At 37.6% G+C, this 288,358-nt stretch overlaps 2 protein-coding genes and 4 pseudogenes across 9 annotated transcripts; 4 read left to right on the forward strand and 2 right to left on the reverse strand.

Annotated features, from left to right (window-relative positions):
- Positions 1-5,061: 5,061 nt before the first annotated feature.
- Positions 5,062-5,631, forward strand: LOC129074734 (60S ribosomal protein L15-like; annotated as a pseudogene).
- Positions 5,632-5,746: 115 nt separating this feature from the next.
- Positions 5,747-14,988, forward strand: LOC129074735 (keratin, type I cytoskeletal 18-like; annotated as a pseudogene).
- Positions 14,540-139,847, forward strand: ERBIN (erbb2 interacting protein). 6 transcript variants are annotated; one of them, XM_054578427.1, is made up of 26 exons: positions 14,540-15,579; positions 63,490-63,537; positions 70,264-70,461; positions 73,493-73,610; positions 83,370-83,448; positions 85,178-85,267; positions 87,042-87,098; positions 90,545-90,608; positions 92,773-92,847; positions 93,462-93,606; positions 96,670-96,742; positions 97,028-97,157; positions 97,478-97,593; positions 99,534-99,603; positions 105,150-105,249; positions 110,790-110,911; positions 111,726-111,899; positions 112,721-112,912; positions 118,505-118,619; positions 121,400-121,583; positions 123,477-125,022; positions 129,372-129,515; positions 134,812-135,021; positions 135,965-136,057; positions 136,534-136,608; positions 137,798-139,847. In XM_054578427.1, the coding sequence occupies exons 3-26, from the start codon at positions 70,273-70,275 to the stop codon at positions 137,903-137,905; spliced, it is 4,269 nt and encodes a 1,422-aa protein (XP_054434402.1). In that variant the 5' UTR covers positions 14,540-15,579; positions 63,490-63,537; positions 70,264-70,272; the 3' UTR covers positions 137,906-139,847. The 6 variants fall into 6 exon arrangements, with proteins under 6 accessions (XP_054434402.1, XP_054434403.1, XP_054434404.1 ...); XM_054578428.1 differs by having other exon boundaries at positions 111,726-111,887; XM_054578429.1 differs by lacking the exon at positions 129,372-129,515.
- Positions 40,896-42,026, reverse strand: LOC129074586 (dnaJ homolog subfamily A member 1-like; annotated as a pseudogene).
- Positions 139,848-161,703: 21,856 nt separating the features above from the next.
- SREK1 (splicing regulatory glutamic acid and lysine rich protein 1) lies at positions 161,704-200,724 on the forward strand. Of its 3 annotated transcripts, none has more exons than XM_054578434.1 (12): positions 161,704-162,006; positions 170,179-170,312; positions 175,922-176,037; positions 178,094-178,258; positions 178,370-178,548; positions 179,710-179,840; positions 180,722-180,836; positions 185,348-185,467; positions 185,828-186,214; positions 190,380-190,475; positions 196,155-196,299; positions 197,401-200,724. In XM_054578434.1, the coding sequence occupies exons 1-12, from the start codon at positions 161,846-161,848 to the stop codon at positions 197,548-197,550; spliced, it is 1,899 nt and encodes a 632-aa protein (XP_054434409.1). In that variant the 5' UTR covers positions 161,704-161,845; the 3' UTR covers positions 197,551-200,724. The 3 variants fall into 3 exon arrangements, with proteins under 3 accessions (XP_054434409.1, XP_054434410.1, XP_054434411.1); XM_054578435.1 differs by having other exon boundaries at positions 196,158-196,299; XM_054578436.1 differs by lacking the exons at positions 161,704-162,006; positions 170,179-170,312 and adding an exon at positions 174,993-175,637.
- A 10,638-nt stretch (positions 200,725-211,362) lies between these two features.
- On the reverse strand, positions 211,363-211,840 carry LOC129074736 (60S ribosomal protein L24-like; annotated as a pseudogene).
- Between the last annotated feature and the right edge of the window lie 76,518 nt (positions 211,841-288,358).

The raw sequence follows: 288,358 nt of genomic DNA on the forward strand, positions 1-288,358 counted from the left end.
AAATTTGAATTGGAAATATAATTTCAACCAGTATTTTTGTCCTTTTCAAATATACATATTTTTTAGTGTTATCTACTGAAAAGGCCTAGAAGCAATGGCAATCCAGTAACAATGATGAAATATTTGGTTTAGGCAATGATCATCATTGAATGAAACCTTGGGATGGAAATTTCACCATGAGGGATAATAAGACTGTCAGCACATGACTGATCAATCTTAGCATCTCTAAAAGTGGAAAAGCCAGATATCATGTGTCTCTGATGTGATATTTATGAAGCACACAACACTTACCAAGGACCACTGCATGGGTTGAGAGCAAATTAAACCAGAGTCTAATCAATTCCTTTGACCCAACTTTCATGTATGAGACCTACAGGGCTTAAAGGAGCAAGGTGAATGATACCACAAGAAAATAAACATTCCTCACAACATATATGGTTTCTGCCATTAGTTAATGGCAGGGAGGAAATGGAAGGGGAGAGAGTGACTGTGTCAGATGAAAGGAAGCTAAGAGGCACGACAACCAAATACTGTGTGTAGATGTTGTTTGGATCTTTATTCTAAGAACTATGAAAACGTATTTTTTTAAACAATCAGGAAACTTGATTATGGTTTGGATATTAGAGGATGATGGAGAATTATTGTTAATTTTGTTAAGTGTGATAATGACATTTTGGTTGTGTAAGAAAATACCTCTTCTTTTTAGCTATTCATATTGAAGTATCATATAATACTTGACATGACACAATGTCTAAGATTTACTTTAAAATATTTTAGCAAAGGAAAAGAAAAGGGAACAGATGAAACAAATGTGGGAAAAATTTTAATGTGTTGAACCTGGGTAATATCTGTTGTGATTATTATTGCTGTGTAATATGTCGCCTCAAAATTTACTGACTTAAATGCAATAATCATTATATTTCATATTTTCTCTGTGTCAGATATATGGGAACGGCTTGGCTGGGCAATTTTGGCTCTCGAAATTCTTCATGTGATGATGGCTGTAGCTCTAACAGGTGGCGGGGACGGGGGGGGGGGGGGGGGGGTGCAAGCAGAGTGGGAGAAAGAAGACTTGAACAGCTTGAGAACGGCCAGGAAGTTCCCTCTTTCTCAGTTCCTGTATGTAGTAGTCACAGGGCCTCGCCCTTTGATTGCTCCACAAGGATAAATTTGACCTTTCTCCCACGTGATGGCCTCAGGGCAGGCAGAATTCTTGCTTGGTAGTTGAGGTCTTCAAAAGCCAGTGTTCCACTGAACAAAGTGGAAGTACATTGCCTTTTATGCCTCACCTGGACAGTCACATAGTGCCATTTCCTCTGTAGTATATTTGTTGAAGCAGAAGCAAAAGCCAGCGCATTTTCAAGGAAGAAGTTCATAGATTGAACTTTTGGTGAAAGCATTGTCAAAAAATTTGTGGGCATATTTTAAAACTGCCACATCATCCCACACATCTGGTAAGTAGTCCCCAACTCAAAAGACCACAGAAGAATTGACAGCCTACTTATCATGGTTACTCATAAGCGGGGACTTTTCTGATTCCTCCAACCATGAAACAATTGATTCTTCCTGAAATTCCTATATACCTTGTAGATTTATCTGGAACTTTATAACTTAGAATCTGTTAAATTACTTTATGAGATATCACTTGTGAGATGCCAGCCCAGTACTGGGTCCATAATAGATACTTTGCAAATGTTGGTAATATCTGAAAAATTATGAATTTTTTGAATCCTCAGAATTTCCTACTGTTTGAACACACCATTAATAAATCATAGTTGGTGAGACCTCATGAGTTTCCGAAAGACCTGGCACAAGTCCAGTTTGAAGGAGAAATAGAACCTTTATAGAAACTAAAATTCACTCCAAAATGTTGCAGTTGGGTTGGAGGTAGCAGGGAGTAAGCTGTTATATAGGCCAGAGTCCGTATTTTGTTTTTACTTTCTGTCAGCTTTATTCCTTCCCAGAGTGCCTGAGCAACACAAAATAAGAGCACCTCCCTTATGTGAAGTATGAAAACATCATGTCAAAGCTTTTTGTAGAATACTAATAATGTTTAGAATACAATCTGTTTTAAAATATCTCTGAAGATTAAGCAAAACACATACCAGATTTAAATCTGTAAGAAACCTAATAAATTTTTAAATTCTTAGAAATCAAAGGTGACCTTAAACAATGATACAAGACATGGGAATTAATTTGTAATTTAAATTAATGTGTAATTTCCCAAACTGGTAAAAATGTTAATCAGATAATTACTATAGCTTTTCAAAGAAAGAAAACCTAATATTTTTCTTTCCCTTAAAAAAAGTTAAAATATTTTAATATTCTAATATTTTCTTTTCCCTTAAAAGCTTCCTTTTAAGCCCTGGCCAGTGTGGCTCAGTTGGTTGGGTGTTGTCCTGTAGACCAAAAGGTCCAGGGTTTGATTCCTGGTCAGGGCACATGCCTAGGTTGTGGGTTGGGTCCCCAGTTAGGGCACATATAAGAGACAACTCATAGATGTTTCTCTCTCATATTGATGTTTCTCTCCTTCTCTTTTTCCCTCCCTTCTCCTCTCTCTGGAATCAATAAAAGGAAAATAAATTAATTTCCCTTAAAATTACAAGTCACATAAACAATAGGCTAATTATAAATTATGGATATTTATTTATTAAAATAGTTTATTAATTTTCATTGATGTAATTGTATTACTTAACAATAAAATTACATTGTAGTATTCAAACTCTTCACTACATACATTCTTCCAAGAATTATATAAACTTCAATGCCTTCACTTTTTTTCTTTAATAGCCTTTATTTACCCAGGGATATTTGTGGAATTGCTATTTAGCACCACATACTGTGGTCTAACAACTTAAAGAGCTCCATGTTCCAAATCAGTTGATTATGATATATCATAGGGCATAAAATTTCAGAGGTTCAAACGCTATTGACTGAATTCAATTGTGATTTTATATTACAGGCCAAAAAATAAATAAATAAATCTCAAAAATTACAAACAGATGAAGCTAGAAAAAGTCTTTAAATTCTTAGTAAAATGGCTTATTTACCCTCTAAATCATGTCCTGTAAGAAAAATTCTTTTTTGTAGATGACATTTTATTGAAAATAAGAGTAGGCCTTAAAAAAAAAAAAGATGAATACTACATATATTTTCATTATTACATTCTTTGTGTGATATGTTCTGGTAAAATAGAAGGCATTATAGAAATCATTTAACTGAGAAAGAAATTCTACTCTGCACACAACTCTCATTGATGTCAGTGGGAGTCCTGTGAATGGAACAAATGTTGAACTTGACCCTGTAATGTTTAAACTGCAATCCTCCCTGCTCTTGGCAGAGCCTGGCTTCCTACTGAAAGGCATTGTAGTCTATGTAGGGATTACACAGTGGGTTAATAGTCTAGTCTTTCACTTCTTTAGCAACAGATGAAACACATAATACCTTCTTTTAGGGCTATTACATACTTTTAACACAAAAGACTTTAAATGATGTGGTGTGAGAAAGTAAAAGGTAGAGTCTGAGGATGGAAATGTATGTTGGTGATGATTCTTAAACTACCCTTTCTACTAGTCACTCAGAAACATCAATGAGTCATATACTCTACAGGAAAAGAGACAAACACCAAAATATTACACACCATGTAGCATATTAGTATGGAAACCATGCTCACTCTATTTTTGTTATATTCCACTAGACATGTGTAAAGAATGATTATCTTCAGGATTCCAACACTGGTGGTTTTTGGTACAATGGGATGAAGTGATTACAAATGAGTAAAGAGAAAAACACAGTATCATCATTTTCAGGTAAACTCCTGCAGTACCAAACTGGAATGGCTTATTTTTTTATATTCAATCCCATGAATAAAGATGTGACTCTAGTTGTGGACCTAGCTCCATTATTGATTGCTGCTCCATGAAAATGAGAATTATGTTCTGGGCAAAAGGCCTTGAAATGACCTGGTCTCCATAGTTATGCTCAGGCACTAAAGAAGCACCATTATCAGGATCCTGCTTTTAGTTGCTTGGACATGGTGGAGTATTTCCCTCTTATTTGTATATTTTATAAGTCCTTTATTTTCTACATTGGATACACATTGCTTTTATAATAGGAAGAAAGGGAAAAAAGAAAAGAAAGGGACCAGCTTTTGTTTTAAAGGAGCAGAGGAAGAAGACAAAGAAACAGGAAGTATTTCAAGACGAAATCAAAACTGCTTTTGTTTTTATTCGATAGAAGCCTGTGAGTTATGAAAAAAAAAATCCCCGATGATTAAAAGTGAAAATGTTGGCATGGGTATGATGTGGAAAATCTACTGGTACAAGTATTAAAAGTAGTTACAGGGCAACATAGAATTTAATGGTTGGCACTTACACTCTGTCTCAGGCTGCTGGGTTCATATTCCAGTTCTACAACTTCTTAGCAAGGTGATCTTGTGCAGGCAGGTTATCTATTAACTGGCATCTCAACTTATTATTCTGATAAGGATGTATTGAAGAAGAGAAGTGAGTCAGAGGCTTGGGACAAGTTTACAGAGGCCAGGCTGTGCTGCTTGGATCAGCTGTAGATGTCAGATACTTGCTTGCAAAGGCAGCTGAGAAGAACTCGTGGGAGCCATGAGCCTCGGCGTGTCTTCAGGCTGAGTTGCCCTCTGTCCCACTAATTTTCCACCCCACAGCCTCTTGGTACAGCAGGACCCTGTATCCTGGGCCATCAGACTCACTCGAAAACTGAATGGTCTGTAGCAGTTTTTTTTTCTTTATAACATTCACAACTGTGTTTTTATTATTTTTTATATTATAGATTTTTTTAGTTTATCCATACTGAATGCCAATGCTATTCTTTTTTTTTTTTTTTCTTTTCTTATCTATAGCCTCTTGAAATAAATCTCATTCTTGGCTTTTGGGAAAATTAGCCCTGATTTTTTTTCTCTACCTGCTCTTTTTGGTGATTTTTAAACTCATTTTTCTCTCTCCCTTCATCTGTTATGTTTTCTACAAACTTATTTTAGTCTTTTAAAAATACTGTACTGGTCTAGCCACAGCCATCAGATAAGCCAAAATGGGCATTTACAAGTACATCCAGGAGCTATGGAGGAAGAAGCAGTCAGATGTCATGCGCTCCCTTCTCAGGCTGCGCTGCTGGCAGTACTGCCAGCTCTCGGCGCTCCACAAGACGACCTGCCTCACCTGCCCTAAGGCTCACAGGCCAAGCCAGGATATGTCATATATCAGATTGATGTGCACCGTGAACACCCAGTTCCTAAGGGTGCCCCCTATGACCTGTCCAACATGGTACTAACCAGCTAAGTTTGCTTGGAGCCTTCAGGCTGTCACCCAGGAGTGAACTGGGTGCCACTGTGGGGCTCTGAGGGTCCTGAGTTCTGACTGGGTTGGTGAAGATTCTATGTACAAATTCTTTGAGGTTATCCTCATCGATCTATTCCATAAGACTATCCAAAGAGATCCTGATACCCAGTGGATGAGCAAACCAGTCCACAAGTACAGAGAGATGTGAGGGCTGCAAGAGTTGTGGCCTTGGAAATGGCCACGGTTCTACCACACTACTGGTGGTTCTCACTGTGCAGCTTGAAGAAGGCACAATATTCTCCAGCTCCACCGTTACTGCTAATAGAAATAACATTTGTAAAATCCTTACCTAAAAAACAATTTAGAATGGTAAAGAAAAAATTTTACTGAGCAATCCTAGCCTGCATCGAAGCATCTCACTTTCCTCCCAGAACAATATGAGCTTCAGCACCCATTCTAGTTTCTCCACCAACTACCAGATTCTGGCCTCCATGCAGTTGCCCAGCCACCGGATCCACCAGGCAGCAACACAGCCAGCATCTATGCAGACATCGCGTGCTCTGGCTCCCGGATCTCCGTGCCCCACTCCACAGCATCTGGGTCAGCTGAGTATCCCAGGACCTGGCTTCAGGGATGGCCAGAGGCAGCCATAGGGGGCGTCCAGAGCAAGAAACAGGCTATGAAATGCCTGAATAATCTTCTGGCCATCTACCTGGAGAAAGTGAGGAGACCGGAGGCTGATAATCAGAGACTGGAGAGCAAAATCCAGGAACATGTGGAAGAGGAGAGACCTCAGGTCAGAGGCTCTGTGCATTATTTCAAAAACATCCAGGACATGAGGGCTCAGATCTTTGCAAGTTCTGAGAACAATGCCCGCATCATTCTGCACATCGACAATGCTTGTCTTGCTGCTGATGACTTCAGAGTCAAGTATGAGACAGAGCTAGCCATGTGCCAGTCTGTGGATAGTGACATCAATGTGCTCTGAAAGGTCGCGGATGACACAAATATCACATGTCTGCAGCTGGAGACAGATCAAAGATCTTAAGGAGGAGCTGCTCTTTATGAAGAACCATGAGGAGGAAGTAAATGGTCCACAAAACCAGATTGCCAACGCTGGGTTGACCACGGAGTTGGATGCCCCCAATCTCAGGACCTCAGCAAGGTCACGGCAGACATCCAGGTCCAGTATGACCAGCTGGCTTGGAAGATTCAAGAGAAGTTAGCCAACAAGTACTGGTCTCAGCAGACTGAGGAGAGCACTGCATTGATCATGTTCCAGACCACTGAGATGTGAGAGGCTAAGAAGACACGCACAGAACTGAGACTCTTAGTTTAGTCTTTGGAGATTGACTTGGACTGGAGGAAAATTTTAAGGCCAGCCTGAGGGAGGTGGGGACACACTATGCCATGCAGATGGAACAGTTCAACAGGGTCCTGCTGCACTTGGAGTCAAAGCTGGCCCAGACCCAGGCAGAGGGGCAGCGCCCGGCCTAAGAGTAGGAGGCCTGAAGCTGGAGGCTGAGATCATCACCTACTACAACTTGCTGAAAGAAGGGGAGGACTTCGACCTTGGTGACACCCTGTACAACAGCAACTCCATGCACTTCATCCAAAAGACCAACACCCACAGGATTTGGATGGCAAAGTGGTCAAGACTCCAAAGTTCCGAGGCATTAAGGCAGCAGAAGAGGAATGCCTCTTGGGGTACAGGAGGCCAATAATAAGTTCAGAGATCATTGAACATAAAAATTTCTTTTTACCTCATTTCCTAGTTTTAAGTCTTACATTAGTTTTTTAAAGAAATTATTTTTTTAAAGATTCTATTTATTTATTTTCAGAGAGGGGGAAGTGAGGGAGAAAGAGAAGGAGAGAGACATTGATGAGGGGGAGAAACATCAGTTGATTGCCTCTCATATGCCCCGACCTGGGGACCTGGCCCACAACCCAGGCATGTGCCCTGATCAGGAATCAAACCTTTCAGTTCACAGCCTGCGCTCAAGCCACTGAGACACACCAGCAACAGCAAGAAATTATTTAAGCCTACTTTTTTCTCTTTCTTTTCTTCTTCTACCTGATTACATATTTTTTTCTCGACTACTTGTCCTTATAACAGTTGGTAGGAAGCAAGTCCAAGGAAGTGTGAAGAGTAGACAGACTTCACGTCACAAACAGAGACAGGAGAGAAGTGTTCTTCTGTGCCCTCTCTCACTTCGGCACATGCCTCCTTGAATCCTTCACAAGATTCTCCAGCCCCAACAGAACCTTAGTCCATGAGGCTGGGGGAATTTTGGAGTTAATTCCTTTCAGGGCCTTAAACTCATTACAGAACTTCTGATTTGTTATAATAATTTGCTATGGTCTCACCCTATTCAGCCCTTATTTGAGGATCCTAAAATCTTAAAATACCTTGTTTTCAAAGTACGTAATCTTTGGAATTTGGGAAACTGTGGTAAATATCTGGAAGCCTGGTGGTCTGGCCTAGGGGAATATGCCCAAAGAGGGGTTCATCAGTGTGTGCCCAGACCTGATTCTTTTGAGGTGGTGCTGTGGACTTCTCCGCAGATACTCACGGACAGGGGCACCGGAAAAGCTCTGTGTCTAGTTTCTGGGACCATTAAAAGTCAGTTTAATTCCAATTTATTTGTCATCAAATTAGTTCATTTCCCTTCCTGTCAAGCACAGAAGTACCTGTGTTTCTTTTGCTCATTGAGAGAACTAAAAGGACTTACCATCCTAGCTATTATTAAATAACAGCAAAAGCTGGCTAGAGTTTCAGTTTTCCTGGTTTTTAAGTAGGATTGCTCCCCACCTGATTTTTATTGCCTCTTTGTGCTTCTTTTTTGTGAACTGCTGGTTTACGTCTTTTGTAAATACTTCTATTAGAAAACAAACTGATGGTCGACACAGGGGAGGGAGTTAGTGGGGCTGGTGAAAAAGATGAAGGGATTAAGATACACAAATGGGTAGTTACACAATAGTCAGGAGGATACAAAGTACTGCAGAGGGACCATAGTCAATAATATTTCAATAACTATGTAGGGTGCCAGATGAGTACTTGAAATATCGGGGCATCACTTTGTAAATTATATGACTATCTAATCACTATGCCGTACACCTGAAACTAATATGAATAATATTGAATGTCAAAAAAAATACTTCTATTGGATTATTTTCTTCTAGATTTACAAGCTCTTTATATATTATTGATATTAGCTATTATTTCTTACACATTTTTCTCTTAAACTGTCATTTGTCTTGTTTGTGGCATCTTTCGCAAACAGAAGTTTTAAAAATTTTAGTTTTGTCAAACATTTCTTTGGTGGTTTCTGGTTGTTCATTGTTTGGATTATTATGTGGCAGCAATGTGGCATAGTTGAACTTATACTGAACTGGAGAGGAACTCAGTTCTAATTATGCTTCTGCCACTAACCAGTAATGTGACTTTGGCAAATCTTCAAACCTGAGTTCCCTCACCTGTAAAACATAGCTAGGTTAGAAACCAGATGACTTCTAAGATCTCTTCCTGATTATCCAACCACTACTGAAAATTCTCAGATTCCAGAGTTTTGAAAGCTTATTTTCTTTAAGTAGGCCAAACAGTCTCCCTGAAATTAACACTCTTAATCTGCCTGGCAATGTTTTCATAGTGTAAAATGTAGCCAGTGTCTCAGTTATCAAAACTTTTGGAAGTTCTAGCATCTGAATTAATGACTTGAATTTTTATATAAAACGTGATAAGTTTATACCTGCTTCTTCTTACAGGCTTTATAGAGAAGAAACTCTGCATTTAATATGTAATCTAAAGTATGCATACTATAGATCCACTGTGTCAATGGACATGGAATATGGCTTACAATATTTTATTAATGATCATGAAGAGTATTACTAATGTAATGTAAGAGAAAAAAAGACATTTTGTATTTATTTAGTGTTTCTAGTATGCTTCCATGTACATCATCTCATTTGGTGCCCATGATAACCCTATGAGGCAGATAAGATAGGGCTTATCATTCCATATCATAGATCATGAACTATTGCACAGAGAAACTAAATGACTTGTTTGAAGTCACCAGTTAGTAAGTAGTAATGCCATTGCCACAACTTTTCTGAAAGATGATAATATTGATGAGAAAAAAATTTATTGGCTAGGTTTCATTACTTCAGAAGACAAAATAGAAATATCAGTTATTTATGAGGTAGGGTGGCCAGAAATCAGGTAAATGAAATAAAAATCAAGACCGAAAAAGAAAAAATATGTTGAAAATTGTAAAATAAATATTTGAAAACTATTTCTTCTCTACATATTTATTTCTGCATAAGGAAGTACAAACCCTTTGGAAGGAAAGTGACATTTCTATTTATAGTTTGGTATGCTGTATAGTAGGAGATATGAAAAAATACTACATAAAGTCTTATATAAGAAAACAAACATCCTCAGAGGAGTTTCCAGAGGTAGAAGGAAGAGAAACTTAGTATCCATTTTAGAGAAAAACTGGAAAAATAAAAAGAAAACTAAAATACTGAATGAGAGATCTGATGGCTGACATTAATTTAATGGCATAGAAACATAGGGATTAGACCAGGGAAAATAGAGGAAGAAGAAACATTAAAAATATCCTATTATTCAGATTAGCATTTTTGAAGGAAACTTGCAGTCAATTCCCAGAAAATAAATTTCTTTCTAATGGAGGAAAGTATGAGTATGAAAGTATATCCAGAATTATTTTAGAAAATCCAATTGAGAAATATCATTTTCCAAATACTGATTAAACCAGATTTAGGTAAGATTTATCCAGTTTTCTGATTATGATATGACCATCATAAACAATGATTTACTCATAGTTTGAAACTGGAATGACATGCTGCTTAACTAAAAAAAGTTTTTATGAAACAGCATTTTAGAGCACAACCTGTAGCCTCTTACTATACCTCAAATTATGCTTGATACCTATGTATTGGCTATTTTCATGGCACATTTGATACTAACAAGTTTTTTGAAAACAAAATACTATAGGAAGAAGTAAATTGTTAAGTGTCAGTTTTAGTAAGTAAGAAAAGGCAGTTTTATAACTCAAAGAAAGGTAATATTCTTAAGTGAATGCCTGCATTGAAGGGAATTAAGCACAGTATTTAAACTTTTCTGTTGTTGAGCTAATACTGTTATGATTTAGAAAAAAAGTATATATATTGCCATATAATTGAAATAGATTATGATTCATACCAGGAAAAATTCGAGATGGGTGGTGCATCAGAAGGTAATAAAGTTGGAAATTATTGTGGTGACTATTTGCTGCAATTGGCCCAGGATATCCTGGTTTTACATTTGCTGTCCCTGTGTAATTATTATTAATGTCTATTAATTAACTCTTAAAAGTGTTCTGGCTGAGATGATACACTATGTGACAGAATAATGGTATATGTTGTCAGTGCATTTTAAAGTGCACTACTACTAATAGCTAACACTTTGGAGTCTGCCAAGCATTGTGCTAAGCACTTTATTAGCATTGCCCCATGCAGTTCTCTCAATAATCTGTGAGGCTGTTAATATTATAGTCCCCATTCAAGAGAGGAGGAAACTCAAGTTCATGTTTATAGATGTTCAGGAACTTAACCAAGGTCACTCAGTAGCCAAGGTCCAAAATCAAGCAGTCTTGTTTTAGAGGTCACACAAATGATCATCACGAATTATTTATTTTCTCCACACTTAAAAAAAATTGTAAGACATCTGAAAAAAATTTAATTATGATAGGCAACAAAATGTATATGGCAGAAAAGGAGATTATCGAACATATATTAGGGGAAAAACAACTTCAAAACTTTTCATAAAGCTTTTCACAAATAGAGGTAGAATTCCCTGTGATTCATAAAATATGTCTGAAAGACAGAAATGTACTATGGGAGAGTTTATTCCATTCCCAGAGTATTATAAAATCCTTAATTTTGATTGTACGTGCAATGTACTGCCTCTTTTGAGCCCAATCATCCCTTTTCCACACACTTGTCACCCTAACCTCCTGAACTTTCTATCAAGGGGCTAAGATGGAAGTGAAAATAGGAGAGTCAATTCCTGTGAAAAATACAGATACATGTTATAATGTGTTTTGATCTGATCTAATGCTTCTATACTGTTTTTGCTTTTAAAAATTTAATCTTCGTTGTATTTTTTCCATGATCATTAGTCCTCTTATACTGCCCGCCCCCTCTAGACTTTTTTTGAATCTAAGTCTAATCTAGCCAGAATATTAACTTTCCCCAAACATTACTGTAATAAAAACTGGTTTTAGGTAACCAGTTCTTTACTTGGTGTTGAGAAAGAGAGAAAAGAAGAATGATCATTCTAAACTTTTCCTCTGCTAACTTCACATTGCTTCTACCCAGCTCCATGACTGACATGGGGAAATGACAGGACCCTTTTTAAAAGAGTGGATATGCTCTCTGCTGAGAAATGTTTTATTTTGTTTTGTTTTGTTTTCCCTGATGGATGCCCTGTGCATTCCCTGGAATGGGTAAGGCCTTGAGGCTTTCCTTCAGATATGTGGCTTATCTCTGGTAGACAGTAATTCCTCTTCTGCACCCAGCCATTGGAAAGGGGAATCCCAAAGAAAGAATTCCCTGCCTTTCACAGAGCATCACAATGGGGAAGATCAAGCTATACTATCATCAAATATTAGCTTACTCTCTAAGGTGGTCCTGGAGTTCAGTTTCTTATTACAGAACAACAGCCAGCCTTGTTTAAGGTGGGGGTTTATTTCTCCCTTTAATCATAGCTGAAATTTTTAAGTCCATCTTAGTTTAACTGTGGGAGGATTTTCAAAGAAAACTAATCTGTAAAGCACAGAACAGGAATGGCTTGTGAAAAAGAACAAGTGGAAGATTTGGCTATATCCGTATATGCTGTACCTATGAGTTACAACCAAGAAGTCAGTGATGAATAACAGATGAATCATTACTTCTGATTATTGAATACCCTGATCATATAGTTGTTACGTGGCCATTTTGCATAAGCACAGAAGCAGAATTCCTGCCAAAGATATTTTACAAAGGGATTTTAAAAGAAATATTTGTCAAATAGGTTAATTGGTAAGTGTACCCTATCTTCCATCCTTTTAAAGCCAGTGTTTTGGGGCTCTTTCTTACACTTAAGTATCAAATGGGGCGCACCTTATTGTCTACAGATCTGTACTCTCCATATATCGCCCCCAAAGTTAAACTACCTTTTCCTTTATTACCTACTCAGTATTAGCATACGATAGCTCTATATTCCCTCCCATCAAAAGCTGCTTTGGGAAACAATCTGATGAATTAGGTATAAATGACTAATAAGGCTTAAAATTACCTTTCCCAGGATTATGGCTTTGTGCTAGAGAAATATACTGAAAGGGATTAAACTCTAGCGGCAAAATATCTGGTGAGTTGGAGGAGGGGCTTTGGTTATGGGGCTTTTCTAGCTTGATAAACCAGATTGATCCCCGCACATGAGTTTAGGACAGGCTAGGACCAGGGATTGCATAGGGATTGGTCCTAGCATAGGGATTGGTCTGCTCCTATTTATTTATGTTTGGGGTGGGGGGAGGCGAGAGTTACGTTTTCTTGAACCTATGATGCCACATTTAAAGGGGCCCTGAATCAATCCGAGGCTAAATACAATATCGAATTCCAGAATTTAGCGGGAGTTGGTTGCGATGCTTTCGTGCAGTGACTTTACAGTTCAGAGCTCTACCACTGAGTCTGGTCAGACTCAAATCAGTTGCTGAAAGTGGAGTAGGAAGTCTTTCTTGTGCTGAATAAAAATACAATATGCTAACTTTGGAATTTATACAATGCCTAAGATCATATTCACATAGATAACTAGCATGGTATTACTAGTCTCATTTCCCAGCTTCTAGTTTAATGCTCTTACTTCCAGTTCTGCACTGACTAAGCCCGAACACTTCGGTACTAACTGCGAACCTTTAACTTCTGCTCTATGAGAAGGAACTACCTGTGCGAACTCCAGCAGTTCTGAAGGTAGTTAAAATGTTCCCACCCCTAACAATGTCTTGAATATCTTTGGAGCTGTTTCAAGTATTTGTCAGTAGCGTACAACATTTTGGTAAATAAATCTGATGGACTTGAATTCCTTCCTTTGGAAGTCATCTGTAGGGCATACATCTCTTTATTCAAACTTGGTAATAATAATTATTATCTCTGGAACACAGACGGAAGAACTGAAACAGTGACTTCAGGGACTCACGGAGTAATTACCATCACTGTACACGGTTAAGTACAGCAGAAACTGGGGGCGGGGAATGGTTTGTTCCGTATCTAGTACGTTCCTCCTCCGGGTAAAACAAGGCCGTCTTCTGTGTTAACATATTTAAAGCAGTGACTGCAAAAACTGTGCAGTGTTATGGTTGAGGCGTTTTCTACCATATGTGTTGACAGAAAGCTTAAGAGTCTTTCTCGGCAATAAACGCAAACCCTGCCAGAGTGAAATATTAGGGCCAGCGCAATTCAACGACTGCACCACCAAAACCACTGGCGGTGGAAGCCTGCGTCGCATTCGGAGCGTATTCAACGTTTCCTCTAACAAAGGCACTATCTCGAGACAATTTCGCGGGCACTTTTCTCCCTCCCATCGACAGCTTTGTCTCCCGGCCGGGGTGAGGCTGAGACTTGGAGGACCCCAGCGGCGTTGCTGGGCGAGCAAGCTAAGGGCAAGGGCCGGCGTGGGAAGCAACTCCGAGCTGCCGCTGCGGTTTCCTGCACACTGAGTGTGCCACTAGAGGAAGTTGGAGTGCTGCAGCTCAGATACCTGCAGCCTAAAATTCTGGGCAGGACTTGAACCCTAAGCACCGATTACAGTCGCACAAAGAAACTCCAGTGGCCGGGCCGGCGGAGGCCTGCGGGCTTCCCGTTTCCCGGGCTGGGCGCCGGGCAGCCGAGATCATTAGCATCCCCCAGCTTGGACGGCTAGGCAGCGGCAGGAAGGCCTCCCCCGGCCCGGGTAAGAGGGGGCCTAACACGCCACGCCTCCCACGCGAAGCCCGGACCACTGCCTGCTCTCCCCCCCCGCGCTTCCCCAGCTCCAGAGACCCCCCGGCCCCCTGCCGCCGACGTCGACCTGCACCGCCCCCGCGCGCGGTGACTGGCTCGCGCCGGCCTCCCGCCCGGCTGTTGGCGGTTGGGGCGAAGCCAGCAGGAGGCCGCCCCGCCCCCGCCGCGGAGCCGCCGCGCGCAGCCTCTTCCCCCCGCCCCCAGGCCGCCGGGGCTGTGGCGCTGTTGCCGCGGCGGCCTGTGAGGCTTTAACTCCCCTCCGCCCTAGACCCCTTCCTCCTCCTTTCTCTGTCTCCCTCCCTCTCCTCTCCTCCCCACCCCTCCCCTCCCCTCGCAGTCTCTCGCTCGAGTGAATGTGGCGCGGCAGCGCGGGACGCAGCCTCGGTCCCTGTCGCGGCCCCGCGAGCTCCTGAGACGCAGACGCTGCCCGCCCCCACCCCTTGCGCTTCCCAGGGGAGCCTCCGCAGCCGGGAAAGAAGAAGGAGGGACGGCGGCGGGAAACCGGGAGAGGGAGGAGAAGAGGGTTCGAGGGCAAGTAGGGAAGGCAGGGAGGGACGGATCGAAGGACGGACGGCCCGGGAAGGGGGCCGTCATCGGCCTGCTCGGCCTCGGTTCCGACCCCGGGCGTCGGCGCGGGTGAAGGGCGCGGCAGGAGCTATCGAGACAATAACCCCGCCACCCGGCTCTGGGGACGGCGTGGAGAAAGAGGTGGCGGCCTAGCGCAGCCGAGGTTCTCTCAGCGCCCCGGCCGCATCCGTGCCCCCGCCGGCCGGGTCCCGCCGCCGTCGGGAGTGCGGTGCGGGGCGGGCCGGTCCGGTCGCCCGGGGCCCGAGGCTCTGCTCTGCGCCGACGCCCCCCTCCCCGCCCCCTCCTGGCGCGCGGAGCTGGTTTTCCGGGTTCCTCTGGACAGAGCTGGATCCTGCTTCTCGCCAAGGCCGGAAGTGAGTTTCGCACGGTAATTCCGGGCGGTGTCACGAGTGAAAAGTTTTTTTTTCTTCCCCCGCGGAGATCCTAGTTGGGGCTGGGATCTCCTGCAAAACTCGAGACTTGAAAACCAGCCCGCCTCCCAGCCCCCACCAAAGCAGAATACTCTCCCTACCGCGGGAGGCCACTCCACATCCGCTCTCACCGGAGAGAAATTCGGCTGGAGCCCAAGTGACTCATGAAGGGGAGGAAATCATGTCTGGCGAAGCCTTGAAAAAGCTACCCTGAGACACAGTCCTACCGAAAGGTAATTGTCACGAAAAGTCACAAAGCTCCTGGACCAGGAAAGAGAGACTAATGTTTCTCACTTTTCCTCAAGCTGTCCTAAATTTTCCTTTGGTTTTGTCGAGCTGGACAGTGTTTCAGGTGCTGAACAGGAGAACTGATCCCCCCCAACCCCCACCACCATCTGGACTGGTTATTTTAGAAGAGGTCGTAAGAATGCGGTGGGACGAAAACTTTTAAGCAATAGGAAGAAAGAGTGCCTTTGTTCAGCACTAGGTCCAGAAGTTTTAGTTTCCCGGAACTTATACAATGTATATATTTTTTATTTATTAAGTTGCTGAACGTGGCAACTTTTGCTTTGGAAGAAAGTTAGGTGACTGCAGCGAGAGATTTACTGTTGAGATGGCTGCCACATTTATTTATGCTGTTACTGGTTATTTGGCTTTTGCGTTTAATTGTACATAGAGATTGTTTAGTCCGACCCTTATAAGTATATTTCTTTGGATTTTATAAACAACAGAAGAAGCTGCTATTTTTAATCGTTTTTCTAGATGGGTAATGCATTTCTTCAGTGACTTGTTCCTTTCAGACATTTATTATATTAATTGAAGGCACTGTCTGTTAAATTTTTCTTGTTAACTGACTTCGGAAGAAGAAGGAATAAGTGTTATGGATACAGTGAGTTATAATAAAAAAAATGAACAGCTGTGAGTTTGGTTTGATAGGACTTCTGTGCAATTGAGAACAGAACACAGGAAGAGGAGTAAAACGCTTAAAACGATTTTCATGGGAATCGCATTGATTGTGATAAACAACTGTGCTTTTTGAATAGTACAGTATTTACATTTTTGTGTTAGCCCTAATGTGGCCCGCTCAGCCTAAGTAAGTGATAGGTACCGACTGTGGGGGCAGGAATTAGTTAAGCATGGAAGACATTCCACCAGAGTTACAAACACTTCTGAACCAATCGGCAGTCTTTATAGATCAGACTAGTTTTGTTCCCAGCAAACACAAATGTTTCTCCAATGATGTCTTTTAAACTTCGGTTTTCCCCAATATTTTGAGGTAAAGGGAAGTAAAGGATAATACCGTGCTTTTGAATAATTATTAAATAAATGTGGTATTCTGCCAATAGGTATATCTAAAGTATAAATTGTTTGGTTTGTCCATGCTACCCCTCAAAAAAATTGTTGGCTTAAGTTTAAGAAAAAAGGTAGATTTTGAAGAGTATGATCAAATTATTTCACAACTCGTTCTTTGTTATTTTATTAAATACATTTCAAAATGGAGTTCTTTTAATTATTTATTAGTATATATTGTTTTGATTTTTCCCCAGAGCTTACTCTTGAGATTTTTTTTTTAATTTTTAAGTTGTTGATAAGATTTGTGAACTGTTCAGAAATTCCTGTTAAGTCAAAGTAGCTTTATCAAGGAATTTAAGTGCATCACTGATGTATTTTATGATTTTGGAATGTATCATTAGGCAGCAAAAGAGGTTATTCTTGGGCATTTGAAAGAGCTGAACAAAATAAATGGCATTGAACCTCAGTTTCCTTATATGGCTTATACTTGGCCTCAAAGCAACAAAGCCTTAATAGAGCAAGTCTTTTATAGAGAATTATCACTTTATGAAGATGTTTCTTTGCATTAGTACATTTTACATATAAAAATATTGTCGCATTAAAAAATAATCACTTAAATCCCTGTTTTTAGATCTTGTTCTTGATTTTTTTCTTGAGGAGCAATGTGTTTTGAGGCAGAAACACATTTTTAAAAGCAAGGTATTCACCTTTGCAGTTGCCATTAATCCCCCTCCCCCTTCACAAAATTTACTTTGTGGATTACTTAGACTTTTGTTAGTTTAGCTTTCAATTAACTTAATGAATATTAGGCCTTATGCTATTGTCACACTATAAATATTTTCAAAGCCTTGTTTAAATGTGACAATGATTTGAAAAGAGGTTTTAAAAAGGTGATAATCAGTTAAATATTTTTATTGCATGTTTTCTTAACAGTGATAACTGTATATATTTTAAATAATATCATTCATAAATCTCTAAATTTCAGTTACTTTAGAGATATTGGTACTGAGCTCTTGGTAGTAAACAATACCAAACTTTAATAAACACACTTAACCTTTTCAGAAAATCAGGTGCATATTTAGGCATTGATTTTAAATAATTGCTTATAAAAAAATAAATAATTGCTTATAGATAACATGATTTAGAGTTTAAGCTGCTTTTGGTTTAGAAATACAGATTATGGCAATGTTTACAGAGTATTTGGGATAATTCGTAGTGGTGTTGGATGGCAAAGTACTTTCTTTCTGGTAATTGCTACTTCTCTAGATTTTTAAAATCATGCTTTGTTGCTTACATTTTTATTTACGCTCTTACCCATCCATTTCTGTTGCATGCTTTGTTTTTTTCCTGGGAACACCAGAAAAAATCCTAAAGGTGTCTTTCTCTTTTGCTTTTCTAATAACATACATTGTAGCCCTGTTTGGTTGTTCACAATAGGTTATAACGTTTTTAAATACATATTGTTTGCTCATGCATAGAAAATGTATACATGAACTATCCTCTATAATATCTACTTTTGAATATAATAACTACTTTTGAATATTTGATTTATTCAACATTATTTGTTTTTTGTTTTTTTCTTGGTGCCTGCCATCACTGACTCTTGAACCATACTACACCCATGTTTCAGATTTACCTTTTAGCATTCTCTTCTATCTTATGTTTCCTAACAGTAAGAAAGAAATCTAGCTGTTATTCAGCTTTCTTTTCTAATTTCTTTAGCTTCCTGTTTTTAGTTAGCTTCATTTATTTCCCCAATTTTTTCTATGTTCAGCTGATATTTCTTAATTATATTTTGCCCTTCCCCTCTTTTCTAAACTTTATTAGCCCGCGCTTGTTACCTAAAAATACCCCCCAAAAACCCAAAATAAACCCTGTTCCAAACATGAGTAGATAAAAGTTATTTGATCAGCTCCATGTAATTCTGAATATCCCTTTTGCATTTCAACTCACTTTACATGCCAGTATTTTAATCTGATATTTATGTTTTGTTTTTATTTGTACTTTGTTTCCTCAGTACTTTTTTTTTTTTTCTTTAATAACTCCCAAATTACCTTTGTTAAGGTCAGGTTGTTATGTATTATTGTATTAAGACTGTCTACAATGCTTTATACCGTTTTGTACTATTATGCTTTTGGCTTCTTAAAACACACAAGCTTTTATCTTTATACCTTCCCTCTCCATTTTGTGCCTTTTCTTTCTGTCCTACCTCTCAAAGTTAGATGTCTTCTCCGTAAGTGTTTCTAAAATTTTGAAATTGCTTTTCTTTGTCTGTTTTTATGAAATAAGCACAGTGGAATTCTCACTCTAGCACAGTGGAATTCCATCACTCTGTTCTTGTCATTTCAAATTTTATTCCAGGTACCATTGGATGAAGAAGGTTCTGCCAGGCTTTAGATAACATGTAACACACTAGAAAAGAATATCTAAAAATTAAATTAATAAAAGAAGAACCTACTTATGTGCAGGGTATCTATGACTTTAGGTATATAGAATGTAGTAGAAAAACTAGAAAATAAACAGATATCTAATCACCACCGGCATAAAAGTCTGAGGACTTCATTCCTAGGGCCTTCCTTATTCAGAGCCCATTTAATTTTGTACACGGTAAGCTGTTTCCTGCCTTTTTGTGTACTAGACAGGGTGAGGGAATAGAAAAAAGGAAAGAAGATTGAGAACTTAGAAAATAGAGTAATCTTGGACAACTTGCTTTGGGACTGAGTGCCTTATATATTGCATTTGTCCTTAGAAGGAGACACTATGTTACAGCATAGCATAATTAGAAGTAGGTAGCCCTAAGACAACTGTTCTCAAACTTTTTGGTTTTAGGGTCTCTTTATACTCTAGCAAATTACTGAGAACCCCAAAGCTTTGGTTTACGTAGCTTATATTTAATATTCCCATATTAGGAATGTTTAGAAATTAATTTGAAGATAACAGTAAACCATTGCATGTTGACATTAATACTGTTTTAATAAAAAGTAACTATTTTCAAAAACAAATCTTTAGCAAAAAGTGTGGCCTTATTGTATATTTTTGCAAGTCCCTCATGTATACTTGAATAGAAAACAGCTCAATTGTCATATCCACCTCTGTATTCAATCTTGTAGTATATTGTTTTGGTTGAAATATATGAAGAAAATTTAACATTATGCAGATATTGGTTGGAAAAGGGAGGAGTATTTTCATAGCTTTTTAAGGTGATTGTGGGTATTCTTTGATACCACACCAGAATTTGACAAGTAGTATTTTAAAGGGTAACTGCAATGTCATATCTGAAACTGTATCAATGAATTTTCCATTTCTTGTTTCCTGAAAATTCATTATTTTTCTTGCACTTTGAATCTTTCACCTGTTCATGGTTTTGTAATACCATATATTGGTTCTTTGAGAAATACTGATTCATTGAATTACACATTTTCCCCATAATGTTGACACATTTCATTATGTAGTAGCAAACAAAAACAAAATTGTTAATATCACCACTAATCTCATCAGAAAAGTCTTTAATATTATGAGGTTGTCAAGCTTAAGTTTTCCACAGTTCTAAATTTTCACTTGGAAGTTGAAATTATGGAGTGGTAACAGATGTGTTAGTGTCTTTCCCTTGAAGTTACAGGCTAACTTTATTTATTTTTAAGAAAGTATCAGCCAAATTCCTAAGTCTGTATAATGAGTTTTTTATTTGTTCTTTGGCCAAAATAGCGTTTCATAGGGAAACAAAGGTTAATTTAGCTTGTAGCTCAAAGTAATTACAGAAGAGCTTTTTTTAAAAGACGTGTTGAAATTTAATAAAATTATTTTTCACTGCTTCATTACAGTCATTCTTAAATGAAAGTGGTATTTAAAAAGAAATATGGGATTATGTAGTGGTAGTATGACATTTGTAAAGAAATATGGGATTATGTAGTGGTAGTATAGCATCATACTACAGCTTTTGTATGCACTAAGGTGCTAGCATTTTAACCCACCATTTCTTTTGCACTGTTACTGTCAATTATAATAATTGGAAAGGGTAAGCAGTGTTCTAGTATTATTATGAAAATGGTTTTGACCTTGAAGAATCCTTGAAAGTGTCTTAGACTTCCAGGGTCCATAGACCACACTTTGAGAAATAGGTAGATATTGGGGATTTATGGAGCTTTCATTACTTAAGACTTTTTGGGGATGGGGGAAGGTCTTCTGGTATTACATTCAGGGAGAGTCTCGAGGCTTGATCTTTAACCTCACTAATTTGGTCTTCAGTTCTTTTTATTTTCTTACTTTTTGCAGGGCAGATGGATAGAGTTTCTGACAACTCTTGCATTGTCATAGGAGTTGATTTTATTTTTACATTGCCTTCTGTTTCCTCTATTAACAGTATAGGAAATTTGATCTTATTGTACTTAGTATATCCAACATGGTTTTGGTTTTTCCTCGAATGTTAGAATTTTTTTTTTTTTTTTTTGTGGTTCAAGTTTTATGTTATGGTCCAGACTATACCGTATTGATCTTTTAAGTGTATTTCCCCAAGGCAAGTGAATCCCCGTTCTTCTGGCTTTGGCATATTTAGCTAATGGGTTTCTCTTTTAGGGTATGTGGGTTGTTTGTCCTCTTACACATGTTTCCTGTCCCTCAGGACATAATATTCTCCCATTTTCACAGTTATACTGCTCAAGTGTCAGATCTCCTCCAGTACAGAGAGCTGCACTGGAGGCCTTAACCATGGCTGCTATTCTGTGGTTTTATTACCTGGCTGACTGCCCAGGACACACTTCTCCCAATACTTCTTGTTAAGAAAACTTATCCTTCTTTTGGAGATCCCACTTTATGCTTGTTTTGTGTTTCTGGTTCCTCAGATGTGTTGTGTTTTATTGTCATTTCTTCCCAATCCACTTTGTATTCTCTACAAATTCCTTTCTGTTCTTACCTGTAGATACACCCTTCCTAGGTTTTTAGTACTGCTATAAATTTTTTGTGACTCTTTTTCATATTTCAAAGTTTGGAACAATAACTAATATACAGAAAAGTCAAAAGCATAATACAAAGGATATTTTTGTTCCTGAACTATCAGAAGTTGCCCACCTGATGCCCTATTACCTCCTAATATTTAATGTTTACTTCCTGCAAACAAAAACCTCATAATGTCCTCATAACCATTAAAATTAGGAAGTTAATAAGAATACATTGCTAACATTTAAATTTCACCAGTTGTGCCAGTCTTTGAGCAAAAAGATCCAGTTTAGAATCATATATTACATTTAGTTTTCATATTAGTCTTCTTTAAACTTCTTTAATCTGGAACAATTTCTGTCCTTACTTTCAGGGACTTGACACTTCTGAAGATTATAGATCAAGTTATTTTGTAGCATATCCCTTAATTTGCATTTCTCAGATATTCTTATGTTTAGATCTTTGATTAGATTTTTGTAATTAGATTTGTATGATTAGATCTCTGGCAGGGTTGTCATGGAAGTGATACTGCATTCTTCTCTTTGCATCTTACTAGGTTGCAGGTAGTTTCAGTTGTCCCATTGCTGGTAGTCATTGATTATGTGATTAAGGTTTATAACTGTTAGACATCTCCTGTGTGAAGGTAATCTTTTCTTATTTGTAATTAAATATTTCTTAGGGTAGGTTCTTTGAAACTGCAAATATTTTGTTCCTCATCAGATTTTTAATTTATTCACTTATTTATATTGTATACTTACTGACTTATATTCATTGGGTTATACTCCATTATCATTTACTTTGATGAAATTGAAATTCTTTTTTTTTTAATCCTCACCTGAAGACATTTTTCCATTGTCCTTAGAGAGAGAGGAAGGGAAAGAGAGAAACATCAATGTGAGAAAGAAGCATTAATTTGTTGCCACCCATACGTGCCCTGACCAGGAATGAAACCTGCAATCCTTCAGTTAGGACCATGCTCCAACCAACTGAGCCACACCAGCCAGGGCATGAAATTGTTCTTGATTTAGCTATGGGAACCCTGTCTGGCTGGCTTATTTTCTTTTTGACATAGCTCTTCTTTTTTTGAATACTTTTTGTATCTAGCACAAGGTGATGGCCCAGACTTACCTTCAAACATGCTCCAGCTATTTTTAATGGAAAATGGTACTTAGAAGCCAAGATCCGGGCATTTCTTGTATTTATTGCTCTTGGACTATTACTGCTCCCAGACCTTCTTAGTGTATCTCTATACATTAAGGGGATACAGCTAGGGGATATTTTTATGTGCACAAATGTGTGCATTCCCATTTACATCTATATTTATTTCTATAAACTGATTTTATAATGATACAGTCAATTATAATCCAGCAACACAGGGTTTATTAGTAGTGTTTTTTCTTTCCATATTTGTAAATTATTTCTGACAGTGAAAAATAATTTCGTTTTTGTACTTTTTTTTTTTTTTTTTGGTAAGAAAGATAAGGTAAACATTGGTTCAGACAGACATTTTCGGCCAGAAAACCAGAAATCCTTCTAGTTAATTTTCAAAGTATTTCTAAAGAGATAAAATTCTAAAATGTAATGTATGACAAAACACTTTCATTTCTCAGTAATCCTAGGTTACTATGTAAAACGTGGATGGAAAGAAACAGTACTTTTATTGTCGACATTGTAAAAGTTCCTTGTGAAGATACTGTCTGAGCTCCATTTTAGTATGAGCGCAGTGATTTTGATGCCATTGTTTTTCCATATTGAGGTTATATTGTTTGCATGATCCCAAAGTTTGGAGCATGCATCTGTCTTCCTGATAATGATGTTCTTAGAATTTCAAACTTCAGAGTAATTCTAGAACCTTGGGTGGTGGTGTGAAGAGGAGGTTGTTTTGTTTGTATTAGAGCCAGTGCAAGAAACCTGCAATTGAAAAATGAATTGACAAGGCTATTGCCCACCCTAGAAAAAGTTGGTTTGACTTCCCCATCCACAGAGATTTTGGAAGTGATCTAAGAGGCATACTGGGATATCTTGTTGTGACTAGAATAGGTTTACTCTCAGTTTTCTAGGAAAAGATAAGGATCCTGGCAGCAGCAAATGGATTCTTTGGGTGCCCTGTTAATCTCTGGGGACTTCAAAAGATTTAATTAATTGTTCTGACTACAGAATAGCAGAGACTTTGTATAGTAAATACAGACTGATTTGTTAGATACCTGATATCAACATTGTGTCATGTCTGTTCTTTCTTTAGAAAATGGTTCCCAAGCCAGAAACTCTGAGAGTCATCTTCCTTATCTTCCTGACCTTAGTTATTCAAATCAATAATATTACCAATAAGCTGGTCTTCCAAGTATCTATACAGTGAGATACTTCAGAGAAGGCTAAAAAGGCTGACTATGGTACAAGCAGTAAGAGGCTTTTGATAGGCAAAGGGCTAAAAGAGTTACCTTAATTTTTTTTCTGGTTATTAAAATTTAAATACAGAAATTTACAATATAGAAGATGGAAAGTGTCTATAATCTCATCTTCCAGAGATACTCTTTTTAGTGTGTTCCATATTTTTTGAGCTCTTACATATCAATATATGAATGTCCGTGTATATTCATGTATAAATATCTTTAAAATGGGGGATATATTTCATTTCTATATAAGGGAATTTAGTAGGTATATATGTTATTTAGTGTTAGGATTGTTTCTGGGTTGTTATACATGACAGTACTGTACAGAACATATATTGACGCTTCTACTCTTTGCACCTGAATTTTTCACTATGATGTAAATTTTTCCTGGTGGATAAATACCCAAAATGCATTTGCTATGTATTTAGTTAAAATTGATAGATGGAATCAAATTCCCTCTGAAGAGTTTGTGTCAATTTATACTTCTACCAATAGTATATGAGTTACCTCTATATGTGCATTCTTCAACAAATTTGGTATTAGGTCTTTTCAAATACTTGTGTAAATCTGAGGCAGGCAATTTAAGGGGGGTACAAAAGTAGGTTTACAGTTCATATGGAAGTTAGTACAGTATTTTTTAAATTAAATTTATTGGGGTGACAATGGTTAATAGGATCATAAAGGTTTTTTTAAATTATATATTATTGACTATGCTATTACAGTTGTCCTGATTTTCCCCCTTTGCCCCCCTCCACCCAGCACTCCTTACTCCCCCAGGCAATTCCCCCACCGTTGTTCATGTCCATGGGTCATGAATGTAAGTTCTTTGGCTCCTCCATTTCCTATACTGTACTTTACATCCCCATGGCTATTATGTAACTACCTATTTGTACTTTTTAATCCCGTCACCTCTTCACCCATTTCCCCCTCCCTCCGCATCTGGCAACCTTCCAGTAACTAATTTCTTTTCTCTTGCTCTTGAGAGTCTCCCTTTATCTTACTCTTTGGCCTTTTAATAATGATGTGCCTTGGAGTGGACCTCTTCGCATCTGTCGTAATTGGGACTCTCTGTGATTCCTAGATTTGCATGTCTACTTGCTTCACCAAATTTGGGAAGCTTTCTTTCACTATTTTTTTAGGTAGATTTTCAATTTCTTGCTCTTTTTCTTCTCCTCGCACCCCTATGAGGTGAATGTTGGACCTCTTAAAGTTGTCCCAGAGGCTGTTTATACTATCCTCATTTTTTTGGATTCTTTTTTTCTTTTTGTTTTTCTCATTCATTGTTTTTTGGTTCTTTATATTTGAAATCATTAATTTGATTCTTGGCATCATCCATTCTACTGTTGTTTCCCTGTAAATTGTTCTTTTTTACAATTAGCGTATCCTTCTTTTCTGACTGGGTTTTTTTTAATGCTGCTGAGGTCCTCACTAAGGTCCCTGAGCATCCTAAAACCAGTGTTTTGAACTCTGTATCTGATAGATTGCCTATCACCATTTCCTTTACCTCTTTTTCTAGAGCTTTTATCTGTTACATCATTTGGGCCACGTTTCTTTGTCTTCTTATTTTGGCAGCCTCCCTGTGTTTGTTTCTATGTGTTAGGTAGAGCTGCTTTGACTCCGTGTCCTGGTAGTGTGGCCTAATGTAGTAGGTTCCTGTGTGGTCCAGTGGCACAGCCTCCCCTATTACCCGAGCTAGGTACTTGAGGTGGGCCCTTTGTGTGGGCTGAGTATACCCTCCTCTTGTAGTTGGGCCTTTGTTGCTGTTGTCAGATGAATGGGAGGGGTTTATATGCCAGTCACCTGCAAGGTCTAGCTGTGACCACTGACTACCAGCCTCACTGAAGCCAGCTGTTTCTTGTTTAAATAGGATTTAGGAGCCAAGACCAGCCATTCTTATGGAAAAGCACCCCTGGGTGGGCCTGTAAGTTGGGTGAGTCTGAGCCTCAGGGAATCACCAGGGCAAGGCAAACAGTGTTAGCCAGGTTGATATAGCCTCAGATATGGGACCAGCCTGCCGCCTCTTTGGCTCCATTAGGGGCAAATTCAGTAAAGGAACAGTGGCCTCTGCCTGTCTATCTGTCTGGGGGAAAGCTGTCCCCCAGCCCTCTCCCTGAATGCAGACACTTCAGTTCCTCTCTGTATGCCACTGGTGCCTTTCAAACTGCTACCCCTGTGTGGGAGCTCAAAGGGAGTGAGTCTGAGTAGGTGAGTCTATATGTGGTTTCCTCAAGAGGAACTGCCTAGGGCTCCCACAGCCGCCTCTATTGACTCAATCCCTGCTTGTTTTCGCATCCAGAAGTTGTGGGAACTTATCTTCCTGGCACTAGAATCCTGGGCTGGTGGGCCTGGTGTGGGTCTGGGACTCCTTGTTCCCGAGATATCCCTCCCGAATTTTTATTCATGTTGGTGTGGAGCCAGCTCGTCTTATGTCCGAATGAATCACTCCTACCAACCTAGATGGATGTGGTTTCTTCACTTCTGCAATTGTCAGACTTCCATCCAACTTGATTTCTGACATTGCTGAGTGATGGTGGTCCTATATTTTAGTTGTAATTTTGATGTGGTTCTGTGAAGAGGCAAGCATGTCTGCCTACGTCTCCATCTTGATCAGATTATATAGGTTTTAAGTGTACATTTCTATGCTCTCTCTGTTGCATTATGTTCCCCCCCACCCAAAGGTAAATTTTCTGTCATCATGTATTTGGACCCCTTTACTCTTTACTACCCCCTTACTCCCTTTCCTATGGTAAGCACCATACTGTTGTTTGTGCCTATGAATTTCAGTTTTATATCCCACATATGAGTGAAACCATGCTGTTCGTGGCCTTTTTTGACTGACTTATTTTGCTTGCATAATATACTCAAGGTCCATCCGTGTTGTCACAAATGACAGTATTTCATCTTTTCTCATGGCTGAGTAGTATCCCATAGTACGTATGTATCACATCTTTATCCAATCCTCTAACAAAGGACTTTGGTTATCTCCATTTCTTGACCACTGTGAATAATGCTGCAAGAAATATAGGGGTGCATGTATCTTTGTGAATAAATGTTTTTGAGTTTGTTTGGTAGATACCCAGGGGACGGATGGCTGGGTCATATGGAAACGCTATTAATTTTCTGAGGAACCACCACACTGTTTTCCATAGTGGCTGTACCTGTTATATTTCCACCAGCAGTAAATGAAGGTTTCTTTTCCCCCACAACCTCTTCAACACTTCTTATTACCCGTCTTGTTGATAATAGTCATTCTAAGAGGCATGAGGTGGTATTTCATTATAGTTTTGATTTGCATTTCCCTAATAGCTAGTGAAGTTGAACATCTTTTTATATGTGTTGGCCGTTTGTATGCCTTCTTGAAGTGGTGTCTGTTCAGGTTCTCTGCCCATTCTTTTTCTTTTTTTAATATATATTTTATTGATTATACTATTACAGTTGTCCCATTTTTTTCCTCCTCTTTATTCCCTTCTGCCCTGCACCTCCCATCCCACCAGCATTTCCCCCCTCCTTACTTCATGTCAGTGGGTCATACATATAAGTTCTTTGGCTTCTCCATTTCCTATACTATTAACCTCTCCGTGTCTATCTTGTACCTACTACTTACGCTTCTTATTCCCTGGACATTTTGGAGCTTTGATCTGTTCTTTCATTTGTGCCATATTTCTTTGTCTCCGCGCGCCTCTTACTTTGGAAGGGGCGGAGCTTCAGGTGTTCACCAGGGTGGGGCAACCCAGGTCCCTGTGTTGTGATGGTATACGTGGGGGAGGGATTAGAGAGGGAACAACAATGCCACCTGTTTGGCTCCTGGCCTTCTGGTGGGCTTTTAGTCACTTTCACTACTTACAAGCAAATTGGGCCCTTCTAGTGCTTATTCCCCTGGTGTGTGGGTTTGTGAATGTTCTAGGACCCTGTGGGTCTCTCCAGTGAACTCTTCTGTGAGGCTGGGAGTTTCTCCTGCTTCTGCAACCTCCACAGGTTTTTACATCCAGAAGTTTTGAGCTTTCTTTTCCTGCACTGGAACCCTGGATTGCGTGGTCTGTCTTGCTCCCCAGCTGTTCCTCACAGTTTATCCACATGCAAATATGGGACCGCCCGGTCTGCCAGCCCTGCCTTTGCTCGAGGCCTCTCTGCCCCAGCTGCCCATCTCTGCCCCTCCTACCAGTCTGGATGAATGTTTCTTCTTCAGCTCTTTGGTTGTTGGACTTCCATACAGTTCGATTTTCTGGGAGCTCTGGTTATTTTTTGTTTTTCAATGTTGTCCTCCTTTTGTGTGAGGAGGCAAAGTGTATCTATCTATGCCTCCATCTTGGCCGAAAGTCCCCATTTCTTAATTGGATTGTTTGTTTAGTGTTGAGTTGTATGAGTTCTTTATGTATTTTGGATATTAATCCCTTTTTGCAGCTGTTTGAAATAATTCATAAGTAATAATACAAAAATAAACTCAGTGTTTCACATACTTACAACTGTAAACCTACTTCTGCCCCACCCTGTAGAATAGTATGTAAGAACATAGATTTGGCATCAGATTGCCTGGATTTAAATCTAGTATTTATTTGTGACTAGGCAAGATAAATGTAAGAATTCTTTAAGATAGATTACATATTTGAATGTCTTTTGTGTTCCAGATGGTTCTTACTGGTTTCTTGCTAATACACTTTGGTTATTTCTTTTTCCCATATAAAAAGTTTAAATTTTAATGTAGTCAAATTTGTTGGTCTACACATTTTTTTGATTTAATAATATTCTTAAAAAAGTTTTATCCCAATATTATAAAAATAATAACTGAAGTTTTTCTTTTTTGGCTTAGGGAGTAAAATTATCTAGATTAACTCTTTCCAAATTTGTAGTGACTTATACACGCCATTTGTTGAATAAATCATCTTTTACCTTTAAAATTATATCTTTATTAGTAGCAAATTTTCAAATATACTTAATTTATGTCAGGGTTTCATTTTTTATTTATCTATTTATTTATTTGTAATGATACTATACTATTTTGACCCCCCTCCTGCATTAGAGTATGCGTAGTATCTGGAACTGTCAGTTTATTACTCTACTTTCCAAAGAATTTTCTAAGTGGATTGAATCATCCTTACTAAGTTCTAAAAATGATTCTTGTTGGTGTGTTGATGAGAGTGCATTGAATTTATAGATTAATTTAGGGGATAATTGACACCTTTACAATAATATATCTCTTTTTAGGAAGGTAAGTTTTGCATTTATTTAATGCTTATGCCTTTTGGTAGAGTTTATGATTCTCTTCTTGCCATATCCATGTTTCTTATCAATATCACTTATTCTCATTAAGAAATGTTTATATTATTAAATTCATCTCCAAAAGCTTAATGAAGGGCTGGTGAGAGCTGCTGCTGTTTTGAATGGGGGCTCTTTTGTTATCTGAATTCTTATCTGGATATACAAATAGAAGGAGGAGATTGATTTAAAAAAAAATTACCTGCTACATTTTATTGCTAATAGATTTTTAGATGATACACTTGGGTCTTCTCGGTATATAAGTTTAGATGCACTAGTACTGGTATCTTGTTTCTTAATTGAATCATAAATATATGAATTGCATATTCTGGTATTTTATAATGTAATATGCATACTAACTAGTACATAATTACACATCTTTTTAGCTATAAAATTCTTACTTCAATATCCTTTCATTGCTCAAGATCATCTTCTAACATTAGGATAGCAGTGTGATTAATTTAGTCTTTGATAAAGGGATAAGGAACTTTTATTGCCACCCAGTGCTTCCATTTAATCATATTGCACTTGCTTTCATTAGTGTTGTCTGGCTGTGGGAATGGAAAGGAGAAAAAAAAATACTTGCTACATTGAGTGTCCTAGAGAAGCAAAAATCCTTGGGTTGGTTTAAGTAGAGCAGTGGAAGGACCGCTTACCTTGAAGGGTGATTGCTGCAGTGATGAGAGAATGGCTTCTCGAACCTTGTTCCTTAACTGCTTTTTTTGGTTTATCTCTGAAAAAAAAATAGTAATTGTAAACATTTTCCTTGGACTGCTTAGTATTTATTATGATGCACAGTAATAATTATGTATATCGTTAACAGTTATTTTGGTCCTTTATTTGAATAGTGAACTCTCTACTTAATGTAGTTCATGCACCTAATAAATGTTTCCCAAGAGATCTTTGCCACTACTTACACCCTGCGGTATATTTTTTGTCAATATTTACATGTTCCACTGATCTTGGTATTATCCTTCCTTGTAGTATATTTAATGGATAATTTGGTGTAAATGAAAGACTGTTCTCCAGAATGCTGATATTTTCTGCATTTTCAGTGGATTTTATCACCAAAAGTGACTCAGAAATAGTCTAGTTTATGTAAATCGTTCTTTCTTTTCAATTATCAGAAGATAAAATTATTGGCCCAGAGGGGGAAGTAAAATCCTAGAGATCTATTAACTTGGTAGTGACATGAGTGAGATTAGAAAAACAAATCCACCATGGAGTTAGATAACACCTCCATCATTCCATCGTGTCACATAATTACCTTTTCTTTTTTTTGTGGTGAGACTATTTAAGATGTATTAGCCACTGTCAAGTATATAATACAATATTGTTAATTGTAATCACACTGCTGTACACTAGATCCCCAGAACTATTGTTGTTTTTTCCCTCTTCACAACTATACTTCTAAAAGGAAGTTAGAATAACACTATTTTCGCAATATTTTCAATAGATGTTATAGAAAAAAAGTTTTGGGTTAACATAAATGAGGAAACCTTGGGATTTTTCCCTCTATGGCACATGCCAGTTTATCATAGATGATTGTTTAAAATTTTAGAAATAAATAGAATACAACTCAGTTTACCAAAAAAAAAAGCATCAGTATTTGAGCCAAGAAGTTCCATTGTAAGACTAATTCAAAAACAGTATATAATTTTTAATTTCAGATTTTAAAAAATGGTTTAATTTTTGAGTAGTTTCAGCTTTACAGAAAAATTGAGAAAGTATAGAGTTTCCATATGCTTCACTCCATCTTCCCCCATTTTTCCTCCTGGTAACTGCTGGACATTTGTTATAATTGGTGAACCAATATTGATGTGTTATTAACTCATATTAAATTAACTCACATTATATTACATTTACATTAGGCTTTACTCTATGATGAACATTCTGTGGGTTTTGACAAATGATATGTATCCACCATTGTTGCTAGAAATAGCAACATTGTATTCAGTGGTGATAGTTTGTGGATGAGTGAAATTAATGAAACCAATGTTATAAAGGATGAAAGGGAAGAATTGGAAATACTCTGCTATAAGGTATTTGTATTATTTGAAAAGGTCAGATTGCTTTTTACTGACACATATGCAGGAAAAATGTATTATCCATGTTCAAATTACCTATATTGAATGTTTGGAAACTCATTTTTAAAGAAATGATAAACCTTTAGTACTTTATATTCACAGTTTCTGGAAAATCAAAATTTAAATGTCCTGTTTCATTTCTTAGAAAGTGGCTAATGATTATAGATCGAAGTATAAGCATTCTCATCACTAATTTTTTAGTTCCTGTTCTACAACTCCTACATGGCCTCTTTCCACACATTCTACTCATTCATGAAGCCCAATTCAAGTACCATTGTTTCCACTGAAGCTTCCTCAAATATTTAAGAAATTTTTCGTTCTTTAGATTTATAACTTAAATCTTTTAAATTGTGATAAAATATACATAACATTAAATTTACTTTCTTAAGTATATAGTTCAGTGGTATTAAGTATACATTGTTGTGCATCAGTGAACACCATCCATCTTTAAAGATTTATTTATCTATCTATTTAGTTATTTGAGAGGGGAGAAAGTAGAGAGACAGAGAGGGACAGAAACATCAATTGCTTGCCTTTCCTGTGTAACCTGACTTGGGACCAAACCTGCAACCCAGGCATGTGCCCTGACTGGCAACCTTTCACTTTGCAAGGTGATGCCTGCATCCAGCTGAGCCACACCAGTCAGGGCAACACGCCCCATCTTTACAAGTCTGTATATCTTGCAATATTGCAGTTATTTACACATTAAACAATAGCTTCCCATTCCTTCTGCCTTCCCAGCTGCTGGAAATCACTATTCTACTTTTTGTTCATATGATTTTGACTACTTTAAGTGCCTCATGTATATGGACTCATACAATATTTGCCGTTTTGGGTTCTGGCTTATTTCATTTAGCATAATGTTCTCCGAGTTCATCTATGTTGTAGCATATGTCAAAATATCCTTTTTAAGGCTGACTGTTCCATTGTACATACCATGTTTTGTTTTATTCATCTGTTGTGGACAGCTGGGTTGTTTCCATATTGTAGGTATTGTGAATAAAACTACCATAAACATGTATATACAAATATCTCTTTGAGACCCTGCTTTCAGTTTTTCTTTGGTATGTATTGAGAAATGGAATTGCTGCATCATATGATAATTTAATTTTCAAAAATTTTGAGGTCCACCCATATTGGTTTCCACAGTGTCTGTACTATTTTACATTCCCACCAACAGTGCACAAGGGGTCTAATTTCAACATGTGCTTGCCAACACTTCTTTTCTTTCATTTTCTGTTTTGTTTTGTTCTGAAAAATACCCATCCTAATGAGTGTGAGGTGGTATCTTGTAATTTTGATTTGCATTACCTTAGTGATGAGTGATACTGAACATCCTTTCATGTGCTTATTTGTGTATCTTTGGAGAAATGTCTGTTTAGACTGCTTGTATTTGAATAAGGTTGCTTTGTTGTTGTGCTTTAGGAGTTCTCTATATTTTGGATATTTATTCCATATCAGATAGGTGATTTGCAAATATTTCTCCCAATCTGTAGGTTTCCTTTTTACTCTGTTGATAGTAACTTGATGCATGAAATTTTAATTTTCATGAAAGCTAGTTTGTCTGATTTTTGTTGTCTCTGCCTTGGTGTCATAGCCAAGAACTAATTGCCAATAAGTTTTTGCCCCGTGTTTTCTTCTAAGAGTTTTAGTTTGGGTTTATAACTTTTTAAAAGTGCTTAGCTATTTAATTGAAAACTTAAATATTTAAACTATTTTGTATTTCCTAATTTATCTTGGATATTTTGGTTAGCCTAACTTTTAATATATAAAAAAATGCTAGAATTCTCCCTTCCTTCACTATTTTACAAATGTTTCATTTTAGACTTCACTTTTGAATAAGCTTTTTTTTTTAAAAAAAGATTTATGTATTTTTTAGAGAGAGGGAAGAGAGGGATCTCTCTCTCTCTTGAGAGAGAGAAACATCAATGTGAGAGAAACATTGATCAGTTGTCTCTCCTCTGCACCCCTACTGGCGACCAAACCCACAATCCAGGAGTGAGCCCTGACTGGAAAGTGAACCCACAACCTTTTGCTTTGTGGGATGATGCCCAATTAAATGAGCAACACTGGTCAGGGCAAGCCTTTTATTTTCTGATAATTGTAGGTTCACATACAGTTTTAAGAACTATGATAGCGGTACATGATATACTTTTTACCCATTTTCCCCTTGAGTCAGCGTCTTGCAGAATTACAGTAGTATACTATCACAACCTGGATATTGGAATTGATAGTAAAGATACAGAATAGTTCCATCATCACAAGAATTCCTGTTGCCCTTTTGTTACTACTATCCCCATCCCCCTGCCATATTTCCCCACTTCCCATTTTTGTCTTTTTAAAACTATAGATGGAGTCATATATTAAGTAACTCTTGGGATTGGTTTTTTTCAGTTAGCCTGATTTTTCTGGAGATTCCTCAAAGTTATTGCTTATAGTAATAGTTCATTCATTTTTATTGCCAAATGCTATTTCACAGTATGGATATAACCATTTCATATTGAAGAACATCTAGGTTACTTCCAGTTTTTGGCTATTATGAATAACGCTGCTATGAACATTCATGTACAGGTTTTTGTGTGAAGATTAAGTTCTTTATTTCTGAGATTAATGTCTAAGTATAATTGCTGTGTTGTACACTTTAGTGTTGGAAACTGTCAGAGTGTTTTCTAGAGTGACCATTCCACTTTGCATTCTCATAAGCAGTGATGAGAGATCCAGTTTTCCCTCATTCTTACCAGCATTTCGTATTGATACTATTTATTTTTATTTTAGACATTCTTAAGGTACATAGTGGCATCTTATATTTTTACATCTCATTTCCCTGCTAGCTAATGATGCTGAACATCTTTTATCTGCTTATTCACCTTCCATATTTCTCTTTAGTGCAGTGTCTGTTGTGTCTTTCATTCATTTTCTAATTTTTTTTTTTTTTACTGTTGAGTTTTGGGAGTTCTTTATATATTCTAGATACTGATTCTTTTTTGGTTATGTGGTTTGCAATTATTTTCTCCCATTTTTAGCTTTCCGCCCCCTCCCCCTCCTCCTCTTCTTTTTTTTTTAACTTTAAATAATTTTTTTTAGCCCTGGCTAATGTGGCTCAGTCGATTGAGTGCTGGCCTGCGAAGCAGGGGGTCTCTTGTTCGATTCCCTGTAAGGTCACATGCCAGGGCAGGCCAGGTCTCAAGTAGTGGGCATGCGAGAGGCCACCACACATTGATGTTTCTCTCCATCTCTTTCTCCCTCCCTTCCCCTCTCTCTAAAAATAAATAAATAAAATCTTTAAAAAAAATTTAAGAAATCTTTTTTTTCGGGGGGGGTTTATTTTTTTTAATTATATAATATATTTATAAGTCTTTTTTAAAATTATTTATTTTTTTCAAATACATTTGTCTCTGCCTACCCCACACCACTTTCCCTTGCCCCCTCCCTCCCTCCCTCTCTCCCTCAGCTCTTCCCCTTTGGTTTTGTCCATCAGTCCTTGCTATATGTTCCTTGACTTTCCCCTTCCCTTCCTTTTCTCCTGCCCCGCCTCCCTCCTTCCCTCTTGTCTCTGTTGGTTTCTTTTCCTTTCAGTGTTGCTGGTCTTATATTCCTTGCATCTTTGTATTGTTGGTTAGGTACCACTTATAGGTGAGATCATATGGTATTTGTCTTTCGCCCCCTGGCTTATTTCGCTTATCATAGTGCTCTCGAGTTCCATCCATGCTGTCACGAAGTTTAGTAGTTCTTTTTTTCTTTCTGCTGCGTAGTATTCCATTGTGTAAATGTACCATGACTTTTTGATCCAATCATCTACTGATGGGCATTTAGGTTGCTTCCAACACTTGGCTATTGTAAATTGTGCTGCTATGAACATTGGGGTGCATAGGTTCTTTTGAATTGGTGTTTTGGGATTCTTAGGGTATAGTCCCAGCAGGGGAATCACTGGATCAAAAGGCAGTTCCATTTTGAGCTTTTTGAGGAAATTCCTCACTGCTTTCCACAATGGCTGCACCAGTCTGCATTCCCACCAACAGTGGACTAGGGTTCCCTTTTCTCCACAGCCTCGCCAGCACCTGTTGTTTGTGGATCTGTTTCTGATGGCCATTCTGACCGGTGTGAGGTGGTACCTCATGGTGGTTTTGATCTGCATTTCTCTGATGGCTAGTGATGCTGAGCATCCTTTCAAATGTCTCTGGGCCCTCTGTATCTCCTCCTTGGAAAAGCGTCTGTGCAAGTCCTTTGCCCATTTTTTGATTGGATCGTTTGTCTTCTTGGAGTGGAGTCGAGTGGGTTCTTTATATACCTTGGAGATCAAACCTCTATCTGATGTATCATTAGCGAATATATTTTCCCTTAGAGTTTGCTCCCTTTTCATTTTGCTGATGTTTTCTTTAGCCGTGCAGAAGCTTCTTATTTTGATGAGGTCCAACTTGTTTATTCTTTCCTTTATGTCCCTTGCTTTAGGAGACATATCAGTGAAAAAATTGCTGCGTGGGATATCTGAGAGTTTCCTGCCAATGTTCTTCTCTAGGACTTTGATGGTGTTGCGACTTATATGTAAGTCTTTTATCCATCTTGAGTTTATTTTTGTGTATGGTGTCAGCTGATGATCCAATTTCAATTTTTTGCATGTAGCTATCCAGCTCTCCCAACACCATTTGTTGGAGGCTATAATGCTCCATTTTATGCTTCTGCCCTCTTTGTCAAATATTAGATGCCCATAGAGACCTGGGCTTATTTCTGGGCTTTCTACTCTGTTCCACTGGTCTATGGATCTGTTCTTGTGCCAGTACCAGATTGTTTTGAGTATAGTGGCTTTGTAGTATAGTTTGATGTCTGGTATTGTGATCCCTCCTACTTTGTTTTTCTCTCTCAAAATTGCTGCGGCTATTCGGGATCATTTATGGTTCCATATAAATTTTTGAAATGTCCTATTTCTGTGAAATATGTCATTGGTATCTTAATAGGGATTGTGTTGAATCTATAAATTGCTTTGGGTAGTATGGACATTTTGATGATATTAATTCTTCCAATCCATGAGCATGGTATATGCTTCCATTTATTTGTGTCTTCCTTAATTTCTTTCTTCAATGTTTTCTGCGTACAGGTCTTTTACCTCTTTGGTTAAATTTATTCCTAGGTACTTTATTTTTCTTCTTGCTATATCGAATGGTATTTTTTTTTTTCTGATTTCTTCTTCTATTTCATTGCTGGTGTACAAAAATGCCTGTGGTTTCTGAATATTGACTTTGTATCCTGTTTTGCCAAATTCACTTATTAGGTTGAGGAGTTTTTTGGTAGAGGCTACAGGGTTTTCTATGTGCACTATCATGTCATCTGCAAACAATGATAGCTTTACTTCCTCCTTTCCTATTTGATGCCTTTTATTTCTTTTTCTTGTCTGACCGCTGTGGCTAGGACTTCCAATATGATGTTGAAAAGAAGCCGTGAAAGCAGACATCCTTGTCGTGTTCCCAATCTTAGTGGGAAAGCTTTTAGTTTTTGCCCGTTGAGTATGATGTTGGCTGTAGGTTTTTCATATATGGCCTTTATTACGTTGAGGAATGCCCCATTTATTCCTATTTTGCTGAGTGTTTTGATCATTAATGGGTAATGTACCTTATCAAATGCTTTTTCTACGTCTATCGAGATGATCATGTGGTTTTTGTCTTTCCTTTTATTTATGTGATGTATTACGTTTATTGACTTGAGTATATTGAACCATCCCTGCATAAATAATTTAAAAAATTTTTCAATTACAGTTGACATACAATGTTACACTAGTTTCAGGTGTACAACCCAGTGATTAGACATTGTGTAACTTACTAAGTGATCTTTCTGATAAATCACATACCCATCTGATACTATGTATAGTTATTACAGTATTATTGACTGTATTCCCTATGCAGTACTTTACATTCCCGTGACTGTTCTGTATCTACCTATGTAGTACTTTACATTCCCGTGACTGTTCTGTACCTACCAATTTGTACTTCTTAATAACTTCACCTTTTTCACCTATCCCTCCAGCCCCCCTCCAGTCTGACAAAATGTTCTCTGTATCTCTAAATCTGTTCCTGTTCTGCTTGTTTGTTTATTTTGTTTTTTTAGATTCAATTGTTGTTATATATTTAGTACCATTTTATTGTTCATATTCTTTCCTTTTCAAAGACGACCCATTAATACTTCATATAATGCTGGTTTGGTGTGATGAACTCCTTTAGTTTTTTTCTTGTCTTTATCTGTCCTTCAATTCTAAATTATAGCTCTGCTGGGTGGAGTAATCTTGCTTGTAGGTCCTTGCTTATCATCACTTTGAATATTTCTTGCCAGTCCCTTCTGGTCGGCAACGTTTCTGTTGAGAAATCAGCTGAATGGTATTTACTGACTGCTTTTCTTTTGCTGCTTTTAAGATTCTCTCTTTGTCTTTAACCTTTGGCATTTTTTGGTGTTGGCCTTGTTTGGGACTCTCTGTGCTTCCTGGATTCGTATGTCTGTTTCCTTCCCCAAGGTAGGGAAGTTGTCTGTCATTTTTGCATATAGGTTTCAATTTCTTGCTCTCTCCTCCTTTTTCACCCCCATGATGTAGAATGTAGGTATGCTCGAAGTTGTCCCAGAGGCTCCTTATACTACCATCATTTTTTTTTATTCTTTTTGTGTTTTGCTTTCTGATTGGGTGTTTACTGCTTCCTTATCTTCCATATCTCTGATTTGATCCTCTGCTTCACCTACTCCACTGCTGATTCCTTGTTGTGTATTTTTTTAATGTATTCTTCATTTCTGAGTGGTTCTTTTTTGTGTTTTCTAGTTCCATTTTATGTTTCCTATCCCTTTGTTGGAGTTCTAAGTTCATCTACTCTTCCTCTAAGTTCATTGAACATCTTTATAACCAGTGTTTTGAACTCTGTGTATAGATTGCATGTCTCAGGTTTGTTTAGTTCTTTTTCTGGAGCTTTGATCTATTCTTTGATGTGGGCCATATTTCTTTGTCTCCTTATTTTGTCAGTCTCCCTGTGTTTGTTTCTATGTATTCGGTAGAGCTGCTTCATCTCCCAGGCTTGGTACAGTGGCCTTATGTAGTAGGTGTTCTGGGCACCCCAGGTGTACCCGACCACCACTATGTGGGCTATGTGCAACCTCCTGTTGTAGTTGAACCTTGAGTGCTGTTAGCATCTTAGCAGGAGGGATTTATCCTCAGGCTGATGGGCTTCAAGGGCTACCTGTGACCATCGTAGAGGATCAGCTGTGCAGAGGCCCATTTCATGGAGCAGGAATTGCTTCAGTGGGGCTCTGGTGCCCACTGAGTCCACCTCTGGAGTGTATCACTTGTGGAGGTGGTTGGGTGGTGCTTTGACATGGTCTGAAACTGTCTACCAGGTACACTGGCTGTGGAGCCTGCAGGGAGGTGTAGGCCAAGGTAGTGGCCCAGCATGAGCTACAAATTAGTCTACAGATATCTGCTGCTTGTGCTGGGCTTGGACATGCCCAGGAGAGGCCATGATGTTGCCAAGGCTGGCTGCCAGTAGTGCCAGGCCTGGGACCACTTAGCGATAGTGTTAGGTATGGGCAGGCCAAGGCCAGATGTTGCCTGTTTGAGAGATTTTAGGAAAGTCTGAAGCAAGAGCCAAGGTAGGCCCCTTTGTACAGAAAATCCACTGGTAATAGTTTGGGTTGGCCTTCAAGTTGGGTGGGGTGGGGTCTCAGGGAATCATCAGGGCAGGGCAAACAGTGATAGCCAGGTTGTTGGAGACTCAGATATGGCACTAGCCTGCTAGCTTTGCAGGGAAGGGCTCAGAAAAGGAACAATGGCTTTTGCTGACACTTCTTTCTCGGAGGAAGCTATTCCTCCAGCTCTTGTTCTGATGCCTGACAGTTCAGTTCCTCCCTTACGTCCCTGGTACCTTTCAGTGGGAGCTCAGTGGGAGTGGGCCCTTTAAGAGGAACTGCCTGGGACTCCTGAAGCCCTCCGTCTCACAAAGCCACAATTCCTACTGGATTTTGCAGCCAAAAGTTAGGGGGACTTCCTGGTACTGGAACACTGGGCTGGGGGACCTGATACAGGACTGTGACGCCTTGTTCCTCAGGGGGGAGCAAGCCCAGATATCTCCACAGCCCAGATAATCTCTCCTGATTTTTATCTGCCACCACAGCCCCTCCTACCAGTCTTGATGTGGCTGCCTCTTTGTATCCTTAGTTGTAAAACTTCTGGTCACCTAAATTTCAGACGGTTCTGAATGATGGTGGTTCTGTACATCAGTTGTAATTTTGATGTGGTTGTGGTAGGTTTCTAGTATTGCATTTACCTACGCCACCATTTTGACCAAAAGCTGCCTTCTATTCTTTTAACAGGCCTTTTACAGAGCAAAAATTTTTCATTTTATGAGATCCAGTTTATCTGTCTTTTATGGGTTGGTCTCTTCTAGAATTTAAAGACACTTTGCTTAACCTTATATCCTGAAATTTTTCTGAAAATTTTAACGTTTTACATTTATTTTACTTTTTTATGATTTGTAATCAGTAAATTAAGGAGACACTCATACATTTCAAGAATTGCTTAAATGCCAATATACAATTTTAAGCTTGTGAACATTACTTTTAAATATCCAATTTAAGCTAATGATCATAATTTGCTGTACAGTTATTTTGGAGCTTAAGTTACATGGTTTAAAGTAAGCCTGTAACATACCTAAAAACATACCTTCTTATCGCATACATGCCAATTACTTCTCCATGTAAAGGTATCATAATTCTAACTTTGAAGTTAGCCTGCCCCGGAAGTCACTACTCTGAGGCTTATTTGAACTGGTCCAAAGAGAAGGGAAAAAACTGTAACCAAGGACTGATATAGTTATACATACTAAAAAAAAGATGGCATGGCAAAAGGGAATGCAATTCTATAAGTGCAAGCCCTTCAAGAAGCATCTTATTATGATAAACTCCTTCTTTAGAAAGATACTAGTTCTATCACTGATAACACAGGCTAAATTATATGGCATGCCATCTTCAAATAACAGTTGCGGCAATAGAATAAATGCAGAAGTATCACAATTAATCCTACTTAATACAGACTAACACTTCTCTCAAAGTAAGTACTTTGTCTGATTGGCAGTTAAATACAGAATTTTAACTTCATAGCTTACCGATTAAAGGTCATAGACCAAAGTCAGTACATACCTAGCATTTCTGCCTAAGCTATTCCATGTACATAGCTGAAATTAATTACAAAGTATGTCCTAACAAATGCTAGGGGAATTTTTTTGTTTAAATTTCCAGAGAAATGGAGGGAGAAAGAGAGGGAAAGAAACATCAATCTGTGGTTGCCTCTTGGTGCCCCCAGCCAGGGACCTGTCCCACAACCCAGGCATGTGCCCTGACCGGGAATTGAACCAGTGACCCTTTGATTCCCAGGCTGGCACTCAGTCCACTGAGCCACACCAGCCAGGGCACTAGGGGAAATTTTTTTTTTAAGTAGTTGTTAACTGTTAAGACACTACTGTAGTTGAATGTTATTCCAAAAACAACAGCAAGTAGTGAGCATATTATTATAGTCTTTCACTCATTCACTATTGTATGTAAAATGCCACTAGTAAGTGTTATTCACTGGCCCTGTTAAGAGGTCTGACCCTGAACACCACCCCTGAGATGATGTTCACCATCCTTATATGCTTTTTCATTGTAATGGCTCCATCTTTCTCAATTTGGATCAAAGTCTACCATCTCTGCCTGGTCCATTTTCATCAGTATCTTCTATTTCTTTTCATGTGATAGTCTTTTCTATCAGAGAGAGTTTATTGCGAGAGAGAAAGGTATTCTCAGGAAAGTTTACCTTAAATTTGATGATCATATAGTCTATGATAAATTGGCATGCTTTCATCTTGCAAACATCTGATATCTCCGTATTTGACAATATAACCTGGAAGAGAGGTGATAACTGTGAAGAGTAGTTATTGGCTTATGGAAGCCACACAGTACTTCAACTAGCTCTATGTCCATACACATGAAAAAATGTACTCCTTGTCAAGTGAAAACAGCATGTTCCATCTGATCTAAAACAACGACTATCTTCTGGCTCCAGTCCTGGTTCTTTTTTTTTTTTACCTCCCCATAGAATATTATGTACTGGCCGTCTTTCATGCCTTTGTCAATATGAACTTCTAGATTCTTTTCTTGAACTGTCTTCCTTTTATTGAAGCTTTTGCATCTGTCTTTAGGACTGATCTGTTCCCCATGGCCCTGGCATTCCATGCACACAAGCTGAATTTGCTGAACTGTTCCAGGTCCCATCTGATGAATTCTCACTTGCATTCCCAGTACCTCAGCAGTTGGGATAGCACTCTACTACTCTTTTCTCACCACATTGGCCTTCACATTTGTCATAAATCACATTCTTTTGCTGAACCAAATTTCCTGTTGCACCATTATAGAAACCTAAGGTTACTGAGAGCTGATGCACAACATTTTTACCACTCCTTTCTCTCTGCATCCTTTCTCCTCCAAAAAACATATCAAAGATGTCCATGAGAGAGCCAAAACTCCTACCTGTTCCACCTTCTTTAATTGCCTGTTTTCCTTTGTCATATAATTCCTGTTTCTTTGCATAATAGACCTCTTCATAAGCTTGAGAAATCTGTTTAAACTTCTCTCCTTCATGTGGTCTTATAAGGTGCTACTTTAAAGTCAGCTTCCTAGAATCGAATTGGATTTGACCCCCCAAATATCATAATTGGTTTCCCTCACCATGTAAAACAAATTTTTTTTTAAAAGATTTTATTTATTTCAGAGAGAAGGGGAAAAGGAGGAAGAAAGAGAGGGAGAGAATTCGATGTGCGAGAGAAACATGGATCAGTTGCCTCTTGCATCTCCCCAACTGGGGACCTGGCCCAAAACCCAAGCATGTGTCCTGTCTGAGAATTAAACTGACAACCTTTGGCTCTGCAGGCTGGTGCCAAGTCCACTGAGCTACACCAGCTAGAGTTGTTTCACCATTTTTGACAGCCAGTGCATGGGCCATGGCTGGTGTTGGGGAGTGGGAAGGAGCCCACTGCTCTGTGCAGCTTGGGCAGCCATGTCCACACTGAGCATTCTGGAAGGATCCCTCAATATTTGTAAAATTTAAATCTGTGAGCTATTTTGGGGTAATTTTTTAATAAGGTGTGAGATTTAGGTCAGCGTTCTTTTTTTGGCTCATGGATGTCCAATTTTGCTTCAGCACTATTTCGTGAAAAGGGCGCATTTTTCCTCTATTGAATTACCTTGCATCTTTGTTGAAAATCAGTGAGGAATATTAGTGTGTATAGGTATTTTTTAAAATAAGGAAAGGTATATAACAGAAGATAAAAGTCACTTCTCTGAAATAATTTTTAATATTTTGTTGTTTTTTTCTAGTCTTAAGTTTGTGTATATGTGCATAAGGTTATGTATTTTTTGTTTAAAAAAAGAAAACTGTTCCTAGCTTTGTTCTCTTTTTATTATGAGCAATTTTCCATTTATGTATAAAAAGACACCATTTTAATGCTTATGTAATTGTTTTACATAGCTCTGCCATAATTTAATATTGATGGGATTTTATGGTGTTTGATTCTTTTTTTTCATGGCTTGGTATTCAGTACAAAATGAGTAGATTCTCAGTTTTCAATTAATTTAGACCTATTCTTCATTTAACTTAAAAAAAACAAAGTTCTACTCTTAACCTACTTTTTAACTTATCTATGCCAAACATTGCAGTATATACTGGTATTGGGCATATTTCACAATTATAAGCTTGTGAGCATTACTTTTAAATATCCAATTTAAGCTAATTATCGTAATTTGCTGTACAGTTATTTTGGAGCTTAAGTTACATGGTTTAAAGTAAGCCTGTAACATTCTAAAAAAATACCTTCCTATCTCATACATGCAAATTACTTCTCCATGTAAAGGTATCATAACTCTAACTTTGAAGTTAAAGATTTTTTTAAAAGATTTTTTAATTAATTTTCTAAGAGAGGAGAAAGGAAGGAGAAAGAGAGGGAGAGAAACATTGATGTGCAAGAGAAACATCAGTCATTTGTCTCTTGCACGTCCTCAACTAGGGACCTGGCCTGCAACCCAGGCATGTGTCCTAACAGGAAATCCAACTGGTGACATACATTTCAGTTTGCAGACCTGAGCTCAGTCCACTGAGCCACACCAGCAGGGCTAATGTATGTCTTTGAATTATATAAGGTAAAGAGATATCAGTCCAACAGTTTACAGAGCACAGTTTCTTCCCACACTACAGGTGTCTCGCCTATCTAAGTCTACATCCTATGTAGGAGCAAGGATTTGAGGCAGATTTCTGGAGGAGAAATGGAATCTAGATGCTATTCTCTTAGCTTTACAAGTTATACATAACAACAGCATTTATGCATCTATCTTGTGCTTAGAACTGTTCTAGACAAAGGGGAGAGGACAAGGAACAAATATATGAAGTCCTGCTTAATATTTTTAGCCTATAAGTAGCACTACCTTTATTCTGGTAAAGGAAAAAACTGAGGCATTCTTTTGTCAGGAGCCAGTGTGCTACTCAGCCTCTTTGCCGTGTAACTTTCTAGGTTTTTTGTTTGTTTGTTTGTTTTGTTTTGTTTTGTGCTTGAGATCTTTTTAAATGATACTTCAAGGGCATACTTTTTTTTCCTAATTGTTCTTTTATTCTTTTACCATATGATAGAATTATTTAAATAAGATCCCTGTATGTACAATTTGACTATTTTGACTACTATTTTGATATTTCTTAAAAATAAGATTTGAGGTGACTTTTTTTGTTTTTTCATGTTTTTCTTATTTATTTTAATAGGATGTGAATACCATAGCTAATAAAAGTAGGAAATCAGATCCAAAGGAGAGAATGAAGAACTCTGTAACTTTTAAGTAATTTAGCATCACTGCTGTGATAGAATATCAGATTTAGCTAAGCTTCCTATGAGCCAAGATTCTCATTATCCTAAATAAACATCACAAGTTCTTTAGAGTAAACAAAAGATTTTTCTAGCATTTAAATTCTAAATGATTTCCAAAATGTGAATTCCCTTATATGAGAGCTACTAAGTAATGAATGGACAGTCTGAGCAGTGGACGGACAGTGTTGTTGATAACAATTTAATAGCACATATTCTGTGGTTCTCAGGCTCTATTTCCCTTTTTTTTGTAATAAAAAGAGGAACGGTACAATATATAAAAACTTAGTGAAGATGGATTATATAGGACAGGCTAATGTGCTTCCAAATAATAGATTTTTTTTGGTACTGTAACTTGACCTAGGGGTAAAATAGACATGGATGGATATAGTATTTTCAGTGTCCCTTAACTGTGATTGTTCTAGATTGAACTTTTTCTAGCTGGGTAGAAGACTGTTTTCAAGATTTTGTTTTCTAATGAAAACATATCAGAATGCCATATCAGAAATCTATTTTGCTTATTGGCACTCTGGAAATCAATTGAAGAAATGGTATGTTTATTATTGTATTAAGAAAGTTGAGAAGTATATGCATCTGATTAAAAAAGGCTGTTTCTTCTCTACAGGAATACTTATTGTTATAAGCTCTGTAGTTTCCTCAGGAGGCAGATTTAGATCTGCTCCTGTCACCTTAATGTAAAAGCTTGACTTAGACCACGAAAAACACCAAAGAATATGGTACAGATGATTTTAGCTTAAGAGATTTTGAAGATTTCCATTCTTGAAATAAGCATTCACATGTCTGCTAGTAATAAAGTGCTCATAGTCCCAGGAAATGCCAAATTTGAGGCAGCATGATGTCCCAGCTTGCTTGACTGAGTTAGCTTTAAAAAGAAAAAAAAAAACTGTGCAGGTAGTTTTTTTTGAGAAAGGTGACTAAGAGTGAGGTATTATTCAACAGTGAATGGTTGCATGTTTGAATATGAGTGACACTGACCTAGATCATAAATTGTAATGTATGGACAATTCCTTTTTTCATAAGTAAAATAGCAGGTTTAGTTATCCTTTAATAGACTTGATTTTTCAAAGCAGTTTTAGTTTCACAGAAGAATTGAGCATAAGGGATTTCCCATATATCCCTGTTCCCACACATGCATAGCTTCTCCCATTATCACTTCCCCCAAAGTGGTACTTTACAATTAATGAACCTCCATTGACAAATCATTATCACCCCAAAGTCCATGGTTTATTTTAGGGTTCACTCTTGGTGTTGTATATTCTATGGGTTTGGACAAATGTATGACATGTATTCATCATTGTAGTATCACAGAGAGTAGTTTTACTGTCCTAAAAATCCTCTGTGCTCTGCCTGTTCATCCTCTCCCCACCACCAGCTCCTGGAAACCTCTGATCTATTCAGTGTCTCTATAGTTGTGCCTTTTCCAGCATGTTGTATAGTTGGAATTGTATGTGTATTGTCTGTTGAGAATGATTTCTTTTTTTTTTTTACTTTGCATTATGCATTAGAGGTTCCACCGTGTCTTCATGGCTTGATAGCTCATTTCTTCTTAGCACTGAATAATCCATTGTCAAGATGTATCACAGTTTGTTTATCCATTTGCCCTACTGAAGGACAGATTTGTTGTTCATAAGTTTTGGCAGTTATTAATAAAACTGTAATAAATATTCATGTAGAGTTTTTTTGGAGATACAAGGTCTTTATTTGCTTGGTATATATACCAAGTAGCATGATTGCTGGATCATGTGGTAATGGTATGTTTAGTTTTCTTTTTTTTTTTATTTACTTTTTGATTCTTTTTTTGAGGGGGGGAGAGAGAGAGAGACATTGATTTGTTGTTCCACCTTATTTATGCGTTCATTGATAGATTTTTGTATGTGTCCTGATGGGGGACTGAACATGCAACTTTTTAGCATATCAAGATGATGCTCCAGCCAACTGAACTACCTGGCCAGGGCTATTTAGTTTTCTAAGAAAGCATCAAGCTGTCTTCCAAAGTGGCTGTACTGTTTTACATTCCCATGAGCATTAAATGAATTTCCTATCCTCACCAGCATTTAATAGTATCAGTGTTACAGATTTGAGCCATTCTAATAGGCCTATAGTGGTATCTCATTGTTTAACTTTTTTTCTGATAACGTATGATGCAGAGGATCTTTTTATACGCTTACTTGCAATACGCTTACTTGCAATCTCTGTATGTTCTTTGGTTAGGTGAATGTTAAGATCTTTGACTATTTTTTAAATTGGATTTTATTTTTTATTGTTGAGATTTCCTAGTTCTTTTTGTATTTTGGATAACAGTTCTTCCCCCCCTGCCCCGCACTTTCTTGGTATTCTTTTTTGTTTGGAGTTTGTTGTGGATAAGTTCTTTTTCAGATATATCTTTTGCACATATCTGCCAGTCTGTGACTTGTCTTATTCTCTTGACATTGCCTTTTGCAGAGCAGAAGTTTGTGAGTTTGGTGGAGTCTAGCCAGCCAGCCAGCCTTCCTCCCTCCCTCCCTCCCTCCCTCCCTCCCTTCCTTCTCCCACCCTCCCTTCTTTCCTTTCTTCCTTCCTCCTTTTCTTTTTTCTTTTCTTTTCTTTTCCTTTCTTTTTTTTTCTGTTTCTTTCATGGATTGTGCCTTTGGTATTGTATCTAAAAAAATCATTACCATACCCAAGGTCATGTAGGTTTTCTTCTACATTATCTTCTGAGAGTTTTATGGTTTTGCATTTTACATTTAGGCCTATGATCCATTTTGAGGTAATTATTGTGACAGGTATAAAATTTGTGTCTAGATTCATTTTTTGGCATGTGGAGGTCCAGTTCTTCTGCACCATTTGTTGAAAAGACTGTCTTTACTCCATTGCAGCGCTTTTAGGACACTATAGTGTGCCCTATTTTTTAAATACATGAAAGTATTTTATGAAATACTTTTGTAAAAGTGGTTGCTTTTTCTCAGAGAAAGGAAGGGTCATTGTGAATTGGGAAGTTATTCTTATGGTTTCCTAACATTTATTTTGATATTGACAGAATATCTGTATTGAAATTTTAGAATGGCACCCAACCATAGACCATGGAATTTTATTGCAAAAAACTCCCAAATCCATGTGTATATGTGTGTGTGTTCTCAACAGGAATATTGAACTTGTAATTAATATCATGTTGGTCCTTGACATTTTTGAACCTAAAGTGTCCTTACACCCATTGAGAAGCATGATGTATGGGAACACTATTATACTTGGAGTGCTAAGACTTACCTTTATTTGTCATTATTTGACCTTTGTTTATATTTAAATGTACATAAAATATCTAATTTAGAGGGATTTCAGAGTTTAGTGTATGTGAATGAACTTGGCACAGAGCACCGAGCCAATTCTTAGCTGCTCTAAAATTTCTCCCTTCCTTTTTCTACAGAGAATTTCCAAGACATTTGTTACCTAGCAAGAGTACTTTCAGAAGTAATATTTGAAAAAAATCAAGACTAAGTCCACACATTATGCATTAGATAAGCCCAAGCAGATATACATATAGGTGGGATGTTTCTACAAATAGCATTTGCAGTGATTAAGACCTGAGACCCTGGAGCCAATAGAGCTGAGCTTAGGATCTCTACTGGGCTACCTCCCTAATACAGGTTTTCCCCACTATCTGAAAGCAGAGCATTCCTCTGTAACCTTTCATAAGCCTAAATAGCATGAAGTGAAGCAGCATTTACCACTTATTTATATGGGAAAAAGTTTTTATCATTCCCTGACCCCTAACATAACCTACCACATCATACCAAATAGTACATAAAACCTTTATTTCACTTACCATGATTGAACTGCTTAGTTATGTCCTGTTTTATGCTACACCTAATACCCTTTCGAGCTCTCTTAGGTTTTTCTGATACCTTAGAACACATCTTGCTAACAGATGCACAGAATAAATCAAGATAAAGTACATACGCTTAAAGTCACAGTTCAAAGTATGGCAGCTTGACTTGGAGATACTGAGTGTATTTCCTAGGGAAGGAGCTTGACAACGCCACTTACCTGCTTGGGTGCAAGCTGCATCTATAATGGCTCACTGCAGAACAAATGCTGAACACTTTTTGGTTTTTGCCTTTTTTCATAAAAGCAAAAATCCTCTTTGAATTTCTTTTGGTTAACAAAAAACAGTACTAATGTGAGTCTTTCCTAAAAGTGTAAAAGCAAAGTTGCATAAAGCAAACTTTCAAATGGGGCGTGGGGGGAGCCCTGTATAAGCTAATTAAGCAACATGCTTCCCTCATCTGCGGAGTGGGTATAAAACTAGAATCGACTTTACAGGATTATTCTGAGTAATAAATGAGATTATTCATGTAAGCATTTAGCAGAGCACCTAGTGTAGAGTAGCAGTCTCAATGTTCTTTTTGTTTTTATTTGTATTATCAACCAGTGAGAAGAATCACTACACTTCAGTTTAAATTCTGACTTTAAGACAGCCACTTATAATTACAAATGTTAACAGGAATTTCTCATTCCACTTTGGTTAAATGCAATAGTTCAGGAAAGTGCACTACAGCAGCGATTTTCAACCTTTTACATTTCATGGCACACATAAACTAATTATTAAAATTATGCAGCACATCAAAAATATATTTTTTGCCAGCCTGAAAAAAATAGGTAAAATTTTGATTCATTCATACCAGACAGCTGTCATTGTGTTGGCTGTTGTCTTTTTTTTTATTTGACAGTCTGAGGGAAAAGAGGTCAGTGCTCCTGACTAAATAGGTATTGCGTGTTTTAAAAATTCTCGTGGCATACTCATTGAAAATTGCGGCACAACAGTAAAATAATTAATGTTTTAAACTGTATGTTCTCTACTATAGTGATTTCTTACTAACACCAGATTTCTTCAGAACTCAAACATTGTTGTCCCGTATAATAACAACAGTGATAATAGTGTTCTTTCTGGTGATGAGACATCTCACCAGAATGTTTGTTTCTTGCTTTCTAGCAGATTCTTAACCATGTGCCATTTTAACTATTTATTGCCTTTTAGCCTGACTTTTTAAAATGAATTTGTCATGTATACCCTATTATATTTATAAGCCCTTTGAGATCAAAGAACCACAAGTGATACTTTATGTTATCACAGCCCCTTAGTAGCGAGGCAGTCAGTAAGTAGGTGACTAAATGATGTGGTTAAGAAATAAAAGAAAAAGTAATGTTTGATTATTAGAAGAAAATTAAATTTTTGTTTTTCTTCTAGTCTTCTTCGTATATGATGCTATTTTACTTAAAAAGTAAAGGGACCTTTAACTCCAAGGAATGTTTAGGATGGCTTAATAGAATTATAAAATTATACTTAAAATATTCATCTGAATCCCACTAAAAGTATCTTTTAATAAATAATAGTTTCATCATACGATGCTATTTTTAAACTTTACTTACAAGTGTTAATACTTCAGTTTTTAAAATCTTCCCGTAACAAAATGTCAAGAGTGGTCCGATTTTCTTTGGAATGTTTGTAATGTTTATAATCATACCCAAGCTAAGTTAACCCCAAAGCAAACACATTAGCTTCACAGAGGTATGAGGATTTCGAACTATTCTCTCTTGTGGTATTTTGTTTGTTGTGTTTTGTTTTGCTGATTCCTACTTCTTTTCTGTTCTTTGCTCATGATTGCTTCTCAATAGCTTCTCTTCTCTTAAACTTACAAAAAATATGCTTATAAAGAAATTCATGTTAAAGAAATTAGAGCCTTGTCTTCTCCAGTTGAATTTGCATTTTAATAGAGGTTTTTGGAGAGGATCCAAAATAAATAAATAATGTTGGAATTTGAAGCACTGTGGCACAGTGTTCAGAATTCTCAAATCAGATCATGCTTTTCAACAGTTTTGGCTCAGTTTCTTGGGTAGTATATACACTGCATTTAAAAAAAAACATAATAGTGGTATTAACTGGTGTTCTGGTTTGTTTCTTTTTTTAAGAGTTACCTCTCAACTGAGTTATAATTCACATACAGTAGAATTTTCCTGTTTAAAGTGTACGGTTTGGTAATTTTTAGTACATATCTAGGGCTCTGCAACCATCATCACTAATTACAAAACCATTTATTACCCTACCCCTCGCTTTAGAAACCCTTATCCATTAACAGCCACTCCTGTTTCCCTCTGCCCCTGACCCTGGCAACCACTAATCTACTTTCTGTTTCCATTAATTTGCCTATTCGAAACGTTTCATAAAATTGGAATCGTATGCTATTTGGCCTTTAGTCTGGTTTCTTTACCACAGCATGTTTTCAAAATTTATCCATGTCATATCATGTATCTCAGTAGTTCACTCTTTTTACATCTGAGTAGTATTCTATTGTATGGATATACAACATTTTATTTATCTAACATTCGTTGATGATTATTAGGTTGTTTTTACTTTTTGGCTGCAGGTTGTTTTTACTTTTTAGCTGCCGTGAGTAAGTCTGCTGTGAGCAGTAGTTGCAAGTTTATCTGAAAACATGTGTTTTCAATCCTCTTGGTTATGTACCTAGGAGTGGAATTGATGGGTCATATGGTAATTATGTTTAACTTTTTGGAGGAACTGCCAAACTGTTTTCCAAAAGTGACTGTATGAATTTACGTTTCCATCTGTAATGTATGAGATTCCAGTTTCTCCACACCTTCCCTGACACTTGTTACTGCCTTTCTTTTTCATTATAGCCATTGCTAGCTGGTGTAAAATTTTATCATTGTCGTTTTGATTCACATTTCCCTCATGATGCTGAGCATCTTTTCACATGCTTATTAGCCATTAACATATTTTTGGAAAAAAGCCGATTCACATCTTTTGCCCATTTTTAAGTTTTGTTATTTCTTTTTATTGCTGAGTTATAGAGTTTTTTATGTGATTTAAAAATATTTTCTTTCATTCTGTGGGGTTTTTTTTTCACTTGGGAGATAAGACTGCTGTTCTGTTTAATTTTAATGGGAATATCTAGTATTTCTTCTATTTTCTTGAACATGATGCTGATGTTTGGGTTTTTTTACTGAGGAACTGTGCTGTTTCTAGTTTACCAAGATTTTTGTCAGGAATGTTAGATTCTCTTTTGGCAGTGTCAAGAAGATTCATTCACCTCCACCCCTTTTGTGTAATGTATTGTTAATAGATTTTTTTCATGTTTATTCCTCTTGGCATTCTTGCAATTTATTGTTGTTAGTCATTTGTAATATTATTACTGTATTTGAGTTTCTCCTATGTAATTTAGGATTTTTGAAGTATTCTTGAACATGAATAATATATGGATATTTATGTTAATTTTGATAGGTGTTTGTATCAAAGTTATGTTGAATTTGTATCATGAATTGGGAGCATAATGAGTCCTGAACCTCGTGATTAAATAGCATCCCTTGAAAGTCTGCAAGTCCTTAGTGTCTTTTGGAGAAGTAAATTATGGACAAACACTTAAATTTCACCCGTGATTTTCTGTTTCTTGAGACAGTTTTGTAATTTATATTTTATAGAAAATCATCAAAATTTAAAATATATTACTATATATTTGAACTTAGTATAAAAATACACCTTTTTGTTTTGCAGTAAATGCTAAAGTCATGTGTTTAGTCCAAAATACATAAGTATTTTTTATTCATGTTATTAAATTTCCATTCTGATTCCTACAGGTGTGTTTTGTATCATTAGATTTGCTGGGAAATTGTTTATTCTTAGTGTTTATATTCTTTTACTCCCACCAAAAACAGAACCAGCTCTTGGATTCATTCATTATTTTTACTCTTTCTTGTTTCTAAATCATGACTTCCTGCTTTTTTCCTTTAAATCCCTCCACTAAATAGAGATATTCTGGCTCACCTCTGATTTTAACCCAAGGTACAGAAACAGTACATGAGGGTCCAGAGTGACTTCAGGCTGCTCTTCCTAGTGAAAGAGAGCCCCAGGGATTCCTCTGCTAGGGGAGGTTGGCAAGACCAGGAAACAAGCATTGGCTAGTAGTTAATGTCCAAAGAGGCAGTTCCCAATCTGTGGGAGACAGAAGCAGATGGATAACAGCAGCTCACCTCTCATCCTATAGGCAGACAATTCTGTGAGACCTGTGTGCTTCTCAGAAAGTTTAAGTAGAATGAGCCCCGGTGGTTCTGAGGGATGATCTTGATAATGTGCCATTCCTTATTTTGACTTTCCCTCTATTTGAATTTCCCTCCAGAATTTCCCTCTTTTCAAATTCTCCCTGCTCCCTCAGGTCATTTCCTGGACAGAAGACCTCCACTCAAGTCCTTCTCTCAGCCTTTGCTTTTGGGAGAGCCCAAACTAAGGCAATTGTCATTAGAGTACTTTTTATTTAAAGAATTGATAGTGACGCTGACCGAATAGCTTGGTTGGTTGAGCATCACCCTCAATATGCCAAGATTTAGGTTTGATCACCAATCAGGACATATAAAGGACTCAACCAATGAATGCATAAATAAGTAGAACAACAAATTGATGTTCCACTCCTCTCTCTCTCTTCCTCCTCCGTACCCCTCCCTAGACCCATTCTTCTCTAAAATCAGTAAAGAAAACACAGTAGTTGATAGTATTCAGGACTTGAATCTGGATACTGAGTGGCTTTAAGAACAATTGATGGAATAATTGAAGGCAGTTTGTGCTGTATATAGACAAAAGGGAGCACAGAAATGGATTGATTGGTGGCTGGAGAGATGTCTTCAGGAGAGGTCCTTTTTAAAATGGGAGGAAAAATATAGCATATGGCTGCGCTGCACGTATTCAAAATCAGTTGTCCCGGAGAGTAGTTTAGAGTACTGGAATTCCCCTTGGTTTATTTGACCATCGTGTTCTGTTCTCATCAAGGCTCTCCAGGTCATGCCTAAAGAGTTTAAGGAGGAAAAGAAATTGTTACAAGTCATTAGCAGATGCTATGGAGATTGGGAGTTACTTTGGCATAAAGATGAATATGAGGAAGTAAGGAGAGATACAAGAATACACACAAGAAAATTAATCTGCCACAGGATTGTGTGTTATGGGAGAAGGTTTAGAATCCAGTAAAGACTTTGTGAGAAATATATTTCTAGGTTTGAAATAATGCCAAGATTGAATTTTCTTATCACATTAAGCAATGTTATTGTGAATGTATGTTTGTGATACATATTGCCACAAATGTTGCCTTGCACAGCTTTTGTGGACCTATTGTTGAATAGAACCAAGTATATGTTAGAAATTTACACAGACTCCAGCATTCCTTTTTCTGCCTTGTTTTACCTTCCCTACGTTTGGTTATGAGCCATATTGAGCTGCTTTCTTTCCTTGCTCTCCCTCTACTTCCTCTCTGATTATAGAATGATCTAATGTTGGGCTTTCAGAGTTAAGTAAACCAATTAGTTCTGTGTGAGATATTTGTATTTGTAGTCTTATTTCTAATGGTGGAATGAAAGTTTTTTTTCCTATAAAAATAATTAGGTCCACTCCTTCCACAAATTAATGTCATTCCTCCTAAACTGAGATGGAGAAGAATTCTCAAGATTTTTCTTCTACCTTGAGCAATTTTCCTTCACAGCGGGGTGAGGCAGAACGAATATCTTCCAGTGGAGTATATTTTATATAAACAGGACAGTTTCATCTATACTGGAAATCTCTTGATATTTCTGTTTTTATTTAGAATATAGTAGGACATACACACACACAAAACTCTTTGGCTCTCTGGTAAGAATAAGAAAAACTGAAATGAATAAAAATCACACCTTAAAAAATAGAGCTAGCAATAATCGATGAAGGCAGACCTTAGTAAACTGAATTCCATGAGCGTGAGTCAAGAGTGTGGCAGTTTTCCTGCTTGGAGGCATGTCCCTGGTATCAATGTTAAGACGGAGAAGAAAGACTTGCATTAAATGGAAAGAATGAGAGATCAGGACAAATCATTCAATTTTTGACTGTCTGTGGAGGCTTTTGGGAAGGGATGGGGAATTGATAGAGCCCCAAAGGCAAAATCAAATCCTTAAGCCCGGTAACTCCTACCTTCTTGAATTTTGCCAGGAAGTAGTAGTAGAGGAGGGAATTGAAAAACCTAGCAAAATGTTTGGTTTTGCACATTCTAATGGTTCTTAAATTGTGGGACCCTGCTAGAATTGACTGAACAATTCTATCTGGCAGATAGAAAAGGCAGACTGAACAAAAATATCTGGAACTGTAGTCTAAATTATTTCTACTTAAGATTTTGACAAGATCAAAAAGGTGGCTGTCCCAGCTCAAACTGACTTAACTAGGAATCTGAATTATCAGTCAGTCATCTTAACTCAGAGAAGAGCAGAGACTCTCAGAGAAATAAGGAAAATTTAACAAAATACTACAGTTAATTCTGAACTTTGATCTTACAAACATATAGAATACTATGGAAAATTATGAAACATACAAAGAAACAGGAAAATATATTGCATAATTAAGAGAAAACAGTTAACAAAAATCTGATCAAATTGTTAGAATTAGGAGACAAGTATTTTAAAGCAATTTAGAGGATAATATTTGAGTGGGTATCTTAGGAGAGTAATGGAAACTGAAAAAGAATGAAATACAGATTCTAGGACTGAAAAATGCAATATCTTAAAAAAAATCTCTTCAAATGGGATTGACAGGAAATGTTTAGTAAAGAATAGAGTGCAGGAAATGAGAAATGTATGAATAAAAATGGAAGTCTGCTTTCTAGTTTTTAAACTTATATAAATGCCAGTTGATAGTGTAAAGCAAAAAAAATATTGTGGGATTTATAATGTATTTATAATTGTGTAGAAGTAAAACATGACAATAGCATGAGGTATGAGAGAGTAAATTTAAGTATAAATTATACTCTTACATTTCTTAGATTATATATGAAGTGGTATAATATTTGAAGGTAGACTATGAGGAGTTAATGCATACTGTATATTTCTAGAGCAACCCCCCAAAAAGTATAGCTAAAAGGCCATAAAATGAAATAGCATGAAAAAATGAACTTTATTGGAAGGCAAGAAAAAAAGAAGGAACAAAAAATATTTAGAAAACAGTAATATAGTAGACATAAATTAAGCTACACCAATAATTATACTGAATTAGTGGACTAAGCACAATATCAAAATATAGAAATTGTCAAACTGGATGAAATAGCAAAGCTAAACTACATGCTTCATACAAATAGACACTTTAATTATTAAGACAAATTTGGTTAAAAGTAATAGATGGAAAAAGAAATACTACATTAGCACTAAAAGAAAGCTCTATGGCTGTAGTGATACCAGGCAAGACAAAGATTATTAGCAGAAAAAGAGAACATCTTATAATGATAAAAGCGTTCATTTATCATGAGATATAAGAATCTTAAGTGTATATTTATAACAGAACTTCAAGATAATAAAATAATAAAAGGAGAAATAGACATATCTATACCTGTGGTTAGTGATTTTAGTACATTTTAGCAATTAGTAGGAAAGAAATGCCATAAATTGGTAAGGATATGTAAGATTTGAACATCATTATCAACCAGTTTAACCTAATTGACATTTATAGAATATTGTATCCGAGAGATGCAGTATGTGACATTTGAGTGCTCATTGAATATTCAGCAAGATTAGACAGTGTGAGGGCTGTTGAAAAACTTCAACATATTACAAATGTTTAAAATCATAATATTGTGTTCTTAGGCTATAATGGAATTAAATTAGAAATCAGCAACAAAATGAGGATTAGTAGATTCCCAAATATTTTGAAATTAAGATGATTCTGAATAATTCACAGGTGAAAGAATAAATAGGAAATTACAAAGTATTTTCAAGAAATTAAACAAAAAAAAACCCCAGAATACCAAAATTCATGAAATTCAGCTCAGAAAATTTACAGCTTTAAATCTTTAAGAAAAAGGTATTAAAATCAATTATTTAAGCGTCACCCTATGAATCAGAAAAATAGACAAATTCAAAATAAAGGTAAAAAATAGAGAAAACTAAAATTAATGAAATGGGAAACATAAGAAAATGAACATGTTGTGAAGGTTCTTTCAAAAAATCAAAACAGTTGATAAACTTAGGAAGATTGACAGCTTAAAACAATAGCAATTCATATTTCTTTTGAATTTGTGAATGATCTTTCATCCCAGGCTTCCTTATGGAATCATGTTCTAAAGCATCATTCAAAGAAGGTAGGGTTAGAAGTTATAAATCTTTTTGATGCATAGGCACTGTTATTTATGCAACAAATTTCTGCCACATTGAGTTATAAAAACAAGTCACAAGGTCAGTCCAAATTCAAGGAATGGGGAAATAGACTGGATATTTTGATCTTAAGTGGTGTAAAACATTGTGACCATGTTTCTTAATTTACAGTGATTAAATCAAATAGTAAAAGGTCTGAAATTTTACTGTACTTACAAGCTAACATGTTAACTGGCCAGAAAATATAAGACCTCTATATCACAAAGAATTTATTACTACAGAAGTCCCATCAGGGCAATATCTCCTGTCAGTTACCTGACCGTAAATCTTCACAGGGTGGAGATACAATGAAAGTCAGATGGCACCTGCTCAAGCAGTAGTGTTGCAGGGGAGGAACCCCAAATTAGGAAACTCTGATGTTGCAGAGGACCACTGGTGACCTGCGTGTCCTCTCATGTGGAGAGTACAAGCAAGAAACCTTATTTTCACTCAAATTTAAGCATACCTCTGGAGAAAGGGTATTGTCAATGTCAATAGCATTATTATTATTTGGGAATATCTATTTATATAAACATCTTAAATTTGCTGTAAATGGCATTGCTAAGAGGACCCAGGCCAAGCAGAAATGTGAGCTTTTAGTGGAGAATTGTTTTCTAATAGTGTATGCTTTTCTACAATAATTTGCATATCTCCCATATACACAGTTTGATCCCTCCCTTTTCCAAAAGTCTTATCCCAAGAATGTCAGGCTGGAAGTTCATTATTTTATTTAAATGAGGTCCAAGTACAGATGAGGCTATGGTATTTGTAATTAGAGAAATGCTAAACAAAAATACAATGAGATACTTCTATGCATCCACTTCAATTGTTAAAATTGAGAAAGACTAAGAATATCAAGTATTGGTTATGAATGTAATGAACTGTGGGAATCTTAAATATTAAAATCAGTTTAAAAAAATAAAAGTACACATACTTAGAAATTATTACCCAGCAATTTCACTTCCATACATTAACTCATAAGAACCAAAGCCTGCATTCTTACAACACTTGTACACAAAGGTTATAATACTCTTTCTTTAAATTATATTTTATTGATTATGTTATTGCAGTTGTCCCAATTTTTCCTCCTTTGCCCCCTTCCAGCCAGGACCCCGACTACTTCCGCTGACCCCCCTACTTTATTCATGTCCATGGGTCATGCATATAAGTTCTTTGGCAACTTCATTTCCTACACTGGCTCTTAACATCCTCCTACCTATTCTGAAAATACCACTTTGTACTTCTTTTTTCTTTTTAAGATTTTATTTATTTAATTTTAGAGAAGAAGGGAGAAGGAGCGGAAGGGAGAGAAACATCAATGTGTGGTTGCCTCTTGTGCACCCCCTCCTGAGGACTAGGCCTGTAACTCAGGCATGTGCCTTGACTGGTAATTCAACCAGCGACCTTTTGGTTTGCAGGCCAGCACTCAATACACTGAGCCACACCAGCTAGAGCCCACTTTGTATTTCTTAATCCCTTTACTTTTCCCCCATACCTCCAGACCTCCACTGGCCACTGTCCCAGTGTTCTCCATGTCTGTAATTCTATTTTGGTTCTTGTTTGTTTAGTTTGTTTTTTAGATTCAGTTGTTGATAGCTATGTATTCATTGCCATAGTTTTTTCTTAAATAAGTCCCTTTTACATTTTATATAATAATGATTTGGTGACAATCAGCTCCTTTAGTTTTTTCTTGCCTGGGAAACTCTTTATCTGCCCTTCGATTCTAAGTGATAGCTTTGCTTGAAAGAGCAATCTTGGCTATAGGTCCCCTGCTTTTCATCACTTTGAATATTTCTTGCCAATCCCTTCTCGTCCACAAAGTTTCTTCTGAGAAATCAGCTGGCAGTCTTATGGGATCTCCCCTGTACATAACTAACTGCTATTCTCTGGACGCTATTAAGATTCTCACTTTATCTTAACCTTTGGCATGTTAATTATGATGTGTCTTGGAGTAGGCCGCTTTGCATACACCTTGTTTGGGACTCTCTGTGCTTCCTGGACTTGCATGTCTTTTTCCTTCACCAAATTAGGGAAGTTTTCTTTTATTATTTTTTCAAATAGATTTCCAATTTCTTGCTCTTTCTCTTCTCCTTCTAGCTCCCTATGAGGCAAATGTCGGACCTCTTGAAGTTGTCCCAGAGGCCGCTTACACTATCCTCATTGTTTTGGATTCCTTTTTCTTCTTCATGTTCTGATTGGTTGTTTTTTTTGGTTTCTTATGTTCCAAATCATTGATTTGATAGTTGGTTGCTTTCACTCTGTTGTTGTTTCCCTATAAATTGTTCTTTATTTCAATTAGTGTATCCTTTGTTTTTGACTGTATCTTTTTTATGCTGTTGACCCTTGAGCATCCTTATAACCTATGTTTTGAACCCTGCTTCTGATAGGTTACTTATCTCTATTTGGTTTAGTTTTTTTCTGGAATTTTGTTCTGTTCTTTTCATTTGGGCCACATTTCTTTGTCTGCTGGTTTTTGCAGCTTCATTGTGAGTGTTTCTATGTATAGGTAAAGCTGCTTTGATTCCCTGTCTTGGTAGCATGTCCTAATGTAGTAGGTGTCCTGTAGGGTTCAGTGGCACAGCCTCCCCTGTTACCCAAGCTGGGTGCTAGAGGTGCCTCCTTTGTGTGGGCTAAGTATGCCTTCCTTTTGTAGTTGAGTCTTGATTGCTGTCAGCAAGTCAATGGGAGGGATTTACCCAGGCCAGACAGCTGGTAGGACTGCTTATGACCACTGGCCACCAACCACCTCCCTCTGTGGCTTGTGGGGATGGTTCAGTGGTGGTGCTTCAATGTGGTCTGTAGCTGTCAGCTGGGTGCTCAGGCTCTGGAGTTTCCTGCGAGGTACAGGCCAGGGTCAGCTACCATCTGTGTTCTGTCTGGGGCCACTTGCATAAGCTATGAATTGATCTGCAGATGGCTGCCACTAGTGCCAGGCCTGGGGCCACTCAGCAAGAGGTCCGGGGTTGGGCTCAGCTGTTGCTTGTTTGAGCAGATTTAGGAAAATCTGAAGCCTGTGCCTAGCCTAGCCATTCATATGGAAAAGCCATATTTACCAGCTTGTATGGGCCTATAAGTTGGGTGGGGTGGATCCTTAGGTAATTGTCAGGAAAGGACTAACTGTTGGAGCCAGGTTGACAGTTTCAGATATGGTGCCCCTGCACTGTGGCTCTGTGTATGGGAGGGCTCAGAAAAGGAACAATGGCTGCTGTCTCTAATTCTGTCCTGGAAGAAGCTGTCCCCCAGCTCTCGCCCTGATGCCAGACACTTCAGTTCCTCCCGAATGCCACCAGTGCCCTTCAAGGTGCTGCCCTGATGCTAGAGTCCAGAGAATGAGTCTGAGTAAGTCCTTGTTTGGGGCCATCCAAGACGATATGCCTGAGAATCCTTCAGCTTCTTCCACCAGCCCAACCCCCACTGATTTTAATAGCCAAAAATTAGGGGGATTTATCTTCCTGGCACTGGAATCCTGGAATAGGTAGTCTGGTGAGGGGCTGGGATCCTTTGCTGCAGAGATATCCCTCTGATTAATATCCACCAAATGTGGGTGTGGAACCAGCCCATTCTGCATCTCCACTTCTCCTACCTGTCTGGGTGAATGTGGTTTCCTTAATTCCTTAGTTGTTGGACTTCCATACAGCTCAATTTTCTGATGGGTCTAAGTAATAGTTGTTCTCTAGTTTAGCTGTCATTTTCCTGTGGTTGTGCGAGGAAGTGAGCCACATTTACCTATGCTTCCATTTTGACCAGAATTCCTCCCCTGTAATATATTACTTTTTATCAGGTCAGGTTGCCTCAGGGCATTAACTGGAATAGTACATGGGAACTTTGCGGGATGATGGGAAGAGTTTGTATTTTAATTGCTATTGCTTACATGGATGTATGCATTTGCCAAGCTGTGCTCTAAGGATCTATCCATTTTATTATGTAAATTATATGTAAAATAAAAACAAAATTGCTGTAAATATGGCAACTCCTTAGTAACTTCAGTATGTATGTCTAATACTTATTCAACAGTGAGATTTTTTTACACATGTTTAAGCTTACCATGGTTTCATATGAAAGTTTGATTAATAGGGCTGATATTGAAGAAACTCAGCTTTCTACTGGATTAGAATCAGACCAGTTGTCTGTGCTAATATTATAGCCATAAGTGTGAAACTTAGTTTTCTTTTCACCAGCTGCCTTTCCAAATTTCTCACTGTATGTGTTGTAGGCATAGCATATTTTATACATTTAGTTACTGATTTGTCCTTCATAATCAAATGCTCTTATACAGCGTTCATAATTTTTTCATTTCATAAATTTCTTACCTTCCTATTCTTATTCTTTTTCACACCATAATTCTCCTTGTTACTATCCATGTAGTTACCATTAATGGGTTAATAATGTCCATAAAATGCCTCAAAACTAAACACAGGTATACCAGTACAGATTAGCAAACACTGTGATAACCATGTTTAAATTAAAGTGATTTTACACAACCACTAAATACCATCTAATAACTGTGGGTATGCCTAAAGACCTTTATTGTGCATTTTAACTTCTGAACCCATTTAGAAAGATTGCTCCAACATAAGATTTCTCTGAAACCTAGTCAAGTATAATTTGTGATCTCTTTAGATCAATAGGGAAATACACTGTTTTCAGAAAACCTTTATTGCAGCAATTTTCAACCAGGGTGCTGTGAGAATTTTTAAAATATGCAATACCTGACTATTTAGTTAGGGGCACAGACCTCTTTTCTCTGACTGTCAAGTTAAAAAATGATAACAGCCAACACAACAATAGCTGTATGGTGTGAATGAGCAAAATTATATCTATGTTTTGTCATATTAGAAAAAATATAAATTTTTTGGTGTGCCACAGAATTTTAATATTTAGTTTGTGTGTGCCATGACATAAAAAAGGTTGAAAATCACTGCTTTATAGTGATTTTACTCTTTAGTTGTTGTAGTAATTTCCAAACTGAGAGTTTGTCAAAATAATACTAGAAGATGAGGAGGGAGAGAAGATGGTGATTGAGCATAGATGAAATGATTGACCACGTGTTGGTTATTATTTAAACTTTTGGAAAAAAGAATCACATCAGCATTTTGGTTTGGATAAGTCAGAATCTCTAGATGTGGTCATCTGTGCTTTTGAAAAATACCCCAAGTGAATTTTACTCAGCTAGTGCTACTATTGCACCCTACATTTCTTTTGTTTTTGTAATCATGAGTAGCTTTTTTAATGGTGAGAGATTTTGCTGGTACATTCTGAATTGCTGCCTAAATCTCTATAAAAATTATCAGTGGTCTCCTCTCTTTAACTAGAGTATTTTCATCTGCTTACAAATCCACTGTCGTGACTTTTGATCCATATTCTACCCTCACTACTGCTTTTCTTCAGTGTCCTTTCCAGTTCTCTTTTTTTTTGACCTATTTTTATAATAATTCAGGGCTTAATTATTGAACTCTTCCTTTTTTTATATCTACACTCATGCTCTTGATGCTTTCATATTATTTCATTGCTTTAAATATCATTTCTAAGCAGATGTCATCCAAATTTGTATCCTCAGCTTGAAATGCTTTCCTACGTCTCTGAATACTCATATCCTGCTTACTCAGGATCCCACCAGGGCATCTGTCAGGTATTTCACACAAAAGATTCTCAAGACAAACCTCTCATCTCTCTTCTCTCCAGTATGCTCCTTCCATAGTCTTATTCCATCGCAGTTTTTTGGCAGTTCCATTCCTCACATATGTGAGAGTCTCTTGAATGACAAAGTTAGTGGCTATCCTTTGCATGGTACCCACAAAGTATTGTTTATGGCATGTAGTATATGTAGAATTTGTGGAGAAAATTAAACAACTCAGTAGTGCTAAATCATTTAGTATAGGGACAAATATCCTCTCTAAAATACCCTTTGACTCTCTAAAACTCTGAAACATATTTATTAATACTACTGCATTTTTAAGAAAGATTGTGATGTATATAACTTTTTATGAATGCTGTTGTTTTGGGTTTCAGGTTATCTCACTTTGGAATATGTTGATTACAGGTATAGAAAACTTAGTAATGGCTTAAGTAAATAGAATTATTTAGTTTTATTACAAACCAAGATATCCAAAATTAGGCAGTAGTATTGATTCAGCTAATTCTAAGAGCAATGCAGTTAGAGACCTCACAGCTGATTTTGTATTTCTACACTGTCAGCCTTATTAATTGGGTTTCAGCCCTTATCCTTGTTGACTTAGGGTTCTAGAATGGTTGTTGCACAGTAGACATCACATTTACATGTAGTTCTGGATATGAAAAGCACATTTTTTTTTTTCCCTAGAGCCATCCCTCATTCCACCTCTAAAGCAGACTTCTGGGTATATGGCATTGATTTTAACTGTGTCATCCATCTGTGCCCTCTTGGGAAAGCTTAAAAGTAGGTGTTTAGTGGGATCTGTTACCAGCCCAAGAGAAGAAAAATCTTGGAAATTAGGAACAGAATCTGAGAGGAAATTAATAGTTTCTCGCCACGTAAAACCATCAAAAACTACTAAATTTAAATATAATTGGTGATTAGTGTTTATTTGCTTGGAAAAAATCATTTCTCAGTAAGTTTAACAATTGTCATTTTAATGGTAGAAGGATATTTATTATTTGATAGAGCAGGACTCTCAATAGTTCACAAATGAGCCCTGGTTAGTGTGGCTCCGTTATTTAGGTATCATCCTGCAAACTGAAAGGTTGTTGGTTCATTCAGTTGCCAGTCAGGGCACATCCCAGGGTTGCAGGTTTGGTTTCTGGTCAGGGATCATGCAGGAGACAACCAACTGATGCTTCTCATATCGGTGTTTCTCTCGCTCCCTTTCTCCCTCCCTTCCCCTCTCTGTAGAATGAATAAAAGAAAAAAAAAGTTTACAAATGAATTATGAATAATCCAATGATTGGATAAGAAACTAGCCATATATTTAGAAGTTATCGAGTTTGTGTATGTCAGTTTACACTGGTGAATTTTTGAGAATTTTAGTTTATGTTTTGAGGTAAATAAGAAATTAGGAAAGATGCTCCTTAAAGTCATAAAGGTCTAATTTTTTGTTCATTTTGTTTTTTGATTTCCATAGAATGTTGGCTCAGTTAAGAAACAGCAGGGAGATAAATTCAGCCAAGTGGTAAGTAGCTTTTTTTTTTTTTGGCTCTTTTTTGTTTTGTTTCTTTTTTTTGTTAGAAAGTGTTTGGGTTATTATTACGCCTTTTTTCTCGGCTGGCTCCTCTTCATTTGATTAGAAAATTTTTACATCTACCATGTTAACTTTGATTTATGAAGTGGCTCTTAGTTATCACAACACTAAAATTGTAATTAGTAGTCTCCATCACTTCCTGTTCAGTCCAAGCTACGCATTCTCCTTTGGTTTACTTTTATTTTTTTTAAATTATATTTTATTGATTATGCTACTACAGTTGTCCCAATTTTCCCCCCATTACTCAACCAGCAACACCCCCTGCTCCCTCAGGCAATCCTTGCCATTGTTCATGTCCATAGGTCATGCATATAAGTTCTTTGGCTACTCCATTTCCTACACTGTGCTTTACAGCCCCATGGCTATTCTATAACTACCTATTTGTACCTCTTAATCTCCTTACTTTCTTCTCCTGTTCCCCCAAACCCCTGTCCCATCTGACAACTATCAAAACACTATCTGTATCCATGATTCTGTCTCTGTTCTTGTTTGCTTAGTTTGATTTTTAGATTCACTTTTTGATAGACACGTATTTATTGCCATTTTATTGTTCGTAGTTTTGATCGTCATCTTTTTCTTAAATAAGTCCCTTTAACATTTCATGATCATAGTTTACTTTCTTATAATACTGTGTAAGGGAGGATCTCTTTGGGTGTTGCTACTCATTCCAGTCTCATATGGTACTTTCCTCCTGTGCCCTCAATAATCAAGATTCCCTCGTTTTCACACAGTAACCTTTTAGTCTGGTAAATTGGGGTCCATTTTGTACGGGCTCAAGGCTCACTGTATTTAATATGAGGTCTAAGCTGCTCTCTTCATAGCCTGCGTCCACGGGAAGTTTTCATTTAGATATAAACTTTTTTGTAGCTTCCTAGAATAAGCATCTAATTCCTTTTCTGAATTTATCCTCTCTTCTGAATTCTGCAGTTTCTGAACATCTGTCTGCCACATGATCTCTTCATGATTTGCACTACAGGAAAATCTTGGAGGTCGTTACCTTCACTAGTAATTACTCTGCCCTCTAAAGTGCCTTATACTTTAAGTGCCCTGCACAGAGTATAACGTAAAATAGACCTTTTTAAAATTACATATTTTTCATAGTAGCATTTCATGTCCTTTCTCAGAAATTATACTCCCAAATCCATTAGGATTTCTGGAAAATGGATTTTTAGGCCATATCTTTCAAGTTCTTGGATACTGTCATATAATATAAATATAAGCACAGTAGTTATGATAAACCAGAATAGTTTGAGACATTTCACCATTGTTGTCCCATAGAACTTCAGTGATAGAAATGTTCTATATCTTCTCTTATCCAGTATAGTAGCCATAGCCAGATGTGGCCACTGAGCATTTAAAAGATAGTGCAACTGAGAAAGTAGATTTAAAGGTTTTTTTGGTTTAACTTGAATTTTAAAGTTAAGATGTCTGGTAGTTACCATATTGGACAGAGCAGATGAGAACTCTTGCCCATTGTTCTTAGGTGTCCCGTTAATTCATTATCAACTGAAGTCTTAGGATCTCTTAAACAAAACATTTTATATTTTGGAATCTTTTTTAACTCAAAACACACAAGTAAAAACTAAATTACCCTTTTACAATTTATTATTAAATTTATATTATCAAATATATTATCAATAAAACTGCTTAGTCTTTAAAAAAATCTTCACCTCAGAGTATGTTTATTGATTTTTAGAGAGATATAAAAATATTGATGTGAGAGAGAAGCATCAATCATTTGCCTCCCTCATGTACCCCAACATGTGGAGATCTAACCCACAATCTATGTATGTGCCCTGACCAGAAATTGAACCTGCAACCTTTTGGTGTATGGGATGATGCTTCAACCAACTGAACCACCTGGCACTGCTTATTCTTTTGAGTAAACCCCTTTGTCTAAATATAGATGGTTAGTAAGCATTCAGTAAACTTTTCTGGTTATTTTTTGGCAAGATTTTTCATTATTGTTTTAAATTCAGGTATAATTGGCATTATGTTAGTTTCAGGTTTACATCATAATGATTTGGTATTTGTATAAATAACAATGATCACCACAATAAAGTTAACATATATCACCACACATAATTACAAACTCTTTTTTTCCTGTGATGAGAATGTTTAAGATCTTTTCTCTTAGCAACTTTCAAATATGCAATACAGTATTATTAACTGTAGTCACCTTCCTGTGTATTACCTTCCCATGAAACAAAGAGTTTAGGTAGAAACATTTGATGTTTCACCTCATAGTGTAGGAGAAGAAAAAAATTTTCTCAACCCTCTTTGGGTTCCTGCTTGGATTTGAAATTAAACTGACGAAGATTTATTTAAGATAAGTTTTATGTGCCATGTGAGCCCTTCATACAGGAATGAAGACCCAAAGAAACTGTTAAACATGAGTATTCTTATGCTAAGCTTGATGAAGAGTGGACAGTCATATATAAATATGATAGCTCACCGGACCTGCAATCAAGATGGAGGTGTAGGTAAACACAGCTTGCCTCTTTGCACAACCACATTGAAATTATAACTAGACAACAGCTATCACCCAGAACTGTCAGAAATTGAGTTGAATGGAAGTCTGACATCTATGGAATAAAAGAATCCACATCCATCCAGACTGGTGGGAGGGTAGGGACCCGGAGATACTGAATGGGCTTGTGACACACCCATGTGTGGCATACAGAAATTTGGGAGGGACATCTCAGGAGCTAGGGGTCCCAGCCGTATACCAGGCCTCCCAGCACAGGGTTCCAGTGCCAGGAAGATAAGTCCCCATAGCTTCTGGCTGAAGAAACCAGTGGAAATTAAGTTGGTGGAAGAAATGGCTCGATTCCCAAGAAGTTCCTGTTAAAGAACCCATACGCAGACTTACTGAGACTCATTCCCTCTGAGCTCCAGCACTAGCATAGCAGCTTGAAAGGCACCAGTGGCATATGGAGAGGAACTGAAGTGTCTACATTCAGGGAGAGAGCTGGGGAACAGCTTTCTTCCAGACAGATAGGCGGGCAGAGGCCACTGTTCCTTTTCAGAACCTGACCCCCACTAAGCCACAGAGCAGGTAGGCTGCTGCCGTAACTGAAGCTGCGGCAACCTGGCTAACACTATTTGCCTTAGGCTCAGCCCCACCCAACTTACAGGCCTGCCCAAACTGTTAACAATGGCTTTTCCATATGAATGGCTTATGTAGGCTCATGCTTCACATCTTTCTGAATCCTCTCAAACAAGTGCCAGCCAGCCTCAGTGAGCCCTGACTTCCTATGTCTCTGGCTAAGTGGCCTCAGGCCTGTCAGTAGCAGCAGCCAGCCTAAATTCACATCCTGGCTTTGACTGGGAATTTCCAAGTCCAGCACAAGCAGCAATCATCTGCAGATTGCTTTGTAGGTCATGCAGGATGGCTCCAGGCAAAACACAGGTGGTAGTTGAGCTTGCCTGCACGATCTGGGAAACCTCAAAGCCTGTATGCCCAGTGGACAGCTACAGGTGACATCGGAGTATGACCACCCTGCCCCTGCACATCTAATCCTCCATGGAGTGCAGAGGTTGGTGGTCAGTGGTCATAGCCAGTCCTTGCAGCTGACTGGCCTGGATAAATCCCTCCCATTGATCTGCCAACAGCAGTCAAGGCTCAACTATAATAGGAGGGTACTCAACCCACATGTATAGTGCACCTTTAGCACCCAGCTTGGGTTCTAGGACAGGCTCTGCCACTGGACCTTTCAGGATACCTGCTATATTAGGCCATGCTATCAAGACATAGAGTCGTAGCAGTTCTACTTAATACATAGAAACAAACACAGGAAGCTGCCAAAATGAGGAGACCAAAAGAAAAATACATGGCCTAATGAAAGAACAGAACAAAACTCCAGAAAATAAAACTAAACCAAACAGAGATAAGTAACCTATCAGAAGCGGAGTTCAAAACACTGATTATAAGGGTGCTTAAGGAACTTGGTGAGTACCAGTCAAAAATGAAGGGTACATGAACTGATTATAAAGAACAGTTTACAAGGAAACAACTGTAGAGTAGATGAAGCCAAGAATCAAATCAATGATTTGGAACATAAGAAACCAAAAAAACAACCAATCAGAACATGAAGAAGAAAAAGGAATCCAAAACAATGAGGATAGTGTAAGCGGCCTCTGGGACAACTTCAAGAGGTCCAACATTTGCCTCATAGGGAGCTAGAAGGAGAAGAGAAAGAGCAAGAAATTGGAAATCTATTTGAAAAAATAATAAAAGAAAACTTCCCTAATTTGGTGAAGGAAAAAGACATGCAAGTCCAGGAAGCACAGAGAGTCCCAAACAAGGTGTATGCAAAGCGGCCTACTCCAAGACACATCATAATTAACATGCCAAAGGTTAAGATAAAGTGAGAATCTTAATAGCGTCCAGAGAATAGCAGTTAGTTATGTACAGGGGAGATCCCATAAGACTGCCAGCTGATTTCTCAGAAGAAACTTTGTGGACGAGAAGGGATTGGCAAGAAATATTCAAAGTGATGAAAAGCAGGGGACCTATAGCCAAGATTGCTCTTTCAAGCAAAGCTATCACTTAGAATCGAAGGGCAGATAAAGAGTTTCCCAGGCAAGAAAAAACTAAAGGAGTTGATTGTCACCAAATCATTATTATAGTGTAAAAGGGACTTATGAAGAATAAGATGATCAAAACTATGAACATTAATATGGCAATGAGTACATAACTATAAACTATTGAATCTAAAAAACAGACTAAGTCAACAAAAAGGGCAGAGACAGAACTGTGGAGACAGAGTGTTTTGATGGTTGCCAGATGGGAGAGGGGTTTGGGAGAATGGGTGAAGAGGTGAGGGGATTAAGAAATACAAATAGGTAGTTATGGAATAGCCATGGTGCTATAAAGTACAGTACAGGAAGTGGAGTAGCCAAAGAACTTGCACTCATGACCTGTGGACATGAACAGTGGGGGGATGGTCTAAAGGAGTCGGGGGTGCTGAGTGAAGGAGGGCAAAGGGGAGAAAATTGGGACAACTATAATGGCATAATTGATAAAACTAGGGAATGTAGCAAGTCCAGTTTGTTAGGATCCTTCTCCTTTGTCTCCAGAGGTAAGGCTGTATTCCTCTGCATACAAGAGGGCACTTTTCACCTGAAGAATTATGCCCCCTTCAGGGGAGAATGGTGGAATGAGGTCAGGGTGGCCTTGCTATTTTTGCTGTTTTCTCAAATTTCTTCAATTTCAGGAAGTCAAGGTGCCATATATGGGCATAGTGCGTCCTGGATCCCTGAGTAGTTCACTTTTGTAAACCCTAAAAAAATATGTAGTAAAGACCTGTCGATATTTTAATCATTTTGAGCACCTGAGTACAAGTGTATCAATATATATTTAGAAGCAATATAGTGCAGTAAAAGCACAAAATCAGTTTCTTTGTAGAAAAACAGAGATAATGGTACATTTCTTAAAAAGCTATATAAAAATAATGCATGTAGTTTATCTAAAGAACTTATTGTGTGGCACATGGTGATTGAGTAAGGATAGCCAGATCTTTAACAAGATTCCCAAGGAAGCACTTATCCTATTGTAGATAAACACTTTACAAATACCATATAATTTGAATGGGAAGAGTTAGAAGCAGTGCCTTGCAGAGACATACTGGAACCTGAGGCAAAAGAAAAAATCATTAATGCTAATCCTGTTTTATTTAAAAATTAGCCATTTTGTTCATAAATGGATTGTTTTCGATTTTTAAAAAAATATATTGCATTAAAATATTAAATGTGATTAGAGTTTTTTTTAGTGCCTCCTTATTTTTTGTGCTAGAGCCATTTGCCTTGCTGGCTTCAACCTAGTCTTGTCCCTGGTTAAAAATAATCTAATACACTACCACAAGTTTATTATTTTACAAAGTTTTGGTAACACTAATTAGCAGTTAGTCTTTTTTATTGAAATGGGCTTTTCTTGGCTAATGTAATCTTAGCTTAGTTAGAACTAACCTATATACGTACATTGTATTCTTAACAAAATTAGCCTTGAGAATTTTCACTATCTCACAACTGAACCTTTCTCTCACTTAGTTTGAAATAATGAAGTCTATACATTACTGAAGCAAGGTTTATTCTCTAGTGTATAACCTTTTACAAGTATAAGACCTGTAAGTTCTTTAGAAAATTAAAAGACTACTACTTCATTGAACAAAATATACTTGACATAGGTTGGAATTTTGATGTGAAAAAAATCATAGAAAACTTAAAGGGTGATTGATTCTCGTGGCTGGTGAGGAATACTTGAAAATATCTTTGTATCCTCATTTTCATCCCACTCAAAACTGCATGTAGTCAGGTTCTTAATTAAAAAGCAGTTCTTAGTCACAAATTAAAGAAATATCTTTGTTGTATTAGGGTTTTGTTGAGGATGAGTAAAACTCATAAAGCATGGTTTTGTAGAAGCATATAAATGATTACTTAATCATCATTTTCTAAAGTACAGAAATACTTAAGTTCAATTTGAAATTCAGTGTATATAAATTGTATAGTACAGCAATGTTAAGTGCATTTCCTTGGGTGTAGGAGTGGAGGTATTTATTTGTGATATATAAATTGTGATAAGTGAATTAGAATAACTTGTTTTAAAAAATTATTATGTATGTTTTAACTAAATTTACTGTTATTTGAATATTGCAGTGTCTAAAAATGACTACAAAACGAAGTTTGTTTGTGCGGTTGGTACCCTGTCGATGCCTACGAGGGGAAGAGGAGACTGTCACTACTCTTGATTATTCTCATTGCAGTTTGGAACAGGTTCCCAAAGAAATTTTTACTTTTGAAAAAACTTTGGAAGAGCTCTATTTGGATGCAAATCAGATTGAAGAGCTTCCAAAGGTATGTTAATACTGTCTCTCAAGATTTGTTTTTGGTTATTTTCATGTCTTAGGATATGATAGTCCTAATGTTCCCATAATGCTGCTGATATATATGTGTTTCCGTATTTTTTGTTTAATTTTATCTTAAGTAATGAGCACACGTCACAAATTTTTAAAATCAAATTTTTAACCCCTGTCTCTTCATGTTAACTGCTTGAATATTTGTGGAAATACAATCAAACTTCAGTTCTTCCATCTGGAACAGTTTGGTTCTCCACCAAGTTGTTCGCAGAAAAAATATTTTGGTTGTTGAACAAAACTTTGGTTCTAGACCCGACAGCCCTTTTTTGCTGATACCTGTATGGTCAGTCACAGGCCTCTGGCAACAAAGGATAGAATGCATGCAAGTAGGAGTATGATTCAGTTTTCTAACAGATCACTTCTTGAACAGCTTTCTGGAACAAATTAAGTTCGAGAACTGAGGTTCTACTGTAACTTAATATTTTGTATTTAATTCTAGTGTTGTTACAGCCACTAAGGTAGAAAATAAGACTACACAACTTCTGCAGGCAATAGACTTAACTAGACAAAGAGTTGAAATTAGTTTTCTTTTTTCCCTAGCGAAGTAGCTCAGCTGGTTGGAATATCATCCCCAATAAGCTAAGGTTGTAGGTTCGAACCCTGGTCAGTACACATGAGAATCAACCAGTGAATGTATATATAAGTGGAACAACAAATCAACATTTCTATCTCCCTCTCTCTCCTTTCCTTCCTTTCTCTCTCTAAAATCAATTACAACCAAAAGAAAAGAATTTCTTTTTCTAGTTTTTATAAAACATCTACAGTATTATAATTAAAGATACATTTTTAAAAATATCACATAATTTGGTTAGACACCTTTTTTGAGATAAAATTCTGTTTACCCCATTTCAGTTTGTTTGAAAAGATTTAAAAGGACTTAATATTTCTGAAATATAGAAACAACTAGGAGCAAATTGGTTTGTTGCCTTGAAATGTTTCATATTATCAACTTATTAGCTAAAATTTTTCAGTAACTACTTTTTTCCCTTAAATCTTAATCCTTCTTTATTCCCTCTCAATGTCTTGTCTTTATTTTTTTTTTAATGGAAAAACTGCAGTAGCTTTAATTTAATTGTTAGAATCATTTATCACCCAAACAGTGTTTTTCAAACTGTGCCTGGACACATGGGTGGCTTAAAAATCAGTTTAATATGTGTGCATTTCCAAATAACAGGCTCTGGTTTGGACTGGCAAATTTAGAACATAAAAATATAGCATACCCAGTTAAACAATTTTCAGATAAACAGTATAATTTTTCAATATTAGAGTGTCTTATGCAATATATGGGACATGATTTTACTAAAAAATTATTCTTTATCTGAAATCCAAATTTAATCAGGCATCCTGTATTTCATCTGACAACCCTAACTTTAATGGAATAGAAAATAGAGTGTGTTGCATGTATCTATTGTTACATGAAGTACTTGTTTTAGATTTGTGTGTGTGTATACCTTACTGGGTGGCAGTGTTTTAAAAAATACTTTTCTTTCAGTGGCCAGTAGTAGAAACATTTTAAAATCCAGTGCCATCCTAGGTTGTCTTCTAAAGAAATCTACATATGGCAACATATAAAGTATTAAAGGTTGTGGTTTGCATGTTTATGAATTACTTCCCTAGGTTATGATAAGGTGCTTTATAATATAATTTATCCTTCTCTGTTGTTCTTCAGCAAATAATTTATCTTTCCTAGATAGTTCTGGAGAATGTAGAGGAAGACCAAGTTTCTAATCACCTCCAGTAAGGTCTCAGTCAGGGGATTATTGGAAAGACAGAGGCTTGCTATGATAGTGCAAATAACTGATCTCTTATACCTAACAATTTTCCATTTTTGGGAGAATGCTCTTCTTAAATAGCATTCATTATTCATTATGCCATTCTGACAATAGTTTGTTGTTGTTGTTGTTGTTGTTGTTCTAAAGACTTCACTTTTTTGTAACAGTTTTAGAGTCACAACAATATTAACAGGAAAGATTTCCCATATACCTACTCTGTCCCCAGACATGCCTGCCCTCCACCATTCTATCAACATCTCCCACCAAAATGGTACATATGTTACAATTGAGGAACCTATGTTGAAAAATCATAATCACCCAAAGTTGATAGTTTACTTTAGGCTTTATGCTTGAAACTATGGGTTTGGACATATGCATAATGAATGACGTGTATCCATCATTATGGTCTCAAACAAGATAATTTGCACTGCCCTAAAAATCCTCTGTGCTCTATACAGGTATCTTGGTATGAAACTTAGAAGTGGCCCATTTACCTACTACTTTTGGTAAATATATTTTAAGGTCACATTTAATTATTGTGATTAGCGTAACAAAATACTTGCTTCCATGTTTATTTTGTTCTCTCATACCAGAATTCTATATTTTGAGTAATTTTATTTATTTTTAAATTTTTAATTGATTTTTAGAGAGAGGGAGGAAAGGAGAGAGTGAGTGTAAGAGAGAGGAGAAAAGCATCAATTTGTTGTTCCACTTATTTATGCATTCGTTGGTTGCTTCTTATATGGGGATTGAACCTGCAACCTTATTGTACTGGGATGATTCTCCAACCAACCTAGGCACCCCGCCAGGGCTATTTTGAGTAATTTTAAATCCGTTGTACTTACTTTATGTAAATTTTTATTTTGGAAATAAGGGTGATTGAAATAGAAGCTCCAAAATTTAAAATATCTAACAGCCACTTATTTTTTACTACCTCAACAGAGAATACATCCATATACTTATTCTCACTAAATGCATTTTGCTTAGGATAGAAGTTTGAGGATGGTAAATCATTCTGAGTGCTTAGATTGAGTTCAGGTTCATAACAGCATAAAACAATAAGAAATCTTTCCTGGTATTTATGTAGGTATAACATTCATTTTTAATAATAGTATTTATTTGTATAAAGGTGAATAGATGAAACTTTTAAGGGAACTTAAGTAACAATCACAGTTCTTTCTTCCTTTGTTTCAATAGCAACTTTTTAACTGTCAATCTCTACACAAACTGAGTTTGCCAGACAATGATTTAACAACACTACCAGCATCTATTGCAAATCTGATTAATCTCAGGGAACTGGATGTCAGCAAGAATGGTAAGATTCTCTCCCCACTCCGTCCCCCAACCCCCACCAACTTTTTGTACTTGGGAACATGTTGTATTATTAAGATTTCTCTTGTGTTTTAACAAATAAAAATAAAAAGTCTGATTATAATGTATTGTCATATTAGCTTTCCTATATGTAAAATTTATATATAAGTGATCTATAAGAGCTCTAAGCAAGGTAGAGAATAAGTGTAAAAGAATTAGAATGACCTTTTAGTTAAAATGCTGTGATACTTGCAGGACTTACTATGAAAACCACTTTAGAACAGATTAAAAGAGTCATCCTGTCTTCACAATTAACAATTTACTTTGGTAAACGAACTAACTATTATGTGTACATATCTTCATCAAAAAACAAAAGTTACTTTAAAATGAAATATATAAATTTATTGCATGCCTTCATTTATTGAATCCTAATATCTTAGTTGTGGGCAAGCTCTATCAAACAATTAAATTTATATTTTGTAGGAAAATGATTAAATTTAACACTTCAGTTTTAAGAAATAAATCCTCTTTAAGGAAGATTTATGTACATATAATGTATTTATATTCACTGTAGGTTCAGGTTAGGGTTATAGTGATTAGTGTGTTATTGAGTTTCAGTTGTCAATAACCAATAAATTTTAGGTTTAAAGCTAGTTTGGTTGACCCTTGAATAATATGGGGACTGTGGGGCTTAGGGGTCTTGACCAATCTTAGAGTTGTATATAAATTTATTTCACTCTCTGCATATGTGGATTATGAGCCGCAGATTGAAAATACACATTTTTTAACCTTTTTAAAATGAATCATTTAACTTTGCAGTTAAAAATTTTCTGTTATATATTGTTTTAAATAAAATGTTTTAAATTTTATTATTTGAATTCATTTATATCCTGCTTCTTCCCCAACTTATTTTTTTATATATATAAAAAATAAAATACTGTTCAGCAATAAAAATGATTGAAACTTTGCCCTTTGCAACATTGTAGAGGTTACTTTGCGAAGTGAAGTCAGTCAGACGACAAAGACAAATACCATATGATTTCCCTTATATGTGGAATCTATAAAAACAAAGCATAAACAGATGCATGGATAATAGAGAAAAGCTGATGGTTGTCAAATGGGAGGGGATGGCAGGATGGGAATAAAAAAGAAGAGGGCTCAGAGGGGCCGGGCTAAAATGTGGTCAAGGAGGGAGCCTTTGTCACTGGTCCTGTGGAGCAAAGTGGCACTAGTGGATTCTGGAGAGGTAAGCAGGAAAAATATAAAATAAAAAAAATAAAGTTAGCTATTTGTACTGAAATTGCTTTTATTCCCTGTAAAACAGAATTAGGAGGCAGGTTCCCAGGATGACTGTAAAAGCCAAAGGGAGCTGAAATACTGTATACTTGTAGTAAACAATGGAAGAAAACTATATTTTAGACTCGTTTTTATTTCTGTCCAAGCAGTATTCACCTAATACTTATGTGTGTCTATTCCATGTATTTAAGTGAATGATTATCAGTCAGGCACTATTAGCATTCGTTGTGCACAACTTAATAAAAAACATCTCTACCCAGCTTTCAAGAAAATGACAGTCTTATTGTGGAGTCCCTTAGTAATCATTAGCTCTATAGCATGATTAGTTGATAAGTGAAACAAGGGAATTAGAGTAATATACACTTGGGTGCTGGATACAGAATGCAGTGTACAGGTGATGTATTATAAAATTGTACCCCTGAAAACTATATATTTTTTTAAAAACCCTCACCCAGGGATATGTTTATTGATTTTAGAGAGAGAGGGTTAGGAGAGATGGAGGGTGGCGATGGAGAGAGCAGGGAGAGAGAGAAACACAGATGTAAGAAACATCGATCAGTTGTCTCCTGTAAACTCCCCACCAGGGATCAAACCTAAAACCTAAGTGTGTGCCTACCCTGAGTTTGGTGTGTGAGATGATAACCAACCGAGCTGCCTGGCCAGAGCCGAAAACCTATATAATCTTATTAACTGATGTCACTCCAATAAATTCAATTAAAAAAATTTTTAAGCAAAAAATAAGAAATAAATGAGATTTAAACTTGAGAAGAATAATATTACAAGAAATGGTAGCACAGAGTGTTCTAGGACTAGCAGTGTTAAGAAAGGTCTGAAAGCATAAGGAGGAATTACTGGACCAGGATGTCATTCTCCTGCACCAGTGTTTTCCCGGCTTGTAGAATACGGGCGTAATGCTAGGTGGTCAAGAAGCAGTTGCTAAATGAAGAAATACTCAACACAGGAGGGCCCTATGCAAAATTATTGAGGGATGGAATAGTATAGCCTGGTATAAATAATAAACCACCACATAACAAACGCTACTGTATGCCAACTATAAAAAAAAAAAAAAGAAAAGAGAGAAAGGTTAGTAAATGAAAGTAGTATTAGATTTTGAAATTATTTATATTTTTAGTATTCAGATGACCACCAATTTAGAGATGGGTGGGAGTTTTATCTTATGTTCTGAGAGAGAAGATTGAATTACCTCCAAATTATTTATTATAACATTTAATCATGTTAAATATTGAGTAAGATGTTGTAACCTGTTAACTGAGCTCTTGTGTTTTCTTCTTTTAGGTGTTCATATCAATTCAGTCTGACAGTATTCTAGTATATCTTAATATGCTGGATACTGTTTTTAGTTTTTTCTTTTTTTTAAGTTGGTGTTCAAGTACAGTTGTCTCTATTTTCCCAGCACCACTTTCCCGCACCCTGGATACCATTTTCATATTCATTAGCTGTATGCACTGCTTGGAGGGAGGCAGGAAACATTGTGGCATACATGATTTGTGTTTCCACAAGCTGTGTTTATTTAAAGGCACTTGTGTTATCATCTTTGCTTTTAGATTTTTCTTAGTTTCTAATCTTTTGCATAGCTCTTACAGGGTTTTTCAGCTGGCCAGGTAGTATGATTTAGTGACTGAAACACTTTTTTAGGAATAAGAATTGAACTTTAATGATTGCTTTTTTGTTTATTGTTTCTATTATACTGGGGAATTAATCTAAATCTCAGTTGGTCTGTATGTAGTATTATCAATATTACCATCTCTGTGCCTGCCTTTTAAGACTGCTAACCACATTTTGGACTAGTCTGTGTATAGGAAGTATATACATTTAAGGTTTTAATATTTGTCATTATTTCTTAAGGAATTCATTTTTGTCATCATTTCCATTCTATGGTAAAAACTTATGTGTTAATTTATGAGTAGTAATCTGCTCTCCCCATTTGTCTCCAAAGTTTTGGGTTATTGTTAGCTTTTTAAAGCAAGAAAAAGGTTACCAAGCTGCTATTCCAAGCCATTTTAAATAGCACCTGGTGTTGAAGAAATTATCTGTTGTGTTCAAATGACCTATCTTCTTGAGAAGACCAATAAGGTTAATGATTAAAACGTCTGCCAAAGTGGTTGATAGGGAAAGCTGGTGGGGAGGGGAGATAAAAGAAATGAAGACTTCATAGTTATTAATTCCATTGTTTGAACACACTGAATAAAAAGCTAGGAATTACAAGGCAGAGAACCTAGAAAGAGTAGCTTAATATCAGCGATTTTCAACCAGTGTGCTGCAAGAATTTTTAAAACATGCAATACCTGATTATTTGGTCAGAGGCACTGACCTCTTTTCCGATAGATTATCAAATGAAAAAATGACAACAGCCAACACAACAGTAGCTATCTTATACGAATGAATCAAAATTATACCTATATTTTTGTCAGGTCAACAAAACATAGTTTTTGGGGGTGCCGCAGAATTTTAGTAATTAGTTTATATGTGCTGTGAGTTGAAAATCATTGCTTTAGGTCTTTCTGTTAGCGGAATTGAGTTGGAACTTAAAACTTACTTAGACTGGGTATCATTAGTCACTGCCAAGTTTGTTAATAATGTAAACTAACTGGGGTGTGCACTCGTTGTGCCTTACTGTAGTCCTTACCACTCTTTGTTTTATACCTGATCCAAATCATACATCGTATGATCCCCCTGGCCAATATAATCATTTGAGTTTGCCTTTCTGGTGTAGCCTTTTTTGACCACAACCTAGTGTTAAATGCAATACTGTTTATTACCATAGCATTTGAAGTGAAGAAACAGTAAGTAACCACTACTGACTTAACATTCTTCCATTGGATATTGCAGTATTGATGCGCTCCAAGTAGAGATCACCAGGAATTTATGTTTGATTGAACAATTTGGGTGTATTACTTGATGCGTAAGCAATAACCCCCGCCAAGGGCTTTGAATGGGTGTCTCAGAGGGAGTTTAAAAAAAAAAAAAAGCTTGTCGTACAATTTGGGATTTTGTTTCGTGATTTTGGAGGGTTTAAGAATATGAAGGTTTGCTGTTGATCAGATGCTGTCAAGAATTAGGGGCCATTCTATACTTTGAAATCCTAACAGATCACATCTATATGGAGAACAGATTATAAGGAGGCTAAAGCTATAATTGATAAAGAAACAGCAGTCATTCATTAGTAGGGAGAAGGGATTGGTTGGTATCTTGTGGCTTTGACAATATTCATATTTTTTGTTCAGTCATGATTATAAATTAGCTTTTGTCTTGATTTGTCATGGTCAAAGAATAACCTAGTCTGCTGTTGATATTCTGTGAAATGTTTACCTCAATAGAATACTAAGGCCATCCTTTGAATGCAAGGCAACTAGTTCATAATAAGACCAAAGGTTAGATCATAGTCCCAGGCCAGCTTCTAGATGTAACGAGGTATTTTTTTTTCTTTTCTGGCAGTGAAGAAAGAATTCTTCTGTACCTAACAAGAGTAATATGAACAGGATAGCCATGTTTTATAATATCTAATCTAGTGGTTTTTATTAAGTTTGAACAACAGTGTCAAATTCTTTTTAAGAGTTTATCACAAAGAAGGAGCACTAGTGAAATCAAGTGAGAATGTTTGAAAAAGGAACAGATAGTTGAAATCATTAGACAATTAAGAGGTAACTCAAGATAAAATTCAAGTTCTGTAATTTTGATGTGGTTGTGCAAAGAGGTGAACTATGTCTGTCTACACTGCCACCTTTGCTGGAAGTCTCACCAAGAGTGATAAATTTTAACAATAAAACTAAATAAAGACTGTTTAAGAACTTCTTGAGAATCCTGCTGGGATGACATAAGTGGTTGCGCAGTGGCTCTCACCCTTCTGCACGCCAGCCCAGGCACCCCGCAGGCATGCTCTCTCACGCCGTAAGAGGACAGTAAGAGGGACCTGAGAACCAGTGGAAATTAGCCAGGGCCTTTTTTGTACACTTGATTTCATCAACTGCACTAAAGTTTCATTGGCCAAGGCAGAACAGATGGTTGAGCCCAGATCAGGATTAGAGAAATTACACTTCATATTTTAAAAAACTTTTCTATTGAATTAATTGGGGTTACACTGGTTAAAAAATTTTTATTGATTTCATGTGTCACACTTCACATTTTGATGGAAGAGACTGGAACATTGAATTGCAGAGAGTAAAATAGGGAGTAAGGCCTTTAATATAACCAATCTATCACCATAGAAAATAATAGAAAATCTGCAGCATGACCCAAGCAGAGGGAAACTATAAAAGTGGAATAGTTCAGCAGGAGTGTAACAGAAAGGGCTGTCCAGCAACATAACCATGTGAGAATTTGTAATATGACAGAGGGGCCTCTACAAATCAATGGAATAGGGAAAACAAAGATTTTATAAATATTGACACAATGCATTTACATGGGAAATTGTAAAAAATAGAGACTTTACAGTATATTCTAAAATAAATTGCAGATGCATTACAGACAGTGATGAAAAACGAAAAATTACAATTACAGAGTGGAGGACTTCAGGGTAGAAAAGATTTTTTCTTTAACATAAAATCATAGCAGAAAAGGAATGAAATTTCTACATGACAAAATGTATAAATATAAATAATAGATTACCAGCTATGGGAAAACACTTGATGTTCTAGTAGTCCCCTGCCCCCTCCTGTGTTTCAAATTGGCTAGTTTCTCTTGCCACGTCTTCTGGCTTGCTGAACTTCTCTCCTACAGTGTCTAATCTTATTTTAGTCTGTTCTGTGGACTTCTCATTCTGATATTATATTTTTCATTTGTAAAGTTTCCATTATTTTTTATATTTGACTTTTTATTCCTATCATTTTGTTCATTTTTGCTCTTCAAGAACAATAGCTATTTTTTTAGATTTTTAAACTTTGTTAAATTTATTAGGGTGACAATGGTTAACACAATAAGATCATATAGGCTTCAGCCATACATTTCTTTGATACATGATCTGTATATTGCATTGTTTGCCCACCACCCAAAGTCAAATTATATTCCATCACCATATATTTGTTCCCCTTTATCCCTTACTGGCCCCTCTACCTTCCTTCCTTCCGGTAACCACCATACTGTTGTCTTTGACTGTCTATGAATTTTTGTTTGTTTGTTTTTCTTGTCTGTTCACTTGTTGCTTTCAGTTTCATATCCCACATATGAGTGAAACCATATGGTTCATAACTTTTTCTGCCTGACTTATTTCGTTTAGCATCATACTCTCAAGTTCCATCAATGTTGTCGCTAATGGCTGTTTCATCTTTTCTTATGGCTGAGTAGTATTCCATTGTATATATGTGCCACGTCTTCCTTACCCAGTCATCTACTGAAGAGCACATTGGTTGTTTCCATGTTTTGGCCAGCAGGAATAATGCTGCGATGAACCTAGGGGTGCATACAATAGCTATTTTAAAGTTCTTTTCTGTTAATCCTGCTGTCTGTTCTTAGTGACCGAACAGTGGTTGTCTTTTATAGTGGAATATTTCAAGCATTTACAGTAGAGAAAAAAATAATAAATGTGATGTGTATATATCAGCTAGCTTCAACATTTATGAATAGGTTGTAGTATCATGTATAACTCCTACTTTGCCACCTCTGATTATTTTAAAGCAAATCACGACCTTTCATACATGTATTTCAAGATGAAAACACTCTACTATTAAAACACTTAAGAGCAACAGCTAACAATAATTAGCTTATATCATTCAATATCCATCAATATTTACATTTCCTGATTTGAAGATTTGAATGAACTTCTTAAGTTCCAGCAAAAAGTTTTAGTAAAACTTACTATAACTGAAATTGAAAAAATGAATTATCTCAAAACTGGTAGAGAAATTGAATTTGTAATAAGAACAACAACAATAGTAAAACCTTTACTTAAGGAATCATTGAGCCCAGGTCTTTTTAATTGAAATGTTTATTGAGATTATTGTAGATTCACATGCAGTTTGAAGGAATATTGCAGAGTGGTCCTGTGTTCTTACCTAGTTTCTCCCAATGGTAACATTTTGCAATATTATTGAACAATGTAGGATATTGACATTGATACAGTCTCTCAGTCCTGTTCAGATTTTCTCAGTTGAAGTATGTAGTAGGAGTAAGAAGAGGAGGAGGTTTGGATATCTACCACAGTCAGGTCCCTTGGTTTCCTTTTGTCTGTATAGTTCTTTAGTCTTCTGTTGTGTTTTGACCTTGACAGTTTTGAAGATTACTGGCCAATTAGAATTTTCCGTATTTGGATTTGTGTGATGTTTGCTTATGATTAAATTCGGGTTGTCTGTTTTCAGCAAGAATATGACACTATATGACACTAGGGATACTGCATCCTTTTTTGATGCATCCCAGATTAGGTGCCCCATGATGATGATGTTAACTGGTGATGCTAACTTAGAAGCAATTTAAGGTGGTGCCTGTGAGATTTCTTTACTGTAGTTACTTTTATTTTTTTATAATAAATATTTTCTCACGAGAAACTTTGAGACTATATTAATATTCTGTTTCTCAATACAGCTTTTCCAGCCCTGGTTGGTGTGGCTCAGTGGATTGAGTGCCAGCTTGCGAACTGAAATGTCTTTGGTTCGATTCCTGGTTAGGGCACATGCTTGAGTTGCAGGCCAGGTCCCCAGTTGGGGGCATTGAGAGGCAACTGATCGATGTATCTCTTGCACGTTGATGTTTTTCTTCCTCTCCTTTTTCCCTCCTTCCCCTCTCTATAAAAGAAAATAAATAAAATATTTTTAAAAATACCTTTTTCAACTAATTTTAGCATCTTTTGATGTGTTTTGGCAAAAAAGTTATTACTGTATTTGCTGGTGCTGATTTTGCATTTTTTTAATTTTTCATCACCTAAAATTCTATACTTGACACTATAATAAACTTGCTTACTTAGAATCATATAGTGATGAAATTGAAAGAGGCTTTTAAATGATCCTTTGCTGTCAACCCTGTTGAATAATCATATGTTATTGGAGGACTAGGACTAACCCAGAATTTTTGGAACGTTTAAAGTTTATTAATTGGAATTCATTATTTTTTTTTAATTGAATTTATTGGGGTGACATTGCTTCACAAAATCATACAAGTTTCAAGTGTACAACACAACAAAGCATCATCTGCACATGTTACGCTTGCCTTGCCCGAAGCAAAGTTTGTTTCTGTCCCCATCCCCGACACCCTTTTCCTCAGGCTATATGACCACAATTGTTGTCTGTGTCAAAGTGTTATATATGTATATCTTTTTTTCTTTTTTTTGCTTAATCCCTTCACTGTCTTTTATTCAGCCCCTCAACTTCCTTCCCCTCTGAGAGCTGTCATTCTGTTCCATGTATCCATGCCTCTATTTGTATTTTGTTCCTCAGTTTATTCTGTCATTAGATTCCACATATAAGTGAGATCATATTTGTCTTTCTCTGACTGGCTTATTTCCCTTAGCATGATAATCTGCATCCCCATTCATGCTGTCACAAAAGGTAAGATTTTTTTTTTTTAACAGTCTAGTAGTAAATGTTCCACAGCTTTTTTAGCCATTCGTCTACTGATGGGAATTTGGGCTGTTTCCAGTTCTTAGCGCTGCAATAAACATAGAGGTGCATATATTCTTTTGAATTAGTGTCTTGGGTTTCTTCGGATAGATTCCCAGAAGTGGGATCACTGGGTCTAAAGTCAGTTCCATTTTTAATTTGAGGAAACTATATACAGTTTTCCACAGTTGGCTGCACCAGACTGCATTTCCACTAACAGTGCATGAGGGTTCCCTTTTCGCCACATCCTCTATTAATTCGTGTTCTGTTAGTCTAGATTACAACAGTGCTACTTAAAGTTGGTCTGTGGATTGTTGCTTGTTCATATAAAGTATTCTTAATATATTTTTGTTGAGACAAGTTGTGTAAATAAACCTTTACTGTAATTGGACTTGTCACAATTTTTTTTCTAGTGTTTAACAAAAATACAGCTCTATAACTGCCTTCAGGCATATTCACTGGCATATCTAATGTAGATTTTCTGCCTCTAACTTCAGCTTTGTTTTCAGCTTTGTTACTTTACATATATTAGGGACCAGCTCAATCTGGAGCCCAGCATAAAAAAGGAATGCCTCTTTTTATGTAAGAAAAACAGAAAGAATGCTGTATTCTACATTTTGTGTCCTTAACTTCACACAGAGAAGGCACTAATTTTCAGAAGAGCTAAGAGAAGGAAAGGAATGTAAAACTAATCAGGATACCTAGCAGTTATAAAGAGGCAGATGAACAAAAGATGCAAGAAAAAGGAGATTGTGTGGAGGTGGTTCTGTTTCATTTAAGTTCATGTTGTCAGTTTATCTGGATCCTGCTTAGTTGGTAAATTTCCAATCTGCAAGGTATACATTAATTATTACTATTATTATTTTGTCTTATGTAATAGATTATTTTAATTTTATCAATTATTATTTGTTTATTTTTTTTAGGAATACAGGAGTTTCCAGAGAATATAAAAAATTGTAAAGTTTTAACAATTGTGGAGGCCAGTGTAAACCCTATTTCCAAGTAAGTTCTCTGTTGAATTGTAAGTTACTCTTGGGAAAAACTATGAAGCTATGAGTAGTAATAGAATATTACAACTATGAATTAGTAATAGAATATTACTTTATATATTTTAATGAACATTTAGTATTAATGTTAAATCTATATAAATTTTTTTTATTAAAATGGAATCTTTAAAATAATCTTTCTAACTCCATGTTTTGCAGAGATAAATTTGACATCCAAACAGATAATACAAGTGTTTTGCTCCAGGTTGCACTGATAATGTCAGACATGAGTCTAGAATTCTGATCTCCTTGCTCATTGTTATTGACACAATATAAGAATGTCTTTACCTGTGAGTCAAATGTGTGGCACACTCAAACTTTTGAAAATAGTAAGCTGAACAGTCAAGAAGGGAAAAACAACAAAAAACAGAAAAACCATGTGATTGGTTCAGGGTGTCCAGCCTTTTGGTGTCTCTGGTCCACACTGGAAGAAGTATTGTCTTAGGCCACACATTAAATATAGAAACAAAAGAAAACTGATGAGCAAAAAAAAAGATTTTAAGTAGATGTACGATTTTGTGTTGAGCCTCATTCATAGCCATTCTGAGCTGCAGGTTGGACACCTCTGTCACCATATACCAGAGGTCATATGTACTCATTTATAGTGGTAATGGCTATAAACAACATTTTCCTGGTATCAAAGATGTTAAATTTTGCAAAAGTGGAATGATGATGCAGAAGATGAATGGAGTGAAACATTGGTTAGTATAGCTAAGTTGAAAGTTAAAACCACCTTTTACATGTTGTAATACTGTATGTAGTGAGTTTTTCTAACCATACCATTTCTTCTTCACTTGCTGTGGAAGATGGAGGAATATGACATAAGGGAGAAAGATGAGTCAAAGACAGATTAGTCTTACTGCAGGAAAGTTTTGTTCTAGATAAAATCCAAGACAAACATGTGAAGATTATTTTTTAGTTACATCAAGTTTTAGATCTATAATTTCTTTTGTAAGTCAGAGGAAATAAAAAAAAGCTAATACATGTAGGTTCTCATATGGCCTTAAATGTCACTTAGCTTTTGATATTATTTCTTTCTTGTGCTTACTATAAAATTATACAATCTTTATTTGATTATTTAGGGGATGGACGTTGAAATTGGAAATAATCTTAACAAGTAGTTCTAAAATGGGGATGATTTTGCCTTCAAGGTTTATTTGGTAAATTCTGGAGACATTTTTGGTTTCCACAGTCTGTGTTGCTGGGCAGTACAGCTCTACTGGCTTCTGATGGGTAGAGGCCAGGGCAGCTGCAAACTATCCACCCATGCAGAACACAGGCTTCTCACAACAAAGAATTATCCAGCCCTCCAAAGTCAATACTGTCATAGCTTATAATTCCTCATCTAGTCTTTTGGATCAATGTTAGCTAAGGAAAATTTTAAGAGTGCCTGCAGATGTCATATTGTGTCCTAAATGCATTTCTGTGTATTGTGGCTCATTCATAGTTGACAGTTTTATGCAGATTTTATCTTGAGACAAATATCACCTCACTACCTCTTTACAAAGAGATAAAGATATAAACATTGAAACACGTATGTTATTACAAAAGGCAACAACTTCAATTTGAGGATCACTCATAAAACTAAGGAGGTGACTGTTATCTGTTAGAACATGTGCTGGTTAGACAGATTTAATAAGAGACTGAAATTGTGTATGTGAATTTAATTTATATATTTTATATAGGCTTCCTGATGGATTTTCTCAGCTGTTAAACCTAACCCAGCTATATCTGAATGATGCTTTTCTTGAGTTCTTGCCAGCTAATTTTGGCAGGTAAATTATAGTTTCTTCTAAAACCTTTTCTTGTTAGTTCCTGTAAAGTTTATAAAACTAAAAGATGCATTAGTTAATACTATTAATTATAGTTTCATAGGCTCTTCTTTTGTTATTACTTCCAAGCATTATGGTTTTTTAGTTTCTTCAGAACTTACTTTGACTATGAATGTGTTCTTCTAACTAAACAGTAAGCAATAAAGATTTAAAAAGAAAAGTAACATAAGATGAATTGGTTTTTGAAATATGCAAAAAAATTGAGTTTAAATGGGGTACTTTCTGTATAAGTAATGCTTTATTTTTAGCATTTATTACATATGAAAATGATCTGTTTATTGGTTTATCTGTCTTCTCCATGAGACTCAAAATTCTGGAGAAAAGAACATGTGTGTCTGGATCCCACCACACTGCCTCTCCCCACCCGCAATATCTGAACGTTTCTGTTCTTGGTATAGTACCTGAGTAATTTTTTAAATGAAAAGATGAATCAATACTAGGTACCAAATTATTATAGTTTTTAAATTAATTGCTAGAGAAACTGCTATACAACTACATGTTAAAATTTTATAGCCATCTTTTTGTCTAAAAATAAAATAAATATCGTATGATTTCACTTAAAATTCCACATGTGGAAACTTTAAAAAAAAACCAAATACGGAGAATAAATTGATGATGGGTGGTTGCTATAGGTATGTATGGGGTATTTGGGGGGGGGTGTAAATGGGCAAAGGTGATAAAAAGGTACAACCCTCCAGTTATAAAATAAGTAAGTAATGGGATATAATGTATAGCATGACTATATTAATGAATACTGTTATATTGTGTATTTGAAAATTGTAAAGAGAATAGATCTTAAACGTTCTTATCACAAGATAAATATTTGTGACTATGTGTGGTGATGGATATTAACTATACTTATTGTGGTGACCATTTCTCTAAATATACAAATATCAGATCATTATGTTGCACACCTAAAACTAGTATAATGTCAATTATACTTACGTCAATTGACTTAATGTCAATTATTAAAGAAAAAAAAAATTCAGGTTATTGTTGCAGCCCGATGACTGTCTTGTGGGAGCTGCATTATCCATGTTTTATATATTTATATACATATTTGTATATGTGAATTTAGACATACACATATATAAAGCTTGAATACTTGTCAGATTCGTGTTCTGCATCTGGCATTTGGACCACTTTTTATTTTTATTGAAATATATTTGACACATAACATTGTATAAATTTAAAGTATATAGCAACATGTTGATTGATACATTTATACAGTATAATATCATTGCTATTGTAGCATTAGTTAGCAACTCTGTGCCACTGAATCTGCTCATTTTCCTCTAAATTTATTGGAAAGTGCATCACTGTCAGAGGATTTCCATGTTTTCTTGTGTTCTCTTATCCTTTCCTTTCAGAGCTGAACTTGAGTTGAATTATTATTCTTAAATAGCTAATAATTTTGGTAGGTGTTTTCACAGGCATGAAGTGCTCTTCTAGGTTAGATATTTAGGGACAGTCATTTTGTGCTTTAAATAAGTCTGGAAGCGTTCGTTCTTCCCATACCCCACTAATTCTGAAGAGCAGAAAGTCGTCTTTTTTTGTATTAATTTGTATTGCTGTGCAGTTTTTAATACAGTATTCTTCATGTTGTAATTACATAATAAATATTGGTTGCTTTAAAGCTTTAGAGTATAACATTTATTTGTTAATTACATCCTTTGTCTTTGTCATAGATGCTTGATTTGTTTTCTTTCTTTTGCAGGTTAACTAAACTCCAGATATTAGAACTTAGAGAAAACCAGTTGAAAATGTTGCCAAAGTAAGTAAAGGTGCTGTATTTTCTAAAATTTAGTTTAGAATTTTTAATTCTTGAGTCTTTAGAGAAATGTTAACTTTTTAATATCTGAAATATGAGTGCAAATTATTTTAAAAGACTGACATTTGTGGTCACTATTCTTAAATTAGTGCTATTCAATATAAAAATCTTTGCATCTGTATTTGGTATTTAATAGTCATTTGACAATCTTTGGAACTCAGTCTTGTGTGACAAAAGTCAAAATAATAAGTGTGTAAAACCTTCTTGAGTCCCAAATAAGAGTCCCAGTTCATATACTAGAGCTCTTATGTAGTACTCATTAGAGAAATCCATAGAGTCTTCATGTGAAATCTGATAACTGTGGTGGTGAGAGCTTGTCTAGTTTTGTAGTCTGTTGAAAATTAGAAATGGGGTGGTGGGCCCCTACTGGTAAACTAAAACATCAAAAAGAATTGGCAGTCCAAGAGCAAATAAGATGAAAGTGAAACAGATCTACAGACTCGGTACACTGTGTGGCACTGGCTGAGTGGTTCATTTGGTTGGAGCATCATTGTACACCAAAAGGCTGTTGTTTCAATCCTGATCAGAGCACATACCTAGGTTGCAGATTCCATTCATAGTTGGGGCACTCACAGAAGGCACCTGATCGATGTTTCTCACAGCACTCCCTCTCTCTTCCTTCCTCACTCCCTCTCTCTCCTTTCCTCCTTGTTTCTCTCTTAAAAAAAAACAAACAACACACCAATAAACATATCCTCAGATAAGGATTTAAAAAAATATACTGTGCATTGTGTGTTCATTTATTGAAGAAGTGTCTTCTTCAACACCCTGAATTCATTGCTACATTTTTTACAGTTTAGGCATTGGCAAACTATAGTCTATGGTTAAATCTGGCCCACTGCCAACTTTTGTAATAGTTTCATTGGAACCACATTCATTCATTTATGTATTGTCTATGGCTGCTTTTGTTCTACAGTTGTAGAGTGGAATAGTTGTGACAGAAATTACATACAAAGACTAAAATATTTCCTATCTGGCCCTTTACAGAAAATTTTGACTCCTGTTTGTAATTTGTCAGGAGTTAACTGTCACCTCTTCAAAGAAGTATCTCCAGTTCCCCAGGAGTTAGTTCTGTTTACTCAACTTCTATGGCATCTTGTTTATAACTGTTATTACATTTATTACACTAGTCCAATTTTTTTTATAGATTTCACTCTCCTCTTAATTGACCAACATATGTAACATGTACACATGTACTTGGATCTCCTTGCTTCCCCCCATGACTCTGATCTTTAAGGGCAAAGAGCATGTGTAGTTTTTTTGTTTTTTTGTTTTTAATTTACTGATTCTTAGAGAGAGAGGGAGGAAAGGAGAGAGAAAAACATCAATTTGTTAATTCACTTATTTATGCATTCATTGATTGATTCTTGTGTGTGGTTTGACCAGGGACCAAACCTGCAATCTTATCATATCTGGACAATGCTCTAACAAACTGACCTACCAGGCCAGGACAACTATATCTAGTTTTGATTCCCATAGGACATTATGAATTAGCTTAATAATTGTTCAGTGCTGGAATGCCTGGAGTTTATAGTGATAGTTGTAAGTATAAATTAAAGTGGGAATTACGATTTATATTTTTTTTCATTTTTTAAAATTATTGTTCAGTTACAGTTGTCCCATTTGGTATTGACATTAATGACTTCTTAACTCAAAACTTGACTGTTTTCTTCAAGATTTGAATAATCAAGATGTAAATTGTTTATTGAAATAGCCTACGATTAATATGGTCGATCTGATCATAAATAATTCACTTATTTTAACTTAACTTCAGATTTACAAATATAATTCTTTCATGCTTTCTTTTTAAGACTTACGATTAAAACCTTTGAGGCTTCACAAATAAAAAATCATAATGCATTTAAGCTATGTGACTAAGCCTTTTTATGATCAAAGATTAGAGCAGTGGGAAAGCCATCGTAGGTATGTAGATAGTGAAATTTAATACTATCGTAATACTGGAGAACATAATACTAAGAACATAAAGGATATGTATTTTTCCTCTTAGCCAAGAATAGAGAAGATAAAAATGAGTTAAATACAAAAGAATTTTAGAAGTAGGCAGGAGGAAATTGAAGGACTGTTGTTTCTGCTTTCTTCTTGGAGTAGAAAGCTGGATCTTAAATGAAAAGACTTGAAAATGAAATTTTTGAAGTTTGGAGTAGGACCAAAGTTGCCAATATAAGCTATAACAAGTTAAGATGGAAATGCTTTTTTAGGACTTTACACTGTATTTCTTCTTTTATTGTATATATGTGTCACATTTCCTAAATCAATTTTAAAACATAACTTTTTAAGGATGTCATTCATAATTGAAGTTTTTAATGAACTGCTTTTCTTTTTTGTACCCTCTTTTATAACTTTCCCTTGTTGATACAGTGTTTAATTGCTATGTGTGAATTTTCTGTTATCTAGTCATTATGAGAATATTGAATTAAGAAAAATAAAATTGTGTTTTCGTCTTTCAGTCTTCCCCCACCTCACAGCCCTCTTTACTTTTTTGAAATGTCCACCTGATACAGTATTATGGATATAGGAATTAAATACCATAGCAGCTTTCTTGAGAAAGAGCTTGAAAACACCTTTTGCTTTCCTATAAAGCAAACTAGAACTGACTTACAGGTTTTCTGGACAAAGGCAGGTATGAGTAAGGGAAGTAGAATTATGGTACTTTATAGTACCTGAGAAAAGACACTCAATAAATATAAGTTAAATAAAGCACCTTGAAAAAAATTGGTTTTGTGAAATGAATTAAATTAGAGTTAATAGAATGGCATATTTAAAGTGGAAGAGTTGGGGAAAATTAACTTTATCTAATGTTAGGCCTGTAGTATATTGACATTACAATTAAGATGTCCTTTTTTTCCCCACTAAAAATCCAGAGAAACATTTGAGTTTTATTTTACTTACTATTTCTAATATATCAAGTTTCCAGAGATGATGGAATTGCATATGCACATACTTTATCTTTTATACTGAATTACTGTAACTTTTCTATGTTTAGATAGAAACATCATTGTGCTATAGCTGCCCGCAGTTTTCAGACAGTAACATGTTGTACAGGCTGTTGCCTAGGAGCAATAGCTATACTATATAGCCTAGGTGTGTACTAAGCTGAACCATGTAGGTTTGTGTAAGAAAACTGTGTGATGATCACACAACAATGAAATCAGCTAACAGTGCATTTCTCAGAATGTATCTCCATTGTTAAGTGAGGCATTAACTGTATGATGATTTCTTTTCTTAGGACATTATTTTCATTTTGTCACCATGCGAAAGCCTACACATCAATAGACATTACATAAGAACATTTTACACTATTAGTTTGAAAGCTTCCATGTAATTGATGTTTTTGTATACTAAATTCTTTATTAATCCATTGTGCATAGAACCATGAATAGACTGACCCAGCTGGAAAGACTGGATTTGGGAAGTAATGAATTCACAGAAGTGGTAAGTTATCACCAATCTCCCTATCCATAATCTTATATTTCTTCAAGAACAAAATGTGAAAATTAATATATTCTCTGCATTTTTAAGTATAAAATTAAAAAAAAAGAAACATGCATTTTTGAGAGACAAGATATGGAAGTTCTTGACAGGAAAAATCAATCTGATAGAAACATTTGACAAGAGTAAAGGTAAAATGTAAAATTGAGAAATGCTTGGAAAAAGGTACCCAAACATTTTTAGGCATAGGGAGTAGAAAGTGAGAGATTATAAAGGAAAAACAAAGTTTCATTAGACTAGAACGTATAAGGAAAAGTACTACTTTCTGATTAAAAATAACTTCCAGACATATTGCTTAGGAATTTATTTAATGATAAAACACTTCCCTATAATAATTTTATATAGTAGCTAAAGGGAAAATATTGAATGGAAAGTATTATTTTTGAGTTGATAGTGAGATCTCTGGATTATGCTTTTGTTTTGTATGCACAGTGTACTATGATGCTGAATGAAAAAGGAAAGGAGTGTGTAAGCAGTTTTTTGGCTTTAATCATTTCTCCAAGAGAATAAGATATATTTTTGAAGAAGAATTTATTAACCTGAATATCATTAATTAATATCATTAAAATTTTTACAGTATGTCTTCAAGCTTATTTTTTTAATTGTGGTAGATTTCAGTGATAGTCTTGAGAGCAAGAATCTTTCAGAACTGTCGGCTGCATGATTGCCCAGTGGATAATCTATTGTACATTTGTTCACTAAATACAGTCAGCTTTTCAGCTGACGTCAGTGGAGGAGCATGGTTTGGGGTACCTCATATTTTATATAAAATACTCTTCTTCATATTCTTTATTGTATTTTAAGTGAAGATGGTTTATGATTGGTTTTATTGTATGTTGTAGGAGGTTTTACTACTTGTAAAAAAAATACATATTCTATGCTTTGTAAATTCGCTATTGTACTCTCTCAATATTTGTTTTATATGTATTAATCTATTTCCATATTAACTGTTTGAAAATTCTTATTTTGAGAATCAGAGCAGCATTGAAAAATCATTAATTTTTGTACCATTTTAGTGTTTCAACATTATACATTATAAAAACCATAGTATTAGCATTATAACAATAAAGCACAAAAGGAAATTTCTTTTAATCCATGTTGCACCTAGAATTTTTATCTTCGTTTATATGTTAAAAATAAATCTGAATGACATGCAGTTCATGTGCTACTCATATTATTATGGTAATTAGATATGTTGATATTCTGTGCCATCATAATGTCATTGATTGGACACAGGTTTTTAAGGTGACAGAATTAATCTTTGAAGGAAGAATTCAGAAAAGCCTCCAAGGGTGAATGCCCGAGATCAAATTTTGCCTCAATACCAAGGTCCACTGCATATCTTTGACTGATTATTTTTGGTCTTCAGCAACATATTATAAACAATATTTCACCATGTAATTGCTGGGAGTTTAAAATAACAGAATTCGCTTATCATGCGATTATGGCTTGGTTTACTTAACTTCCTTTACTATTAGACATTTAAGAAGTATGTTGCCCTATTTCTTCTTTTCCTTCTTCTGTTTCTTGAAAGACTCAATCTTTTTACAAGTAATTGAGAGTATCTTTTCATTATATTCTTGAAAGCAGTGGCCCTTATTTTTTTTCTTTATTAATTGTTTAAATACTTGAAACTATTACATAGTCAAAAGCTTAAATGATTTTATATAATCTTCTGTTAAGGAATGTCTATCTTCATATTCTCCTTTACTAATACTACTATAACATAGTGAAAACTTTACATTTTTTTCTTCCTTATTTTTTTGTTTTAAACTAAAACTTATCACCTTGACCAGTGTGGCTCAGTTGGGTGTCATCCTGCAAAGTGCAAGGTCACCAGTTCGATTCCCAGTCAGGGTACATACCTGGGTTTCAGATTCAGTCCCTGGTGGAGATGTATGTGAGAAGCAACTGATTGATATTTCTTTTTCACATCAATGTTTTCCCCCCTGTCTTTCTCCTTCCCTCCTCTTCTCTCTAAAAATAAATAAGTAAAATTTTTTTAAAAAAAACCTAAAAGTTACTAGAAATTTCCAGAGCCTTTTTGGCAAATAAATACATTCAAGTAAATAATTGGATTCTCCCCTCTTTCTCCTAATCCAAACAGCCTGAAGTACTTGAGCAGCTAAGTGGATTGAAAGAATTTTGGATGGATGGCAATAGACTGACTTTTATTCCAGGGGTATGTACATCAAATTTCAAATGGCTTTACTTATTGCTCTGTGTCTTTGTAGGTTTATGAACTGTACATTTTAAAATTAGTTTTTCATAGTGAAAAATGGATGATTGCTTAATTCTTAACAGAATTCTTAATAGAATTAGTTATAAGATTATATTTTTTACTGTCAACACATGCTTGATTAAAATTAAATAGTTTCCATAATAAACTTTTGTAAAATAGTTTTTTTATAGCATGGATTGTGTGTGTGTCCTTGCTCATGAAATTGTTCAAATAGGATATTTTCCATGTAGTTCCTGTCTTACCAACTGACATTTTGTTTGCTCCCATACCTAAAGTGTAAGAATCCATGTATCTGCCATCTCCCTAGCCAAAGATGGACAGCTGAGTTCCCAAAGAAAAGTATACATCCATTGTCACTCTGCTAGGCTAAAACTAGTTAGAGCTCTTTGCTTTATTACTGAATACTAATGGTATACATTAAAAAATGTGTGAGTTTTTTATTTCATATAAAACTTCTAATTCCAAGATATAACTTGGTATTAGGTCTATTACCTAAATGTTTTACAAATTACTTACTGTTGATAGAGTCATTAGATTTTTTTTTAAACTTACAGTTTATCGGTAGTTTGAAACAGCTCACATATCTGGATTTTTCTAAAAATAATATTGAAATGGTTGAAGAAGGAATTTCAGCATGTGAAAACCTTCAAGACCTCATATTATCAAGCAATTCACTTCAACAGCTGCCTGAGACTATTGGTTTGTATTACTTTCTAATTCATGTAATTAATTTTTAGTAATGTAAAAGCTGAGAAATTAAGTTTTTGTCATTGCTTGATTTGTTGACATAGTTGTACTACCTTATTGCTAAAGTTACAAATCTTTTTTAAGATGGATCAAAGTAAATTTTTATTCTGTCTTTTTTAAAGTATATTTTATTGATTATACTATTATAGTTGTCCCAATTTTTTCTTCCTTGCCACCTCTACTTGATATGCCCCTTCCCTCCAGCAGTCCCCTCCGTTAGTTCATGTCCATGGGTCTTACATCTAAGTTCTTGGCTCCGCCACTTCCTCTGCTATTTTAAACTTACCCCTGTCTGTTTTGTACCTAACAATTAAGCTTCTTAATCCCTGTACCATTTCCCCATTCTCCCCGTTCCCTCTTCCAGCTGATAACTATCCAAGGGATCTCCATATCTATGATTCTGTTCCTGTTCTGGTTGTTTGGTTAGTTCTGTGTGTGTGTGTGGTTTGTTTGTTTGTTTGTTTGTTTGTCTAGATTCAGTTGTTGATGTGAGTTTGTTGCATTTTTAATGTTCATGGTTTTGATCTTTTTCTTAAATAAGCCCCTTTAACATTTCCTGTAACAATGGCTTGATGGTGATGAACTCCTTTAGCTTTACATTGTCTGGGAAGCACCTTAGTCTACCCTTCCATTCTAAATGGTAGCTTTTCTGGACAAAGTAATCTCGGTTGTAGGTCCTTGCTTTTCATCACTTTGAATACTCCTTGCAGTCTCTTCTTGCCAGCAAAGTTTCTTTTGAGAAATCAGCTGAGTCTTATGGGAACTCCTTTGTAGGTAATTCTCTGCTTTCTTCTTGCTGCTTTTAAGATTTTTTCTTTATCGTCAACCTTTGGCATTTTAATTATGATGTGTTTTGGTGCGGTCCTCTCTGGGTCCAACTTGTTTGGGGCTCTCTGTGCTTCCTGGACTTGTATTTATATTTCCTTCACCAAATTGGGGAAGTTTTCCTTCATTATTTTTTCAAATAAGCTTTCAGTTTCTTGCTCTTCCTCTTCTTCTGGCATCCCTATGATTTCGATGTTAGCATGTTTGAAGATACTCCAGAGGTTCCTTGTACTCTCCTCATTTTTTTTGAATTCTTGTTTCTTTTTGTTCTGGTGGAATGTTTATCTCTTCCTTATGTTCCAAATTGTTGTTTTGAATCCTACCTTCCTTCCCTTCTCTCTTGGTTTCCTGTGGATGATTATTTATTTCACTTAGTGTAACGTTCATTTCTTCCTTTATTTTTCGGCTGTACTCAAGGAGTTCTCTGAGCATCCTGAGAATCAGTGTTTTGAACTCTGTATCAGATAGGTTGTTTATCTCTGTTTCACTTAGTTCTTTTTCTGGGGTTTTGTTCTTTTATTTCATTTGGGCCATTTTTGTTTGTCTCATCAATTTAGCAGTGTCCCTGTGTTTGTGCCTGTGTATTAGGTAGAGCTGCTTTTACTCCCTGTCTTAGTAATGTGACCTATGTAGAAAACGCCCCTGTAAATCATGTGGGGTAGAGCCTTAGTTAATTTCCAAGGGGGGTGGTCATCTGCTTCACCGTTTTGTGGCTGTGTGGGGAGGACTCCCAGAGGGGCCACTGCAGCCTCCTGGCTTCTGGTGATTGTTCCAGTGCTCACCCCATTTCCAGTCACTTCACCCCAGTGGTAAATCCCACAGTAAGTAGGTTTGGGTACGTTCTAAGACTGTGCTGGCCCTTTAAGCAGCAAAAATCCGGCAGTTTCTTCAGCCACCCCAACCTCTGCTGGTTTTTACAGCCAGAGGTAATGGGGATCAGTCTTCCCGGTGCTGGAGCCCTGGGCTGTGCGGTCTGGCCGGGGGCTGGGATCACTGTCTCCTGAGGTGTCCCTCCCCTCCAATCTGCTGCCCTACTGCTTGCCTTTCTGCACCATACCGCCTCTCCTCCTGTCTCTGCAACTCCACATCTCCTGCCTGTCTGGATGAATTTGTCTTCTTTAAATCCTTGGTTTTTGGACTTCCATGCAGTTCTATTTTCTGACAGTTCTGGGTATTATTAGTTTTGAGATCTGGTTGTAATTCTTTCTCTGGTTATGGAAGGAGATGAAGCATGTCTGCCTATGCCTCCATCTTGATGGGAAGTCTGAAGTCACAGATCTTGCTGAATTTTTTCCTGATTTGATCAGTCACACAATTTACTCCTATGTTGATGTTACTGTGTTTTTCTTTAAGGAAACATCATTTTTATCCCTATAATAAGATTCAGTGTTTTTTAAAAAGAGGTTGATTTTTCCAAACTTGGTTTAATTCTTTATTTTCCCTTTTTATTTGTTTTATTTTGATCATAGCCTTTAATCTGATAGCTTTTTCAATCTTACTTCAGTTTGGTGAATTCTGTGAGAGTATGTATTGATTTGTCTAGATGCTTGTCTGATGGTGCATCAAGGGAATGGAATTGTTTTGATTAAAGAACCAAAAAGTTACATCTTGGCATCTTAGTGATGTTTAGATATAAAAACCAAGAAAATACTTTTGCATATTTTTCAACTGAACTACATAGTTGTTTTAGCTCAGTTTACATTTTCCAAATTCTGCTAAAATTCATTCAGCATGCTTACTTTTAACTTAAGCTCCATTTTATTGTTTTATTATTTAGTATACATAGAATAGTTTGTTACACACCTATCAAAACCACCTTCATACTACCATTTCTTTAACCCATTAATACTGCAAGTTTGTATTACATGTTTTCACTGTGCCATGACATTGTTTTAAAGAGGAGGACTATAACAGTGAACAAAGCAGATAAAAATTCTCTACTCAGTTATGACGCTTACACTTTAGTGGGGGTTAAACAGTTAAATATATATGTTAAGAGGTGATAATGTAGGTGAAAATTGAAAATACAGGGTAAGGGACTAGGAGAGTGATGAGGTCGTGTGGTGTCTTCAGGTTGATTAGGAAAGTTCTTTATGATTAATGTCAAATACAATTTGTGCTCACATTGACTTTGGTTGACTGACTTCTACTTCATGCTGGAAAACTGTATATTATTTCTTCTCTCAATAGGTTCATTGAAGAATGTAACAACTCTTAAAATAGATGAAAATCAGTTAATGTATCTACCAGACTCTATAGGAGGGTAAGATTTTTGTAAATTCTTTCACTTCAGCATACCATATATATTTTCAGATAATTGCGTAAATACCATCCAAAGGAGATGTCATAAACATTTAAATAAACAGTTGATTACAGGCTGAGTGCATTTTTAATAAAGATAGGCCAATTTTTTATTGGTGGAGTTTATCTTAGTGGAGATAGAGTTTTGTTAGTTTTGTTAAAGTCAAGTTCAAATGTTCCTGTGTTCTTAAATGTTGGATTATATGTAAGAAATGTTTCTTTTAAATGTGCATTTTCTTTCTTAAAGGTTAGTATCAATAGAAGAACTGGATTGTAGCTTCAATGAAGTAGAAGCTTTGCCTGCCTCTGTTGGGCAGCTGACTAATATGAGGACCTTCGCTGCAGATCATAATTACTTACAGCAGTTGCCCCCCGAGGTGCTGTGTTTTTCATTTCTCTTGAATTTTTATTTTTTCAATTTTGTAATTATTATAGCTACCTAGTGTGTTTTTATTTTCTGTGAGAAATAATTACGTAACTAAGTTATTTTCTGAAGAATAACTTGCTATATTGATTTATAAGAGATACCTAGACACTTTATTTCCTACATGAAAATTAATAATTGAAAAGGGAAAATACAATTTTCTTTTAGAAGTGAGAAGAGTATTTTTTGTAACTTTTGAAAATATTTTACTTATATCTGTTAAGTAGTAGGCCAAATATCTAATTCCCCAATTGTATGGGTTTTTTTTTTCAGATTGGCAGCTGGAAAAATATAACTGTGCTGTTTCTCCATTCCAATAAACTTGAGATACTTCCAGAAGAAATGGGTGATATGCAAAAATTAAAAGTTATTAATTTAAGTGACAATAGGTTTGTAATAATGTATTCATTAGTTGGTTTATAGAAGACATCAATTGGATAAAATTAAAATTTCATGTGTTAGAAAATCCAATGCATATTCTTCTCATATATTTTTATTTTTTAAATAGAATTTTTAACTGAAATAACGATCTATTTTTACATTATGTTAATTAACATACTGTGGTTGTCACAGTTTGTTTTGTGTTGAATTTAGCTATGCTACCTTTATTCTCTACTCTATAGCAACCTTTTTTATTCCTAAAATCAAATCTTCTTCACCTTAATACTGCTGTTGAACAAAGCAGCTTTTAATGTAATCTGCTTTGTATTTTTCTGAGCAAAGGTGTGATTAGACACCCATGATATAGCTTGGACAGCATAACCAAGGTGTAGAAGATAGATCCTTAAGGTAAGAACAGATTGTCCATATTTTTTTCCTGAAGTAAAGATAGAACACAGTAGTCGTCCTGATCTGTGATTTCACTTTATATAGTTTCAGTTACCTGTGGTCAATTGTGGTCCGAAATAGTCAGTGGAAAAATTCAAAAAATAAACAACTTATAAGTTTTAAATTGTATGCTGTTCTGAGTAGCATGATGAAATCTCATGTCGTCTCACTGTGGGCATGAATCATTCGTTTGTCCAGCATATCCACCTGCCCTGTTTGTCACTTAGCCCTCTTTTTATCAGATTAGCATACACCATATCACAGTGCTGTGTTCACATAATCCTTATTGTATTTAATAATGGCTCCAAGCACAAGGATAGTGATGCTGCCAATTCAGATATCCCAAAAAGAAGCTGTAAAGTGCTTTGTTTTTAGGGCAGTGGTATATATATATATATATATACCACTGCCCTAAATGGTATATATATATACACCTATATATATATATATATTAGGGGCAAATATATATGGAGTTCAGTACTATCCTTGGCTTCAGGCAAGGGGGCGGGGAGTTTGGAACTTATCCTCTGTGTATAAGGCGGGGGGGGGAACTAGTGTATTAATAAAAGAGTGTTTCTAGAGCATTTTTACATTTTGCCTTCATAGGATCTTACAAAGTATTCAAAACAATCCTGTGAAATAGTATAACAGGTATTCCTATTTTATAGAGGAGAAAATTAAGACTCAGATTTAAGGTGACTCTCATAGCTTATAAGGTAGAGTTTTAATGAAAACCCAGTTTCCTGATTAAATAGTATGTTCTGACTGCTCCATTTTCTATAAGAACCACTGCCCTCTGTTCTAAAAAAAAAAAATTAAATCCTTGTTTTGGCCTATACATTGTACCCTAAAACTAGAGCCCTGGGTTTCAGCAAATTGCCATGGAAGATGGGTATAAAAGAGTAGATAAGCATAAACAGAATGTTTAAGTAGACATTTTATTTTAAATAGGATTCTGTTCTCATTTATCATCCTAATAAATATTTATATAACTTTGTTTTTACTCATTATAATGTTAAAATAGTCTTCCTGAGTATGAAAGTGCTGGCTCACAATGAAATACAGACCAATACAGTTTTTATAACAAACTGTCACTGAGAGTGCTTCTGATAACAGTTTGTTCTCTCTAAATCCAAATAAAATACCCAAAGCAATTTTATGAGACTTTGCTTAATGTATCTATGTCTTTTCATTAAGGTAGGGATAGTTAATATTTTTTCTTATCCAATAATTTTTTGAGGTTACTGGATTACTCGTTTTTCTCCTGTCCAAATTTGTTCACTTGAAGAATTATATATTAAAAACTTAATTCTTACAAAACTAGATAATATTTTGTCTTATATCCTATTCAAAGACCTATATTGGCTCTTTTTTCTGAATTAACTATTTTTCTTACTTCCATATGCAATAACATAACATTGTTTAGAAGACCATTAGATTTAGTCTCATTTTAACATTTCTCATTTTAAAGTATAATTTTTGTTTATATATTTTCCAACAGATTAAAGAATTTGCCCTTTAGCTTTACAAAGCTACAGCAATTGACTGCGATGTGGCTCTCAGATAATCAGGTGAGCATTCCAATTCTGTAAATTACTGAAGTTCCAATTGTGCTATACAGTTACACATTCAAATTTACATAGACTCATTTAAGAACAGCTATACTGGTGAACACATGTACTGGTGAAAAATGTATTCTGTATAAGGAAAATCTTAGAAAATATCGACATATAATTTTTGTGAAATATGTGTAGATTTATAAAAAGTAAATCCTGTTGAACTTGTCTAATGTCTCCTAAATTTATTTTTAAAAAAGACAGATTAGGAAGTCAGACACAATACTCCCTAGCTGTTTAATTTTTATAGTGATTCTTTATGGTATATATCTGTAGAAATTTGATAATTAATTTAAATTACACTTCTAATTAAGCACTTTCACACACCTTAAGGAAGTGTTGCTCAGGAATTAAGAGTTATACCTTAGGCTTATCTTTGTTTGACAAACATTTATTGAAAGCGTATAGTCGGCCATGAACTGCTCTGGGAGCTGGAGATATGTTGGTGAAGCAAATAGACTCCTTTTACATCCTTACTAAGTTTACATTCTCTTGGGAGACGGAGGCAAGCAAGTATCTATGTAATGTTTCAGGGCTACAAATAAACATAAATCTTGAAAGGTATTAGAAGAATAGCAGGGTTGAATATACAATTTGCTAATATTTCTCATAAATTAATGCTTAGTATTTACTTTCAAGCAATGCTTTATAATAATTTATCTAAAGCTGTATTTTCTAAATGTTTGGATAAACTAGTTTCATGAGGTATTTATAAGTTCCATGGTCACATTCACTTTGGGGACTATATTATGTCTCTCTTTTGGATTATACTAACAACCCTGTTGTGTACTACAGTAAAGAAACCCACTTGTTTGTTTTCAGGATTCTCCAGACTTCTTAACTGAGAGCCCCTTTCCACCTAACTCTTATTAATATCCTAAAAGTCTTAAGTTGGTGTTAATCCTTACTTATGAATTGAACTGAAGTATTTACTTGGTCTGTAAATTAGGGAATGAAATATTAAATGACAATACCTTTGCTTTCATTAGAGCTTGAACATAAGTGATTACTATATCTATTAAGTATGTCAATTCATATGTATGGAACTCTTATCTATCCGGTCTCTCTTAACTGGATTTGAAATTGACTTGGCATTTTGCAGCTGGATTTACAAAACATTTTCTGGGCCCAGGTGCGTGCCAATTATTACGGCATGAATGAGACATGGCTCCCAATCTTGAGGACTCTGAGACTGTTAGTGAATAAACCAGTGCCAGTAAATTATGCCAGATGGCTCATTTTTGTGCAGTTATCTAGTATCTAATACAGTTTCTTCATATTTACAATGGTCTCTTCTTGCTCCCCATTATTTTAATGCAAAAATTGTGGTAATGGGGGTTTTGTGTTTTCCTCTCATTGAAAAATAGTAAACTAGTAATAAATAGTAAAACATATCTAACATAGCTACAAAACCTCCCATACAGTATAAAGCAGACATTTCACTGTAAAAGAACAAAGTGTAGGGCAGAGGTATGTTACACTGGTTTATAATTTATAGAAATTAATTGCTCCTGAATATTTCACTGACCATGTAGGGAGTATACTTATAAGCAATACATGCAGTAATGTACTTTTTATGAGTCTCTCTGAAGATTTGAACAGAACAATTGATTATTTATTCCCTCATTCATTTTGTCATTCACATTCAAAAGCCATTTATTGAACAACTGCTTTGTGCCAGGCCAACTAAGAAGTGCCAAACAGAGTATGAAGAAGGTCATTTTAATACAATGTTGTAAATGACTAGGTAGGACTAGGCTTCAGGATCAAAGAAAGGGAGCGTAACTTGGAGATGTCTAATTACTTCTTAAAAGAGTTACAGGATTTAAACAAAGAAAAGGGAACAGTGTTCTGGTTAGAAGAAATGTCATGAGCCTAAGCACTTACTGGTGAATCAGGCTAGTATATTCAGTAACTCTGCAAATGGTTCATTAGGACTAGAGCATAGCCTGTTAGATGGAAGAATGGCAAATGAGGCCAAAGATGGAGACAGGGACTGAGGTCACAGAGGGTTTGATATGCCATGCAAAGGAACTTTCATTATATTTCAAGGATGGTAAATAGATTTTTTTTCTTGCATGTCAACTCAAATTAATGAGTGGCTTCTGAAAGATTGTTTTAAGGATTCTGAAGCCATATCCAGGCTCAGTTGAAAATTACTGTGATTGAAGTGCTATGTCATTTATTGTCCCTACTAGGCTAGGACACTTTTGATAATGAAAGGAAGCTTTATGATAGTTATATCAGAAAAATGTGTAAAATGTAAAAATCTCAGGAAGACTGGGCATTTGGTCATTATAGTTACTGATCAGTGCATATATTGATCAGTGTAGTTATTGATGAGTACATATATATCTTTAGTTTAAGAGGAAGAAGTGGTCCTATAGAAGATGGGGAACCAGTATAACATGAGCAGGCAAATGCTATGAATAATGTTTTAGAAAGTGATTTAGGACTGCTCTATGGAAGGTGGATTTAGCAGGGGATGAGGCTGAGCATGAAGGCAGGGTAGACCAATTGGAGGGCATTGTCATTCATACTCAAGGCCACAGAAAGTGCTGGCTGAAAATAATTATAACAGCACCAGGGAAGAGCCAGTATATTTAAGGTTTAACTTAAAAAGTCACATCAGTACATTTGAAGAGTTCATATATGTGGACTAGGTAGATATTGATACCATAACCAAAATAGGGAACCACAGAGGGAAAAAAAATATTTTTATGGGAAGGTGTTAATTTCTAGTTAGGTATGCTGGGTTTAAAGTACCTTTGACCTCAAGGTAGGCGTGTATAGAACAATTCCGTTGGCCGAGAGCCTCCCCACCCCTGCCACTTTGTTTTGGGCTGTGGCTTCCATGTTCTTGGTTTCTTCATTCTTTTAGTTTTTAACTTTCATACATTTTTCAAAATTGTTCCTGAAGGCATAATTTCCTTTTTTCCAGTACCATAATAAATCTATTCCTTTTAATGTGTAAAATTTCTTCATTCAAAAGATTTGTGGCACAAGAAGATATATAAGATTTATCCCATCATCTGAAATCACTTTTTCTGGAGCGCAGTTTCATGACTTTTACTATTTTCTCTAAATGGATTATTTAAAAGTATTCTTTTAATGTTAGGGATGGATGAATCCTGGGGAATACTACCATTATCGTGCTGGGTGGATTAACAGTCTCAGAAAGAGTGGTCATAGAGGTAGAAGGAAAACTATGTGATGGTGGTTTCAAGTTAAGGGGGAAGTGACTGACTTAAAAGGAGCTGTGTGTAGCAGGATAAATGCTGTTGAGAACTCAGTTCAAATGAAGTCTGAAAAGTGGACATTATATTTTGGTAAGTAATAGCTAATTAGTTATAAGTAATGAAAATTTAGAGATATATATCAAAAACCAGATTGAAACAGTTTGAGAAATAAACAAATGAGGGAATGGAGCCATATGATTGTTGATTAGACTTTTAAGAGGGTTGCATGAGAAAGAAAAGGAGTGAAACAAAGTAATCAGTAGCTTGGGATAGGGTAAGAAGGGCCCCTTTAATATTAGCATGTCTAAAGGTTTTTGGAGAGAGGCTGTGTGGAGAATAAGATTAAGGGTATGAGAGGGGTTTGCTAAGTGAAGTGGAAGCTGGTAGACTCTTAAGCTCTGGCAGGAATCTTATCTTCTTGAGGAGGCTTGGGTCTGTAGATTGTGAGAACAAGTGATAATAATGTATCTGATGAAAGCTCTTGGAATGTAGCCATTTCTAAACTCTTTAGCAGTTCTTGAATCCTATTTTTATCTTTAAAAATTTTTTTAGAATACAATTTAGGAGATGTAGAAGGATTTTCAGGCAACTTTGAGATCCATGTTGAAGTTGGTTATCATAATCTTGTAGTTACACCAATTTGCTCAGTTGTATGATACAGAAGAAGCACATAATTGTAATGATTCTGAGTTGCAGCTTTGGCAAACCAAGTGCAAGAGAAGGACAGTGTAGCAAGTAAATCTTGTTAATTGGCAGGAAAATGGTTATGATGAAATATGGTGAGGTACAAAAAGAGAAGCAGACGTAGGAAAGAATGATGGTATGGTGATAGAGTTGAATGTTCAGTGGTGGCAGTGTTGGTGAGGCAGAGGTCGCGTAGGAGCAGTGAAGTGAGAGCTGTGGAGTCTTTGTATCTTCTGCTGGTAGTCCTTTGGCCTGGCCACTCCTCAGTTTCCTTTTCGGGAGTTTTTCTTCTGACAGTGCCTTATATGTTAGTGCCCTCATGGTGCTCCAGATTGTGCTTTAGTTTCTTTCACTATACTTTCCTCTGGGAAGTATTTATTTACTGGACTGAAAGTATAGGTTTTCATCTACATTTTTTATCTGTTGAATTACCCATGACTGTGGAAAAATTGGCATAAAAGAATCAGGAATAAAGGAATACTACTGGAGGTCACTGGATATTAGGAAAGGGCAGGGTTTATGTGCCTCAAAAGAACAGGTGTTTATACTTGAGGAGAGAAGAGTAATGATCTAACCGCATTTGTAAGCCCTGAGGCACCTCTGACTTAGGGTTTGTGAGTTTTTGGAGAATAAGCAACCTGTATTTGAGAAGGCTTCAGGGAAGCCCTGTCTTCTGAGAAGTAGTAGATCTACCATTCCCATTGTCTGAAGAGGTCAAGGAAAGTTTTCAGTGAAAAAGACATTTGAGATACAGGGCAGTTGGTTTGTTTACTGTGGAGCAAACAGGAGGTACAGAGGAAATGTTTAATGGGATTAGTGTTATGGCTAACTGCAAGGTTTTCACAAGAGTAAATAAAAATTAATTGACAGTATGGCAGGGGCCATGAGGAGTGGGTAGTCTGGAGTCGGCCAAGGCTTGGATTGTGGGCATGTTAGATCAGTGGACTAGCACAAGCATTAGTGTTAAGTAAATTAAAAACACTTGATAACCAGTTAGGGGAACAAAATAAGAAAAAATGAGGTCCAATATAATGGGCTTTCAATTCTACCACTGAGTAACTTTTTGTGTCATTAATAGAGAAGAGACCCAGGAGAGAAGAGAAAAGCAGGTTACAACTTATTGTTTGTTTTAAGGACCCTCTTCTCATTTAGAGAAACCTGCAGATAACTAGACTAAACCTTCTATATCACTTCTGGAAAGCATCTTCTCAAAAGTGAAAAGTAGAGGGGGAAAACACATTAAACGGAAAGGCTTATTTTACAGCTTTATTAAATCACTATGATAAGTAATTATTGGGCTGTGGATATACTTCGTATATGAGATCTTTAAAAACTTTATTGGTGATCAGTGATAATTGCAATACAGTATGAGTTTTCTTTATAGTAAAAATGAAATTTTATTTTTTAGATTTTTATGGGTTTTAAATCAATGCTTGAAGTTTTATTATGTATATTTAAATTTGTTTTTATAACATTGATACTTAATATAAAAAATGGTGAGTACTTATTCAGAGGAATTGCTGGATGTGTATTTGCTTCAGGATTATTGAAAATTAAATATTTCTTTTCTTTCCCTAGTCCAAACCCTTGATACCTCTTCAAAAAGAGACTGATTCAGAGACCCAGAAAATGGTGCTTACTAACTACATGTTCCCTCAGCAGCCAAGGACTGAGGATGGTAGGAATTTAAGAATCTCTTTTCTTTTAATACTAATAAATCACAGCATAGGTATGAAGTGAATTTTAAGTCTCAAAGAGTTTTACCATTTGAAGGGAATTTGGAGAATTGGTCAATAAAATTCTCTGAAAATGGGGTAATAAGGCAGTCTCTCAGGGTTATAGATAGTGGAATTTAGAGGTATATGCATGTAATATACTCCCTTAAATGATTACTTGAAATTAAATAGCAGACATCAAATATGGATCTATTCTAAATTACATTTAGCCAAATGTTGGGAATGTGCATTACATGTTATGTGATTGGGAATGTTAAATTAGGAACTATTTCTTCCACTTCTGTTGTTGGTCATAGAATTAATACTACCCCTGGATCTATATACCAGGTAAAGATAATCTGTAGATTCTAAATTTAAATGTTACTTCTAAGTTCTTAATTACATTTTGCCAAGAAAGAGGAATATACCTTTTACTCTTGGCAACAAATGTTTTTTCAACAATATGGTGTTAAAGCCTTTTAAACTGAGGAACAAATTGTTTATGATATATGTTGTAATGTGTGTTTGTGTTATGTATATTATATGTGACACTTAAATTATAATTTTCTATATTTTTCTGAAACTAGTGAAAATCTTTATGGCCCCAAGTTAATACTAAATTAATTCTTAATCCATACAGACACTGAAGAACACATCTAAATTAAGCATTAATTTTAATTTTTTAAATATACCATAGGCAAGTTAAATAAACTCTTGAGCTTCAGTTTTCTTATCTTGAAATAATGACAATAGCACCTGTTTTGCAGGGTTTTTGTAAAAAATGAGAAACAGTGGTTATAAAGTGCTTAGCACTGTGACAAAATCAAATCACCTATTATTATTCTTACATACTTTAGCAGGTTTAGCACACAGCTTTGAAATACTTAATAGATTAAAAACTAAAATCATTTTACTTCTGTTCCATAACTAGTGATAATCAGGAAACTTATTACTTCTCTGCTGATTATTTCTTGTTCTTTGCAAGAAAGACTAAAAGATATGCTTTAAGTTATTATTTCATGGGTATATTTGATAAGATTTATTTTGGTGAAGCAGAACTGTTTAGCTTTTGAATTAAATTAGCTGTTAAGACTTGTGAGATGTCAGATGTAAATAGCTTCATTCACTGGAAGGTCTGTAATTAAAGGCTTAGAGAAAAAGTTTATAAGCAAGATTTGTCTTCCATGTTTTTAAACCTGCCCCCAATCCATATTTAGCAATATAATTTGGAAATACATATCTATAACAAAATATAATACATTTAATTGTAGATGGTCAATGTTTTGTTTTATGCAAGTACTCAGTTCTGACATAAGACATAAGTTCTGACTTATGTCCCTGCTTTTGTGCAGTGTGGGGAATTGTAATAAATGGTTGTATATACCAATAGGTTGTGTGTTTGTTTGCCTTAGTTGCTAGGACGCATGTCTCAATTTTCCACTTTTCTTCTGAAGGTGATTTATGGATAATAGGAAATAGTGAGCATCCCGTAAATAGTATCACTATCAACTACGTAGTATATTCAAACAGTAGTTTTATGTGGGAAGATCGAATGCTAATACTTACAATATTTGTGAGGAAAGAGAAGGTGTGAATTCATAGTACAGAGCAGAGACTTTAATGTCTTAACTGCATGTGTTGGCAAACTAGCGAAGGCCCATCTTTTTAAATTTAATCTTTATTGTATTTTTTTCTCCATTACCATTTAGTCCCCTTAACTGTGATTAAAGGGCTGTTTAATAAATACCTTAAGCCTTGTAGACCATAAGGTTTCTGTTGCAGCTACTTGATACTGCCATGTTAGTGTGAAAGCAATCACAGTTTGTAAACGAATGAGCACTGTTGTGTGCTAATAAAATTTTATTTATGGACAGATTTAGATTTTGTGTAATTTTTGTGTCATGAAATATTTTTGTTTGGTTTTCTCCCCCAGCCATTTAAAAATTTTAAAACCATTCTTAGATCATAGACTACAAAAACAGGAAGTGGGTCAGACTCAATAGTTTTCTGTGCCCTGTTAAAAGGTGGAAAAAGCAAACTTGGAAAATTCATTCTTATTCTTTATTTTACTTTTATTGTTTCAGAAAAAGAATAAAAACTGAAAAATACTAAAAAGCAATCAATATAGATACTATTCCAAAGAAGTTTCTCAAACAAAAGTATTGTTTTCCTTGTCATCAACCAGTCTCTGAAGAACATGTTTAATCTTTGATGTTTTTATTATGTTAATGTTGTTAGTACTTAGTATATCTGCATTTGTTATTGTCATATAGAGACTTTAGACTTGTTTCCATTCATTTTTACTTGCACTAAAATAACCAAGCATGATTGAAACAATGACTAAAACTACTCAGAAACATGTATATACTTAAATAAATAAAGTAAAAATATATATAGTTTTGTTTAGGTAATGAACTAAATTATTAAGTTCACAGTTGTGAGGTTTTTCTCCTCCAGGGATAAATATCCTCCCTCAAAATACTTTTTGTTCCAATAAATGTGGTTTACAGATTATGGCCGAATGGGCCAAATCTGGCCTGATGCCTGTTTTTATGTAGCTCACAAGGTAAGAATAGTTTTAACAGGTGATTTTTTGCATTACTTTGATGCTAGTGAACACTAATATTGAACTCCAGTTAAGCAAAATGTTACTCCAACAGTAAGAATTTCAGCCTTATTAGCAGGAACGTGTTACCCAGTTATTGGTATATTCTAAATTTGTCAAAAATCTTATGGAACTTTGACATCCTCGATTTTGTCTCTTGGTTCATAAAACTTAATATATTTATTATCTGGCCACTTAAAGGAAAAGTTTGCTAATCCTGTCTCTTTGCTCTATTAATCATGGGCATACTCATGTACTCATGCCTTGATGTCTCTTCTTACTGTTTTCCATTTCCATGATCAAATTCACCTCTCTTTTCTTACTATTTCTTCTTAAAAGATAAAGTTCAAGTAAGCAATTTATTTCTGATAGGAAAAATACAAATAGTAAATAAGATATCGTCACTTCTAATTTTTTATTTTGGAGATCTGTTCTAGAGCGGAAGAGTCTTCAATGGAAAAGTCTGAGATAGATTTATAATATTCGGAGTCCTCTTAGAGTTCATGTGTTTCTTAAAATACTTCACAGTGGGTGTTGTAAGGACAGCACCATAACATATTGCGTGGTCAGGCAGGTACATTTCTTTTGGATTATAAGAAAAGTTTTTTCCTTTATCACAGTGCATGTGGGCAATAGGTAAGTCAGAAATGTATTTTTGTGTTGGAGTTGTGTAACCCTTTAAGAGAAGTAGACAGTTGGTTCACATTTAATTCATTCTGTTTTTATTGACCACCTTTGTGCCAGGCAGTGTGTTAGATCTGAGTATTTAAAGATAAAAATCCTTGCTTTCAAGAAACCTATGATCTAGAGGAGAATAGTGACATATAATTTTGAAAGAGAAGACTTGATATCTTGGGCCTAGTTAGAGGAACCAGTCTTAAACAGGAAGAAGGAGAAGTATACATTTATATCACAATAAATTTGTAGATGGGGAAAACAGGATGTTGAGGGGTGGGTATCAGTCTGAGGGTTTTTATTTCATTTCTCTTCTCAGAGAACTCAAAGAGAAATTTGCCCTATAGATTGGAGGAAGGGCATTTGAGAGAGACATGCTTGTGATTTGAAGAGGGAGCGAAGAAGAGGGAATACCAGAAATGTGTAGTGGTTCTAAACAATAAGGTTATGTCATTTATCACTGGTAGAATTCAGAAGTGCACAGCAAAGAAGGTGGGTGACTGAAGTACCACATTAAGAGTTTTGTTGGATAGGTATGACTTAAGGAAAAGAAAAAGGAAGTAAAACCTTGAGTGGTTTTCACAGGAAGAAAAAGAAATGAGGTTAAGGAACTTGAAGTTTACCAGCAATAATAAGGAAGTGAGTGATTTGGAAGGATAAGTGTAATGGTCAAGAGGAGGAAAAGTTTTATAGAAGCTAAAGTCTTAAATATACCATGGTTGTCTATCACATGGGTGAAGTACAGATGGACATTGGAATTGAGGACATTAAGAACTACATAGTGTTGAGATGCAGTCATCACACATTGTCATCATTCAGAATATTGGCAGTTTTTCAGTGGAGAGAAGAACTAGATGATACTAGAGTCCTCAATGAATATAGCCAGGGTGGTCAGAACTAGTGATGTCTAAAATGTAGAGAAAGTAATGTTATTGCCCGATGCCCTAAATCTCAAGAGATGGGAGATTTATATCAAAGGGTAGAAAGTGTAGGGGACCAGAAATGGACAAGAATGAAAGACAAGGTAAAAGTTCCTTATCTTCGAGTTCTGAAGTAATTGTAGTATAAAATAGTTTTGATGTAATGTAAAGCTCTTAGAGATACCTGGCCTAAGCTGGTGATTGAAATTACTGCGTAAGATAGGAGGAGAATCTTCTGAATTCTGGAAGTCAGCTTTGTTGGAAGCTGCTTGGCTCTGCTTGCCTTTCCAAGTATACCAAACAGTATGTCAATAGGGATTCCTAGCAATTTGAACCACATTCCGCAAACAAAACCAATCCTTCACTGACTATTAAGCAACTACACAAAGCAATTAAAGAAGAAATTCTTGAACTGGGTAATGAAAACAAAAAGCTGAATCCAGAAACTCCATTAACCATTGTTAGTATTTGGTTTCATGGCATTCTTAGTTTGGGTATGAGAGTAAAGAAGAGTAAGAAGCCCAAAATAAAATAAGACTAAAAATAAATAATAATTATGCTATTTTTGCGTAAATATTCAAACTAACCACATTTGGGTATCCCAGGAATTTCAGTTTTTCTATTAGCTTACTATAGGTGCTTCTAAAAGCTTTAATGTTTTTAACTGCCTAATAAGCAAAGAAACTGGTACAGTTGTTAAATCTTTACCTTTAATCAGTCAGATAACAGGATGTGTAAATGTTTATATGAAATTTTTAATTTCCCTTAATTTTGTTATAGAAAATATAAGCACCTTATTTACTTAGTAAAGCTATATTACATATAATGTTTAATGCAAAGATGTAATTACATGCCATGATGCAATGTATCTCACTCTTGCTGTCTTTTTATCAAAATATCTTAAACTTTTTGTCTTACCTTCCGCACAATACATAATGAACATATTGGAATTAGATTATCTCTAAATACAAACACTTGGATGAAATAATTTATATTTTACCATGTTGCTCTTTAAGAAACTTCTGGAAATCACATATTTATAGTGTTTTAATTATTAGATTCTCTTTAGGAACCTTCTAGTAACAAAACAAGGCAAATTAACTTTAGGGAAGAAAAGAAGTGATTGATATTGTAAAGAAATGGTAAAATCACAGCCTAGTTGTGACGTGTAGATTTATAGCTGCTGGCATTGACCAGTTTGACTTTCTTTAATAAACATCTCATAAAAGAAAATTATAAGTGAATAATAGTTCTTCATTATTACAGTAATATATGGTGGGTTTTGTTTTTGTTTTTTTTCTAGTTATGTTCATATCAGATAATGAAAGTTTTAATCCTTCATTGTGGGAAGAACAGAGGAAGCAGCGGGCTCAAGTGGCATTTGAATGTGATGAAGACAAGGATGAAAGGGAAGCACCGCCCAGGGTGAGTCTGCTGCTATTTATTGGGTACTGTATACCCATACTGTGCTGTTTGGGGGCATACAAAGAAATGTATGGTTTAATTCCTTGCTCTCAAGGAACCTGAAGTTTTATTGATTATGTATCATGTGAAATAATTTGAGAACAATATAAAATTATGTGATTAAAATCCAGGTTTCATAGTGTATATAAATATATAAGAGAAAAAAAGATTATTGTTTTCCCATTTTCTTTTTTTAAGGATTTATTTGTATGTATTTTAGGGATAAAGAATTCTGTTATGAAACTTTTGTCTCTTTATGGGATTGAGAATGTGTATCACATGACAGAAGTAGGAAATACCCATCTCTAAGTTACTTAAGGATGTAATTCTTTTTCCCTCATATAAACTAGCAGAATCCCAGAAAATGACAGGTAGGTTTTTGAAGTATTTAGTTCCCTGCACCTAAGGCCTTGTATATAAATGTAGGAATTTTATATGTGTCTGGAAAGATATCTACCTGAAAAACATAATCTGTTTCAAAGCCAAGTGACAGTGTTGGCAATATCCATGCCATATATCTCTTAAGTGAATATATTTATGCCTATTAAGAAAGATTTTAAAACAGTGAAATCTATAACTGTGACATCTTTGACTGTTGATAAAACCATACTTTTATTGAGTCTAAGTGCTTTCAGATAGATGCCTGTCATCTGTTTTCAGTTACCCCTATGAGCCAGATAGCCAATGTAATTAAGATGGGTTATACATTAAAGTTTGAGGTTAACATTAGAAATATCTATCCATATTTTAAATTTTGCTTATTTTATTTCTCTAGGAGGGAAATTTAAAGAGATATCCAACACCATACCCAGATGAGCTCAAGAATATGGTCAAAACCGTTCAAACCATTGTACATAGGTTAAAAGATGAAGAGACTAATGAAGACTCCGGAAAAGATTTGAAACCACACGAAGATCAGCAAGTTGTAAATAATGATGTGGGTGTGAAGGTTAGAAAACTCAATTCAAAGGAATTCACCAAAACCTACCTCAAGTTCTTTAAAATTTTAAATAACTAATATAGTGATCCTTTTTGTATACACTAAAATGTACTCCCAAATTTAGAGTGGTGTTGTCAGCTAACTGAAATAAAACCTGTAACAACAGTGAACTCTGTACTTGCTACTATTACTACTTCATTGTGGTTGCAGACTATCAAGATGGGCATTGGAGTGTCAGCATAACCTTTAAAAAATCATTGCCTGAACAAAGAATGAGATAATGAAAGTCAGAAAATTTGTTGTAATAGAAATACTTCACCCCCATTGATTCACTCCACCCAATACTAATTGTAAATTTAATTACTATGACAGATTGTGGGCATTTCCTTGGGATCTTTCAGAAACGTACACAAACTCCTAAATTATATGTTCCTTTAATGGACTTTTTTCTCCACACTATCACAGAAACAAATTTTATGTCACTAGAGTTATTATACATTTTAAAATGAGCAAAAACCCAATCTAACCATTTTGAATTTGAGCATGGTGAGCTAAGTGACTCAGTCATAAACATCTGTTTTGCAGCTTCTAGGATGAAATGTACCCTCAAGTAAATTAGAAAGTTTAATGTTGCTCATGGACCTTTGAGGACTATATGTCCCCACAATGAGGATTTTATCTGAGTGCTACAGATTTCCATGTTTGAAGTTTCCTTGATTTATCCAGAATAGGAAGATGTTAAATTACTTTTAAATTTTCATGTGAAATTTAATACAAGAACAGTTATAAAGCATAAGGAATATGAATTCTTGTTCTTCTCTTTTACTTAGACTTCAGAAAGTACTACCCCAGTAAGAAGCAAAGCTGAGGAAAGAGAAAAGTATATGATAGGAAACTCTGTACAGAAGACCAATGAACCTGAAGCTGAAATCAATCCTGGGAATCTTCCAGTAACTACAAATACTGCAAATATGAAAGCATCTGAGAACTTGAAGCATGTTAATCATGATGATGTTTTTGAGGTATGGCTTTATGATGATTTTGGGATGATCATAACTGATAAGAATTTTATATTTTAATGTTGCTAACTGAAGATAGGAGAGAATTTGCTATTGGTTGCAGAAAATATGCTAATACATTTACCATTGAGAAATTTCATTTTACTCTATCATTTACCACTTCAAACTCAAATTTTTGTACCCATTGTACTGAAGTGTTTACAATGTAAATTATCTTGCGGTGATTCTATTTCTAGTTCTGTAAAATACGTAATAGCCATTCCTTTATTTCTGTAACTTAACAATGACAAGGTTGCCATAGGTATACTTCTATTATTAAATGCTTAGATAAATGCTATCTAAGCATTTATCATTGGCTGTGATGCATTTTTTTCCCTTGAATAGCTGATACTTTTTTTTTTTAATAGAATTTCTTCTAGTGGATTAATGAAAGCTGTAGCTTTCTTTTAAAATCAGCTTTATTGAGGGGTATAGCTCACAGAGACAGCTCTCCCATTTAAATAAAGGATACAGTTTTGTGGCCTTTATTTAGTGTTCTAAAAGTTGTGCAACCATCATTCTCCACAAGCACATTGAGAACATTTTCATTACCCCAAAAATAAAGCCCATACTTTGTAATCATCACCCCACATCCTCTCCATTTTCCTGAGCCTTACATATTAATCTACTTTATCTGTCTCTATCGACTTGTCCGTTCTTGGCATTTCATGTCAATGTAAACCATACAGTCTGTGTGGTCTTCTGTGATTTTCTTTCACTTAGCATAATGTCTTCAAGATTATCCATATTGTAGCATGAATCAATACTTCGTTCATTTTTTATGTCTGAACAGTATTCCATTGTAATGATGAATAATGGGCATTTGTGTTATTTCTACGTGTTGGCTATATTGAATAAGACTGCTGAAAATATGTATGTAAAGGTTTTTTTGTGTGGACATACATTTTTTTTCTTTTCTCTCGGGTATACACTTAGGAGAAGAATTGCTGAATCATATGATAGCTTATGTTTAACGGAGAAACTGCCATTTTCATTCCCCTCATACACTGCTGGAGGTAATGGAAAATGGTTAGCTTGTAACTTTTAAGAGTCGAGTTCTGAAGTGTTTTTTGATTTACAGCTGCACCGTCTACTATGGGATCCACTAGCTACAAGTGGCTATTTAAATTTAGGTTAAATTAAATAAATAAAATTAAAAATTGAACTAACCATGTACACTTGCCATATTTCAAATGTTTGGTTGCCACTTCTGTCCAGCTAGTAGCTATCATGGTAAACCACACAAATCATTTCTATTATTATAGAAAGTTCTATTGGAAATCACTGGTTTATAAAAATACTGATACTGTGGATTTATAATAGCATCTTTATTCCTGAAAACTTAAATGAGTTTTAAGCACATCATCTACATAGTTATCCTGTGAGCTAGCCTTTTTTACAGGGAAAAACTCATCGCTTTTGAACGTATTAAATGGGTCACATCATTTAGTGTATTATTACATATGTTGAACCTAATGTAACAGTCTATGAAAAGGTTATTAGGTTTGTCCCAGTGGACTTATTACTCAGGGTAATTTCTGTGTGTAAGGACTGTTTGGAGCTATCGTGGCAGAATGGAAAAATGAATACATAAGAATATAATTAAGGTTAGACTGTGTGAAGTATATAAGAAAAGTGCTAATACAAGTAGTAAGGACTACAAAAACTTAGAAAAAGATATTTTCTGGCTACAAAAATTCAAGGATGCTTTAAGATGAAGGAGGCACTTAACCTTATTTTGAAATATTTCAATTAGCAGAAATAGAACTGAATGAAGTATAGAATAATGAGAGCAAAACAATGGTGCTTGGAAAATGAAGAAAGAGCATGTCTTATCTGACTGAATATGTTAGAGCTGGTAGTATGAAGTAAAATTGGTGGAGTAGATTTGCTCCTGATTACAAAGCACTTGAAAGCCATGCTCAAAAGTTTGGACTTAATGTTCTGTAGTCTTTAGGGAATCACTAAAGACTCTATAGCAGAGCGTTACTTGTGATAGGGCTGTGTATTAGAATTATTTGGCAACAGATACTAAATTCTCCAAGTTTGAGGGCTTTCGAGTAATGATAGTAGAAAATGCACACTGGAATTAGTTGCAAGGCTATTACAGATGTGATGTGTGAATACCCCTGCCTATAGGGAATGGAGAAGAGGGAATAGTCCTGTGACCATGCCTGAATGCAGTGATGATGCCATCAGCAGAAACAGGGGTATTAAGAGAACAAATAGACTTGGAAGGACAAGTTTGATTTTGGAAGACGGAATTTGAAGAAGTGACAAGACCATTGCGTAGACATGTTCAGTAGGTAGCTGGACATGTGGATCTTCAGCTCAAATGAGAAATAAAAGCTAGATTTTAAATTGGAGCATTGTCTACATTAAACATAATCATTGAAGAAAATCTAGGGGAAAAGAGGGAAAAATATGAGGTAACTGCAGGAAGATTAAGTGATGTGAGCAAAGGAGAAAGATGGGAGATTAGCAGACTGTGGTTCCCAGAAGCCCAGGTGTAATACAGTTTCATGAAGGAGAAAGTCTGGTCAGCAGTTTAAATGCTGCAGATATCAAAGATTAGAACAGACCATTTGCACCTCCTTGTCGCATTCATTCTGTCATTAAGTCCTGTTAATCCCAAAATTTCTGTGAAATTCTTTTTCTTTATGGCAGCCATCACGGCCATTGCCTAGGGACAGAGGCAGTCTTTTTTCTTCAGGACTGTTGTGATGGGTAGATTCCTTTCTGGCAGTCTTTTCCCATACATTCTTAATACCAGAGTCACTAGTTTAAAAGATAGTGTGATGTTGGGAATTCCTGGCTTAGCAGTCTCCGCTCATGATCAACACATACTTGTGTCCATATTCAGAGCATAATCTTTATCCTTTTCTGTCTCTCCGACCACCTATCCTGAGTTCCAGCTGCATGGAGCTAACTTGCCATACCTCTTCTTATTTCTATCCTTCCTCCACTCAGAATGTCATTCCTCTCTTAGCTTACCCATCAAGACTAAACTGAATTTACATTATTTGCCTGTTCTACTAATTAGCTAACTTTTCTGTCGCAATATACAGTCTTGAACAGGATTAAAAAACTATGACCTATGGCCCAAATCCAGCCTTTTACCCACCTGTTTTTGTATAGCTTGCAAACTAAGAACAGCTTTTAAACTTAAATGGTTGAATAAAAATCAAAAGAAGAATATTTATTTAACTTTTTAAGTATATTTTATTGATTATGCTATAACAGTTGTCCCATGTTTTTCTCCCCTTTACTCCCCCTGCTCTGCACCCCCCTCCTACCAGCATTCCCCACCCCCTTAGTTTATATCCATGGGTCATGCATATAAGTTCTTTGGCTTCTCCATTTCCTATACTATTCTTAACCGCCCCTGTCTATTTTGTACCTACCATTTATGCTTTTTATTTTCTGTACCTTTCCCCCCATTCTGCCTCCTGCGCCCTCCCCACTGATTACCTTTCATATGATCTCCATTCTGCAACTCTGTTCCTGTTCTAGTTTGCTCAGTTTGCTTTTGTTTGTGTTTCTTAGGTTCCATTGTTGATATTTGTGAGTTTGTTATCATTTTACTGTTCTTGATCTCCTTCTTTTTCTTAGATAAGTCCCTTTAATATTTCTTTTAATAAGAGCTTGGTGATAATGAACTCCTTTAACTTTACCTTATCTGGGAAGCACTGTATCCACCCTTCCAGTCTAAATGATAGCTTTGCTGAATAGAGTAATCTTGGATATAGATCCCTGTCTTTCATGACTTTGAATACTCCTCGCCAGCCCTTTCTTGTCTTTAAGGTGTCTTTTGAGAAATCAGCTGACAGTCTTATGGGAACTCCTTTGTAGGTAACTGTCTCCATTTCTCTTACTGCTTTTAAGATTCTCTCCTTATCTTTATTCTTGGGTAATTTAATTATGATGTGTCTTGGTGTGTTCCTCCTTGGGTCCATTTTCTTTGGGACTCTCTGAGCTTCCTGGACTTCCTAGAAATCTTATTTCCTTCACCAGATTGGGGAAGTTTTCTTTCATTATTTGTTCAAATAAGTTTTCAATTTCTTGCTCTTCCCCTTCTCCTTCTGGCATCCCTATGATTCAGATGTTGGAATGTTTAAAGTTGTCCCAGAGGTTCCTAAGCCTCTCATTTTTTTTAAATTCCTCTTTCTTCATTCTGTTCTGGTTGAATGTTTACTCCTTCCTTCTGTTCCAAATCGTTAATTGGAGTCCTGGTTTCCTTTCCTTCCCTTCACTGTTGGTTCCCTGAATATTTTTCTTTATTTCACTTTGCATAGCCTTCATTTCTTCCTCTATTTTGTGTCCATACTCAGTCATTTCTGTGAGCATCTTGATTACCAGTATTTTAAACTCTGCATCTGATAGGTTGGCTATCTCCTTGCCCCATAGTTCTCTTTCTGGAGTTTTGATGTATTCCTTCATTTGGGCCTTATTTCTTTGCCTTGGCATTCCAGTCTGGATGAATATTTCTTTAACTCCTTGATTGTTAGACTTCCATACAGTTTGATTTTCTGGCAGTTATGGTTGTTTTTGTTTGTTTGTTTGTTTTTAAATTTGTTGTTGTCTTTCTTTTGGTTGTGCAAGGAAGCAAAGTATATCTACCTGCACCTCCATCTTGGCTAGAAGTCCTCAAAAGAAGAGTATTTCATGATGTGAAAAATTAGATGAAATTCAGCTTTACTGGCACACAGCCGTGGTCATTTGTTTACATATAGTCTGTGACTACTGTTGTGCATGTGGCAGAGTTGAGAAGTTGAAACAAAGTATATGAATCTCAAAGTGTAAACTATTTACTGTCTGGCCTTTTCACTGAAAGTTTGCTGACTCTAGTCCGTATCTTCATTATGGCACTTATGAGTACCTGAAAGTCTTAGTACTTTTAACAGAATAACTTTCTAAAGCCTTTCATTTATTTTCATCATTAACTGGGAATAATTTGACATATACTATATACAATATTAAAATATTTTCATTAATAGGTCTTTCCACTTAAAAGCTCTCCATGGTAAATAACTTAGGACAATTGCCAAATATTAGAGAGAGAAATAATGGAGAATAATATAAAATTCTGTCTTAAATTGGGCAAAAAATATCATTAATTCATGTTAGCAAAAGAACACCTCAGTCCTTCTGATTCCTTGGAAACCAGTGATCCCTAGAGCAATAAACTTAGGAATTAAGAGGAGATTTTTGTTGGAACAGAGTTCTTTCAATGACAGCGATTGTGTTTTGTTTATTTTTATTTCTCTGACACCTGCCATAGTACTTGGCACATAGTGATGCTTAACACACTTAAATTAAGGCCTGCCCCAGAAAATTATCACATAGGCCTCTTGGAATATTGTTTATAACTACCATAGTTTTATTGTCATGTCTTTAAAATTTTTAAATCATTTACTTTTAATCACTACATGTTACTATAAAAAGGTTTCATACATGTTCTTTTCTCTTTAAAGTTCTTATGACTTAATATTTATTCATTTAAACAAATGAAAATCTGTTTTCATAAATATTTTCACTCTTTTCTCTTTAAATTAGGAATCTGAGGAACTTTCTTCTGATGAAGAGATGAAAATGGCAGAGATGCGACCACCATTAATTGAAACCTCCATTAACCAGCCGAAAGTGGTAGCACTGAGTAATAACAAGAAAGGTCAGCTGTTAAAGGGAAGCACCAAGATTAGACATGGGCTGAATAAAATTTACAATTTTTTAGAATAAATTTCCTTAAATGTCATTAAGTAATTTAAAACACTTTTTAGCAACACTTTTTAAAACATGTTTTTTGAAAGGTTTTCTTTATTTTTAGAGAGAGAGGAAGGGAGGGGAAAAAGGAGGAGAGAAATCAATTGGTTGTCTCTTACACGCCCCCATCAGGGGACCTGGTCTGCAACCCAGGCATGTGCCCTGACCGGAAATGAACCAGCGACCTCTGGCTTTGCGGGATGACACTCAACCCACCAACTCACCCTGGTCATGGCAATATATGCCTCTTTGAAAGGTCTCTTTCTTCTCTCTCTCGTTTTTAAAGGAAAATCTTCATAGACCTTTTCTCCTCCCTTATGCAGGTCTACTTACAAGGGCATGGACTTTTTACACAGGCAGGCCTAGCTTGTGATTCTATTTCTACTACTTATTTGCTATATGATCCTTGAGCTACCTAATTTTATCCATGTATACATATACAATTTTACATAAAATGAGGCTAATGGATTTTGTGAATATAAAAAGCACTGGTTTATTCAGTGTACTCAGATCTAGCCCAGGACCTCATGTACAATAGACATTTGTTGTTAATGTATTTTATCTATCCCAGAACTTGTTTTAAACCATCCTTCTTCCCAGCCATTCTTTCATAAAATCTCAGACTCTTAGAAATGAATGGGAACTTGGAGGATATCAGTCTCTTCATTTTATCCTTTACTTACTCCTCCCCACTAATGCCCTAAACATCTCTGTATTACCTCCACCAAATATTTATCCAATCTTTACCTTTATGGCATTAATGAAATTTGGTGTCAAGGGTAGTCCTCAAATAACTTGTATTTCATGATAATAATAGTGGTGATACTTGTTGAGTATGTACTAGTTGCTACTTGCTATATACTAAATACTTTATGTTAATATAATTATGACACTTGTCCCATGATACAAAGTTGAAAGAAGAGGGATATACCTTGGAAAGAATTTAAGTGACATCTAATTTAATGTTATTTAAAAAATTTATAATCTGAGACCCTAATACCTTAAAGTTGAAGTTAGAGAGCCTCATGTGCTGCTGTTTTTAACTGCAAACTCAAAACAGACTACTTGAAGTGAAATATTTGGAACAACAAAAATATCCTTAATTCAGATTCATGTGATCTCCTATGACTGTGTCTATACATACTATTTCTATGATTTGGATAGAATTGAGTTAGTTAAAAATATTGTTTAGAGTGTAAAGATATTATCTTTTTACCACCACTTTTAAAGATAACTACTTTTCATATAACCTGCCTATAGACAATATGAATATTGTCTATTTCTGTTTATATTCTTGTTACACACCGAAACATCTTACATATTAAGAGTTCACTCTTCAGCTCTGGGTGGTGTGGCTAAGTGGATTGAGGACTGGCCCGTGAACTGAAAGGTTGCTGGTTTGATTCCCAGCCAGGCCACATGCCTGGGTGGCGGACCAGGTCCCCAGTTGGGGCCGCTCAAGAGGCAACATTGTATGTCTCGCACATCAATGTTTCTGTCCCTCTCTTTATTCCTCCCTTCCCCTCTCTCTAAAAATAATTTTTTTTACATTTTTCTTGAAATGATTTATAAATGTGAAGAGCTGACCTTGTGAAAATTCCTTGATTTGTTTGGTGTTTGTTTTTTGATTGACTGCATTGCTCATTTTTGTTGTCAGAATAGATGAAAACAATTCTGTACATGTGCAATACAATTTCTCCCCCAGATAAGTTTACTAAGGCTATAAACTGAACTCTATATTTTACATTATTGACTTTTTAAAATTGTAAATGAATGGGAAAGCATATTTACTAAAACTAATTGATGGCCTTAGAAAACCTTGCATAATATAAACTTATCAGTAGTTCAAACTAAATCAAATTCCGGGTAAACCTAACATTGGTTATAATTTTTAAAAAATAAGATACTACTATTTTTAAATTCACTTAATATTTGTGTATATTGATGCTGAATTTTCATAGATGCCTCTGGTTGTCATCTTATTCATATAATTCTTTACCTTATATGAGGGATTATCTTCTGGAGGGTGGGCCCCTTGTAGTTTAGGCATCCCCCACTAGGTGAGTGTTCTAGGAATCCATCTGTATCAGTGTACCAGCTGGCATTGCTGTGAGAGGCTGTGTTTGACTTCATTGAATTTGTTTTTGAAGACTCAGCACATTTGTCCATTTCATGATGGGTGATTTACAAATGCATCTGTGCATACTGTGCTGAGTATCAAGCAGTTTTTGACCAAAAGCAGTATGACTCCCGTGCCCCACCCTCCTTATTCACCCAGTCTGTCTCCCCAAGCAATGTTTTTGTTTCCCCGGATGAAAAAAAGTCCTCAAAGGGAAATATTTTGTGATGTGGAAGAGGTGAAACAAAAAATGGCAAAAGTATTAAAAAGCATCAAAATTAATGAGTTCAAAACTGTTTTGAGCAGTGGAAAAAAACATCTTGATACGTGTATTGCATCAAATGGAGAGTACTTTGAAGGTGACTGAAGTTTAAACATGTAAGAATAAATACACAGTTTTTTATAAATAAATTCCTTTTGGGGGGATGGGGGTCTCCCCTTGTATGTTGACCCAGGACAATATAAATGCTATTTGTCATTACTGGGAAGTATTTCACACAAATTCTTGGTGACTTTATTAATGGCTTGAGGGTTTTTTTTTTGTTTTTTTGTTTGTTTGTTTGCTTCAGATGATACAAAGGACGCCGATTCTTTATCAGATGAAGTTACACACAATAGCAATCAGAACAACAGCAACTGTTCTTCTCCATCCCGGATGTCTGATTCAGTTTCTCTTAATACTGACAGTAGTCAAGATACCTCACTCTGCTCTCCAATGAAACAAACTCATATTGGTATTAATTCCAAAAACAGGTTTGTGACTATCTTAACAAAATACTTTATTTGAACAATAAATAGAGATAGAAATACAAATAAATGTATATGACCAAAACATAAAGGATTTCACAGATTAATATTATAGAAGTGATTCAGGCAATATATAGTTTCTTACCCACTTTATTATTAATTTAGCTTTTATACACATCCATTTTAGATTATTCTTTTAAGGGGGGGAAGAAGAGATTTAAAATATATTCTAATTCTCTTCATTAAAAGGTTGGACAGTTTTACAGTAGTTCTAGTTATTACAACATAAACAGCCTATTTGGAGTAATTCAAGTTGAAAGGAGTATTTTTAGGGTTAGAAATGAGAAATTATTTTTGAGTGATGCAGACAAACACTGTTCAGCTCCAGTTAAGCAGGTCTCCTCTGTACCCTTCCCCAGCCATGGAGTCTTGTGACCTCCAGCAAACTGATCATCCTCTGGGACTTGGTCCTCAGTGATGTTTCTTAACTGCTCTGCCACCTTGGGCAAGAACTCAACTTCCTGGGTGTCTCTGTCCTCATCCCCTCATTCCAGTCTGTTCTCTCTTTCAGCAGGATTTAAAGATCTTTTAAAAGCATAACAGCCTTTGTCCCTCTGTGTTCACATTTAAATCAAATGTATTTAAATTAAATTTTCATGAGCTCCGTGTCTTTGGCTTTAGACTTAAATTTGTAGGTCACACTCTCTGAAACAAGACTTAATTCCTCCAGGTTGGTATTTAGCTGGAGTTTAAAACAAATTTATTATTTGGGCTCTCAAGAGTTTGGTTATCAAAGTAAGACTACTACCATTTTACCTTCATGTTAATCTGTTTGGTTAGATTGCTTGATAGGAAGATTTGGGTTGCTACTGAACCCAGAGCTTATTATATGGATATTGCTAAATATTTTTTTTAGAGTTCAATTGTTCTTAAGTTCCAGGTGGCATATTTAAGTCAAATTTTATATGTATTGATTTATACTTTTGGAGATGGACAATGACTTTGGTACCTTAAAATTAGTTTAGCTGTTACATAGTTGTAATTATGATTAATCATTATATCTGTTCTCAGAAATTGAGGTTAAGACCCAGTATGGTAATATATTCTTAAAACCTTTTAAATGTTAAGATAATGATTAATTTGTTAAATAATATAATTTTAATGATATTGGCAAGTAGTAGTTTAGCATTTTCTAAATCATGTTTTTTATGTAAGGAAATAAAGGCTAACAAAGGGATATAACGACACCTTTTTGTGTTGTATCCCTAATCGTGAATATTATATGTCACCTAATGGGAAGATTAATATCAAGGAATATTTGTAAAAATATAACTTGAGGACACAAATATGTTTTCATATCACCAAATAGAAATAAAATATTTTCTATAATTTTGGAATAACAGATTCATAAATATTTCCCAACTCTGCAGTCACTTAATGAAATTAAATTTCATTTCAGTTTTGATCATTCATATTTTGTAGAGCTCTGAGCTATTTAATCCATCAGATAATTTCCTTATCTATATATTTAAATCTAATAACAGTTAATATGGTAACTATGGCTAATAATGTAAGGTTTCAGAATTATTTATAGAAATGATCTGTGCTCTTTACTCAACTATTCAAGTTATTGGCTCTTCTCCATGTTTCTTTCCCATCTTTCAAACATTTTGTATTTTGGCACATTTGTGAAGAGATACACCAGAAGAGGATGCATAATAAGTCCACTTTTCTTTATTGTTTAGCTCAAACTATATTCTAAGTGATTTATGATATTGATGCAAATTAATCTTGATTATAAATTTTAATATAATTTTACTTGTCTCCATTTAATATAAATCTCCCATTGCTAAGAAAACTGAGCTTTATGATGTTTTGATAAAATTATTTTTGTTTTAGGCAAGAAGATGAAAATTTTAATAGCCTTTTACAAAATGGAGATATTTTACACCTTTCAACAGAGGAAAAATTCAAGATTCATGATAAGAAAGATTTCAACTTACCTGAATATGATCTGAATATTGAAGAACGATTAGTTCTTATAGAGAAAGGTATTGACTCAACAGCCACATCTGATGAATCTCACAAATTAGACCATATCAATATGAATCTTAATAAACTTATAATTAATGATACATTTCAACCTGAGAGAGTGGAAAGGTCAAAGACACAGGACATATTGCTTGGAACGAGCTTTTTAAACATTAATGCTAAAGGAGAAGATGAGCACTTGGAAAATGGAAACAAGTGTCCTAATGTGGAATGCATAAATAAGGTAAATGGCCATTCTGAGGAAACTCCCCAGTCTCCCAGGAGGACTGAACCACATAACACTGATTCTTCTGTTGATATGGGTATTTCCAAAAGTACTGAAGATCTCTCCCCTCAGAGAAGTGGGCCAATTGGGTCTGTTGTGAAGTCTCATAGCATAACTAATATGGAGACTGGGGAGCTAAAAATCTATGACATTCTTAGTGATAATGGACTTCAGCAGCCAAGTACAGCAGTTAAAATCACATCTACTATTGATGGAAAAAACATAGTCAGGAGCAAGTCTGCTACACTTTTATATGATCAACCATTGCAAGTATTTACTGGCTCTTCCTCATCTTCTGATTTAATATCAGGTACAAAGGCAATTTTTAAGTTTGATTCAAATCATAATCCTGAAGAGCCAAATATAAGAGGCCCCACAGCAAGTGGCCCACAATCTATATCTCAACTATATGGTCCTCCACAATACAATATCCAGTACAGTAGCAGCGCTGCAGTCAAGGACACTTTGTGGCACTCCAAACAAAATCCCCCAATAGATCATGTCAGTTTTCCTTCTCAGCGCCTTCCCAGATCAGAGAGCACAGAAAGTCACAGTTACACCAAACATCCTGCCAATATGAATTTCTCTAACCATAACAATGTCCGAGCTAATACTGGATACCATTTACATCCAAGACTTGGCCCAGGAAGACACGGGGAAATGTGGGCCATCTCACCAAATGAACGACTCATTCCTGGAGCAACTCGAAATACAATTCAGCGACAAAGCAGTGTGTCCTCTACAGCCTCTGTAAGTCTTGGTGAGCCAGGTCCCACAAGGAGGGCCCAAATCCCTGAAGGAGAGTATTTATCATACAGAGAGTTACATCCAGTCGGAAGAACTCCTCCAGTGATGTCAGGATCACAGAGGCCTCTTTCTGCGCGAACATACAGCATTGATGGTCCAAATGCATCAAGGCCTCAAAGTGCGCGACCCTCTGTTAGTGAAATACCAGAGAGAACTATGTCAGTTAGTGATTTCAATTATTCGCGGACTAGTCCTTCAAAAAGACCAAATGCAAGGGTTGGTTCTGAGCATTCTTTATTAGATCCTCCAGGAAAAAGTAAAGTTCCTCATGATTGGCGAGAACAAGTACTGCGACACATCGAGGCCAAAAAGTTAGAAAAGGTAATTAAACATGAATTTTCATTCTCCTCCTTATGAATTCACTGATTTTTCTTAAAAATATTTGGCATTCTTTATTTTTTAAACAAGGTGAAACAAAATACTCTGAATTGTTGAATATATACTAATATTCTAGGAGTTTTTCCTTGGTACTAATAGTAGAGTTCGAAGTTCAGACTTGGCCAGTCTCAAAACACTGAAATGGTAGCATAAGCTACTTTACATTCTCTTATCCCCCAGTGTTTTCTAATGGACTTACATTCATTTTATATATTTGTGTGTGTGTCTCTTGTAGATCGTGCCACACATACTATAAATAATACATGTATATACATGTATCCCTCTGTTTAGCATTTTATGACTTGTCATCTATTAATAATTGTTGATTATATAAATATGTATACAAAAATAAGCCGTTTATTATATAGTTAACAGAAAAATAAGTGTGCTGTAAATGATAATACTTTGTCTAAGATTTTTTTTTCCCAGTTACATGACTAACACTGTCACTGGCACAGACGGCATCTGGCATGGCATTTACTCTTTTCTGAACTGCATTTCTGCCTATTTGAACTCATTTGCCTGGCTCTTCAGTAGTGTGCAGATGTTTGCTTTTTGAAAGAAGTTAAATTTTTTTAAATATCCTGTAAAGCTGATATATTAGTGCCATAGTTCTGTGGCCCAAATGTTTAAGGCATATTCTTTCTCTAAGATTTAGCTTCATACCTCTCAGTGGATTTTACCCAAGAATTATCTTACCTTTATTTATTAAATGTAAGATGTTTTAAAATAGCTGAATATATACAACCTCAGTTAGTCATTATTTTTAAAAATTCCTTTAGTTGAATTTTTCAGAAATAAATCCCTAAAATACCATCAGTACCTTATTCAGTTCAGGTGAACCTCTGCCTTTAATTGTTAGCTATTATGCAATGCTGTTTTCTCACCTTTAAGTAACTGAGCGGCCTCTAAGTGTTAGGCAACTTTATTCTCATCAATTGATTTTGTTTCAGCTGTAACTGTACATACCATTGGGGTGTTTTGAAATTTTGTGCTCTTTCTAAGGAATTTGGAAATTTCTTAAGCAGAGGAATAATATAGCTGTCTTATAAAAAATCTTCTGGTGATAGTGTGGAACTGGATTTGAGGAGGATGAAGCTACGTACTTCAGTTAATTGAGTTATGAGGCCGTCTAGTGATCCAGAAAACAAATGAGAATGTATTGGTGGAATTGAGAAAAAGGAATGAATTTAAGAGGCAATTCTTACTTTATAAGAATTTACTTCTGATTGGAATATTCCTATAATCAGTCGCTGAAGAAAAGAGATTAAGCTTGAGATTGGTGCCTTAAATAATGGGTTGTTGGGAATGCCATTAACTACTACCAGACAAGAGGAGGTATAGCAGATTTGGGAGAAATGATGAGCTTGTTTATTATTATACTGTACTATATTATATTAATATTAGTATTAGTTGAGATCTCAGACGTCTCTTCTTTCATTACTTTCCTGTCTGACAGAGATGTGCCTGGACTTTAATAAATAGGAAGCAGGTAGCAGCCACCTCGTTGTTCATTGTGCCTCTCAGCTTTTTATATTTAGAAATTTGTGTCACTGTTGCTTGGCAAGCACACTGGTAGTTTAAAGATGAGAATTAGTTTGGTGAAACTGAGAAATGCACAGAGCAACATGATTTAGACTTCAAACTTGAAAGCATTGGTTGACAATGATGGAGACTGATGGAAGATCTGCTTGCTCCTCTTTAATTCCCTTTTTGTCCTCCAAACATACTTCTGGTGGCAGGGTGGACATTTAAAAAATGTATTTGGGAAACATCACAATGCCTCTCCTACCTCTAGAGGTAAGTCCCCAGTTGCTACTTCGCCCAGCTGAGAGTTTAGAAATCACAACATAAATATATGTTGTTGACCCTTAGTTGGTTTTGAAACCTTGTGGTACTAACATCCCTCCCACCCCAAAAGATTACCTGGAATCCTAACATATAAAATAGATTTCGCCTCCAAAATCTCAAGACTTGCTTACAAATAAAATTTAACAATGAAAATGAATTAAAAGTTTCATTTCAAAGTTGAATTGTTACTAATGTCAGCATTTGAAAATATTACTTATTATATTTAACAAGCCCCAGGTAAGAAGCACCCAACCAGCTATGATTAAAGATGATAACAACATGACAATTTTTATGTTCACTTGCTTTTATACAACTATTGGCGTGTAATGAACAACAGTGCTCAGAACATATGCCCAACACTTAACTGAGCTCTGCACAATGTGTTGATCTGTTGTGATGGAGTACCTTTTTATATGGATATCTGTGCACAAGCCCGAATTTAAAACCAGACCTATTCTGAGCTCTACGCTTCTTAGTGAAATATTTACAAAATGTTGTATGTTCAAAAATGGAAGAATAGGCTTTGTTTCAGGTCTACATGCCCTTAAACACGGTCATTCCACTCACATTAACATGTTAAAAAGTGTGTATATATAACTATGAGTATAATTTCTTGATTTTTACATTCTAATCAGATGTTTATAGAATCTCTGAATTGCTTCTGCCAACCCCCTATTCTTTCTAAAATAGTTTGGAAAAGTATAGGCTATTACGTTTAGCGTTGTCTTTAGTCATTACTTTAGAATCCACAAAATAATTAAAAATGTACTTTGTAATTTTATAGATCCTTTTCATTCTGTAATGTTACATTAATGTTTCTCAATAGTAGACATCAACTTTGTAATCTGGAGAAGGAATATATTTCCAAAAAGTAACAGAAATGCTTGTTATGGCATGTCCATATCTCTCAATTACGTGTCATGCTCAAAATGTGGTTTCTCTCACTTCAGTCATCAGACCCTCAATATTCAGGGATATGACTAAAAGCATATGCCTGAAAGAGCAGCATCCTAAATGTCCATCAGTAAATTAGTGAATAAAAAAGCTGTGACACATTTACATGGTGGAATAATATGTGGCTGTAAAAAAGAAGGAAATCTTATCTTTTGCAACAGCAAGGATGGACCTGGAGTATATTATGCTAAGCGAAATAAGCCAGTCAGAGAAAGACAAATAGCATATGATCTCACTTTACATGTAGAATCTAACGAATAAAATAAACTGACGAACAAAATAGAAGCAGAGGCATGGATAGCTGACCGTGGTGAAGGGGGTTAGGAGGCTGGATGAAAGAAGGTGAAGGGATTAAGTTAAAAAAGAGAGATAAAAAGCACATTGACGCAGACAACAGTGTGGCAATGCCCGACGGTAAGGGGGCTGAAGGTAGGGGGAGGCAAGCAAAAACGGGGTGGGGTGGCAGGGATGGGACTGAAAGAGGCCTTGCTTGGGGCGATGGGCAGCGACGCAGTGTGCGGATGTTTTACTGAGATGCACACTTGAAACCTGTATGGTTTAACAACTTTGGGAATAAACAAGCAGAAATACTGAGAACTGGGCAGTGCATTTACTGAGGTACATTTTTCAGACAGCTGTAGGATTAGTGATTAGACATTTATATATAAATACAATATTTGGAAGGATTCCATCAATGACTCTTCAAGTGTAAGCAGCAAAAGGCGCTACTAACTCCTAAAATATAATAATCTTTAATATCTATTTATTAAATAGGAGAAAGCTTTTATATATTCACTTTTGAGGGTTTTTTTTTTTTTATTCTGGTAATTATAGAGCAGTGAAAGCCTTTTAAATGTTATATCCTAAAACTGTGTGTTCATGTTTAACTTTTCCCTGATGTAAGGCTTTTTTCTAAATGTGGAAGATAATTTTTAGAAATTACAATGGCCAAGAGCCTGGTATATATTGCAGATATATTTTGTGCTATATTATGTGTTTAAACTGCATTTTTTAATAAGACAATTCCTATAAAATGAAGCTGACTCTCTAGAAATCCATTTTGACTTAGAAATAACTGGTTGTTGGTAAAACATCTTTATAGAGGAGTTAGTTTGTGTTCCATGTATAACTGTATATGTACAGATGCACCTGGGTATGACCTCAATTTCTATTTTCTGATGAATTTCTAATAACATACATCGTAAGTAAAGGAAATAATAGCATAAAAGCATCTATATGTATGTACTTTCTTCGGTGTTTGAACTCGAATGGTTGGATTACATGTAATTTGTATATATATGTGTATGTTGTCATGTAACTATATGGTAAATAGTGCCAATTTCTTTCAGTGGCACTGAAAATTCCATGTTGCATGATATTTCTGTGTGGTATTGGGCTTACTTGTAAATGCATCTGTGTGCATAACATGTCTTGTGAATTTTGCATGCTACGCTAACCTCTGTTAAATCTATCCCTTCTCTATTCAGAGCATGCTGTCAAGGTCCTTTAATTCCAATTTTACTGCCGTAAGCCACTGTCACTATGGCAGCTCTAGGGACCTGCATGGCAGCCAAGGCAGTCTTGCCTTGAGTGTTGCAGACGGAAGAGGTTCTGGTGGGCACATTTTTCGAGTGAGTACCTGTAGTAGACAAGTACCTTTAGTACATAGAAGAGAAGTAGACCTCACATTTTAATGTTTTAACATTTCTAGAAAATAAAATTTACTGTGGGTTAGGAATCTTGATTACCTCCTGGTTCCTCCATGGCTTAGTGCGAAACTTTCTGCAAAGCTGATTTAGTCTTTATCACTTAAGTTTTTGTGATCACAACTAAGGATGTAGCCATCTCTTTTTTATGTAAAGAAGGGTGAGCAATAGAAATCTCTCTCTGAGAGGTTTTTAAAAAATTATTCTTTGCAGTGGCTTTCTCTTAAAATTAACATGCTCTCCCCAAATTCAAGGCTTTACGTCTGTGCCACATGTACTCCACATGTACTCCACAGGACTTGTGGGGAAAAGTGATTTTCTCTTTAGTGATTTAATATTGGCCAATAAAAAGCACTAAGAACTAATGGAACTAACTTTAATCATAATTTGCTAAATATGATTAAATGTGAGGCTGGAGAAATTATAGTAAGTACCAATGAAAAGACAAAACTAAAATTCTTTATTATGCACATTTCGGCCATCGTCATTAGTAGTGATGAAGAAAGGTTTATTTTAATGAAAGTTAAGAATAAGGTATAAGAATAGCAAGCACAGAAGGGAAAAAAACAGAACTCTGGCATGGCTCTGTTTTAAGATTTTCTTTTCGTAACAACTTGAGGTAACAACATAGCCTCCAAATAAGTATTTCCTCTGCCCCTCTCCTTCTGTCCTGAAGAGACCTGTCTCCCCTTATAACCTTACTTTATCCCCTCCTCAGTTTTGTTTCCACAACGATTCTGCTTACTTCTGGGTCCTTTGCTTTTTCCTGAGCATTCACTGCCCTCACCCTTCCCCTGCCTTTTAATACACTCCTGGCTTTGCTCTGTTGTTTTCTAGGATAGGAGCAGTCCCCTGGATTGGCTTTGCTCTTACTGTGTATTACCCATCTTGCTCTGCCTTCTGTCACCTGCCACCACTTGGTTCTATGTTATGTTGCAGTGGCAGCAATGATTTTGTAACTTACCAGACTGAAACAGGGAGAGAGAAGGGTGATGACTATTAAGCCCCGAATTTCTGTCACTATTCCAATTGAAGCCACAGAGCAAAGAGCGGGGGCTTTTATTAACTCAGGGGTAATCTTATAGTCGTATGGAACAATTAACCTTTACAAACTCTCACACAGTGATATTTTTTGCTCATTACCCTTACATTCAGAGACTTTGAGTCTGTTGCATTTTACTTTTTAATTCATAATATACTTGTTCTTTTAAAGACTAGATAGACATAGTTGTATATTCAGGCTTGAGTTTAAACTTCAAGCTATGAGCTAAGTTGATTTTTATGCATTCTGAAAGATCATCTCAAAAACGAAGAAGGAAAGTAAAGTTTTCATTGAATAAATACACAAAATTTGATCAAACCACATCTAAAAATGCTACGCCATGGTTTGAACTAGCAACTAACTACATAATAGGATTGTTGCAGATACGTTTTCTAAGATTACATTGTAAACTGTTAAGTTTATATGTATCCTGTGGGATATCATAATGAAGTAGATTTCAGATTATTTTTCAACATGATGGTGAAATTTGCATATCTATGTTGCTGGTCTTGTAGAGTTTTGACAGTAATAATAGTGCTATTTAACACAATCTCTCTAGTTTTCTAAAATATAGCAAAGTGTGTTTAGAGCTAAATTAAAGTGAAATATTTAGTAATCTTGCATCCCAGCATGTTTATAAAAAATATACACATATAATGAGATTGACCTTTTTTTCTATACAAAGCTATCAGTGAGATAGACTATAATATAAGGATATTATTTGACTTATAAAAGTAGGAATCTTAGTTAATTTTAAAAGCATTTCACCAAATCAGTGCTTTTGAAAATACATAGCTAACTGATGTTAGTACGATGGGATTAAACCAAAGAAAATTATATGACTGTGTGTTTATTGGTACTGCTCATCATTTAAAGAAAAATTCTTGGTTATGCTGTGCTGTTAAAAGAATATCAGTTAATTTTTTTACTGAAAAAAACCCCACAAAACTTCATAGTGCTCAACAGGTGTAAGTTTTAGTTGCTCTTAAAATTTGGGACTTCTAACTAGGATTAAAAATGTTACTGAAAGTGTTAAAAGCTAGGTATTGTAAATAAAACTAAAAGCATTATAAAGAAATAGCTTAACAGTATATATCTGTATATACTTTTTATGCATTAAAGGAATGAACATTTTGCCATTAACTTTGGAAGATGATTAAAAGTACTAATTTTTTCCTCAGTGTTATTGAAATATAATTGACATAACATTGTATTAATTCAAAGAGTGTATCATGATGATTTGATATATGTATATATTGCAAAATGATTACCCTAACAAGTTAACATTGGTCATGAAAATACTAAGATGGGTGGCCGTTGTGATAGTGATGTTTTATTTGGCTCTTCATGTTCCTATTACCTAGCACTATTTTTTTTCCTAATCTCCTCTCAAATGTCATCATCATTTTGGTTGCACATTTTAAAGACCATTATATGTTTGCTTTTTATTTTCCCCTAATTTGAAGCATCCCCAGACATCCTGTCCAAGAGATCCTTGTCAAGGTGATACATTTATTTCAGGACAGCACAACTACTCATCAGCTACACCTAGTCACAAAGATGTTCCTTCAGACAGCTTGAAAGTAGGTGCTCAGGAAATGAATGCAGTAGTATCTGTGAGCTTACTATGTGTTGTGGCTTTTGAACGAGAAAGAGCAATAGATACTTTTAACAGTGAAAATACTTTTTTTGAGAACTTTCATTCTTGCTTAGTAAGGATTTATTTTTTAAATAATTGAGAAATAATAGAATTGCATTCTGTTATTTTTTTGGTTTATTCCATGATTTCTCCCCCCCACACTGGAGAATCATTTTATTTTATTTTATTTTTTTATTTCTGTACTGTCACCTACTTACTTTGTTATTTGAATCAAAGGGATTTTGGTATTGCTAATAAAACTATTTAGAGAGGTAAAGATGAACCTATGTTAAATTCTTCATTTCAGGATGTTTTATGATTATTAAAGGCATTTTAAAATACTTTAAATGTAATTAGAAATCACTAATTAAAAATTTAATTAGAGCCCTGACTGGTGTGGCTTGCTTGGGCCTCATCCTGCAAAGTGAAAGGTTGCAGTTTTGATTCCTGGTCAGGGCACATGCCTGGGTTGTGCATTCAGTCCTTGGTCGGGGCTCCTGTGAGAGGCAACCAGTTGATGTTTCTCTCTCACATTGGTGTTCCTCTCCCTCACTTTCTCCCTCCTTTCCCCCTCTCTCTACATATAAAATCTTTTAAGAAAGTAATACAATTACAAAGACTTTTTTATATGGTAGAATAGATGGTGGTTGTATTCTTAACTACTTTTGTAACTAAAGCATCACTCATTTAGATAGTTTACTTTTCTGTCACCAATGCCAGATAGATAAATCTTTTCTTTAGTATTCTCTTCAGTTCTTTCTCATAACTTATTCCCTATTTAGTATAACCAAATATAATTATGAAGTTTAGTTATTATTATAAACTTTTACATTGCTCTTGAGAGTAGGAACCAAGCCGCATGACATTTAAGTTCATACGTGTCTATTTTATCTTCTTTTTTTTTCTTTTAGTTGTGCTATCCAGTTTCTTTTTCTTTTTAATATCCATTTTATGGTTTAGGTTATTGAGTTTGTTTTATGCTTTTTATTGTCCTGAGCCATCTGTGTATCATAGCTTACCATATTCCATGGATATATTTAACATCGATGTAGAATGTCAGGCATGAACAAGTATCTAGATGTCAGGAAGTCTTAAGAAAGGGTCAGAAATTATTATGGTCCAGGGAAAAGTACTGAATCTGCACATAGGAAAATAATTATATAAATATGAAGAAAAGCCAGGGTTGTCTACATAGTTGTGCATAAGTAATAAAGTAATAGCACAACCACTTAAGTACTCCTGGGCAGATTAATTGCTTCCAATCTACAGTGATCGAATGGTAAATGCCCAAGAAAAGATTTGTGAGGGAGTGATAACATCTTTGTGCTAGTATTGTCTCTGTCGTAAAACACCAGTGAATGTTTCCAGACTTCATAATTAACTAACTTTTTAACTATAACCTAGTGAAAGAGAGAACTATTTTAAAAAGTGAAAATCTTTTTTACCAAATACAAACTTCTTTGTATCCTTCAAAAAGGTTCACAAAGAAAAAAATATGTAGTTCTGAAACTATTGCCGTAATCTTTTCCCAAAGTTTCTACTTTTGGATAATTTTAGGGAAATGGGGTTCAAATATTTCCCTTACAATTTTTCATGATTTCCTTGTGGATGAGGACAACTTTTATTAATAATCAACGGTGACGTTTTAAATGACTGAATAGCTTAAATATATTTCCTTTTCCAATCAAATCTATTCATAAGCATATATTTATAATACAAATGTATATTTGTCAGATAGTTCTTTCACTAATAGAATAAGCCATTAGCCACATTTCTGCAAAGGTGTTTTTAAGTCTAAAGATTCAATCTCTAAAAAATGAGAGGAGTTAAAACAAGGATGATAATTTGACAACAAAATAATCTCAAGATTTTTGTTTAGCTTGTGAAAAGTAAACTAGAATCACAGTTTAATTTTTGTGGTTAATATTCAATAGAATGAATATTTAGAGAGTTTTAAGTTGCTGATACACATATGAGGAATAAATCAGTTTTCTGTTACATAGCTGAATTGGCTTACTAACTCTGGAAAGGAAGAAATAAAGATAGAAAAGACATAATCGGATTAGGAAAAAATTCTACCAAAAAATTACTTTTGTTTTAATGAAAAACATTAGTAAATGCATATTTTGTGTGAATGTGAGAGATTGAGTATAGGAAAATATACCCTTTTAATGAGCTTACTTAAGTTTTAAATTTTGGCACACTGTTTACCATTTTAACATTTAGGTATATGAGAATAATAGGTGCATTTCTATCAGAGAGAAAATTAATAGTTTAAATGTAGATATGATTTACTTTTCACTGGAAACCTCTAAAGAGTGCATCTATCATCAAGCACTCAAGCAAGTTTAGAATTAAAACATTAATGGCTATTTTCTCTTAAAAGTGTAAAATTAGAATAAATAGTGTAAGTGGCATGATAACTGTGTGATTTAGAATGTTAAACTCTAGTGCTTTTAAAATGCTCCAAGAAGAAAATCCAAATATTTGTAATAAGACATTATTATTGGTCATTTTAAGACACTTCATGTTTTTCTTAGATGCCTTTGAGTAATGGACAGATGGGCCAGCCTCTCATGCCTCAGGCAAATTATAGTCAAATACATCACCCCCTTCCTCAGGCATCTGTGGCAAGGCACCCCTCTAGAGAACAACTAATTGATTACTTGATGCTGAAAGTGGCCCACCAGCCTCCATATACACAGCCCCATTGTTCTCCTAGACAAGGCCATGAACTGGCAAGGCAAGAGGTAAGAATAATCAAGAATATTTGAAATACAAGACTGAGCTTTTAATGTATTTTATAGGTTATTTAATTATTAGCAATAAGTCCATATAGAATTTTAACATAGGTGTTTTTATTTTTGTTTTTGTTTTTTTGTGTTACCATTTTGTAAAGATTTGGTTTCCTGTTCAGTTTATAAGGTGTTAAACTTTGTGGTTTAATATGACTCTGTCATTTCACTCCAACCCCCATTCTCATTAACAGATGTGGGATGTAGTGTTTTAGACATATTCTTTTTTGTTTTCTAAGGTGGTTATTTTTCCCTAACTGGTTTATTATACTCTGGTAATCAGACCTTGAATTGGCATATTATGGTTTGCTGTTGTTATTTGACACTCAGCTTTTGAAACTTGATTGTAAACTCCAAATTACTTTGAGAATTAAGTCTTACAAAGTACTTTTTTAAAAAGTCACTAGTCATATATTTTGATAATTTATTGATAACGTGATATTATTAGAAACTTAGGTAGAGAACAAATGGTTTATTCATTTTGGATCTATGAATACCCAATAGAGATAGAGATACTATGTAATATAGATGTTTCACAAATGGAAACTAATAATAAAGCACATGTTTTATGTGTATGCTGTATGTCTTTAAAAATCTATGATGTCTAAAAAATACAATAGGGTCACCATTAATTGGTTGCCTATCCTCATAAAACAGCAATAGATTTAAGTTAGGAGCTTTGCTTTATAATCCCAGCTCTGCCTTTAACTCACTAACTTATTAACATAGTATTCCATGTCATAGTTTCACTTCATCTGCCCAAATAATCATTTTAGATGAATCCTTACATAGGTATGTTGTTTGAACTTAATTTCCCAATATTTAACTATGAATGTTACTGTGTTACAGCTTTTTTCAAATAGTAATAATGGTTAATTTTATTTTCATATTAACTCAGATTCGAGTGAGAGTTGAAAAAGATCCAGAACTTGGATTTAGCATATCAGGAGGTGTCGGTGGAAGAGGAAATCCATTCAGACCTGATGATGATGTGAGTTTTATTTATATATCTTCTGAAATAACCATAAAATTTTGTTCACTAAGTTAATACCTCATTTACATAAGTAAAAATCTAACAGGTACTTCTATAAATCTAGACAGACCACCTATTGATTTCTCTCTTTATTGTTCAGCTTTTTGTTTTGAAATGTAATCTGTTCAAATTAATTGAGGAATACAAATGTAACCAAAAAATTTAAATGCCTCATATTGTGATTTTTGATTTTGTCATTATTTTTATGTATTTGTAGAAGTAACTTGAACAGAAATCACTATATTAACATCAAAATTACCAGAGGCAAAATAAAAACATTGGCTGTCACAATGTTTTCAGAAAAGACAAGGAAACAGCCTTGTACCACGATTCAAATATTTGCATACTGAGAAAGAAAGATTGCTCCTTGGTACCCTGTTATTTAGGCATCCCACTTCCTATTCAATAATATGTTGTTGTTGTTGTTATTAAAGGGTATATTTGTAACAAGGGTACAGCCTGAAGGACCAGCATCAAAATTATTGCAACCAGGTGATAAAATTATCCAGGTAACTAAGATACTTTTTTTTTTATTATTTTCTTTATTTTTTGTTTTATAACTAATCTGTCCTCATCAAGACATTATTAAATGCCATTTTATGAAAATACTGTATTTTGCTGTGTGTAATGCACACCCATGTTTTTGTGCATGTTATATACAGGATTATTATATTCCATGGTTTGTAATCATTATACCTTTGTATAATGTGCATCCTTACTTTTCCCTCAAAAATTTGGGCAAAAAGAGTGCGCATTATATACTGCAAAATACAGTAAGCATTTTATGAAGTTCATCTTTACATACTTGTGTATGAAAATAGTGGTATTTCTTACATTTCTTACAGGCTACTCTCTAGTGCTTTCATAGTTTAAAATAGTTCCACCTTGTACTCTGAAAAATCTTACTGATATTTTTGAATAAATGTTTGATATATTTTAGCATTTTATTTAAGTTCAAGAATGTTAACTTCTCTAAAGTAAGGTGACGAAAAAATCTTCTTTGTGGCCCTGGTTAGTGTGGCTCAGCTGGTTGGAACGCCATCCCATACCCCAGTAGGTTAGCGTTTCAGTTCCTGGTCAAGGCACATACCTGGGTTGCCGGTGTGATCCCTGCTTAGGGTGCTTATGGGAGACAGCCGACTGATGTTTCTCTGACCGTGATGTTTCTCCTTCTATCTCTCTCCTCCTCTTTCTCTCCCCCACCCTCCTTTCTCTCTAAAATCAATAAACATTTTAAAAAATTTTTAATTAAAAAAAGGAAACTTCTTTGCGTTATGAGAATTAAAGTAGTTAATTCATGGAAGTACTTAGAATTGTGTGTCTGGTATACAGTAAGACCCAAAAAATATTTAGCCTAAATTATAAGAAGTATAGATAGTATTCTTGATTTGTTACCCTTGCAACTTGGTGACTTCAATTGCACAGTAGTGCATACACTCAACACCCCGTGTGATGACACTGTCTTTAACAAGGACTTCTCTGGCATTGGCTGCTACATAAGAATCATTTAAAATATAGGTTCCTGGATCTCACCTTCCTAGATTTTATTTTAGGGCCCAGGAGCCTAGATGTGGTTTTAAATTGCTAAAATCATTCTTATTTTCTGCTAGATTTTACTACCTGACAAATTTAAATGCACCTGTGCAAGTACATCACTTTGAAATGTTTTTCTTAAGATATTTTTCTTCTTTCTTCTAGGCTAATGGCTACAATTTCATCAATATTGAACATGGACAAGCAGTGTCCTTGCTAAAAACTTTCCAGAACACAGTAGAACTCATCATCGTACGAGAGGTTTCTTCATAAGAACTGTGGACAAAAAATGGGGGGAAGACAGCAAGATTTATTAGAAGATACTTGCAGGGGAAATTAATATTTTGACTATTTTTATATATAAAGAGGAACTCAAAAATTATGTTCAAATTTGTACATTAATGAAATAACGGAACTTGTGACTAGAGGGAAAGAACCACTGTACAGTATATAGGGAAGACTGTTGAATTCAAACCATGTAAAACTTCTTGTTAGGTTTTTAAAAACATAGCAATCAAGGCTACAAAAACACATGTATGTTGTTTTTGTATAGATTGTAGGTTTATTTTTGGATTTCATACTCATGACTGAACTCTGTACAAGGCTCTAGTTAGCCTTGATTGTAGCCCAGAGGCGGATGGCAGAGCTATCTCATAGCTTTTATGCCCTTATTTTTATTCAACTGATATTAATGTTTTTCTGCTGAAACTACTTTTTTTTATGTGGGCAAGAGATTTGAAATGTTGGCTTTTGCTATGTGCACATTGAATTGCAGAGTGAGTAGGTGAAGGTGGTGCTGGTGGGATCACTTTCCAAGGCTTGATTAAAACAGTTAATTCTTATAAAAATCTGGAAGCAAAGAATGAAAAAAACAGCAATCTGTTAATGTGTTTTTATTAATAGAATAATGCAATAAAAATGTAATGTCTTTTTAAAGAAATAAAAAAGACGATAATTGCATTTTATGAGCGCTACATGATCTGTTCTTGTCATAGCTATTAATGATACATTTGGTACTGGTGATTTCATTTTTAATTTTTTTTAGTCACAGAAATTTTTTAACTCTACTGTAGATGTATGTTCATGATTTTTCTGTGATACGGAAATCCCTTGATTTTTTTGCAAATGGTGATATTTGCAATTTGATAATTAATACTCCATTTTAATGTTAATTTATATTTTTATTTTAAGCAGCAAATGAAACTGAAATGGCCAGTTTTAAGATTGTGTTGCTATGACACAAAATGTAAGAAGATTTAGCCTCCTGATTTTGTTTGGCTTCACATTGCCTTGGTAAAGTAAAAGGAAACAGTACGCATGAGCTAGGAAACCAAAGCAAGTCTGTGAAACTGGCACAGTGATAGAGAATTGCTGTGGGGAGTTGTAGCGCTAAGGGATGGGCCCTTGGGGCCTGCCAGTGTGTAAAAGTGTTCAGATAAAGGGCTGTTCCTACAGGTAACATTAAATGTGAACTCAACGCGTCAGAGTCTTTAAAGGGTTTCTAAGTGTAAGCGTAATAGTGTTTTACTGCCAACTGCCTTTTTTTTCGTTAGTGTAAGAAATATTTGGTAGAGGTTTATTAATTCTGTTTATCCAAATAAAATTTTGTTTTTGTCTGTGTAATCAAATAAAAATTGAGTAACATGCAATGGTAAGAATAAATGCATGGTTATTTGGACCATAAAAAAAGTGCCATAGAAGACCAATAACTGTTTTTAGTCAAGGCTAGTGTGGAGCCTTTCATTAGAGCAATATTCAGTTATTGCAATTCATTTTTAATTACTAAGAAATGCAATTTTGGAATTTTTAATCTGTTATCCTTTGTTCTTGAATCTTGTTTTAAATAAGATTTTTATAGGACTAGCAAAAACAGCAATTGACATTATTTTTGCAAAAGTGAGTTAGACTGGTTCCTTTCTTGCTAGTCAGTAAACAGGCAGTACTTTTAAAAAGATGTGAACTCAAATATTGCACTTCTTTCAAGATGTTATCAACTGGTTATTGTACTGTATAGTTTTAATAATATTGATCGAAACCCTTTAACAACTCTTTGTAAATTTTAACTCATTTTAGTTGATTTTTCAGTACTATTTACATAAGAATTGATTTTTATGGATATAGTAGAGGAAATGTGCTGTATTTTGATAAAATTCATTTATTGTATGTGTGTTGTAATCTCTAAAAAAAAGAATGACAAACAGCTTCTTTAAGACAAGCCTCGGTGTTCCCTTTATTCAGAGTTTATTTTTAAATATTGTGGCATTGTAATTTTACAATGTAATTTCAATACATGTAATTTTACATTGTAATTTCACATCATTTTTTACTGGTTTCAGTCAGTTTTTCAGTCACACTCTTTTAATAGGAGTACATAAAATAAATATAATTATTACATTTCAACTACTTTACCTTGAATTAGATACACAAGCTATAATTTTGGAAAAAGGAATAAGCCACCAAGAACAATTGATTCATCAGTGATCTAAACTTAATTGTCTGCTTTATATTGAAATATTAGAAGTGCAACAGGTATTAGGTGAACTATTTTTTTCTACTCTAGTTACTAAAACAAATTTTTTAATGTTTTTGGAACACAAAATAAGAAAAGTTTATTACGAAGAGGAGTAATGCACTTAAATTAATAGCCAAAGTTTTTTTCTGAAGTACTAAAAAATTAAAATTAAATAAAAAGAACTTGTCATTAGAAGTTTGTTTGGTAACAATAAAGTGTCAAATTTTGAATAAAAGTAATAATTCAATTATTTTGAAGATACAGAGAGGGCATTTTTAGTTTATATGAAGTTGAGTAATTTGCAGTCAAGCCCATACCCATAACAGACTCTATTTTAATAAATATTATGTAGCAAACTATAAAAACTATTATTTTTAGTAACTGTTTAAAATTGACCACCCAAATTTTAAACCATTGAAAATGATATGTTTAGGGTAATCAGTACAGAATTGTTTCCATAAACTAGAGTTTTCTGATTCATTAAAGAATCATCAGTTTATTTCAATCCATGAAATTCTAAAATTTTCTACATATTTATTTTGTAAGTGTTTTCCTGACCTCTTTGGACATAAATATGTTTATATACTTAAAAAAAAAATGTTAAAACACAAACATTGCCATGAATAGAGCTAAACTTCTAAGCATTAATTTGCTGTGCTTAAAAGAAAATCCCAGTAGCAGCTATATAATATTTTTATCAGTCAGCATTTATAAACAGGCCAAATTTTTGTATATTTCTAGATTATTTTAAGTAACACAGTGAATAGGTAAGAAACTAATGCTGTTTAAAGAGTGATTTTATGAGATTTAAGATAAGAAGAATTGTCATAAAGAGACAATTTATTTGATCTCTGAGAAAGCCTGTTTCTGGGTATGGAGGAAGTGTAGTTTGCCTTAAATTATTGTATTTTACTTCTGAAGGAAGGCATTGGAGAGTGAAATATTTTTCAGTTAGTTTGAAATTGGTGATAAATCCAGTCTGTTTCAAAGGGTGCTTTTTTTTCCTGCTTTGGAAATTCTTATTTATTTTGGTTTAATGTAAATAGATTTCTTATAAACAAGACATTGAAATCAAAATTAAAATAATTTTGTTTCATCAAAAACATTAACACACATACTTGATGTACAAACAACAAAAGTATCAGTTTTCTTTTAAAGGGTAATCTAGATTATATAGGCAGCCAGTTCAAACCTTCAGGCATTCCCCTTGTTTCTAATAAGAGTTCAGAAAAGGTTGACAGGTTTATCTCTACAAAATTTTTAAGTCCTGTGGATTTTAGTCATTCAGTTTTGGAAGACTCCTAAGAGAATGTGATGGTCTTTTTAGGACTATGTGTTCTCTTTGTTAATTTACAAAATAAAATATATGGTCTCCAAAAACGTACAGTCCTAATAACATTCAAGCATCTGAGAAACCCATTCTAAACTGAGAAAGCTTATTTAGGGAAAACACCTCAGTAGAATCTTCTCAGGTTTTATTTTAGAGAATAATTAAGCTATTCCTGAACCTTTCCATAGGATTGCTAGGAAAGAGGCTGGAAAAATGATCCAGCTATTGTAACTACTCTTTCAAATAAACACCTAGGGAAAGTTTTGATCTCCCATTGGACTTCATGTGACCCATCTAAGCTTCTCATTAGGCCCTCAACTTAATTTCAGGATGAAGTAACAGAAGCTTCTGTATGACTGGGAAAGGAAGAAATCCAAGCTGTAAAAACGGTTTCCTCCCCAGCCCCAACCCCAGGATTCAGTAAAGCTAGTTTTATTTTGCATGAACATTAGTAAGTCTGTAAATATTTTTCCTGAACTGACCTTCCTTTAAGTCTAATCAAAACAATTTTGTTCCTCCAAACCTAGGCTTTAGAAGGATTCTTTTTTAAAGATTTTATTTATCTTCAAAGGGGAAGGGCAGGAGAAAAAGAGGGAGAGAAACATCAGTTAACTCTCATGTGGGTCCCAACAGGGGACAGAACCCACAACCCAGGCATGCGCCCCCACCAGGAATCTTTTTGCCCTTTTTTGTCCTGCAGTACGTCACCCAACCAACTGAGCCACACTGGTCAGGGCGAATCTCTCTCCTTTTTTTTTAATGTGCTTTTTCCCCCAATTAATTTTTTAGTTTGTCCAAGAACAAACTAAAGGGAAATAAACTAAATTCAATGTTATGTGTTTTTACCACAATTTCAAAGTCAAATCCAAAGGTAGAAACAACATTTATTACTATCGAATTTCACTTTGTAAGCCGGGGTCTACCATTTGTACCTACTGGGATCTTTCTGAGTCATTCTGCACTCTAATGAAGTTGCTATTCTTTCTAACTCCTACACTCCACAAATAACGATACATGACTTTTTTTTTCATCTAGGTCATCATTGGAAAAATGCATTGAGTTCTGTCCTTCATAATCACTCATTCTAAAGTGTGACATTCCTAGGTTCTCCTATTTTTTTTAGGATTTTATTTATTTCTAGAGAGAGGGTAAAGGAGGAAGAAGAGGGAGAGAAACATCAATGTGCAGGTGCCTCTCAAATGCCCCCAACTGGGGACCTGACCTGCAGCCCAGGGATGTGCCCCGACTGGGAATCGAACCAGCAACCCTTTGGTTCACAGGCCAGCATTCAATCCACTGAGCCACACACCAGCCGGAGTTGTAGGTTCTCCATTTTTAACAAGAGCCTCACACTAGATGTGGTCTTACTGTCTCTGTCATGTAGTTCCTATCTGAATGGCTGGCACCTGTGAGAATTAGTCTCATTTCAGAGGGAATATTGACATTACTGCCACTGTCCTCTCTCCTGACATCCACATCTCTACTTCTACAAAGAAGGTCAACTTCTGTCCCCAGCTACTCGCTGCTGCTTTCTCATCCAGGGTCACTATGAGCAGAGCATAGGCTACACAATTGTCCCCTCCCCAGCTGTCTTGAATTGCAGATCTCCTATTTAGCTAATACTGCTTGTGTCAACTTAGGGAAGTTCTTTAATATTTCTATGCCTCATTCCCCAATTTGTGAAATAAGGACAGTAATAGTACCTAGTAAATAACGGATGACAGTTTCATAATGTATTTTTATAGCTAGTATCAGGGAGGAAGAGAATTAAATGGAGGCTCTGCAGAGAATGAAAGAGAGATGTTTCGAGAGGAGGCTGATGACAGGCAGACACCAGGCCTCTAAGAGAGACTTGAAATGAAAGATGCTTTTCTGTTGACCTTGAAGAAGTGGCCGTATTGTGCACTGCTAATGGAGATGGGCAACTTGTAGGAGCTGAGGGCCTTAGTTCTACAACTGCAAAGAAGTGAATTCCGCTAACAACCTGAATGAGTTTGGAAGAGGACCCCAGCTCCAGATGAGCACACAGCTCTGCTGTACTGACTGCAACCTGTAGGACCCTGAGCAGAGTTCCCAGCCAAGCCCTGGATGGACTCCTGACTGACAGAAACTGGGAGAGAGAAACTGCCACGTTCTAGTCACAGCAATAGAAAACTAAAACAGCTAGCCATAGCTCCGTTTCTACTTCTAGTCCCCATGGCCCGTCTAACTCAGAGCTGGCCTGGAGCCTGTCTGAGAGCCTGAAAATGTGGCTTTGTGTCTAGAACCACATTTCTAAAGACCCTTCCCCAGGCCCCACTGCACTTCCTTGGTTCAGGTCCCCTTGATTAATATTGGCCCTAGTGGGACTTGCTGTAACGATTTGATGACAGGGAGAGCATCCCGCTCCTTCTATCAGACCTGGGAGCATCGAGAATATTTGGAAAAGATGTGTAACAACAAGATCTTTGGTGTCATGCAAAGGATTTTATTCTGAGGACAACAGTGATAGAAGTGATTTGACTTGAACTCTAAAAAAATCACTGTGTAAAATTGATAGGATAGCAGTGCTGGGGTAAAAAAGACAAGAGTTAGTGACATGATTAGGTTATTGTAAAATACAGAATAGAGAGGACACTGGCAGCAGCCACAGTACTGGAAATGCCAGGTTAGTAAGATACAGAAGGGTGAGGAGGCAGTTAGGATGAAGGGTAGCTTCCCTACTCTGGCTGGATTTGCAGGCAAGGTGGTGGTGCCGCTAACTGAAATCAGGAATAAGTTGTCTTGCATTTGCTTCATTTGGAGCATTTAGAAATGCCCACCTGGTACTCAGAAACTGGTGAGAGAGAGATCTGAGGGCTTTCAGTTCATTACTGTTGATATTGGTATCCGGATGCGAGGAGCTAGTCGTCCTCATGCCTTTTCTGAATTCTGGACTTTCCTATTCTTCGATATTTAAAATGTAAACCACATAATTTAGTAACAACTTAACTGATTCTCATATTGTTATGGGTATTATTTAGTCTCATTTCCAAAACTGTTGGAAACTCCTCGATGGAGAAATCTTTTATATCCACCCTGGTGTCCTGGGTATGCAGTAGGTACTCAGAAGAAAAGACCATTTGTTTCCCTTGGAATTTTACATTTCATCCACATATAAGGAGAGTCAGAGAGACAAAACAGGCCAAGAAGTCATACATATAAGGGAAGTTGGTGCAGGTCTGTAGGCCATTGTAAAGATGATTTGGGTTTCTACTTTGAAGAGTCTAAAACAAAAGTGACAAGCCCCTTGCTGACTTGCAGCATAACCAGCTTTGAAAACAAAAGATTTGTTCTGTACATATTCAAAGCACTCAACATTTGAGTTCAATAAATATTTGTGGAGGATGATTGAATTATACAGTAATATTTCACATTAGCAATATTACCAGGCATGAGCATACATTCATTGAAAGGCTGACATCAGTCGATTGTCAAAAGTGAATCCTAAATTGGTTGCTTGGCTCCATATGAAGTTATAATGAACCTCCTCTTGGATTTAAGAAAAAGTATTAAGTTGTCTTCTGACTGGCAAATGCTGGATGGCATTTCTTTAATTGACTGAGGTATTATCAGCACCATATGCTAGAGCCTTAGCCAGCTCCTGCTGCCGACAGTTACACTTGCCTACCCTTTGCCAAAAATCCCATCTGCTCATCATCCTCAGTTTCTTCACAACCCAACAGCATATTTGTTATTTTTAGGGACAAAAGCAAAACATCACGACTGTAATCACTGTATTCATAGTTTGAAAACAAATCGGACTTAACTGGTTAAGTTTTGCAAGTAGTATTTACTGAAACACTAGGCAACTGTACAGATGTCAGGGTTATAAAATCAGCTTTACCACCTCAATGTTTTTGAAAAAAATGGTAAATAGCTGTACATAATCTTCCATTTTTAAATACCATTATTTGTGATACAGGTTTAGAGATATTACTAATAAGCTAAGAATTTCATTTGTCAAGCATTCATTATATTATAAAATATACTGACAAAACCCAGTCTGTATTGAAACATTTAAAAAGAGAGAAGGATTACACTGGATTAGTGCATTAGGAAAAAGCAAATGTTCATTTATTTGTACTTAAATAGTCCCTGGGCATCTTTTATTTTGGTCAGTAACCAAAAAAAATTAAATTTTTCCATCACTCTGAAAATCTATAAAATAATTTAGATATTACTTAATTATAATTCCTAAAATCCTGTATTGTCTGCTTTAAACACTAACTATAAAAAAGGGAAAAAGTTAGACTACTGACTTGAGAATTGGTTGTCAGACAGAAGTGGGATTCCTGATGTCACTGAGCCTTAAAGTTATTCTGGTGTTCATTAGCTTTTATAGGTAAAAACAAAAAACTGGGGGCAACCCAAATATGCAATAATATGAGAATAATTCAATAAACCAGGCACTTGGTCCGCTGTATAAATTAACATGGTAATTAGAAAAATGAGAAAGGAACATTGGAAAATAGCACAGATAAACAATGTTAAGTGGCAAAGAATTTATAAACTTATATATACTCCATAATACCACTAGAAAGGTTATCTAAAGACTGAAGCTTAATGAAAAGTTCTTGTCCTACTACCAAAACTTTGTAATTGTTATGTTGCCCTTCTACTTTTTAAAAGAAAAAAGGGATCTTGGGTTAGTCATTTTCAAATATAATAGCAAATATTTGGCCACCAGCAACTAGTAGAGAAAGCAGATATTATGTAAGAGACCCCAACCACTGTTTCCCTCCCCTACCCAACCCCAAAGATCAGCCATTAAAGAGCTATCCATGAACAAAGATGGCTCAGGGAAGAGGTCTCACATCTACTTAGGAAATTTTAGCAATGCAGTTTAAAAGGCCTGAGGATAATGGCCTAAGAAGAGAAGGAATATGGCTTTATTTTTGCTGGCATCATCCCATCCCCCAAGCCAGCACAGGTCGGCACCAAGGGTATTTCCCAGCTAGAAAGTTCATCTTGCCAGGAAAGGAAGAGTGGGATGAGGGATAAGCTTCCCCAACCTAATGGGGCACGGCGTGGAGGTCCCCGTTTGGTCTCACTCCACCTAGAAGGGCAAAGCTGAGACAGCTAGAACAAGGGAGAGAAGCAGGGGCTACGAGCAGCCACACAGCAGGAGCAATCGCAGTTCGCTGTGACCTGCTCTGCAGAGCAGCTCAGCATATTTCGCCACTGAAGACACTAACAGCCGATACATCTGCTGGGAACAGCTGCAGATTTTACTGGCTTTCTCCTGACAGGTATTTGCATTCACTGGTACTGCCACCTGAAGCTCTCCACTCTGTATCCCTGCCTCCTCAGCACTGGCAGTTAGCTCAGGACTCTAATGGCTATTCAGGTGCAAGACAAGCATAGGTCCCTGCAGCTGACCCCTACTACCTGCCTGGGACTAGCCACTCCAGCTGTGCACTTGCATGCCACTGACCTGACGTCCATCACCAGTCTCCACTTTGGTGTGCCTGCCCAGGGAACGACAGGCTACAGGCACGAGGGAGAACACAAACAAGCAGGGCCCTGGCAGCTGCCTGTGGGCCCGGGTCAGGCCCCGAGTTCATTTACTGCCCTGCACCACCATGTTCACCTGAAGCCAGCCCCTCCGGCTGTGTACCAGAAACCCCTTGACCCAAACCCTGTCCCTGGCCAACACGGCAATGCGCACACCTTGGGGGAGCCCCAGGAGAGCCAGGTTTCCTGCAGCTGCCAGTGAGCCTGCAGGTTGGCCCTGGACCTTGTTGCCTGCCCTGGCTTGCACCACTACATGAGTATCTAAAAGTGGTTAATTAGTAACATGAAAGCATATGAAAATATTCAACACAATGGTAAAGGTAAGCATTTAGTTGGGTTGAGAATACTCTAAAACTGTAATGTTGTGGCATGTTAACTACTTAACTTTAGCTACAACAATTAGTTAATGGCTGTACAATACATTAAAAAGGTAAGTTTTGATTCAAAATTTAAGGGGGGAGTAAAAGAGTAGAGTTTTTGCATACGATTGAAGTTAAACTATTGTCAATGTGAAATAAACAGCTACATCTATAAAATGTTTGATCTAAGCCCCATGGTAAACACAAAGCAAAAGTTATAGTAAATTTAACAAATATAAAGAGAAGGGACTCAAAGCGTGCCACTGTGGAAAATAATTCACAAAGGAAGGCAGCAAGATAGGAAGAAGAAACAAGGGAGCCACGAAACAGCTGGAAATCAATAAAATGGCATTAGTAAGTCCTTACCTATTAATAATCACCATAAATGCAAAAGAATTGATTTATTCAATCAAATGACATAGAGTGGCTGGATGGGTTAGGGTCAGGATATCCAATTATATTCTGCCTACAAGAGGCTCACTGCAGCTCTGAGGATATACCGAGGCTCAAAGTAAAGGGATAGAAAAGAACATTTCATGCAAGTGGAATCCAAAAGAGAACAGGGGCAACTACACTTATATCAGGCAAAATAGACTTTAAGCTGAAAATGGTAACAAGGGACAAAAAAGGTCAATGTATAATGACAGATGGGTGAGTTCATCAAGAAGACATAACATCATACATATATATGTACTGAACATCAGAAGCACCTAAATATATAAAGGAAATATGAATATATATGAAAGGAGAAATAGACTGTAATACGCTAACAGTTGGGGACTTCTATACCCCACTGCTAATAATGTTTAAATCATCTAGACCAAAAATCAATAAGGAAACATTGGGCTTAAACCATAGTTTAAAGAAAATGGACCTAACAGACATATACAGCAGCAAAATACACATTCTTCTCAAGGGTACATGGGACAGTCTGCAGGATAGGTCACAAAACAACTCTTAGCAAATTTAAGATTGATATCCTACAGAGCATCTTTTCTAACTACAATGCCATGAAACTAGAAGTCAATAACAGGAGTAAAACTGGGAAAGGCACAAATGAGTGGACATCAAACAACACTGCTGAATAACTAATAGATCAATGAAGAAATAAAAAGGGAAATAAAAATAATTTGAAACAAAAGTATAAAAACAACATACAATACATATTGGACACAGCAAAAGCAGTTCCAAGAGTAAAGTTATAGTGATAAATGGCTACATTAAGAAAAACAAAGAGATGTCAAGTAAGCAACCTAACTTTACACCTCAAAGAACTAGGAAAAAAAAAAGAAAAAACCAAGCCTAAAGTTAGCGGAAGAAAGGAAATAACAAAGATCAGATCAGAAATAAATGAAATAGAGACCAGAAAAACAGTAGAGAAGATCAATAAACCATGGGCTGGTTTTGTTCAAAAAGTAAACACGATTGACAAATCTTTAATTAGACTAAGAAAAAAAGGAGAGAAAACTCAAATAAATGTAATCAGAAATGAAAGAGGAGACATTACAACTGATAGTAAAAGAAACCCAAAGGATCACAAGAGACAACAATGAATAATCATATGCCTACAAATTGGATATCCTACAAAAAATAGATATATTTTTAGAAGCATATGCATACTTTTTATTTTAGAGTATACTCTTTCTACTTAAATAAAAAAAAAGTTTGCTGTAAAACAGTATACTGTATCACACCAGTACCAGCCTCATACATCTCATGATTATCATATCTCTTGATTGTATCATTTTCTCTTATGCTTGACTTAATCTCATGTTTTATAAGTTTAGTGTGGTTTGAGTGTACAGTGTTTATAAAGTCTACAGTAGCATGCAGTAATGTCCTAGGCCTTAGAATTCACTCACTGGTCACTGAATCATTTACCTAGAGCAACTTTCAGCCCTAAAGCTCCATTCATGAGAAGTGTCCCATGCAGGTGTATGATTTATTTTTTTTATCTTTTGTGCTGTACTTTTACTCTACCTTTTCAATGTTATGTATGTTTAGACACACAAATATTTACCATACTAATGACACATATCTCTGAATGTATTCCTGTCATTAAGCAGCAAGTGACTACATATAACAAAGCTAGAGTATAAAAAATATGGTACCTAAAAACAATATGGTACTGGTGAAAAAATGGACACATAGACCAATAAAACAGAATAAAGCACCCAGAAACAAACATTTGCATATATAGTCGATAAATATTTGGCAAAGGAGCCAAGAATACTCAATAGGGAAAAGAATACTTTCTTCAATACATTGTGTGAGTAAAACTGGATAACCATGGGCAGAAGAACAAAATTGGATCTGTATCTTACATTACTCACAAAAATTAACTCTAAATGGACTAAAGACTGCTTTGGCTGGTGTGGCTCAGCAGATTGGGTGCTGGCCTGTGAACCAAAGGGTCACCGGTTTGATTCCCAGTCAGGGCACATACCTGGGTTGCAGGCCAGGTCCCCAGTTGAGGGCATGCAAGAGGTAACCTATTGATGTATCTCTCACACATCGATATTGCTCTCCCTCTCTCTTCCCCTCCCTTCCCCTATCCAAAAATAAATAAATAAAATCTTTAAAATAATCCTTAACTTAAAAAATGGATTAAAGACTTAAACATAAGCCTAAAACCACAAAATTTCTAGAAGAAAGGATGGGGGAAAATCTCCTTGATAAGAGTCTTGGCAATTATCTTTTAGATACAACACCTGCACCATAAACAATGAAATAAAAAAAATAAACAAATGGGACTGCATCAAACTAAAAAGCTTTTGCATAGCAAAAATAATGATTAACAAAATGAAAAGGCAATCTACAAAATGAGAGAAAATATTTGTGAATCCTATATCTGAAAAGTGGTTAATAACCAAAATATAAAAGAAATTCCTACAACTCAATAGCAAAAAATAATAATAATAATAAATTTAAAAGGTCTGATTTTTAAGTAGGCAAAAGAACTAGATATTTTTTCCAAGAGGGCATACAAATGGCCAAAAGGTACATGAAACTGTGCTCTACATTAGTAATCATCAGGGAAGTGCAAGTCAAAATTACAACAAATATCATCTCACACCTGTTGTCATGGCTACTATCAAAAAGAGATAACTAGAGTTGATGAGGATGTGGAGAAAAGAGAACACTTGTGCACCGTTGCTGGGAAAGTAAATTGGCATTGCCCTTATAGAAAACAGTATGGCGATTCCTCAAAAAATTTAAAAAACAACTACCATATCATCCAGCAATCCTACTTCTGGGTATAGACTCAAAGGAAATGAAGTCAAGATCTCAAAGAGATCTCTGCGCTCTCACGTTCACTGCAGCGTTATTCACAACACCGAAGATATGGAAATGCCTAAAAGTCTGTTAATGGATAAATGGATAAAGATGAGCTATATATATATGTATATGTCATTAGAGATATATGTAAAACTGAATATTATTCAAACATGAGAAAGAAGAAAATCCTGCCATTTATGACAATACGGTTGGGCTTTGAGGGCACTGTGTTAAGGGAAGTAAGTCAGACAGAGAAAGACAAATACTGTCACTTATAGGTGGGGTCTAAAAAAGTCAAAGACACAGAAACAGAAAGTAGGGGCTGAAGGGTGGGCGAAACGGGGAAAAGTTGGTGAGAGGGTGCAAACTTCCAGTTGTAAGACGAGTAAGTTGTGGAGATCTAATGTACAGCACAATGATTAGAGTTAACAACACTATTATCTTGAAAGTTGCCAAGCTTTTTTAAATGCTAAGTTCAAATGCATTCTTGATAATACAAAAATCAATCCTTAAAAATCAGGAGACTTGCCAGAAAAAAGTATAATAACTCATTAAACACCTGTATAAAATAACTGTTACAAAATTTGACAAAAATACACACCTAGAACATGTGGTTATTTTTTAAAAAATCCATATGTAAGAAGAGTAGATTTTGAATGTTCTCACCACAAAGAGAAATAATAATTATATGATATGATGGAGGCATTAGCTAACACTATAGTGGTAACCATTTTGCAATATGTTTATGTTCAAATCAACACCTTGTATTCTTAAATTTACATAATCTTTTATGTCAATGAACATAAATAAATATGGAAAAAATGAAATCAGGCATTGCAAATAATTGAAAACCAAATATGATATTTAAGATAGTTCTTTTGAAAAGGATTAATGTATTTCTATAACTATGCTTTTGAATTTACTATGCAAGAAAACAGTTATGTTTCCATATTAAATGGTTTTTCTTAATTTCTCAAAAATTCTTTAGTTTTAGTTTATCTGCAAATTAATCAATATATCCACTTTGGAATTCAACTTGATCATCCTGAATGTTTGCACAAAAGCCTTCATTGACACATAAAGTGACTTTTGCTTTATTATGTCCTAATTATAAGCCTGAGGGCCTCTGCCATATGTCATTGCAAAGTAGTTTTTTTGCTACATTACCATTTGATCCTAGGTCCTATGTGACCTGATTATTTGTAATAAAGCTGTGTGTGAGGCAGCTTCTAACCTAAAAGAAAATGTAATTTAGTTTGCTTTAATTGGGCTTCTTTAGATTCCAGAACACAGTTAAATAGGAAACATTTTAAGGAAGTGTTGATCATCCCTGAAGGAGATAAGAAAGGCTTCACAGAGGGTTCAGTGAACCACGAAAAATGAGCAGGCATTTCCAGATGAATAAATCAAGGCAGGCATTTGTTATGGGCTGAGCTACATACCCCCTAAACTGATAGTACCCCAACCCCTAGTACCTCAGAATGTGACCTTACTTGGAAATAGGGCCACTATAGATATAATTAAAATAATGTTATATACTGGAGGGTGAGCTCCTGATCTGTCATGACTGGTGTCTTCATAAAGAGGAAAAACTTAGAAACACAGACACACACAAAGAAACCACCATGTAAAGACTGAGTTCTGCTGCCATAAGCCAAGGAACCACCAGATCCTAGGGGTGGGACCTGGCACTGATTCTGCCCTGGGGCCTCAGAGGAGCATGGCACTTCTGACATCTTTATCTCAGACTTTGAGCTTCTTGAACTGTGAGACAACACATTTCTGTTGTTTAAGCCACTTAGTTTATGGTATTTTGTTATAGCAGCCCTATCAAACTAATACAGCGTTCCTGATCCAGGAAGCAGTATTGTGAAATAGGCTGTGGAAGATATTGTTGAAGTCTCTTTTGTGATACCTGACCCAGGAATTTTATAAGGAAAAAATAAAGCAAGCATTAGCCTGAATAGGACAATTTCTTTTATAAATATTTTTTGACTGGGAAAAAAGCTAAGCATAATAACATCTGGGGTAAAATTGAGAGTATATTTCCTCTAAAGTGTATCATGAATAAAAAATAAAATGTTTATTGGTCATCATAAGTCAATATCATAAAATGTTTATTGAGCAAGGACATTAATTGCTACACCCCACAGGAGGGACATGTCTATTGTCTTCGGCTCCAAATTTACCCTTGATAATCAGCTCTGTGAAAATGGATCTAAGGCTTTTTCATATTTTTTGTCAGGTGGCTAAATAATTAAGCTTTTTCAGTAGAGGGTGATGGAGAATCATCACAACAGGAAAGGATTTCTCTTCCTGATTCTGGTGTGTTTTTGCTGGGCAGCTCCTGTGGAGGACACAGTCTCAGCAGAGCCCACCACTACAGTACACTGCAGCTAGGGGAACAGAGAGCCGCTGCCATGCTCCTGGAGCAGGGGCAGCTTCTTCAGTACTAGGATCCTTATAGCTTCTCACACAAGCATGGAAAAGTCTTAAACAACAGCCAGCTTAACCTAAGTGATATTTACAGAACACACTACCCAACAGCAGCAAAGCACTCAATCTTTTCAGGCAAACACAGAATAATTTCCAGAACCGAGCATATACTAGGCCATAAAACATGTCACAATAAATTTAAAAGAACTGAAATCTTTCAGAGTATGTTTTCCAACCACAGTGATTAAATTATAAATTTATTAAAAAAAGAATTTTGGATTGTAGCATAGTGCTTCTGGTGAGATATCTGTGTCTGAACAGCTATTCCCAAACTCTAGAGTATTCTCCCCAGTTCTTAGAGGAAAATATATAGCGCTAAGTAGCAATATTAGAAAATAAAATGTTTCAAATCAATAATTTAAGCTTTCACATTAAGAAACTAGAAAAAAGAGCCAATTAAACCTAACACAAGCAGAAGCAAGGAAATAATAAAAATAGTGGAAATCAATAAATAGAAAACAAAAACAATAGAGAAAAACTAATGAAACTAAAACATATGTCTTTAAAAAGAACAAAATTGATAAATCTTTAGCTAGATCAACCAAGAAAAAGAAAGAGGCACAAATTACCAACAGGAGGATTGAAAGCGAGGACATTACTACTGACCCTACAGATTGAAAGAATATTAAGGTATTAATTGCACCTCTTTTCTGTTAACAAATTATACAACTTTGATGATTGGATACATTTCCACAAAGATAAAAATTACTAAAACTATTTCAAGAAGTAGAAAATCTTGATAGACCTACAAGAAGTAAAAATTTAGCTTGGTAATGGAAAAATTTTTACACAGAATGGCTCCATGAACAATTTGAAGAAGAAATAATACCAATCCTACATAACTCCTTCACAAAATAGAGGACGAGAGTTAGGGTTAGGGTTACGCACTTCCCAACTCATTCAATGAGGACACTATTATCCCGAGACAAAAGCCAGATGGTGAAAAAAGAAAACTGTAAACCATATCCTTCATGAAAAGATATACAAAAATCCTTAGCAAAATATGAGCAAGCAAAATCCAACCACATACAGAAGGGATTACATACCATGACCAAGTGGAATTTATCTTAGAAATAACACAATCATCACAATAGAGACAGAAAAAGCATTTGAAAAATCCAACGTTCATTCACTGTGAAAACTCTCAGCAATCTAGGAATATAATGGAACTTTACTCACCTGATAAAGAGTCTCTCTAAAAAATCTATAGCAGTTACCTCATCAGTTAACGGTAAATGACTGACTGTTTCCCCAGAGGATCAGGAACAAGAAAAAAAAAAGTCTTTTCTCATCAATTTTATTTAGTGTTGTACTGGAGGTTCTAGTCAGGGTAACAAGAAAAGAAAAAATAAATTGAAGGAATATGTATTAGGAAAAAATACCTGTTCATAATGACAGGTGACATAATCTTATATGCAGAAAAACCAAAAGACTCAACAAAAAAGCTACTAGTTTAGCAAGCTCTCAGGAAACAAAGTCAACATACAAAAAATGATTTTATTTCTATATGTTAGCAAAGAACAGTATAAAAGTAAAATTAAGAAAATTACCTCATTCCCAATAGCATAAAAAGAATAAAATACTGTGGAATACATTTAACAAAGAAGTGTAAAAACACTACAAAGCACTTCTAAGACAAAGGAATGAAGACCTAAATAAATGAAAAGGAATTCCATATTCATGGATTGGAAGTCTCAGTATTGTTAAGATAACAGTTCTTTCCAAATTGACCTATAGTTTTAAAGCAACATCTATCACAATCCCAGAAGATTTTTATTTTTGTTTTTGTAGAAATGTATAAGCTGATCCCAAAGTTGGTAAGGACATAAAAAGAACCTAGAAAGCTAAGACAATATTAACAAAGAATAAACTGAGTTTCCCTGGTTGGTGTGGGTCAGTGGATTGAATACTGGCCTGTGAACCAAAGGGTCACTGGTTCACTTCCCAGTCAGGGTACATGCCTGGCTTGCAGACCAGGTCCCCGGTAGGGGGTGCATGAGAGGCAACCACACATTGATGTTTTTCTCTCCCCCTCCCTTCCCTTCTGTCTAAAAAATAAAATAAAATCTTTTTTAAAATCTTGAAAAACAAAAGAATAAACTGGATGGTTTGCAGTAAACAATTTCAAAACTTATTATGAATATATAGTAATTAAGACAGTGTAGTACTGGTGTACTGTGTGTGTGTGTGTGTGTGTGTGTGTGTGTGTGTGTGTGTGTATCAGAATTGAGAAGCCAGAAATAAAATTGTTCAACTTATGGTCAATTGAATTCAATAGGGAATGCATAATCTTTTCAACAAATGGCGCTAGAACAATATGAAATAGGAGGAGTGGGAGAAGGAGGAAGAATGGGGAAAGGAAAGAGGAAGGAAAAGAAAAATTAGAGGAAAAGAAAGAGGAAGGGGAAGAACAACAACAAAGGAACAACATAGACCCTTATCTGAAACCACATGTAAAATTTAAGGTTATATCAGAGATCTAAATGGAAGAGCCAAAATTGAAAGTTTCTGATGAAAACACAGGAGAAAAATCTTTGTGACCTTGGGTTAGGTAAAGATTTCTTAGATGTGGCAACAAAAACACAATCTATAAAACAAAATAATTTAGACTTGAAAATAAAAGAAAACCTTTACTCTTTAAAAGACAAAACATTGATATATGTTCGAAAATAAAAAGAGAAGTTACAGAATGAGAATAAATATTTGCAAGTCATGTATTTGTCTGAGAACAGATTAGTATCCAGAATTATAAAAAACTCTTACAACTCTATAAAGAGACAAACAATCCAATCAAACAATGACAAAAAATTCCAATATTTGAATTGACATATCAATTCAAATTGAAATGAAAAGATATATGAATGACTAATATCAATCCAAATTGACATGAAAAGATTTATGAATGTCTAATGAGCAAATGAAAAGTTGCTCAACATTATTAGCCATTAGGAAAATGGAAATTAAAACCATCATGTGACAGCACTACATACCCACTAGCATGGCTATAATCAAAAGGATAACAATACTAAGTGTTAAAGATGTGGAACAATGGCAACTCTCATAAATTGTTGGTGGAAATGTAAAATAGTATTGCCTCTTTGTAAAACAGTTTAACAGTTTCTTAAAATGTTAAAAAAAAAAAACAACTTACCATATGAACCAGCAATTCTACTCTCAGGCATCTACTCAAGAGAAATGAGACTTGTACGGGAATGTTCATAATAGCATTAGTAATAATAGTCCCAAACTGGAAACAATCCAAATGTCATCAACTGTTGAAGACGTGAAATGTTGAACATTCATATAATGGTCAGTGTTAGAAGCCAGATACTAAAGACTATCTATTACATAACTATATTTATACATAATTTCTCCAGAGGCAATGCATAAGAAAGAAGCAGATCAGTGGTTGCCAGGAGCTGGGGAATTATTGGAGTAGATTTACAACACTCTTGTCTATGAATGTCTGCTGCTGAAGTCCCCAGAGCTGCCCTGGTCACCTTCCTCAGATTTCGTTGTGCAACTCTTTCTGTAATTCCATTAAATGGCTTAGTTGCCTTCCTACATATTTTCTGTTTTATTTAAATTAGCTGAAGTCTGTCTAAATATGCTCTCATCACACTGCTTCTCAAGATTTGCTTGTGCAATTATTTCTTCTACTCCATAAATAGACTTTCCATCATTGTCTACACTTTCTGTTTAATCTAGCTGGAATAACTTTTTGTGATTTAACAAAAAGAAAACAGCTTATGCCAATGGGGAGTCTCCAGACCTAGCCCACTAGAGACATCATGAACTAATTGAGAATTCTGGATATAAAAAAGAAGAGGATCATGTGGTTTAGCATAGGAAAAGACTAAGAGAGTTTCTGCTTTATTTCTGGAAGTCCCATTTTGAAACGCACTACACACATATCCACACACAGGTACACTCATGCACGCGCAGTTCACACTTCTCTGATTCTTTTTAGTACAACCTATTAACCCTTCTTCCAGGGTTATCTAGCTGTCTTCAGAAAATAATCAGGACTCCTTTAAAGATGGGGCAGCTTATAGATCCTTCCCTGAAATTACTTCTAAATTATTATTTACTGTCAAAATTTCACTTAAAATTCCATAGAGTAGATTTTTTGCAGATCTCATTTGTTTCAAAAGTAAAACAAGAAGACTAAACAGAGGCACCACAACCTTTTCTCATAAGGAGGGTCCACACTCATCTGCAAACCTTCACAACACAAGCATTCCGTTCCCGTCCCTGTACTTCCCATAATTGCTCTCTCCAAAGTCACCTCTTAGTTCAAAATCCATAAAATTTGAATGTATGTTTCCCCTTCTCTCTCTCCTCTCTCTGCTAATTTACTTACTGGAGTTTATGTTAATTTTGGTTTCTGGCTTACTTTATGGGCCTGGGTTTACTTAAGGAGCCTTCTCTTTCTGTACTGAAACTTTTTGTCATCGTTTGTTTCATTTAAGAGGACTAATAATGAAGACACAAATGCACATCGGGACAACGAGAATGATTATGGAGGTTGGAAACAGAACATGGCGTGGAGGTTCAAGTTCGAAAAAGGTCTCAGAGGCAGACTTCTGGTCAAGATGGCAAAGTAGGAAACCACCACACTCACATCATCCTACAGCCATGTCAAAATTACAACTTGACTACAGAACAGCGATCATTCTGAACTGCCTGAAATCTTGCTGAATGGAAATCCTGTAACTTGAGACACTATATTGAGCCTGAAAGACCTATCACATGAGAATTCAATTATGAGGATTTATTTCCTACCCCAAATGATTAATTTAAGGATTCATGAAGTGTTCTCCCATCCATGTGGAGAAAATGATATCAAGAGCCCCTACCTTCATGGGAATCAAATGGGACTGGAGATACAATTCTGCTAAACAACCAAATGCTTGTTTATTGATTTGCTTACTGAACCAAAAATAAGGGCTCTAATAACCAGTTTTGTGACAACTAGGAAAATTTGAAGATGGATTATACACTAGATATTATGACAGTACTTTTTAATATTCTTGGATAAAATAATGACATTGTGATTTTTCTCTTTGGAGATGAATGCCAAAATACCAAGTGTGAAGTGTCAGTTCTATCTACATTTTCTTTTCAAATGGTCAGCCAAAAAAAAAAAAAAAAAAAAAAAAAAAAGGCTGAAGATAAAGCAAATGTAATCAAATGATGATAATGTGGGAATCTAGGTCCAGAATAAATACATGTTGCTTCCCTTCTGCCCCCAAATAAACAAAAAAAAAATTATCTCAGAGTGCCAGGGTAGAGCAGTTCTGACATTCGCCAGAGTGGTAGGGCTGGGACAGGTGAGGGGTGGAAATTTTGCTGGGAGATTAATAGAGAGATCAATGGAAGTAACACTGTGTAGCCTTTGCTTCTCTATATTGGTTAAAGTAGCATTGTTGTTGTTGTTGTTGTTTTGTCTCAATAGCCACACTATATCTATCAATGGACACATTTTATCCCTGATTTTGTCATCTTTGCAGAATTTGACACTTTTCATCATTCTTTTCTGACCACTCCACTATTTCCTAAAACATTTCCCTCTCTTGACTTTTGAGACTATCCTCCCTCCTGGTTTGGTTTTATTAATTGTTGACTATTTGTTGCATTCCTCCCTTTAATGTTACCCACTGCACTTCTGCTTCATGTGTGACTGAAATAACTATATCTACCCTCAAGATTAAATCACATACTATATCTTAGTTCTAGACAGTTTCCCGACATTTCATTTTCAGAACTTACCCACAATGGATCTCAATGTTTTCTGTTCCTTTCTCACAAAGCTGCTCTTATTTTTGGTGCTAAATTATGGCAACATATATTACACAGTATCCCAGGCAAGAAACATAAAATCCTCCTTCTGCTTTACCATCAACAGATCACTAAATTTACCAAGTGCTACTTTTAGAACCAGTGGTTCTCAAAGTGGGGTTCTCAGATGACCAGCAGTGGCAGTATTTGGGAACTCGTTAGAAATTAAAATTTCACAGACCCCATTCAGATCTAATAAATAAGAAACTCTGGGGGTGCAGACAGCAATCTGTGTTAATATGCCATCTAGGGGATTTTGAGGCACACTAAAGTCTTAGAACCAATATTCTAAACTAGTAGTTGTTAATCCTAGGAATTCATGGTTGGGCTTTAGGAGGACCAAAAAGCACTTGTAATTGTGTATAAAATTGAATGTGTATCCACATATACTTCTCTGAGTGGGTAGCTTTTATTCCTTTTATTTTCAATTGGGTTCAAGCATATTTAGTACTGCTTCCCATTCCTACCACCACTTAATCTGTGATCCAGTCCCTTTGTCTCCGGTTTGCACTCTTTTCACTGTATCTCTGTGCTGCAGAGACAATAATCATTCTAAAACAAGGATCTGATCACGGTCACTCTACTGCTCAAAGGTCTTTAATGGCTCCCAAGAGCTTATGATAAAGTGACCTGTTACAATAAAATGACCTATTAGTATGACAAACACCACCTTTCTTCTAGGCTTATTCTTTTGTATGTACCTCCAGTCATTCTCAGCTTTTGTTCCAGTAATTATAAATTTGAATGTTTTGGACCTCACTTAGGCTCTCATACATCCCTGCCTTTGTATATTCTGCATGCTTTTTCTGGAAAGGCCCTTCACCACTCCTCCTCTCTCATCACCTAATTCCTATTTATTAAAGTTTCAGTGCACCATCTTTTCTGGGAAGTCTTTTACTTGGGCTAAGTTTAAGTGGCCCTCCTACATGCAAATTATTATGCATCTGGTAATAGTTCTTAAACATTTTGGCTTTAGGACCCCTTTACACTCTTATTAAACATTACTGAAGGCCTTAAGAGATTTATGGGCTATCTATCCATATTCACAATATTATGTTAAATCTGTGAACTTTAATATTTTAAAACTCATTTAAAAATAATTATTAAACCCCTGGGTTAGTAATTAATGTTGTATTTTCACGAAAAAATAGTATTTTCCAAAGAAATTTGAGAAGTGTCATTTTACACTTTTCAGACCTTTTTAAGGTCTGGCTTAATAAAAGATAGTTGGATTTTTATATCTGTGCATTCAATCTGTTGTGATATGTTTCAGTTGGAACATATGAACAATATCTGGTCTTACACGGATAGCAAACTGGATATATGGCAGGTTCTTAGACTGTAGTTGCAATGTGGACTGAATCTGAAATTTTATCAATTAACTTTTTGTATTCTGCTATATTGAAATCCAAGGTCTTACACTCTGATGACTTTTTTTATTTTGTAATAGCATGTATTGGTTATTTTGAAAATAGTTGTTCATTGAGTTGCAGAGGTTGTCCTAATGTTCACATATTTCCTTATAATGTCAAAAGTACATTTGTTAACATCAGTGGTATTTATAGCAGAAGAGGCTTTGAGTACTGGAAAATTCTCAAGCTCAACGTGGTGGATATAAGTTTTACAAAATTTTGATTCTTGCGTGAAAACTCAAACTTAAGTGCTTTTGCTGAAGACAACCATTTTACTTGGGCATGCAGCGTAAGTACTTACCATTTCTTTACCCATTAAAATGATATGTATGCTAGGGTGAAGACTTAATAAAATTAATAATTTTGACTCCTTTGTCATGGTCATTCTACAGTTAAAATAGCTTATTTTAAAAATCTTACATTTTTGTATGCTATGTGTGCAAGGAGATGAAGAACACAAAATCCTGCTATTCGTGCAGTTTGGTGCCACTGTCTTGATTCCTGCTAGGGTGCCAGCAGTTAAATCTATTATTGTTTTTACACCGTCAGTGCAAATGTAAACAAAGTTAAAAAGGTAAAAAAAAAAAAAAGTCTTAGTATTATTCGAAAAATTGTTTGACTTGTGGACCCCCCTGAAAGTTGCCTCCAGGACCCCCAGAGTTCTGCGGATGGCATTTTGGGAACAGCTGTCCTAGTTCCACATACTAGTTGTTGCTTGTGTCTCACTAGGTTGATGACTTGATGACACAATAAAATTTTATGTGGACAGTCTGTAACTGTCTTTTACGTGCTCTTGTCTAACAATGTCTGGTGTAAAACAATAAATATTAATACCTGTGGAATAAGCGAATAAATGACAAGCTACAAAGGACCACGTAGCTTTACTCTTACTACCTCTGACCTTAATTTACATCTTTTGCAAATGTTTCTTCACAGTTACGACGCTGCCCAATTTTTTAAATAGTTGGGGCGGGAGAGGTTCCCGTATATAATGACGCGTTATAGTTTGGTTAAATATTCATTGGTGATACCAGGCAGTCAGTCATTTCTCCCCCGCAACAGCAGGCCAGGTCTTTTCGTTCCCCAGTCCCACCTAGAGGCTGGCAAGGGTTGGGTCTCTTAGATTTACAGGAGCACAAGACTTGAGGCGAGTCGTAGCCCGGTTAAAAAAAATACTTTCGAGCGGAAAACAAGAACCAGATCAACAACAACCTCAGCGAGTCCTAAACCATAGCCTCGCGAGATCCTCCGGGTTACCGGAGCGACGCTTCCGGCCGGCGCGCGCAGCCCTAGGAGCAGGCGAGTTGGGAAATAGGCGGCTAGACCTGCCCGCCGCTGCGAATTTGCCAGCGGGAGCGCGCTCACGGTCGCGCGTGCTCTGCTTTCCCGGCTCTGTCGCTGACGCGTCGCGGACGTTGGGGAACTGGAGGGAGCGGCAGCAGGATCGGGATGAACAGCGGCGGAGGCTTCGGTTTGGGCTTAGGCTTCGGCCTCACCCCTACTGCGGTGATTCAGGTGACGAATCTGTCGTCGGCGGTGACCAGCGAGCAGATGCGGACGCTTTTTTCCTTCCTAGGAGAAATCGAGGAGCTGCGGCTCTACCCCCCGGAGTAAGTGCTCGAGCTCGGCTGGGGGAGGGGCGCGGGCGCCTTAGAGACCTGGGGACTGGGGTGCGCGGGGAAGAGCGCGGACGGGGGCGCGCGGTCCCGTCACGTGACAGCCAGGTCTTACCTTGGTGCCCACGTTTGATTAGGGCACCAGGGCCCGGGGCCACTCGGTCCCACCCTTCTTGTTAGTCGTACTTTTCCCATTTAACCTGTGCACCGAGCCCTTGCAAAGATTGCCTTTTTCGTGCCTTCCGTACTTGTGCTCGCTGCTGGATTCTCCAATTCAGTGTCTCCCCCTCCCCTTTTCTCCCGAACTTAAGATGGCCGCAGGTGGGCCCCGAATAGTTCTCCCGGCTAACGCCTGGTGTGTAATGTGAAAGCCGCCGAGACTGCGCCGGAGAAACTGTCCAATTCTAAGGGCCTAGTGTCAGGCCGTTATTGCTGACGAGAAAGCCTGGAATTAGGATGGACTGAGGGCCATATTTGTTTTCAAGGCGGTGTTCACAAATTCAGTATCATTTGGTTTATCTAAACGAGCCTATCCACGTTGTGAAACGATCTTGTCTATTCACCCTTTTGGCAACAGATTAAAATTTCCTCCTGGAAGGTCACGCTGTCCTAAACCTTCCAGAAAAAGTATTAGTTGCTGCAGGATTATCTGTGCTGTGTACTTTAGAAAGTCCAGATATCGCCTGGCATTCATAGGTCACGGACACTTAGTGTATTTTGAAGTAAGATTTCCCTTGTACAATACTATGTACTAAAAAAATTTGTAAAGGATTTGTGGGTTCAAAATCATATACGCGTAACTTTTTTTTTTTTTTTAGAAGAGCTTAGAATTAAAAAATCCTCAATTTTTTTATTGTGTCGAAATCCTTTGAACGAAGGGAGCAGAGTTGCCCAAGATTTTTCTTTTTAAAAGATTTGTATTTGACCTTTTGGTTTATTTCATAGTGATGCATTTTAATAAATCTTTCTTTAGTTTTCTGTCTGTGAGTATATCGCATTGCTACTCCATAGATACTTATAAAAGTTGGTATTTGGATTTTTAAGCTTTTTAAATTTTTGCCTTTTTTGTTTTGAAGTAATTCATGCATAAAAAAAGTTGAAAGAACCCATGTTCCTTCACCTGCATTCATTGTTTGCCACAGTTGATTTCTTTCTTTCTGTTTCCCTCTTCCCATCTCTGCCCTTTACTCTTGCCATCCTTTGGAAAGTATGTAGTTGCAGATACCATGATTAGTCATCCCTCAACATTTGAGTGTGTATCTCCTAAGAAAAGTACATTCTCCTACAATACCACAATACTGTTAGCTTGTCCAAAAAACTTAACATTGGTAAAGTAATACGTAACATTAATATGTAAATTTCCCTAAATATTCTAATTGTTTTTATTTTTTTTCATCCAGAATATACTCAGAGACCACCCATTTCACTTGGTTATCTTCTTTCATCTAAAGCAGTGCCCTCACCTTTTTAAAAGTCTTTCATGACATTGATACTGTGTCTTGTTTTTGTAGAATGATAATCTGAGTTTGTGTAGATAATTTCTACATGATTATGTTCAGGTAATACATTTTTGACAACAGTACTTAATACAACAATGTGCACATCTTTGTTGATAGCTGTGGCATATGTAGCATTGACCACCTTATTCAAAATTTTTGAAAATGCTTTCTGCAGTCTCTTCAATTAGGCAGAACTTAATTGAGAAGCACTTGGAGGAGTGCTGTATCCCGCAAAAACTGGAATCAAACAGTAAAATATTTTATACAACCTTTGTAAACTAACCTTGTTTTTCATTAAGGTTGTAATAAGGTGTGCTAAGGTAGAAATACATCACAAAATAGTCTTCATTGCCAACATAATACCACTTAACATAGTTGAAATCTGAGCTTGGTTGGCAACATGCTGCCAGTAATTCTGACTCTTAGTAATAAACTGGGTTTGGTTTTGTTTTTTAAGATTATTTATTTTTAGAGAGAAGGGAAGGGAGGGAGAAAAGGGAAAGCAACATCCCATCGGCTGTCTCTTGCACGTTCCCTACCAGGGACCTGACCCACTATCCAGGCATGTTCCCTGCTCAGGAATTGAACTGGCGACCTTTTGGTTTGCAGGATGCCGCTCAACCCACTAAGCCACACCAGTCAGGACTCATGAACTGTTTTTAGAAATCAAGTGTTAATTACTTGCAATATAAAAGTCAAAGAGAGTAAAAATCTCTTTCCTTAAATATGGTACTTTAATAATATGGTGTGAGTGAGTCACAACTGTAAGATGTTTGCAAAATTGTAACATAAATATAACATATACAGGCCAGAGAGAATCCTTAACCAGTTTTCTGTAAGTGCAACCCCTTATTCCTGTGTTTCAAAAACATTGGCATGCTTTACTAACAGCACATTTTCTGCTCTGTAATGAAGTTATCGTAATCTGGTTGGTACATTAAAACTGTGTTTGCAAATTTGGGCTGAAATGGATGAAAGTGCAATAGCAATAGTTGTATTGAAGATGTAATTGTTTTGCAGTATCGCAGAAACAGTATTTTATGATTAATACTTGGAAGCTGAGTAGAAATTCATTTGTTTTAAATTTGGAAATACATTTCTTTGACAGAATGTGAAAATAGTTTGTCATTAACATTTTAATGTTAATGGCAGTAAGAAATCTTAGCAGCAAGCTTTTTATTAACATACAACGTGCATGAAGAAAAGTGCACAGAGAAGTGCCCTTATTCAAAAATGAATGTACCTGTGTAACCAGCACCTAGATCAGAATTGTCTACACCCTAGGAATTCCACTGTGCCTTCCTTCACAGGGTAATGTTACCCTGATTTCTAACATTAACTGTTGATTTTTTGCTTGCTGGTTTTCTTTACATCTCTGGTCTTCAGAAGTACTAATAAGAAAGGCAAAATCTGTCAAATAGTTAAATTTATTGAGTTTAAAACAATGTAACCAATAGAGTCACTTGATGAAAAGTAGAGAAAAAGAAACACAACCTGTGATACTACTCTGCTGTCAAAACCTCTTTCCATTTCCATGTGTTTCCTGAAGTCTTTTTATATGTGTTTATTTTGATACTTGTGAGCAAAGGATTTAACACCATCCGTTATACTTTACACCCAAACTATAAAAAGCGTTTTTCATGTTGTTGTGTTTTATTTATAGTAATAATATTTACAGATGAATCTGTCCTCAGCATTTTTGTGTTTTTCAAGTTCTGTCATTGGAGATGTATTGGCTTCTTTTTTGTTTTTGGGGTGTGTGTAAATAAGTCAGTGGATTTTAGGTAGAAGTGAGCATTTGAACTGTGCACTTTGGTTGTCAACAATGATTGGAAGGCCTTCTGGCATTTATTGTGTGTCAGTCATCGTATTAGAAAGTCTCCTGCAGGGAAGAATTGTGTCCTGCTGAGTACCACTGGAGTCCTACTGAGAAACCCTGTTGTAATTTATGTGTTAAATTTTCATACATAAAATTATATACTTTGTCCATGTTTTCAATTATATTCTTTGTGATAGATCCTCAAAGGGTGTGTATTAATATAAAAAATACTGGATATATTATCATCACATTGCCTTTTAAAAATTGTGCAGTGTCATCATCATGTTTAATGAAAAACAAAATAGCCAGTTCAGGCCCAGGAAATTTAAACAGTGCTCAAAAAGTGGGTTCTGTGATTTCTGCATTGAACTCTCAGTAATGCTGATGACACAAACAAACAAAAGCAATTGCCTGTACTTGTGTGGCTCAGTTGGTTAGGCATTGTCCCACAAAGTGAAAAAACGTTCCGGTTAGATTCCCTGTCAGGGTGCGTGCCTGGGTTGCAGGCCCCGTCCCCAGTTGGGGTGCTTGCAAGAGGCAACCTGTGAATGTTTTTTTCTAAAATTGACGTTTCTCTTCCTCTCGCCCTCCCTCCCACCTCCCTAAAAATAGATAAATAACATCTTTTTAAAAAACTGAAGAAAAACCCCCAAAACAACTATAGAAAGTTTTATATTTTAAAAAAAGCAATTCAGCAAATGAGGTCAAAGTAAAATCTGCTACTTGGATACTGCTACTTTCTTTAGAGACACATGTTTAGACTAAACTAAAGCTGTAGTTTAAATTACATTATAGAATGATAATCTTATTAAAGTAAATCTTTTTTTTTAAATTCTTACCTGAGGATATGCTTATTGATTTTAGAGAGGGAGGGGAGGAGGGAAGAAGAAGAAGGAGAGAGAGAGAGAGACAGAGAAATGTCCACATGAAAAACATCAGTTGGTTTCCTGCCATATGCACCTCGACCAGGGATTGAACCTACAACCCAGGTATACGCCCTGACTGGGATTGAACCCATAGCCTTTTGGTGCATGGTACGGTGTTCCAAAGAACTGAATCACCTTGCCAGGGCAAAAAGTAAATCTATTTAATGGAGAGAAAGGTTTAAATACAAGATTTAAAAACATTGATTTATAAATAAGTAGCAGTGATATAGCCGTGTCTGCTATCCATTCTCCTATGATAATGCTGTTCAGAACAGACCAGAATATTCTTTTAAAGATTATATTTATTTATTTTTAGAGACGGGGAAGGGAGGGAGAGAAACGTTGATCGATTGCCACTCTCACTTTTCCTGTCTGGGGACCGAACCTGCAACCCAGGCATGTGCACTGACCAGAAATGGAACTGGCGACTTCTGCTTTTTAGGATGATACCCAGCCAACTGAGCCACACTGGTCGGGGTTTGACCAGAATTTTTTTGTTTCTGGCCTTCCCAAATCTTGATGGCATGTCTTAACATGTAGTTGCTTTACTAACCAGGCTCACATTTTCTGTACCTGTTTCAAATTTGAAATGATTTGGAAATGTGTTTTTAGTTTTCAACGATGATGATTTAGGTTTTCATTCTTTCACAAAAGGATATGTCAATTTAGGAAATGTAGTTTTATTGGCAGCTTGTCTGCTTCTTGATTTCAGTGCTGAAAGAGAGTAACTTGTTGCTGCTGTTAGGGCTTTAATAGCTCATTGCAATTATAGATTTTTTTGGTTCCAAAAGACAGAAACGGTTCTGTGCAACCTAGCTTTAGAAAAGACATTGAAAAGATGAGATTTCACTAAGCTGAAGAATAGACTATAGTGCAGCCAGGCCTCGTGGGAGCTGGGACTGGGAACCAGAAAGGTTTCAGCATCCAAGGTAAAAAAGTCTCTTCTTAGAGGCATTGTCAGCTCAGTTTGTTTCTGTGTATCTGCTCAATTTCTTTACAGACCTGTTCTCTACTTGCTCACCTGGCATCTGGCCCAAGCCCTGACTAAGTGACTTTCCAGGCAAAAGAAAGAGAACCTCATTGTTCCTAGTTCATTTGGTCAAGCTACCTGAGTTATTGGTTGCTGGTTAGCCTGTGAAATTGGCCCTGATATCACGTGGCTAATCAGTTGTGGCTGGAAGCTTACATCTGTTGAGGGTTTCACATGGGAAACTGATAAGGTCTGTGCTGAAAGTATATAGAGTGTTTTGGTAGCACATATAGGATGGGTACCTAATCACTTTGATATCTTAAAATGGTTTTCCAGGAAACTTGAGCCTTGAGGAAAAGTGGAATTAGCATTCAAAAAGGGAGTTACGAAAGACATCATGAACATATGGAACAGTGTGTACAAAGATGGCTCAGATGTTCTGGATTCTGGGAATGACAAGTATTTTTATGCCTGGATTTTGGGTGCATTTAGACGATGAAGCAAGAACAGAGGGTGCCTTTGAGGAAATATAAGCAGTGGAGTGACCTGATGAAATTCAGGGTATAGAAAGATCACTCTGGCAGCTTTTGTGGAAGACGATTAATAAGGTCTTCCTTTTTTGAGGTGGTGTAATTGGTTATGAACCATTGTATTAATACAAGTAAGGAATGATGAGGGCCTGAATTAATGTGACACATATTTGGGGATTAGTCTTTACAGGATATAATGAACAATTGTTTGAAGAGGGAAGGGTCAAGGAGAGAACCTACCTCCAAATCTCTGGAGATTGATTTAAAAAAGATTCATTTTTATACTGAACTGGTTGGTAGGGTGGGGAACTCTACTAACTGTATCTCACTGAGATGAAGCTGATGTATCAGCCACCCATCTCTTGAATGTTGCTGGTCACTGTGGCATAGGGAAAGAGCTGAGCAATGGGCCATAAAACTACTGAATAGTGACAAGGCAGTTTTGCTCAAAGTTAATTGGCCAAAGCGAATTGCATGGCTACACTTAACTTTAAGGAACAAAGAAATGGGATTTTACTATGTAGCCAGAAGGAGATTTGGAAGTATTTGGTGAACCGTACTAATTGTTCTCACATTAGTGACTCCCAGATTTCTAACTTGGGTAATGTGGTTGAGATAGGAAGTAGAGGACTGGTAAGGAAGGAGAATGATGAATTTTAAGACTTAATAAGCTAAGGTTAGGCCTGGTGACTATTGAGGTGTAATATTCCAGCAGGCACTTGGAACTAGGAGTCTAGAGCTTGGGGACTTGGTAATGTAGAGGTGAGTTGAGTCTGGATGCAAAGATATTCACCTCAGAGACAAATACATGAAGTGGTTGAAGTAGACGTTGAGGGGGGCATTATTGGGAGTGGGCTCCCTTGAACCCTGAATTGAATAGCATTAGACAGGAGTGAATTGAGTTGGATTGGGTAAGAAAGAAGTAGAGCTGTATTTTTACTTTAGCTAGCCTAGTTATGTTAATAATAATGTGAATGGTTCCAAGTTCTAAATGCAAATATATTTTATCACAGTTTTTTTAATCCTCTCCTGAGGATATATTTTGTAATTGCTTTTAGAGAGAGAGGAAAGAGTGTGAGGGGAAGAGAGAGAGAGACAGACAGACAGGCAGAGATGTGAGAGAGGTTTCTCAGTATGTGCAGAGGTTCCAGTATGTGCAGACTTACTGTGCCCCTTCCGGAATTGAACTTGCAACCTTTTTGGTGCACAGGATGATGCTCAAACCAACTGAGCCACCTAGCCAGGCTATTTTATAAAAGTTTTAAGATAGCATAAATATGTATATGTAACCGTTATGAAGATGGATTTGTTGCTATATGTGCAAGATTTTTTAAAATATTTTAAAAGTAATGAATATTTGCAAAGTTACTAAACAGTACAGTAAGATTGTTTTAAAATACTTGATTAGTTGAATGGTAAAGGTTGCTTGAAATTTGGAATTAGATGGTTAGACTTTAAGTTCCATCTTTGCCATTTACTAGCTCTAGGATTATGGTCAGCGTCTTTGCCCTATTTTTAAACTAAATTATTGTTATTGCAAAAGACATATTTTTCAAATGATCTCTTTTTTAGTATGAAAAGTCTTAATGTTTTAAAGTATTATACATTCATGTTATATGCTAGGTATATATTTTATTTGGGTCTTTTTTCCTTGCTAATGATAATTACAGGCTTTAATTGAAAATAATTATGGACAGGTTGACAAAATGAACATACACGAGGAAAGTGTATTTTGCAGTCTTAAGAAGATGGATTCATATTATGGAAAAACTGCTTTCATTTGTGCTCTGTCTGGTTTCTTTTTATTGTAGACCTGCCTAGATATTGAACAATCTAGTAGGACTTGTAAGAGTCTCTACTCTTTTGTATATAATATGTAAAATTTTGTTTGTGCAACCTTTTCTCTGGAAAATCACAATGCTTCTGCCTCTCCTGAAGTAGTCTAGTAAATGCAAAAGACCTTGATTTTAGTTCTATGTTGTTTCATTGTTTCTAAGACTGTTACAAAGTTTTTAGAGATTTAAGTATGCCACGGAAGGGTTGAAAGTGGTTATAAAATTTTTTAAGTCTTGAAAACTGGGGCTGTTACAAAAGGATTTTGTGTGTTCATATACTGGTTCAGCACCTTTGGGTTAAGTAGCTGTTTCACATTTTGCTCAGAATAAAAATTTAAAGTTTTTAAATTTAAATTAAAAGTTTCTACAAATAAAGCTAAAGGCCTGCCTAAATTGCCGTCAGTCTTTGCAGACAAATCACAATTAAAAGAGTAAGTTTTGTCATTTCATGTCTCAATAATCCTTAGCAACAAAACTTTGTAAGTCCTGATTATGTAAGATTATGTAAAGATCTAAGAAAATTTAATGAAAATTACAAAATCAACCAAACGTTTATATGTCTAATTGTTTTTCTTTTTATCTTGCAGCAACACACCTCTTGCTTTTTCTTCCAAAGTATGTTATGTTAAGTTTCGTGACCCATCAAGTGTTGGCGTGGCCCAGCATCTAACTAACACGGTTTTTATTGACAGAGCTCTGATAGTTGTTCCTTGTGCAGAAGGTTGGTATTTCATATGTTTTTTCTATTATTTTAATCTGTCCTCTGTTAACTGCCTTTGCTTTCTTAGAAATTGGCAAGTAGATAGAATTCTGGCATGTGTGTATATATGTGTTTGTGTGTAGATGTATGTGAGAATGAAATTTGGAGAAGACTTTAAAATGGTTCACTTGTTACTAAACAAAAGTTTAATAAACAGCTAAACATTTAAAAATTTTATAGATTCCTTGGCTTCTCTGGTTTACTTTGGTTTTCTGTAGTCAATTTGTAAGCTGTTAAGAAAGCTTTCTGAAATTAAAGAAAAATTAGGTTGGTTGGGGAAATTATTTTAAATGTGTAAATAAATAAGCACTTGCCTCTTTGTGCACCATATTAATATTACATAAATAAAAGGTGTACACATTTTGTCAAATTGGGGTAAGTGATATTTATGGTTATAAGAAAAACATTCACGTTCACAATTGAAGCTTTAAAGTATTCTCTCAAGGTAGTTTGCCTTGTAACTGAGACCATTATTTCATATTCAGGGTAATTCTTTGCTATGCAACTGGAATTTACTTTTTTTCTTCTGGCTTTTGTGGGGGAGAGTGTTGTAATTGGAAAAAAAAAATCATGAAAAGCAAATTTCCTCCATCAAAGAAATAGTTGTTGAAGATGTGAACAAGGCTGTGGCCTTGTAGTTATTTGTGAAATTTTATGGCTTAACCTGCTTTAAGAGCTAATTATTACTAATATTTATTTTTTAGTAACTTCTATTTACAGAGCCACTCATATAATAAGCTGTGCCGATTTGACAGTTCTGGTGTGTAATTCAGTTTTATTGAGAGCACTGACTATGGCATGTGTACATAGATATTAGAATTGGGTTATTACAATTGAAATGTCTAAATTGTATTTTTACTGGTGGATAGTGGTAACTTTACAGCATAAAAATTTTACCTGAAACAATTTGATGTACTTTCATATGTAATATTTTAAAACCTCTTTGAAAAACCAGGCTAACATTAAAATAACATGTATAATAGACAGTTCACTATACTTTCAAGATTTTATGTTTATTTCGGAATGCTATTCTGAGATGTTAAAGCCACATACAGCAAATACTCTGTTATTTTTGGAGTTCCAAAATGGAACATTCTGGGTATTTTTCACATAAATAATTCCAAAGTACTTTTCCCATGCCTAGGAGTTAGAGTGGGGTAGAGAGAATAAAAATATATTAATTTTTTGCTAAATCTCTCCTTATCTACTGATCTGTAAGGGGGCAGTGAGCCCAGAATTGGAGAGCAAGGTGAGAAAAGATGTGGTAATGATTTAGTTCTGCAAATCAAGTTCATACCAATTTCATACCAAGTAAACTGCAGGGGGGGAAATCAGGTAGAATGTTTATTAAATGAGAATATTAATTATTAATGCCATCAGCAAAATGTCACCAGCAGCCCAGGTTCTGTGTTATGTTTGCTTTTTACTGAATTAGAAGGAGGAATTTTACCAGATGTTGCTTTGTTGGAACCTTACTATAGTCCCACAGAAATTTTTTATATAGTATTTGAGAAGCCCTGGCTGTGATTTGTCATAAATATTCAAGGTTATTGGCAGGTAGAGGTTCCTGTTTTGTTAATTTACTTGAGAGCGATGAATAAGTGAACATTATGCTAGCTTTTGACTCTAATATTTTGAGACAAAGTTTTGCCATTTTTGAACATAAACATTTAAATATTTTTATTGCAATTTAGTTATAAGTATTTTAGAATACTTAGAATTGGTATTAGAAAAACATTGAGACATAATTTTTCATTAAACAATATAAAAAAGAGATGAATTTATAGAACCCAAAGAATGTTATAGTGAACTCTTAAAGATCTGATTATACACTGCAAGCAAAATAATACTGTATTATATTTTGTACCAAAAAAGATAAAGTGAGTTTGAAATAAACCAAAGGAAAGAGTTCTATTGGAGTAAATTCTATGAATGGTGTACTGTGGTGCTGTAAGCAGTGTTCTGTTTCCTTCACTGATTGCATTCTCTCCTTGACATTGTAGAAACAGCATTATGAAAGAAATGAGAAAAGCATAGGGAAAAAATTTAAGGAAAGTTTTTCAGTTTCTTTCAATTTGCTGTTTTTTAAAAAAAAAAAAAAATATATATATATAATTATGAGATGATCCTAAGCTGTATAAGTAATGTTTGATGTGTAATAGTTTCATACATCGTAAGCATTAGCTATTGTTAATAAAACATGCCATTGCAAAATAAAATATACTTTTGTTATACTTGTCCAAATATGACCTCTTTTTGTTGTTGTGTGCATCTCAGATTTATTTTTATAAATGTTAACACTTAGAAAACGATAAGGTCAGACATAACAAGGGTGTCAGCCTAATCATCAGTCATAATTTTATGTCCACATTTTCTGGTAGATGGATTTTGACTATTAATTTGGTTTTGTATGTTTTCTCTATGTGATATTTGTGCATTATTAGATGACTAGACTGGCCAAGGCAGACCTGTTACACTTGCCTGACACTTGCCTGAGTTAGGCATTGTTTGCCATGCCACTAAACCGGCCGTCAAGTGAAACCTTCATTGGGGAAATGAGATCGGAGTCTGAACCGCAGAAGATGGACGCCCTGTCTCTGTTTTTTATTGTTTTACTTTAATTTCATTTCTTTTTATTTTGTCCCTTTTTTGTTTTTGTTTTGTTAAATCTCTTTCACTTTAACTTGTGAACTGGTTTCCCAGTTCTTTGTAAATGGTATTCCATTAAGGGTTCATAACATTGCATTGCAAAATATATGGGGAGATGATCAGCAGTGCTCAACCTTAAGATAAAATGAGTTTTCACAGTAAATTAGGATACAATGTTAGGAGGCTGTGTAGGAGTCTTAATTGGTGTTCATAGACTGAGTAGGCACATTTTGTTCTTGAAACATTGATGTGATTATTAGAAACATTTTCTGATCTCAGTGCAACATTTTTGCAGTTTTTCTTCCAAGTCTACATCTTTTTAAAAAAACCCAACTGATAGCATCCTTTGCCCTAGAATTTTATAGGCATACGGAATCGGGGAGAATAAGTAAATTTCTTACAACAATCTGGGGGTAGAGGACACAAAGAGACTTCTACTTTTATGATAGTTACCCATTATAGAAAATAACATTTCCTTGATTTATAAATACTTCAGTTGCCTACAAGGAAAATGGATATTAAAGAAACTATTGAATACTTGTGTATGTTTCTCTGTTTGCTTAAGCTTTTTGTTTAACTTTTTGAAAAATACTCAAAAGTTACTAGGTTTTAAAAAGATTCCAGGAGTAGGACTAGTTCTTCAATACTGTGAGAAACATTGTTCTCTCACTTGTCATTGAGTATAATTTAGGAAAAATGCTAGATGCTCGTTTTATACTTTTATATACTCTGATAGTATTTAGAGGGTAAATTTCACAGAATTCTATCTTGGAAGTTAAGTAATAGAACTTTTTTCAAGTATTTTTAATAAAAAGTAGTGTGCTTATAGTTAGACTTTATAATAGTTTTTTACTACTATGAGAGGTATTGAGAGTCAGATGATCTACTGATACTTTTTTGTTTTATTTAAAGCCAAAAGTGAAAGTCTGTCTATAATATTAAGTATTCAACATTTGGCCTGTGTTGAATACCCTAATATTTTGTTTGGGTAGTCTTTCTACATTCTCTGGTATGGATAATTTGGCTTATTTAATTGACAAATATTAAATTGGGACTTGTACTACATTGGAACCCTTAACTTGTTTTTTTAGATGCATAGAGTAGCAAAGTACAGGGTTTTTTACCTTAGACCTCAGTTGATTTATCAAGATGTGTTCAGGTTTTATAAACATTTAAAAAATAATTCCTATTTGTAACAAAACAGGTCTGACAACAATATATGTAGTATAGTATATTTGTGGGTTTACAGATGTATGTGTTAATACTAGTAACTAATAAATATAAAATAAATTATTGTTACTTGATGTTTTCAGTTAGGCCTACCTACCTTTTATCTTTATGCATGTTAAAAAAAAAACCTGTGCTTATGCAGAATTTACACTGAAATAAAATAACTTTGTTTTTGAAATTAAAGTAATATAGACTTAGATTTTGCAAAGCTTAGAAAAAAGTAGGCATTTGTTAAAGCTATTAAAATGTCATTTTCTTGTTCCTATAAGTAAGATGTAACCATTATTTGAAGCAAGTTTTAAAATCCATCTTGAGTTCCACTCATGTTTAGAGATATATTTAGATAATATTGTTTAGAGGTTTATCTCTGCATATCTGGTTGTTTCAAATAGTGTTTTTACCACTAAAAGCCAGCATGGTGCTTTTGAAAATTTATTCCATATGCTATTTTCAACTTAGCATGACTTTGTACAGTGTTTTAAATCATTTTTGAAGAATTCATAATGGAAATGCGTAGCCAACTAATTATGAGTAGTTCTAAAATAGCTATATGTAATCAACTTTTTTAGAAACAACTTCTTAGGGGGTGGGGTATAAGAGAGGTCTAGGAAAAATGTATGGAATTTGCAGTCCTTATCAAAGTTAATTGATTAGAATCCAATAATTAAATATGGAAAATTGGTGTACTTATTTAAGAGTAAAATTTTCAGTTTTTAGTCATAGGAATTTTTTTCTTAGTATCTAATATTATTTCAGTGTTACTGTCATTATTGTTATTAGGCATTTGAGATGTTTATAAGCAACACATTTAGGCATCAGCTACTCCTTTTCAGATAAGTATGTGTAAATTGGTTCTAAAAGTTAATGGTTTAAAAGGTTTCCTGAGATTAGGGAACTTCTTTTTGTTAGTTAATCTAAAAAATTTTAGCAGTTTCCCAAGACACATTCTTGGGACCTGGATTCTCTTGGGCATTTCTGACATTGTTGATGAGGTGCCTTATTAACTAAATGAGTACAGGCTTCCTTTTAAATTGAAGCTGATTACATGAAGTAGGTTTTTGTTTTTTTCTATTTAAATTAAATGGAATTTACTGGAAGGGTTATCAAAATTGTTTGCATCACAAGTAGGTAGTTTCAATAACAGCATAGGGGCACTCAGGAACAAATTTCAATTTGTTTTTTCTTTTTCTTTTTTTTGACTAATTTGGTTATTTGCCATTTCTGGGGATTAAACTTTAAAAAATGTTCTTCTTTTCTGTATCTGATGTTCTGTGTGCTATTAGTGATGCAGCCAACACGAACGGTTGTCATGTGTAACACAACTTTCGATCACCGCGAAAACACCGTCCTGGGAAAGCGTCCATGCTTGATATCGTTTGGTTCATGAACATTAAGTTTCCAGTACAGGTGACCCATAGCTCAAAGTGTTAAATAATTGTCTACATTATTCAATTTTTAAAATAATATTCCATTAATGAGATTGTTAGTCTTTGAAGTTTTGCTCACTTTTATTTTTCCTAGTAGAGCAGGATAAAAGGAAAGACTTAAGTTCTAATTTATTTCTTTATACGAATCTGATAGATTCATTTATTATTATTATTATTTTTTAAGTGCAAGGGTAATTGTAAATCATAGTGTAAAGTTTGTGTGGTGTTTCTGCTTTTTGTAATGTTTGGAACTTGCCTCTGCAGGTAAAATCCCAGAGGAATCCAAAGCCCTCTCTTTACTGACTCCTGCTCCAACCATGACAAGTCTGATGCCTGGTGCAGGCTTGCTTCCCATACCAACCCCAAATCCCTTGACTACAGTAAGTACTCTGTATCCTCTTCTACAAGGGATGAATGTTCAACTCTCTGATCAGTTGAAAAAAGAGCTTTGAAAATTTATATTTTTACTCTGGCCAGCGTGGTTCCATTGGAGTGTCATCCCGTAGACTGAAGGGTCCCGGGTTTAATCCTTGGGCACATACCCAGGTTGTAGGTTGGATCCTTGGCTGGCATGTATACGAGAAGGCAACCAATTGATGTTTCTCACATCGATGTTTCTTCTTCTCTCTTTCTCTCCCCTTCCTCCCAACCCCGCCACCCTTTCTTTCAAGAAGCAATGAAAAAAAGTCCTCAGGTGAGGATAAAGAAAGAAAAATGAATATTTTTATTTTGAATGTTTCTTTTTAAATGGAGAGGATCTGAAATGTCTACTTAATTTTTTTCCCCTCATGTGTCACCGACTTAAACTACCTTTTGGAATTTTGAAGTAATTGAAAATTTATTTAAATTTGAAAACTAAAATTGATGATTTGCTAGAAAATCAGTTTTTGAAACAGCATTTTAGATAGCATGGTGGATTGGAGAATCTAGGTGACGGTAGTTCCCAGTTCATGAGGACTATATTTATTTCAAAAATATGAACTGATTCACAGCCTGGTAATGGGAAAAAATATCTAAGAGAAGGATTTATCTGGGAAAATGTTAACAAGGTAGAAATATGGCAAAATATTTTTTCATTAATTCTGGAATTAGTAATTTAATGCCTCCTTTATGATTTCTGAGTGGGGTTAAAAAAGATATTGCTGTTAGCTGTACTCTGGGTTTTTGTGTAAAAGATTCTAATTTATATTTATTTTAAAAGAAAGGTTGTTTTTCTTCAAAAAAACTCAAGACAAAAGATAAATCTTAGCTTAATTGTTTTATCTAGCTTTGTGTACTAGATTATTAGGGAGTAAACTCATAAGCTTTATGATTGTAGTTAAATTATCCAAGTTACAAAAATGGATTCTGAAGCTTTGAAGTACAAAATTTTAGGTCTTTTTATTTTTACATGACATTGTCCTGCTGCAGGAGACCTGCATTGTGATTTGTAGGGGGAAATGCTTTTTAATTCAACAGTTTTATCATTTGCATTGAACTTTCTAGAAATTTTATTTCAGGTATATTTTGGTAAATTTTAATATGTTAATTCCTAGGTCACTACCTTCCGCACTCTCAATATTTTCTTGCTGTCTTGAAAATTCTTAGTGATTTCACTGTTCAAATTAGCTCCCAAGCGTAGTCCAAAAGTGCTGCCTAGTGTTGCTAGGGGCTGCAAGGCTGTGATGTGCCTTACAGAGAAAATATGTATCAGACAGGGTTCATTCAGGAATGAGTTGATAGTGCTTTTGACAGTGAATCCACTGTTAATCAACAATGTATATTAAATAAGGTGTCTTTAAACAGAAATACGTACAAAACAAGGTTATGTATTGGTTGATGAAAATATTGTGACCAGAGGTTTGTAGGAACCTAGCCCTGTATTTTTCCTAGGAGTAATGATTCAGTATTCAATAATATAGTGTTTGTGGCACCTTTATAAGACATAACTATTGCAAATAATGAGAATTCACTATCTGGTTTTAGTGTTCAGTTTAAAAGGAGGTAAAATACCCAGATAGTTAAGAAGTACTTTGCATTTCTTAATATATTTAAAGCTACTGTGACTTCACTCTCAATAATTCAGACGTCTACCTGGTTTAAAGTTAGGAGTCCCTAGTTTCTTCCCATTCTTGTTGAGTTGATCACATCTGGTCAAGATTAGAGAATGATAACTTCTATAAATATTTTTATTTGTTTATTACTCAAGATTTTATTTATTTTTAGAGAGAGGGGAAGGGAAAGAGAAAGATAGGGAGAGAAACATTGATCCATTGCCTCTTGTACCAGCCCTGACTACGTACGGAACCTGCATCCCAGGCATGTGTCCCGCCCGGGAATCAAACCAGTGACCCTTCTATCTGCAGGGCGACACCCAACCAACTGAGCCACATCAGCCACAGCGAGAATGATAATTTTTGATACTAACCAAAAATACGTTTCTTTTTTTTTAAATAGCTGGGTGTTTCCCTTAGCAGTTTGGGAGCTATACCAGCTGCAGCACTAGACCCCAATATTGCAACACTTGGAGAGATACCACAGCCACCACTAATGGGAAATGTTGATCCTTCCAAAATTGATGAAATCAGGAGAACAGTCTATGTGGGCAATTTGAATTCCCAGGTAATGAAGAAACTTACTCTTTCCCCCTTCTTAAAAATCATACAGATTGATAAAGTAGTATCTGATTTTTTAAAAAAGAGAATGTATTAAAGTGTTACTTTGTTTCTTTAGACTACGACAGCTGATCAGCTTCTTGAATTTTTTAAACAAGTTGGGGAAGTGAAGTTTGTACGGATGGCAGGTGATGAGACTCAGCCAACTCGGTTTGCTTTTGTGGAATTTGCAGACCAAAATTCTGTCCCAAGGGCCCTTGCTTTTAATGGAGTTATGTTTGGAGACAGGCCACTGAAGTAAGAAACCCTAAACAAAGAAATTTTAATGATTTTGAAAAACTTTAAAGTATTTTTGATGTAATTAAGGCTTTCTTTTCTTTTTAATAGTAATTGGCAATTTGTGGAAAGGAAGACTTTGTGTTAAGTATAAATGAATGCCTGATATACAAATCATTTTAGCCTTTGTGGTTGTATTTGAAGCCATTTTCTAAGGTCTAGTTTAATGTTTTAATATTGTTTACATATCCTACATAATGATTGTAGGTTTTTTTTTTCCATAAGCTTTAACAAGTCAGGTTGGTTCTGTATTATGACTAGACTGATGGACAATTTAACATATGGTTTGAACTTTAATATGGTAATAAGAACTTTGGTAAATCCAACATCCCAGGAAGAAAATAATATTCAGTACCCAGAAATGATTTAAATCATACATTTTGAGTTTTAAGGTTAGCTCACATATTTGTTTGCAAAGTGAAAAATTGATGTAGCCTTTCAGGTAGTCAAGACCAGAAATTCTATTTCATGCAGATTATTGAGGTACCAGTTTTATCTGAATTTCACAGGCAATTGCCTTAGTTACACAGTTTGATCAGGATGCTGCTATTAAAGGATACATATTCATAACTGTTCTTAGTGAATGCTTGTCTTCACTGTCTTCTCATTGTGGAAGGGGGTAAGTGAGGCAGACCAAAGTCATCTATATGCATTAGAGAAACCACTCTTACCTAGTAGAGAAAATAGGCTTTTATCAGACGTCTCCCACATTCAAACTGTGTCTTACTCAGCTGTGGTCCAGCTTCCCCTTCATCTTCCCAGTGTGCAGAGGTTATCAACAAAATCTTACAATCTAAGAATAGAAATGATTCATTTTAATATTGGTGTCAACATTTTAATTTATTGTAAGCTGTGCAGGAAAGAAGTTGTTCTGGTCTGTTCAGGTTGTTAAGTTAGCTAGCATTCAGGTTTTTGGCTTTGTTAGCAAGAAATGATGGCAGGTGGGAATGAGATACATCATGGTTTTCAAATTGGTTTTGGTTATCCTGTATTTAGCTATATTACTCTTAATGTGCTTTCAAGATGTTGATTTATAAATATATGTATTGTGTAAACATTTAATTGTTTCATGTTTTGTAAAAGATGGTGTGTATTTGTGATATGCTAATGTTTTTAATTTAGAATAAATCACTCCAACAATGCAATAGTAAAACCCCCTGAGATGACACCTCAGGCTGCAGCTAAGGAATTAGAAGAAGTAATGAAGCGAGTACGAGAGGCTCAGTCATTTATCTCAGCTGCTATTGAACCAGGTAAGGCCATAGTGTTGTTACATAGGTCATAGTTGAAGATCATAGAATCTTAGAACTGCAAGGAACTTTAGAAATTATCTTGTTCAGTCCCTTCATTTTACAAACAAGAAGACTGAAACTCAAGAATGAGTAAGTGACTTACAAATGCCAAAGGTCAAAGAAGTACTTAGCACAAACATTCTTTTCCCCTGATGCTGAATTGAGTCACATTGGCCTGAGTTAATCAGTTGTTTATACTTAAAGAGCAAAATTAGTGCTTAAAACTGATTTGCCTAAAAGTAAAGTGTAAATGTTATTGCAAGGCTAAAAACAAGAATAAATATATTTAAAATGTGATGATTAAAGAGACTCACTTTATCAAAGCTTTAATTTTAAAAATAAAAAGGGAGTCCCTGATTTAGGAAAAACACACTATTTTAGCAAGGCAAAAAGAGCAAACTACCTCTTCAGACTTTTGTGTTGCTAACTAAAATTTTAAAATCCAGTCTAAAAATGTCTAAGATGGTTTACATTTGAGCAAATTTTCTAAATTAGCACTCAGAATTTAAGCATCAATTCTAGCAAAATAAATGGAGAAAGGATTTAAAATCACTGTTATAGGAATTACAGACATGTTATAATCGTACATTATGGCAGCAACAAAATACTACGAACAGCTGTTTATAATCATCTGGTTTATATGTACTGCTGCAGGGTGGCTGCACTCAACGAGTTTATGCAATGACTTTCTTGGATGTTTCTGAAGGATAATTGCACAGGAGGAGGATGTACAGAGAGTAGGCCCCTTGCACTATGTGTGGTACATTCCCCTTGTGCCTGATTATTAACTGGGATCTTTAATTGTTCTGAGCTTACACTGCAAAGTGGTTTTTTCCTCCCAGAGTCTGGAAAGAGCAATGAAAGAAAAGGCGGTCGATCTCGTTCCCACACTCGTTCAAAATCCAGGTCTAGCTCAAAATCCCGTTCTAGAAGGAAAAGATCACAATCAAAACACAGGTGAGAATTTCTGTTATTGTTTTAAATTTTTTTAGTTTTGTATTTAAAATAGTTAAAATATCTAAGGTTTTGTCTAAATATCAAATTTAGAAATGTCATAGAGTTCACCGGGAAGTATGGTTACCATTACATATAGCTTTAACTATAATACTACAGTTAAGAATGAAATTTTATCTAATTAATATATAACTTTTATTTCAATTTAATTTCCGTTTTAGAAATTGGTTTTCTGTCTTAATAAGATGCTCTGCTTCTGAATTTTCTAAGAGTAAACTAGTCTTTATACAGAACTGGCAGAAATTTTTCAAGTTGAGGAAAGGGAAACACCACGTGTAGGGGGTGCCGAAAATATCACTGAAGTTGCAGGCCCTGCCCCTCCCACTGAAGGGCTGGGAAGTACCACCACAGACCTTGTTTCCAAGTTGTTACCTATCTTTAGCACTTAGGGACTTCAAACACAGGAGTAGCTTGTGGCTTTAGTTCCAGCTATTGTATTGTGCTTAGCTCTGTTTCTTGTTCTGTTTATCTTACTTTTGAGCCTAGCTCTGTTTTAATTTTCTTTTTAAATCTGTTGTGTGTTTGGCGCAAAGGAGACCTTAATATGTAAGCTTGCAAACACCATCTTTATTGTAAGCCTAAAGTGATAAGTTTTATTGTCTTCTGAAAGATGTGGAGGGGCCGTTACTGAAGTGCGAAGTTACTGAAGTGTGCTAGTGGATCCTAACTGCATGCTGTGTGTACCTTTGTACTTATGTCTAAAGAAAAGAGGTATAGAAAAATGTGTGTACATGTGTATGTGTATGTGGTGTGGGTGTATTAGAGAAGGAGGGGAGGAAACCAGTATGCTGCTCTATGTTGAACCTCACCAGCAAGCTCGGTTTAGTCTGTTTTTCTGTATTAAAGGAGATTGAAACAATGAGATACAAGATTATGATACTCATTTTCTGACTCTAGCAGGATATACTTCTTGTTATTTACTGGTGTATACTTCTCCGTTATTAGTTTGCAAAATCTCTTCTGGGATGTGGTTTTACTATCTATTCCTTACTATTCAAGGCTTGATAGTAAGGCAAGTTCAAATCCAAGTGAAGGATGTTGTTTCATGTATAAGGAATGATGCAGTCCAGCGGAAGCCAGCATTGGAGAAGGAAAGGGGTATAGAAACAGTGATACTAGCTTGTGGATATTACCATAGGTTGACAGTATGTGGTGAACATAATGGTGATCAAGAAAATACAGAATCGAACTGAAGGGTAACAACTTCTTTTCTGAGGAAAAAAAGGACCAATGACCTGAATCTCATTATGTGTTGATTACGAGAGCCACGCTCCAAATATAATGCCTTAGGGGTTTTCCAAGGCTAGAATAAAGCAAAACTTAATGATTAACGTCATTGTTTCCTTAATAATCTCTGGGAAACTGTATCTGTTAGGGCCAAAAAATTAACTATCCACTTTAAGGTTTTTACTCATCATTGTAAGTGCATTTGGATATTTCCCCCTTCCAGTGGATTGAGCATCCGCCTGCGAACTGAAAGGTCGCTGGTTCAATTCCCAGTCAGGGCACATGCCTTGGTTGCAGGCCAGGTCACCAGTTGGGGATGTGTGAAAGCAATAGGCAACCAATCGATGTGTCCCTGACACATTGATATTTCTCATCCTCTCTTTCTCCCTTCCTGCCCCTCTCAAAGTAAATAAGTAAATGAAAGAAAACCCTTACCCAAAAAATATTTGACTTAAGGATCTTGATATGGAAATGACTCCCCCCAACCCTAGTAGTGGAGGTGGGTGGCAGACATTGATTGGCTTCCTCTCCATTGCTAGTGTGATTTGATACCCTCAGTTCTGACCCACTAGACTTACCAGGAATGTTGGTTGTAGGAGCCCTGGCTCTTGAATGCCCACCTCTTCTCAGTTCTCACTGTTCTCAGGTACTACTAGGTCTCCCCCTCACCCTTTCCCTTCCTTTTGGTTTTTAAAAGAGTTTATGTATTTATTTTTAGGGAGAGGGAAAAAAGAGAGGTATGGGAGAGAGAAACATCCTATAGGTTGCCTTTCTAATGCCCTTAACTGGGGATCTGCCCTGAAGCAACTCAGGCACATGGACTTACCAGGAACTGAATCTGCGCCTTTCGGTTCGCAGGCTGCTCAATCCACCAAGCTACACCAGCTGGAGCTAGTCCTTCCTTTTCTTGTGTTAGGAGGGAGGAAGGGATTTCTTGTCACTGTGACCTTGGCTAGGGCTAGGATGATATGTTTCTACTTTTTGTTTGCAAATTTGTATGTTTTTTTCATAGGGACAGTATTAGGAAAGGTGAGCAGTACTATAATTACTATTTTAAAATTAAGTAACCTTTACAGACCAGCATAGGAACTGTAAGACATTTTATAATTTATGGGAAACAACTGACTTACAAATGATCTTTGATACAACATGATGGTAAGTTGCCCTTTACTCACAGTTAAAGTTATAAATGCAGTTTTGCACATTGCTCTAAAATGAGGACTGCTAACAAATCTTTATCTTTGGTTGGATTAGATTTGCTCTCGATTTGAAGCTTTTTGACTAGAGGGTGAGATAGATGAAAATATTTAATGTCACAATTAAAATACAGTAATTATTCTTGGGCAGTAACTGTGAGGACCTACAGGGTAAGGTAGGAAGCCAAGTGATCAGTGTTATGTTTTTGTTTTTTTTTTAATTTATTAGGGCTCTGCTTAAATTTTTAAAAGGAGTTTCTTTGCTTAATTAAGTTTAGAAAGCATTGTTTGAGTAAAAACAAAATGATTTATATTTTTAGCAAGGTTAACAAGAACAGAAATCTTAAGACTTTTTATTAAGTACATAGAAGCAAAGGCCCTTTATTACATTACCCTTATGTGGACTTCTGTAAATAGACTACAGTGTTTTAAGTTGTGCATTATTGCCTTAATACCCATTACTTGATTCTTGTATCTCTTGGGTTATTAACGCTAAGAATTTCAACAGACTGAATTATATTAAAATTTGGTATGAAGATAAATACATTTTTTTAAAGACAATAGATGAATGGTTTAGTTGAAAATTAGCTCTTGGAAAGCAAATTTTAACTGAACAAAGTATTAAAAAACAAGATTTCATTATTAATTGATGGTTGTCTGGAGGGTTTTCTGGTTTCATAGTATACCACAAGCATTTAACTATATGTATTTCTTTTATAGATATTTGTTTTAATTCATGAAACCATGACTATCAAGATGAGTTTTAATTACATAAAGGTTACTTGTGGAAGCTCATTTGACCTCCTTGGAATAAATATAGAATTTAAAGTTTTCATTTATATTGTTGATGGTGATGATAATATTGAGTATTAAGAATTTTAAACGTGTACTCTGTGCCAGAGACTGCTTAGGCAATTAATTTTCTGTATCATCTGACTTAATCCTCATGAAAGCCCCAGGAGATGTAGGTATAATTCTTATTCCACTTTACAAATGAAGAAATTCAGGCTTAGAGAGATTGACTAACCAGAGTTCTCACAGCTAGTGTGTGGCAGAGCTGAGTGTTAGAGCCAGATTGTCTTGACTCCAAAGCTGGTGAGTCTCATCACTTTGTTATTAAGGTTGTATGCATTCAGTTTTGTTATATTTTAATATATGCTTTCTAGAATATTTCATTATAAAAAATTACATTAATAAATAGTTATTTCAGTGGGGTAAAGGAATAACAATTGGATTAACAGTTATTTTTCCTTGAAGAATTTCAGTAATAAAGATTTCTTTTAATAACTTTGTTTATATAATTAGAAAATCAAGGCCTTGCAAATTCAGCATTTGATTATCTTTAACTCATAAGTAATGATGCTTATTTTCCTCTTACACTAGTATCATCACTAGTACTGTGCTGCTTGTATATTCTTCTTAATGTGTATTATCACAGACAGCACACAGCCATTTATAGAAACTATTGAACCATATAGCCACTACTCTCTGTCAGGATAAGTTGTTATCACCAGTAGTCATTACATGCAAGCCAAGAGTTAAAGACAATTTATGGTGTGAAACTTGGACAATAGAAGTCTTTTATACTAATTGAGGCATATAATAATTAGCAAAAGAGATTTGTATGAGAAGAAGAGACAATTCACAAAACTAGCATTATTTTGCCTTCTGCTTTCACAGAGGTATATTTTGCTGTTTTGTGAGACATCCTCGAGTGGGGGGTGGTAAGAAGGAAAATAGGAAAAGAAAGCAAGCTACACCTCAAAGTATCAACCGAAGTCTGACATAGGAAATAACTTAAATTCTTTCTCTCTTTTTATCTGTGTTCTGGACAATGATCTAGCTGGTAAAGTTTTCAGTAAATTTATTTTAGATAATCTAACTGAAGCATTACATGGAAGAGAATTTTAAAATAATGATATAGACTTTCAGGATAGGTTTTAAAATTCTCTTGAAACAAATCTTAAATTTTTAAAAATTGAAATTCTAAGGAAAAGGTTTGACATTCTAACAATTTTCTTTTTTTTTTAGGAGTAGATCCCATAATAGATCACGTTCAAGACAAAAAGATAGACGTAGATCTAAGAGTCCACATAAAAAACGGTCTAGGTCTAGGGAGAGACGGAAGTCAAGGAGTCGTTCGCATTCACGGTGAGTTTTTGGAAAATTATGGATAGTGTTTTCATGGTTTCATTTGTTAAAAATCTGTTGCGGTTTAGGTTTTTAATGAGAGAATGAAACTTTTTTTTATTAGTTTTAGTAATAATTAATATTGGTTTTCATTGATTTGACTCTTAAGGCCATTATGACTCATGAGGCTTCCAGGCTACTGGACTTAATTTCACCTGGTAATTGTTTCATTTAGCAGCTTACAGCTGAGTTACATGGAAATTTCTGTGACATCTTAATAAGTTTTATAAATTGTGTTGATAAATATTGAGAAAGGGAGGTTCTTTGAGGAAGTAGAATTACTTCTGTTGTGAATTTACTTAATTATTTTTGTTTTTAAAGGGACAAGAGAAAAGACACCCGAGAAAAGATCAAGGAAAAGGAAAGAGTGAAAGAAAAAGACAGAGAAAAGGAAAGGGAAAAAGAGAGAGACAGGGAAAAGGAACGTGAAAAAGAAAAGGAACGGGGAAAAAACAAGGATAAAGACCGGGATAAAGAACGAGAAAAAGACCGGGATAAGGATAAAGACAAGGAAAAGGACAGAGAAAGAGAGCGGGAAAAAGAGCATGAAAAGGAGCGAGACAAAGAGAAGGAAAAAGAACAGGATAAAGAAAAGGAACGAGAAAAAGACAGATCCAAAGAGATAGATGAGAAAAGAAAGAAGGATAAAAAGTCCAGGACACCTCCCAGAAGTTATAATGCATCAAGAAGATCTCGTAGTTCCAGCAGGTTTGATATGCTTAAAATTTTTACTGATGACAAATGTAAACATGAATTTAACTGAGGGGAAAAGATTATTCTATACAAGTTGAATCAGTACAGTAATATCAGAACATTTTCCTCTGCAGAGAACACATTTCTCGAACAAAAGCTTGCCACAGTATAGAACCTATGAGGAGGAAGGATGGTTGCTATTGGACAAAATTATTTGAAAAGTTCTGCTTATCCTTTTAATCCATTATTTTAACCTAGTGGTGGTGGCAGCAGCAGATGCTAACTTTCTTGGAGGGAGGATGGCAGGGAAAAGTTGGGGTTTTTTTTGTTGTTGTTTTTTTTTTTAATTGGGGCAACATTGGTTAATAAAATTATATAGGTTTCAAGTGTACAGTTCTATAATACATCACCCATATATTGCATTGTGTTTTTACCACCCAAAGTTAAATCACCTTTTGTCACCCTATATTTGACCCCCTTTACCCTTTATACCCTTGAGCCTCCTTTCCTTCTGGTATCTACCATACTGTTGTTTGTATTTATGAGTTTTTGTTTGTCTTGTTTGTTCATTTGTTGCTTTCAGTTTTATATCCCACATATGAGAGAAATCTTAATGGTTCTTGACTTTTTCTATCTGACTTAATTCACTTAGCATGATTTTCTCAATCTCAGGATCCATCCATGTTGTCTCAAATGGCAGTATTTCATCTTTTCTTGGGCCAAGTAGTAGTCCATTGTATATTTGTACCACACCTTTGTCCAAACATCTATCAAAGGGCAGTTTGACATTAGCTTGCACCTGTTAGAATGGCTGTTATGAACAAGACAAGTAGTAATAACAAGTGTTGGAGAGGTTATGGAGAATAAGGAACCTTCATTCACTGGCTGGTAGAAATGTAAACTGGTGCAGCCACTATGGAAAACAGTATGGAGGTTCCTCAAAAAATTAAGAAGAGAGTTACCATATGACTCAGCAGTCCCTATTTTGGGTATCTACCCCAAAAATTTAAAAACATTTACTCTCAAAGATAGATGTACTCTTATGTTCATTGCAGCATCGTTCACAATGGCCAAGACATGGAAACAGCCCAAGTTTTTTCATAATTATAGAAAAATTGACCTCTTAGGCTTCTGTAATTCTTCAGAATGGTGTGGTAAGATTCATTATGCAAAATGATCTCTAAAGCTACAGTGTTTGTCACTTTGTCATCTAAGTTAATTTTTATAGGACAATTTTGTTGAGTGCATCTTGTGTCAGTTTTAAGGTTTTGCTTTTTTCTTGGGATTGTTCCCTTAATTTATTAATAGGTATGCTGCCACCAGGTAGAGTAGGTTCCCATAATAACAGCAGCGAAATGAGGACCTTCATTGGTTTAAGGTTATCTAACCTACATTCATTACTCCAGATGATACTATGACTATAAAGTAAATAGAAGTTTCTAATTTGTGTTGAGCTTTATACTAAAAAATACTAAAATATATATATTAGCAAGTTTGAGATATTTTAAGCATAATTTTTATAGAAAATTATTTGAGATATCTTTTTAAAAAACTTTAATAGCTTATTCTTAGTGCTAGCTTATGGTTAGATAATACAAGATAATCACAAACATTTATTGAATGCTTTTACTATTTATCAGATTTTATGTGTCAGCAGTTTTTCATGACTAATCTTACTTAATCTTACAATAAGCCTGTGGGAAGACTATTGTTATCATGGTTTTAAAACTTGAGGAAGCTTAGAGGAAATTTTCCCTCTTCTTTGTACTTTGGTATCACGAATAGAGTAGCCCTTTCTCTTCTTAGAGATTAAGGTTACTTGAGAATTCTCTAACCAGTACTTGCTGCCTGCTTTAGAAAACTGCCTCATAAGCATAAAGTTGAAAGCAACACTGCATGTTTAAATGGGACTTAAACAGGTCATATTTTAGCACATTTAATCAAAACCTGAAGAATAACCTCATTTACTGTGGGTATCAATTGAGCCTGTGACTGCACGTTTATGACACAGTGATTTTACTGATTGTATGTTACACATTCTTTTGTGTTTATGAGATTGTTTAGGTATCACTGTTCACAATACCAAATAATATTTTGATTCCTTTAAATTTAGTTGAATTTACTTTTTCAGTTGATTATGAAATGTTTAATTTTTTTCATGGCCCATTTTAAAGTTGCTTGATATTTAAGAAAGTTCAGATGTTCACCTTCAGTTTTAAGTATATTCCTAAATAACTCCTCAAGCCTGGAGAATAAATGCTGACTAACATTAGTTCTTAAGAGTTTGGCAGTTTGGAATGTTTCATGCCTTCAGAAGACCTTGGTGAAGAGTTAAAATTTCTCAACTTTTATCATTTTTCTGTTTCTTAAGTGCTCTGATTTAATAAATGGGAAACATTTCAATGGCTCATAAAAATTGTCTACTTAATATTTTTACTTCTAGCATTGTCACCTAATCTTTTTTAAAGAAACTTTTGATATTTAAAAAACTTCTAATGCTTAAAAGTTACTGTTAATAAAGGTGAAACAAGGAAAGGGAAGGAGAAAATACTTATTGAGCACCTCTTATGTGCCGGGCACTATACTTGGCACTTTATTGGTATTATCTTAAATCCCCATAACAACACTGCAAGGCTTGGGTACCTCCATTTACCAGTTGGAAAAACTGAGGTTTAGTTTAAAAGCAATATGACTGCAAATTGTTAGCTGGTAAGGTGTGGAAGTAAGTTTCAAATCTAATTCTAACTAACCACAGTTCTTCATACTACAGACGCTCACTTCTTTCCCAGCTAATTAATATTCTAGGTTGCTGTCTGTTTGGCCTTAGCTCTTATCATCAGCTGGTTGTCATTGGATGTCCACTTATACATAGTGCTTCCTGAACAAGCAAGAATCAGAATGATCAAGGCTGAGCCCTTTTGTGTCAACCTCAAGTCTGGGATACCCTGACGTTCTTATGCTATTAAAAAAAGTATTTCAGGGTCTGGTGCTGAGCTGTTACAGGATAGCATTAATTGAGTGAAATATCGTTACCTAATTTCTTCATCATTCAGAAGTATAATTTTGGGATATTCTGAAAATTAAGTTGGGTAATGGAGGGGAGAGCTTTAGGTAGAGTTGGAATTGACTTATTTGTGTTCTCAAAATTCTTGAACTTTTTTGGTCTTAACATCTACCGTATATACTACATCTGCGTATTATTTAGGTGTTGTTTTTGTAAATTAAAAATAGTGTTTCGTTAACCTAGAGTCCATTTACTGAGTTGGTAAGAACAACTTAAATTCTAGAAGATTAGATTCTTTCAGCTATGTGGCACTACTGAGCAGAACTGCTTGTGAGAGAGCTTTTTGGATACATGAATCATTTAGTAACTATATCCTCATACCTCATCCCCTGAATTTTGGACATCTTGAAATTTGTTTCTAAGTCAACCACCTTAGAAATGAAGTGGTTTAGAGTATTCATATTTGCTAATATGTTAAGCAAAATAGTTCCTCATAATAATAAACATTTAATCTATTTAGCAATTGTTTTTTTACTTTGAATTATTTAAATCCCAGATTTTAAGTATTTTACTTATATCTAAGCAACTGTGCAGTCAACTTTAAATAACAGAACAGTAATGAAATGGTAGGAGATGGGAGGGTAAAGCATAAGATGAGTTAATGTAAATACTTTTAGAGATATTCTAAATATTTAGGTCTGAGAAGTTCACATTTTGCAAGCCAGTTTACCTTTCAGTTCTTGAAAAAGGCATGTTTCTTTGTTACAAAATAATCCACAGTGGGGCAGCAAGGAGCTAACTAGATGCATGACAAAGGGTGTGATAAGCAAACATAGTGTTAGATGCGAAGGAAGAACATACTTGAGAGAATTCAAAACATCCATTAATTTTTTTTCTACTCAAGATATATTTGTTCAGATAAACCAGGTGAATTGGAGATCCTCTGCCCTTTCTAATATGAAATCTTAGGATATCTTTTTATCAGTCTGTAAGATTCATGGTTCATAATTTGACCTGCACTAAAATCAAATAAAAGAATGTGCTTATAAAGGACGTGGGGTTAAACTGGCCTGCAAAGAACACTATTTACTTGAGAGCATGAAGGACTTTTGTTTGTGTATTTAAATTGCCTTTTATTTAAATAGCTTTTTAAAATGGCATATCTTTGACTTTCAGGGAAAGGCGTAGGAGGAGGAGCAGGAGTTCTTCCAGATCCCCAAGAACATCAAAAACCATAAAAAGGAAATCTTCTAGGTCTCCATCTCCTAGAAGGTACGTTGAAAGCATATGCTAAAACTAATGAGGAAGAGGGGGGTGGATTTTTCTTTAGTCTCTATGTTTCTGAATGAAAAATAAACATTTGCATGGTTCAGAGATCAAAACAATATGAAAAATAACACACTGATCTTCATTTCCACCCACGTGCCCATCTACTCTGTCCTCCTAAGTAATGACTTTTGTTTTTTGTATACCCTTCCTGTTTTTTAAATGTATACGTAAACAAGGTGAGACTGTGTAATTTTTTATTTTCCTATTTATTTTCCTATTTCTCATACAAGAGTTAGTACAAAACAGACACATGGTACTGCTGTGCTCTTGCTTTTGTCATTTAACTATCAGATCTTTCCATCTTTTTCAGAGAGTGCTGCTTCATTAATTTTCACATGCACCTTTCATTGTATGATAGTACCTTAGTTTAACCAGCCTGCAGTAGAATGCATTTTCTTAATTTTTCTGTTATAAACTATACAATACTGTAATGAATAGGTTTGGACTTAGCTCATTTTGTAGTGTGCAAGTATGTTGGAAAATTTTCCAGAAATGGTAATGTTGAGTCGGAGGATTGTATTCATAATGTTGAGAGATATTTCTGTGTTGCCCTCCCTAAGGATTGGCAGCACCTTGTCCTTTAACCAGCTGTGTATGAGGGTGCCTGTTTTCCTACAGCTATAACAGGTTATGTAATCAAAAGTTGTGGGTTTTTTGTCTGCCTGATAGATGAGAAATGGTACCAACATGAAGTAATTTTAGTTGCATTTCTCTTAAGTGTGAAGGTGGGCATCTCTTTGTATATATGAAGGCCATTTGTACTTCCTTTCCTGTGAATTGTCTGTATACTTTGCCAGTTTTCCGGTGGAGTCTGTTTTCTGTTATTTTCAGGAACTCTTTTTCTATTAGGGAGATGATTATTTAATGATTTGATACCAAGTATCATTCCTAGTTTGTCAGCTTATCTTTCTAAGTTACTGTTTCTAAGTTGACCACCCTTACAAATGAAGTAATTTAGAGTATGCATACTTGCTAGTATGCTAAGCAAAATATTTTTAAATAATGAATCTATTTAATAACTATTATTTAATTGGTCATAGTTAAATACCAGGTTTTAAATACTAATTTGTTTTTAATTTTTATATAATTCAGTTTCTCAAGTATTTTTCCTTTACGATTTCTAGATTTTGTCATAAATTTAGAAAGGTATTTTCCTAATTCTAGGATTAAGTGGAATTTCCATTTTTTCTTTTATAATTTTATTTTTACTTTTATATTTTTGATCTATTAGGAGTTAATATCACTTTATCAACAACTCAATTTTTCTAACACTAGTTTGATATGTTGCTTTTGTCATGTACTAAATTTTTCTGTTTGGGTCTATTTCTGGACCTTCTATGCAAGCAATTTTCAACCTTTTTCATCTTACGATAGACATAAACTAATTATTAAAAATCCACTTTTTTTTTTTTTTTTTTTTGCTGATCTGACAAAATAATGTATTTTTTGCTGATCTGACAAAAAAAATGGGTGTAATTTTGATTCATTCACACCAGACAGCTATTGTAGTGTTGGCTGTTGTCAGGTTTTTTTGTTTTTGATTTTTGATTTTTTTAATTTGGATAATCTAAAGGAAAAGAGGTCAGTACCCCTTACTAAATAGTCAGATATTACCTGGTTTAAAAATTCTCACAGCACACTGGTTGAAAATTGCTAAACTAGGCTGTTGGATTGGTTTGACTGATAATTTGTGTACCAGTGCCCCATGGTTTTAGCCATTCAGACTGCATAGTATTTCTTAGTATCTATCTAATAAGGCCTGTTCTCCACACTGCCCATTGCTCTTTTTAGAGCTTTTCTGACCATGCTTGTATGTTTATTTTTCCATTTGAACAGAAGAATCAGTTGTGTAGGTTCTAGAAATAAAACCTATTGATGATTTGTATTACAAGTGCATTACATTTATCAATTAGAAAATGTATAAGTAGCTTTATTAATAAATAAAACTTATGATGGTGAATCTTTCTATCCAGGAACATGGTATATCTTTCTGCTCATTCAGGCCATCTTTAGTGTTTTTCATCTTTCGTCTCATACAGATTTTATGCATATTCTAAATTCATTTTTAGGTATATTTTACTTTTTTTTGTTGTGTTTGTAAATGAGGTCTTTCATTATGTTACCTAATTGGAGGTTGTGTTTGTACATAGGATGGTATTTATTTTTTTTATCCGACTGCCTTTCTGATATGTCATAGTTTTTCCATTGGTTTTCTAAGCTTAGAAAAGAGAAATTTATAAAAAGCTTTGTCGGAGCGTAAGAAGCATGTTTCCCAGTAGGGATATTTTGTTTGTGGGTTATTTGTTTTTAGGTGAGACTAATGGAAGGTATAGGATACTATAGAGATAGCTATATTTTTATTGGAAAAAAAACTTTGCTTATGAAAGTCGAGACTTTTCTTAGTTGTGAACGCAAATTAGACAAAAGGGTAGTATTCACAAAGTGCAACTCCCTTCCCTATTTTCTTTACCTAGCTCCCCCTTCATCCTCTGTAAGTGATTGTTTATTTTATTGTTCCATTCTTTTTGTAAAATTGAGTAGATACATATATTTTAATTTCTCCTGTTTTCACAGAAGATAGTATATAAGGTATATGCTCTGTGTGTGTATATGGTCACTGACTGCACCCAACCCTACCTTCACCTAGGTTATTTTTTTTAAATGAGAAATAATTCACTTATTTTAAAGTTTACTCTTTTTAAATATGCAATTAAGTGGTTGTTAGTATGTTCACAATGTCCTGTAACCATTACCGCTATTTAATTGTAGAACTTTTTAATTATTTTTATTATTAATAAAAATTAATGTTGTTTATTATTAAATGGTTAAGAAAGCCCATAACCATTTGTAGTTATTCCCCATAGCTCCTGAGAGCCGCTAATTTATTTAGTGTCTCTGGATTTGCCCCTTCTGGGCATTTCATTTTTGGATTCATACAATATGTGTGGTCTTTTGTATCTGGCTTTTTGGGCTAATGTTTTCAAGGTTAGATTCATGCATGTTGTAGCACGGATTGGTATTTCATTCCCTTTTTTGGGTGAATGATATATGACTGTGTGGATAAAAAACATTTATCCGTTCTTAGTTGACAGACATTTAGTATTATTTCTGTTTTTTGGATATGGAAAATGCTGCTTTGAATATTCATGTACAAGTTATTGTGTGGATATATTTTCATTTTTCCTGGGTTTACTAGGAGTGGTAATTGCTGAGTCATAAAAACTTTATCTTTTTGAGAAACTGCCAAATTGTTTTCCAAACTAGCTTGCCATTTTATATTCCCTTCCGCCATGTACAACAGTTCTAGTTTCTCTACATGCTAACTGATAACTTGTTCCTGTTTGCTTCTGATTATAGTCATTCTAGTGAGTGTGTAGTGGTATGTCATTGTGGTTTTGTTTTGCATTTCATGATTAGTGATGTTGAGCACTTTTTTCATGTGCTTATTGGCCATTTGTATATCTTAAAGAAATGTCTATTCAAGTTTTTGTACATTTTGAATTGGGTTGTGTTTTGTTCAGTGGATATTAATTTTTTTTACCAGATACATGATTTTAAAATGTTTTCTTCCATTCTGTGGGTTGTCTTTTTACTTCCTTGATAGTATCCTTTGACGTACAAAAGTTTTATAATTTTGATGAAGTCAGATTTATTTTTCCCCTTTGCTGCTTGTCCTTTTGGTGTCAAGAAATCATTGCTAAATACAGTGCCATGAAGGTTTTTCCCTATGTTTTCTTCTAAGACTTTCTTAGTTTTAGCTTGTATGTTTGGTTCTCTGATCCATTTTGAGTTCATTTTTATATGTGGTATAAAGCAAGGATTCAGTTTCAACTTGCATATAGCTACGCAGTTTTCCCAGAACAATTTGTTGAAAAGGTTGTCCTTTCCCTATAGAATGAGTCTTAGCACCTTGTAAAAAAAATTATTTGACCATATATGAGTTTATTTCTGGGCTTTCTACTCTATACCATTGGTCTATATGTCTGGTCCTTAATGCCAACTTTGTTCTTAAGATTGTTTTGGCTATTTGATATCCCTCAAAATTCCATATGAATTTTAGGATGGGTTTTTCTGTTTCTATTAATTACACTGATGGGATTTTCATAGGGATTGCACTGAATCTGTAGATCACTCTGAATAGTCTTGTCATCTTTACAGTATTTAAGTCTTCCCCATGAACATGGATGTCTTCCCAAATATTTGTCTTTATTGCCTTCTTGGTTAAGTTTATTCCTAAGAATTTTATTCTGTTTGATGCATTTGCTCCCTTGACTTTAAAGAGTTATGTATAAAGATACATGTACATACAAGTATGTTGCAAATGTATTATGGGGGGGGTTGTCATTTTTCTTCTGAATATGCTAATGTTGGTATTTTGGCTTTGCAAGTTTATATAGACAGTCTTTACTTTTAGTGGACCTGAAATTTTAGTTATGGTTAAAAAATCTTTTTCTTCACCTACATTAAAGAAATTCACCCATGTTTTCTTCTAGTAGTGTGTTGTTTTATTTAAAATATTTAGGTCTCAAACACATTTGGATTATTTATCTATGTGGAATCAGATATGGATCCAATTTTATCACTTACCAAATAATAATCCAGTTGTCTCCAAACCTGTTATTTATAAAAAAAAAAAAATCTTTTCCCCAGTGATGTGAGATGCCAGTTTTGTTATATTAATTTTTCATATGAACTTGGATTTGTTTCCTAGGTGTCTGTATTTGTTTCAGTGGTCTTTGTGTTTATTTTTAAACTGTTCATAATTAAGAGACAAAAGTTTAGAATTCCACATCAGGGCAATTTTGGGTGGAAGCTATTTGTTATGCTTCTTCTGTGAAATGGATTGTTTTATTCTCTTTAACTTTTTTTTTTTTTTAAGAGAGGGGAAAGGAGGGAGAAAGAGAGGGAGAGAAACGTAAGTGTATGGTTGCCTCTTGAGCACCCCTTACCAGGGACCTGGCCTGCAACCCAGGCATATGCTCTGACTGGGAATCAAACTGGTGACCCTTTGGTTCGCAGTCCAGCGCTCAATTCACTGAGCCATACCAGCCAGGGCTATTCCCTTTAATTTTAAGGGTACTTTTTTTTTTTCTTTCTTTTTAAATAAATGAAACTTGCTCATTCCATCTTCTGCTTTACTTTTGCTCTTGCATTGGTGGGGCTTCTTTGTAATGGTGCATGATGAGGACACGTGGCACAAAAAGTTATTTGAAATTCCAGTTTTGCTAGTAGTCCTGCCTGGCAGCCACATCTGATTCTTTTCTCTTTTCATTACTTTCTGCTTATTCATTTTTTGCTGTGAAAATGTGGGTTTAAAATGTATATATTTGTTTGTTTATATTTTATCCTAATTACAGCAGATAACTCTTGAGTGTTTAATAACTAATGAATTGACAATACCACATTTGTTTTATGTGAACACAGGTAGCCTTTGCTAAAATGACTTGTATATCTTTAGAATGTTAGAGTGTGGGTAGAGTAGATGAGGTATAGGTCTCATTTATGTTACTTGGTCAAACTAGGTACGCTTATGTACAATGCTTTAGTATTAGGTAAGAGTATTTTGTTATAGCAGGTCTTTAATTTCTTAGAAATTAATTGACATTATCACTATTCTTACAGCAGAAATAAGAAGGATAAAAAGAGAGAAAAAGAGAGGGACCATATCAGTGAGAGAAGAGAGAGAGAACGTTCAACTTCTACAAGAAAGAATTCTAATGACAGAGATGGGAAGGAAAAATTGGAGAAGAACAGTACTTCACTTAAAGTAAGCAGTGGTCATTCAGTGTTTAGACTTTGAATAATTAATAATTGAGGTGGTTCTTTGTTGCATAGAAGTAGTTTTAGGCTAAAAGCTCCTTGAAGACAACAAATTTTTTTGGTATTTTCTCATATTTGTTAAATTGACAATTTTTTTAAAAACTAAATTTTGAAGGGATGAGGTAAAGCTAATTGAAATTTAAACAATCACATTTCTTATTTTAGAGAATCATAGAATGGCATACAATAAGAAAAAACTTAGACTACCTGTAACAGATAATGTTTGATTTTATACTAAGATTTCTACTTGATACCATTTTCCTCACTAAATTTGAGCAAATTTAACAGTTCTGTCATTACTGATTTTGTAATATATACTGAAATAAGGTTTGTAGAATTAGAGCAATTAATGGAAAACCAAATTCGGTCAAGTAAGGGTTTTTGGATGACTATTCTAAGAGCTTGTGAATTATGTTAATTTCTATGTTATACTGGTATAATTTGTATTTGAAAATCAATTATGAATTCTGGAGCTTTTATCTTAACAGTTTTATTTACTCTTATTCTGATAATAGTTTATCATCGTCAATAACATTGATAACCTGGATTTCTTGAGCACTTGGTATGTGCTAGGCAGTATTCCACATGTTCTCATTTAATTTTCCCTTAAGATGGTGGCAGAATTTGGACTGTTCTTGGACAGTCTTTGTTAGGAGGAACAGTGATTTCCTTTTTTACATTCCCTTATTTTTGTTTCCTTGGAATTCAGATTACGCATCTGTCCTGGCATCCCAGGGAACTGTTTTACCTTTTTAGCATATCTGTCATACTTTTTGAAGTCAGTAAACATTTATTGAACACTTCTTAGACTGCCTGTTGATCTATTTTATTCTAATTTAATTCTCAAGGGTTGTCCGACTTTTAGAAGAAGTACAAGAGATATATTGATAATGTTTGTATATTCTATTTATATGAAAAGGTAATGGGAGAAAATACCCAGTTTTATTAATTCACAAAACATAAAATTACATATTTTAGCCATAAGCAGAGGTAGTAGCAGGCAACTCTTGAGAAAAATAATAAATGTATATCTTAATACTTATCATAGGAGAAGGAGCACAATAAAGAACCAGAATCAAGTATGGGCAAAGAAGCAGACGACAAGGATGCACCTAGGACTGAGGAAAACAAAGTACAGCAAAATGGGAATTGTCAGCCAAATGAAGAAAACCTCTCTACCAAAACAGAAGCGGTATAGGACCAACAAATGCACCTCTAAACACACGCTGGAATAAAATCCAAAGCTTTTAATTCTCTTAACAAGATGTTAAACAGTGAAGAAATCCAGTTGAGCATAAATATATGAGCTAACAACTGTTCTAGTTGTTAGGTGACCTTGTGGCCATCTTGTTACTGAGTAAGAAAATAAAGCATGGACATCATGAAAATAACAGATGTTACCCAAACTCATCTTGTAAAATCTGTGCATTTCCATGGTGGCTGACACACTTGTCATGTGGTTCGTTAGTGTTTGCCAAGAACCATTACAAATAAATGGGACATTAAAGATCCAAATTTGTACTATCCATAAAGACTGGAGACAAGCATTGGAGGCTCTTTTAAAAAGTTCTAGTTACTGAATTTTGTATTGTTTTACCTTTTTTTTTAATTTCAATATATACAAATTGATGATGTGCTTGAAATCGGTGCAAATATATACCCACCCTTGTAAGTGCAGAATACGTAAGAAGTGTTAACACTTACTTCACAGGATTTATAGTGATTGTGTTAAATTCTCACTATTGCGTTTTCTTTTTCTCACTGTTTAGGACAGCAGTTTTTCTTTAAAATAGTTTTACAGATTAAAATTGCTTAAATAAGTGGATTAAAAAACAACCTTCAATGCATGCTACTACTGTTCTCTTTCCACAGAAAGAATGACTGTGTTGAATACTAATAATAATGTATTAGTATTCAGTGTTTAGAATCATTGGATTTCCCCACAAAATAAGCACTTCTTTTTTTAACTTTCTTGACATTTCCAAGCTTATGAATAATATTGCAGTGTGTGTTGTCAGCGGTAGGTGGCAAAGGTGTCATTATAAAAAGAAAACTTGGGTTTTCAAAATGGGCTATGGGAGCACAAGCTGAAGCTTTAGTGCCTTCTACAATGTGGTATACTGTTTTCTAGAATTTTATATGTGCTAGTCATTCTCAAGTCATATGGAATTGAGATGGATATTCCATTCACTCCCATAGAGAAGTGTGTAAGTAATATATCAGAAGAGCTTCTTATTTAGTTCACCTAACATGAGAGGGAAGTCCTGTTTTCAAGAATGACTTTAGAGCTTTTAAAACAACAGTGCAGTTTTGGGACCATCAGTTTTATACTGTGATAATTGAAAATGAAGCATGTTCTTAATTTACTTTAAGCAAACCCTTTAGTTGTCTACATGGGATGGCCTTAATTATTACCTCTCAATCATCTTCTCTATAAAGATGTTGTACAGAAATTGTACTTAAGGGAGAACACATGAGGTGGTTTTATGTTTAAGGATATGTTTACTTGGATTAAGAGACAGGTCATCCATCATTCATAGGTTCACTTTTTGAAAAAAGTATGCAAGTAGTAAAATGACAATATTGCTAATATTTCCCCCCCATACTATAACTCATGGTTTCAAAACTCTTTTCATTATTGTTACGTTTCCAAAAAAGTTATCTGTTAATTAGCATGTTACTGAAAAATCAAGTATAATTATTTTAATACAATCTAATACAATCAAATTACTCAGTTGCCTTACCTCATGGGAAGAGTTACTTATAGATTTAAAAAGCTGGGTAGCACATCAGTTACTTGGTTTCAACCTGAGTTTTCTTTTAATGTTAATACTATTGAAACTTAAGTATTTGGTGGAGAATGGAAAGAATTGCCCTTATTGCAAATAATGAAGCCTGATTTGATTATGAAGCTGCTTAATTACTCTTCATGTGTCCAGAATTACTGTGGTATTTTTTCTTTTTGTCACTGTGTACATTAAAATTTTTGAAAATGCTTTACTATGTAAAGTATAGATGGTCATTTTAATCATTCAACCACATACGGTTGGCTGGTAAACAGCTTATTCTGATACAAGAATGCTTGGTGAATATGGAAAGATCGTGAAGGAGTACGTATGTCTAGCATCAACAGTTGTCTTATTTATGATATGTAAGTAGAATAGAGCAAATGTTTGAATCTTTGTTATTTTTAGTACCATTTCTCTAATAAAGCTAAGTATTTTAGAGGAAAGTATTTGTTTATGCATTTCAAAATAGCATCTTAATTTTATCCTGTTCTTTTTTATATTTCTATAGAAGTTATTTTCACATGGAGTGCATGTTTGTGTGGTGTCTGTAAAACAATCATTTAAAGTTTGAGGTGTTTTCTTGTACTCTGGACTCTATTAAATGTTTTTTATGTTATAATTAATATATTTAATTTGGGTCCTGCTGTTAATTATTTTTCTTGCTGATATTTAATCAGCTTTAAAATAATGAAAGATAGTGATTTGTAAAAGGTGGGCATAAGTAGGAATGCAAGAGGTCTGGAGAAAGTGAAATCATTTTCTTAAATTAGGGCTTATGGAAGCAAAACTTTCTAGGGTGTATAGATACTGGGGTGTGTGTGTGTGTGAGAGGGAGGGAGACTTTTTCTCTGTTCACTATGAGAGCTAATATGTTTCCATTTGTTATTTTCTTTCAAGGTATTTTGTTTTTTTCTTTAAGATTATTCTTGTTTATCCCAGGTAGATACTGTCAGAAAAACTTGAGGTAAGGCCAAGAAGACAGCCATTTTATACTTGAAACCTTATGTAATTATCTTTTTTAGCTTGACCACACAGAGAATACACTCTGTTCTTTAAATTGTAATTGCTCTTCATTATTCTGGACAAATTCTGTTGGCCCTCTTGTTCTTGCTTTTCGGCAGTGAACACTAAAATGATAATATAAAATGTCCTCCATAAGGTAGCCAGTTTCATGTGAGAAAACAAGTATAAATCTTTGTTTTCCAACTTCTGCAACCATCTCCTTAGTTATTTTCCATCTGTTACAATTGCAAATACTAGTCATCTTGTGATTTCCTGTTTAGAATTTTGTTTTTCAAGAGGTTCACTGTATACCACCTTGATCTTCAGAAGTGTCAGTGACTTAAATTTTGACATGCTCAATAAAAATTTTTAAAAAAACCCTTGACATTTAGAATCAGTATTTTGTCAACAAAATAGTATCTTGTGATATTAGTCAATCAGGATCCCCACTCATTCCTATATATGTTACTATCATCTTAAAACTTAAAAAAATTCAGATTTTTCAACTGAAGATAATATTCAAATTTAAGGATTATAATACATATACAGGCTTTTTAAAATTTTAAAAAATCTATTAGAAATAATATTTGATTTAAATGCTTAATAGTTGAATTAGCAATTAAAGAGAATCCTTTTGGAGGGATGCATTGAATAACTTAAAATTTCAATTAGTCCTTATATTTTCTTTAAAAAATACTATATGAATTTAATTGGGCAGGCATAGTGTAGAGCCATTTCAGCAAAGTAATTATGTTTCTTTTAAATATTTAAAAAATTTCTTGCTACTTATATACTTAATATTTTCTTTATTAATCATTTAAATTGCTTTCAAATTTCAAAAGCGCTCTTAAAAATGGCTAAATTACATTTCTGAAAGCAAGAGTCCAGTATAAATGTAATAAATTAATCTTCTCAAATAGACTTCCCTGCTTAATCTTGGGTTTGTGGGTGAATTTGTTTTCCTTAGTGCATTTTTATTAATGATTCTGCCCAAAGACATACATTATTTCAAAAGTAAAAGTAAAGCTATTAATGACTTTGTTCTATATTCTATTAGGTTGGATTTAATAGCTCATGATTTTTTCCCCATTTTATTTTAAAGTACTTTAATAGTTTCTAACAGTTTATTATAATTATTAGTTTATTTCTAATCTAACATTCCTTAATGCATTGTTTTTAAAAGCAGGTTAGTAGTCTGTTGCCTGATTTTTAAATTTACTTGTACCTAGCTAACAGTTTTGAAAATTGCCAGCTTCTGGGAAGCTTCACGTTATTTTCCCAGGACTGGAATGAATAGTTCCCTTCATTATTAACCTTTATTTATTAGATAATTTCTTAACCATATTAAGTTCAAATTCATGAAACCCATACTGAAGAATTAGAGTTGAGATTGAGTTCTACTAGTTTAAGGTTACGGGTAGGCAAAAATATTGGGGAACAATCTAAAGAATTCCCTAATTTCTACGGAAGATTACATTTTGGTATACTGTGTAGTTGTATAGGTAGTTCAGTTTAATGTTAAGTATTACTCTCCTTAATCTTAATTAGGTTAATACAATGGTGTTCTTTACATAATACTATGGATTATCAAGGGAAAAGTTTAAAACGTAAACATGAAGATGCTGCATAGGTGGTGTGTGTTGTGAGTAGGACTACTAAATGGTACTAGTAAAGATTTATCAAATGATGCTGCTATTGTGTTAATATATTTTTAATAAAATGAAACTCTTAAAACCTTGCCAGTCTTGAGTAGTAATTTCACTTATTTCCAAGACATTCATTTGTATATTTAGGTTTTGTTTTGTTTTTTTAATTCATAGAATGGGGGAAAGAGGGAGAGAAACACTGATGTGAGAGAAACATTGATCGGGTTGCCTCTTGCACATGTCCCAGCCTGGTACCTAATCCGCAACCTAGGCATGTGCCTTGACTGGGAATTGAACTGGCAATCATTTGTGGGATGAACCCCAACCAGCTTGAGCCACACTGGTCAGGGCCAGCTTGTTTTTATAACAAAGGTGGTAACAGGCTGTTCCTGGGTTTCAAAATTACTACCAAATACAGATATTGAACATTGGCCAGTGTTTGTGTTCTCTGGCAGTAACTTTAGTCAAAGCCTTTTCATCTTAAACAGTTTGTAGTATTCTAGTGATAGTTGATTTTGGAATCTCCCTTTTGTTTTCAGAATCAGCTTCTTAATTTATACAGTGAGAATTGTCACTGCTTGTCTGTTAGCAGTTGCAAGTGCAATGCCTTCTTCCCTTTATCAGAACTGTAGCTCTTCATCTGGTGAATGAGCGGTGGATGAGTGGTGTGTTGGGGTGGTCGTTTATGTGAGACCATGTCCTCTCTTAAAAAATAAATTAGCTATCAGATACGTAAACTTGAATTCTGCATGACTTGATGGCTTAAATGGTCCACCAGAGATGATGGGGCTATACACCTGTATGCATTCATTTTTCTATATAGGCCAGCTGTGGTTAAAGGCCATTAGCCATTTTGATTTCCAAATGTGCTAAACTGCATGTGTGGGGTTGGTGTGGGGATGAGAGAGGAGAGAGCTTTAAAGAGTACCCCTTACCAGCAGTGAGTTTGTGTGACCTCTACAGGACTTTGTAGAGGAATGCCAGGTTGAAGTACAAACTATTTGACAGCAGACTTTATGCTATGTTGTATTATTTTTAGGAATGATTACTAAATAGTTGAGCGTAGTGATAGTACATTTTGTTTTTATAATTTCCTTTTATTAAAAAATTTATTGATTTTTACGTTTTTGAGAAACATCCATTTGTTTTAGATTATTTATGCATTCATTGATTGATTTTTGTATGTGCCCTGATCAGGGATCGAAACTGCAATCCTGGCACATTGTGACGACACTTGAACCAACTGAGCTAGCTGGCCAGGGCTAATTACCATTTTCTTAGGAAAAACATTCTAAGATTCACTGAAAAGAGTGAAGTGTTTTGTTTTTTTTTTAAACAGTAAACTAAACCTTAATAGCCACAGTGTGATAATCAGAGGTGGTAAATGGACTCAGTTACATAGGCATGACCTCTAGTACTGCATTTCCCTTTCCTGAGCTGCAAACTTAAATTTCCAACTACCTTCTCATTAGTGTAGCACGTGACAAAGCTATTATAGTACTGCATATCTTAATAGAAGCACTATACATTTAGCCTGTTCCAAATGAAACATTTAATTCAATTTTATTATACCTCTGCTATTATTTTTCATAGGAATTGCCATCTATCTAGTTCTTCACTGCCACTTTTCATTTCTGTCTTTACTCTCAATCCCATTTGCCAAGTCTTCCTAGTTCTGCATTTCCTCTACAATATTTAGACACACCCTTGTATCACTCCTGATGGTCAGTTACATGAAACAATCTGCTCTAGCAGTAAGGTAATTATGGTGTCAGAATTAAGTCCTTTTTCCTTGTAGTCTATTTCTGTAGCCTACTAATTTGTCTTCCAGTCTCAGGACTTTTTCCAAATTCATTTCAACATGCTGGGTTTTTTTCTTTTAAGATGGATGGCTCAAGTAGGGCTTAGTTGTCCCTAACTCCATTTGAAACAATTTTGTTAGACTATTGTGACAGCTGTCAAATCAGCATGTGTTTAAAAAAAAAGATGCATTTTTGTGTAGCCATTTTAATATCGAAGATGGAAGAAAGTATTTTTGGCACATTTTGCTTTATTTTTTAAGAGGTAAAAATGCAACTGAAACAAAAAAATTGTGCCGTTTATGGCAAGGTGCTGTGACTGGACGTGTCAAAAGTGGTACACAGAATTTTACGCGGGAGATTTCTCACTGGACGATGCTCCACACCAGATCAGTTGAAGTTGACAGCAATCAAATCGAGACATTGAGAACAATCAACATTATACCACGTGGGAGATAACCGACATACCCAAAATATCCAAATCAATAAAATTACTGCTGAAAATGAAAAATGTGTCTCTTATTTTACTGAAAAAACCATATGGACTTTTTGGCCAACGCAATATGTTGCTAGTTAGTTAAATTTCTTTAAATTGTTCTGTAGTTTTGTAATGCCTTTCTGGTTTTGGTATATGGGTCATGGTGGCTTTCTTCCATAAATCCTAGGTGGAGTTTCCCCATGAAGTCAACCAGAACCTGGAATTTCCTTTTTACATTACAAATTCAATATTAAAATAGATTTAGGGTTACTTATGTCATTTATTCTAGAGTACGCTTTGGTTCTATGTGTCTTCAAAGAAATTTGTCCATTTTGTTAAATTTACTGGCATAAGCTCATGATACTTTCAATACATGTTAGAGCCTATAGTAATATTCTTTTTTTGGTCATTTGTTTTATTTTTAAGATTTTACTTATTTTTAGAGGGAGAGGAGGGAGAAAGAGGGAGAGAAATCAGTGTGTGGTTGCTAACCATGTGCCCCCTACTGGGGACCTGGCCCACAACCCAGACATGTGCCCTAACTGGGAATTGAACCAGTGACCCTTTGGTTCATAGGCCAGCACTCAATCCACTGAGCCACACCAGCCAGGGTTGGTAATGCATTTTATTGTTTTTCAATTATATTTCGTTCATTATGCTATTAACAGTTGTCCTGATATTTCCGCTTTGCCCCCCTCCACCCAGCACCAGCTACCCCCTCAGGCATCCCCCCACCATTGTTCGCGTCCATGGGTCATGGTATAAGTTCTTTGGCTACTCCATTTCCTACACTGTACTGTACATCCCCATGGCTATTCTTTACCTATTTTACTACTTAATACCTTCACCTCTTCACTCATTCTCCCCCACCCACCTCTTGTGTAGCAATCATAAAAACGCTCTCTGTATCCATGATTCTGTCTCTGTTCTTGTTTGCTTAGTTTTTTAGATTCAATTGTTGACAGATATGTCTTGCCATTTTATTGTTCATAGTTTTGATCTTTTTCTTAAGTCCCTTTAACATTTCATATAATAATGGTTTGGTGATGATGAACTCCTTTAGATTGTTTGTGTCTGGGAAGCTCTATCTGCCCTTTGATTCTAAATGATAGCTTTGCTGGATAGAGCAATCTTGTCTGTAGGTCCATGCTTTTCAGGACTTTGAATATTTCTTGTCAATCTCTCCTAGCCTGCAAAGTTTCTTTTGAGAAATCAGCTGACTGTCTTATGGGAACACCTCTGTAGGTAACTAGCTGCTTTTCTCTTTTAAGATCCTTTCTTTAACATTTGACATTTTAATTATGATGTGTCTTGGAGTGGGCTGCTTTGTGCCCATCTTGTTTCAGACTCTGTGTTTCCTGGACTTGTATGACTGTTTCATTCAAAGTAAGGACATTTTCTTTTGCTATTTTTTCAAGCAGATTTCCAATTTCTTGCTCTTTCTCTTCTTCTGGCACCCCTACAATGAGAATGTTGGACCTCTTGAAGTTTCCCAGAGGCTGCTTATACTATCTTCATTTTTTTGGATTTTTTTTCTTCTTGTTCTGATTGGTGGTTTTTTGGTTCCTTATGTTCCAGATCATTGATTTGATTCTCGGCTTCATCCACTCTTCTTTTGTTTCCCTGTAAATTGTTGTTTCAAATAGTGTATCCTTTGTTTCTGACTGGATCTTTTTTATGCTGTTGAGGTCCTCACTAAGTTCCTTGAGCATCCTTATAACCAGTGTTTTGAACTTTGCATCTGATAGATTGCTTATCTCCATTTCATTTAGCTCTTTTTTCTGGAGTTTTGACCTGTTCTTTCATTTGGGCTGTTTCTTTGTCTCCTGGTTTTGGCAGCCTTCCTATGTTTGTTTCTATGTATTAGGTAGAGCTACTTTGACTCCATGTCTTGGTACCATGGCCTAATGTAATAGATGTCCTTTAGTATCTAGTGGCACAGCTTCCCCTATCACCCAAGCTCAAGGGTACTCGAGGTATGCCCTTAGTGTGGGCTGAGTACACCCTCCTCTTGTAGTTGAGCTTTGGTTGCTGTTGGCAGATCAATGGGATGGATTTACCCTGGCCATTCAGTTGCAAGGATTGGTTGTGACCACTGACCACCAACCTCTGCTCTCCATGGAGGATCAGTTGTACAGGAGCTGGGTGGTAGTACTCCAGTGTGGTCTTTAGCTGACCACTGGGTGCACTGGCTCTGGGATTTCCTGGGTGGTGGAGGCCAACATCAGTCTCCACCTGTGTTTTCCCCCGGACACTCTGCTTGACCTATAAAGCAATCTGAGTGGCTGCTACTTGTGCTGGGCTTGGAGATTCCATGCCATGAATCTAAGCTGGCTGCCGCTAATGCTGGGACTGGTGCTCACTGAGGCCAGCTGTTGCATGTTTGAGAGGGTTTACGAAGTTCTGCTGCATGAGCCAAGACCAGCCATTCATATGGAAAAGCAGCTTGGGTGGGCCAGTAAATTGGGTGCAGTAGAATCTCCAGGGATCTCCAACACAGGTCAAACAGTGTTAGCCAGATTGATGGAGTCTCAGAGACGGCACCGGCTTGCTGGTTCTGTGGCCCTGTTGGAGGATTTTGACAATGGCCTCTGCTCACCTGGTGGCAGACACTTAAGTTCCTCACAGTATTCCATTGATGCCTTTCAAGCTACTACCCTGGTGCTGGAGCTCAGAGGGAGTGAGTCTGAGTAAGTGAATCAGTGTCTGGGTTCTTTAAGAGGAAATGCTTGGAGCTGCAGACGTTTCTTCCACCGACTCAATCCCTGCTGGTTTTACAGCCGGAAGTTGTGGGGACTTACCTTCCTGACACTGGAACCCTGGGCTAGGGGGCCTGTTGTGGCTGGGACTCCTCACTTCAAAGATAACCCTCCTGAATTTTGTCTGTCGCATGTGGGTGTTGGACCAGCCCGTTATGCGTCTGTGCCCCTCCTATCAGTCTGGATGCATATGGTTTCTTTAATTCCATAGTTGTCAGACTTCCATTCAACTTGATTTCTGACGGTCTTGAATGATCATTGTTCTATATTTTAGTTGTAATTTTGATGTGGTTGTGTGAGGAGGTGAGCCATATCTGCCTACACCACCATCTGACTGGAAGTATCTCTGGTGATAACCTTTCTCATTTCTAATATTGTTTATATATGTCTTTCCTTTTATCCGGATCAGTCTATCTGGATGTTTATCAATTTTACTGATTTTCTCAAGTAATCATGTTTTGCTTTCATCAGATTTTTTTTCTTGTTGATTTTCTGCTTTTGGTTTCCTTCATTTCTGGCCTTTTTTATTTCTTCTGTCTACTCTGGGTTTAGTTTGCTTCTTATTTCTAGTTTAAAGTTGAGCTGGAGTCACTGACTTGAGACCTTTTTTTCTAAGATAGGCATTTTAGTGCTATAAATTTTTCTTTAAGCACTGCTTTAGCTGCATTCCGCCAAATTTTAATACACTGTATCTTCATTTTTATTCAGTTCAAAACACTTTATAATTTTCTGTCTGGCATTGTCTTTGATCCATTGGCTGAATAATAGTTGGCATAAAATATTGTATTAGTTTCAGGATCTCACCGATACTTACATGTGATATCCATGGGTTATTTTAAATGTATTTAAATAAAATGTATTTATTTACATTTAAATGTAAATAAAGTGTATTTAGTGTCCAAATATTTAGGATTTTTCAAAGATTTTTGTTAATGATTCCTAACTTCATTCCACTGTGGATTAGGAACTGGTTTGTAAGATTTCTTTTTAAATTTTCTAAGACTTGCTTTATGGCCCACAAATTGTGCATATTCTTGTTTTGTGTGCACTTGAATATCTTCTGTTTTTGGATGAAATAATCTGTAATGCCACTGAGGTCATGTTCGTTGATAGTGGTGTTCAGCATATAAAATATAATTTGTGTTCTGGCCAGGTCGCTCAGTGGTGTCATCCTATACACCAAAAAAAAAAAAAAAAAATTGAGGTCACAGGCTTGATCCCAGGTCAGAGCACATACCTAGGTTTGTGGGTTTGATCCCTGGTCAGGTATGTGTGGGAAGCAAATGATAGATGTTTCTCTCACTTTCTGTTTCTAAAATTGATATTTAATATTGATTTTACTTAATGTTCTCTAGCTCTGTTCCAAGGTGCATTTAAGTTCCTTAGGAACTGTTAGGCAGGATGAGGTCAGCCATTTATTTGGGGCTGATTTTGCCCCACTGCTGAAGCAATACACTTCTGAGTACTTCGATTCCTTGTGAATTATCCTCCCTTTCCACACAGCCATGGCAACATAATTTCCAGTGCTGTTTAAGCTTTGGATTTTTTTCCTTTGAGCCTTTCTGGTGTTTTTTCCTGTGCTGAGGATAGCTTCTTCATGTGCATATGCTAATCATAACTCAGCTAATGTCCCTCCTGCAGATCTATAGAGCTCCTTCTCTGTGCAGCTTTTTTCTTTATACTCTTCCCTCTGAGCTGCACCTTGTCCTCAGTGGACTCCCAGCTTCATTTCCTCAACGCAGGCCCCTGGGTTCTGCCTTGGTTCCCCTTCCTCTGCTTTAACCTGATAACCCTTTTCCAGACAGTAAGCTGAGGCACGTGTGGGGCTCACTTCATTTGCTGATCAGGGATTACTGACCCACACCGCCCAATGTCCAGTGTCTGAAAATCATTATTTTTTATGTATTTATATATTTTTTTCACTTATTTATATTTCTCAGTGTTGTCTTATTTCAAGTGACATGGGAAGCATAGATCCTGTGATTCCATCTTGGCCAAAAGTGGACATCTGCTGTGATAGCTTTTAACCTACGTATTTTGGCTACATACTTTTTGTTGTTAACCTATGTTACTCTTCTTCAAAAAAATTTAACCAGAATCTTGGAAAGGACTGGTGCAAGTGATGGGTCCTACATCTTCAACTTTATTATCTTTACGTTAATCCATCTTTGGATCTTAGTTAAGAAAAGAGGAAGGACAAGATCTGGAAGGACAGAGACTTCAGTCCAGCCTAATCAGACTCTTTCCAAGTGCCAGTTAACAACCAATGAAGGAATTAGTGTTTACAAGGACTGATTTAAAGCCCCTCAGCCAGCAGCTGGGACTCAGTAGGTGCACTTGTGGCTCCAGGGTCTGGCAGCCTGGGGTCCAGGAGGCTCAGGAGCAGATTGAGGTGGGGACCGTCGATCCAAGAGGTTGCCCAGCTGCATGGGAGAGGTCTTACTTTACAGTACCATGTGAGCTGAATCTTGCCTACCTTCGGCTTTGTTCTCCTAACTTCAAACTCCTCCTAATTGCATAGTGTGAGAGCAAGCCAACTTAAAAAACTTGAATCGAGGTTGAACTGAGATGCACCCTAACTGGGACAATGTGATTATAAAACAAATCACAAAGCTAACAATTTAAGCTAAACAATTTAAACTTCAACTAGCAACTTAAGAGTGTTGTCATGTTCAGAGTATGGTGATAGAAGAAGAATTAGAATTTTGAAATTGTATAACCAGTTTGTTTGGAATGAGAGCTTCCTAGGTTCATGTGCATGTAGGCTCTTCATTTGTTTTTAAGAACAGTGATGATAAACAGTAATAAATTAATAGCATGCATAAAGAATATGTTCTTCAGCTGCCTTCTCTAAATAAGAGAGAAGTCTGGCAGCCTCCCAAAGGAACTGCGAAATCCAGGGAGCTGGAAACAGGGCTGTCACGGGCCAGTTTGGTGCCTCTGTGTGAGTTTGGAAAAGGTGCTGCCTCTGGGCAACGCAACCTCATGAATCGCTGGCTTGGCCAATGGAGCTCAGTTCAGGGTTCAGGCTCCCTTGCCTCCTGGTCTGGGTATCTGTGCAATACACAGACATCACAGCTGTCCGTGGGGCACCAGCGGCAGGAATGTGCTTCAACAAGCTGTCTCCCTCCAGCCTCAGACTCTGGCTGGCCTATCTGGCGGGCAGAGGGGCTGAGTGATCATTAAGATATTAATTGGCTTATAAAAGGATGAAAGCCCAACTCTGAAATTCTGAGCCAATATAAATATGTGGCAGAGAAATAAGAATGAAATGCCCACACACAACAGTATTTTAGAGTTAGAAAGGATTTTGGAAATGAGCTAGTGTTTCCCTTCCTGCTCTTTAATGGATGTGGAACCCCAAAGCTCGACGAGGAAGCGAGTAGCCCCATGTCCCACTACTTACAAGAAGCTGAGTCTGGGCAGGGCCCGAAGGCCGTGGTGCCAGCCTGTGCTCTTTCCGTAATCCAGCCTTGACCATCGGCAATTTCCTTACAATATTTGACTACCATTGTTATAAATTAAAATTTAGATAGTTTTCCCCTCTAAACTGCATTTTATATTGCCACCCATCTTGAAAATGCAGATAAAAAGATAAATTCTCTAACTCAATGATTGCAGGACTTCCAAGCATCGTTATTTATAGCATTTGTAAAAACACAATTTTCATTTCCATGGAATTGTGGCTTCTGGCGATAATAATTCCATTACCGTTGATGAACCAACTGAGATATCTGAGTTAATGCAATTTGTGTTTAAAGATGTCCTAAAAGGCTAATGTAACTTTCATTATCAGTACATGACTTTTAAAAGTATTATAGTTATTAAACAGTAAGAACATCTTCTAACAGCACTCTAATATGATTTTCTGTTCTCTCAGGCCAGGTGGCAAAAGTTTAATGAGCAATTTAATTTCTTGATGAATAAATATGTCTTATAGTTTGTTCCAAGGATTCAGGTAACATTGGTTCAGATGAAATATTAGAGTTTTTGTTAGAGAATTTTACTTTTAAGGAATCAAACCTGCCTTAAAGATCATCTCCAGGTTTTCCAAATCCTATATTGCGCCTAACATCACTCCTTTACTAATTTTTCTTCATAAAATCCACGAACCTTAGAGATAGATTTCATTTTAGAAACCATTTAATATCATCTCATTTTACTCAAGTGCCGGACAACGGGGCTGCCATAGCAAAGTACCCTACCTAAATTGGGTGGCTTAAACAACCAAAGTTCATTAACTCACAGTTCTGGAGGCTGGAAGTATGAACTCCCGCTGTTTAGTGGTGTGTTCTCTCTGAGGCCTCTAGGGGAGAATCTGTTCCTTTTAGTTGCTGGTGCTGCTGGCACTGCTTGGTATTCCTCAGCTGTTAGACTCATCACTCCAGTCTTCATTCCATTGTCACGTGACATTCTCCCTGTACGTACGCCACGTCTTATAAGAACATCAGTCATGTTGGATTAAGGGCTCTTTTTAGTCCTATATGACCTTGTCTTTTTTTACTCAGGTCTTAATTTATAAATCTGATCAGCCAACTTAGTGTTTTCCACCAACATGGGGAGCAGAAACCTTCACAGGCTTCACAGGCTTCACAGGCTCTTGTCCAGGTGCTGCCTTGCGGGAGCCTTAGCAGCAGCCATTGCTGTCTTTTTAGATGCTTGCTTTGCTGTTTTTGTTTCTTTGGAAGTCCTGATGGCTTGTTCTCAGGGAGCCTTCCTAACTTCAAGTTTCGGATTCCTCTTGACTGGTGCATCAGCAAGAGATGCACTGGTTGTGGCTTTCTGGAATTTGCACAGTGGATTCTTTTCTTTTGAATTTCTTCCAATTGGCCTTTTTTGTGCTTTCTTCTGCAGAGGACAGTCCATTTTATCTGTTGAAGATTCTCCTTGGGAAGGAATGTCCACTCACATCTCACATTAAGAAATTGGAAACCTTTCCCATGTGTCCTGGTCTAGCATCTTGTGTGGCCAGGGTAGACCTTGTACCCACTGAAACTGCGCAACTTAGCCTTCATGGCTGCGCCTGCCGGCCAGAGAGAAAGAGGGTGAAGAGAACCAGGGTGACCTCCTCTCAACTAATTACATCCACAGCAGCCCTATTTCTAAGTAAGGCTGCATTCACAGGTACCAGGGTTTAGGACTTGAACCTATCTTTTGAGGAGACACAAGCCTACCTTCTACGGTAATCAACCCTATGCTCCTGCGTATACAAAAGTGCTGCTGGCAGTCGTGAATCACCCTCCCTTTCTGTGGGCTCTGGGAGTCAGGTAAAAGTTGCATACAAGGAATCACCACTTAAATAAACCATTCCTGCCCTCCCAAGGTTCAAAGTCCCATCGAACACCTGATGATAAACAAGTCAACCAGTAGGTGCTCATTGGAAAAAATGAATACTCGTATGTGTAGGCCATGGTTGATATAGTGAGATTAAGGGAGGCCTCTGAGGATATGACATTTAAACTGGGTCTTGGAGGATGACAATGAGCTAGATATGGGAATGATAGGAGAAGAATCTTCCAGGTGGAGGGGACAGCAAAAAACGAAGCCTCCGAGGAGGGAAAGAGCCCAGCACTTTCTGGGGACTGAAGGAACATAGAGGGGAGATGACAGAAGATGAGGTCAAAGATGTAGGCAAGAGCCACAACCTGCTGGGCAATGAGTGGCCGCCAAACTTTTTTTGACAGCAACTCTGCTGCTAAGAAATACAGGTACATAGATGCTCGTATACACACTGGGTGGTAAAAAAGAAGATAGCACACAGTGGTTAGATTTTTAGTTACATTTGGAGGTGTATCTCAGGATGCTGATGTGCTGTGCATGGGATGGTGAAGGAGCTCGGGATGATGCTCAGCATTTTGGTTTGAACAGTTGGGTCAAAGCAATACCAATAAGTGAAATGGTGAAGCCTGGGAAAAGAAAGGTTTTGTTGGAGAGGGAGGGCCTGCTAATAAACACTTTAGTGTTTGATACATTTCCATTTCAGACACCTATAAGGCATCCAAGTGGATATGTCACCTACTGGATATGTCTCTGTCTGACAGTCTACATTTGGAAGTGGATGACTGTATATAGATAGAAGTTAAAACCATGGAAATAGGTGAGATTTGAAGAAAGGGAGTAGAGGGAGGAAAATGCTGGGGTAAGCCTGAGGAAACTGAAAACAAATCATGCAATTACTAAGCATGAAAGTTACCATTACTTTGTGCGTAGCATAGTGCATAGCGCAGATGTGCAAGGTGTAGGTAGTCAAGACTTGGAATCCCTGCAGACCAGCGTGTGAATCTGTGTGACTAGAGCAAGTCATTTAATCTCTGAGCTTCTGTTTCTACATCTGCAAAATGGGAACAATACCACCTACTGCAAAGGGCCGCTATGCCTGTTGGTTTCCTATCCCTTTCCTCATGGCCATGTGTTTCAGGACAACAGGGAAGGGAAGAGAGGGCAAAAGAAAAAGATACTTTGGAAGAAGTCAAACTTATTTTGTACTTTGCTTAAAGCCATCCAAACAGAAATCACATTACACAGGCATTTAATTTAATTTAATGCCCACCTGACTGCTCTGTCGAGGGACTGTATGTTCTTTATCGCTCAGCCGGTGTGCATTGGGGGAGCCCAATCTGTTGCCTTCTGAGTCAGTCTCATTTTCAGTGCGCTGTAGGCTTACTGGGACTCTGTTTAATGATATTTATTTCTCATTTTAAAAAGCTTCTAAATGCAAGTCAGTTTCTTCATCTGGGACCTAACTGAGGAAACAGCCATCCAAAGCAATTTTGACTATCCTGAACTTGAGCTTTAATCACTTCAGATACCTGATGGAGCCATGTGATTTTTGCATATTTATTGAAGAGCCACTGGCAATAAAATAAATCACAGTTATTGTTCCTGTTTGGCAGGTCTCCGCTGAGTTCACACCAGAGAGTGAAGTTCATACATTAACTACATCCTGGCTCAGTTTTAGCAAATCTCTAGACCCACTGAATCAGAATGGGGGCTGTTGGTGGGATAGAAGGAGGTGGGAATCTGATTTTAACAAACTTCCTTAAGATTCTTATGCAGATTAGAATTGGAGAACATTTCAATGTGCTGGGGGGAAGTTGTTTTCCTTATTAGGTCACTACAGCAGTTGATTCAATCACTTGTTGTCACTAAGTGAGGTTGACAGGTAGAGCACGTTCCACGCGAAGTATGTCCTAGGACAGGAATTGTCCTGTTCTTTTAACTCTAAGAGTCTTTCAACCAGGAGGTTCTAAAATATTTTGAATCATGAGAAACTGGGTGCAAATTAAATCTCAAAGGAGAGTAAAATATAGAAATAATATATAGCAATATATTATGTATACATTGTGGTATACATTAGGTACACATTTTCAACCTAAAACAACAGCTTATCCTTGAGTCTTTTTCATAATAGTTTTTTTAATCCTCACTAGAGAATATGTCTTTATTAATTATTAGGGAGAGAGGGAAACATCAGTGTGAGAGAGGAACATGGCTCCGTTGCCTCCCATATGCACCCAGACGGAAACTACAACGTCACTATGTGCCCTGACGGGGACTCAAACCCACAACCTTTCTATGGGTGGGACAACATTTCAACCATCCAAGCCACCCAGCCAGGGCATAATCATTTTTTGAAATGTAAATTGCCCATTAAAGTCTTGTGCTGCAAAAGCAGAGGATGTGAGCGTGAGTAGGTATGCGTGTGTGTGTGTGTGTGTGTGTGTGTGACAAAGGCTTTCTAGAAGACAGGCAATCTGACCTCTGTTTGAGAGTCACAGACGGTCCCTCCAGGCTCCCTGTCACCTACTCAAGAGTTGTCCTCTGCAGCCACAAGTGCTGTGGATTGCACAGCCCAGGGAGTGCCATTCCGAGGACAGACCTCACAGATCCGACGACCACCTTTGGCAGATGTCAGGAACGCGGTTTGAGGAAGGAGTGTCCCGCCCTCCCTCACAGGAAGGCTCTGTGGAGTTGGCAGTGGTGCTGCCCCCAGGCCTCTAACAGCTGAGTCTCAGGAGTGATTTTCCTTCAAGGATAACCTTGGTCTCAGGGCAGGCAGGAACTGATAACCCTCTGAACCGGGCCGGGCCTGCTCTCCAGGAGTGGGGGACTTGGCTCAAACCCTTGATCTGTGTGTATACTGAACCTTCCTCGTGACCTCTTTGAATTTTTGTACCCATCTCCGTTTTGTTTAAGGGAGTCCAGTTACTTGTGATTTTGTGAGTTCAGAAATGCCACTGAAGGTCTAAGGAGTTACATTCTACCCAGGCACTGTAAGCCTTTGCTACCAACACTGGTTTCCTCACCTTTCTGGTCCACTGGTCTCCCAAAGGTCTCTGGTCCTGACCTTTGACCCTCTGCTGCTGGCTGTAGACCAGTACTTTCCCCCACAAATTTGTTTGTATTAGGTCGACAATTCTACTTTGAAATCCTGGTGAATAAAAGTGTTTTAAAAATAAATGTATATGTTAAATTGTTTTAATTAATTAATTTTGAATAGCTATTACATTCATATGGTTTCTCTCCTCGGTGGCAATATAATTCATTTCATGTGTGTCCGTCCAGAGGTATTTTATTTGCAAGCAAATTAATTCATATTTATTTACTCCCCTTTTTATACAATTAGTAGCTTACCATACACAGGGCTCTGAACTTAGCTGTTTTCACTTAATATTACAGTGAAAACTTCCTTCACCTCATTCCTGTCATGACCCGAAGGTGAAGGAGGAGCCCTCAAGCTGCAGCGCGGACACCGGGAGTCCCTGGGTGAGCCAGGCGGTGCCTCAGGCCCGGGTGGGGAGGGCGGGCTGGCTGGCTTGGTTTCTCCAAAAGGTCAGAGGAGAAGGTGGGGCTTGGCTGGAATCCTAAAGGAACCTGGGAGAGAACACGCCTTCCGCTGCCTTCCTCCCATCGCGGGGGTCGGGGGTGGGGGGGTGCGGGAAAGAGGCCAGCTGGAACTGAGGCCTCCAGTCTCCCCAAGGAGCAGCCAGCCACGTTCTTTTCAGGAGGCTCAGACTCATTCATTCTTGGGTAATCTCTGCATTTGGTTACATCATATATTTTAGGATTTTAAGTCCTTCATTTCCAGGTTTGAAAAATAAAGGTGGGTGGAGAGACTAAATATTTCACGGACAAGTGACTAGTGTAAACAAGGGCTCCAGGAGCTGCTTCTGGAATTTTCCACTTTTCTCCGAGGTTCAGTAACCTAAAGGATCTCCAAAAAATTCATTTTGCAGGCCCAGGGTGGCTAGGCAGCTAGTTCCACCCAAGACTTCTTTTTATTTTTTAATCTTCACCAAGAATATATTTTTATTGATTTGAGGGGGGGGGGGGAGAGAGAGAGAGAGAGAGAAACATACCTACCTAGATTGCGCCCTGACTAGAAATTGGAACCTGCAACCTTTTGGTGTGCAGAACAAAGAGCCAACCAACAGAGCCACCCAGCCAGGGATCCACCCAAGACTTCTTTGAAAGATAAAGCACTGAGGTCCAAACCACAGAGATTATCACTTAAGTAGAAGGAAGCCAGGTTCCCTGCTGAATAGCTCTGAAACCTTGCCTGCTTTCTGTAAGTGTGTGTGCGCACACTCACACACGCACGTGTGCTTTGCTGAAGGGCATTTCTGAGGTAAAGCGAAGTTCAGGAGCTGAGACAGAGAGCTGAGCTATCCAAATTGGTTTCAGCTGACGGCCTTTGTTAGCAGAGGCTGCACTCCTGCTATATGTCTTGTTATTTTTTTCATTTTCTTTCTGAATTCATTTCTTGAGCTCGGGGCCTCAAAAAATAACAAGCTTTTAAAATGACTGAGTATGCTCTCAGGCTCCATGGAGCCTAACTTCCCCCGCTTCCTGTTCTGAGCAAGACTCCGGGTCCTCGTTTTCCAGACCAAGTCCCACAGAACAGGGCAGGGTGCCAAGTCTGTAAAACCTCTCAGCTGGGGGAGGAAGGAAATGAAGGTCAGGAGGGCAAGAAAAGGGAGGAGAAAGTGTGGGTCAGAGACATGGAAGAAATGCTCACCAATTACGGCTACCTTCTAAAGCATTCTTGAACAATCTTAAAATTGTACTTACATTTGGGACTGCTGAGCAAATGCCCTTTGGTAATAGATGCGTCTCATGCTCTGGCTCACCGCCTCCTGGCCCACGGCAGGTGGCCGCTGCAGGAACCGTCCAGGCGCGTACCCAGACATGGCCTCGCAGGGCAGTGTGTGCTCTTCTTGGCTCTGCCCCACCAAGACTTCCCTCTAGACAAGAGCAGAGTCAGAGTGAAGCGCAGTCCACGTGCGCAGAGGGAAATATCCCAGACACCGGAAGAACTGCAAGACCGAGGTCATAGGAACCGGAAACGGGCGGGGGGGCCATGTGAGGATGGATCACTAGGGCTGGGGAGAATGTAAGGACAGAAGCAGGAAACTGGTTGGCATAGGAGCCCTCCTGGCTAAGGTGCCTGGGCTGGTTCTGGCAGGCAGCTTGCTTGCCCTTTGAGACAGGAACAGGGGTGACATCCAGCTAACCAAGTAGGAAGCAGAATGGCCTGAGCCGAGTGTCGAGGAGGGGCTGAGGCGCTCAGGGTGCCAGGAGTGTTGGAATGGATTTGTTCCTCAAGAGAACCAGAGGACACTCCCTTAAGGACAAGGCAAGGAGGGGATGGGTATTTTTGAGAAGCTCAGGGGTGGCTGTAGTTGGCAGTATGGAACTGGCCTCCCTGGTATCAGGGGGCGGTCAGAGAAGATCCCATAATGGCAGACACTAAGTGGATGGAAGTAACCTAACGGGGATGGGGGACAGTGAACACTAGTTTATAATGATAGAGACTGTAGAACTTAAAGCTTGACCTTAAGGAATCTCTCTTCCTCCCACAGCTTATTATCCAGACCAGATAACTGCAACTGGTAGCCCCGACTTGTACTCCCATTACCACCAAGTCCTGCTCTGTGTGTGAACATTTCTCACAGATGTGAGAAACTCTCTCTGTCCTCATGGCTACTGCCTGGGTTCAGGCCCTCATTCCAGCTTGTTCAGATTGGCCCAGGAGCCTCCTGTCTCCTTCCCTCCCTCCCTACCTCCCTCTAAGCCTGGCACACTGGTCTTGGTCAACTCAAGGCTGCTCGCGCCACTTCTCCGCATGAACTCTGTCAGTGGCTTTCCATTGCCCTCAGAGCAAGGCCCCGCCGCAGGGTGGGCATGCACACGGGGCGGCGGAGCCGGCCCCTGCCTGCCTGTCCTCTCTCCCTGTGCCCCAGCTCTGCAGCCCTGCGGCCTGCTGCTGGACCACGCGCTCACCAGCCCCGTTCCCTCAGCCTCCAATGTCTCTTCCTTCGGGTCTTGTTGGTCTGGTCTACACTTGCGCTACTTTTGAGTGTCAGCAAAAGCAACATCTTCTCAGTGACACTTTCCTGAGGTCCCCAGAGAGAACTACTTCCCTCTTGTGCCCCTCTGTACCCAGTTCATCCCCCGTCATAGCACATCTATTGTGCCCCACACTACCAGCTCCAGGTACAAAAAGTCACAATTCATTTCTCCTACAACGTATGTTTGCAATGCATAAGTGACAGCTATGCAATGCGTATCTATGTTTTTGTTACAAATGTAAAAATGCTTATTTTATACACTACCAAAGTGTTCAAGTTATAAAGTGAAAGTTCTCTCTCCTCTGTAGATAAATCACCATTGACAGTTTGTGTGCATCCTTCTCGACCATATTCCACACACATACAAAAGTCGTGGAATTATCATCTCCCTTCTGTGGATAGGGGAGAGTGCATACCACCTCCCACCTCTCCTCCAAAGTCAAGTCCAAGACCAGCTCTGTGAGTCTGATGTGGCCACGGGTGTGCCAACACTGAGCCTTGATCGATTCCTGAGGGGCCTTTTTCTCTGTTACTGTCATTGCTGGTTCTTGGGGTAAAGGGGAAAGGACAGCTTTCCCCTGCTCCTCCACCATGGCAAGGCCCTGCCCCCTGGCCTCTGGCTCCCTAGGCAGTGGAAACTAAGCCGTGAGCCCTCGGGACTGGGAGGACCCTGTCCCCACCACTGCGGTCCTCCCACACAGTGTCCCTGGGCTCCTTTCTGCCTCACATTTCTGCTTATGACTCTCACTTTAGAAGCTTTCCCTCTGGGCCCTGCCCGGGGACTCCGCTGGTTAGAGCATCATCCCGATACACCAACGTTGCGGATTCGATCTCTGGGCAGGGCACATACAAGAAGCAACCAATGAATGAACAACTAAGTGGAAAAATCAATCAATCTCTCTCTCTCTCTCTCTCTCTCTCTCTCTCTCTCTCTCTCTCTCTCTTTCTCTCCCTTCCCCCTCTCTCTAATCAATAAAAATAAGCGCAAGCATTCGCTCTGTCCCTGCCATTGTCCACACAGCCCCAGCCTGGCACTCTGGCTTTCAAGGCCCTCCCCGATCTGGCCCTGCGGCGGACCACGGGGACTCTTGTTTTTGGCTTTCCTTTTCTTCTGGTCACACACCCTATTCTGCGGCATAGGATGGACGTAACACCCAGGCGTGGCCAACCACTGCACCCATCTCTCCAGGGCCCAGGCATTGGCCCAGTGAGAGGCAAGGCCACAGAAGGATCTGCTGATGGTTGTTTTCCTGGAGCACCTGGAGGAAGCCGTCCTCCACATGGAGCCAGGGAGGCCAGCAGCGCTGGTCAGGCCGCTGAGGGAAGCGGAGAGAACTGGAAGATACACTTAGCGCTTGGATCCCACCATGCCTGAGGCTGGCAGGATCCCTGGATGTTCCAAGTAAAAGAGCCAGTGACTTCCTCTTTTAGGGCTCAGCTAATAGAATGGTGTTTCAATTTCTTCCGTTGGAAGAATCCTGCCTAAAGCAGGCCCAGCCATTTTTTCCAACTTATGTTGCTTTTTCCTCCTCTGACTAGGTCCTCTGTGCTCTAGTCAAACTCTGCTCCCCACTGCCTGGCTCCCTTTCCTGACCTTGCCTTCTCAGCTGGGAACAGCATCTGCACCGCATCCCCTCCCATCCCAGTTCTCCAAACTACACTTCTTCAGTGCCCAGCACCGTGGGCCTCCTCCACAAAAACTTCCTTCAGATATTGTCTTAGTCCACATGGGGAGCTTATAAATGACAGACATTCATTGCTCACAGTTCTGGAGGCTGGGAAGTCCAAGAGCAAGGCGCCAGCGTGTTTGGGTGAAGGCCTTTTTCCTGGCTTGGAGCTGGCACCTTTTCACCGTGCGCTTACAGGGTGAAAGGCACAAGGGAGCTCTCTGGAGCCTCTTTTACAATAGAAGAACAAAGATCCCATTCACGAGGGTTCCACCTTCAGGGCTTGGGCACTTCCGAAAGTCCCCATCTCCTAATACCGTCATCTTTGGAGGGTAGGATTTTAACATATGAATTTGGGGAGAGGCATTCAGACTGTAGCAAATATTATAACCAAAAGGTTAGATACTGTTTCTTTCCCTGTGCACTGCAGCTCGGCCCAAAACATTTCAAGGTAACAAGCACGTATGGTGTTGCAAAAGAGCTGTGGCCTTTCAGGAGCGGGTATGTTCTACTCTGATGGGGCTGCCCACACAGCCCCAAGACAAGGCAAGCGTTGCACCATTTATCATAGAAATTGATTTTTCTCCAACATGTATTACTAAGATAGATCCATCTTACTTTGAACTTGGAATGTGCTGCAGCACAAAAATCACAATAAGCATTCAGCAGCAAGGTCAGTCAAAGGTACTGATGCTCAGAAACGTAAATTGTTTCATTCTGATCTCCCTGAGAATCAACAATGGCTCTGCAGTTTTCACAAAAGGCCCTCCAGCCATCTCAGCCTTGTCCTGCATGTTGTTTGGGAGGAGGCTGAAGAGCCATAGTCAAGACCTACCAGGTTACAAAACTATTACTGGCCTGTTTTTCTTTGGGTTTGTAAGTCTAACTAAATTTTGAAATAAGCAAACCAGCTCAATTTTGTGAGCTGTAGAATTAGAGGGTTAAAGGGGAAGCACGTGACTAAGGTTGTTCCAGCTCTAATTCTATAAACCCAAAAGAGGCTCCAGGATAGATACAACATAGTAGAACCTAGTAAATAAGTCTAGTTGTTGTATATAAAACAAGTGGAAAAATCGCAGTAGCACATTGAGCCTCTTTCATCTTTTGTGAAGTGGGGGATAATATTGTCTACCTCACAGGGGTTTTGGTAAGAATTAGAAATAATATTTGTAATGTACTTAGTGCTGTATCTGGTAGACAGAAGATACTTTATAGTTGAATGCTGCTATTTTTGTTAACATTGCCAGTTCTTTCTTATTATAAGAACCCTCAGAAAGTTATAAACAACATGCTAAGGCGATGCCATGAAAGGATGGAAGAAAGACTTCATGCATTTAGAAGAAAGTTAAGCATGGCTAAAGTTGGGTTTCAGTAAGTAGAAGGTGGGTAAGACCTTCTGGCCGTAGGACTTGCTCTGGCCTGGAGAATAGTCTCCCTGCCCCCAATTCATGCCTAGAGCATGAATGTCTTTCCCATTAATTCAGTTCTTTTTATAACATCAACAGCACCTCTGTTTATGTAATAGTGATCTTATAACATCTACATCTAACAAGACACTGTTCTAATTTTTGTTTTGTTTTTGTCATGCATATTTTCAAGAACCGTAGACAGCACCTCTGTTTATGTAATAGTGATCTTATAACATCTACATCTAACAAGACACTGTTCTAATTTTTGTTTTGTTTTTGTCATGCATATTTTCAAGAACCGTAGAGGAGAATAATAGTCTATTATAGTTACCAGATAGTTACCACTTTTGTTTCTCTTCCTTTGTTCCTAAAGATCCAAGTGTCCTTCTGATGTCATTTCCCTGCTGTCTGAAGAACTTCCTTTAACAACTCTTTTTGAGAAGGTCAGCGAGCAATGAATTCTCACAGGTTTTCTTCATCTGAGCATGCCTTCCATCTTGAGGGATATTATCCTGGATATAGAATTTTAATAGTTCTTTCCTCTCCCACTTAAAAAATATTGCTCTCTTCTTTTCGGCCTCTAGGGCTTCTGAGGAGAAATCTGCAGCTATTCAAATCGCTGTCCCTGACAAGTAGGGCGTCAGTGTTCTCTAACAAGTTTCAGGACTTTTTTTTCTGTCACTAGTTGTCAACTGTTGTTTGATTATGATCTGCCTGGGTGTGGATTTACTTGTGTTTATCCTGCTGGAGTTTCTGACTTTCTGGAATTAGTAGGTTTGTGTTTCACCCCGTCAGGAAGTTCTCAGTCATGGTTTCTTCAAATACACGTCTTCTGTTTTTGCTTCTGTTTTTTTACCAGACCTTTTTTCCTCTTCTACTGGAATTCTGAAGATATAAATTTAGACCTTTTGGTATGGTCCCACAGGTATCTGAAGTTACCCACAGATTCATACTTTTTGATCTTTTTTCCTCTTTGTTGCTCAAATTGTATAATTTCTATTGATATATCTTGATGTTCACTGACTCTTCTCTGTCATCTCCATTCTTCTATTAATCCCCGTCAATTAGTTCTTTTTGTTTGAAATTTCCCATTTGACTCTTCCATTCCTTTACCAAAATTTCTTTCTGTTCATTTCAAGGATATTCATCCTTACCTGTTGGAGGAATTTAATAATAGCTGCTTTTAAATCTTAATCAGATAATTCCAACATCTATGCATCTTTGTGTTAACATCTCTTCCTTATCTTTTCCCTTGGAAGTTGAGCTTTTCCTGCTTCTTTATGTTCCAGGTGATTTTGGATTTTATATTAGGCATTTTGACAATTATGTTATGAGACTTTGACTGTTTAAAATATGTGGAGTATATTGGTACTTTCTTTTAGAAGGCAGCTGAGCCATTTGGGTCAGCCTGCAAGTTCCTGACCAGCCCTTTGTGGGTTTCAACGTCAGGTCCTTTTCAAAGTCTTGCAGTGCTACGCAGATCTATCCCATGGTGTGCAACCAGTCTGACACCTGGCTGGCGTTTATTGCTTGGTCCAGCTCTCAGTGCTGTTAATACTTGTTAGTATTATGTCTATGAATGTGCAGCTTGGTGGTGAGCTCAGGGGTTCATCAACAACTTCAAGGGATCAATTTTCTAAGCCTCTTTCACTCTGATTTCTTCCATACTTTCCAATTCCCTGGGAAATCTTTTTGGTCCTTCTCCTAGAGAGCTGTGTCTTTATCTACCCTGCTCTGCCTGGTACTCCCACAACTGTAGCTGCCTACAAAACCAAGTGCTGGGAGGACACACAGAGGAAAAAAGCATTGTTTGCTTTCGTGTTGGTGCATTCTTTTGAGAACACAGCTCTTTTGATTAGAGGAGAAGGTCCCTTCTCTCAGAGTTTTAGGTGTTTGTTGGCCCCTCTTGCTGTTACTACCAGGAGCAATGTTCACTGCTCCTAGAGTTGTCTGTCTGCACTGGGTTTCTCCTCTGCTGTTGTCTGTGCTGAAGGCCACTTCTGGCTCCTCCTCCCACCCCGCCCCCATCGCCCCAGCATCCTGGCAAGCACATATTGGAGTTAAAAAATTCCAAGCTCTCCACTGGTGTGGGGGCACTTCAGATGCTGGTCTTCTCCCCTGGCCCTCCTGCTAGTCTTTAGTCCCCAGAGTCCTTAATCTGAAGCTCCTTGCATTCTGTTCAGGCTTTATAACTGGATTCAGTGGGGTAGAGATAGGGGTGGACCTTCATATTCCCAAACGGGAATCCTCATACTCAGAAATACATGTTGTTAATATCTCGGTGTCTTCTCTTCCAGTATATTTTCTTTGTGAACACATACCCACAATTGTCATCACACCTTGTGCGTACGTTAGTAGTTTCCTTTTTGCAGTATCACTGTGAGGATGTCACCAAATATTTTAACATATGCGTCAAATATCTTAAATCTAATTTCAAAGCGTTATACATTGATTGTTGAAATGTTGAAAAAGGAGACAATCATAGACAATAAAACAAAGGATGTATAGTCCCACCACTTACAAATAACTATTAACATTCTGATGTATATACTTCAGTCTTCCAATCATAATATGCATATAAATTACTTTGCATACTGCTGTGAAACTTGGTTTTATTTACTTGATACATTGTGAATACTTCCTCACTATTTAATAATCTTCAGTACATTTTAAATGCTGCATTGTAATCCATTGTGTGAATGTACCAGAATATATCAGAATACATTTAAATAACCAGAAATCACTGTAAATTTAATTTGCTCATAAATTTTCTTTTTACAAGGAAATATTTAATCAAAATTTTTAAATTTCATAGAAATGACTCATTTTCAACATCTCTACTTTTAGTTCTTGGGATAAATCCCAGCATATAATTGCTGTGACAGACATTTTATACTTATGGGCAGCTTGTCCTTGAAAGAGAGCATATGTATTTACAATATTAATATATTCCTGCATTTATACCAAATTAGTTATCATCATTTAAAATGTGTATTCTAATCTGATAGATTAAAATTGGCCATTAATAAATTCAATTTAATTACTATTTTGTGTATATTATTGAATATTTTATGATTGAATAATATTTCACAGTGTGGATGGAACATTCTTTTTAAAGATTTATTTATTTATTTTTCTCTTTAATGATATTTTATTGATTATGCTATTAAATAAGTTGTCCCAATATTTCCCCCTTTGCTCCCTTGCACCTAGCACCCCTGACTCCCTCAGACAATCCCCCCACCATTGTTCCTGTCCATGGGTCATGTGTATAGGTTCTTGGGCTACTCCCTTTCCTTTGCTGTACTTTATATCCCCATGGCTGTTCTGTAACTACATATTTGTACTCCTTAATCCCCTCACTTCTTCACACATTCCCCCACATCTCCCTCCCATCAGATAACAATCAAAATGCTCTCTGTATCCATGATTCTGTCTCTGTTCTTCTTGTTTGCTTAGTTTGTTTTTTAAATTCAATTGTTGATAGATATGTATTTATTGCCATTTTATTGTTCATAGTTCTGATCTTTTTCTTTTTCTTAAATAAGCCCCTTTAATACTTCATATAATAATGTTTGGTGATGATGAACTCCTTTAGACTTTTTTGTGTCTGGGAAGCTCTTTATCTGTCCTTTGATTCTAAATGATAGCTTTGCTGGGTAGAGCAATCTTAGCTGTAGGTCCCTGCTTTTCATGACTTTGAATATGTCTTTCAATCTCTTCTAGCCTGCAAAGTTTCTTTTGAGAAATCAGGTGACAGTCTTATGGGAACTCCCCTGTAGGTAACTAACTGCTTTTCTCTTGCTGCTTTTAAGATTCTCTCTTCTTCTCTAACCTTTGGCATTTTAATTATGATAAGTCTTGGAGTGAGCCTCTTTGTATTCATCTTGTTTGGGACACTCTATGCTTCCTGCACTTGAATGTCTATTTCCTTCACCAAATTAGGGAAGTTTTCTTTCATTATTTTTTCAAATAGATTTCCAATTTCTTGTTCCTTTTCCTATCTTTCTGGCACCCCTAAGATGTGAAATGTTGGAATGCTTGAAGTTGTCCCAGAGGCTGCTTGCACTATTCTTGCTTTTTTGGATTCTTTTTTCTTCTTGTTGTTCTGATTGGTTGTTTTTTGGTTCCTTATGTTCCAAATCATTGATTTGATTCTTGGCTTCATCCACTCTTCTGTTGTTTCCCTGTAAATTGTTCTTTATTACAATTAATGTACCCTTTGTTTTTGATGGGATCTTTTTAGGCTGTTGAGGTCTTCACTAAGTTTCTTGAGCATCCTTATAACCATTGTTTTGAACTCTGCATCTGATAGATTGCTTATCTCCATTTCATTTAGCTCTTTTTCTGGAATTTTGACCTGTTCTTTCATTTGGGCTATAGTTTTTTTATCTCCTCATTTTGGCATCTTCCCTATGTTTGTTTCAATGTATTAGGTAGAACTGCTATGAATCCCTATCTTGGTAGCGTGGCCTAATGTAGTAGGTGTCCTGTAGGTTCCAGTGGCACAGCTTCCCCTATCACCAAGCTGGGTACTCAAGGTATGCCCTTTGTGTGGACTGAGTACATCTTCTTATTATAGTTGAGCCTTGGTTGCTGCTGGCTGGTCAATGGGAGAGATTTACCCAGGCCAGTCAGCTGCAAGGACTGGCTGTGACCACTGACCACCCACCATTACCGTCCTTGGAGGATTAGCCATGCAGGGAGAGGGTGGTGCTTCTCTGATGTGGTCTGTAGCCGTCCATGGGGTGTGCACGCTGTGGCGTTTCCCCAGTGATGCAGGCCAAGATCTTGCCCTCACCTGTGTTCTGCCTGGGGCCATCCTGCCTGACCAATAAAGCACTCTGAGATGGCTGCTACCTGTTCTGGGCTTGGAGATTCCCAGGTGAAGCCGAGCTGTGAATCTAGACTGGCTGCTGCTAGTGCTGGGTTTGGGGCCACTTAGCAAGAGGTGGGAGGGCTGGGGGTTTACTGAGGCCAGTTGTTGTTCATTTGATAAGATTCAGGAGGTTGTGAAGCATGAGCCAAGACCAGTCATTCATAGGGAAAAGTCACAGTTAACAGTTTGTGTGGCCCCATAGTTGGATGGGACAGAGTCTCAAAGGATCTCCAGGGCAGGAGAAAAAGTGTTAGCCAGGTTTATAGAGTCTACAGATATGGCACCTGCTTGCCAGCTCTGTGGGTCTGTGAGGGAGGGCTCAGAAAAGGGACAATGGCCTCTGTTCACATTTCCGTGTGGGAGAAAGATGCCCTCCATCTCCAAACATGATGCCAGACACTTCAGTTCCTCCCTGTATGCCACTGGTGTCTTTCAAGCTGCTTTCCTGGTGCTGGAGCTCAGCAGGAGTGAGTCTGAGTAAGTTCATATGTGAGTTCTCTCAGGGGAACTGCTTGGGCCTCCAGAAGTTTCTTCCACTGGCTCAATCCACATTGGTTTTTGCAGCCAGAAGTTGTGGGAACTTATCTTCCTGGCACTGGAACCCTGATCTGGGGGGCTTGGTGTGGAACTGGTACTTCTCACTCCTGAGATATACCTCCCAAATTTTTATCCACCACACATGGTAGTGGGACCATCCCATTCCATGTTTCCGCCCCTCCTGCCAGTTAAAGATGTGGTTTCTTTAATTCTGTAGTTGTCAGGCTTCCATTTTACTTAGTTTCTGATGGTTCTGAGTGATGACTGTTCTATATTTTAGTTGTAATTTTGATGTGGTTGTGTGAGGAGGGGAACCAGGTTTACCTATGCCTCCATATTGACTGAAGTCCACAACTCTATTTCTTAACTAAAGATGTATAGAATAAAGTTACTTGGTCAAAAATTATATAAATTATTATATACATTATGATATGTATATTGTGTGGGTTAGTGGGGGGGTGGGAGGGGGGAGAGAGAGAGAGAGAGAGAGAGAGAGATTGAAGACAAGGAAGTAGAAAAGCAGAGGACCAGGTGGGAAGCTACTTCAAAATTCAGATGAGTACACAGTGTCTTGGATTAGAATGGTGGCACTGGCTATAGGGAAAGAAGGAAGACTACAGATGTGTTTGTATTATAGCGCTCATAGAATTTCCTGATAGACTAGATTGGAGGTGGTGAGAGATAGTCTCCACAGTGTGGATGGAGAAAACTTTCTCAAATGTAAATCTAAAATGTAGATGGCTTAATACCCTGCAAAAGCTCCTCCTTACTCACCACGGTTACATGTTAAACAAAATAAAATCTTAACAGTAACATGCTGGACTCTCCATAATCTAGTCCATGGCTAGTTTCATCTCTTACCCTGTTGCATTTTACACACCAGACATAATCAACCATTGACTTCTCACCTTCTGTCCACACAGCCTCTACAACTCAGGTCATGTTTTCTTTTTTTTTTTTTTTTTGGAGGTCTTTTCTAAGTTTTGGTATATTAGTTTCCTGTGCCTGCTGGATAAATTTTCTCAAACTTGGTGGCTTCTAACAACAGAAATTTATTCTGTTCTAGTTCTGGAGGCCAGAGTCTGAATCAAGGTATTGGCAGGGCTGCATTCCCTTGGAGGTTCTGGGAGGGAATCTGTTCCCTCTGGTGGCTTCTGGCTTTCCTTGGCTCGTGGCTGCTTTGCTCCGTCCTCTGCCTCTGTCTTCACATCACCTTCTCTTTTGTGTGTCTGTGTCAAATCTCCCTCTGCCTCTTCCTTATAAGGATCCTTGTGATCAGATGTAGGGCCCACCAGGAAAATCCCCCCATGTCAAGATTCTTAACTTAATCCCATCTGCAAAGATGCTTTTTCCTTATAAGGAAACACAGGTACCAAGAATTAGGACCTAATATCTTTGGGCGGCCATTAGCTTACTACACTTACTGGAGTCCCTTAGAAATGTGTGTTCTAGTACACCATTCATTTCCATTTGTAGTACTTGCACAATCACCCATAAAGACCTATTTCTGAGCGTGTGTTCATGCACAGGTTTTCCCTTTAACCATAGCTCAACACCAGGGATTGTATCTTATTAATATTCACTGCTTTCCTCACCCCTAGCACAGTTTGCAGCTCATAGCTGATGGTCAACATACAGTCATTGGTGAATAAATGAAGATCCACAAAGCAGAGTTTGTGATCTATGTGCTACTGAGATTTGATAGTCTCATGAAAATTAAAATAGGATTGGGTTTTTCAGATAGCTGCTTAGTGGCTTTTCTGTTTCTTTCCTTTTCTTCAGTTTCTTTTCCCCCCCTGTTTCCTGTTGTATTAGACCATCTTCATTACACAAACCTGCTCAATCTGGCCAGGGGCCCAGTCATAGCCTTTGATAGACATTACTATAGTTGGATAGAAGAAGAAAATGTGTTTCCTTTAACTGGTATATGAAATCTAGAATTCAGTATGTTTTAAACAAATTCTCAAGTGAGAATTTGTTTAAATTCTCACTTGAGAATTTGTTTTTACTGATTTTAGAGAGAGAGGAAGGGAGAGAAAGAGAGAGAGAGAAAAATCAATGTGAGAGAGAAACATCAATCGGTTGCCTCTTGTATGAGCCCCAACTGACGATTGAGCCCGAAACCTTTCGGTGTGCACTTCCACAAACCGAGCCACCCGGCCAAGGCTAGAATTTACTATCTTTGAGGTTATCCGTGGTGCTAAGAAGGTTGATCATGCTGCCTACTTGGGGCCTCAGGGTTCTCTGGATAGTTAGTGAGACATCCTAATAATGGTTCTTCCTTTGTTATGCGGTAGTTGTGGTATTGTGTCTGGAGGTGGGGTGGGATTGCCAAAGGGTCGCTTGGAAGTTATTGTGACTCTGGCCTATGAAGAGTTTTGTGACATCCCCTGTTGACTTGGGATAGAATTTAGCTGGGGCATTGGGTGGCTCGCATGGTGTAGGATTCAATGGGGTCAAAATAATCTCCCAAGATTCTACTTGCCAAGTGGTTCCTGATTTTATTCGCATTATCCTATGACTTAGTCATGCATAACTGCAAGGAGAACAGGTTTTCATGACTGTAAAGCAGATCAGTGTGTGCTTTTGCAGCAGCTTTTATGAGTCTAGAGAAGATGCAGTTTTTGATTTTTCACCTTGAAACTTAGTTTCCTACCATTTTCTCTTTATGTTCTTTTGATTATTGAGGGAGATATTTGCAGACAATAGTGCTCCACTTTGCTATATTGAATAAATCAAGTTTATTATTAACCTATCTTGATAGAGATTAGACACACTCAATCATTATACTGGTTAAAATCATATGTATTTTAAGACACAGGGCAAACTATGGCCCATTTTAAAATTCTTCAGCAAAGTCTGGATAAATGAAATGATAAATTTCCCCAGCTGTTATGGAAATGCAATGATATGTATTAATAGTCTGTCTGAATGCAGAATCCTGAAGGAGCTCTATGTTTTTACTTATATCCTTCCTTGATACTGGCAGCTTGTCCCAAATGTCCATGAGGTGGCCTTAAGCCTAGGGAACACGGATCTCGTTTTTATCCATGAGAAAATCCTAAATGTATTGACAGTGAGTGATTAGATGGAGAAAATTGGAGTTGAAAAGGAGAGGGAAAATGGAAGGAGCTCTAAGGAAGACCTCTCTCAGCTGGGTACATCTGGGTCCCTTTAAACTTGCTGTCACTTCTCTTGACATTTTGGCAGCATTCTCATTAAAACAGGCATTATTATGGACTCTGCTCCGCTGTGCGCTGGGTGATTTAAAGGGCCCGGAGGTGCTCAGTCAGAGGAGGGGAGTAGGGCAGCAAGGATCTTGGTAACAAAGAAGCTGTCTGCAGCCAAGGGCACTGAAACTGGTATTGCTAGAAATGAGGGCCTGCTGTTTGCAGTCTATTCACTGGGGTCCTGTGCTGTTGCTGCCAAGTAGTGACTACGGTTGCCTGCCAGTGCCTTCAGCTCTCCTTCACACCCCCGTGGAGGAGGCTGGGACTCTCAGATCCGCCAGTCCTGCAGGCTCTTAGCTAGCTCTCAGCCTGCACCAGCCAGTCCCTCTTCAAGGGAGCTCTGAGATGAGGGAAAACAAATCTAATTCTTACACTTACTTTGTAGATATTGTTGCCAAAGTATAACATACATACAGAGAAGTGCCCGAGTTTTAAATGTACAGCTTGCATTTTTACAAGGTAAAGTCACAACCCAGATCCCAGCTAGCAGCCCCTTGTATGACAACTGGATTACCTTGTTGTCAAAGGTAACTGCTTTCCTGATTTCTATAACCACAGTTTAGCTTTACATGTGTTCAATGGCTTTGTAAGGCATATGCTTTTTTTTGCATCTGGTTTTGTTTGCTCAACATTATGTCTGTTAGAGCTATCAATGTTGTTGCTAGTAGCAGTATTTGTTCTTTTTCATTGCTGTATAGTATTCCATTTTGGGAAACCTCTCAATTTATCCATTCTATTGTTCATGAACATTTGAGTTGATTTTGGCTATTGTGAATATACATCTGTGAATATTCTTAAACATGTTCTTTCATCTACATATGTACATTTCTTTTGGGTGTAGTCCTAAGAGTGGAATTGCTGGATCATAGAGTATGCATATGTTTAATTGAGTAGATATGGACAAGTTCCAAAGTGGTTCTAACAATTTGCATTCCTGCCAGCAGTATAAGTCCCCCTAAACCCATACCTCACCAAGATGTGGTATTGCCAGGGTTTTAATATTTGTTTTAATATTAACTATTCCAATGGGTAGATCATGGTATCCCATATGGCTTTAATTTGCATTTCCAGGTGACTGCTCTTGAGCATCTTTTCATAGACTTACTGGCCATTTGGGAATTATCTTCTGTGTAGTGTCTGCTCAACTGAGAATGGATTTCAATGGGTTGTCTGTTGATTTATATCATATATACATACAATAGATAGATACACGTCATCGTTATTTTTTGTGTTCAATATAATTTTTATTGTATTTTTTGATTACTATGTATCCCCTCTATATCCTCTTCCATCTCCACTTATCCCCCACCCCCAAAATCACCACATTGTTCTCAGTGTCCATGAGTTCTTTCTCTCTCTCTCTCTTTTTTTTTTTGCTGAATCCCTTCCCCACAACCTCTCCAGAGCTGTCAGCATGCTCTCTATCTATGAGTCTGTCTTTATTTTGCTTGTTAGTTCAATTTGTTCATTAAGTTCCATGTATGAGTGAAATTGTGTGGTACTTGTTTTTCTCTGACTGGCTTATTTCACTTAGCATTATGTTCTCCAGGTCCATCCATGCTGTTGCAAAAGGTAAGCTTTTCTTTTTTTTAATGGCCTAGTAGTATTCCACTGAATATACATAGTTTTTAAAAGCGAAATTGGGGTAATGCAGTACGTGCTCATGATTGATTGAAAGCTGGTCTCAATCCTCCACTTCTCCCTGTAGGTAGAACCCTTACAATATCAATTTTTCAACTCCTCCCTCGGCAGAGCCAATTTCCCCAAAATATATGCTGGCTGTGCGGCTTGTTTTGGCTCGTGGAAAGCAGTGGCAGTGATGGGGTGTGAGTCTGAGCCCAGGCCTCGAGAAGCGGTGTGCTCCCGCCCCTTTTCTCTCTGATTCCTGTCTCTGCCGTCATAACAAGCCCAGATTGGTCTGAGGAAGAATGAGGAGCGCTGAGAACCCCAGCTGGTAGCCAACTCATAAGGCAGTCCTTTCCTCAAGAAGGTAGTTGTTATGAAGGAAAAAATAACCAATTCAAATTTGGTAGATAAGCATAGTATTATATTTTTTGTATTCCTTGGATTATGGGTAAGTTGAACATTAAAAATATATTTAAGGGCTATTGCTTGTCCATATTCTTTGCATGTTATTCTCTTGAAGTATTCATCTATTTGCAGATATTTTTATATAGAAAGAATATTAACTCTTTACACTGTATGCAGAAAAATTGTTTTCCAGTTTATTGTGTCCCTTTAAAGTTTATTAATGGTATTTCTATATTAAAAAGTTTTAACTTTTTATGTAGTTAAATGTGTTAATATTTTTCTTTATTAAGTCATTTCCTTTTGTGCACTATTAAGAAAAATAGTCCCTTAAGTTAGACAGTTATTTATCTGTTACATAGTAGGGAACGCATATGCAAAGGAATAAATCTCCAATTATGGAACATGGGAGTTGGTAGGCTATTAAAGAAGGCAATTTGGGCAGGGAGTCAATATCAATTTGGATGCTTTTAAATGCCACTGACAGAAACTCTGCTTTCAATTAGTTAAAAATAGACACATTTTATTTCACATAACAAGAGACTCAGAAGCATAACTTTCAAAAACTGGGTAAGTCAGAAGCTCACTGGCACCCCCTCCCAGACTCATCTTGACACAATGCTGTGTTGGGGGTGTTGGCTTTATCTTCATGTGGTTCTCTCCAGGGTCACAATACGGCCGCCAGTTAGCCAAAGGCCAACACACTTTCTTGTGACACTCAGAGGAAATAGAAGGGTATCTCCGAAGAAACATATATAAACTATATATGTTTCTCCCTTCAGTGTAACTGGACCACCTACAGTCACGTGTTCACCCCGGGATCAATAACAGTGGCTGGGAGAATGCCAATCAAGGACTCACTTACCTCGATCAGGACTTTCCTTTGGGAGCTGGAAACTGGATGATTAAACATATAATGCAGTTGGGGGCTGGACAGGAAGGAGTGTAAGGGGGAAAGAACATGGGACAAGGCATCAGCAGCGGTGGCTCCAGGCCTTTCCAGGCAAACCTCCAATCAGACGCCATCTCTCAGTTTGTCGCCTTATATCATTTGTAGCTGTTTTCCACATAGTCTCAAAACTTACGGGCTTTGGATTCAGCTCACCTTGATTTGGATTCAGGGCTGTTTTTTTTAAAAATCATTTGTGACATCTGCTGTAGGTTATTCAACTTTGTTAAGTGTCAGTTTCCCCATCTGTGAAATGGGAATAATATCTATCTTGTTCAATACATAGTAGATCCTCAATAAATGGTAGCTGTCATCATGACCACCCATTAATCAGCTCATAATCCCAATATCCTGAGCTCTATTTTGTCCCAAGATATTTGAGTCAATTTGTGGTTACTATGCTGTATATTATTCGTTTTGAGGCCAGTTTTAAACACCAACCTGGTTTTTCTTGTCAATAAACTTCTGTTTGCCCTTCCACTGTCCTTCTATTTCTCTTGCACGCTTATGAGTTTGGGTGTTTTCTGCACTTTGCATATGAAGGGCATTGATTCTCCTCCCTCCCCGGGTGAATTACGTCTGAAAAAATTTTTGAGGGCTTGCATTTACAAGAAGATGATTCTATCCGTGAAGTTGCCAACTCTCCCACATATGTTAGGTCATCCTTTGATTTAATGATAAACACCAACTGCTTTCTCCCACTTGAAAATGAATGTAAAAAGTTCTTTAATTTGTATTACCTCATGACTATCAAGTGAGGCTTAGCTCCTTTCAGCCATCACCTCTGTGTTGTGTGCATGTGTCTCCAGCACGACACAAGGCAATCTGTCATTCTGGCAATGAGGAATGAGGCTCACAGACAGGAGGACTGAGAAGCAGAAAGTCTCCTTGTGCTGCAATCTGGGCCGATGACCTAGGGCCTCTGCACCCGCCAGAGCAGCCGGCACCTAACTTGGGTCATGACCAAATGAAGTGTTTCTGTAGCTGGCAGCCATGAGGAGCGAGTCTGCAGCTGAAGCGTCATTTTGCTTTCCCTCCCAGTGACGGGAGTGACTGCCTCCCCATTTATCAAAACAATTTATGAGCCATCTGGACTTCCTTTCCATAACCCCAAAGACACCATACCTTAGGTATATTTAGTAAATGTTATGCATGGATTATGTGTACACAAAGGCTATGTGGCCCCTCCAATATTTTCAGAAGCACTTAAATATTTCTCCTATCATTGTGTTTATTTTTTTTTCTCAAAGTAGGAGCAGCATTAGGCCATAAGATTGGGAGGTGGTATAGGCTAATGATTAAGCATGCAGGTTCAAATCAGCCTACCCAGGTTACTTGCTGTGTGACCTTGCACAGATTAATTAACCGCTCCAGGCTCCAGTTTTCCCATTTGCAAAAAACAAACAAACAAACAAAAAAACCCCAATAGCCACTGGTTATATCACAGAAAGCTATTTGGTGTTTGTCCCAGGTTCCTGTCACAGAGTTTCCAAAACTCTTGTAATTTTCTGAGTAATAAGGGTAGTGAAGCCATGACTGGTGTGGCTCAGTGGATTGAGTGTCGGCTTGTGAAACCAAAGGGTCATGGGTTTGATTCCCAGTCAGGGCACATGCCTGGGTTGTGGGCCAGGTTCCCAGCAGGGGGCATGCAAGAGGAAACCACACATTGATGCTTCTCTTCCTCTCTTTCTCCCTCCCTTCCCATCTCTCTAAAAATAAATAAATATAATCTTTAAAAAAAAGGTAATGGAGTGTCTTTTATTCTTTGGTGACTCTTTATGGGCCCTTAGATGGCTTTAGGATGGGGACTGGTCCCTAGGGAGACCAAGGCTTCCTTAGAGGGTTGAGTATTTCACCATTACCCCCGATCTCTGGAAAGGGCAGAGGGGCTGGAGGTTGAGTTCAGTTCCCAATGGCCAATTATTTAATCATGTCTCTATAATTAAACGTCCACAAAAAATTCAAAACAATGAGGTTTGGGGAACTTTGGAGTTGGTGAACATAACCATGTGCCAGGTGAACGTGACTATGTGACAGGAAGGTGGTGTATCCTGGCCCTAAAGGGGCAGAAGCTCTGTGCTCAAGATCCTTCCGGAACTCTCTCCTTGCACCTCTTCACCTGGGTGTGCTGGGTATCCTTTGTGGTACACTGGCGAGACACATAAAGCATCTTCCTGAATTCTGTGAGGGGATGGTTGTGGGAACCCCTTGCTTTGACAAGTCAGACAGAGATGTGCACACCGTGGCCTCCCAATGCTTATGACTGGCATCTGCGCTGAGCTCAGTCTTGTGGGACTGAGCCCTTGAACTTGTCGGGTTTGATGCTAACTCCAGGTAGTTAGTCTTAGAATTGAATTGAATTGAATTGCAGGACACACAGGTGATTTTGCAGGATTGGAGAAGTGGTTGCTGGTATGGAAAAGGCCCACATGTTGAGTGTCAGAAGTGTTGTGCGTAAAAACAGCTCCTACCACTACAGAGGACTGTTGTGAAAGTGAGGTGACCCACGAAGGTGCGGTGGGTGGCCCACAGTTGATCCTCCACTAGCGGTAATGTTGACAAGCGTTAGGGTTTTTTATTTTTTAAACCACAATTAGAACAATTTATGGAAGAATTATATCTGCTTCTTCACTTGGGAATTATTGTTCTATTTCATGTTCCTGTCTAATCAGCTGAATGTCTTTTTGTTTGTTTGTTTGCAATTTCCATTTTCCTCTGGGGAGAGAGCTCAGATTCGACGGGGTCATGTCGTGTGGGGTTGAGTGGGAACCTGCATGCCGGGCGGTCCCGCAGCAAGCAGGGCTTGAGGCAGGTCTGGGCCGGGTGGGGGGCAGGCAGGAGCAGTGGTTACTGTCCCCCAAATCTCACCGGACTGTAGGGAAAAAGTGCGTATGTGAGGATGCTCGCTGGCCTAATCAGATGGTGTCGAAGATCCAGATGTAGTTGGCTTGGCCACCGTAAGGCAATGCGACTGAGTCTGGCATGTGGCCTCTTAATCGATATCATCATGTGGGCTCTGGGATGAAATTAAGTGGTGAATTCATGCTTGTTTGGTCTCTGAAATGCCCAGAGGGCCTTCCCTTTGGCTGGGCTGTATGGAGCCATACAGAGCTTTGCAGACTGCACATTTCTGGGAGCCCCTGACAGGGGCGGAGGACCCGTGGGATGGTTGTTTCTGGCCTGGTGGTGTTGGGGCTGCACTCAGAATGCAGGTCCGGTCCTCTGCCTGTCTGCATGGTCAGGAGGCTGTATATTGGCAGTGCCATTGATAAGACAGCTTGACACAGGATGCAGAAATGTGCTTAAATTAAGAGTTTCCTGCAACCTGTCGTTTGGAGGCTGTGGCTGATGTCTCTCCTGTCATGGGTGGGGTTTTTCCTTTCTCTGATCCCCTGTTCCCAAGGCTACTGAAAAGGCACTGTCTTGCCGCAGCAGCTGAGGATGGCTTTGTGCTCAGGGGAAACATTTCAAAGTGCTGGGGCCAAAAGTTTTGGACGTCTGGAGTGCGGGTCTCCAGCTGCCAGGCTCATGAGTACACCAGACTCCTCTTAGCACGCAGTGTCTGCTTCAGTAGATTTGGGGGAAAGCCCATGGTTTTGTATTTCTAGCTCTAGGGTGATGCTAATGCTGCTGGTTCTGGGACTACAGGCTGAGGAGTGAGGGTCTAGAGTAGAGGGTCTCAAAGTGTGGGCCACTCATCAACAACAGCAGCACCCCTGGGAACTTTTTCAAAATGCAAATTCTTGGGCTTAATGCCCCCATGCATTGAAACAGGAACTTTAGCGGTGGGCCCGGAAGTCTGTGTTTTAACAAACCCTCCAGGGGATTCTGATGTTTTAGAACCTCAGGTGGAGGGGAGAGACCCACTTTTTAATTCTGATGTCCCCAATGTATGTTGCCTCAGAAATAACAGAGGGGAAGCTCTTAGAGTGTGAAAGCATCTGTGTAACAGCCAAGTTTGAATGGAAAGTTCCTGAGCAGATCACACCTAACGACGCCTGACAATAGCTGCCTATACCTGGCCGTTTCCATTTGGCTCTCAGCCGTGAAGAAAGAGGCAAAAAGAAAAAAAATTTTATTGCAAAAGAAGTCCATGTTCACTCTTTAAAACTCATACGGTACTGAATGTTAAAACCAAAAACTTGAAGGTTCCCCGGCTCAGACTCCCTCCCATTTCCTGTGGGAAGTGACTGCTGCTCTCTCAACTTGACAGGGTACATCAGACCTTTTATTTTTTTGAACAACTAAAGGTTTATACACAAATACACTATGGAGAGTCCATTTTTGAACGACAAATGTTATAATGCCTGCATATTGTTCTCTAGTTTGTTTGTCACATCTCGCCCTCTTCCACAGGAATGTGCAAGTTTCTGAAAACCTCGGGCGGCAGGGGAGCCAGCCCTGTGACCGGCCCGTGTTGGCGTGGAGGCTCCCTGCCAGCCGCTGGCCCACAGTGAGGGATGGCTAGAATTCGCGTGCCTCATTTCCTTCTTCTACACCCTGCTTATTGGAAAGGACGAACCCGACTCTTCAGCCTGCTGTTTAATAGGAATCAGTCCTGGGTCATATCTCTAGTGCTTTCTATATGATGAAAGAAACCTGGCGCTCTGAATGGACTCCTAAGGAAGGAGAGCTGTCAGTTCTGGCTGGCAGCAATCACTCTGGTAGGTTTTAATGTAAACAGGTGGAAGGCACTTTGTTGGATAGGCTAGAGGAGGAGGTTCTAGGCTGAGCTTCCAGAAGGGACTCACAGAGCAACTCTGCCGAATTAGCTCACCAAGGGTGCTGCTGGCAAATCAGGAAACCTCCACCTCAAATGCAGGACCACCTGGACTCCGCTGCATCCAAGCCGGCAGCATGTGTGCCCCATGTTCTGCCAGCAGAAAAGCCACCTCCCTGAGGGTCTGCTCGGTGGGAGCCAGGTAACGGGGAGCCAGAGATCTAAGGGAATCGGGAAAATGCCATCTTGTTTTCCAGCCTCTAGTGTGTGCAGCGGGGCCCCGTGGATGGGGGTGGGTTGTGGGGAGTGGGGGTGGACAGAGGAATGGAAATGCACGACCCAGCCTGCGCCATCTACCACGGGACAGCTGAGGGCCGGATAGAACGGAGATAAAACTATGTGGGTGTAGTATTCCCTCAGCACTCTTACTATCATAATTGCACAGACACCATGCCCTTAGGATTTAAATTCTTCTAGAACTCTTTCTTTTTAAAGTCTGTGTCACTTCTCATGTTAGGATGTTTTACAGGTATTACGTAAAGTGATGTGTCCTTTTACTTGTCCCTCACAAAATGCTCAGTACCAGCGTCTCCAGGCCGCAGCGAGGTGCTAAGGGGACCTCAGGATGAAAGAGGGTGATACCCGCACCTTAGGGGATGTATGGTCTAGTGGGGACTCATAGGAGCCACCTGATAATAGCAATCACTATTGAGCAACTACTATGTACAGTTTAGTGGCTGCTGTACACGCACCATTTCATTTTTGTCTCAGAACAGCCTGCCAGATAAGGGCTACTTACTCTTTTGACAGAGGAGCAACTTGAATTTCAAAGGGGCTGGGTAATTTGCCCAGGTCACAGCTGGCCCATGGCAAGGCTGGAATTTGAACCCAACACTGGTTCTAATCAAAGGTAATGCTTTTTTCACTTTATCTCACTGCTTCCTGTAATTGCCTAAGATTTGGAACACAAGCATGCATTCAGCTAATTGTATTTTTACAGTTTAAACCAAGGATGATCAAATTATGGCCCATGGTTTGAATCCAGTCTGTCATCTGTTTTTGTTTTTTGTTTTTTTTGTTTGTAAATACAGTTTTATTGGGGCAGAGCCATGCCTATTTGTTTACATACTGTCTAAGTCTACGGCTGCTTTTTTGCCACTGTCTCAGGGCTGAGTAGTTGGCACAGAGAACAAAGAGCCTAAGAAGCAGGAAATACTAACTGTCTGGTCTTTTACAAAATTTGCCCTGATTTAAATAGTTTCAGCAGATTCCTTTTTATTTTTCAAATAAGGGCACAATAAACCAATCATTTGAAGATTTACTGTTTCTGAATGTGCCTATTTGTGAGCTATTCAAAGCCTCCATGATGACTTGAAGCAGAAGAGCACGTGGTCTTAGGTACATGTGTGCTCCCATCCTGGTTCTGCCACCTCCGAGTTTTGTGGAGTTTGAGAAGTTGCTTAATCTGCCTCAGTCTATTTGTTCTTATTTCTTCACTCATCAATTCAAAAGTATTTATTGAGCACCTACTCTGTGCCAGTCATTATTCTATATGTAGGGGACAAAGAAGTGAAGAAAACACAAAAATCTCTTGTGGAGTTGGCATTCCTTCAGGAGGAGGCAGACACGAAAAACAGAGTAAAAAAAATTATAACATGAAGATGACAGTAAGCGTCATGAAAAAAAATAAAACAAGACAGAGGGACAGGACATTTCAGGAAAGGGAGAGAGGGGGTAGACCGGCTGCAGTTTGAAGCTGGGTGGTCTGGGAAGCCCTCAGTGTGAAGGTTTGATATTTGAGTAAAGGCCAGAAGGAGAAGGGGCGTAAGGTAGTGAAAATCTCCAAGACAGAACAGGTGAGAGAAAGAGCAACGCCCTGAGGCAGAAGAGTGTCTGCATGTTGAAGGAATAGTGTGGGGGCCAGAGGGACTGGAGCGGAAGGAACAAAGGGGTACTGGGGACAGGAGGCCTGCAAGGGGTCGGGGGCCTCCCATCTAAGGTCTTAGAAATTATTGTAAAGACTAGCTTTCACTCTTAATGTGATGGAAAGCCAATGCAGAGCTTTTGAGGAGAGAAGGGCATACCCTGATTGATGTTTTAAATGGCCCACCTGGGGTCCTTAGTGAAGAAGAGACTGGAGTGGGGAGAGTGGCCCAGGACGGACACAGTGTGGCCAGGCAGAAGGCTACTGCAGTGCCCCAGGTGGGAGGCAATGGTGGTTCGGATCCTGGTGTTATGGTGAGTTGGTGAGATGGGGGTGAGGGTGGGGTCAGCAAAGGGAATGTGCAGACGCCTTGGAGCCTCGGGATTTTCACGGAGGCTGATACAGCAGGGGTAAAGAACCCGGTGCTCACCAGGCAGAGAGGGGTAGCAAGGGGTGAGTAACAGGGGAGGTAGGGAGGCCATGGGGTCTTGCCAGAGCAAGTGGGTTCTGGCTCCTACCAAAGACGATGCCCAAGTGGAAGGAGTAAGGTCTTCTTTGGAGTGTAGAGCTCCCTCTCAGTTCTGGGAGAAGGTGGTGCTCCCTCTTCCCTCCTGCTTTCCCAGGCCCAGAGGCCACAGCAGGGAACAGAAAGCACTCAGCCCAGCCTAGAAACAAGGGAGCTGGCCGAAGGGCCTTCCATGGGCTCTGAGGACAGCCTGGGCGTAGCGGTTGGTGGGAGTTCGTGGCTTCTCTTCAGTCTTAGCAACTTGAATTGTGAAAACTTGGCGACCAACTTGCAGTCTTTCTTGCTCTCTGTTTAAATTTGGGATTTTGAATGGCCGAACTGACAGAATCAGGTGGCACAAACGTGTTTCCTGGGGAGCCACCCCTGTGGATTGTGGGACAAGAATGGGGAAGTTCAAAGAGATGGGAAAGTGATTGTGAATTGGACAGACACTTGAAGTATCTAATTCACTGAACTTAAGATTCTCATCTATACAACGTAGAGTAATAATAATACTTACCTCATTCAGTTGATTACTGAAGTGTAGATTAAATGAGAAAATATATAGACAAATATTTAACATAGTGCCTGGTATCCAGTTAGCCCTTCATACATATTAGCCGTTATTTTTAGAATCATGGCATCTAGTAATTTGCCTTCAGTCTGAGGGACCAATTAGAACTGCTCCTGCTGTGTGCGAATCGCTCGGCTCAGGAGGAAGCTGGGGAGCAGTCATGTATGTGGATGCTGGACCCCATGGGGACACTGGGTTCTAGCTAGGTCCCCACCAGGCCTCCCAGCAATGGGCATTGATATTTCAGTGTGGCTTTGTTGTTCTTCACTCGGGTCTGAAGGGCATGGCATTTCTACTTGTACTTTATTGCTTTCTATCGGGGCATGCTATCCTATAAAGACTTGCTTGAAATGGGAACCCCTGATGGTCTGGGGACTCATGCTCCGCTAATGCCAAGGGTCTCCGTCAGTCTCCTTTTGGTGCTGTCTGCTGCGGCAGCCCTTCATCTCCCTGACCTTCTCCGCTGCTCCCTCTGAGCTAGCTTTTGTCTGCCTTCTCACTCAGCTTCTATTAGGACAGATCTTGAACGTGAGCAGCCATGCATTCGCCTCTTGGGTGAGAATTTCTCTAGTTCTTGTATTTAGAATTTCCTGGCTTATATATCTATCTGAGCACAAGTGGATAAACAGGAGCATGAGGCAAAGGTGTGCCCTCTGTTGTGTGCTGGAAGGAGATCGTAAATGCACTGTTGATAAGAAAACGCGCTGTGGGCTGGAATAATTTTGGTTCCTACTGAGAAACCCTGCGGACGCCAAGTGAGGTAGTCTGTCATGTATTATTGAAGAGGAGACTATTGTAATTCAGATCGCAATGACTTGCAGCTGCTGCAAGGTCACCACTTCTGTGGTCTCCTCCGCACTGTCCGGGTAGCAGAGACCGCTCAACGGTGGCTATCAGATGCTGATTTTTCTGATTTCTTGCTTTATTGCTGTGGAAATTGCTGTAAAACGTGGGCACAATTGGGGAGAAATTAACTGCTATGGAATTGAGGAGCAACAGCCCCAAGGCGCGTTTGACATGCATTATAAATAACACATTGTTATAACTGGGGAAACAGATGACTATAGAAATTCTTTGGGTATGTTACTGATGATATTATTTGATTAGTTTCTTCCAATTTTTCCTATCAGATGTTGAAAAAAGTAGATAAGTGACTGAAGACAGGTGTTTTAGAATAGTTTAAAAAATATTGGGATTTTCATGCCTGCCCTCTAGTGACAGACCAAGTGTCTGAAGCCAAGGACCATTTCCTCATTATTGTGAATGACAAATGATGAGCCTACCATTAAAACTCTTATCAGGACTTGTGCTCAATCATGACTGCTCTTGAAAGGGGCATGGAATACACCGATTGGTCCTCGTTAGAATGTCATGGTGTTTGTCACTTTACCCATGCTTGTTTTAAAGGATTTCATGGAAAAATACATACTGTATTACTTTCAGTGGATTTTAAAGCTACGTTGTGAAATATTGCATGGTTATTATGAAATGCAGTATATTGATTGAATATGCCTGATTCTCAGGACAGGGAAATTTAAAAAGTTATTGTAACGTATCAACTTGAGTTGCAAAGAATCACCTTTTTATTGTGAAGAGCAATCCATTAGTGTAAATGTGATACGAGCATTGGGTTTTGTGTACGGGAAAAGACTGCATTGTCACAGGCCATAAAACGTAGCACCCAGAGTCTCCATTTAACTCTAGACTGAAAAATAGAGAGTGAGCCTATTTTATTTCCTGTCCCCTGGCCCTGTGCTGGCTCCTGTCTCTCAGCCATGCTGGGTCACGGCAATTCAGGCAGCTCCTGGGCCCCAGTGGGGTGACCTATTAGGCAGCTTTTCCACAAGCCATTGGAAGAGAATGGACTATGTTTACAAATGTTTATTTGGTACAGGATTTAACCCTGCAATTGAGGTGCTCCTTCATGAGTGGGCCGGGCCAGTTTTCATACAGATTTACCAAGGCTGGGGCCACTGTGAAGAGTAAAGCTACAGTAACCCCAGGAGTTCAACCATTTGGCCCCAGACAGAGATCTTAAGCCTAACTCTGAGTTCCTGCCCCAAGGAAACAGTTGCCATTTGTGAAACTTGGCATCTCTTCTTCAAAGCCAGGCTACTATCATCACCATGGATTGGTTAGTATCTGCTTCAAAACGGTTGCTTTCATTTCCTCCAGGGGGAATGCCTCCACGCCCTTGCACAGGCTCTCCCCTCTGCCTGCAATGCCCCTCTCGCCAGTCTTTCTCCTGGTTAATTTCAACTTGTCTTTCAGGACTCAGCTGAGAGGTCACTTTCCCCAAGAGCGCCCAGGCCTGGCTTGGATGCTCTTCTAACAGCCCACGCTTCTGCTAGTGGAGCCTTTCCCACTGTGCATTGGGATTTTGTTGTGCACAAATTAGGCTATAAATTATCTTTTTAGTACTTTAGAAATTGTTCATATTGATTTTATTTTCATGTGAGGTAGGTATCTAACTTTATTGTCCTAATATCTACAGAAGAATCCTTCCCTGAACCTTTTCCTTACCTATGCTGAGAAGATCGATCACTACATGCACTCATTTAATTTTTATTGTGGGATTACTGTGTACCACCTGCAGTGGTTGATGCTGGGGAAGAGAAATGAATAAGAAAGATACTGCTTATGACCTCAAGAACCTTGCATTCTATTGGAAAGGACCTAGATACAAACAAGTAATCATTCATTAGATCATATGAAATAGCCATTTTTGTAGGTAAAAAACAGTCAAATATTGGCAATTTCATATGGTTTAATTCAATCCAGTACAACATAAAAACGATGTCTTAGCTTGTGTTTCTCTGAAAAGGGAGTCTAAGACAAACACATGCATGTACATACGTTATTGGAAATGATTCCAGGAAGCAGTACTAGGGAGGGACCAGGAGAGTGACACAGGCAGAAGAGAAAGCCAATACAGATGGACGTTTGGGAGCTGGCTACTGCTTAAGCTATCGGTGCTCGATTTGTTGGCACTTCTGAGGAACCTCATGGCAAAAGGGGACATTTTATCTGTGAGTGGTCCCAAAGGTGCTCCCTCCCCTCTATTTCTTCCAGTTGGCCCAGGCATGTACGTATCCACTGGGTGTCTGTGGATGTTCCAATCTTGACGTCTGAGAAGGGCTGGGCCAGGGAGTGAGAAGCAGGCCGTGTGGGCTGAGGAGAGGGGCAGTCGGATCACCCCTGCATGAGGCCGGCTGAGCTGGGCCCGGGACCAGCTGCATCAGTGGCTGCAGTAAGACAAGGGCCTGAGAGGGTGGGGCGAGGTACTGGATGCAAACGTCGGCAGTGGCAGGTCTGAGGAGGGATGACTAATTCCGTGGAAGTTTAGCTGGGAAGAAATAGGGGTCGTGACTAGAGGAACAGAGGGGAGGGTTGAATTGAATCTTCAAGGACTCATGGGTCCCCTCTAGGGGGAAGGTTGCTGGGCAGTGAGTCTTCCAAGTAGAGGGAGCAGCCTAAGCACAAGAGGCATGAGAAAACGTGGCACATTTGGGGAATTTGAACTAGATTGGTATGATGGGAAGTGGACTATGGCTGGGGAAAGAGTTGGAAGGTATATTAGTTTGCTAGGACTGGTGCAACAGTATACCACAGACTGGGTGATTTAAATGACAGAAACTTATTGTCTCAGAGCTCTGGAGGCCAGGAGTCCATGATCAAGGTATTGGCACAGCTGGTTTCTTCTGAGGGCTGTGAGGAAGAATCTTTTTCAAGCCCTTCTGCTAGCTTCCGGCAATCTGGCCATTCTTTGGCTGACAGCACCACCACCCCTATCTCTCCATCTTCATGTGGTATTCTGCGTGTGCTTTCCTCCAAATTTCCCCTTGATATAAGGATACCAATTGTAGTGAGTTAGCACCCACCCTAATGACCTCATTTTAACTTGATTATCTCTGTAAAGGCTTATCTCAAAAATAAGGTTACATTCTGGGTTACTGAGTGTTAATACTTCAACATATGAATTTTGGGGGGATGCCATTCAACCCATAATAGAAGGGACACTGGGAGTTAGCAGCTGAACTGAGGAGCCTATACTGGGTTTTGCTAAACTATCAGCTCTCCCCATCTGTCCACACTTTGCCATCAGACACCAATTGCTGCTTCTTACGCTTGAACTTGTTTCCTCCCAAAGTTCTCAACTGCATTCAGCACTGCACAGCAGTTATGTGGGGGGCGGGGGGGGGGGTGTACATCTGAACAAGTGTTTTAGAAAATATCTTTAAACACATGAATTTGTAATGTTTTTCGAAGGCTAGATAACTCTTTGGTTCAAATTTTATCTCTTGGATGTGTCGTAACCATGTTATTAGAGTGTTGGGTGTGTGTGTGTGTTGTTGTTGAAGAAGGTTGGTGTTAATGAGCTTGGGGTTTATTAGATAGGTACCAAGGGAATACTGAAGAGGCAAGAATGGCGTGATAAGATGAATGTTTTTAAAAGGTCATTCTGAAAGCATGACGAAGGAAGGATTTGAAAAAACCAGCACTGGAGGCAGGGTGCCCAGGCAGAGGCTTCACGCAATGACTCAGAGGGGCAGCAATGAGAGCATGAACTAAGGCCTGGCTGCACAGTGGAACCCTGGGAACTTTCTGGGTATCCACGTTCAAGCCCTACCTCAGACCAGTTTTGCCACAGTCTCTGGAAGCAGGACCCAGACATCGGTACATTTTTATTAAAGCTCCCTAGGTGGTTCCACTGTGAGAGCCAGGCTGTGAGCCACTGACGTCCAGCAAGGCAACGGGGAAGGTCAGTAGCAGATAGGGTCAAGAGTTATCAAGGGGGGGAACCACGGGTCTTGATGATTGATTCAATAAAAGAGTGATGGGCAGGAAAAATATTGAGGATGAGTTTGGTGTTCTTGTTTAACTGGGCATTACTATAGCTACCAAGTAGACATTATACATTTTTAAAGAAATTAGAATATCCCGAGGTACACTTAACTCTCAAATTATAGGAAACATGACTTAATCTTTCTTTGATTTAGAAAGCATTTAGGGACTTGCCAGTATTTCTAGGACATTGTTATGTACAAAACTCAGTTCATCGTTCAGCACTACCCTGGATGCCCACACGTAAGAGAAAGGGTTGGATGTCAAACTGGCCATCATCATCGTCCCTTGATACTATCTCACAGTATCTTCCTGCTCAGAAGCCTTTAGGGACCAACCAGTGTTTTCATAAGAAGTTCCCAATTCCCTGTCTGGAGTTCAAGACCCAAGGCTTCCATCCACCCCCTAAAAAACCCCACTGCTCATGTCCACCTCTTTTCTAGGGGTTTTAGAATATTTCATTACAATAATTAGTATCAACACTGGGCATATAAATGTACATCAGACACTGTGCTAGGCACTTAATACTATATTTTTCTAGTTCTTGTAAGAACACAGCATGGTTGGCTATACTATCTATCTTTTATATAAGGAAACTTAGGCTCAGTAACCTTATGCAGCTCTCCTAAGTTTGCACAGCTGATAAATAGCACAACTGGGATTTGAACCCATGACTTCAGCCCATATCACTCCCCCACCACACCCATACTCTCCCTGTCATATGAACATTTCAGCCTCTGCCATTTCTGCACATGCTGTTATTCCTCAAGTGGTATGCTGGCAAATGTTCAACAACCAGCTTTCTCTTCGTAGCTCTGACATAAATGTTGGTTGATATTTTTATTTACATTAATGAGCATATTCGAATTTCACTGTTTATCAGTGACACAAGGGACTTCTTTGCTGAATCGTATAATAATTTTCAACTGCTGGAAGGAGATTTCTTCAATTGTTCAGTGTCATTCACAGCACAACAACTACCAACATGATATATTTTAAAGTTTAATCGGCATTATTAATATTTTTCTATTTTTTCCTTAAGTCTAAACAACAAAGGAATAAATCCAATCCTAATTCATAGCATGTGCGGATTTCTGCTGTGTAAATTCTCCTAGCTTAAGTTAAGAAGAGGAGCACAGTAACACATTATGTTATATAGCATTTCCACCATATAGATGCAATAGATGTAAATAACCTCAAGAACATAGGCAACTGTGAAATGCAATAAAATAATTAGGAAGTGATGAGGCCTAACTATCTATATAATACTATATACAATATTATATTATATATGGTAAGTATAAGTTAATATACAAATAAAATATGCTAGTACTTAATTGAAAGTTTTTACAATTTAATTTTTAGTAGTGGCTACATTTAACAACTGGAGGACAATACTTCTGAAAAATGTAACAGCAGACCCCGTGCGACAGCGCGAGGTGGCTATGGCACATATGCCTGCTTTTCCCTCTCTGCTGACACAAATTCAGCCCAGTCTTTGAGGCCCAGCCAAATTTCCAACTTGCCTTCCAAGTACACCATGAAGCCTCCTTTTCCACAAATTCTTCAATCTTTTAAACTGATACTCATCTTTAATACCTGTTATGATGTTCAACTCTGTCTTTTATATTTAGCTGATCCGTTTCAGGTTGCTTAGCGACCTTTGCATTTTCTGATAATACTTAGCATCATCTTTACACCTGAAGTACTTGACCTTATGCTGTTGATTTAGTTGCTTTTTGTATAAATTACCCATATGCAGGTGTGTAAGTTCAATTTGTTACCACCTCATAAAGATGAGCACAAAAATATAATCGGGTTCCAGGCTAATGGGAGTTCATTGTGTTTGCGTGGCTCAGACTCCACCAGCTCTGGGGGGTTACAAAACTCACTCAGCATGACCTTGGTGAGCACTGTTCACATCTCCAGACTCAATTTCTTTGAAAAGATCATCTTTTGGCCTTCGGAGCCCTGCCAGCCGACATCCGCGCAGCATCGCTGTGTGGCATTACTTGCCTCCCTTGAGTCACCTCATCCTTATGCGGGAGTTCTGTCTACCTGTTGAATTTTGAATGAAAACCCAATGGACAGGAGCTTTGTGCTGAATTCTATGTTTTGTTCCTTGCTGAGCTTCCATGAATATAAAACACTGGCACAAAGGGGAAAGTCAGCGGGTAGAGATCATCACTATCTATATTTAATGGACAGGGAGTCTGAGTTCATAGATGGGAAAACCACATTAGAAGGCTAAGTTCAAAAACTTGTCCATCTTACCGAGTAAGCTTCTAGCAAAAAAAAAAAAAGGGCAAATTTTCATGATTGGTGTTTTAAAGTAGTACTATCATTTTTAATTTTTAAAAAAGCAAGCAAGTAAGGGATTAAGTAACAGTTGCTAATAAGGAAATTTTTCTTACCTACAAAAGCAGGGACAGGGACCCACATCCTTCACCAAGAATGTGAGTTCTGTTTCAAATTAGTGTTTTGAGTTCCTTCAGGTATATTCCCAGAAGTGGAATCACTGGGTCATAAAGCCCTTCCTTTTTTAATTTTTTGAGGTAATTCCATACTGCTTTCCACAGTGGGTGCACCAATCCGTATTCCCATCCACAGTGCATGAAGGTTCTCTTTTCTCCATACCCTCACCAATATTTGCATGTTGATTTATTGAGGACAGCCATTCTGACAGGTGCAAGGTAATATCTCATGGTGGTTTTAATTTGCATTTCTCTGATGATTAGTGATACTGAGTATCTTTTCATATGCCAATTGGCCATCTGTATGTCTTCTTTGGAGGAGTGTCTATTCATTGCAGCATTATTTACAATAGCCAAGATTTGGAAGAAGCCCAAGTGCCTATCAGTAAATGAGTGGATAAAAAAAACTGTGGTACATTTACACAGTGGAATACTACTTGGCTGTAAAAAAGAAAATCTTAGCCTTTGCAACAGCATGGGTGGACCTGGGGAGTGTTATGTTACATAAAATAAACCAGTCAGAGAAAGACAAGCACCATATGATTTCACTTGTATGTGGAATCTAATGAACAAAATAAACTTACAAAAAAAATAAAGAAACAGACTCACAGATACATAGAACAGACTGAGAGCTGTCAGAGGGGAGGGGGATGGGTGCTGGGTGAAAAAGTAAAGGGATTAAGCAAAAAATAAAAAATAAAATAAAACCTCATAAATGCAACAGTATGATGATTACCAGGAGGAAAGAAGGGTGGGTGGAGGTAGGAGAGGGTAAAGGGAGATAAATGGCGATAGGAGACTTGACTTTGGGTGTTGAACACACAATACAATATATGGATGATACATTATAGAATCATATATTTTATCAACCAATGTCACCTCAATACATTCAATTAAAAAAACCCCACAATCTGAGCTCTGTGACTGGGCTGGCCCAGATCCCCTTCCCTCATTCTTTATTCGTAGGAAGACACTGAAACACCCACAGCCTCTACCCTCTGCCAGAAAGGGTTGCAAGGGAGAGGCCTGGGGCCAGAAGCACTGTAGTCTCCTACCTGTCACTGGGTGTGTGGCTCCCAGTGTAAAACCCACAGGGGCTCTTGGCAAGGATCTCCCAATGACAGCATGGCCCAGCACAGTTTCTTCCATAGTCTTTAGTGTTTTTTGACACCTTTATGAGGAAGTTACTCCAGTGGCAACATGATCAGTAGCAATGGCTGCAGTTACAGCACCTGCAGCCCTCAATAGCTATTGTTTGCAGAATCCTTTGTGGGGTTCCTGGGGTCTCTCCTGTGTTTCCAGACTTCTCCAACGCGTGCCACATCTCTGGAGCTGGGCAGCCATCATCACTCTTTCAGTATCAAATGTACTAATAAATACATTCTTAGAATAGCTATATCAACAAATAAAACATGGGGTCCCATCATTAGCCCCTATTTCTAGTCACACACACTCTCTTTGCATTGGGCTTAGAAGCACCAATGAGAATCTTGCCAGAAAAATCTAGCAAGTTTCCAACTTGCACTCAGTGGGACTAAGGGTTGCAATCTTATTCTCACAGCTGCTTGTTCATTCAAATAGTTGTTTGTTTATTTGTTCATTCAACGCCCCCCCCCAATATTTATTGAGCACCTACTATGTGCCAGATACCATGACATGGAGGATAGAGCTGATGCTCCTATTCTAGGTGCTCTCAGTTTAACAATAACAAGAGAAAAATACTAATAAAATGTTTAGTATACGGGGGTGGGGGAACTCCCAAACTAGAATTTATTTATTAAAAATTGTGTATTTGTTCTTATGTGCTTAAACTTCAGTCACCTTCGAAGCACTCTCCATGTGATGCAATCCACCTATCAAGACTTCCCCCCCCCCCCGCTCAATACAGTTTTTGAACTCATCAATTTTGATGAGTTTTAGTGTTTCTGCTGTTTTTTTGTTTCACCTCTTCCACATTAGCAAAACGTTTGCCTTTGAGGACTTTTTTTCATCCAGGGAAACAAAAAAAGTTGCTAGGAGTGAGGTCAGGTGAACAGGGAGGGTGGGGCACAGGGGCCATGCCATTTTTGGTGAAAAACTGCTGACCACTCAGTGCAGTGCGGGCAGGTGTGTGCGTAAATCACCCATCCTGCGATGGGCAAACACGTTGAAAGAGCCTCCAAAAAATTAACAGAAGCCAAACACAGACTCTCACCACAACACCAGCTGGCGCACTGATGCAGATGGGTTCCCAGAACACTCACCTGGTGGGGGGAGCCTGTAGTACAAGGGGCCTGCCCTCCGGAAGATAGTTCTGGGTTTTTTGGGGTCCCCCCTGCATATGCCATTCCACAGTCCCATGAGGTAAATACTATTATTCTTCCTCACTTTATAGGTGAGAAAACCAAGGCCCAGAGAAGTATAGTTGTCCGTGTTCACACAGCTACACAGGCAAATAGACAACTACTGTGTCACGGAGTAGCAGGTGATGCAGAGAAGCCCCAAGTGTGGGGGGCATACTCAGCAGTCAGGTGTGATTCAAGCTGAACCTGATGATGTACTTGCATCCCACCTAATTCTAGGATTTTCCAGCAGGTGTAAAATTTAGCAATGAAAAAATAATTTGTTTTTAAGCAAAACTAACAAGAAGGCAATAACAATAAAATGAAGGAGGGTTCATTGAAATTGAAAAAATGCCCAGTGTTAGGTGCATGACCTTTAAATTACACGTCTTTGGTGCTTCTGGCAAAACTCAGCGCTATTTCTGGAGAAGTGTTCTTTACAGTGATGAATTAGAAAGTGTCAGAAAGGTCTGTGATTGCTAAGGAACTCCCAGGAAACCTTCTCAAGGTAGAAAAGACCAGACACATGGAGCCCATTTCCTCATGTCTGGAAGGAGGCCTGCACAGCAGGCGCGGCAGGGGGAGACCTGAAGCCCAGGGCTGCGCCGACACTGAGCCCGGCGCTGACTTCCGCCTTCCCCCATTGTGCTTGCTCTGCCAGGTCTTTTCACACTGATTTTTTTTTTTTTTTTTTTTTAAGAACTGAGAGGGGGCATTTGAACCTAAGTCACCTGACCAGCAGTTTGAGATGCTTATAAATACACACTCTGGCTATAGCCTTGTGGTACCAAATCCCTCATCAGCTCTATCAATTTAGTGAAAAAGAAAAAACCAACACAGTGTAACAACCAACTACCCCTCCGGGTCTCATGAGATCAAAAGAAGTCCTTTTTTTATTTGATTTGTTCATTTCTTTTGTTTTTTAGATTCCACATATAAGTGAAATCATGAAATTTGTCTTTCTCTGTCTGGTTGCCAGATGGAAGTTTGAGGGATTGGGTGGAAGAGGTGAAGGGATTAAGAGGTACAGGTTGGCAGTTACAGAATAGTCACGGGGATGTAACTTACAGCATATAGTCAATAATGTTGTAATAACTGTAATAACTATGCATGGTGCCCAGAGGGTACTAGACTTACCAGGGGCTCACTTTGTAAGGTATATAAATGTCTAAGCACTATGCTGTGCACCTGAGACTAATATGCTATTGAATGTCAACTGTACTTGACAGAAAAAGAAAGAAGTCTTTAGACAGATGTGTTCAGCCATTTGTTTTGTTGTCATGTAGAGAGAACTTGTGGTTTGGTTAGTCTTTTTGTTGATACTCGGCTTTGGTGACCAGCTAAGAACACCTGCTCTGATGAGAGCTGAATCCTGAGGGCGTCTTTCCACCCCAGTGCGGGGGCATGACGGTTTCATCTGTCAGCACGAACAGAACACAACACCAAAAGGAAGCAGCTTAATGAGCTATTGGTGGTGATTCCATACTTATTTCTACAAGAAAAGGCTTAGGTTCCATTGTGGTTTTGCAAAGCAATAATTCTTTGTTGACCTGTTCCTAACCATGAAGAAACAGTTATAGTTAATTTCTTTAAGTAATAAAGGGCGTTTAATGAAAATATTTGTTTGATACTAAGAGAATGGGGGGGGGGAGTGCTTTGCCAACTATTTTTAAAAATATTTTTTCTTTCCCTTTCTCTCTCTTCTTCTAGGATTGCCATTATGCATATGTTGATATGATTGATGGTGTCCAAGTTTTCTTAAGATTCTTTCATTTTCCTTCATTCTTTTTTTTTTCTGTTTCTCAGACCGAATGATCTCAATTGACCTGTCTTCAAGTTTGGTGATTCTTTAATCTGCAATAATCTACTGTGGAGCCCCTATAATAAAATTTAAATCTCAGTTATTATGCTTTTTAAACTCCAGAATTTCTCTTGAGTTCCTTTTAATTATTTCTCTTGTTATTAATGTTCTCTATTTGATGAGACATTATGCTCACAATTTCCTTTAGTTCTTTAGGCATGGTTTCCTGTACCTTTCAGGAATATATTTAAAATAACTGATTCAGAATCTTTTTAACTCCAAGGTCTGGGTTACTTCAGGGACAGGTTCTATCAATTGTTTTTCTTCCTTGTGTATGGACCATATTTTCTTGTCTCTTTCTGTATCTCATAATTTTTTGATGAAAACTAGACATTTTGAATATTATAAAGTGGTGACTCTGGATAAAGACTCTCCATGTTCCCCAGGGTTTGTTGTTTCTGCTTGTTATAGTTGTTTGTTTTTTAGTGACTTTTCTGAACTTTCCGAATTTTTAAACTTGTCTATTCTTGTTACTTGTGATCACTGACATTTCTATTCTTATACCCCAGTGATTAGTTAATGACTGAATACAGATTTCTCTAAATGTTTGGAAATGAAAAATCTCCTAGTTTTTGCAGAGAGACTCTATGTGTGCGTTGGTGTGCGCCTTCCACACTCAGCCAGACAGTTTACAACCCTGCCTTAGCCTTCGCTTCCTGGTTGTGCAGGGTCAGGGTGAGCCAGAAATGAGAGCTGAAGGCCTTCTTGGGTCTCACCTGAAAATGTGCAGTCCTGTTTATGTGCATGGCCTCCTAGATTGTCAGGAACATGTTGAAGCTTTTTAAAGTCCTTATTCCCAAGGTGTATCATTTCCCATCCTTTCCTCAAGCTTTTTCGTTGGTCTACTATGTATTCCAATGGTTTCCCGTTGCTGAAGACAGCAGGAGCTAAAATGTCTGCTCATAGGTGCTTTTGACAAATGTTACTTGAGGGGTTATAGTGCTGGTGAGTTCCAGTTAGGTGAGATAAAATGTGCCTATTGAGCTGGTCTTCCGTGGAGCCACCAGACAGATCAGCTAAGGGCAATTCTTTGCAAATGAGGTCTGTTCTGTTCTCTCTGGTATCAGTACCAGTACTGAGGATGTGGGCTGTTAATTTTAAGCTACTGGTAAGCTGAGGAACAGGCAATGGGACTAGGGTAAATTAATATGCCACAAAGCTCACTGTTCTTGCTGAGATTCACCATTTTTTATTGATTAAGTGCTTCTATGTTTGCAGAAAGCTTTTAGTTTGTTTATGAAGTTCCAAAAAAAATGTTGATTCTAACAGTTTTTGCCAGTATTTCAGTTCCTTTTATGGAGGAGTGGACTCTTCTAGTTTCTTACTCTGCCATTTTCACTGACGTCACAGACTATTTTTCTTATATGGTTGTTCTGAGTCTTGTGTTCTTAGAAGTTCTTTATATGTGAGAGATAGTAACATTTTGCATTTTTAGTTACAAATAGTTTTGCCCAGTTCATTGGTTGGTCTTTTACTTTGCTCATGGTGTTTTGATCTATTCAAAAGTCTTTGATTATTATGTTGTCAGATTAATTAATCTTTTCTCCTAGCTCTGGAGTTTCAGCCATGGTAAGAAAAATTTCTCCTCTAATTCTAGAACAATTTACTACCTGTGTTGTCTTATAGTATTTGTATAGTTTTATGTCTTAAATTTAAATCTTTAGTCCATATGAAATGAATTTAATTTTACTTTTTTTTTATATAGCTAGCCAGTTATACTCTCAGCACTTTTTATCTTCTCTCCCTGATTTGAAATGCCTCCTCTATGATATAGTAAATGTCTACAAACAGTTAGGTCTGTGTCTGAATTTTTTCTAAAACCCATTCCATTGGTTTTGCTAGTCATATGCCAACATCACACTATTTTTAATTATATAGGCTTTCTTTTATATAAGCGAGTCTCCAGGACTCACTACATTATTTTTATTTTTTAGGGTTTTTCTTTTCCTGGTCACTCTTGCTTGTTTATTTTTCCAAATATATTTTATAGTAAACTTGCTTATACCAAAAAAAAAATTCTGATGGTATTTTATATTGGGATTGTGTTAAATTTATATATTACCTTCATGAGAACTGATGTGCCAAAACATGGTACAGTTTTGTATTTCTTGTCTACTTTTGGGACTTGAAGAAGTGCTTTCTAGTTTTTCTCATGGAGGTTTTGGACAGTTCTTATTAAGTTTGTCCCTAGGTATTTTATTTTATATTTTGACATAAATAGGGCATTTGCTTCCATTTTAACTGGTTTTCGTTTTTATATATAAAACCTATTAATTTTTGCACATAAATTTTATAATCTGTTATTTCTTATTATTCATAGTAGTTTTTTCCCCAGGGATTCCTTTGGGTTTTCCAGATATAAAATAATATTAGTGGCTGGGATATCCTGTTTTGGTGGTTTTGGCAAGGACAGTGAAAGCCACATCATAACAGATTTCTGGACATTAGCATTCAGCAATAAGACCCATAAACCAAGTTATTCTTGCATACACTACAGGATTTCTTAGGATGTTACTTTGATTTTAGGCCAAAATCAACCTCTAAAGGGAATTTGGAAAGTGACATTATTAGGACCCTTTGAGTCTACAAACACACATATGCACGTACTCACACACAGACACACTCAATCTGTTTTGCCTTTTTCTGTTTTCCTTTTGAGAAAGAAGGGTCATGTACAAGGATCAATATATTCTTTAAAAAATTTTTATTTCTTTATTTTTAGAGAGAGGGGAAGGGAGGGAGAAAGAGAGGGAAAGGAGCATCAGTGTGTGGCTGCCTCTTGCACGGCTCTACTGGGGACCTGGCCCACAACCCAGGCACATGCCCTGCCTGGGAATTGAACAAGCAGCCCTCTCGTTTGCAGGCCAGTGTTCTATCCACTGAGCCACATCACCCAGGGCACAAGTGACTATATTGTGAAATGATATCAAACACCTTACCTATTGTTTTCTGAAGCAGAGATAATAATTCCTTAAATTTTGCTAACACTCTTCGCTCTTGAATGCAGTTTTGTGCCTACCATTGTCTTATGCTCTCACAATAATTCCGCAGCCCTGGATAGGGGGGTGGCTGTTCCATTCTGATTTCCCGGAAAACAGGCGCCAAGGCCAGTCAACTGGCTGAAAGAGTATGGATTAGAACCAGATTTTCTAAGTCTTAATGTCTATTCTTTCCAACACACTCAAGTATCTTTCAACTCTTTTGTTGCTATTAAAGCCCATTTCTTCCTTGTCCTCGGAGGAATCAGGAACAGCTGCTCAGCATCCCCTATTATAATATCCCTTCACATGTATGAATGCTGTGATTTTGTTCCCTTCCAGCTTCCCCTTCGGCAGGTTAAATAGCCCTGATTCTGTTCCTCAGAGCTTATCTCCCACCTCTTTTGTCAGTTTTAACAAAGAGGTTGTGACTCTTGGGTTCCCGCGACAGAGTTCTTCCTCATTATTCTGTAACCTCTATGCCTCCTTCCAGGGCGCTCAATAGAGCCTGTGGCTTTCTGATACGAATGTCTGGCAGGCTTGTGCTCACACAGAAAGCTTTCCGGAAGCTCACTGATGAAAGCCTCCGTCCAACCACCGAGTCCCATTCAGGGCGGATGAAAGGCGGCTGTACCTCTGCTCATTCCAAAGCCAACACCTGAGAGCGGGGCCCATGTAAAGGTCCATATTCCAGAGCAAGTCCTGTTTTGGCAGGAAGAGATAAGTTGTAATGAGAATATTTAGACACTGGGAACCACTGGCTAATGACTTGAGGGGAACGGTTTGTGAAAGGGTGCTGTCCTTTCAGCTTGTTATTCATGTGGAAAAATGATCCCAACCTGAAATTTCATTATTGCACCTGAGCCAGCCTGAAATTTAGAGAAATTAGATACCATAAATATCAGCAGTGAAGAGGAGAATAAACCTTGAGAGTTAACAGCTATGCGATGCTCTGGATGTTACAGCGTGAAGCATGTCGAGTATACTTCTGTGGTTTTCAAAAAGTGACACCAGCTGCTGCTTCTCTTTCAGCGTCCTTGCTTTCTTCTCCTAGCCCCTTTGTACCCACACCATCATGCCAGATTTGGATGATGTGAAGGTGCTTCATCCATCAACCAAGTTACTTGCTTTTTCCTCTTCTGGGATGATACAAGGCTGTCACTGTTCTTTGAAGAACATTGTTCCAAGAGACAGAGAAATGGGTTCATGTCCAACACGAGCAATTTCTCCCTGTTTTTGAACAAAGTTCTTCTGCATCCACCCCCCTCTTGGGTCCCCTGGTTATCCTGTCACTAAACCCTTTAGGGAAATGTAAGAACCACTGGTCTCTGAAAAGCAGACACTATTCAAGGTGAGCGTCATCTCAGGCCAAGAAGAGTAAATGGGAGGGGTTTGAACAAGTCCCTTTTTATAGTCCTCTTCTTAGAGTGCAGCTCTGAAGCTGATATTATTTGTTTGCAAATGATTTAGATAATGAGTGGGGAGAACTTACTAGAAGAGAGAAATGCGAATAAAGGGTAAAGGTATGAACGATGAGGCCAAATGAGCACCAGGAGTCCACCTAGCTTGGTCCGAGGCATTTCAATTTGGGTTAAGTGGGACGTGAGGAGAGAGGCTATGGCACAATGAAGCAGGTGAGACTTCCTTATTTAGCGGGGAAAGGGCATTACAAAAGTGGTCATTTACAGGGAGAGCCTAGGGATGGTGTACGTGGGGCGCCGTCCGAGGGCCAGCGCCTATGAGAGTGATGGGAGGCGATGACAAGGACGCCTGTCATGAGGGAGTTTGCTCTGACCTTTGACAAGAGGAGCCGGTGGTGTAGTGAAGTCACTACTGGCCTGAGAATTCAAAGGTCCAAGTCTGAAATCTTATTCTGCCTTTAATTCGCTCACTAACCTCAAGAAGTACTTCTCTGAGTCTCTACGTCAGAGCGGCAAACCGGATGTGGTCCGTGCCTTAGTTTTTGTCTGCGCACGTGTTTATTTGGGATAACAAGACGTTCCAGTTTCCCACAGGCCCCACCACTCCCCGTTGCATCAGGGGTCACTTGCTTCACACTTTTATTTCACCGACCTGACCTCTGTAGGTGTGAGATCTCTGATATACATCTTGTTAAAATAAGCGTATTTATGGTTGCCTAGTTTGCTGTTGCCCACTTTAGGTTATAAATTCTTAGAATCAGGAAACTATTTAACCTGTTTTCTTGCAGCAGAATGTTAAAGGCAAACTGGTAGTTAATAATTACTAGTTGACAATATTCAAATATGCAAACGCAGTACCTTCTCCTTCTCATTGCTTCTTCTCTCCCTTCTGGGAAAACACAGCAGTGAGAATGCATGTCTGAAGAATTATCATAAGGTTAGGTTTTTCCCTTAATCTCTACTTTCCCTGAGCCGATTTGGACCTTTCATATACTTAGAGCCACAGAAGTGCAATTACCTATGTTTAGAAGGAAATTTATAAATTTGTTAATTTATAAGTTTGTCCTGGCCTCTGTTGTTAATTTATAGCAGTGCCTTGGGGACTGTGAGGAAGAGAGACTTGAAGTACAAGTAGCACAGGAAAGAATCCTAGAGGTTATCAGGCTCAGCACCTTTGTTCTGCGGCAGGATCCCCTGAGCCCAGATAGGGCGAGAGGCTTGCTCAGCGCCCTTCTTCGGGGCGGGAGCTCCACACTCCCTCTGCTGAGCTCCTGGCTTCTCCGGCTCAGTGTTCGAGTGATGTTTGGAAGAGGCTGTATTCTGTTTGGGCTTTGGTTCAAGACATTCATCTAAAGTTAATTAAATCTTTTAGATTGACTACCCATACTAAGTTGCTAAATTTGCATTTTAAAAAATGAGGGTAGTGATGTGTTGTTACAGAACTAAAAATCTGTAGATTAGGTTTATTTTCCCCAGAGATTTAAGAGTCAAGTCACAGAAACTAGATGATTAAAAAATGTAAAGATGAATTCAATTATCATAGAATTCCAAGTATTTAATCACATTTTGAGATAATTGTTTAGTTATGGTAAATGCTTTCTGCTTCCAGATTTTTCTTTCTTTGTTTTGTTTAATATTTCATTGTTCCCAAAAGGGTATAAGTTTAAACTGAGTTAAAATTTTATATTGCATTTTCCTTTATAACATGAAATTTAATTAGATTGCATTTAATTCACTTAAGTGTTCATCTAAAGACTGGATTTTTAAGTGTTTTTTTTGGTTCCTAGAAATAGAACTTGTCTTTTCCCTCCACATTTCTCTTTTCCTTCACTTTTGCTCCTCTTCTTCTTCTCTCCTTGTTCTCCTATAATTAGCTCCTCAGCATTATTTCCTGCTCGTAGGTTTAGAAAGTCGGAACGTATTGGAGCTGGCAGAGGCCACAGAGGTCCTCTTGTCTAGGAGCTACTGACCCGTGTTCCACTTATACATGTGAAGGTCTAAGGGGGGCTCTTGTGGGGAACCCAAGAACCTTGAAATTGTGGGCAAAATTCTGTGTTTGTGTGCAGTGCTCCGGCAAGAGAGTCTAGAGGCTTCATCAAGTTCTCAGAGGGGTCCTTGACCCCCCAGAGGTTAAATAAGTGTCACTGGTGAGTAAAACAATACCCAGGATGTCAAAATAATTCATCCAGGATCACACAACTATGTAGCAGCAGACCCAGAAATGGAAACTACCTCTTTTGGCTTCCAGTACAAGGCTTTTTCTGCTCCACATGAAAGCAGGCTTAGTTTCAATTTTAATGGAGTTGTTTACGTTCAATTGTTATGTCTTATTAAATATGTATTTCATGGATGGCTAAGAAATTATAAACAAATTAGTAATAAAATCAAATTAATTAAACATCTTATCAACCAACTCAAACCAAAATGTTTCTAAATTCCAAGAGCTCTAATTCCTTTCATATAAATTTCAACACTCTGAGTGTGTCTGATACGCGGACCTGAAGACAAAACAAAAGAGGGAGAGAGAGAGAGGGCAGCCGATGTGTTGGGGTGTGGAGCGGGGCGCGGCGGGGTGGGGGGAGGGGGTAAGCTAGGGAAAACATAGTGAAAACTTACAAATTAACAAGGCATTTCTCCTGCCTAAATCGAAATGGGTGATGGGGGCACCCTTTTTAGGGAAAACCTAGGATTTCTTGAAATCACTGGAGGATAAGCTCTGCTGCCACTTTCTCTCCCATTCAAGAAAGCATAGCAGAAGGAAGAATTACAACGCCCCCCGACGACTGACTGTGAAGCCTGAGGATGCTGGACACCAGGGTAAGAGCCAGCACGCCCCGGAGCGCGGCCTCAGGAAGCCTGCAGGCACCGCCCCGTCCACGCAAAGCCCGCGGCAGTGTTTTCCGTGGGACTCATATTGCCTGCCCCCCAACTCCTCACTGACCCCCGACCCTGTCAGGTGCCCTGAGCTGCCCTGTGGGCTGCTCGACTAGGAAGGATCTCTTACCCAGTTCTGCGCTTCATTTTAGCTGTTTTGCCAGGGAGTAGAGATGTCTCACTTTATTTTTTTATTGTTATTCTATTACAGTTGTCCCTGTTTCCCCTCCTTGGCCCTCTTGCGTCCAGCCCAACCCCCGCTCCCACAGTCCATCCCCACACCATCGTCGCTGTCCCTGGGTCATTCCTACATGTTCTTTGACTAGTCCCTCCCTCTTCTTTCCACAATTATCCCCCACACCCTCCCCCCATCAGTCTGTCCCATGTTTCTATGCCTCTGGTTCTATTTTGCTTGTTAATTTATTTTGTTCATTAGATTCCTCTTATAAGAGAGATTATATGGTATTGGTCTTTCACCGTTGTCCACATTAATGTAAATTATCATCTTTTCTGATACAAATATCGACTCCTTCCCAATATTCTGATCGTGGCCAGCTCATTGACTGTGAACAACCATGAATGGATTTTAAATTTCTCTCTTAGCAGAGGTGCCGACCTCAATACGTAGGGAGAGGCTCCCCCCCACCGGTCCCAATGGTGATAAAAATGATGGCTTAATCTTTTTCTCATGCTCTGCTATAATAGAGATGAATCATGTGCAAGCGGTTTAATCATACCTGTCATAATGGAGGCTGTAATCCTTTGGATTCTGTTTTATTAGCAGTTTTTAAAGATCTGCAGCAATTCAGATCGCTCAGTTGGCCAAACAGCTTGACATCTCTTTAACAAAAATTAAATTAAATAAAGGAAGGCAGACTTAACCGAGTCTGTGACAGAGGCTGTTCGTGGCACTGGGCCAGGCCGTGTTATTGTCTGCTGCTGGACAGGGAGGCAGGGGAGCTGAGGACCCAGAGAAGCGCAGCAGAGGGGACACTGTCTCTGAGCCTGGGCCGCTGACCACCCCCACTACGGGTGAAGGGCTCGGGAGACCTTAGGTGGGACTCTGGAAGGGCATTGAAATGAGGCTGGCTTTGGGTTTTTCCTGCTTCCCCACAGGGGCCTCAGGACGACTAGGACCTCAATGGCTGACATCTTGGGTGAGGTTTGCACTTTGATGGGTTCCTAAGATCCCTTTCCCTCAGCAATCTGAAGGGTGGGTGACGCTGCCTCACTCCTCCACTGGATTTGCCTGCCTTCTCTGGGCTTTCAGGGGCAGACAGTGATTTTTGGCAAGACCAAGACTTCAGCAGCAAGTAGAGGCACCTGTTTCAATGGTCTGGGTTTTATCAGCATTCCTCAACCTCTGGCTATGGTGGCAACCATATGGCATCATGTTCTAAAGTACACGGCATTTAGCGGCAGCCTACTATCCTCAGATGGGGAGTGAGAATGAGTTTTTAATACACCAAGACCATTATCTGGCCCTTGGGAAAGGCCATCTGCCAGCATCCTTTACCGAGGGGCGGGAGGGAGCAGGATGGTGCATGGCAGGCGAACTTAAGCAATTGTATTTCCTTGGCCTGTGGACTTAGGGTGTGAAGTCAAAAGTTAGGTATCAAAACAAAGAGTTAGATATAACCTTGTGAACTTTCTAACATATGGATAGCCACTGTGATATAGGAATAAATCCAGATACCTGATGGCAGAAACTTCTTTAATTGACTTCCAGGGATATTTTGGCAGAAGTGTCTTTGATTGATTTCCAGAGATTTTTTGCATCATTGACATCAAAATTAGATGGAAGGGATTCTTAAACAGCCTGGCAGCAATGGTATGTGTGTGTGTGTTTCAAGAGCTCCTGGATCTTCTGACTTATCTCTTCCTAAAATATACAGAAAGATCCAATACAACATAAACATTCATTCTACCACCAAAACTTGATAACCCATTTACAAAACCTGGGAGGGCCTGATTATAATTGTAAGGCAGATGGAACAAGACTAGGAAAAACTACTCCAGCTTTAGATTTGTTTCCAAAGCAGATTGCCTTAAAAAAAAATTCCGGGAGATACTGTATATCCCACCACCATTGGTCCTCTCTGTATGAGAACTCAGGTCCTATGTAACTTGAAAGTGATCAGGTACACTTTTTGGTCCCCCTTTTTGAGGATAGAAGAGTATGTTCTTTTTTCCCAAGCACCTGCCTCCCTTGCCAACTTTCTATATTTAGGCAGACACCAAAAATCTCAAAAATCATCTAAGCGTGAAGTATGTGCGTGCGCATGCATGTATGCATCCCATGGCGCCCCACATCTGGGAGATGTAGGATCTGTGGATAAAGCACTAGTTGAGCAGCAGAGACAGGGAGCCCTTGCAGCGGTGCGCCCTGCGGATCCCACTTGCAAACACTCCACCGGTTCGAGTCTGACAGAACAAAGAAGGAGAGGTATGAAGTAGACACCTTTGCAGAAAATTAAAGATTAATTGATAAAAACCCACATAAAAACGAGAATTAGCCTGGGAGAATGGCATATCACACTGTCTGTTATAAACTGAGTCAAGGCAGATGCTTCAGTCAAGGAAAAGAAAACAATAACATGGGGCACATAAAAAGATTGTGCAAAGGAAAGAATATAGTATCTGGGCAACTCAGATGAAAGGCATTCCTTTAAACATCATCTCCCACAGAACCCAGAGGAAAATTTCACAAGACTTAAAATAGTTCAAGAAGACTTGACCTCTCTGAATCAGGAAAGAAAGCTGGAAATAAAAAAGAGCTGTAATGAAAAGACAGATAAGATAAAAAAGGAAGTTAGATCAATCCAGGGAGGACTGCTCACAGCTGGGTTGCCCTTGCAGAATCAACAGTCATACCGAAGGCAGCAAAAGCAGAAGTGAGGTGAAAAGACGCTGAAGGCAAATGTCCCACTATGTGCTTTAAAGAGAGTGTATAATATGAAATTAACAGGAATTTGGATTTTAAAGTCCAGATTGTATTGACTAAAAATACTGGTGATGGATAGAAGAGGGGAGGGAATGTACTTAATTCCCTATCTCACATATGGGTAACTGAGAAAATAAAACATTCTCTTTGTTATGACAGAGAAATACAGGCTAAAGAACTATTTACAGGGCTCTCCCCAGCCCCCAGAGCACACCTGCTTGAACCTTCTTTTCAAGTGCACTTTCCTAAGCCCTTCTTACAGGGTCCTTCTTTGGCTGCTGGCACTTGTTTCCTTAGCCCATTTTCTCTGCGGCTCACTTTTCCTACCTCTGTAACTCTCTCAATAAGTTTTCTCTTATAATTTGAAAATAAAAAGGAATTATTTACAGAAACATTATTTAGTGCTACAAAAAACAAACTAATTTCTGGGACCCTGAAAAATATAAATCAAAACCAACTAAACAAACATAATGCTAAAAATAAAGGATCTAGATAGTAAAAGATATGAAACTAAGTAATCATCAAGAAAACAGAATACTGTAATAAAAATAAGGACATTCAATCAGTTATATTAATAAATATAAGTGGGCTAAAATTAAAGAAGTAGAGTCTTGTATTGAGTCAGAAAACAGAATCCTACCTTATGCTGTTGAAAAATAATACACCTAAAACAAAGTTAAGCAAATGTTTCAATGAAAAAGAATGGATGTAGGCATATTATGATAAACAACAACAACAACAGGGGATACTGTAAATATGATAAGGTGGAACCTCAGGAACAAATTAAGATTATGGGATATTTTATGTTGATAAAATAAATTATTGTCAAAGATACATAACTGTTATGAACCTTTTGAACAAAATAATATTGCTTCAAAAATATACAAAGCAAAAATGTTAGTAGAAAGGGAATCTGAACATTGGTAATATGGGAGATATATCTATCTATCTATCTATCTATCTATAGATATATATCTTTTCCATGAAAATACTATTAAAATTACCAAAAATAGATCTTTATAAAAGTAAAATAGATATTTCAAAAACTAAAAATTAATAAACAGAACTCCAATCAACAATAGAATTTATAAAACACCTTCCCACACAACTTTTGGAAATAAATACTGCACGTAAAGATGGAGTAAATAAGCATTGTCCCAAAGCCTTATTATATTCTTGATGAGAATGTTCCACTTTAGGTAATCGTGGGGTGATTTTCTTTTCTTTTTTTGTTTTTGGACACCAGAACATTCATTGAGGGACTAATCAGTGAAATCCTTAAGATGAACTGGACGCGGCAAGAGCTGCCCTCTCGGGTTTAGGTGTTGTTCCTTCACGGAATCCATGCCTGAATCTGCGGCACACGATTTTTAGGTGCCTCGTGCGACCGGTCCCGGTGGTGGTTCGCCGTTTAGCGTTGGCGCGCCAGTTACACCTGCTCTCCCGCCGGGCCGGGTGCCCGCGTGTCGCCGGTGAACGTCTGCGAGTGGTATGCCTTCGAGCCGCAGCGGCGGCACAGCGCGTGCGTCTTGTTGAGGCGTCCCTGTCGCATCTCGTGTCTGTCGCTGAGACCAAAGAGCTGATTTTCTTTGAATATCATTAAGAAAATACTAGAACAACATTCTTAGAATGGTTTAAATAAGATTTCTTATGTTCAAGGATCTTCTGAGGTTTCTAAATATATCTTCTAACTGTACAAGGATGCAGTTTCTTCTTCCAATTAGGAAAATTACTTCTTTCAGCAAAAACACATTGAAACAGGCAAGACTCAATTTCCAAACAAAAGAGTGAAAAACAAAACAAAATAAAAAATCCCACCAAACAGAAAAACCAGTCCTCCGAAAAACTCGGCAACAACACAACCGCACGCCTCCACCGCCACCTCCATCGGATCCCTAGGCTCTGGCAGGCCGAGAACTTCTGGAAGGCGCATGCTCTCCCGGTCTCCGTCCGGTGTGCATGGTCCCACCAATCCCTTGCTGTTTTACTTATTTGCACGACTTGCCTGGTCCTATCCGTTTGAATTTGCAATCCTTGATAAGGGCCAAGAGTTTACTACGATATTCTTATCTCCTTTTGGGTTAAAAGCGTCACCCAGGAGTTTGAACCCAGGGAACCTGCAGGGCCGCGGGGCCGCGGGGTGTCTGGCAGCCTCCCCGCGTGTGGAGTGTCAAAGCAGTTCCGCTGCAGCTTGCCCTCGGAAGGCGGCAGCAGGCTCTGCCAAAACTCTACGAGTAGCTCTTCAATCTTGATTGAGAGGCGAGTTAGCTACATCTTTCTAAAGCAAAGCAGAGAAATGGAAAGGTAAAGCAATGATTGATGGCAGTTGTTGGTTTATTAGGATGTCTTAATAAGATTTCCTATAGGCAATGGTATTCTGAGGTTTCTAAATATATCTTCTAGGTATACATATTTAGTTCCTACTATATTTGCATTACTTCATCGGTACCTGGCTCATTGTAAAAAGGATTTGAGGCAGTGCTAAGACTGTGGCACACCCATGAGTGGGGAGTGGTCTATGCCAGAAACAAAGCAAAAGCTAAGAAAACTAACTAAAAGCCAGTTTACTTTTTATTAGCATCTGTACAAGAAATTCTAAGCAATATCAGTGACAAAATTCTCCTTCTTGCCATGATGGGCAACTCTTATCATTTATTTGAAATACAAACAATATTTGAATCTAATATTTAAAGTAGGTATTCTTTATTCATTTTAATATTGCTTAAACATTGTGCATCGTTTTATATAAATTGGAATATAGTTAGTGTCATTGCTTCATTTGTAATAAAAATTTATTTTCAGTAAAAATATGTGTGATAGGCCTATAAAATAGTGAGGTCGAATTTCAATAGGACTCAGTCTCTGATTTGCTTAGATGAACTGCCCGAGGAAGCTGTCTTTCTCTTCAGATCATTGATCGCCCATCACCATTAGCCTAGTCCTAGCTGCTCAGTTTAAGGCAGAGGAACTAGAAAAAGTAAAATTCTTGGTATGTGCCAGTGTTTCAAGCCCGCGTTTTAAAAATGACAGGATGCATTGCCCTAATTTATGTTTTTAGAAAAATTGTCACGTATCTCTAGTGACTAGCAGCCCTGACATGGTGCCACATTTAGACTCGTAGTAAAATATTTGTTGGATGAATTTTTTCCTAAAATGCCACATACCTGTAATTTATCATCTGTATGCATTAGTCCACTTTAAAATAGACCTCAAAGTAATTCCATATGTTTTCTCATGAGTTCTACATCAGAATGGGATTTTTATCTTCCCTTGAGATAAGCAGATGTCACTTTCTCTTTAATACTCCTTGGTGTCTTATAATTTTCCAAAGATGGAAAGCAGGCTCTAGGAAGGCAAGTTTATATAGTCACTTGACCTGGAAGTTCTCGTAATCTGCTTATGTGACTTTCTTAGGAAGGTACTAAGGTCTTCACTAGTATTTGGGAAAATTAGGATAAGGTAGATATTCTAACAAAATGTAGTGCATTCTACATTCCATTCTCTTCATTTTCAGTCATGGGCTCCAGTGGTACCTTATTTCTCAAGAAAGCTACAGCCCATTACTCAGTTTCCAGGTACAGAATGATCCTCCCCATCTAGTTGGAATGTCTGCCTCTTCCTGTGGGCAGAGGGATGGTCATGATCGGATGGGACCAAGAGGAGGGAACTCGTGCCACAAGAAGAGTGAAAGTTTCTGGACTGGACTGAAGACGTCTCACCAGCTGCAAAGATGAAGAGAAATTCATTCCTTTGCTATCCATTCAATGCCCTTCTTGTGTGTTAGTCTGTAAGGGACAAAGACAAAACAGAAAGCAGATCAGAGCCCTCGAGGGTCTTCCAAGTGCGATGATTCAAGCTAGGGTTGCAAGAAAGAGTGAAACTGTTTGCTTTGTGCAGACTCAGAACGTGAGGACAGGGTGGCCCAGACTCACCACAGCCCTAAAGGAAATAGGGAGCGCGTGGGCTGTGTGGGCTCTACAGGTGCTTTCGTTGTTGTGCTGCGTTGGATTTATCTCACTTGACACAGGTGAGGGATTTGGACACTGGAGCTCGGTTGTTAACGCATAACCTGTACAGACTGTGCAAAAAGGCTTTGGAAATCTTCAGACAGAAGTGCTTCGAGGGGAATTACACATCTGGGAAAGGAATTAGATGAGGCCACAATCTTCTATTTTACAGACTTTCCTGTTTCCTTCTTTACCTTTTGAGGGGGGGGAAAGGCATCAAAAGCAGCTATTTTACAGCTTGTATAGGACTGACTTAGATTTTGGAAGAACCACACAAAGGACTGGTATCTGGGTATAGCAATTGCTAATTTTCTGAAGGAGAGGCAGTTCCCAAGGTTTTTAAACGCTGTTTGGGGGGAGATAATTATGGATATGATTTGGTATATCTAATATATTCTTGAAGATATATTCAAATCCACATACATTTTCTTTGGTTGCCTCTCCTCTCTTAGTGCTCATGCCAGAGTCCTTGGAAAATTGGTTCCTCAGTGTTACCCCTCAGCCAAATACTCAGGCAAATGGGACAATGAGGGTTATGTTAAAACTGTGTAACAACTGGCAGTGCAGGCACTTACTGGTCCAAACGATGAATCAGTACAGACGGGGTCCACGGGCACAGCTGTATCAGTGTGTGCCGGCTGAGCGTCAGCCCCGGGGATCAAGAGGCCTGAGCTGACCTGGGAAACTTCAGAATGACTTCATTAGCTACCCCACTCCAACAGAAAACATGTGTGTGTACACACACATGCACATTCCAGCAGGAGAGAAGTGAGATTTATCAGAACCAGGTGGAGGGCCAGGCAAGCCAAGGCAAGAAACTATAAAAGGAACTAAAACATCACTGGAATGAAAGGCAAAAATATTGTACCAGTTAACTCAGGGCTCCTTACATAACTAACTTGTACATCAATTCCTTAGTGACGGGAACAGTACCTGAGCAGAGTATAAGGTGCTGATCTATCGTATTTCTACTGAGTACTTCTGTGTGGGACAAGCTTCATGGTACAAATGCAGATTGTGCCACCCTCTCTGAGACCAGCCAGCTGATGATTGCCTGAAGACTAGACCAAGTTCAGATGAGAAATTAGAAGACAAGAAATCATGGCGTATTGCTCTACTGCCAGGCTTGATAATAGTGACCATAGACATCAGAGACTGTCAACAGTTTGTCACCAGTACACTGAATGGTCACACATGGGTGCATGTGTGCTGCAGGATATTGTTCCTCTCAGACCTCAAGGGGGCAGGGCTGGCAGGGGCAGGAGCTCCTGGGTAGTCTCATCTGGGGCTCCTTGGAGAGACGTCCAAGTGGAGCAGGATATCGTGGCTGCTCTGTGGTCCCCTTGGGTGGCTAGCATGGTGAGTACTTGTGGCTCTAGGCTGATGTGCTGAGTCAGGTCAGGGTGCTCCACCACCCAGACACCTAATGCAGCAGCCAGCTGCAGAGAGCACTGAACTGCTGCTACTGGTACAGACAGGGCCCATGGAGCTGGTAGGGAATTTGTGTTTTTGGTGCCCAAGGAGCATGTGGTTGGAGGTGGGGGAGGTGGGAGAGGTACAGAGGTTGGATAGCGTTCCTTCTTCACTTGAGGATATGTTATTTTATTTTTGTTTTCTCTGTATTTTATTTTTTGAGCTATGAATTATTTTGTTGTATTTTTTCATTGCCATTTATTTCTCTTATGCCCCCATCCCCTCACAATCCCCACTGTTGTCCATGGCCACGAGGGCTTTTTCCTCTTTTGTGGAATCCCTCCACCCGCTACGTCTCCCCCCACCCTTAGTTATCATGCTGCTCCCTATGAGTCTGTCTCTACTTTGCTTGCTAGTTCAGTTTGTTCATTAGATTCCACACATGAGTGAAATCATGTGGTATCTGTCTCTCTCTGACTGGCTTATTTCACTTAGCATAACATTCTTCAGGTCCATCCACGCTGTCAGAAATGGTAAAACGTTCTTCAAATGTCCCATAGTTGTTTTATCCACTCATCTTCTGATAGACACTGGGGCTGCCTCCATATCATGGCAATTGTAAATAACGCTGCAGTGAACATAGGGATGCTTATGCTCTTTCAAATTAGTGTTTTGGGTTCCTTTGGATATATTCCCAGAAGTGAGATTTAAAAAAATATTCATTGATTTTAGAGAGAGAGGAAGCAGTGGGGGAGAGGGAGGGAGAGACAAAGAGTGAGAGGGATGGAGGGAGGGATGGGGAGAGAGAGAGGGAGAATGAGAGATATTGATGTAAGAGAGAAACAGTGATTGGTTGCATCCCCTATGTGCCCCGACTGGGGACCACACCTGCAACCTAGGTATGTGCCCTGACTGGGAATCGAACCTGCAACTTTTTGGTGTACGGGATGAGTGTCAACTAACTGAGCCACCTGGTCAAGGCTATGTATTAGTTTTCTATTAATGCTGTAACTCTGTGCCACAAGATTTGTGGCTTAAAATGACACAGATTTATTATCTTAAAGTTCAGGAGGTCAGAAGTCTGATCTGGGATCTGGACCAAAATCAAGCTATTGGCAAGGTTGTGTTCTTTCTGGAGGCTCTAGGGGAGAATTTGACTCCTAACCTGTTCTAGCTTCTAGGGGTCACTTGCATTCCTTGGCTCATGGCATCTTCTTCCACCTTTAAACCAGCACTAGAGTATCTTCAAATCTCCTTTTGATTCTGCTCTTGGTTTTTGTTGCCGCATCTTCTCTGACTCTGATGTTGTCACATTTTTTTTTCCTGTTCCCTACTTTTTCTTATAAGGACCTTTGGGATTCCATTGGGTCTACACAGATAATTGGGATCATCCTCCCATCTCAATACCGTTAATTAAACCATATTTGCACGGTCCCTTTTGCCAGGAGACATAACATATTCACAGGTACTGGGAATTGCAACATAGATGACTTTGAGGGGGACCGTTATTCAGTCTACCATACAGATAATGGTTACTTTATCTGTTTTGCAGCTGATTGGCCCTGAAGGTTGACATCCATTCCTTCCAAAGTAGACTGTTATCATTTTTTTGAAATACTTAGTGTGACAAAGTTTATTGGATTATAATCTGTTTCCATGATTAAATACATTTCAATATTGTTGATATATATTGGCCAATGAAAAGAAAGAAAAATGTGATTAGACTTTTTAAGTGTAAATACACTGTTACAAATTTTTCACTGATTACAGAAATGATTTTGAAATTTGTATTATCTTGTTATGTGAACAAAATGTCTCATTGATGTGACTCACAAATTTGGAGGTTCATCATTACAAACCCTTGATCAGGAATTGTGTATAGCCATTTTGGCCTTAAATTCTGATATAAGAAAGTCATGTTTGTTATATTCCTGGAAGCAAGGTCAAGATTCTCATTTAAAAATTTAAAAAGATTTTTGGGGATATTTTATTTAAGTTCAATATGCAACATCTTTTCTAATATTTTACATTTTATTTTTAATCATGATTATATATAAAAGAAACTGTAATGATGTTTCTATACCAACCTTCAAAGAGATATGCCCAATCTCTCCCAGATTACCTCAGCATGTCATACAAATATCATTTTCTATGAGCAGATAATGCAAAAAACCCCCCAAAACTTTGGGAAGAATGGATGTGACTGACCCCATCTTTTGTGATTGTGTGAAATCAACTTAAATCCATCTCAAAGGAGAAATTACAAACTCTATCTATCTATCTATCCATCCATCCATCTATCTATCTATGAGGAGAAACTGACAGATAATTTCAATATAAAATCAATGGCAATGTTTAGAACACATAATAAACCTCTTAATTTGACCATTAAAAAATATGTCACTTTTATTCATAAAATAAAATGAGTTGTCTGTAACAGAGTTGTTTACATTTTAAATCTTTAGAGAGAGTTAACAGAAATAGAAACTTACCAAGGGTAAGATCTTTAGGTATGATTTTTCTGATTTACCCTTTTCATCTTGTATTTTCAGAACTCAATTATTTTTATTGAAAAAGTAATTTATGTTCACTGTATATATTTTAAAGTAACAGAGATGTATAAAAATATATAGATTGTTTATAATCTCTTGCTTCCCAATAGTGGTATATATTTTCTAGACTTTTTTTCTGGACACACAGCTATCCACACATGTGCATTTTTTTTTAAACCTAAGAGAGATTCTGTGATGCTGTTTTGTAAGATATAACCCTTAGCAGTACAAATAAAACAGAGCATTAAAATGGCATGTTGCTATAGATCAACCATCATCCTTCTTATATTTTTAAGGAGTTTATATACATAAATAAAAAATATAGAAAATAGAAATGAAATTAAAATATATTTAATGTACATATATAAATGTGTGTATATTTGTGTATATTTGTATATATGTGTATACTGTATATATGTATACATGTACTGTATATATGCATATACTGTATGTATATGTGTATATGTGTATTATATGTGTATATATGTGTATATATGTATACACACACAAATATATTTAGAAGATTCTTATATTTCAAAGTCCCAAACTCTGGCCCCTCTCTAAGGTCACCTGAGGCATAGGACAGACAGACTGGGACATATGCGGGCCTGCCTCCCTTGAGTGAATGAGCTATCTAACCCAAGTGTTATTTTCTACCTCACACCTAATGTCTACCTCAAAGAGTTATTGTGAAGGTTAAGGAGATGAAATGCACAAAAGTATCTGTCACAACTTCAGATGGTAATAGTGATCATGCCGTAAATGTTCCCTTCTCCTTTGAACTCTTTGTCAAGAAAATGATTCTTGCCTCTAAGGCCTCCTGTTTATTTGTGTACGCGTGCGCACACGCGCGTGTGTGAAAAAGTTCCACTTTGTAAGTGAAGTGAAATTAGTGTTACATGTATTTTTACACTTAAAAACATAATTTATTGAGCTAAAAATTATATACCATAAAGTTGGTCAGATTACTGGTATTTCAATAGTTAATCAGACAGAGGAGAAGAGGGCTCCCCACAAACCTTTGTGATCTGCATGCTTGCCCAGCGATGCCAGGGCCTGCACGGCAGCGAGGCGGTGAGCCCGCCTTGATCTCTTTATACTCTCTTACATGTGCACAAGCAGTCAGTTCCAAACATGTCATTTTCCAATATGAAGGGCAGCAAACAGTAATTGCCGAAAAGCAGAAGTTGCTGAGTGAGCTCCACCTTCAGCTTTTCTCACTGCGGGAAAGGCGAGGAGTTGTGTGGGGCACAGAGGTGGGGCAGAAACACCAAGGGTGTGGGCCCCCTTTGAGCCCCAACAGCACGCAGTTCTCCCAGCAATCCCCTCGGTTTTCGAACTGAAGTCATCATCATCCGTGACAAACATTTAGTAAGCCCCACTCTGCATTTGGTTTCTAGGTGTAATAAATGAGGTGGCAGAAGATCTCAGGTTAAAAGCCCTAAAATCCATTTAACGCCTGGGTGGTCATCAGAATTAGGTGACAGATGAATCATGTGAAAGCCAAGGCAAGAAATGATCTCTTGCTGAAGTGAATATCAGCACTATGATGCAGACTCCTGATCATTTTTTTTTTTTAAATCCTCATACAAGGATTTTAGAGAGTGGCAGTGGGGTGGGGGCGGGGTAGGGGAGAGGGAGAGAGAAACATTGATTAGTTGCCTCCCCTAAGCACCCGGATCGGGATGGAACCCACAACCTAGGTATGTGCCCTGACTAGGGGTTGAACCTGAAATCTTTGTTGTACAGGATGACGCTCCACCCACCCAGGCCAGGGCCCGGTCATTTCTTATACTTCCGAGTCCTGACATTTTGGGGAACTCTGTAAGAGCCTGCTGAGTAAGTGCTTGTTAATTTATTGTGTTGTGGATTTTGGAATTATGCAAGCTGTTCCCTACTTTAGAAACATGCAAAACGAGTTATATATGTTGATAGTGTATAAAGACGTCTGAGTTTGCCAGTGGGGAAGGCAGAGGATTACAGATCATTGTGTGTGAGGGTAGCCCCTCCTCGCGTGGGTGGAGTAGTCTGTCCATGGGCCCTAGTACCTCGGTGTTCTCTGAACGTGTCCATGCCTGACAAGCCCAGAATATTGCATAGCTTCAGCGTGGGCATAAGTTAGCAAAAGCAAAGAGGCCTGGGCTTTGGCATAAGTTTGCCAAAGGGCTGGGGCCAGAATTTCTAGACTCTTGCATCCTGGAAGGCAATGGGAAGGGGGAGGGGAGGCAAACAATCAAGGGATGGTGGACATATCAATAAACTTCAGTAATTAAGCCAAAGAAGAGGGCATAGGACAGTGAGCAGAGATAGAAATTTGAAATTGAACTTGGCCTGACGTACCTCTCTTCCTACAATCACCAGAAGGTTAGCCATTAGACAAGCTTTGTCAAAATGTGCCTGGATCTGCCTGATGACTTTGTTGTGTAGTGAACTGGAGCTGACACCAGTTGCTCTACCAATTTTCCTTAATCTGTACTCTATTTCAAAGTCAGAAGGGATGAGTGATTACGAATATGGTTTACTTTTGGAGAATCAAGCACGATATGAGTGGTACTGTAGTTTTCAAATGTACATGTATATGCATTATTTTGAGCATATGTTTTAGGTGAAATGATTTTTATTATGGATAAGAACAACGGCATAGAGACCTCAGGAAGACTTGAACAAGAAAGATACTTTTTAAGCGACATGGCCAGAAGTCCATTCAGGAGATAGAGCGGGCTTCTGCGCCGGCTTAATCCACGGGCCCTGGCCCTGTTTTTCTGAGATGTTCTTGGTTTTGCTGAACATCTTCCTGGGTTTGTAGCATCTGGCCATGTCTAGAGAAAGAGAGCAAGGGCTGCTTCTGAAAGCCTGAGAAGCTCCCAGAAAATCTTTTCTCATGTTTCATAGGTCCAAATTCAATGAAATGCCTTTCTGGAACCAATCACAGGGAAAGGATGGGAAGGACATAACCTTTGGAACATTCTGGAGCTGGGGAGGAGATCAGCTTTCTCATAGGGGCTGCACAGAGGAGTGGTGTTTCCTTGAAAGAAATTGGGGTTCTGGTAGGGAGGAAGAAGAGTGGGGAAGAGATACTTGAATGATGAAGACTGTGGGGCAGCAAAGTGGTGTTCACAGTTCTTCTCCTGCTCTGACTCTGAGAACCTGCCCACGCTGCTGATTTAGCAAATACCATATGATTTTTATGCATTCAACAAACACTTATGGAGCCATTAAATCTGAGCCTGGTTCTATGCTAAGAGCTGGAGATACAAAGAATAATAAAAATACTGTCCTCTCCCTTGAGGATTTTGCAGTCTAGTGGAAGAGACATAAGAATGAACAAAACTATTATGAGAAATATATGAGAAAGTTGTTGAATAGAGATAAAGAAACATTTTATGAAAATTCAGAAAAAGGAGAACTTAATCTAGGCAGAAAGAAGTTGAGGAGGAGAGTAGAAGCCTGGGAAGATGGGGAAGGGCATCTCAGGCAGAGGGAACAGCATGTGCAATGGCACAGAGGCATGGAAGAAGGTGGGATGTTCCAAAAAATATGACCACCTGTGGGTGCACGAAACATGGTGAGAAGGTTGGGAGTGGCAAGGGATGACACCCCAGGATCCAGGTCATGGAGAGACTTGGACTTTATCCTGGACATAATGAGGACTTGGGAAATCAGTAGGTAGGAGAGCTATGGAATAAAACTAGAAAGACCATTCTTGCTTGGCTGGGAGAAATGAAAGGTAACGAGAGCTTGAACTGAGGCTGGACAAAGGCCCTGGAGCACAGGGGATAAATGAGAGGGAAACTTAGAAGGATGAATCAACAGGTTCTGATGCTTGCCTGGCTGTGGAGGGGGTGAGCAGGAGGAAGTTGGGAGGGAGGGAGGTAAGAGAGAAAAAGGAGCTGGAGATGAGATGAGCCCAGACCACCTGCCTGTGCGTCCAGGTGGTGACGCTGTCAGTAAGTGAGGTAGGGAGCCCAGGAGGGGGAGAAGCAGGCCTGGGGAAACATGACAAGTTCTGGTTTGGACATGCTGAAGAGGAAATGCCTGCAACACATCTAGGTGGCGATTCTAATGGCAGCCAGAAATATGAGTCTGAAGATCAGGGGAGGGCTCTGGCTGAGAGCGATGGTGAGGAAAGGCCTTTCTGTGGAAGAAACATGTAAACAGATACTTAAATGAGATCATGGAGCAAGCCATGACAATATTTTGCACAAGTAGCTGGCCAGTGCTGCAGGCTGCTTTTCCTAAGAGCTATAGAGCTATGGAGCTCCTCCAGCCGGTCTGTGGGTAGCAATCTGCCCATCTGTGAACTCTGGTGTGGCGGCTGGCTCTGATGTTGAGTGTTTTGGAGACTGCAGGATTCCCCAGTCTTCAGCCCTACCTCCTTCTTCTCCCTCTCATCCCTGATCACAGCACCCCGGCTTCCCTAGTGCTTGCCTGTCAGCAGTTAGCTCCACTTGCAGCAGATGCTGCTCCTGAACACTAGGGGGCTCACCCCAGAACATGAATCTGGAACAAGGTGTCATCCGAGGATGGTTTCTTGTTGGAATGTGATGCAAAGGATTGAAGCATTATACAGTTAATTCTAGCTAGAATTATACTTTTGATTTGGGCTCAAAGGCCTTCATCCTAATTCAATGACTTAGACAAGAAAATATCATAAAAGTCTATTTCTCCCCTGATCTTGGTCTTGAATGACATGTCCATGTTTGCTGAATGAGTGAAGGAAGGAAGGAAGGAAGGAAGGAATATCTATGCAAAATCCAGATGAAGTTTCAGAAGGTGGTGAGAATTAGAAACAAAGCCATCGCTGTTTCCCAATGCTGGCGGCAAGTCCCATCTGAATGTTATTCTCTGTCTGCTTGAACTGACCTCTGCTCTTGTCACTGCTGATTGATGCAGAGACCTTCACTGGCTTCTTGACAGTAAAGGCTTTATAGGAAAGGATATCTCAGGAACTGGAGCTCGTGGCCATTTGAACACTGGGAGTATCTGAAGACACTTTGGAAAGGTACTGTCTTGCTACAGTGAAGCCTCCCTGTCAAGGAACATGCTGGACCACATAACATGGAGTTCATGCTAGCCAGGTTTAGATGATGTGATATAAAAGAACAGGGAGCCCATTTAATGAGTGCAATGGAGAATGACTGCTATTTTTTTTTGATAAAAAGCATTTTTTAAAAGTCTCAATATTTTAAAGGGGATTATGCTGTTCATTCCTTGAACAATGTTATCCTTTGGTGCCACTGTCTCTTTAATATACTGTCTGCTAAATAAAGCCTGTACCAGGGAACGTCTTGGATTATTGACCCACAAATGCCATATTCCTGCTACTACAATGACCTATTGAATTTTAAGAAAGTGAGCTTATGTTAAACACCAATTTAAAAAACAAGAGTCCTGAAGATGGTCTCCTTTTCTACTGCTGCTGTTACCGTATTCTGCCACTGAACGTGATTTCTCAAGTTCTGGTCTATGGGGGATGGGCAAGTGAAGTTAAGAAATGCAATTAAAAAACCTATGCTTGGACCAATAGACAAGTGTAGTGAATTTATTGTTTTGTCATCCTGAAAATGACAGCCATGGAAGCTATCATACCTGACACCACTAGATGTCACTAAATATCAAACTTAGAGAAACAGAGGATTTTTAAAAACCACTGTTCCCCTCATTCTATTAATATTTTAAAACTGTATTCGTACCTTATACATTTTCCACATCATTATTTTTCTCTGAATCTTTTATGTTTAATGTAACATTAGTTCCTAGGAACACAGCTTCATCCCGCTTGACTATAAGCCAGCTTAGTCTTTGGATAGCAGTAATTCCTCTACGTGGCAAGTGAATTCAAATATAATTTGCTTTTAAAATATTGTGGTAAAAATGTACATGATTCTTCCCTGGCTGGGTAGTCCAGTTGGTTGGAGCATCAGCCTGATGTGCCAAGGTTGAGGGTTTGATCCTTGATCAGGGCATATACAAGAATCAACCAGTGGGTTCACGGGTAGGTGGGAACAACAAGTCCATGTCTGTCTGTCTGTCTCTCTCAATAAATCATAATTTTAAAAAAATGAACACTGTTTTTGACATTGGTGGAACACTTGTTCTCTGATGTGTTTTGGCTGATCAAGTGCAATATGAAACACAGGAAGCTTGATTGCCTTGCTCATAATTTAGGCTCCTCCTCAGAAAAGGAGATGGTCTCATGGAGATCATTGCAGCCACCTGTGGCCTTCAGACAGGGCCACCATGTAAACCATCTGGGGAGAGTCCTTAAACTAGAAAAGATCTTTGCTAAAACAAAACCCCTTGCTTTGATGCTCCTTAATCCCTTTCTCTTTCTCTAGGCTTCCTTGTCATATTTTCTGTGACAGGTCTCAGGGGACCAAGGCCAGGAGAATTTTCTATGTCTTGGGACTATCTATCTCCTTCAGTAATTCAGACTGTAGGAAGGAGCACTTGTTGTGTGTCCCACAGGGACCCTTCAGTTGTGCATTTAGTGTTGATGGCTTCCTTCGCTGTGAAGAATGAAATTCAGGGGTGCATGGATCACACAGTCTAATGATAAAACTTTGGAGTTATAACAGGCTTTACAATTTACAGAGCACTCCACATCTATCACCAGCCTTCATTCTCACAGCAACTTATTAAGGAAGGTAGGATGGGTGTTTTTGTTTCTGTTTCACAGACAGGGAAGTGGAAGCTCAAAGAGGTTAAATGGCTCGCCCAAGTCTGTCCTGATATAAGGTGGGGTTGTAACACTCACTTGCATCTCCAGGTTCCTGGGCTCTGACACACCCCTACCAGGGCACCAAGCTGCTTCCTGCAGTAAAATTGTTAAGGGAAATAAGACAAGGACTTCTAGCATAGCCATGCCCACAAAGCTGGTAAAGGATCAGAGATCCGGTGCAGTGGAACTCAGGGCAAGGGCGAAGGAGGGAGTCCCTGCTCTGTCTGCTGCCAACCGCGCCCCTTCCTGAGGCACCGTCACCTGGATGATTGCTGACTGGCACTGCTTGCTGAGGCTGGTATTGAAGAGATGTGAAAAAGATGGAGGGTACAGAGGAAGTCTATACAAATTCCTCCACAGTTGCAGGGTACTTGGGAAGAAAAAAAAGGTTCAAGATTTGGAGCCGGTTTCATTTAGAAAAGCAAAATTGAGAAGGAGAATTTGAATATTATTGTCAGGTTGGGAACCAGAATTTACCCTCACCTTGGAGAGTAAGAGGCAGTGGAGACGATGGAGTAGATGGAGTGATGGAAGCGAAGATCCCAGGGGCCTGTGGGATGTTTTTCCTGCCTTCCCAGACAGGGAGGGGCTGGGAGACTTCTTTTGTCAATTTCAGGGGCTACTGCTTAACCGAACCCTGTCTACCAAGTATTTTGCTAACCTGATGGAAACCGCTAGCTAATTACTAAAACAATCTATTAATCTGTTGAGTGGGATTCCTCTTCTGATGAATAAAGGCTTTGAAAAATACTGCTTAATTTAATCAATGATGAGAACTGAGCTAATTTTCAACGGCAGCTGACATTTGACAGAGAATGGAGCTGAATTTTCCTACTTATAAGCCATCGGATGTTGGAACTAAAGGCACCTACTTGGTGTTATTTCAGAAAGAGGTCCCACCTGCAAAATCCATGTTTGTGAATTTCACAAGCGCTTGCTTTCAGGGTGTATTATGAATCACTGGTCTTTCCACCAGATGCCTAATTATTTCGTAGCTCCAGCCCAAGTGCCATTTGAGAAACAGGCAGTCATGTTTGCTTTCGCTGTCCAGGCTTGGTTTTGCAATACTAGCCCTTTAGTTTTCATTAGAGCCAACGGTTCTCCACCTTGGCTGCACATTAAGTTGCTTGGTGAACTGTTAGACATTGCTGATACGTGGGCTCTGCCTCCAGATGTTCAGATTTCGTTGGTTTGGGGTGGAGCCTGGGCACTGCTAGTTTGAATAAGCATCCCAGGTGACTCTCACGTGCAGCAGGTGTTGAGAGCCGCCCTGTGAGAGCACCTAAACTGGAGGAGGTGCTTTCTAGGAATGCCTGTCTCACAGGTATGGCTGACCCGGAGTCCTAGTTAGCATAGCTTTCCATTCTGCTTGTTTTGTGTGTGTCTCAGTGGCGGAAAAAAAAAAAAAAGTACCCAAGTAGCTAAGTGCAAATATCCCCTAATTTAATAATTATTTTACTTAGAAGCTCAGTCACATTTTAGGAATCTGCATCTTCACAAGCACCCCAGATGATTCTGATATGAATAGTAAAAAAGAAGAAAAAAAGAAAAAGATAAAAGAACGAACTGTGGGACAAATTATATACCAGCCCCAGGTATAATTTGTTCCACACTTTCTTTTCCCCCCACCGTTCATATCAGACTCATCTGGGGTGCTTGTTGACATGCAAGTCCTACTCCAGACCTACGTAATGGAGCACCCTGGGTGGAGGCCCAGGGATCTGCACCGTGGCAGTTTCTCCAGGGGATTGCAGTGAGAGTCAGTAGCAATGCTTACCTGGGTTTAACTAACATTAACCCTGTTTGTCCCGAGAACATTAGTAAATCTTAGTACTTGCAGTATTTTTGGTTTTGCAGTTGCAAGGCGTGTAGCGCTTGCAGCCCTCCACCGCTCCCCAATCAGAGCCGTCCACCGTTGTCTGCGTAGGCTGTTTGCTAATGAGGGAGATGGCCTGGTTTAACCTTTCTGGCAAACTAAATTCCTGACAAACTAAAAGTTCCCTTGTGTCTTGCCTCAATTCTGTCACAAAGCAGGAAAAAAAAAAAAAAGAAAAGAAAAATGAAGTGGCAGCATGATGTCACTAGTCTGCTTAAAAAAAACCCCCATGATTGTCTATTTCCAATTAGCAGTTTCCCTGCCAGCTGGCCTCTAAGTCTCTCCAAACTTGCCCCGGTATCAGGTATCCAGCTGAGTAGTGTTTGCTGATTTATTTGCATCAAATAGTCCCTTAATAACTGTCTCTCACAGGATCAAACACCTCTGCTTTTTGGCATAGTTTTCTCTCAAGAATTAGGAGTTACAAAGCCAAGCTCTACCCGTGATGTTGAACACCAATTATTAGACAGCACAATGTAACTGGAAAGCAGCTGTGAAATGGTTTCTTTGTGTAGAAGGAAACTTTCAGATTCCTGCTTGGCTGTTGTCACTCTCTTGGTTCAGTTTCTAACAGTAAACAGATTTTGGGTGTCTTCCTTGTACTTCTACTATCACGCTTTTCTAAAAATCAAGATGCCTTGGATCCAATTCCCAATGACACTGAAGAATGAATGTGTTAAGTTTTGAGTTAAAGGGGCCAACTGCAAATTGAGCACATGCCAAGAGACCCTGTTCCCACTACAAACCTGGGGAAATGACACACAAATAATAAATTATTCAAGGTTAAAATAAAAAGAACCAAGCAAAATTATTAAAAATGAGAGTCATTTGAATAAAAAGCTGATGAGATAGATTATAGAATAGTTTAGACAAAGATAAAAAAAAAGAATTAGTGATTTGAAAGATAAAAGTGACACTATTCCATAGGTAGTGCAGAGAGATCAAGAGATAGAATATGATAGAAATTAGGAGACATGGAAGATATGACTAGAAACTCCAACTTATATTATCAAATAGGAACTCCACAAGTAAAGAAGGGAGATAATTAAAGAAATCAAGGATTTAAAGAAGCAATGACTGAGTGTTTTCTAAATATGAAGACATAATATTCTAGAAACAAGAAGTCAGAAAGCCAAGAAGGACTTAAAAAGGAAAAACATCTGCCAGTAGATTCCATTGCGGTAAGATAGCAGAATATAAAACCCTAAGATCTGCCAGAATCACCTACAAGACAATGGCTGTCAGGGCGACAGAAGACTTCTCCTCAGTAGATGCCAGGAGAGGAGGGCTACTACTCTGAAACACTCTGAACTTGGGATTTCACACCCAGACCCTAAGAACTAACCTAAGCCTATTCTCACCGCCCTATTCTTGTAATAAATCTGGGTAGCCTACTGTGAGGTCATTAGTGGTGAGAAAGGTCCCCTCTGTACAATGTTGCCACTGGGTAGCATGTTACAGTGAAAGCAAGCCTCAGACCAAATTCCATTGCACTCAAACATTGTTGGTAAGCAGGCACAAGTAGTCTTGTTCTTATAAGGTCAAGGAAATTCTAGTTCTAGTTCTGCATCCCTTAGGCATGTCTACCAATGCTTTGCGTACAATATTCCCCAGAGGCAGATATGACAATATCCTAGAAGCAGGATCACCTGACCTTCTTGGATCAAATGACTGGGTCCTCTATTAAATAGCCCACTGCTCCATGGGGAGGGAGGCTGTTGGGTTGGCCCAGTTCTGTACCTCATTCATGTAGGAGTGGAGGAGGTGTCTGTACAGTATCTCTAACCAATGCCATAGCTTGACCACCAATTATTTCACCAATGAAAAATATTTCTATAAAATTATGTTGATTACCATGCTCTCTATGTGGTTGTAGATGATAGTGTTTAGAGGGCTTGCAGAAGCTGCCTCTATGGAGTGAGCCTTAAATGGGATCTTTCAAATTCTAATGAACTACTCTTGGAGCATTTATTATTGATTAGGGTATTTCTAATCTTAACCAACCATTACCATATTAAAACAAGTATATACTCATATTCATAGGTATATGTCATGCTATCTCTGCCGAGTATTTTAAAGTTATAGACTTTATAACACAAGCCAAATTAAATTTTTAGGAGTGAAGACAAAATAAGGACATTTTAAACAGTTTTTCCCACAGGTAGGAAGAACTGACAAAGGATGTTCTAAAAGAGGAATGCAAATGAAACTAGAGAAGGTGTGGTAGGCAAGAGCAAAAATAACAATTTATATAGATATGTTTAAAAGAAAAAATATAACTAAAATTCTGGCCATAAAAACAGCAAAGTTTTGATACAGGGTTAGTTTGGGAGGGAAGTTAAAGCAAGCTAAGTTTGGGGAGGTGAAATACAAATATCAAATAACTATATTTAATTTCAGAAATATACAGTTAAGTATGTATTTTAAACTCTAAACGGTAACCACTGAAAGAATAGAAATAGAAAGTAAAACTTTTCAAACCATGAGTGGAAAATAAAGGATCATTAGTGTGAAATTATAAAAAAAAAAAAAAAGGACTAAAACACGCATTAACGGCTTGGCAGTGATTTTTCAGGAGCGAGGGGTGGGGGTGACAGCGAGGATGGGAGTGTTGAGGCTTAGGAAAAAAGAAACAGCAACCAAAGTGACAAAACTATTAATTTTGCATGGTGGGAACATGACCTTTTAAAATATTATCATTTGCTCTTCTTTTTATATTGTTTAAAAAACTAAGTCTTAAAATAAGAAAAACAGTTGTTGTGACTTGTGGATTTCTAAGTGTAACTGCCAGGAGGCCAGCGAAGGCTGGCAGGAAAGGCATATATACACTGAACGGCAAGGATCAAGTGTTTTAGTCATTGTATTAAGCACATAGTAGGCACTCAATTAATGCTTGTAAGTGCAAGCTTGACTCTGAACACACACTCACTTTCTTTTTAGGAATTTCAACCCTGCTGAACAGCTTTCTTTCTCAAAAGGTCCAAGTTTGCCCTTGTCATTCTCTGCTGTTGCCTTTTGACCTGTCCTTGCTGGGATCCCCATCCCAGCACACACTGAAGTGATTAGACCTCTTTTAGCTGACCTCAGAATTTCAGGTCTTCAAGTGTTTGCAAGTTGATTGGGCTCACAGAACCTTGCCAAGCCCTGTATTGAGGACTACAGAACACATTCCTGGGAGGATTTGAGGAACACCTCATCAGAACCATTCCTCTCTCATGCTGACCTATGCCTGGGGTGAGTGCACGCATTCTTTGCCTTTGCCTACCTGGGGGTAAATTTTCTGCCTCCCTGGGTGCGTATGGTGACCTTCATCTTTTTAAAGATGAGTTTATGTATTTTTAAAGAGAGGGGAAGGGAGGGAGAAAGAAAGGGAAACATTAATGTGTGGTTGCCTCTCGCACGCTCCCTACTGGGAACCCGGTTTGCAATCCAGGCATGTGCCCTAGGAATTGCACTGGCAACCTTCGGTTCTCAGGCTGGCACTGTCCACTGAGCCACACCAGCCAGGGCATCATCTCTTGTAAAAATGTTGTCAAGCCTGTGTCTTAGGGGACTGACCAGGACTCCCAATGTACCTTCCTTCATGACTCCAACAGAGCCTTCACTGCTGGAGTAAGAATTTTCTGCCACGTAAGCTATCCCACAAAAAAATGGGATACTGAAGAAAATGAGCTTCAGGTTGCTGGAGGGGGCCAAGTTGGTGGAGCACCTTTGGGAGCTGTGGTTAGGCTGGAAGTTCTGGAAGTTTTCTTTCTAGCTCTGAGATGCAAAAATTCTGGGATTATTGGTGATAACCCCTGGAATCAGGTTAATTCCTAGAAACAAGTTTGTGGATTAATAAGGGATCTCTAATGAACTAATACATGTTTCATGCAAAGAATTTACTGTCCTGGTGGAGATTCCAAAGTTTGATGCTTTGCAGCATGGTGAGGTGTTCCCCGATGCCTCGGAGATAGAGAAGTGCATTACAGGCAATCATGTTTTTCATCTGAATACAACCCTGATGCTGATGCTTCACCTTGCATTGCAGAAATGACCAGGATGCCTCTGAGGGAGAGCTATTTGCTTTGCAGTTAGCAAAAGGAATGCAGTTCTTTCTGAGCTCTTTCATGAGATACCCAGAAATTAAACTGATTCCGTTGTTCCTTGAAATTTAAATGCATATGGCATCCTATTTATATTTATTACATGCCACCTTGCTTTATGAGTTATTTTTGGGTGCATAGGTTTTGTTTCCTCAATTTGTGTATAAACTTCTAGAGAGAGGGGAACTATGTCTCATGCTTTGTATCATCCACAGTGTGTAGCAGAGTTTTCTTCCCAGATAGGCTCAGTGGTCATTCATCAGCTCATTAGCAAGAGCCAGTATGGAACTTGGTAGAAATGATCAAGGTTAAGCCTGTTTTAAAGATGATAGTCAGTGTTTTCTGTCAGGGTTTGTTTTTTTTTTTTTTTGCTCCTGTATTTCCATAGTCTCCTTCTGTGTGTTGCCCCATGTATCACAGAATTCCATACGCACCCATGCAACGTGCAAAACGGGATGACATTCAAGAATGAGTTGTGGCAAAACGGCCTTAAACTAGCCAAAAAGTCAAACACAATGCGGAAGGAAAAATTCAGAGTAAAATTAAATATTCAAAGTAATGTCCTCCAAGGCAGATCCCAAGACAAGGATTTGAATACACATATTTTATCCGGAAGGTCACCCTAGGAACCCACAAGAGAGGATTGGGGAAGAAACAGAGAAGGAAGGAAGCCAGAGACCCCTGAAGACACCTGAAGGAATGCAGTTCTTTCTGAGCTCTTTCATGAGATACCCAGAGATTAAACTGATTCTGTTGTTCCTTGAAATTTAAATGCATATGGCATCCTATTTGTATTTATTACATGCCACCTTGCTTTATGAGTTATTTGTGGGAGAATGCGGAAGATGGTGTAAGGCTTCCCCGGGGTTATCCTAACAGGCAGGTGGGGACACATAGGCAAAGGAGCTGGTATCGATTCACTAACTCTCTCCCCCATCACTGGTTCAGGCTATTTCAGGGGCATTCCCTCCCTGGCTCCCCCAGCGTTCCTAGGTGCCAGGTGAGTGTGCTCCCGAAGATCAGAGGAAGAGCCCTCCTCAGTCAGGCAGTCACAGGGGTTCCCAGTAAGCAGCATTTGTTGTGTTGTGTGGAGTGCAGCTGAGAGGGGTGCGGACTCCGACAGGTGCACTGAAGGTAGGTACCCCATGCTGCCCCCTGAGGAAACGCTAGTGTGAAGGCTGGGGTGGGGAGACTCCTGTGGTCTTGGCTGGTGGTCCTTCTCTCCCTGGGAGCTTGTTTGTCTCTAACAATTCCCAGCTTTAGCAAGTCAGCCTTGGCTCAGAGACCAGCCTCCTGTGCTGCCCTCTTCCCCGAGACTTAGGTCAGGGCCCCCAACAGCCAGGGAGCGTTGTTTCTGGGATCAGCACACTAGGATGGCTGAGAAGGGAACAGTGAAAGAGAGGCTATCTGTTGAGTACCTGTTGAGTTAATTTGAGGAGGTACATTTCCCATAGACATTTGCATTTTAACAGGTGACTGTTCCTGAAAAGTCCACAGGATTCAAGAGAGTATCTTCATGGTGAGATTTGGGTACCATGACAGTCCATGGGTGGGGAGGCATTTGTGGCAGGGGCTGCAGGGACATTACACACAAGCTGGTGGCCCTCACCTGAGCCACTTCCTGGTCCTGCTGACCACAACGTCCATCTTCCCAGAACAGAGCACTCGGAAATCTCAGTCTCACATCACATGGGTACAGCCGTCCCTGTCCCACTGGCCCTGGCCTATCCCATCGACACTGTCATCCCTTGGCTGGGAGCAGAGTTTGGGGGGAGAGGGAATGCCTTCTGGGAGGAGCTCAGCTGGGAAGGTGCTGTTCCACCGAAAGGGTCTCGGGTGACCTGGAATTGCTGTGTCTAGGTTAATGGAGCAGGTCCTTCTTACGTCTTGTAGGAGTGAAGATAGGAGAGCCTTTAGTGATGTCAGAGTTGCCTATTCCTGTGGGCCCTTGGTCAGGAAAGGTGACTGTTCTGTGATACAAAATCTAGAAGCTGGACACACGCCCCTCCTCACACAGGATGCCTACCACAGGCAATTGTGATCATGTTGAAATTTATCCATTACTCCTCCCATTTAATTACGACAACAACCCCGAGAGTTCATATTTCTGTCCACTTCAGAGATGAGAAAACTGAAGCCCGGAGAGATCCTGAAACTTGCCTTAGGAAGTGGTTACAAGGGCATTTCTACGGCCCCAATTCATTCTTCTTTATCATTGGGAGTATAGACGTCAGGTCCATAAATAATACATAAATTAGTACATTGAGCTGACTCCCACCCTTTCCAACAAGACTTCAGTTCTTCCTGAGATCAATAAAGCTTAAAAGAAAAGAAAAAGTGAACCCAGCTTATATGTGGGTCATGGACCTTGTACTAATACAGACCCCTTTCCTGGAGTGGAAGCCATGCTTGATGGCCCAGCTATCTTGTCACTAATGAGCTGGGATGTGATCAGACGTTCAAAATCTAGTAAGGAATTAATTGGTGCACTTGGATCCACACCGCTGACTAAACACAGATGGAAAGAAGATTTCTTTTTTGAGGATTGTGTAAGAGGAGAGGCCGAGAGGTGAGTGAGATGTCTTTGTGTGTGTGAGATGCTTCCTCTGAACCATGGCTATGCCAGGGGCTGCTGACCTTACCACAGGGGACAGCAAAGATGAAATCACACAGATGAAATTAACAGAAAAATAACCAAAGAAGGAAATAGCAGCAATTCAACACGATCAGAAACAGCTACTCATTGGCCCAACTCAACATCTGGAAAAAAGTACCCACTAAGAAGCCACAGCTGCTGCCAACCCAGATGGCACATTAGTGCAAAGTGGGCAGAGCAGCCTCGCTGGGCGCATGGCAGCTCTCGGTGGGCTGAACTTCAGGCCCCTCAGCCTGCAGCCGGCCTCCTCTGGCGGCAAGAGCCTCGCAGCGGTACACAGGGCCCTGATAGCCGCAGGTCATCATGTCATATTTCTGGCCTTTCCTTTTCTCAAGTTTTGCTTTTTTTTAAAGGCTCAATAGCTACTTTTTTTTTTTTTTTTTTTTTTTTTTGACTGTGAAGCTGCAGTCTCTGAGATGATATGTAGATAAAAGAGACAGGGATAAGAGCTAGGAAAAGGTTTAACGAGAAGAGCTTCCATAACGTTCAAAGCTCCTCCACCGTGCACGGAGGGGCCCGGAGCAGGCGGGACGCCGCGTGACATGCCGTGGGTGACGCGCCATGTCAGTGGGCTCTTGCTCAAGTGGAGGCCTTGCTCTGATGAGCTGGACAATTGGGGGACTGTTTGAACAGACCAAAGAAAAATATCAAAAGGCAAATTGGAGTCAGGGAGAACATGAATAGCCCATGATCTCCGAGGGAGATTGCAGAGGTAATGACAAAGCAGTCAGGTTTTAAAAGGGAGCTGTTATTCCAAGAAAGGTAATTTTGTTCAACTTTCTTTTTAAAATGGAAAAGAGGATGAAGAGATCAGCACCAGCTAAATTATCACTGTCAGATAAAAGGTAAATCTTTCATTAGGAAACATTTCTTTGCATGCCCTTTTGACATTGAAGAACATATTTGATATAAGGATTTGGGGCTCTGTCAAAACTGTAACATGCTAAAATAAACAAAATCACAATGTCATGTTTTATTGGAGAAGAGCAGCCATAAAAATGGGAGAACTTTCAAAATTAATATTGTGTTTTCCCTATAGGAGCTTTGCTCTTTTTAATCATTTTTAAGATTCATACTTGTGAAAGTGCGTATTCAGCAAACGCAGGCTGGGATAATGAGAGGAAATGCCTTGGCCCACTAGAAATTCAGGTACGGACTTCCATCCAGAATCTTCCAACATCTGCAAACCCTGGTTCCCTAAATAGATTTCTTGTCCCAGGCCACCACTGAGACCTTGCTTCTACACTCACTGGGCCCGCTGACCTTCCTACCCCTCCTCACCCCACCTTTCCCATCTCCCCACTCACCCAGCCACCTGCGGGCCTAGCATGCCCTTCACTCTGCGACCAATGAGAAGGGATAGAGGAGACCCTCCCCCGGAAGAAGCAATCTGCTGCTAGTCCTGCTGGAATCTGGTGCTTCTGCTAGATTCCTCTCTTTCTTTGGCCATCACACCTTTCCTTGATCCCTGCCAAGTTTGCCTGTGACTGACATTGTGTCCTACGTCATGACTGTTGCTTTCTGACTTCCCTAAGGCTGTTCCAAATCACCCATGTTCCCATCCCCGTGACAAGAGCTGTGCCCCTTAGCTGGATCCCACTTGTTACCCTGGGCTGTAATTCTGCCTTCACTACCCTTCATGAGCTCCCAGCCTCTGCACACTGTCTGCTGGCTGTCTTCCTACTGCCTGCAGCTGCCTTCCTTCTACTCTCATGGACAAACATGGTCCCCAAGTCTTGCTTATAGAACTCTACTTCAGTAAGAAGAGTGCAAGCCTCATTATTTTATTTTTTTAATTATATTTTATTGGTTATGCTATTACAGTTGTCCTGATTTTTCCCCTTTGCCTCCCTCCATCTGGCACCAACTCCCTTACGCAATCCCTCCACTGTTGTTCATGTCCATGGGTCATGTGTTTAAGTTCTTTGGCTCCTCCATTTCCTATATGGTTCTTCATTTTAGAGCTCTATCATTAATACAACACGGACACGCCCTTTCTTTGTGTCTGCTCCACTCTCTGGTAGCTTAGACTCCTCATCCTCCACTCAAGATATTTTTTCCTACCAAGGGTCTTTGTTACTCATGGTGTATGTTCCTTATAATTTTAACATCTACATTGGAGGTACGGCGAGCTCTTTCTAAGTGTTCCCCAAGCAACTCTCATAGCAACCTTTGGAAATATTTATTATCTCTCATTGTTTGTGGTGATTGTACAGCCACATGAGTGTCAAACACATGAGTGTTGCCCTGTTATGCTAACAAGGTGAAGTCAGTAGAAGAGAGAGCAGTCACGTCTTGAGCTGCGGACCATAAACCACAGGTTTAATAGTTTAGTTAAATAAGGTTTCCTAAGTGAAAGTAACTTATGGCTACTTGGCAATAGTCATGTGAAAAAGTTCTGGCAAATCGTGTTAAACTTTTAAGAATAGAAAAAGGAGACATTGGTTGGTTAGAGTAGTCACGCTGGAGGAGCTGTATGGCATGAGTCTTAATTTGGGGGACGATTCTCCCTGTTGCAGGGTTGCTTGTGCCATTAACTTTGATGGTCTAATTCACCTTTAGTTTTTCTATGACCCAAACAAAGACTGAAGGTAGTCAATAATACAACCATGTGCAACTAACATTTTCTAGACACAAATAATTTGGAACACAGCCTGCCTATTGCTTTGAATGACTTCCAAATTGTTCTGTGTGAAGAACATCATGTAAGACTTCCAAATATCTGTGTAGGT

Source organism: Pteronotus mesoamericanus, unplaced genomic scaffold, assembly GCF_021234165.1.
Source record: "Pteronotus mesoamericanus isolate MK-2021 breed Mesoamerican mustached bat unplaced genomic scaffold, CSHL_Meso_final contig_50, whole genome shotgun sequence".
In the NCBI taxonomy this organism is placed as follows: domain Eukaryota; kingdom Metazoa; phylum Chordata; class Mammalia; order Chiroptera; family Mormoopidae; genus Pteronotus; species Pteronotus mesoamericanus.

Bases quoted from the DNA above. Each gene is read 5' to 3' on its own strand.
- ERBIN (XM_054578427.1), top strand. From the start codon at position 70,273: ATGACTACAAAACGAAGTTTGTTTGTGCGGTTGGTACCCTGTCGATGC. The intron at 90,609-92,772 runs GTAAGTTATCAC...TAATCCAAACAG, and splicing joins GTAATGAATTCACAGAAGTG to CCTGAAGTACTTGAGCAGCT. The intron at 99,604-105,149 runs GTGAGCATTCCA...TTCTTTCCCTAG, and splicing joins TGTGGCTCTCAGATAATCAG to TCCAAACCCTTGATACCTCT.
- SREK1 (XM_054578434.1), top strand. From the start codon at position 161,846: ATGAACAGCGGCGGAGGCTTCGGTTTGGGCTTAGGCTTCGGCCTCACC. The intron at 178,259-178,369 runs GTAATGAAGAAA...TTGTTTCTTTAG, and splicing joins TGGGCAATTTGAATTCCCAG to ACTACGACAGCTGATCAGCT. The intron at 190,476-196,154 runs GTACGTTGAAAG...CTATTCTTACAG, and splicing joins AGGTCTCCATCTCCTAGAAG to CAGAAATAAGAAGGATAAAA.